The sequence below is a fragment of the Opisthocomus hoazin genome, chromosome 15 (assembly GCF_030867145.1).
Source record: "Opisthocomus hoazin isolate bOpiHoa1 chromosome 15, bOpiHoa1.hap1, whole genome shotgun sequence".
Lineage (NCBI taxonomy): Eukaryota > Metazoa > Chordata > Aves > Opisthocomiformes > Opisthocomidae > Opisthocomus > Opisthocomus hoazin.
This window is the reverse complement of record NC_134428.1, coordinates 25012621-25239087: the sequence shown is the minus strand read 5'-3', so window position 1 is coordinate 25239087 and position 226467 is coordinate 25012621. Positions and strand designations below refer to the sequence as shown.

The 226467-nt window shown below is 57.5% G+C and overlaps 4 protein-coding genes across 10 annotated transcripts; 2 read left to right on the top strand and 2 right to left on the bottom strand.

Annotated features, from left to right (window-relative positions):
* Nucleotides 1–16157: 16157 nt before the first annotated feature.
* Nucleotides 16158–121278, top strand: PKD1 (polycystin 1, transient receptor potential channel interacting). Its single transcript, XM_075436006.1, has 46 exons — nucleotides 16158–16505; nucleotides 60637–60708; nucleotides 61783–61854; nucleotides 63249–63418; nucleotides 65474–66142; nucleotides 66458–66641; nucleotides 70345–70559; nucleotides 71628–71740; nucleotides 71822–71948; nucleotides 72914–73191; nucleotides 73679–74428; nucleotides 76247–76378; nucleotides 78031–78206; nucleotides 78657–78790; nucleotides 79329–82957; nucleotides 83968–84114; nucleotides 86441–86584; nucleotides 87813–88092; nucleotides 89614–89830; nucleotides 90957–91107; nucleotides 91984–92136; nucleotides 94425–94569; nucleotides 95408–96010; nucleotides 96502–96658; nucleotides 98687–98939; nucleotides 99560–99755; nucleotides 101191–101361; nucleotides 101836–101979; nucleotides 102077–102287; nucleotides 102659–102785; nucleotides 103673–103789; nucleotides 104995–105044; nucleotides 105225–105427; nucleotides 106099–106204; nucleotides 106832–106950; nucleotides 108049–108251; nucleotides 109160–109354; nucleotides 110134–110273; nucleotides 111338–111465; nucleotides 112276–112444; nucleotides 113109–113234; nucleotides 113401–113575; nucleotides 114207–114494; nucleotides 114960–115094; nucleotides 115311–115625; nucleotides 116573–121278. Exons 1-46 carry the CDS (start codon nucleotides 16264–16266, stop codon nucleotides 117191–117193), a joined length of 13152 nt encoding a protein of 4383 aa, XP_075292121.1. The 5' UTR covers nucleotides 16158–16263; the 3' UTR covers nucleotides 117194–121278.
* A 714-nt stretch (nucleotides 121279–121992) lies between these two features.
* TSC2 (TSC complex subunit 2) lies at nucleotides 121993–159417 on the bottom strand. Of its 7 annotated transcripts, none has more exons than XM_075436973.1 (43): nucleotides 159389–159417; nucleotides 158302–158420; nucleotides 157571–157735; nucleotides 156610–156696; nucleotides 155838–155948; nucleotides 154607–154751; nucleotides 154355–154472; nucleotides 153814–153862; nucleotides 153277–153402; nucleotides 152845–152918; nucleotides 152374–152500; nucleotides 151571–151714; nucleotides 151211–151348; nucleotides 150895–150998; nucleotides 150028–150109; nucleotides 148976–149131; nucleotides 148529–148645; nucleotides 147868–147990; nucleotides 147542–147648; nucleotides 146768–146921; nucleotides 145766–145888; nucleotides 145319–145453; nucleotides 144266–144455; nucleotides 143730–143823; nucleotides 143305–143407; nucleotides 142993–143087; nucleotides 140103–140234; nucleotides 138169–138333; nucleotides 137381–137533; nucleotides 137098–137210; nucleotides 136459–136680; nucleotides 135378–135593; nucleotides 133664–133732; nucleotides 131304–131464; nucleotides 130439–130941; nucleotides 129565–129640; nucleotides 128024–128110; nucleotides 127600–127786; nucleotides 125702–125841; nucleotides 125410–125488; nucleotides 124190–124281; nucleotides 123808–123906; nucleotides 121993–123436 (listed from the first exon to the last, which is right to left on the bottom strand). In XM_075436973.1, the coding sequence occupies exons 3-43, from the start codon at nucleotides 157706–157708 to the stop codon at nucleotides 123269–123271; spliced, it is 5502 nt and encodes a 1833-aa protein (XP_075293088.1). In that variant the 5' UTR covers nucleotides 157709–157735; nucleotides 158302–158420; nucleotides 159389–159417; the 3' UTR covers nucleotides 121993–123268. The 7 variants fall into 7 exon arrangements, with proteins under 7 accessions (XP_075293088.1, XP_075293089.1, XP_075293082.1 ...); XM_075436974.1 differs by having other exon boundaries at nucleotides 158312–158420; XM_075436967.1 differs by lacking the exon at nucleotides 159389–159417 and having other exon boundaries at nucleotides 140103–140231; nucleotides 158302–158384.
* Nucleotides 159418–159521: 104 nt separating this feature from the next.
* Nucleotides 159522–167719, top strand: NTHL1 (nth like DNA glycosylase 1). Its single transcript, XM_075436097.1, has 6 exons — nucleotides 159522–159597; nucleotides 160866–161113; nucleotides 163498–163668; nucleotides 164221–164380; nucleotides 166391–166496; nucleotides 167215–167719. Exons 1-6 carry the CDS (start codon nucleotides 159522–159524, stop codon nucleotides 167336–167338), a joined length of 885 nt encoding a protein of 294 aa, XP_075292212.1. The 3' UTR covers nucleotides 167339–167719.
* A 740-nt stretch (nucleotides 167720–168459) lies between these two features.
* Nucleotides 168460–212061, bottom strand: NHERF2 (NHERF family PDZ scaffold protein 2). Its single transcript, XM_075436098.1, has 7 exons — nucleotides 211775–212061; nucleotides 206478–206735; nucleotides 180164–180340; nucleotides 176803–176956; nucleotides 174876–174919; nucleotides 174235–174297; nucleotides 168460–171008 (listed from the first exon to the last, which is right to left on the bottom strand). Exons 1-7 carry the CDS (start codon nucleotides 211982–211984, stop codon nucleotides 170850–170852), a joined length of 1065 nt encoding a protein of 354 aa, XP_075292213.1. The 5' UTR covers nucleotides 211985–212061; the 3' UTR covers nucleotides 168460–170849.
* Between the last annotated feature and the right edge of the window lie 14406 nt (nucleotides 212062–226467).

The window sequence follows — 226467 nt, the reverse complement described above, 5'->3', positions numbered from 1 at the left end:
GCCCGTCCATCTCGCCCCCCCCCCCCCCCGCCCCCCCGCAGCCGGGGGGCTCCGAGGTACCGGGGCGGGGGGGGGGGGGGGGTCCGTCGGCGCGGCCGCGGGACAGAACCGCAGAATCATGAAGGGTGGAAAAGAGCTCTGAGATCATCAGGTCCAGCCGTCACCCCCACCCCCCCACCCTGCTAAACCACCTCCCGCAGTGCCACGTCCACGCGGCTTTTGGACCCCTCCAGGGATGGGGACACCCCCCACCACACGCGGCTTTAGGGATGGGGACACCTCCCACCACCCTGGGCAGCCTGGGCCAACACCTGACCGCTCTGCCAGTGAAGAAATTTTCCCGAATATCCAATCTGATGCCGTGAAAAGCCAGAATTGGGATTCCCAGAATTGGAATTCTGGGGTGCATGAGGAGGAGTGTGGGCAGCAGGGCGAGGGAGGTTCTCCACCCCCTCTGCTCTGCCCTGGGGAGGCCCCATCTGCAGTGCTGTGTCCAGTGCTGGGCTCCCCAGTTCAAGAAAGATGAGGAGCTACTGGAGAGAGTCCAGCGGAGGGCTACGAGGATGAGGAGGGGACTGGAGCATCTCTGCTATGAGGAGAGGCTGAGGGAGCTGGGCTTGTTCAGCCTGGAGAAGAGAAGGTTGAGAGGGGACCTTAGAAATGCCTCTAAATATCTGCAGGGTGGGGGTCAGGAGGATGGGGCCAGACTCTGTTCAGTGGTGCCCAGCGACAGGACAAGGGGCAACGGGCACAAACTGAAGCAGAGGAAGCTCCAGCTGAACCCGAGGAAGAACTTCTTCCCTCTGAGGGTGATGGAGCTCTGGCCCAGGCTGCCCAGGGAGGTTGTGGAGTCTCCTTCTCTGGAGATGTTCGAGCCCCGCCTGGCCGCGGTGCTGTGCAGCCTGCTGTGGGTGACCCTGCTTGGGCAGGGGGTTGGGCTGGGGGACCCACAGAGGTCCCTTCCAACCCCGAACATGCTGGGATTCTGTGATTCTGGGATTCTGTGCAGACCCAGTAGTCAGCAGACTATTAAGCAGGGATTCTTTATTACGGCGCTGGGCACATGGGGCATCTCTCCTCCAACCATGTGCCTCGAAAGGACACACTCACTAGGTTTTTATGCTCTGTTAACGTACACATTCATTACATTTGCAAGAAATGCTTATCACAGTTTTACCAAGAACTTGTCAGTATACAGTAATGTCCGTCGTGCACGTTTGTTTGGCGTCTGACTGGGGGGGTTTTCAGATTATCCTGCAGCCTCCTGATCTCTGCAGCTTGCATCCCTGCTCTCCCGAGGCCCAGCCGCCTCAAGGGATCATCCCGGAGTCCCTTCTCTTGCCACCCTCCCACCTATTCACAGAGAACCAAGCCTTGTTTCGGTTGTGCAAGGATTCTGACCACCGGAGTGAGAACATCCCCTGCGTGTTACGTTGGTTACACTCAGTTATCAAATCTAAACCTCCCCTGACGCAATCTGAGGCCGTGCCCTCTCGTCCCATCGATAGCTACTTGGGCGAAGAGACCACCCCCCGCCTCGCTGCACCCTCCGCAGGGGTGGGCATGGGTTGCTCCGACCCAGGACCCCCCGTGTTGCACCCAGTCTGTCTGGGCAACCGGTTTCATTGAGCAGCACTTGGCACCTTTCTTCCCAGCTGCGGAGGACGTGTCCCCCGCGGGGCTCGCGACCCCCTCGGCTGAACGCCGTGCGACGGATTTCCAGCGGTGCGGCCTCATCCCGGCTGGAAAGGGAGGCTGGGACAGGCGCATGGAGCAGGGGCGGATAATTAACCGCTCCGGCGAGAAGGCGGGCAGGCACGCAGCGCAGACGTGAACAAGTGACGGCGCCTGCGTGAGAGGGAGGTGATGGCCGACGCGGTGGGGCTCGGGGACCCGCAAACCCGGGGCCAGTGCCGGAGCTCGGGTGCCAGCCGCGGTGACGCTGAGGGGCTGCTCTTGCTGTGGGCATGGGCGAGCTTTTCCCTTTCACAGAATGGCAGGGGTTGGAAGGGCCCTCTGTGGGTCACCCAGTCCAACCCCCTGCCCAAGCAGGGTCACCCAGAGCAGGCTGTAGAGGACCTTGTCCAGGCGGGTCTGGAATATCTCCAGAGAAGGAGACTCCACAGCCTCCCTGGGCAGCCCTTTGCTGCCCTGGGAGTGTTTAAACCCATGGCTGATCCCCGTCCAACGGCCCCGTGCGCTCCGGCACAACAGGAGGAGCGGGCAACAGAGCTCTGGTGGCTTTGGCCACAGACGAGGGGCGTGACCCGGGTCGGGAGCTCCAGTGCATGGTTCCTGGGTGAGATCCTCCTTGTCCCACCGCAAGCCTCAGGCATGGCCATCACAAACCCCGGGTAACGCCGAGGAGCTCTGGGTTCGCTGGGCTCCTCCAACACGGCTGAGGCCAGAGGTAAAGCTGCCAGGCTTATCCTCCTGCTCCTCATCACACGCTCTTCATCCCGACCATCTAGCCGGGAGATGGAGGCGCTGACTCGCCAGAGCAGACCCGGTGCCAGCGTTTTGCACTATAATCCAATTTTCCGGGACAGCTGCAGTCATAGAGGCCGAGGCCTCGGAGCAGCGCGCGATGCTGGAGCCGTCTGCGGGTCCGCAGGGTTTTTACCTGGACCCTGGGCAGCGGCAAGGCCACGGGGGAGCTTTTACCTGGTGGGGTCTGCCCGGAGGAAGGGGGTGCGCAGCCCCAGCACCCTCTGCCTTTGGTGTGCCCCCCTCCCCCCCAGGCTCTGACACACGGGGACTTTTCCCCGCTCTCAGCCGCAGTCGCTGATGATGATGATGGAAATCTCCACCAACAGCCCCGTGCTCCAGAGCAAACAAAGCCAGCTGCTCGCCGCCGCCGCATCGGGGCAACGCCGGAGGAGGACGGCTGCTTCTCAGGGGCGGCAGCGAGGAAGCGTGCCTGGGTAACTGCGCCTTTACCAAAGGTCCTGTGCTCCCGCGCCTGCAGCGGTGCCGATCCCAGCTGCCCCGGCCCCCCCGAATTCCGCCCCGGGCAGCGCCAGGGCTCGGAGCACCGCGTCCGCGAACGCCACGGGGTGAAGCTTCTACAGAATCACAGAATCACGGAGTGGTAGGGGTTGGAAGGGACCTCTGTGGGTCATCTAGCCCAAGTCTTCAGCAAGTTTCTGTTGGCAAACGTGTGCGCGGAGACGCAGCCTGCTCAGAAATCGCAGTCACGCCTGGAGACGTTGCTCCTCGTGTAGTCACAGGAACTACTCAGATAACTGCAGCTGAACTAAGGGGGGTTTGCTCACTAAAAATAGACTAATGGAACAACAGGCGCCTGAAGACGCGGCGTGGCTCGGGGGAGCGGGAGCTGGCAGGGCTCTGAGCGGGGCTGGCCGTGACAGCAGTGGTCTGTTACTCCCATGCACCTACGTACGAGTAGATTCGTTTATAAAAGCAGAAAATCAGCTCTTTCCCAGCAGGGCTGCCAGCCCAGGAGGTCCGTTGTGTTGCAGCGTACGGGGGACTCTCAAGGCGGGCACCACGAGGCCGCTGACGCCGCTTCTGCCTGTGCCGAGGGCTGAGCAGCAGCCCGATGCCCGCGGGGGATGGCACCCACCTTCAGCTCGGCCGTCCCCACCCCAGGACAGGGCTCCGTGCGGGGCTGGAGACACAGGGAGCCCACCCAGGGCTGGGCACCGGGCTCTGGCCAGCGGCTCTGCGCAGACCCCGCGCTTCGGGATTTTGAATCTGGCTTGTTCCTTCAGCACGGGAATTTTCAGGGTTCTCCACGTGCCAGAAGCCGCGCGCCGTGCTCGGAGCCGAGCGAGCTCTTCGGGCGCGAGGCCAGCCCTCCTTCCTCCCGCTGGCCCGGGATGCTCCGCCGCTGGCCCGCGCTGCAGGTGCCCCGACCTCGGCCGCTCCTCGCTGCTCCGTCCCCGGGCAGGGACACCCGCCTTGTCCCAGCCAGGATCTGGTGATGCCTCTCCCCGCAGCCACAGCGTGCCGAGCCCGCTGCCCTCCTGCTCCCAGCTCCCGTTGCCGGCTCGGATGGAGCAGAGTCGTCTCTTCAGCAGGCGGGCTGCGAGGATGAGCTATTCCCATCAGAGACACCATCTTGGAAGATCTTCATCTTCTTGGCCTCGTGGCTGCGGGGAAACCGGTGCCGGCTCTTTCCATGCGCTGCTGGGCTTGCTCTGCTGTCACCTATCGCAGTGCCACCAGCCGAGGCGAAGGGGACTTTTCTCCTAATCCTAAACCTGCCAGCTCTTCCCGCTCTCTGTTCTGCTACAGATCCTTTGCCCAGGGCATGCACAGCTCCGGCTCCAAAATCCTAGAGCTGGTGTGGAGCGAGGACCCGCAGGCAGTGGCCATCACCGGGACGGGAGGCGCGGGAGGGCAGCCGGGGACAAAGGTGACACCGCACAGATGGGGCTGACACGTCACCTCGGCCAAACACGGGGAGCTCGGGTTCATGTTGCACGAAAGGAGATGTTGGACAGAGAGAGGGGCCAGCCCTGAGCATCTCCCGCTGCCGAGCAGAGGCCACGTGGGAGATGCAGGGATGCGGGGAGGCACGGGGAGCGTGCACGGGGACCACGCACGGGGACCGCGCACGGGGAGCGTGCACGGGGCGCGGGACGCGTGCGGGAGGTGGATCCCAGCACCCCGCCACGCTCAGCAGGCGAGGGCTTTCTCTCTGCCTCCTGGAGAAGGGCCCAGCCCCCACAGCGCTGAGCAGGCACCGTTCTCTCCCTCGCCAGTCGTTGTTCTTCCCTCCCCGTTGCTCACTTACCTTCGAACGCTTCAATCTCGCTGTCTTTGTCAGCCTCGCTGGCTTTTAATTGAAATTCCTCAGACATCCTCTCATCAACGCAGCCCATCAGTCATTTCTGTGTGGGAAGCAATTGTTTTCCTTCTGCAGCTGCGAAAGTTAAATTCCAGCGTTTTGCTGGGAGGCTGCTTTTGTCTCTTCCCTTTCCCACGTTGCCAAGCCAAGTCTGACATCGCAACCCTCCTTCCCTTGTCTGGTCCCTGTCTCCCCTGTGCCCAGTCCCTCTGTTTCCTCCTCGGGCTCCTCAGCTTCTCTGATCCCTCCTGGAGGACGGCTCCCACCCGCAGCTCCCTCCAGCCTCCTGCGTCGCCGTCGCCTTCGCTGCGACGCACCCGGGAGGTTGGGAGAGCCCAGCCCGCTACTCAGCCTTCGTTTTTTGGCGTTCAAATCCATAATTTATCTGCAAGGCGAGCCCTGCTGCACGCGCCGCGCCGTGGGGCTCTCACCAGCCGTCTCGCCCAGCAGTGCTGGGTGGCTTCGCCCTCCCTCCCACGCCGGTGGGATCCCGGGGGGTTTGGGGGTCCCGAGGGTGCAGCCCAGCACCGGGCAGGGCAGACCTGGCAGGCTGCAAACCAGCCCAGCAGCCAGGCTGGCACGCTGATGCGTTGCAGGAGTTGGGGGTTCTGGGGTGACTGATGGTAACGGCAGCAAACAGCTCCCCGCGGGGTTCGTCAGCCACGGAGCTCGTTAGACACCGTTATCTCCGCACGTGCAGCCCAGGGGCAAGGCCAGAGCGCTCCTTCGCCCACCAAACTGCCCCCATTAGCCCCTTCTCCCTCTCCCAAAGGCGAAGAAAACACCTTTCCTGGCACTCCGCTACCCCTGGCAGATGGGACGTGAGGCACGGCTTGGCCCTCTGCCCTGCTCCAGGGCTGGCACCCCGGGATTACCCACGGCACGGCGCTGGGAGCTGGCAGCAGTCGCCGGGGCTGAGCAGGGCAGGGTGCAGCTGCTGGTGACACGGAGCTGGGAGGAGTGGTGGACACACCGGCAGGCTGTGCTGCCATCCAGTGTGACCTGGACAGGCTGGAGAGTTGGGCAGAGAGGAACCTGATGAGGTTCAACAAGGGCAAGGGCAGGGTCCTGCACCTGGGGAGGAACAACCCCAGGCACCAGTACAGGCTGGGGCTGAGCTGCTGGAGAGCAGCTCTGCGGAGAGGGACTGGGAGTGCTGGGGGACGACAGGGTGACCATGAGCCAGCAGCGTGCCCTGGGTGCCAAGAAGGCCGATGGGATCCTGGGGTACATCACGAGGAGTGTGGGCAGCAGGGCGAGGGAGGTTCTCCTTCCCCTCTGCTCTGCCCTGGGGAGGCCCCATCTGCAGTGCAGTGTCCAGTGCTGGGCTCCCCAGTTCAAGAAAGATGAGGAACTACTGGAGAGAGTCCAGCGCAGGGCTACGAGGATGAGGAGGGAACTGGAGCATCTCCCCTCCGAGGAGAGGCTGAGGGAGCTGGGCTTGTTCAGCCTGGAGAAAAGAAGGCTGCGAGGGGACGCGGGCCCAGCCTGGCACCTCCCTGTCCCTGCCATTCCCCCGTGGGCATCCCCAGGGAGCCGTGGTGCTGCCCCGAGCCCCCGCTGTCCCCTCCTGTGCACAAAAGGGTGGTCGTGCCAGATCCTGGTGAGCCCGCACTGGGCTGAGGCCAGGAAATTAATTTTCCTTGTGCCAAGATCGAGACTAGCCAAGGCTTCAGCCAGCGGAGGAGCGAGCGCAGGAGAGTCCCCAGCTCCAGCAGCCACCCACGAGAGCTTCCAAACGTGATGAAGAGTCGGATGTCCAAAGGGCCTTTGAAACGTGCCCTGCTGAGGCAGAGCGAGTGCCAAGCAACAAACGCTCAGCCTCCCTGGGATGAGATATTTTCAGGCTGTTTGGTAAATCTGAAATGCTTTTCAGACATGCCTCAGCAGCATCAAATATTTAAGAAATATAATATCTCAGTTTTAAACCATCCAAGATATTTTGCAACTGTATACAGACCCATCCTGAGATGGGGAAGGGGTAAAGCGTGGCGATGGTTTCAAAAGCAAGCGTACGAATGTCACGGGGTGCGTCCATCACTTGTGCACACTCAGCCATTTCCACCCCAGCCAGGTTCACACCAGCCACACCAGTCTGGGAGCACGAGCCTGGCTGGTGGCCCCGAGCCTGGCTGCTTCCCACGGTGCGGAGTCACCGCACGGCAGGGCCCGAGGAGCTGGAGCAGATAAACCCCCCCAAAACCCTCGTCTTTGGAAACGGCGAGTGAGGAACCGCGGAGCTAGAGAGCTGCCCCGGGCCAGCCCCTGCTCCGGGACCCCGTAAAATAATAAGCGGCGGTCATGGGTGAGCGTGGAAATGTCCAGAGGTTCGTGAAGCTGCTGCTCCAGAGAAGAAGTCAACCACCAAGAGCCAGGCTGGGAAGAAGCTCCCACCGGAGCGAGTCGCTGCGTCGCTGCCTGCGCTGGGCTCGCCTGCACCATCGCCTGCGGCCGCGCGTGCCAGCCCCTCGCCGGACAGGGCTCCTGCTCCGTGGTCGGGTTCCTCGGGGGGAAAAGCAAATCCATCTCCTAGGAAAGCCGCGGGCGCTGGGGAGCAGCAGGGCCCCCGTCCGTGGCTGCTGCAGAGCTGGTGGGTGACGAGCTGGGCTCCCGCTTGCGGGGGGAGACGCAGACCGGTGCCGCGGCGTGTTCGGCCGTTCGTCAGCGCAAACCGGCCCCAGGTCACTGATTCGGCACGGGCAGTGCCAGGCGGTGCTTGTCAGCCCGAGGATAACAGAATCACAGAGTCACAGAATGGCAGGGTTTGGAAGGGACCTCTGGGGATCATCTAGTCCAACCCCCCTGCCGAAGCAGGGTCACCTACAGCAGGTTGCATAGGATCTCATCCAGGTTGGTTTTGAGTATCTCCAGAGAAGGACATTCCACAATGCCTCTGGGCAGCCTGTTCCAGGGCTCTGTCACCCTCGAAGTAAAGCAGTTCTTCCTCGTGTTCAGACGGAACATCCTATGCTTCAACAGCTTCTGCCTTTCTGCTGGTCCTCCAACACACCTGCAACCACGCTCCCTGCTCTGAGCTGTCAGCGAGCCGCGCTGCTCCAGGTAATTAATTACCCGGATGATGAATACGCAGCTTGGAGTTGTAACGGTGTTTGTTCACGTTTTCCAAGGAAGGCTGAACGTTTCCTCTCAACAAAACTCTGGTAAATTTGGGCAATTACTTTTTCATTCTTCAAGATGACAGTGCTGGAGCGGCACGGCCAGCCCGGAGCCCGACATCTCCAGGCTCCCTGCGCTCCAAAACGCAGCCAGCTTCCGCAGACCCGCGCAGGCAGCCTCCCCGTGAGTCCCCTCCTCTGTCATTAGACGGTTTCCTGGTCTGTTTAGAAGTTTCTTCTTTACTGCTGGAAGCGTCCTCTTCGGCCACGAAGCTGAGGGCTGTCCCAGCCCCGCAAGCACCTTGCCTGCGAGCGCTGCGCCCTGCGCCCGCTGTCCTGCTGCCATGGCAGGGACTGGTCGCATCCCATCGGCGGAGCACGTGTGTGAGCCCGGGGAAGGCAGGGAGCGAGGCACGGCCGCGTCCAGCCCCCCACCGCCACGCCGAAGCCAAAACAGCGCCGGGAAATGGCTCTTCCAAGCTGGCTTCTCGAAAGCAGACGTGTCGCGGTGCGACGGGCCCTGCCCTGCCAGCACTTCACAGAATCACAGAATCACAGAATAGTAGGGGTTGGAAGGGACCTCTGTGGGTCATCTAGTCCAACCCTCCTGCCGAAGCAGGGGCACCTACAGCAGGCTGCACAGGACCTTGTCCAGGCGGGGCTGGAATATCTCCAGAGAAGGAGACTCCACAACCTCCCTGGGCAGCCTGTTCCAGGGCTCCGTCACCCTCAGAGGGAAGAAGTTCTTCCTCATGTTCAGATGGAACTTCCTCTGCTCCAGTTTGTGCCCGTTGCCCCTTCACAGAATCACAGAATCACAGAATCACAGAATAGTAGGGGTTAGAAGGGACCTCTGTGGGTCATCTAGTCCAACCCTCCTGCCCAAGCAGGCTCACCTACAGTAGGCTGCACAGGATCTTGTCCAGGCGGGTCTTGAATATCTCCAGAGAAGGAGACTCCACAACCTCCCTGGGCAGCCTGGGCCAGGGCTCCGTCACCCTCAGAGGGAAGAAGTTCCTCCTCATGTTCAGACGGAACTTCCTGTGCCTCAGTTTGTGCCCATTGCCCCTTGTCCTGTCACTGGGCACCACTGAAAAGAGCTTGGCCCCATCCTCCTGACACCCACCCTTCAGATATTTGTAGGCATTTCTAAGGTCCCCTCGCAGCCTTCTCTTCTCCAGGCTGAACAAGCCCAGTTCCCTCAACCTCTCCTCGTAGTGGAGATGCTCCAGTCCCCTCATCATCCTTGTAGCCCTCCACTGGACTCTCTCCAGTAGCTCTTCATCCTTCTTGAACTGGGGAGCCCAGAACTGGACACAGTACTCCAGATGAGGCCTCACCAGGGCAGTGTAGAGGGGAAGGAGAACCTCCCTTGTCCTGCTGGCCACACTCTTCTTGATGCACCCCAGGATCCCATTGGCTTTCTTGGCAGCCAGGGCACACTGCTGGCTCATGGTTAACCTGTCGTCCACCAGGACACCCAGGTCCCTCTCCGCAGGGCTGCTCTCCATCAGGTCCACCCCAAGCCTGTACTGGTGCATGAGGTTGTTCCTCCCCAGGTGCAGGACCCTGCACTTGCCCTTGTTGAACCTCATCAGGTTCCTCTCTGCCCAGCTTTCCAGCCTATCCAGGTCACGCTGAATGGCAGCACAGCCTTCTGGTGTATCTACCACACCTCCCAGTTTGGTGTCATCAGCAAACTTGCATATTTAGAGGCATTTATAAGGTCCCCTCGCAGCCTTCTCTTCCTCAGGCTTCCTTCGGGAGCTCCCTCTCATCGCCCCGGGGTGCCGGTACCCCGGGCTTTACCGGGCTGGAGGGGGTGGAAGGAGCCTTAAACTCAGCCCGTCCTAACGGTTTTGAACACAGGTTTCTGCCCCTGTGCCTCTCGCCCGTTGCCCTGTGCCTTCGGCTTCGCCGGGTGCTGGCTGCTCTCTGCTTTCTGGGTGCAAATGGTCACGGGGGTCCCTTTGCAGAGGGGAGGGGGGGAAGCCTCAGCCTGCAGCTCCTCTCATCCATGGCATCTGCGGTGGGAACGGGGCCCGAGCTTGGTCCCAGGCAATGCTTCCCCCTTCCAGCCTGCTGCTGGGAGCCCTCCCCTGGTGCAGGGCTGGGTGATGCCACAACGGTGGGCGCGAGACGTGCGGGAGCGGGGAGCGGGCTTGCCGGACCCCCCGCGCTGGGGAACTGAGCAGCTCTGGCTGCTCCCTGGCTCTTCACGCAGCTAAAATCCAGGATGGCTTCGACTCGCCTCGACGCAAGACGCCGGTTCCAGCGCTGCAATGCCTCCTGACGGCGCTGCGACATCAGCATCGCTATAGCAACGGGTCCAGAGCAGCAGCGATTCGGGGGGGATCCCTCTGCAGCCGTCCCGGTGCCGCTGACCCCTCGCTGCCCACTGCCCCGTCCCGTGGCCGGACCCCCGCCAGCCACCCACGGCGCAGAGCAGCCCTCGTCCCGGCTCCCGCGGCCAGCGTCGCCAGCATCTTCCCGGCTGGATTCCTTATTACCTCCCGGCGGTCTGGACTTTTCTAGCAACACAAGAAATAAGAAACCGAGGCTGTTTTGTCCCTGCAGCCGGTGGAGGGGGTCTCAGCAGCTCTCGGGGGGACTGGGGTACGTGGTGGCCAAAGCTGACGTCAGGCCAGCCCCGCAGCTGAAAGCCCCCCGCCACGCTGGCCCCTGCCCCCGAGCCCCCGTCCTCCCCGAGCAGCAACGCGGCGTCCCCCGAGAGCTCTCGGCCGGGCCGAGCACGACCCCCGGGAAGTCTCTGCTTCTCAAGTGCCCAAGGAAAAGCCCCCCCTCTCCACCCCGTCTCCAGTCACAGCGGCCCCCCCTGACCTTGCCTGCACTGGCAGGCGGGACCCCGCACACAGGAGAATCCCCAGGAGCTGTAACCCCCCCCCGGTGCGCGGTGCTCCCCGGGGAACTGGTGCGGGGAGAGCCGAGGGGGAGCGGGCAGAGAGCACCCACAGCCAGAAACCAAAAATCCGCAAGTTCAGCCTGGTGGGAATGTCCCTCCACCAGCCAAGGAACCCCAAAAGCTGGAAAATACTGAGAGAAATCATGAAATTTCCTTTGCTTTGCAAGAGTGTTTGGAAAATAGAAGCGAAATCGCCACCAATTAGTCACTGAGCAGCAAGAGTTGTCACTCAACCCGCCGGGCTCTGTTTCGCATTCGCACTACGTCAAGCGGATGGAAACAACCAGTGTGAATAAATTCGCTTCCCAAGCTGGAACTGCCCACGAAAGTCATCCAGAAAAAGCCCACTGGGGGCTCGCACCAGCGCTGCCCGGAGCAGCTGAGAACCCAGCACCAAAAGGCAACGCCGTGCCTCGCCGCAGGGCACCGACCCTGAACCCGAGGAAGAACTTCTTCCCTCTGAGGGTGACGGAGCCCTGGCCCAGGCTGCCCAGGGAGGCTGTGGAGTCTCCTTCTCTGGAGATATTCCAGCCCCGCCTGGACGCGGTGCTGTGCAGCCTGCTCTGGGTGACCCTGCTTGGGCAGGGGGTTGGGCTGGGTGACCCACAGAGGCCCCTGCCAACCCCCGCCGTGTTGGGATTCTGGGATTCTGCGATCGTGCAAGCACGGCCTCTCTGCAGAGCGAGGGGCAGGAGCAATACAGCCGCCGAGCAGCAGCCCGCGGGGATGGAAACTGCTGTTCCCTCCGGGGAGAGCTGGAGATCTGCACCTCCTCTGCGGTGCCCGCGTCCCGGGCAGCAGCACACGGACCAGCCCCCTGCCCCTGGACACCTGCTGAGGGCAAGGTGCTCCTTCCACCACACGGGAGGACTTTGGAAACAACAGAATAACAGCAAGGCGAGCACTGCGGCCATGCGTGAACACCGCTGCCCTCCAAAGCCCGTGGCAAGGGGGCAGAAAAATCCAGAGGGGAATTTTTTCCTGCCTTTTTCACACACAAAGTACAGAGGACGCGTGCTGCTGTAGGCAGAAGGCTCCCAGTCCCAGCCCCGCCATCCCGGCTCCAAAACAGCGTCCGCCTGCACAGAGCTTCCCCTCCACGGGCCACGGACCCACCGGGGTGACGAGGTGTCCCCTCCGCTGCTGCCCACCCACGGCCCCGCGCGTGAACGCGATAGAGGATTCCCGGGTGAGAGAAACAGCAGCAGCGTGGGAGGGCAAGGTGGTGAAAAGCCTTGCTCCCAGCACGTGTTTTAAAAGCGGCTGCCACTGCATCCCATGCACGGTGCCCGTGCGGGGGGCTTTTGTGGAGCGCGGTGGCTGCAGCCCCCGGCTGCGGGGAGCTCAGCCCACTCCGTACCAGCTGCTCGCGGCTCTCTGCGCCGGGGCACTGCGGGCGGGAGCCGAACGGAGCTTTAAGGCATAGAAATGGAGCGCGGGAGAGGGGTGCTGCGGGGTCTGGCCATGCCCGGCGGGATTTCAGGGCTCTCCGGGTGCCGCTGGAGACATCTGTGGTGCTTTCGGGGTCTGGCTGGAGGGGCCCGGAGGCAGCGGTGACATTCCCGGCCGGCCGCAGCTCCGTCACGTTTTGCTGACCACGGTGTATCTGCTGCTGATGTTCTGGGAGCGTTCAGCCTGCAGGGTTGGTGGGACAGGGAGAATTAACACCCTCTTAGATGGGGTTTTAATTCTGCTTCGAGTGAACAGCGTTGAGAAACCCTCCGTTTGCTTGCCAGCAGGAGGAACCAGCAGAACCCCCTCCCCGCGACCAGCCGTTCCCAGCCTCGCGGCGAGCAGCAGCCTCCCGGCCCCAGAGCACATCTTCCACTCCCAGCATCTTCCGCAGTTTGCGTTTTACAGCCCGTCCCGACTCAGTGAGGAGACCGTCCGCCGAGACCAAAAGTTGGGATTTGATGTGAACAAATCCTTCCCTTGCAGCTGCATCGAGATTCGCTGTCTCCTTTCCCTCTCACTCAATTATCTCCTTCTTCGTTGCCCTCATTACAGCCCCAGTCTTTGGGGGAGCGGCCTCAACCTCTTGGTATCTGCTGGGTGAGATCAGCGATCCGCTCTGTTGGTTACAAATCCGCACGCAGGAGATTTTCTCCCTGACGTTATCTGAAAAAATACGGGCATCAGTATAGAAGAAAGGGAAAAAAACCCAAAAAGCAATTTACAATTGAGGGAGTGGAAATAAACACAGCGCGGTCACGCGAGGAAGTGGTGAGCGCTGAGCTATTTTGGGCACAGCGCGTCGTGCAGAAGACGACGTGTCTTCCCAGCAGGTCGCCAGTCCGACAGGCACAAAGCGTTTTCGGAGAGTGAATTCTCCCATGCGTTAAGCACCACGCCGAGGAGGGACACCGGGTGCTGCCAGGCTGCTTTTCCAAGGTTTGCACAGCGTTCGGGGAGGGAAAGGCAGAGCCCCAGCGCTACGAGCCGACACCGCTGCCCCGGCTTCAGCGGGGCAACGCGCAGGGCTGGAGCCACGCAGGTGCCGACGGGCTCGTTGGATGGGGACCGCCCTCGATGGAGAGCAGGCAGAGTGGGGAGCGGGGAGGCTGCGTACCCTGCAGTGGGTGCGCACCCAGTGCTGGTGGGTCCGTCCCCTGCTCCCTAGAGCATCCCACGCGCCCAAAATAACGAGCGGCTGAGAAAATCCTATGGGATTCAAAAACAGACTGGCTGTCACCCTCGTCTAATTGTCCACTGGTCACAGAATCCCAGAATCCCAGCATGGCAGGGGTTGGCAGGGCCCTCTGTGGGTCCCCCAGCCCAACCCCCTGCCCAAGCAGGGTCACCCAGAGCAGGGGGCACAGCACCGCGTCCAGGCGGGGCTGGAATATCTCCAGAGAAGGAGACTCCACAGCCTCCCTGGGCAGCCTGGGCCAGGGCTCCGTCACCCTCAGAGGGAAGAAGTTCTTCCTCGGGTTCAGCTGGAGCTTCCTCTGCTTCAGTTTGTGCCCATTGCCCCTTGTCCTGTCGCTGGGCACCACTGAACAGAGTCTGGCCCCGTCCTCCTGACCCCCACCCTGCAGATATTTAGAGGCATTTCGAAGGTCCCCTCTCAGCCTTCTCTTCTCCAGGCTGAACAAGCCCAGCTCCCTCAGCCTCTCCTCGTAGGAGAGATCACAGAATCACAGAATCACAGAATAGTAGGGGTTGGAAGGGACCTCTGTGGGTCATCTAGTCCAACCCCCCCGCCGAAGCAGGGTCACCTACAGCAGGCTGCACAGGACCTTGTCCATGCGGGAATCCTCCAGTCCCCTCCTCATCCTCGTAGCCCTGCGCTGGACTCTCTGAGTCTCCTGAGCGCTGGCAGGGTCCTCCGAGGCGGAGCGAGCTCAGCAACCGTCGGCTGTGGCGGGTGAAGGAAGATGCCCGCGGTTCGCCCGCCTGCGGGAGCCGGGGCGGGCAGCACTGCAGCAGCCGTCACGCAGCGCGTGGCAAAACGCTGCGACCTGGCCCCAAAGCGAGCGCGTCCATGCAGGCGTCCGCACGCGGGATGACTCCGGCCAGGGCGCTTCGCACCCACCGGGAGTCAACTTTCAGGCAGGACCAGCTGCCGGGAGAGGCAAACGTGCCCCCACGGCCCCGCTCTCCCCCAGGTCTGTGCTCAGGACAGGCTCTGCGGCGTCCGCCCGGTACCGCCACGAAGAATCGTCCCGCTCCCCGCTGCTCGCGCTCTTCGGACGCCTACGACAGCCGGCGCGTCTCTCTCCCGTCCCGTGCCGGGGTGGTTTCTCCCTTGCAAGGTGCCAGGCAGATTTCCTAAGCCTGGCAGTCGACAGGGCCCCACCGACCCAACGCCCGCCGTACGGCAGCCCCTCGGCACGCTCGCCGAAGCGTCTGGGGGGGACGTTGGCCCTGCTCGGCTGCGCAAGCGGCTTCGAGGAGTGCGAAACGCCTCTCGCCCTGGCATCGGGGTGCAGCTTCTCTGCTCCGGGCGCGGTGGAGGCAGCGGGGCTCGCCAGACAGCGCTCCCAGATATTGGGGGTACCCGGATCACCCACAACGTGCACCGCGCCCTGCGACCCTCCCTGGGCTCAACAGCGTCGCTGTGGCCTCGGGAACGGGCACCGGGCACGGGAACCGAGAGCCAAACGCCTTCGGGGAGGGCTTGTGCTCCCCCCTGCCCACCCCCCCCGTGCAGAGGAGGGGACCCCCCACCCCCCCCCCCCGAATTTTGAGACAACCAAAGCGTCTGTCCAGCAGAACGCCACGCTCCATGGCCGGCCCTCCCGGCGTCCGAGGTGCTCCCACCAGGATAACCCCTGCTCCCGGGATGCTCCTGCCCCGCGGGACCCCTCTGCTCCAGGGACTCCCCTACCCCAGGGATCCCCCTACCCCAGGGATCCCCCTGCTCCCGGGATCCCCCTGCTCCCAAGAATGCCCCTGACCCTCTGGATTCCCCTCTCCCCTGGATCCCCCTGCTCCTGAGATCCCCCTGCCCAACAAGACCCCCCTACCCTGGGATCCCCCAGCCCCCCGGGATTCCCCTGTATCCCCCTGCCCAGGGATCCCCCCATATCTCCCGGGATCCCCCTGTATCCCCCGGGATTCCCCTGTCCCCCGTATCCCCCGGGATCCCCCTGTATCCCCCGGGATCCCCCTGTCCCCCCGAATCCCCCGGGATTCGGGATCCCCCTGTCCCCCTGTATCCCCCGGGATCCCCCTGTCCCCCCATATCACCCGGGATCCCCCTGTATCCCCCGGGATCCCCCTGTCCCCCCGAATCCCCCGGGATTCGGGATCCCCCTGTCCCCCTGTATCCCCCGGGATCCCCCTGTCCCCCCGAATCCCCCGGGATCCCCCTGCTCCCCCGGAAAGCCCCCGACCCCAGGGATGCTCCTGTCCCCGGGATTCTCCTGTATCCCCCTGCCCCGGGATCCCTCCATATCTCCCGGGATCCCCCCATATCTCCCGGGATCCCCCTGTATCCCCCGGGATCCCCCTGTCCCCCCGAATCCCCCGGGATTCCCCTGTATCCCCCTGCCCTGGGATGCCCCCATATCTCCCGGGATCCCCCTGTATCCCCCGGGATCCCCCTGTCCCCTCCTCTGCCCCGCTCCCCCCGCCGCTGCCCGGGGCCGGAGGGGGGGGGGTGCGGGGCGGGGGCGGGTTTCCGCCGGGCGGGGGCGGAGCGCGGGGCGGCGGGCGCGGGGCGGGCGCGGGGCGGGCGCGGGGCGGGCGGGGCGCGGAGCCGAGCGGCGCCGGGCCGGGGCTGTCAGCGCGGCCGAGCCGGAGCGCAGCGGGCAGGGCCGGGCCGGGCCGGGCGGCGCCGAGCAGCGCCCACCGGCAGCCCCGAGGCGGAGGCCGCCATGGCGGGCGGGCGCTGAGGCGGAGCGGGGCGGGCCGGCCGGAGGAGCGGCGGCGGAGCCGGGGCCATGCCATGCCCGTAGGGAGAGATGCCTTGTGGAAATGGAGACACTGGATCACAGCGCAAACATGGCGTCCCCGCGGCGCGGCTGCCCCTCTCGGGCTGGTGCCTGCTCTGCTCCCTGCTGTGCGGGGGGATGGCGGCCCCGGCCCCCGCCTGCCAGCCCTGCGCCGCCGGCTGTACCTGCGCCGGCCCCGCCTGCCTCGTCGACTGCTCGGCCCGGGGGATGGAGCGCCCGGGGGCCGCCGTGCCCCCCGCCGCCACGGCGCTGTGAGTACCGCGGGGCCGGCCCGGGGGCTCCGCGGGGCCGGGGGGGGTCGGGGGGGCCCGGGGCCGGGGGGGTCGGGGGGGCCCGGGGCCGGGAGGGGGGTTTCGGGTCGGCCCGGAGCCGGGAGGGGGGGGTTCGGGTCGGCCCGGAGCCGGGGTGGGGGTCGGGTGGGCCCGGAGCCGGGGGGTGGGGTTCGGGTCGGCCCGGAGCTGGGGGGGCGGGGTTCGGGTCGGCCCGGAGCCGGGGTGGGGGTCGGGTGGGCCCGGAGCCGTTCCGGGCCGACACGGAGCCGCCGAGCGAAGCCTGCCGTGAGGACGCGGGGCCGGTCGCGGGCAGGAGCGGCCCGAGCGAAAGTGGGGGGGGAATTATAATAATAATAATAATAATAATTAAAAAAAAAAAAAGGGAAAACAGCTTCAGAATGCGAGGTATGCGGGCCCGGCAGCGCTGCGCGGGCTCGGCGCCGCGGTTGGGGCAGGGCCGGCCCGCAGAGCCCCGGCCCCGGGGGTGCGGGGGGGCTGCTGCGGGGGGGGTCGGGGGGCAGCGAGGCCGCGGTGTCGGGGTGCGGGTGTCGGGGTGCGGGTGCTGAGGCTTTGGGAGAGTCAGTCGGGGGGGCGGGGGGGGGCGTGAAGCGGCCCGTGCGCTCGGGCACTTTACAAAGTCACCGCATGACGCGAAAAACAGGCTGAGGGGAAAAGCGGTTTCATTTTTTAAATTTCCGTTTGAACCAAAATTTGTTTCCCTTAGGGAGCAACTTTTCTGCTCCTCACGAGGCAAAAGCGTGGGGTGGTTCGTGTGGGAGAGGTGGTGGGGGACCCGGCGCTGTAAAGAGAGCTCGCATGAGCTAATTTCTTCTGATGTTTCATCGAGTTAGGGGTCTGGTTCTCTATCTGGGCATTCCTCGCTTGGTTTCCACTTTTCAGTGTCAATATAGGTCAAGAGTTACAAAGTACCACAGTAAAGGCTGGATGATAGACCATCGGGGTGCATCTAGACTAACTTCAGGAAAATGTGTGTGTCTCAACGCAGCAGATGAGGTGTTTGCCAGCGGCTTCCCGACAGGATACATTTAGACTTTTCCCGACAAGATACATTTAGACTTTTCCCAACAAAGTAGCCGTTGTTTGCTGCAGAAAGTCCCGAACTGGGAAAGGCTGATTTATCCGGAGGGGTTTCTGCCGTTGCGGTGTCCTCTGTCACTGGGCTCGGGGCTCGCTGGAGGCTGACCGCGCCGTCGCGACAGAGGCGGAACGTGCCAGGGCTGCGCTGGTCGCTTGTGGGGCAGCCCGCTGGAGACCGGGGCGATGAGCCCATCCTTTGGCTTTTGAAGGATTTGGGGTTGTTACCCTGCGTTTCTAGGATTATTAGTTTTGGTAGTAAGTGTTTGAGACTGTTTGTGTTATTGTTGTTCAGAGGCGTTGAGTTGTAAAAGCTCCAGGAACGTTTTGGAGTAGATGCTGTTACGCAGTGACAGATGGAAGCTGGACATAGAGCTCTTGCAGGTCAGCAAAACAAAGTGCCCGAATGCGGGGAGGGGAAACCCCCTCAGATGGACTGAGATGGCTGCATAGTGTTACTGACATTTTCCTCTGATTTCCACGGAGAAACGTTTGCCGACGGCACTGTCGAGAGCTGCGCGGTGAGGAGAAGAGCCCTGCTCCGCTGCGGGGTGGTTGTCTTTGGAGTTCAGCCTGTGGCGTCATCTTTGTCAGCCGGCAGAGCGTCTTGTGTGTACAGTCACGACTCAGCTGAGAAAGTGGGTGCTGGTAGTGTTCTGACGACTGGTGAAGCGGTCTGCTGTGGCACACGGGTTTCCTGTGGGGAGAAGTTTGCTGCCCCGTTTGACCTCCTGATGATGGGACAGAAGGCGTGTGTGCTTACCGTGTCGTCGTAGCCGGGAAGGATTTACGGATTCATTGCTGTCGGGCTGAGAGGGGCTCTGGCTCGTGACACGGTGGAGTTATGCAAGTGGTTTTGTCTTTTCATTTCGCGTTCCCTTTGTTGAACACTGACAGATAAAGTAAATAATGCTTGTAATGATTTGCTGTCTATTCTCTCGTTAGAGGGAAACATTTTTTAAAAATCTCAACAAAACATTTTTTTTTATTAGTCTGACATGAAAAAAGCCCTTGAGAAGGCCGAATTCAGAAAATCACCAGCACCAAATCTCCCTGATTCCGCGGCAGGCGCGTGCGGTGGCAGTTGCGCTCGGCAGATGTGACACCGTACCTCCGGCTGCAGAAGTGAGGCCTAGGAGGTGAATTCCCCTCGTATCTGACGTTATAGTCGTAGCAACTTGGAGGAAATACATGGCAGCTTCGGCAGCACCGTTCCTAGGAGTGCGGAAGAAACGCCCCATCCAAAGAATCGCCACGGAAAGCAGCTCTGCTGCTTGCAGACGCTACATACCTAGCTGGAAGCGGTCTCCACGCAGACCAAATGGGAATATTGGCCCCCTCCCATCGCCAGAGTCGGCTTCTTGAAGTGTGACGCAAAGTCTGGCTGGCATCGAGAGCAAAGTCTGTTTTTCCAAATAATCTGAAGTGCGCCACAGAAAAAAGCTACACTTCACGAGCAACGCGCTTCAAGCGGCAGCGTTTGCATTTCTGAGTTTCCCCATCTGAGAGATGCTCTGATCTGATCTCTTTTCAAGTGCTCCGCTTGCAGGGCTGCAGGGTTTTGCCCACATTTGCTTTTAGGCTTAGCTGTTTCATGAGCTGGTGTCACTGCTTTCATTCCTCAACTGGAAATAAACCTCGTAAGATTTTCTTTCCCGTGCAAATATTGACTATTTCTGACACATCTTTAGTATCGTGGTAGTTTTGAAGTAGAGGTTAGAGCCTCGCTTTATGAGACTAGAGTTGCCCTGACGTTTCCTTCGTTAATGTGGAATACTGTTTGTAGATGGGTAAGAAGAAGGTGAAAATGCCAGAGGAGCTCTGCTCTTACCGCACTCCTGCAGAAGCCGAAGCTCTGCAGATTTGGGGGGTTGTAATACTAATCCAAAAGCCAGCAGGGTTTTTTGGTGGGCTTGGCAGTGAGTCCTAGGGTTACGCTGCCTAGCCGGTGACTTCACCTAAGCAAAGCTTCTTAAAATAAACAGATTTTATGATTCAGGAACCTGCAGCCCATGATATTTTAAATTTCAAGAGTTGGCGACGAGCGGTAGATTTTGGTCTTGTTATGTGACGCGGTAAAAGCCTTTTCAGGGCTCGAGGCGTCTTCAAAAGCTATCAGGGAGAAAAACAATCCAATTAAAACTGAAATCCAGTCCAGGTAAAACCACAGGCAGTGTGTCTGTACAGTAGTGTCCAGGCCATAGAGGCAAACTGGCTTTACTGCTGTTCCTAGAGCAATCTTAACCAGCCTGGAACATCACTCTTATAAGAAGCCGTATCCCCAGCGAAAACAGGGCCGTGCTTCTCTTCTGTAAGAAATTTTGGAGGGGAAAAAGGCCCAGATGAGGTGCTGGAGGAATATTTTGCAAATGAGATTCATTCAGCCTGTGGAAGGGACCGGTCACGTAAGCGAATTGTAGCCGTAGCTTGAGCACCAAACAAGGAGGCAATTCTGCATTGTTCTGTGGGAGCACGGCGGTCTCCGGTGTTGGCGAAGGTGCCGGTACGGCAACGGCACGAGCAGAAGGTCGGGGTTGCTCGTTGAGCTCCTTTCTGAAGCTTGAGAGAAATTTGAGTGCTGTTCCAATGACTGAGAAACTGACCCTTTTGAAAATTAAAACTTTGGTGCGTTTCTCGGTGATGTTTAGAACTGCACTAACAAAAATGTCCTGCTAGGTAAGAGAAGGCATCCCTCGCCTTGAAGGCGTCGCTGCTCCGTGGCCAAACCTGCAAGTCAGTAACTGCGAGCGGCGTCAGGGTGTCTCAGGCCCTCGACGCTCGCCCAGCACTTCAAGGTTTGGGGACCTGCAAGCCTGCGAGCGCTGGCAGTGACAGAAAGCCAGGCGTTCAGGAGCAGCAGCTACCCAGCTCCCAGCCCCGCGGGGCAGAGGGAGGGCCGGCTGTTGGGTGCTGCTCCCGACCCTCGTCAGACCTCAGCAGGAGGGAAGACCGTGTCTCTGCTCACCTCGTCTTCTGGGGTTCCTTTGAGATCTGGTGTATTTTTTGCCGTGTACCGTTTGCACTGATTTCTCCCTGTTTCCTGCAATTTTTAAGTTTGCTGGCGGTGTCTTTCTCCCTGTGGCTGTTTCCCTGCTGGAGTGAAAGCGTGGGCCCGATCCTGCTTTGCTCTTGCAAGCCCCCACCGGGTCTCCCTCACGTTTCACCCAGCCACTTTCATTCTGCTCTCACAAAGAGAGGCTGTAAAAAAAAAAAAAATCACTTGATCGGAAGGTAGGAAGAAAGAGACTCGCAGGGTTTGTTAATGCTTCTCTTTGCCTTTTAACGGGATTCCTTGTTTTATCTCCTGTCGTGCTGCAGTTTCCACACTGTGGTTTCCATAATGCATTTCCACGTCATCCTTTCTCCATTTATTCCAGCTTTGTTGTCTTTTGCAATTCAGCTTGATTTTGTGTCTTGTCTCTTGTTTACCCTGTATGTCCCCAGCCATTTCTCTGAGTTGTAATAAGGGAATAGGAAGGTAAGTGAGGGTGAAGAAGGACAACTTGGGAGCAAAGATGTGCTTTCCACTGCCGGGGTGGAGCAGGCTGGGAGCTGCACAGACAGAGGTGCTTGCTCTTACTGCGAGGAGAGCTCACGGGGGAGTGTGGGGGACACGTGAAATAGCCTCTCCGTAGCCAGCAGCACTGTAGGCAGTCGCTGTCAGTCTCAGAGAGAAAATTCTTGTCTCTTCCACAGTGGAAAGTTGGCAGCTCCGCCGGTGGGCTGCACTTATGACGCTAGTGCTGTTCGGAGGGACGGCTGCTGCCCCTCGCCAGCCCACCCTTCTCTCCGGGCTTTGCTGAGCCGGTGCTTAAAGGCTGGACACCCACAGCGGCTGCAGAGCTGCGGGCCACGCTCCCCGGGCAGCTTCTGCCGCCTGCGCGAACACGCGCTGCCGAAGGTCGCTGTCTGTCCCAGCAGCAGGATGGGGGCTGCGGATCAGGCCTCCCCGGCCCCGATTTCTTAACCTGGCTTTGCAGTAAAGAATTAGCTTGCTTTTCACATCGAAGGGCTGTTGTTTACTCAGCCGCTGAAGCTAAGTTGGCATCTCTGTTTGCCAAAACTAAAAATGTCAAATTGGAATATAACATTAGAAGAGAAGGCTGCGAGGGGACCTAATAAATGCTTATAAATATCTGCAGGGTGGGTGTCAGGAGGATGGGGCCAAGCTCTTTTCAGTGGTGCCCAGCGACAGGACAAGGGGCAATGGGCACAAACTGAGGCACAGGAAGTTCCGTCTGAACATGAGGAAGAACTTCTTCCCTCTGAGGGTGACGGAGCCCTGGAACAGGCTGCCCAGGGAGGTTGTGGAGTCTCCTTCTCTGGAGATATTCCAGACCCGCCTGGACAAGGTCCTGTGCAGCCTGCTGTAGGTGACCCTGCTTCAGCAGGAGGGTTGGACTAGATGACCCACAGAGGTCCCTTCCAACCCCTACTATTCTGTGATTCTGTGATTCTGTGATTAGGTCTTGCCTTGCAAAGAGCACAAAAAGCAAAAAACACGTGATTACAGCCATTCCCCTTTTTTTAAGGGATAACTATCATCAGGAAGAGCGTCGACAACACGCAAGCTGACCACCTGTAGCATTTGTGGTATAATACGGGAGCTGTGACCAGTGAACGGGTTCTGTCCTCACGTTCCGACTCCTCCCTTCCCCCCAAAAGACTGCATCCATTTTGGTGATGTGCTACCACTGGATTTAAACAGAGAGAATCAAAACGAAGCGTAATATTCCTCGGTCAGCTGTTTCTGCCAGTCTAACAGCAGAAATAGTTGCCCTCAGGTTAGGAACGGGTACATCTCTTTGGTTTCCTGGCATCAGGGCTAGTAAAAGCTTTAATAAGCTGAGATCGGAGATGAAGTTGCAGATTTGGCATATGGTCTTATGTTACTCTGTTTAATCCAGCGTCGTTTTTTAATTTAAGTGGAAACCCGTGTTAAAGTAGTGCGATGTGCTGGTTTGGTAACCGTTGGCTGGGCAGCTTGCGTTCTGCCCTCCTGTACAGGCACTTCCTTGTGTCAAGAAACAGCTTTGGCTCTGTGCAATACTATTCCGCGTGTCTGTGATGAAGTCGTCGGGTCTAATCACTGGTTTGACACCGAGATCTCCAGGGTGGAGTTTGTAGCCCTGGCTAGAGCCAGCGCCCACCTCCTTGGACAGACATCGCTAAAGGTCCTTGCAGATCCTCGGCAGTGGCCCCTTCTCAGCTCCATTGCAGCATCCCCTGGCAGGACCTCGGCCTGGGCTCCCGCGGGATCCGTGCTGCGCTGGGCTCCTCGAGCGGGGAGGAGGACTTCTGCAGGTCCAGAAGCAAAAAAGCGAAAAAAAGGCCAGAGCAGAAGAGCAGTTTTCCCTGCAGCTTTGGTTGAGGCAGGCAGTGAAGGCTGTCCCTGGTGTGGGGGCTTCATGGGATCCTGTAAACGCCTTTCCCTGCTCGGTCTGGGGGCACGGATCCTGCTGGGAATGGGTTAAAAGGTTCTGCTGCAGCTCCATGGTCAGGGAGAGGTGGGAGTGGCTCTCTAAAAAGAGGATCCAGGGTGTGGGTTGAGTCCTCCTGAGGGAGGAACCCGGGGAACAGCTAAGCCTGGGAAAGCGAGAGCCCAGACGAGTTGATTTGGCCAAAGTTGCTAGTTTCTCTCTCAAAGCCGTGCCGCGGGAGGGCGGTGGGATGAGTCCGGCCCGGAGCACGCAGATTTTGTTTTGGGTCAGGTTGGTGAAGGCATCTGTGTGGCGTCCCGGCAGGGACCGTGCGTGGGTGCTGCGCCTGGTTCGTGGTGCTTGCTGCCCTGCAAACAGACGCAGGGTGGTGGCGAGCTGGCGGGAGCACGGAGCTGCGAGTCGAGGGGGTGCGGTGATGTGAGCACATGGGTCCCCCTAATAGCTGAGAAAAACCCACGCTCGTTCCTTTTTGTGTATTTATTTTTGTAGGACAACCTCGTGTTGCTTGAAAGAGCACTACAGAAGTGGCTATTTTTGTACTTCTTCGTTCATCTGCTTGCCTCACAGCTGGGCTGGTTGTGTTTGAGGAGTGGAATACAGCTTAGCCTTTCCAAATGTGGCTTGGAAAAACCAGCTGTTTCAGTCCCTGTCCCCACTGCCGATGCTCCTGCCTGCCACATTTCCAACAGCGGGACAGCAGCGCTGGCCCCCAGGCCCGGGGCTGTGCGCGGGGGAGGCCAGTGGACAAGGTCCTCTGCAGCCTGCTGTAGGTGACCCTGCTTGGGCAGGAGGGTTGGACTGGGTGACCCACAGAGGTCCCTTCCAACGCCGACCATTCTGTGATTCTGTGCGGGGCTCTGGGCTCTCCGGTGGCTGCGTGCTGCGTGCGGGGCTGTCGGCAGAGCTGGCCACGCCGGCGTTCGCTTCGAGGGGACGCGCGTGGCTCCTCGTCAGCACCTGCGTGCGGCCCAGTGCCGGCACCCCGGCGTCTTGCTGGCAGCCGGGACTGCCAGTGTGGGGATGTTCGCGGGGTTTGCCCCGTGGGTTGCTTCTGTGCTGTTGCTGCACGGCTCTTACGTGCGGAGGTTGTGTGGCTGTGAGTGGAGAGAACCGTCCGAACCACGCTCTTCAGCCAGGGCCAGGCAGTCCGTGGGGCGATAAGAAAAATAGTCATGGGCCCCGTCCTGCGATGCGTGCTCCCAGCGCAGAGCGTGCGTGCCACGTTTCCTCTCCTGGGGCTTAGGGAGCCAAGGGAACGCTTGGAAACTGTGATGAGATGCAGAGTGGAGAGGCTCCGAGAGAAGTGTTGCAGCCACATTCCCTCCACTTCGCTGTGCTTTTTACTCCCACCTCTAAGCTCCATTTCTTCCTCAGAAAGAGGGGTGGGACAGGGCTTTTGGGACGGTGTTTTGCCTTGTTGCTGACAGCCAGATACTTGCGCAGGAGCGTGGTGAAGACCTTGTGAAAGGGTCTGCGCTCTGCCTGAGCCCGTGCAGCCAGCGCTGTGTGCTGCCTGGAGCGTGGAGCTGGCCCTCGGCAGAGCCTTGTGTTTCACCCCTCCCCGGATGAAAAGGATTGGAAAGCCTGCTGGAAAGAGTGAGTTTTCAAAAGCAGGGGTTTGGATATGAAAAGAGCAATCAACAGGCACCTGTAGTGTTCCGTGTTTGCTGTACCACCTCTGGGGTCTCTCAGCTGAGGCACAGAGCAGACACAGCAAAGAGACGGCTCCTGCCCAAGACCTGCAGGTGGTCCAAGCAGTGCTGCACAAGCACGAGCTTGGGATATGGGCGCTTGTCTTTGAGCTGTTAGCAGAGCTGCTGCCGTTCTGGTCTCGTAAACGACTCCAGCAGGCCCTGTAGTGACTCCTCAGTGATTTGTGTCACGAAACTGCCCTTGCACATAAGCGTAGCACAATTAAAAAGCAATCTTCTCCTATTTCCTAAACTGAAACAAAGCACTCATCTGGAATACGACGCGGGGTGATTCCCTGGGAGAAGAGTTTCCGTTGGAAAATATCTTGGCTTCTGACCAGCCCTCCGTAAAGCAGTTGCGGAGGGTGGCTCGTTATTGGTACGATTATTGGTGTTGGATTTTCTGGAAGAGGACTGTTACGTGAGCAGTGAGCTGGGGAGCCCATTCCTCCGGATCCCTGCTCAGCTGTTTCACTGAGTGGTAAAAAGAAGGTTCCCTGTCCTCCCGGACACAGGAGGCGACTGCGAGTAGAGAGCCACCGAGACGAGCAAAGCAACGTTGGCCAGAGATTCATAAGTAATGAATTAAATCTGTGCGGATCAAAGGTTTCTATCAGAGTGTGGGAACGTTATTTTACTCCTACAGAGGGAAAACATGAAGTCGCTGGCTTTGTGAACTGATTTGCAACCCCTGATTGCATGGATCAGTGCAGAGTTTGTATCAGAAGTCTTAAAAAAATTTAGTGTAGACAAAACTGAGGTGGTAAGACAAAAGCTAGAAGAAGCCAAGGGTTAGACTGTGTTTGTCTTTCAGCTGCGTTAAGAAAATTTGCTGTAGCTAATAGACGTGGTGGATTGGGTTCATACTAGCAGTAAGTAATGGCTGTAGTTAAGAAAAAGAAAAAAAGCAAGCTGCTGCCCCTTTGTGCAGTCAAGCTGTTGCAGGGCATAGCCCGTGCCAGGACAGCGCCGCGGCAAGAAGGCTGAAGCTGTCTGGGTGGCACTCGAGGCTCTGCTCGACTGACACGACGCAGTTCCCGAGTTTGCATTCAGAGCCAAGACACCCCCCGTATTTAGCAGGGAGTGCCAGGAGCATCCCTGGTTCTTGAAGCTGTGTTTCCTACAACGCGGAACAACTTCAGCAGCCCAGCAGCCAGACCCTGAGCTCCGAGACCCAGGGCCCTCGCTGCTGCCCCTCTCGTCGCTCACCCCATCCAGCAATCGGCCGTTTCTGAAAAGCTTTCTGCCTTTCCAGCTCTTGCAGGAGAGCGAACTGTCAAGGTGGCGATGTCCCTGTCCTTGGACAGTTTAGTGTGCGATTCTGTGCAGGGATTGCATCTGATGCGGCCTCCAGTTTAAGCTGCATTACCTTGGATTTACTTGGCACTGAGTGCAGTGACCCACGTTGCGCAGCCGCTCAGATCGGAGTGTTAGTCTCTGGCAGAGTTTAGAATTTGCAGCGTTTAAAGGGTTAATTAGAGCTAGCCATCAGATCTCTAAAAAAAGGGTTCATTAGAGCTAGCCATCAGATCTCTAAAAAAAGGGTTCATTAGAGCTAGCCATCAGATCTCTAAAAAAAGGGTTCATTAGAGCTAGCCATCAGATCTCTAAAAAAAGGGTTCATTAGAGCTAGCCCTCAGATCTCTAAAGGGTTCATTAGAGCTAGCTATCAGACCTCTAAAACACGCCAGCGAAGCCCACTGCTGCGTTCTGCTTCCTATGGATTCGCTGCGATGCGTCCAAGCCTGTAGCTTGATCCCGTAGCTTCAGAGAGAACCGGGAGAGGAGAGTAGGTTTGGAAATGAATCCCCGACACCCCCGCTCCCACAGGATGCAGAGCTTCCCCCGGAGCAGACGCACTCGCTGGCTGCTTGGGAAAGAGATTTTGTAAGTCGTGGGAGAGTCCTGGACCTTTTGACGGCGTGCAGCCCCACTCCAGGCCCTCTCCTCTTGCAGGTGGATGGTCTGATCGCCAACGTGGAGCACCTCCTTCTCCCCACGCGCACCGACCGCCGCTCCAGTTCATTCCCGTGGAGAGGAGAAGTGGCAGTGGAGCTGGGGGTGTGTTTATCGGCTTCCCAAGCCGTTCCTGGACGTTGCCAAGTTCCACAGCAGCCATGGAGGCTGCGTACAATGTGCTTAAGGCCAGGATTGCTTCCTCCTCTGTTGTCCTCCCCTCCACAGCTGGGAACTGAAGTGCATACCTTAGCTTGGGCAGAAGGCCCAGCTACTGGGGGCAGTGTTGGCCAAGGGCTGGGACACCGAGGGGGAGCGGGGCTGCTGGGGTTGGTTTTTGGTTCTGACCCCGGCTGCGCGGGCTGGGCTGTCGTTGATTCATCCGCACGACGTCTCCCCGTCCGAGCAGTGGGGCTGGGGCTTCCTTGCCTCGCGGGAGTAGTGCAGTGGTTATTTATGGGAATTAAATGCTTGTGGAGGGCTTCAACGCTTGGCTGCTGGATAGATGCCCTGGATTTCTGACTCCTCGTTGCTTGGTGCCGTGCCATCCTCGTGAGAAGGCAGCAAAGCGTTATCCCATAGCAGCTCTCGGGAAGCTGAATCTTCGCTCTGAGCACGGTAAATGGCAGGGCAGCAGAACCCGCACGCGTACTCGTTTTGACAGGCTTACAGGGAGCCTTGGTCCTGCCTTCCCACCACTGCCCGTGCTTCAGCCTCTTCTTGCCATCGTCTTCCGAACTAAACCCACAGCCTTGTGCGTTGCCGGTACGGATCGCATGGCAGGTACTGGTGCCAGCAGCATCTCACTGTGCTGTCGTAGCTAGAGAACCATTCGCTTTTCTTTTGAGGCATCTGAAAAAAGACAAGTTTTGTTTTCTGCCCAGCTTTTTTTTTTGTTTCAAGGCAATGCCATCAGCTTCCGAAGCAGAGACATCCCAGCCCCGAATGGGAAGCCAGTGCTGGCCACCTCCTGAGAGGAACATGGCTGCTCCCCGTGGGCGCCTCGGGGCAGAAGGACGTGGGGCTGGGAGGGTTCTCCTCACCCCGAGCAGCCTGGGGAAACGAGCCGTGCGGGCCCAGGCTGCAGGTGCAGACGTGGATGTACGAGGCTGGAGCTGTGCTGCTGGGGCAGGATGGCTGCCTCGCAGCAGGGTCTTGCTCTCCATGGCAGGGTGGCTCTCCCGTGCTGCCAGCACCTCTGCTCCTTCTCCCAAAAGGACCCTACCTCAGCCAGGAGCCACTTTACCTCAGCCAGGTGCCATTTTACTTCAACCAGGCACCACTTTACCTCAGCCAGGTGCCATTTCTACCTCAGCCAGGCACCACTTTACCTCAGCCAGGTGCCATTTTACTTCAACCAGGCACCACTTTACCTCAGCCAGGTGCCATTTCTACCTCAGCCAGGCACCACTTTACCTCAGCCAGGTGCCATTTCCACCTCAACCAGGCACCACTTTACCTCAGCCAGGCGCTATTTTAATCTCCCCAGCTGCCATATTGTTTCAGCTGTGGGGCAGCTTCTGCTCTCTCATAGCATTCACCTGCCCCGGTCAGCCAGCCTGCCGCTGAGGGGACGTGGCAGATGGGTTTCTGTGGTGTCAACAGTGTGACCGTGTTTCTCAGCCGCAGGCAGGCCTGTAGCAGGCAGCCTGTCGCTGTGGCACCGCGGGGCCCGGCATGGCGCTTGGCAGCAGCGTGGCCTCACCGATGGCCCCTCTGGAAACGCAGGTTTTATCTGGGCTTGGGCAAATGCCTGCGCACCCATCTCCGCTCCTGCCTTGCACCTCTGCATGGTCAGTGCCCGTCGGCCATGCAGGGCCCCGGTGCCGTGTGCCCCGCGTGTGAGGCCGGGCGCGGCCGCGGGGAAGGGGGCCATGAGCTGCCCCGCGTCCCGGGCTGGGTGCCCGGTGGGGCTGGGCTGGCTGCCATAGTGAGGCCCCATCTGCAGTGCTGTGTCCAGTTCTGGGCTCCCCAGTTCAAGAAAGATGAGGAGCTACTGGAGAGAGTCCAGCGGAGGCTATGAGGATGATGAGGGGACTGGAGCATCTCCCCTACGAGGAGAGGCTGAGGGAGCTGGGCTTGTTCAGCCTGGAGAAGAGAAGGCTGAGAGGGGACCTTAGAAATGCCTCTAAATATCTGCAGGGTGGGGGTCAGGAGGACGGGGCCAGACTCTTTCCAGTGGTGCCCAGCGACAGGACAAGGGGCAACGGGCACAAACTGAAGCAGAGGAAGCTCCAGCTGAACCCGAGGAAGAACTTCTTCCCCCTGAGGGTGACGGAGCCCTGGCCCAGGCTGCCCAGGGAGGCTGTGGAGTCTCCTTCTCTGGAGATATTCCAGCCCCGCCTGGACAAGGTCCTGTGCAGCCTGCTGTGGGTGACCCTGCGTGGGCAGGGGGTTGGGCTGGGTGGCCCACAGAGGTCCCTGCCAACCCCGAACATTCTGTGATTCTGTGACTCTGTGATTCTGTGGGGCTGCGGAGCCGGGCTTGCTGACGCTGAGGCAGCCATGCGCGCTCGGGATCGGGCAGCCGGTAGCTCTTGGCCGTGGTGCGTGCTGCAAGATCCCTGCTGTTCGTTGTTTGTTTAATGATGGCTGACGAGAGGGAGAGGAGACTGGCCCTTTCCTCTGCCCGAGGGGTGCGTTTCAGTATTCTGACTGGGAGTTTGAGGACGTCTTGATCCTCTGCCTAATCAAACTCTGTGCCGGGCACAAAGAGCTGCGTCTCCGTTGCCGCCGCAGCCTGGAGCGCGGCCTTCCAGAGGGAGCGGTTCTGTCTGGGACAACGCGAAACACGTTTCAGCAGCAGCATTTTTTAACTTTATTGAATCTGGAGCAAAAAAGCCCTCAGCTGGAGCTTGAGCTGACTGCTGGGGTGAGACTCAGGCCTGTGGCAGGGATGGATCCCCGTTCTCCTTCTGGCTGCGACTCAACTTTTACGCTTGTTTCTCTGAACTTCTTGGGGTCCCCGTTCTCGCCGGCTCGCGGGCTGTCTGGCAGTAGCGAAGCCAGCGTTAGCTGCCTGCGGGGAAGAGAAGAGTTGGCAGTCAGTGACAGCGTGGGTGGCAGAGGATCAGCACGGGGACAAGCGTGCATCTCTGGTGTGACCGTGGGAATGGTACTGTCAGATTTACGTTACTGAATTAATCTACAGAATTAAAGAGCACGGGAGACTTTTACTCTCAGGCCGCAGACAGATGAGAGTCTTGGCGTTGCCGTGTCAGGTCCCGGGTTCTGCAGAGGAGCGTTTTAATCCTTCCCGCCTGCCCTTTCAGATGCACCGTGTTGTGCTGAGCACGAGCCGCTCTTCGATCCCTCTTGGCCATGAAGCACCCTGTCTGTCGTACCGCACGGACTGGTTGCTGGGTCTTGGGATACTGGGAATCCACATATTTTAGGTCTCCATGGACAGTTTTAGCGGGTGTCTTCCTGCCCTGGGGGAGCATCGTGAGGGTCCTGGTGCCGCGTGTTGTGGTGCACGGGCTGAGGCTGCACGGTTGGGCGATGAAACCCAGGCGTGGCAACGGGAGCGCACGAGCCGTTCGCTCGCACGCTGCTCTCCATGCAGGTGCCAGGCTGTGGTGATAAGCTGCTTTTGGCAGATGCCTGTAAAATTGTACAGTCCTTGTCCTAGCGGGAGGAAATTCTGGACTTTTAATGTTGGACCCGAAGACTTTCTGTCCTGACAGCAGAGCAGGACTTCCAGGCTTCTTGCCTCCTGCTAGTCGTTGGGAGATGAAGAAGCAGCTGGGGAGTAAATTCCAGACATATCAGCAGTGCCGTCACCTTTTTCTATGTAAGGGTACCAGAAAGCCCAATTTCAAATGCAGAGATTCGCTTGTCCGTCTGTTGCATGGTACCATGGTGTGTGGGGGTTTGCAGAAAAGACCCAAAGCTCTAGGAATTGTTTTTTGCATGTGTTGTGCTGCGAGCCCTGGGCAGGATTGGGACCTCCTGGTGCTGGGTACTGTACACAAGCGTACTGAATAACAGCCCTTATCCTCAGGATCTTGCAGTAGGAATAGACAAGGCAAAAGAAGAAGGAAGTCTTCCTGGTTTTCGTCTGGGTGAGGCTGCAGAAGCTTTATGCTCATGGAGGGTGAGGGAGTTGCCTGAGGTCATACAGGGAGTTTGGGTCCGAGCCCGGTGCTGAGCCCTCCCAGCCTTCTGAGGTGCAGCTGAGTGTGATAAACACGTGGGCTTGCACGTGCCCGTGGGGCCAGCCCGACGCGAAGGTCCTGCAGTGTGAGATGACTTGCCGGGGGTGCGCATGCGACTGGCTGCCCGTGGTCTGCAGCACCTTCAGACTGGCGGAGCTGCGTTGGCTGCCTTGTCCCGGTCCCGGAGGCAGCACAGCGTGGCGGAGAGGTGGCTCAGTTCGGAGAGGGGACAGCAACGCCCAGGCATCGGATCCTGTCGCTGCCTGGGGGAGAGCTGTCCTTGCACCAGCCTCGGCTCCTGCTGCGCGTGGAGGTCCTGCCTCTGCTGCGCGTGGAGGTCCTGCCTCTGCTGCGCGTGGAGGTCCTGCCTCTGCAGGCCTGCGTAGAGACCGCTCCTCCATGGTCACCTCCGGCAAGCAGGGTGCGTTTGGGTGAATTTGGTGTGACAAGAGGAGCAACGTTTCATCATGAATTTGTGCCAGGGTTCTGGATTAATTATTACTGCATTTAATGTGTTTTAACTCAAAGCCAGAACCATCCACATCACCTGACGACTCTGCAAGCAAAACCAATGGGGTATCAGGTTCTGGCCTGGCTTTGCTACCCGGAACTGGGGTTTCTGCAAGGCACGAGGGAATGGAGAGCAATGGTTAATAGGTAGGATGGAGTTAATCATTCACTGAATTCCTTAGCTACAAACTCTCTCCTCAGTACTTTTTTTTTTTGGTGCATTGCTGGAAAGGAAATTGGGGTATGCGAAGCAAAACTCTGCTTAACAAGGCACAGCAGCCCTGGTGTGTGTAGGATTTCTTGCCTTTTGCTGAGGGTGGAGCTCCCCTGTGGCAGGAGATGCTTGAATAACCTGACAGAGCTGAGCAGTGCTGGGAAATCTGATCTATCTACACCTTTCACTTTGGGTGCTTGGGCCAGAGGTTGAAGAAGGAAGCGTCTGGCCTTTCGCCTGCCTGAGACCCAAGGCAAAGATCTGCATTTTTCTCGCAGCAGTCAGTGGCATCACCAACACCTCAAACAGAAGTGGGAAAACTCATCTTAATTAATTTCTATAATAATTAATTTCTATTTTACATAGAAAGGATGCAATTACTTACAAGAGTCTGATCCTGCCAGCCAAAACCTGAGTCAGCTACCTCTCATAAATCTTGAGATTAAAAATAAACCAAAAAAGCCAAATGTTGTTGCCTGCTGGGTTTTGAGCCTGAAGTCCCATGTAGGAGCTGTTTGGATGCATCTGTACTTCTCGATAAGGAGATGTAGAGAAAAAAAAAAGACTTCAGCAAGATAAAAGGGAAGGAAAAAAGTAGAGATTATAATTTAATGTCATGATTCCAGCAGAAAGCTTTAGGGATCCCACCACTTCTTTTACAGCAAGGCTGAGTATATCTTCTGATTCGCTGTATGGGATAAAAGGGGGTCATCTAGAGCGACGTACCATGGGAGCAGATACACGAGTTGGTTAGGCTTTGAGCGAGGTTGGCACAGGCTTGGAAGTTGCTGAAGAGGCAGCTGAGATCTTGAGTGTCATTTTTAGAGGATTTCTCATGCGATCAGATGGATTGTACGACATTTCTGCTGCTTAGAGGTAAATATTTGATCTGTAGGTAACCCAAGGCTGAACTGAATACTGTACCAGAGGGAGCTAGCCCTCGATCCAGGAATCTGAGTCTGCCTTCTGAGTCTGCCTTCCTCTCCCTCCCAGCCCTGATTCACCTCCCAGACACCGCTCAGACCTGGAGAAATTTCATCCCCGAGCCGCTGGCTTTTGCCTCTTTCTGAGGCGAAAGAGTGGTTGCAGAGTTGGGGGTGGTGTTACAGGGTGGGACGTGGTGTGCCCAGATGTGACAGATGTGCTGCCTTCCTCAGCAGCGCTGACCGGACCCAAGAGGTGTGACTGTGGTTGGGACCTACGGGTTCGGATGTGTTTGTTTGGGGACACCAAACTCAAGTACTGAACCGGTACGGTGAAGCGTGTGATGGGAAGGAGAAGCTCCTCCGGCTCGCTCTTCGATTTCAGAGGTCTCTTCCATTCTTCCAGCCTCTCCTTCTCCGCGTGTTCAACAGGGCTGTCCTACCAATATTTTTCTCATGCTTTCTCAGGGCTGCGGTGAAAAAGTGTGATTTGAATCCTGCTTCTGATCTGTCTTGTAGCAAAGGAGGTCACAGCGTTGCTCGGCCGAGTGCTGTTAACCCACACCAGGAGTACAGGGGTGGGAGAACAGATTCAGACTTTTCCATACCGGTGGAGCTTGTGAGCCTTTGAATGCCACGTCCAGCGGCTCGTGCCAGCCCCTGGGGTGTCTGCACAGAGTAGACATGGACGGGTTGCTTGTGTAGCTGATTGTTTCCAATTTGAAACGACAGCCCCGAATTGCTCGCTGTAAGGTACCAGAACTCCCCACGTGGAATCTCGTTAGACAGCATAGTTAATGGGAGAGCAGAGGGAGCATTTTAAAGTGTGTTTGATGAACTTGTCTAAGAGTACAGATGCCGTTAGATGGGGGAATCTTGCTGTAGTTCTGTTCCCCACTTAGGAGCCATCAGTTGTAGGGCTGGGGCTGTTTTCACATCAAGAAAGGTAGGTTATTACAAGAAAAGGATGGATTTACAGAATCACAGAATCACAGAATCACAGAATAGTAGGGGTTGGAAGGGCCCTCTGTGGGTCACCCAGCCCAACCCCCTGCCCAAGCAGGGTCACCCAGAGCAGGCTGCACAGGACCTTGTCCAGGCAGGTCTGGAATATCTCCAGAGAAGGAGACTCCACAGCCTCCCTGGGCAGCCTGGGCCAGTGCTCCGTCACCCTCAGAGGGAAGAAGTTCTTCCTCGGGTTCAGACGGAACTTCCTGTGCCTCAGTTTGTGCCCATTGCCCCTTGTCCTGTCACTGGGCACCACTGGAAAGAGTCTGGCCCCGTCCTCCTGACCCCCACCCTTCAGATATTTGTAGGCATTTCTAAGGTCCCCTCGCAGCCTTCTCTTCTTCAGGCTGAACAAGCCCAGTTCCGTCAACCTCTCCTTGTAGGGGAGATGCTCCAGTCCCCTCCTCATCCTCGTAGCCCTCCGCTGGACTCTTTACTTTACTGACAGTTTCTTGCACGGCTTTTTTTGAGACATCTAAGATCCCAGGTAGGATGAGCATGGTGACTGTTGCCAGGATCCTCTGGGAGCTGCTGTTGTGTGGGGAGGGGCTCCTGGAACCGGCTCTGTGGCTGCGTTTCTTGGGAAGTCTCTCCCATTGCTCTCCGTGCCATTGGTGATGTTCCCAACCCGGTTTGCCTCCTCCGTTAAGATGAAGCCACAGTCTGGCAGGGAGGGGGAGAGGTCATGGAGGGAGAATTCCGAAATCACCCGAATCCGCGAGTCGGAGACATCCAGTTGCGAAAGACTTTTCCTGGTAGGGGAAAGTGTTGGTTCCACAGGGTGTTTCATAAACCATTGCCTGCCGCCTGCTTCCTGGGCCTGTCTCTGTCGCTGCTGCCAGGTTCTGGTGGGTTAAATCAACCAGAGTCAACCAGAGTCTGCTGCTCGCTTTTCAGAAAAAAAAAAAAAAGGAGGGGTGGAGGAAGAGAATCCCCAACCTCTTGGAAGCACAGGGCCAAGTATTGCTTTCAGGAGCATCGGTGCAAACGCAGAAGAGCCTGGCTATGTCAGGGGAGGTCCTGCAGCTCTTCGCCGAGGGCTGAAGCCAGCCTCATGGGGAGAGTCGCCTTCCTCCTTTAGCTCCTGTAGCAGCAATCTGTAGTTTTTCACCTTTTTCCATCTGCTGTTCTGTCTTACGCTGCCATGTCAGTTGCAGTTGCCATTTATCTGAGAGAAAGTCATATTTGCACATTGTTTTTGCTTGCTGAGTCAGGGATGCTGCAGCTTTGTTCTACACCTCTTCGGTCACAGATTTGCTGGTGAACTCTGCGCCCATCCAGCACGCTGCTTCTCACTCACCTGCTACTCTGCTGCTCTGTTCCACTCTCCTGTCTGCTGTGACAGGCAGATGGAGCAAAAAAAAAGCCAAATAAGAATGAAAAATAACCCACTTTGGTGTTAGTCATGCTGCAGAATGCGTTAGCAGTTGAACAATGGCCTTAAACACCTACTGGGATCCAATTTAAACCCATGAAAGTGAGGAAGTCCGGACTTGGAGCCCGTTCTGCTACCTGTGTAAGCAGCCATGCATGCAGTAGCTGTGGCACAAGCAGGCTCAAAAGGTGTTGGGATTTTTTTTTTTACTCCATTAAACAATTGTCATTTGTTTCCGAGGATTTGATTTTATTGCTGCTCGTATTTCATGCAGCAGGAAATTAAAAAAAACCCCAAACACACAAGACACCTCAGATGCAAATTTTTATTTACTCAAATTATACTTAATGTAGGAGCTGGGACTCCAGGGAGCTTCACAGAAATGTCATAATATTTGATGATTCTGAATGTAATAAAAATATATGAAATCCCTGCTCAGGTGCCTGGGAGAAGGAGCAGATGCCTTTGTGTGGTGCACGGGAACGCTCTTCATGAGCACAAACCCCTTTCTGCCGTCACAACCCAGGCCTGAGCACGGGCAAGTAATTAATGGCTGTCTCGTTCCCAGTGCATCGCCGTCGCTCTTCGCTCCTCTGCTGCAAACCTCGGTGTGATCCCTCCCGTCGAGCGCTTCCAAACCCCGTGGGAGCTGGGGAGCTGGCCTGCCTGGGACGGACCCAAAATGCCTGATAAACTTCAGGGTCACCCCTCGCTGTCCCCAGGTCTCTCTGGGATGTCAGGGGAGTCTCAGCCCCTCGGTGGGGAGCGAGGACAGAGCTTTGCCAGCGTTCCGGAGCAGGGTGGCAGCACCCAGCTCCAGCGCGGGTCCCTGCGTGTGTCTGTGCCTGCGTGTGCTAGCTGGGAGGGCTCTGCAGTAGGAAGCGTTTGCCAGACATGGCAGGCAGCTCTTGGAGTTTTCTTGGCAGGAGGTTGTGGAAAATGTTGGAAAGGAAAAAGGGAGCAGAAGCAGTCTGTAGCTCAGTCTGCCTGGAGATCAGACGTGTGCACGAGGTGGGGAGCTCTGCATCACACGCTCCCCGGTCCCTCTGCCTGGGTGAAGTCCCTCTGTTCACTGCTGTACTTACCAGCCCGACATGCTCCTAGTTTTAATTTCTTTTCTTTTAAGGGAAACAGTAGCTCTTTGATAGCCTTCCAAGGGATAAGATGGGACCGACAGACTGCTTGTCGGGAAGAGCCTCGGGGTCTTTTCCTGAACCCACCACCGAGCCCAAAGCATGGCTTCCAGCAAGTCGAAGCTGCTATTTGTAGGGAGAGACAGAGAGAGGGGTGCAGTCAGCGTGGGCTGACGCTGCTTGAATAGGCACGGCTGGGCAGCCATCCCAGCGTGACCTGGCCGAAGAAGGGCCTGGCTTTGTCTTCTAGCGCACGACCCAGGACCATTTCTGACCGCAGGTGCCGGGCCGTGGTTTCCCCTCCCGCTGGAGAGCAGCGTTCCCGGCAGCTCTGCCCTCCCCGCACGCACAGGGCCCGGGCAGGTGCGGGGGGCCGGCACGGTCGTGCTGCCCTGTTGGCTGCTGCGGAAGAGAGGGAGCTCCAGCGCTGGTCCTTGTCCCAGAGAGACCTGGGCTTCATCTCGGCGGCAGGCAGCAGCACCTCTCCTCTGGCAGATCTGCAGAGAGCAGACCACGGGTCAAAGTCAGCAGCATGGCGGAGGGCTCGGGCCTTGCTCCGTGGCATCCCTGTCCGAGAGCAGCGGCGGTTCTGCGTGCGCCTGCAGCTCTGCTTTGGGCTGGGCTGCTGCGTGCGGCAGCGGCGGCTGTGTTTCGGCAGTGGGTTGCATAATGCCTGCGCGCAGAGCGAGCTTCAGCGAGTTAAGTTGGCAATGTCCTCTTGGATCCGAGAGGGCTGCTATGGAAACGTAACTTGTTATTATTATATGGGAATGAAATTTGTTATTTCGCTCTTCTGCCTCGGTTTGTGATTACACCATGGAGCAATTTTTAGCCTTGGCAGGAAGGTGATTTAACATAAGAGCGAAGATGCAGCTTAACTCAGTGTCTACCATAAATCCTGAGAAACGATGATGCTGTCTGAGGCTCGGTGCGCCTCCAGAGCTGGGCAAATGTTCTTTCTGCCAGCAGAGCTGGTGTAAGCTCTGATTTATCAATGTGATACTTCTTGCCATTGCTGTGCTGTCCAAAGATTACCAAGGATGTTTACCAAAACCCTCCAGAGTCTCCGTACGGAGCCTCGGAAGGGATCAGGCTGAATTTACATGTCCTGCTGTGCCAAGCCCGCTCTTGGGAGCCTTCCAGCCTGTGCGGTGCTCGGAGCAGAGGCGGCGGATGGTGCTCGCAGGGCGCAGAGCACGCTGGCGCGCAGGGCAGCGGGCTGCCTGCCTCCGCTTGCTGGGGGCACGCTGTCCGTAGTGTTTCGCTGCCCTTGGCGTTGCTCGGGTTCCTGCTCTGCTTTCCATTTGAAACAAAGCAAATTTACTGGTGGTTTGTATTTACACAATCACCCTGGTGGGTTTTTATCTTCAGCTTATACAGACTAGGGTAATTTTGTATTTAATCGTGAAGTTGAGACATAGTCCAAGACAGTTGCCTGAACCTGGAGCGAAGCTTCGGGCTCCCCGAAGACTCCTCAGCCCGCGCTGTGAGTGTTTCATTGGGAGCAGCAGTGTGCGGCGGAGGGGACTCCGCTTCGGGTTGCTGTTTTACTCAGCAGAGAGTGAAACAACAACAAAATAAATTTGTTTACGGTAGGAAAAAAATCTAGGAAGTGGAAGGGGCGTGACTTCTCTTTCAAAGCTGTCTGTCCGTGCTGCGGTGGCATCGGCCCTGCTGGGTCTGTGGTGGTTCCTTGCTCCTGTCTTGGTGTGTGCTTTGGCAGCAGCGTGATGGGCTGTGGCTGTGGGTGTCAGGCAGCGGTAAGGGTCATTATCGGAGGACCTGTGCCTGGGAACTTCTGAGAAATACTGAATTGGGGAAGGTTTAAGCAGAATAATCAAGAAAAGATTTCTGATAGCAAGAATCACGTCCTGGGGGAAAGCTCCTTTGCTGCAGCCGTCTGAAACTGGAGTGGAGCAGAGACCCGGCAGGCTGTGCTGGGGCAGATCCTCGTCCGCCCGCGCTCTGTTCCCTGTGAGCCTTCGGCACCTGGGCTCCGCGCTGGATTGCTGCGGTGAGGGGGGCAGGCGGGGAGCGCCACGGGGTGCTGAGCCCCTGGCCTGCTGCCTCAGTCACAGAATCACAGAATCACAGAATAGTAGGGGTTGGAAGGGACCTCTGTGGGTCATCTAGTCCAACCCCCCTGCCGAAGCAGGGTCACCTACAGTAGGCTGCACAGGACCTTGTCCAGGTGGGTCTTGAATATCTCCAGAGAAGGAGACTCCACAGCCTCCCTGGGCAGCCTGGGCCAGTGCTCCGTCACCCTCAGAGGGAAGAAGTTCTTCCTCATCTTCAGACGGAACTTCCTGTGCCTCAGTTTGTGCCCGTTGCCCCTTGTCCTGTCACTGGGCACCACTGAAAAGAGCTTGGCCCCATCCTCCTGACCCCCACCCTTCAGATATTTGTAGGCATTTATAAGGTCCCCTCGCAGCCTTCTCTTCTTCAGGCTGAACAAGCCCAGTTCCCTCAACCTCTCCTCGTAGTGGAGATGCTCCAGTCCCCTCACCATCCTCATAGCCCTCCGCTGGACTCTCTCCAGTAGCTCCTCATCTTTCTTGAACTGCGGAGCCCAGAACTGGACACAGAACTCCAGATGGGGCCTCACCAGGGCAGTGTAGAGGGGAAGGAGAACCTCCCTCGTCCTGCTGGCCACACTCTTCTTGATGCACCCCAGGATCCCATTGGCTTTCTTGGCAGCCAGGGCACACTGCTGCCATGCTCGCATGGGGAGGAGACAGGAATTTAACAGATTTTACAGTTCGGTGTGCTGTACGTATTGACCTGGGAAAGAAAGGTCACTTGGCTTCGCATGTGAAAAGGAGAAAAGAAAAGTACATCGGATAGGCTGCCGTTGGTGAGGTTCAGCCCTGGCCACACCGCCAGCACAAACACGGCCCCTGAAACCACTTCAGCCTTGTTCTGAGGTCTGGAGGGGGACAGGAGTGTTTCTCAGGCCTTGTTCTGCTCTTGTACGTGGGGGAACGCTTAACCCTGGCCTTCGCTGGGGCTTCTCACCAGGCGGCACACGGCGTCTGGAGCAGCTGCAGGAATCAAACGGTGGACTCTGGGATGTCCCCTGCCTGTTCCTGCTAATATGGTGAAGAAATTGGGGAAAAAGCATTGCAAAAGCTGCAGGGAAGGGATGCTTGCCAGAAAGAAAGAATAATTAGAGAAAAAAGGTGGCTGTAGTAGAAGAAAAAATGCTGATTGTGAATCATCAACTGCCCGTGACTTTCCTGCTGTAAAAGGTTGAATGGTCCAGTCTGTGTATTTGTGCTGGCAGTGAGTGATCGCTACCATAACAGCCGTACCCTGTTTAGCTTTGCTACTATTTGGAGGATCTGTGCCAGGACTTGTTGGAATCCCCCAGGCAGGCGTTTAGAAGGTCTTTTAAATTTGGGTGAGGGGGTGGTGGGAGCTAAAACCCCGACGCAGTCTCCAGAGAAATTGGCTTTGTTTAAAAAAAAAAAAAAATCCACAGTAGGATGCTGGAGTGTGAAGAGACGTTTAATACGACAGCTTTTAATGCGATCAGGAAAGGAAAACCGCCCAGTAGTATTTGCAGGTATTAAACCATTAGGAAGATTGGCAGAGTTGCAAGGCCGTTTTCTTTCTGCTAGACAGTTTATTCCACATAATGATGTTTTAAAAAAGGGATTGTAGGCATTGGTCCTGTGGGAGCAGGGAACAGACACTGGAGCGATCCTCCCTTTAACAGATCGCTGACGTGACCTGTAGTCTGAAGGGAATGAAATTACCCTTTCTGCGATTCCCTCGCAACAAAATCAGCCGAACTGTGTCTCTGTCACGTCTTTAATTTGAGGGAGAGACATCCCTTTTCCAATGCTGATCAGAGAAAGGAGTCTGCAGAGATGGGCACGTCCTCGTGAGGCCGTGGGTACGGCCAGCCTGTCGCACCAGCTCTGTGGCCACGGTGGTCGGGATAACTGTCCTCTGGGAAGCCGACTGGGACCTCTGCGCCTCCGTCCTGCCTGTTGTTGGGTGGATGCTGTGATTTCCTCCTATTTCTCCCCAGACTGAGTTGAAACAAATGCTTAGAGACAATGTGTTCTTGACCTGAGAGCATCTGTGGCTAGTGGTGGACATGTATGGATGATACGGGTGCCAGGACAGAGGATGGTGCCTGGCGCTGAGCTGTGGAAGTTGTGAAGGGCCAGGGTGCCTTTCCCCAAGGACGTTTGGGCACAAACTGAGGCACAGGAAGTTCCGTCTGAACATGAGGAAGAACTTCTTCCCTCTGAGGGTGATGGAGCCCTGGAACAGGCTGCCCAGGGAGGTTGTGGAGTCTCCTTCTCTGGAGATATTCCAGCCCCGCCTGGACAAGGTCCTGTGCAGCCTGCTGTAGGTGACCCTGCTTCGGCAGGGGGGTTGGACTAGATGACCCCCAGAGGTCCCTTCCAACCCCTACTATTCTGTGATTCTGTGATTCTGTTCTCCCCAAGAAGCATGGATCTCCTGCTGTCTCACCCGGTGGTGGCCTTTGAAGGCAGCCCCCGCTTCTGCCCTGGCACCGCGGCAGGAGCCCTGCGAGGCAGTAGGAAGAGTCTGCAGTTGCTGAAGGCCTCGTGGGCTGTGGTGGAGCAGCCCAGAAGCTGTGTTAGAGCCAGCAGAGGCAAGCCCGGGAGGGTCTTTGGCTGAGCCAGGGTCGGAGGTAAATTCTTTCCGTTGCTCTGGACAGGTGGAGGTCAGCCCATGTCGAGGGGGAGGTTGAGCCGAGGGGAGCGGTGTAACAGCAGGTTATCTCCAGGTCAGCCGCATCTTTCCAGGATAAGCTGATGACTGGACCAGAGCATTCTTCCAGAGCTCTTTCCAGGGATCTGTCCTTTGGTCTCCGCCCCGTACCTCCAGATACGTTGCATAGTGGATTTATCAGCCATTAATGTCTGGCAGAATTGTGGACAGTTACTCGTCCCAGGCAGATCATGTTCAAGTTTTGGCTCTCTCCTATCTGGAGTTTAAATTTTCCAAGCAACGGGTAGAAAGCTAGATGTGCGAGGTCGTGTTTAGCCCGTGTGATCCAAAGCCTTCCCTTTCGGCAGCGTCCGGCTCGTACCGTTCCAGCTGAAGCACTGCTATCGTGTGGGTCGTGCCGTCTGCAGCCTTTGCGTGTTGAGGAGCTGTTGGCATCTCAGCGTACAACGAGGGGATCCCTGGGGGATACCTGTTGGCTTCGGGGCTGGATTTCTCCTATCACTGCTTGACGACTTTACTCCTAAAATTCCCTATAATTCTGGTGGTTTTGAATTTTGCCCTTCTCAGCAGGAACATTTGTTGCCTGTTTCGGTGGGTTGAGCAGGGAAAGGCCCGTCTGCTGATGAGGGAGATACGACCAAAACCCAGAGTGTGGCTGCTAGTGATGCAGGGAGTGCGAAAACCAGGGTGGGTTCAGAGGAGGACACCAAGCAGACTCCTGTGCACGGTGGTCCAGAAAAGAACCAGAAATGGACATCACCTGCACCCGGGTCTGGCACACGGTCTGACACATGGGGACCTCCACCATGCTGGCAGCAGTGCCTGCAGGCACCGAGCCTGGCAGCCCGCTGAAGAAGCGCAAAGCGTGGCCAGTGACCAGAGCAAACCTCCTCTGATGGCTTCTGGGCGATGGGGTCTGACCTGGCTGCTGGAGGAGCCTCTAGAGAAAGGAGATTTCCATCGTCGTGCTTTTCCGTGAACCTCCCAGGAGGGAAGGGTGGACCGTTCCTGTGGAGTGTGTGCTCAGCTGTCTCTGCTGAAGCCTCTGTGCTTGTACCTAAACCAGGATCGGTTCGGTGATGGAGGATGAGGAGGGTGGCAGAGGCTCCTCAGCCCATCGGTGCCCTGACCCCGGCCGTGGAAGCAGTGCTAGGGAGAGGAGCAGCGCTGCGTGCGTTCCATCGCGTGTCTGCAGCTTGCAGTGCCCGTGTCCCCTCCTGCCAGAGCAGCACAAGGAGCTGTCAGCTCTTCACCGCCACAGCAGAGGGACAGCATTGTGGAGGTCCTGCGCAGGGGACAGGCGGGTTACTCTTTCCTGGCGTGGGCCTGTTCATAGGTCTGCAGAGGGAGCAGCTCTGCCGCAGAGCTCGGGGCCCTGCCGAGGCCCAAGCAAGCTCCTCATTTCCCTTTGTACCTACTTTGGGGCCTCTGAACATCAGCATTTTTTTTAGCAGAAATATTCCAACTGCATCACAGAAGGCTTTCTAATGCTAAAAGGAAGCAACCCAACCACACATATTATCAATGCCAGAAACACGCAAATGCATTTTGTACTGGAACCAGCAGGTCTATATTGGGTTCTAATTGGTTTTTGTTTTCAGAAGGAAGATGCTTAAGGATCTGTAGTGAACATATTCCAAAAACATTCAGAGCAGAACCCTCCAACCCAAACAACCACACTGGAAAAAATACGGGGGAGCTCGTATCGGTATCAGCACTGGAACACGGGGATTAGGAAAGGCCTGTCCTTCAGTGTCTTGTGAACTGTTTCCCTTTTCTCTGTCTGTCTGTCCAGTTGCAGAGCAGACCGGCTCTGGGTCTTTACTGTGCCCTGTGATTTATGGCAGAGAACGTCAACCAAAGCTGCTGTTTAATGAATTCCGTGAGTGTTTCTGTCCCAGTAGGGATTCGTGGGCCTGACTTTGAATTATGGTGCCCTCATGCTAGATGTTTACAGTGGAACAGTAGATTGGAAGCCCTCTCTCCGTGGGGATCGTGAAAATACTGTTATCTCAAGCTTCAGAAGGAACCGTGATGCACGAGCCCAGCTGAGGCGCAGGCCCACCTCTGCCTCTGGTCGGACTGCACACCTCTGCTTGGCTGAGGCTGCGTAATTCATCAGCTTGGGCTTTTTCCCCATTAGATGGAGGAGACAGAATCATGGAATGTTAGGGGTTGGAAGGGACCTCTGTGGGTCATCTAGTCCAACCACCTAGACCTTCTCTGGAGATATTCCAGCTCCGCCTGGATGCGGTGCTGTGCAGCCTGCTGTAGGTGACCCTGCTTCGGCAAGGGGTTGGGCTGGGTGACCCACAGAGGGCCCTTCCAGCCCCGACCATTCTGTGATTCTGTGACCTCTAGAGTTGGTTCTAAACCTCTGGTACTGCCCAGCAGACCAGAATATGAACTACACATTCAGGCAGTTTTTCCGAAAGTGTTTTATTTAGCTCCTGCAGAACTGCTGCCTTGATCCTGTAACAAAACACAGATTTAGGCGTTTAAAGCCACAGTCCCAGATGGTTTCTGTATTTGATAAAACGTATTTGAATCAGAAAGTCCATTTGGGGGCAAAACATCTGTTTGTCTGTGTGTGTGTCTATGCCTGTTGGTCTGTCTGGCCCTCTGATTTCAAACCCGGAATATTGTAACGCCGGGGGATCCGGGGAGCGCGGAAGTCAGGCAGCAAAGGGAGGGAGATGCGCTTGAGCAACCAGCGTAGGCGATGCTGGTGGATGCCACAATGACACTCAGAGGTGGAAGAGATGCTGCAAACCTAAAGCCTTGGCCAACATTTCAGGAGTCACACCTTGCACGCCCAGCCTGACGGACAGGGAGGAGATCAGGGCTGCAGGAGCTGTCGTCTGCGGGCCCACGACCCTGCTGCTGGGCTCAGCGTCGGACGGGAGCCCACGGGCCACTGCTGGGGCTTTCTCTGGGCCACCTGGCTCTCACTGGTCTGACTTCCCTGCAGCTGAGCTTTGCCCTTGTTACTGCCGAGCGCAGATCCCTTGCTGAGGGCGGGCAGGCTTTTCTCTGGCTGCTGTAGCGCAGGACTTGTTTCCCTTCCCTACTCATTTCACTCCTTCCCTTCCTGCTGCTGCTACCGGCTGCCAGACAGTTGGTTTCTTCCTCCCCCGTAGATGGGTCTGCATCCACTGCTGTTTGTGTGCCTGCTTTCCTGTAGAGGCTTTTTTTTCTTCCTTTTTGAACGTCAGTTGCATTTTTGTCGTGTTTGTATCCTGTGAGTTCGGGATCGCTGCGCGGGCCGAGGGGGAGGACGCTGCGCAGGCCACGTCCCTGTTCTGTCGCTCACCCCGTGGCTGTCGGGAGCAGCCCAGCTTGGCTGAGGACCCGTGCCCAGAGGGTCTGAGGAGCAGACCTGTAGCTTCCCCTCCTCTGCAGGCCTTGGGGTGAAGCAGCCAAGCTTCCCTTTGGGTTCGCTGATGCTCGTTTTGCTGAGGAGAGCCGTGGCAAGCGCCGCTTGTCAGAGGTGGCTGTGAGCAACGGCCCGTGTCCTGTCCCTCCGTGGGTTTTCCTTAATACAAGAAGAAATCGGGCACCTGGAGGAAACGTGGACCCGAGGCCTGACCTAAATCTCCTGAAAGAGACCCGACGGGAAGGGAGCGCTCGTCCTCGCAGGCAGCGGCGGCGTGGCAGGGGAGCGGGCGCTGGGTCCCTGGGTCCCCGGAGCTCTCGGCGAGGGACGGGGAGCGCGGCACTGGGCCGGAGCAGCGTTACATAACGCCCCGCTCGCTCCAGAGACACGCTCAGATGATTAATTTGAGGCTCTGGCAGCCGCTTCCCTGTAATAATATTTTAAACATTACTTTTCCACTGATTCTTGCCAGCGATCGTTATTTTGCGCTGTGGAGGCTGTAAAATTTCACTTCAAGGATGGGTTTCACTCCCGTTACAAAATGTGTCTGGAATGTGCAGATGTTTCCTTCGGGGAGCAGCGAGCCAATCCGCTCCAACCCATCATCCCGGCGGGGAGGACTCGGCGTGCGGAGCGGCCCTATTCACAAAATCACAAACAAGCGCGCGCACGGAGCCCCGCGGAGCCGAACCCGCACCGGGCGGGACGCTCGCAGCCCCGTTGATGTGCAGAGCCCAGGGTCTTGGCCGGAGCTGCGGCGGGCCGCGGGCCGGGCCGCTGCTGGGCTGCGGGGACGCGTGTGCGGGCGGCAGAGGTGTCCCGCTCCGCGGTCTGGGGTGGTGGCACGGCTCGGCGTTGACGCAGTGCCACGTGTGACTGTTTTCTGGGGAGGGACTGGAAGAACGATGAAAACTTTGGCTTGCTGGGTGCAAAATAACGTCCTGCAGGTATCCAAGGGTGTCCGTGCCAAGGACAAAGAAGAGTAGCTGTAGATGTGCCAGAGTTAGAGAAAATAGAGATGAGATTTAATTGAACAAAAAAAAAATTTGCGTGGAGAACACTGAAATATGCTTTTTATGGAACAGTGACTGGTGGATGGGAGCCCCGGCAGCTGGGACTTCACATCAAGGCTGTAACCGTCCCTGAGGAATATCTTACGAGGCTGGTCCCGTTTCTGTAGGAGGATCCAGGAGATCACTCGTTTTTCCCACTTGTGCAGTTTTCTCTTTCAGTGTCGCCTTCACTGCACGGGGTGGGAGAGCAAAGCTGTCAGAGGTGTCAGTCCCTGGCACTCGTCAAGGGGTTCTCTGGCGTGCGCGCAGGGAAAGGTGCCCGGAGCAGATCTGCTGTAGGTGCTCCCGGGGTCCCCCCGCTCTGTCCCGCACTGCCTGCTCCCCTCAGCTCCCACCGGGTGCCTCCTGCACGGCCGCTCCCGTGCCCGCAGCTCAGGACAGCGGGTCACTCGGGGATGGCTGCTGTCTTTCTGCAGCTCCAGGTGGGGTATCTGGACTGCCTCAGTCTGTGTCGGGCCATGTTGCTCCAAACCCTGCCTCTAGCTTTGTGAGAGCCTTTTGGGCCCATAGTGTCTCTAGGGAGAACCTCAGTTGGGGTGCTAGACAGGTTTTGGTGATGTGGTGGAGGTGGTGATCTGAGTGGAGCCTAGAGGAGAAATGAAGGCAGTTATGGAAAATAGATATACAAGATACAGTACTGGGAAAGAGAAATGTTGGTAGTGATGAGTATGGGCTGAAAGCTCAAGCTCCTCAAACACCGGTGAGCAAAAGAATGCGAGGAAAAGTCTGTGGCTAGCAAAGCCGAGGAGAATGAAGGGTTTTTCAAGTAGATTGGCAGCTAAAGGAATGAAGTGATACCAGTCTGTTAATAGACGGACATAGTCAAATATCAATGAAAATACAGAAATGGTTGGACTGTTCAGTAAATATTTCTATTTTCTATTTGGAAAAAAGCCAGGTGATGTATTTGTATCTTATGAGAGTGATGAAACACTTTCCACTCCAACAGTAACTGAAGAGGATGTTAAACAGCTGCTATTAATGTTAGGCCTTTTTAAACTAGCAAGTTCAGATGTTTTGCATCCAAGAATTTTAAAGGATCTGGCTGAAGAGCCCTCTGGGCTATTAATGTTCACTTTTAGTGGGTTTTTGGGCAGTGGGGAAATTCTCAAGGACTGGATCAAAATGAACATGGTGCCAGCGTTGAAGGAAGGTAAATGGGGTGGTACAAACATTTATTAGCCTGGTGTCCCGATTGTCTAGCCCGAGGAGAAACAAGGCAGTGCCTAGCATGGACATTAGCTAAAAGTTAAGGGGGACAGTGTAATTAGTGGCAATCAATGTGGAAAATTCACTTATGGAAAATAGATCTGATGAACCTCTGCCTTTTAAGTAAATTTACAGATGGAGGAGATGAAGATGGTGACATTGATGTAATACACAGATGACTTCTGCAAGGTATTTTACTCAATGTCACATATATTTGTCATAAATTGGAATGAAAAAAATCAGCACTGCATATATGAAGGGGATTAAATACTGGCTTCCAAATGTGAGAATAAACTGGAGTCATCATGAAGAGCTGTGTTGTAGTGGAGTCTCGGGGACTGATTGCTGACTGCCTCTGTAGTGTGTGTGTCAGCAGGCTGGAGGAGAGCAGCACCCATCAGGGATTCTGCAGTGCCAGGGCGCAGGGAAGGACACGGGGCGCTGCTTTGCTTGGAGACGTGGTCACCGAAAGGAGCAGCGGTGCTGCCGAGTGTGAGCTCCTACGACTGGGACCAAGGCAGGCAGGCGTGCTGTGTGGGGCGGGAGCCTTCTCCTGGAAGGCCAGGACTCAGCCCAGGAGTGTGGAGTCGAGTGTGCGATGGAGGACGTGGCCACCAAAAGGGGTGCAACCCAGGGATGTGTGAGCAGGGAACTGTGGAGCAGAGGGGTGGTATTTCCTGATGTCCTCACTTCATGGAGATAGCGATGCCCTAAAGAATTCAGCCAAAAGCGTAGCTGAAGGACCTGTCTCCTGCGAGGCAGCTGGTGTTTGCTGCACCAGCGAGAGGGTGGTAGGTGACTGCAGCCTTGGCAGTGCTGGTGGTTAAAACCAGAAGACGTAATGGAACGACACCGTAAGTGTAGCGGACAGGCAGAGTGAATCCTACACCTGGGAACTCAAGCTAGGCAAATCCAGACCAGAAATAAGCCTAACCGACTAACCCTGCGACAGCTTACCAAACTGGGGGTGGCCAGCCCCTCCCTGGGAGTCTTGACGTGGAGATGGGAACGTTCTCTGGAAGGACGGGGAACTGCTTTCTTAGGGGTGATGCAGGAACCGATGGTGAGGAGCCCGATGGCTGGCAGGACGTGCGGCGTGAGGTGAATGATCGCGTCAGAAGTCTGTGAGTCATTCCCGCTGCTCTTCGTTAGTGCAAGAAGCAGACTGCCGCAAGGGAAGGGTCAGTAGCTGTGTGTCCCCTTCCCCCTGCTCCAAAACTGGCTCGTGTGTTGGGCAGGTCCCAGGGCTTCAGAACATCTGGAGAGCCTGTCCCTCACTGAGGAGACCACAGAACGCAGACAGAGCATCAGGGTTGCAGGGAGAACGCACACCGGCTTGGGCTGCAGCCGTGGGTTGGCCAGGTCTGGGGTCCTGACCATGCTGCACGGTTCTTTTTGCTTCAGGCTCCCCTGGTTTGCAGATTTTCTGTCGCAGGCAGTGGGCTGTGAACTCGGTGGTTGTGCTCAGCATCATTGTTTTCACAGAGCAGCGCCATTTACTTTGTGCTATTTTTAAAATATCGAGTGCTAATGCGACTGCCTCAAATCCCAGCGCTTTCTGGAGAAGAAGGAAATAAGTAAGGGGCTCAGCATCTCTCCAGCACGGGCTGGGCTGCAGAATGTTGCCAAAAGTTGTCTGCCATCGCCAACGACGCGCTGCCAGGCCTGGACCTGGTGGAGTCTTCTGGTCCCTACTTGTCCTTTTCCCCGTCTCAGCTATTTTTAGTTAGCGTCCCATGCTTTGGGCTGCAGGGTGTTGGTGAGAGCCTGGAACAGGGAATCTCTGAGATGAGAGGAAGCGTTGGTGATAAAACAGAACTGAGAAGAAAGTCAATTGACAGATAGGGCTGAAACACACACAAAAATGTTTTGCTTAAGCAACCACCCAGGAACCTGGAAAACTTGCTCGTCTGTTAGAGACTGCTGTTAGCTGAAGGTCAGCTACAAAAGGGAAGGGGTTATGGGGAGCGTTACCGCCCGTGGGAAGTGGCTGTCGAGGTCTGGCTGTGAGGCCGGTGTTACCAGGGCTGGTCACCGGTGCCCAGTGACAGGACAAGGGGCAACGGGCACAAACTGAGGCACAGGAAGTTCCGTCTGAACATGAGGAAGAACTTCTTCCCTCTGAGGGTGACGGAGCCCTGGCCCAGGCTGCCCAGGGAGGCTGTGGAGTCTCCTTCTCTGGAGATATTCAAGACCCGCCTGGACAAGGTCCTGTGCAGCCTGCTCTGGGTGACCCTGCTTGGGCAGGGGGCTGGGCTGGGGGACCCACAGAGGGCCCTGCCAACCCCTACTATTCTGTGATTCTGTGATTCTGTGCCGGAGCCTGCGGAGCCGGGCTGGTGGCACCCCTGGTCATCTCTGCTCCCCGTGTCCGGCGAGAGCACAGGCTGGCGGTTTTGGAGCAGGACCTGAGGGGCTGGAGCTCAAACTTCGCCGATGACCGAGGAGGAAATGGCTGCAACATCTCTCTGTGAGGTCCGCTGGCCTTTGTGCTGCGCTGACAGCGGGAGGGCTGAAGCGGGGTGCTCCCCCCGGGCTGTGCCTGTGCCCCGGGGGGTGAAGGGACACGGTGGCACTGTCCCTCAGCCGCCTCGTGGCATTCGGCCGTGAGCCTTCCCCGTCTGCTCTCGCACGGTGCTGGGTCCAGGTGCTGCGGCCGCTCTACCTGCCGCGCGTGGGTGGCTTTGGCTGGTGGGTGACCTTACTCTTAAGCCCTCAGTCCTTCGTGAGCTCCTGTAAAAGCTGCCGTTTGCTGCCTCGTGGCGTTGTTTTCCTCGTGTCTGTGTGCTGCCGGTGCCCCGCGGACCGACTGCTCTCCCCGTATGAGAAACGAGAGAAAAATTTCCCAGCTGTTTGAAGAAATTACGTTTGACCTGATACTGCCTTATCAGTCTCGCTCTCTGTCAGCTGGCTCGAGGTCTCAGTGCGACTGGGAAGTGGCATTAAGATTTTTACAAGTCTTCTCAGGGCGTTTCAGATTATCAGGATGTCCCTGGTTCATGGTTCTCGTGCTGCCCTGATCACAGAATCACAGAATCACAGAATAGTAGGGGTTGGCAGGGCCCTCTGTGGGTCATCAAGTCCAACCCTCCTGCCCAAGCAGGGTCACCCACAGCAGGCTGCACAGGACCTTGTCCAGGCGGGTCTGGAATATCTCCAGAGAAGGAGACTCCACAGCCTCCCTGGGAAGCCTGGGCCAGGGCTCCATCACCCTCAGAGGGAAGAAGTTCTTCCTCATGTTCAGACGGAACTTCCTGTGCCTCAGTTTGTGCCCGTTGCCCCTTGTCCTGTCGCTGGGCACCACTGGAAAGAGTCTGGCCCCATCCTCCTGACCCCCACCCTGCAGATATTTAGAGGCATTTCTAAGGTCCCCTCTCAGCCTTCTCTTCTCCAGGCTGAACAAGCCCAGCTCCCTCAGCCTCTCCTCGTAGCAGAGATGCTCCCGTCCTCTCCTCATCCTCGTAGCCCTCCGCTGGACTCTCTCCAGTAGCTCCTCATCTTTCTTGAACTGGGGAGCCCAGCACTGGACACAGCACTGCAGATGAGGCCTCACCAGGGCAGTGTAGAGGGGAAGGAGAACCTCCCTCGCCCTGCTGGCCCTGATGCCCGGGTTGTTCCACCGCGCCTTTTGGGATACAAAACACGGATGCTCCAGAAGGTTTCCAAGGAACAGGCGATGCAAATATTTTTTCACACTGTGTCAGTGTTTGCAAAACTGGAGGTGTGCTTTGGAGAAGACTTTCCTGGAGCTCTCTGCGCCTCTTGGCTCCGGCGTCAGCTCAGCGAAGCGTCGCTGCTGTCGGCTCGACAGCGGCCAGGGCCTCCTGCATCCGGTGAACCTTGCCTGTGGCTCGTGGTTGTCGTGTGCAGCAGAACCTGTGGCGCGGGGGAAAACCAGCGTTGTGGTTTTGTTATTTCTCGCAGAAAAGTAATATCCCTAGAGGACAGCTATCCAAGCAAAGGCCTCACGTTAAAATAAATACAAATAGGATAATAAAAAAACAGGACCCGAAGATTATCTTCTCCATCCCCTGTCCCAGCGGTGAATTAATATCAGCAATACCTAAACATTTAGTAAAAACTCTTCACTCTTTGTGAGGAAGATTAAGCACTGAGTAGCTCAGCTGTGTAATCCCCGAGTTACAGCTTGCAGAGGGCTCGTTTTTCATGGCAGAACGGAATCCCACTGGGCTCCCACGTGCCGACATGGACACGCTCTGGGTTTCCACGCGCCCGGAGCCGGGCGTTGAACGAGCTGCGTGTCACCCGCGATGCCGCGGGACCCGGGCGCTCCCTGGGCCGGTGCTCCCTCGGGGAAGAAGTGGGTGTCTGTGTGGACAGGGCTTGGGTCTGGGCTGCAGGCGCCCACCGTGGTCTCCTTTCTCGAGCTCTGCCATGTGTGCTGGGAAGATACTTGTTTTTTTTCGCATCTTTGGTTTCTTTGCAAACTTTCCATGAAACAAATGTGTATTTGCGGGGCTGACATTTAGCTGGATGAAACTGCAGACAGCTTGTTTACGTGCAGCACTAATTATGGACATTAACTTTATTTAAATATTTGGGTTGCTGCTTTCCCAGGCTGAAGGTCTTCCCTGTGCTCATCTTTCCGTGTGATGCTGCAGAGGCAGAGCAGGGCTGGGTGATGCCTGATTTTCAAGCCGTGTTTTATGCCACATTAAGTCACCTCTTGGCAGTGGAGGGGGGGACCATGTCCAGGCCAGCTCCCGTTGCTGCCAGCTCCTGGTGACTCGGGTGGCTCAGAAGGTGGGCCCTGGCGTGAGAACCCCCTCTCCTAACGGTGGCCGTCCCTGTAGCCAGCTCCTCGTCCCACCGGAGCACCTTGCAGAAGCTCTTGCTGACCTGCACAAGCGCGGGAGGTCCCTGGTGACTCCCCAGTGCCCCCCTTGCCTTTGGCTCCATTGTTTCGGTGTTGGGAATGAGGAGATGAAGTCAGGGCAGTCTAAGAATAACTTGTAAAACGAGCCGAGCTGCGGGTCCCTGCGCAGACAGCAGCGCTCCGGTTCCTGGGAGCCGCTTGTGTGAGAAAGCCCCCACCCAGCCCTCCTGGCCAGCGGGGAGAGGGATGGAGCGCATGATGCCATTGCCTACGAGCCGGCCCTGCCAGAACATGACGTCGCTCCGTGAGGTAACGCGTCCCCTTTGTGCGAGTGGCTTCATCCCTGGTCCGACTTTATAACCATATTTGGGAAAGTCTGCGGAAAGCTGCTGGCTGTGGGGATCCGAGGAGCCGCTCTTGGAGCCTCAGCTGCCCTGCAGACAGCTCCCACCTGGAGGGTCGGGGTGCCCTGGCCGTGGTGGGGATGCCCTGGCCGTGGTGGGCACGCCCTGGCCGTGGTGGGGATGCCCTGGCCGTGGTGAGGACACCGTGGCCATGGTAGGGATGCCCTGGCCGTGGTGGGGACGCCCTGGCCGTGGTGGGGACGCCCTGGCCGTGGTGGGGATGCCCTGGCCATGGTGGGGATGCCCTGGCCGTGGTGGGGATGCCCTGGCCGTGGTGGGGATGCCCTGGCTGTAGTGGGGATGCCCTGGCCGTGGTGGGGACGCCCTGGCCATGGTGGGGATGCCCTGGCCATGGTGGGGATGCCCTGGCCGTAGTGGGGACGCCCTGGCCGTGGTGGGAATGCCGTGGCTGTGGTGGGGATGCTGTTGGTGCGGTGGGGACACCCTGGCCTTGGTGGGGACACCGTGGCCATGGTGGGGACACCCTGGCCATGATGGGGATGCCCTGGCCGTGGTGGGGATGCTGTGGGTGCGGTGGGGACACCCTGGCCTTGGTGGGGACACCCTGGCCTTGGTGGGGACACCCTGGCCTTGGTGGGGACACTGTGGCTGTTGTGGGGATGCCGTGGCCATGGTGGCAATGCCGTGGCCATGGTGGCGATGCCGTGGGTGTGGTGGCGATGCCGTGGGTGCGGTGGGGACACCCTGGCCTTGGTGGGGACACTGTGGCTGTCGTGGGGATGCCCTGGCCACGGTGGGGATGCCCTGGCCGTGCACCCCGCAGGCGCGTGCAGCATCACCTGCTCTGTCTGCCCTGGGGAAGGGGCACAGGAGCAGGGGGAGGGTGGGCGAGCAGCGGCTGGGTGGGGACTGCCGTGTCACCTGGGCTGTCCTGAGCTCGTCCTCGTGCCGGGCTCAGGGCTCGGTGACGCATGGGCTCTGGCAGCCCCTTTTCCTCAGCCACCAGCAGGGACGCAGACACCCACCGCCCAGCTTCAGCCCTGCGCTCACCCCCTCTGCCGAGAGCTGAGGGAGGGTTTGCACAGCCCTGTGCGCAGCCACCTGCCTCTCAGAGGGGTGGTGAGGAACCTGTGGCCCCAACCCAGCAGGACGAGTAGGATTTACCCCTACGACTCTGAGGGTTGCTCCGGGAGAGGCGTGTGGCGGGACGAGGCGAGGCGGTGAGGTGCGGAAGGAGCGTTGCTTCACTGCGTTGCTCGGAGCAGAGCCTGCGGTGATGGGTGACCTGCTCGTGGCCCTGCAGCCACTCTGCTGCGTGTCACCCCGACCATCTCCTGGCACAGCTGCCTTGCAAGGGCATGTGTGAGAGTGCTTTGCAGTTCTCCCAGGGGAGCACAAAGCGTACAGAACATTGCAAAAATGCTTCTATCCTTGCCTTACATTTTCATATCAACAATTACGATTTTGCTGTGGGAAGAAAAACATTTCGTTTTCAGATGAATATTTGTGAAAAAGTCTTTTGGGGCAAATTCCTTAGAGAAAGCTAAGACTTGGGCCAGCATTTGAAACTCATAAATTCAACATGAACAAATATATTGTCATCGTGCTGTGACAGCGTTGAGGAGACGAGGGTGCTCGCGGCCGTCTGCCAGCCCCAGCGTGCGGCTCTCTGCTCGGGACTCGCTCTCGGGAGCTGCCGGTGTCCCCCGTGGAGCCGTTCCCTGGACAGCCCTCCGCCTCCTGCCTCTGCTCCCCAGCAGCCTTGCTGGCCTTCGGAAGCCGATCCCTGGAGCAGAGCCCCTGGGCACGCGGATGGGACGCGTCGGTTCGCAGGGACCCGCTGCTAAACGGCTCGCGGAAAGAAGCGGGTGAAAGCCGCCGGCGAGAGACCCCTCTTCGTGTTTGGCTGCAGCTCTTGGATGTGATCTGTGGCGGAGCTGGAATCCCTTTGCCATGGAAAATCCCTGCTTCGGTGTGATGGAAACCAGGAGCTGGGGCTGAAGGTCTCCGTGTGCCGTTGCCCGCCGTCTGCTGGGAGGCAGGGAGCTCGTCGGGCAGGGAGCTCGTTGGGCAGCAGAGCTGTGCAGACCGGCCCTCCCAGCCAGGACATCCCTGCACCTCGTGCAGGATGGCAGCGTTGCTCCCCGCGCCTGGCACACACTAAAAATTGTGTTTTTTTCAGATATCCATAGCCACTCTGGCAAGAATCTCTATTCCCCCCTCTGCACACAAGCTCCATTACTTCTACTGTTCTTCCTAGGAGAGCTGCAAGCCAGAAGACGAAGAAAAAAAGGAATCAGATCAGCAAAACCCTATAATTTTTCCTGGCTCAAGCGTGCAAAAACACATAGGGTTTTTCCTCCTCTTTTCTGGAAAGTCTATTACGTACGTCAGGCAGTGTCAGCACGGCACTGCTGCGTGGGGCACCGTGCTGCCTCTTAGTCCTGGAGACCGGAGAAGCGTTTGCCATGGTGACTCGTAAGGGAGCGTTGGGGCTGCGCAGGCGACCTCGCGGGCAGTTGGCTGCTCCGTCAGCTGTCCGAGGGCTCTGGGAGCAGTGGGCTTCGTTGTGTCCCACCAGCCATCTCCCCTGTCCCTCTGTCGCTTGTCCTCTCTGGTTGGAAGGTGGGGAATGGCGCAGGCTGGCTTTTGGTGGGGGTGAGAGATGGGAGCGTTGCTGGGCTTTGCTGGGGGCGTTGCGGGGCCGTGTTTTCTGTGCCTGGGTGTGCTGCTCGCTTGGGTCGCTGCCTCTCCTCCCTGGGGGCTGCAAGGCTTTAGCCAGGGGAACCGCCAGGAGCTGAGCACTGCTCTATCCTGCGGACGAAATTTGGTGGGTATTTTGGCAAAGTATGGGGGGGTTGAGATCAGGGAGGGGAAAGTGTTTCCACTGGAAGATGTGCTTGGGAAGGAGGACTGAGGCGATCTGGGAAAGGCTCTGGAGTCAGTTGTGGGGCCGGGAAGATAAGTAAGAGCAACTACTCCGTGATCACAGCGCAGAAAATTTGGCAGTATCCAAGGAAGTGATGCCTCTAGCAGGCTTCAGCAAACAAAAGAAGGTACTTGTGAAGCACTGAATTACAGAGCTTGTTGCTGTAGGCTTTTGTGGAGCCCCGGCTGGCTAGGAAGGGGTGGACGGTGTTGCAGAAGATGGAGCTGTTGGTGGCTGTTAAATGTGACAATCCGATGCGGTCGCCGGCTCTGAAGGTCCCCTGTCGCTGGCTGCCAGGAGCTGGGCAGTGTGTTGGGGAAGGATCGCTTGCTGGGAGCTCTGCTTGTGCATCTCCCTCCCCACCTGGTACCGACCACCCTTGGGGATGGGATCTGGGGCAGGATGGGCCTGGATCCCAGGGGCAGAGCTGTTCCTGCATCCCTGCACCCGCTCCTGCTGTTAAAACACAGTCTCTGGGCCAAAACGGGGCCCAGCCCTGTCCCTAGGACTCTTACTTGGGTCACACAAACACGAGGCAAACTCTGTTTCGGGGGGGGTCTGTCCTGGACGAGGGGAGACTGGCTGGTAGGGGGAGGCTAGTGGGGAGAGCCCAGCCTGGCTGATCCACGGGGAGAAAGGGCTTTTCCCCAAGGGATAGGATCTCTCTGTCGCAGATGCTGCCTGTACTCGCACTGCGTGTCCTGTCGGGCCGGCCCAGCTCAGGAAGATGGGCTGGGAGACAGAAAAGCCTCTCCCTTGCCTGCAGCTCACCCAGCAGCCCGGAGGGTGGATGCTTTATCCCTCCTGCACTGCTGCAGCCCTCTTAGTAGCCACCGTAGAGGCTCCTGTGCAGACTCTGGATGGAAACATGACTGTACCCAAGCCACCGTCTTTCCCTAGCGCTGCTGGAGCTTCACTGACCCACAAACATCGTAGCTTTTACTGTGGCTTGTAGACCTGGAGCTTCTTTTCTGCTCCCCTCCACACAGAATCACAGAATATCACAGAATAGTAGGGGTTGGAAGGGACCTCTGTGGGTCACCCAGCCCAACCCCCCTGCCCAAGCAGGGTCACCCAGAGCAGGCTGCACAGCACCTTGTCCAGGCGGGTCTTGAATATCTCCAGAGAAGGAGACTCCACAGCCTCCCTGGGCAGCCTGGGCCAGGGCTCCGTCACCCTCAGAGGGAAGAAGTTCTTCCTCATGTTCAGATGGAACTTCCTGTGCCTCAGTTTGTGCCCGTTGCCCCTTGTCCTGTCACTGGGCACCACTGGAAAGAGCTTGGCCCCATCCTTCTGACCCCCACCCTGCAGATATTTGTAGGCATTTCTAAGGTCCCCTCACAGCCTTCTCTTCTTCAGGCTGAACAGCCGCTGCTCAACCTCTGTGGATGCTTTTCCCATTACTGTTCTGGCTGGGCTCCACGCACCAAAAGGGCCGGGGAAGGCACAAGCCAGGGCTGCCCCCCCTTCCCTTCCCTCCCTTTTTTGTGAAACGAAGGCAGAGCGGGCCCGCAAATGACATAATGAGAGCATGACATCAGGCTTGGCAGGCGGAGGCGTGCTATACTCTGCTCAACATTATATGTTCTGTGGAATTAAGAAAAAACCAGCAGTGCACCAAAAAAAGCCTGTCCACCACAGCGCTGCAGAAATAACCCCCCCGGCTGCCCCGGGCTCGCCGCTGCGGGGCCGCGGAGCCCGGCTGAGCGTCACGAAGAGACGAAGCGGGCAGCCGGCACCGAGCCCCGCTGCTCGCTTCCATCAGCGCTGCTGGGGGGCAGCAGCTATGGGGGGGCACTGCCCGGTGCTTGGTGTTTTTGCCCCCCAGAAGTCACCCGGCCCCATCTGCGGGAGGTCTCGCTGGGGTGTTTGTGACTGATCCGTCCTCAGCCTCTGGGTGTGACGGGCTGCTGCGAGCCCTGCCGTACCCACGGCTCTGGAGAGGTTCAGCAGCGCATCCAGCATCACGCAGGGAGCTGGTAGCAGAGCTGGGATGGAGCTGAAGGCTCCCAAGGCTCGGGCTGACGCCCTGGTTACCAAATGTTCCCTTAGCTGATGCTTCACCTTCCCCACACGACCAACTCCAGAAGAAGTATTAGAAAATCTTCCTTTGCTGGGCGTGTAAGTGAAGTGTGTCCATGTTTGCTGGGGCGTTTGGGGAGCTGCAAGGGGAGCGCTCTGTAAGGCATCCTCCAGACGCTTCTCATTCTGTACCATAGTCAGGGGTGGGTTTTGATGGCTCCTGGCCCTCAGAGCGCGGAGCAGCGGGCCAGCCCTCCCAGCTCCTCTGGCATCACATGGCTCCGTTTTACAGGTGTGGAAACTGAGGCTGGATCAAGAAGTTGTAACTTGCCCATAGCTGCCCTTTTCCAGGCAGCACAGCGTGTTCTCAACATCCCCTGTGACACCAGTAAACTGAATTTTTCTTTCTCCTCGTAGGCAGGGCGGCAGTCCGCGTGCGCAGTGCATTTCAATGGAGAGCCTTGTTTTCTGCTGGCTTCAGCTCTGCTTTGAACCTGCTCCGAATTTCCTCCAGCCTGGCAGTGGGCTGGGAAAACACAGTCGTGGCAGTTTGTGGCACCGAGAGGCTGAGCTCTGTCCCACAGCCTTTGCGTTGGGTTTTATTGCTCAGTATTTCCTGATTATTATTTTTTTTGTCTGCAGCCTAGCTTGGTTCACAGCCATCTTTCCCATGCCAGGAAGGCATAATATGATTTTCCGTAGATGCTGGCGAGGGACCAGTGGGAGAAGGCGAGCAGGCGGCTGGGAGCCCATCTCGTTGACTCGTGGCTGGAGGTGGCAGGCGCTGGCATCCGCCACCGGTCCTCGCTCCTCCAAGCTGTCCTGTCAGCAGGAGCTCTGCACTGAGGAGGTCTGGGGAGGTTGAAAGCTGGGAGGTTTTATACCAATTTCTCCTCAGATTGTGAAGACATGGGTAGAAAATAGCAAGGGGCTTGGGCTCTGGTTTGTAGGTACCGGTGGGTTGCTGTCTTGTGCCTGGTCTGGATGGAGCTCAGCAGCATCTCTGGGTGCTGGACAGGAGCTCAGGCTTTGGAGGATCGAGGGCGGGAGCCAAGGGCTTGGGATCCCTTGGAGAGCGTGTGAGCTGTAGCTAAGTGACGGAGTGTCGGGGTGTAGACAGAGCTTGGGTGAATGACAGCCTCCAAGGGTTCAGAGCATCTCGTAGCCTCCACAGCACCCTCACCACCCCAGCTTTCCGCTTTGAAGCCCACTGGTGGAGCTGCTCTGCGTGCTGGGCTGGGGCTCAGCGTTGGCTTTGGGTGGCAGTGGTGGGTGCGGGATAGATGGGTGGGCTCAGGTGATAATATCTGGCATCATCAGCTTGGGGATGGTGTCTGCAAGATGACAGCCAAGCTGTGCTACCAGAAGAGGAGAAAGGTGCAGGAACCCCCTCCAGCCCTTCCACCGTGACGTCGTGGAGGCCCATTGGGACATGGCAGTGCCAACACCCCGGAGACGCGCGTCCGAGTGGCCTCCCAGCCTCACAAGCTGTCCTGGCCGGCAACGCAGCACAGTCCCTGTCACAAGTCAGAGGTTTGAGGGGTGTCACTTACTGGTTGGGGGGGGAGAGCTCCTCCTGGCCCTTCCTGAGCACAATCCGCTGGCCGCAGGCGCAGCGCCGGGCGTCCTGCACCCCTTGAGATGCGCTGGATGACCCGGGGTCCCCAGGAGCTCCTTCCCCGTGCGCTGCTCAGTAGGCAGTGACATCTAGTGTCAGTCCAACACGCTGTCACCAGTGGGGAGCCGCTGCCTGTGCTGGCATTTTGCGGGTTTGCTGGGGCTGGTGGGAGCAGCTCTGCCACTGTGCATCTTCCTGGAGCAGCTACCAGGTCACCGTCATCCCTGGTCCTGCTCTTGGGTGGCAGTGGGGATGACTGACCCCTGGAAGTAGAGGATTTGAGGTCTTAGCCTTCACTTATCTGAAGTTTAGAAGCTTTCGCTGAGATGAAATGGAAATAATGATAAGGGAGTTTGTAAAGGGCTGGGGAAGGCTCAGGACCAACCCCTCCATGCCTGGCACCGTGGCAGAGGGATGGAGAAGAGCAGACCTGCCCTGCTGGAGTTGTTCACCTCCTACCTGGGAAGCGGCAAGATGGGAGAGATGGAGAGAAAGCTGCAGAGAGGGCAGCTGGGCTTGGGGCTGGGTGTCCCGGTACCCTGTGTGGCTCGGGTGCCTGCTTGCTGGTTGTGCCAGCTGGGATGGCGAGAGCTTTGCCCTGCCCTGCGCGCCCTCTTCTCTGTGCAGCCAGGCGGTACGGGTGACGAGGCTCTTGGAAATGGCAAAGCTCTGATGTAGCAGCAGAATGGTTTGCTTTGGAGGTCTCTCTTGTCTGGGCAAGGAGCAAAAGAAGGCATCAGAGCTGATGCACCATTTCTGTTTTGGGCTTGAGGGGCTGCCTAAAAACTAAACAGGTGATTTCCAGGTGTTTCAAAGGAGAATAGAAATAGTTGTAGTGGTCTTCCTCCAAGGCAGCTGGTTGGTGGCCTGCTCCCTTCCAACATGGGTCAAGTAGTGCAAGAAGGTGCCGAGGCAGAGGAGGACCATCTACAGAACATGCTCAAGGAGAGGTGGAGCAGGGGCCTCCTGATGAAGGACCTGACCGGGCTGGCAGGAGTTGGCATTCCCGTCCAAGCTGTCTGGTGTGTTGGTCTTGCAAGTGGGAGCTGGAAACGGGTTGGGAGGTGACTTTCATGTCCCCTGTGCAGAATGTGATTCCCGTGCGGTCTGGGGATGCTCTGTATTCTTTAACTGCTGTCCCAGCTACCCCGAGACAAAAGAACGTTGGCTTGATCAGGTATTTTTGCTAGCATCCTTTTTTTAAGTGTATTTGTTGAGCTTTTATTTTGCACATTTCTTGGACTTCGTTATTGATGTTGCCGGTGAACTCTTCTGAATCCACTCTCAGCTTGGCAAAGAGCTCCTGGACAGCAAAAGCAGGGAAAATAAACTCAAACCTTTTAAAGAGACATCCATCCCTGTTACTTATCCCCAGAGTTTCCTGGAATCATACACAGTTTTCCTGCCAGTTTGGCAGATTCTTTTAATTGAGAGAAATTAAGTTTAAATGTCAGATCAGACCAAAAATTAATTGATTAGGGGATAAAAATAACAGGCGAGACAGCAAGGAGAAATTCCGGGAGGTGCTTGTAGCAAAAAAGGTGCGAGGGTCGGTGGGGAGGAGAGCGTCTCTGTTGGCACGGCCCGGCTGCGGCTCTGCCAGAAACCCGTGAAGGAGAATGACCATGGCATGGGCTCCGCAGAAGTACGGTGGTGCTGCGAAAAGAAAGGTTTGGCCAAAAGAGGTTCATCTGAAACCAGAGAGGGAAGTTTCTTGGGAACGAGTGGAGACCGATGAGCGAAACTTTCACTTCTTAGCTGGGTGACATTTTAAAACTGAAAAAGAGGACGTGGGGTGAAAAGAGAGCGCCGGGCTGGAGGACAGAAACGGTTTTGCTTGGGATGAGTTGAAGGCTGTTGCTGTTACAGGGAGCAATTAGAGAATTTTTAAAACAGCAATCCTTTTACAAGGACCATCTAACCTGATTTTACACGGAAAATATTCTTTGCTACTTCTTCTTTCCTTTCAAGCTTTTCCAAAGAGAGACAAAAAGATCTTTAAAGTGTAAAAGTTGAACGCATCAGTTGTGTGACTAATGATCAGTTCTTTGGCACTAGGAATGGGCTTGAAAGTTCCTCATAAATTTTTCTCCAAGTTAATTACAACTTTAGTCTAAATTATTTCTTAATTACTTCTTTGAACATATATTAGACTTGAATATTTTTTAAAAGCATACATCAGATTTCGTATTTCGTTTGTCATGTCTGTAATTACTCTAGATAGGCTGCGGAGCGGTATGCGTGTAACGATAGTCGCAGTCTGGATCCACGCGTTGCACAACGCTGAGAGCAGCAAAGGCTTTGCAGCCGGGAAAGGCTGCGAGAAAAGCTCCGCTTGAAGGCACCGAGACCTTCCAGTCTGGCATCTGGGTGGGGTTTGGAGAGAGGCTTCTCCAAGGTCTCGTTGGGGAGGAATGACAAAATGAAGTTGAACGAAAGCTGAAAGTTGTGTTTTCTTTCCCTAGGGATCTTTCCAATAACAAGATCAGTGGTTTAGACGTTCAGATGTTTGAAAGCCTGACTTCTCTGGCAAAACTGTAAGTACACGCTGTGCCCTTCCAGCCTTCCAGCTCACCATGAGTGTTTGAGCTGGTACCTGGAACTCATGCTGGTGTTTCACGAGTTAGCCTTGTCTTGCTTGCCCTCGTCTGTCAAAGCCCGGGTAGATGTGTCCATGGCCTCCTTCCTCAAGGTGTTCAGCGAATGGCTGATTCGCTCGCTGGCGTTCAGAGGGTCAGGCAGGGTTTGACCCGCTGTGCTGCTAGATGGAGAGGAGATCAAGGCAAGAGCAGGAGATTTGTCGCAAGATGTGTGTTAGTGCATGGAAAATTATGATGAAGCTGCAGTGTCCAAATCTCGCTTATCTTCTGAGGGAATTGGGTCGTGAGTCTGAGGGGCCTTTGAGGAGCCCAGCACTAGTGCAGGAAACTCCCCATCACTCCCCACACCCTGAGCTGTCCCCAAAACTGCCCAGACTTCTCTGGGCCAGGAGGAGACCTTTGACCGTTAGCAAACTCACTGGGTCAGCTGCTGATCGGATGAGGTTGCGCTGTTACATGCTGATGGTTCATAGAGAAGATTAACTATTTTCTAAAGAAAAATTGGACTGTCAGATCAAAATAGGCAGCGATAGAGCCAGCACCAAAACCTGCTTTGGTGGTTCCACCGGAGTAGCTGGCAGCCTGGACAGCTTGCCATCTTTCCACCTCAAAAATCTCCTAAAAGTGGGACTTGTGGAAGGACTTGGAGCACGGGGACTGGACTTGACCACGGAAGCAGGTTGCCCAGAGGGGTTGTGGAGTCTCCATTCTTGGAGATACTCAAAAGCAGCCTGGACATGGTCATGGGCAGCCTGCTGTAGCTGGCTTGAGCAGGGAGGTTGGACTGGATGACTTCTAGAGGTCCCCTGCAGCCTCAACTACCCTGTGATTCCATGACTTCATGCCTGACTGGACATTTTGCTGTCGTATGCATGTCACTGTCGAGACTTAAGGTGCTCAGAGGGTACCTAGTACCCACGCAGAGCTTGGGACAGAGGCTGATCCTGTATGTTGGCCAGGAAGTTGTTACCAGCATGATGGACCTTGCTTTTCATTTTCCCTCTTTTACAGAGATATAAGCCACAACAAGATTTCTACATTAGAAGATGGAATATTTGATAATTTATTTAATTTAAGTGAAATGTAAGTTCATCTTTGTTTCCCAGTTCTCTGTTTAGACCTTTCCTTGAAACCGCACCTCCCTTACCGGTGGGGTGGGATGCAGTGCTATCCTGGGGAGATCTGGGGCACCTACCCAGCCAAGCAGCTGCCTTTTGGACTCTCTCCAGCTGCTTCCCCAAGCTGTGTCCTGCTCCTGGGTCCTGTTGGTGCCCTTCAAGCCTAACCTCTTCCCAGACGCTGCTTCTGCCTCCTGGATACCTCCAGCCTCTGCCACTGCCGCCTTGGCTTCCCTGCTTCTCTCCCACACCAGCTCTGCTGAGGTTCTTGTCTCTGGCCACGCTCTGGGCCACACTTACTGTTCTTCTCTTTATGGTCACACCTGGGGACCGGGGGACCTGTCAAAAAGGGCACTGACAGCAACATGGGAGACCCTGACTGAGGTGTCATAGTCACTTGAAGACACCTGAAGATGTTCTTCCTAAGGGATTCAAGTTCTCAGCCCTATAGTGCAGCCCTATAGTGGTTTTTAACTGAAGTAATTAAAGTCTGTGCTGTTACATGAAGGGAGGCGAGGGCGAGCCGCACATTTCCAGGAGGGGGACATGAAGTGACAGCACAGAATGGCAGTTCTGTGTCTGAATGAGCCCAAGGATTAACCCCACGCAGTCGCTCTTGGCAAGCAAGAAAAAAGCCACACATTCTCCCTGCGGACAGGACACAAAGGGCATGTTCAGCTCTGCGTTTTTGCTTACAAGTGGCACTGAAAAGGCACAAAGGACCCAGAGCAGGGCCACGTGAGCCTGTCCTTGCTGAGGCTGCCCAGCAAAGTGGTGCTTGCAGTACAAAAACCCTGGGTTTCGCCCCTGCGGCAGCCCAGCCCAGCTGGCGTCAGCTAAACAAACAGCTTTCCATCTCTGTCCTGCTCGCAGCTGAATGCCAAGGGCTGCAATTTGGATCAAGCTTAGCTGCAATTAAAGTTTCCATCTTTTCATTAAACTGCCACGTGGAAAGATTATCATTGACTTTGCATTTCTTTTTTGACAGATCAATTTTATTCTCTTAGCTATTTTTTAATGGAGCTGTAAATAGTCTCCTTTAGCTGGAGAGGCTGCCATGACATCCAATGGCTGTTAGATGGCAGCCTATTTTAAATATAAGATTGTGTCCGTAATTTGCTTCTAATTGCAACAATTATTTGTAGAGTGAAAAAAGTACTTGGAGTACTTGCCTAATTCTAGCCTCTAGAAAAATCATGTTAATTATTGCTTGATTCCCTATTCATTAACTCCCCTCGCAGTTCTTTCTGAAGCATTTCAGTGGAGCGGCGCAGATGGGAGCAGCGAGGGATCTGCTGTAATTAACGCTTAGCACGTGTCAAGTTAATGCCTAACTTTTGTCTGATCTCCCCGTTACAGAAACTTAAGTTGGAATCCATTTGTTTGTGACTGCAAACTTTCCTGGCTGCCCCGCTGGGTGGAAGACAGAAAAGTGAAAGTCGTTGAGGCGTCAGACACGAGGTGTGCCCACCCTCCTGAGGTGGCCAACCTTTCCCTCTTCGATGTCTTGTTCGTCAATGCTACTTGTGGTAAGGAAACGCTGTGGGCTGTGGTGGGGAGGTGACTAAACCAGTGGAAACCGTGGGTCCAGGGGCAGCTGGGGATCACATCTAGACCTCTTCAGAGCTCAGGTCGCCAGTTCTAATTAAGTAAGTAATGGTAGCGTGTGACCATACCCTGCTGCCTTAAGGCTGGAGTCAGTCACACCAAGGCTGAGATCAGCAAACTCATTACAGACCAAGCTTCAAGCCGCCGTCAGATGGCATTAGCTCCATGACCTCCAGCCTCAGGCTTTCATTTTCTCAAGCTTTGAACGCTCTGACTTTAAGCAGTGAAGTCTCATTGGAGTTGATGGGACCTGAGGACACGCCGAGCTCAGTCTCTGCAGGTGACAGGGCTCCGCGTCGGGAGCGTTGAATGAGCACTGCTCCGATCCACAGCCCGTCCCCTGCTCCAGGGGCATTTTTCTGCCTGCCTTGGCTGGCAGAAACACGGGGCGGTGTTTAGCTGGAGGGTGGGAATGGGGACCCCTCAGAAAACTAACCCTGCCTGGATGCTCAGCTCCCGCTAAGTAAGAGGGAGGGAGAGCGAGCGCTCCCCCCGCCAGGCATCAGGCATCGCCTGTGATGTGTGACAGGAGGGTGCAGCGGTGAGGGCTGAGGCACCCAGAGCTGGTGGGTGCCAGCTGAGCGACCTGGTGGGGTGCAGGGCTTCCCAGGGCTGAAACCTGGGTGGTGGCTGCTCCACGTGGCCCCGGAAAGTTACGCCAGCCGTGCAGTACCGTACAGGAATTGTCAAGAGGAATAACACCAGCACTGTTATTCCCCCTGATAATTAGTTGTTCCCCTCGTGAACTACTTTAAGTTAGTGTGGACACTGTAATGTGAGGCTGAGTAACTCAGTGTGATGGGAGTAGGCTGGGGACAGCCTGCCAGCTACTGACAGTTGTTACTGACCGGCAGGGAGGGAAGAAGTGTGACCAGGCTGGTGTTAAAAAACAAAGTAGTTCCCATGCCGTGGTCCTCCCCACGGGACTTTTCTTTCTTAAGGAAAGTGGCTCAACGTATGCAGAGAAAGCCGGACAGTTGGATGGATTTGATATGGGAAGATCACGCAAGGCCGGAGCTGTTGAGATGTTTGGGGGGAGGTGTTGTAGCAACCAGCAGAAACAGAGGAGCAAACACGGCTCGGTTGCGTGGGCAGAGCTGGAGAGGAGGCCAGGCCGTCCCAGCTGGGCTGCGGCTGTGCACGTGGCAGGGGCCCTGCCTGTGTCTTTGTGGCAGAGCGATGTCCCACCCCTTGCAAGCCGGTGAGGGGGATGTCAACTCGCTGGAGTGAGCTCTGAGAAGGGGCCGTTGCGGCTGCCATCGTTGTACGTGTCCGTGCACGTGTGTGTTTGTGCTCCCTGTAGCCAGGCAGGTGTTGTTTCTGTGCATCCTTCCTGTGAATGCCCACGTGTGCATCCTCGCACGCGCCTCGGGCGCAGGCTGCGTGTGGCACTGCCCTCTGCTAGCACCAGATTTTGCCTGCGAGTAGGTGGGACGCTCTGGGCTCTCTCCAGGGAGGAAGGTGGCTGCAGTGAGGGCGTGTTGGAGAGGCTGGTGGCGTTTCCCCCGTGTCCCCGCTGTGCCACTCTGCCCGAGTGTGCTGGAAGCCCCAGGCAGCATGAAGTGAAACGTGCTGCACCACCCCAAGCCGAGGTCCAGCCAAGGGACAGTCTTTTCTCCTGGTCTCACTTGCTGGCTGTCCTTTGGGCTCCTTTCAGGGTCAGACTCAGCGGCTCCATGTCTCATGGGGCTGTCAGGCTCTCCAAAGACCCCTTTGACGTGCTGAGTGTTGCTGCTCCATAAATCTGTGTGACTGGTTTGTTATTTCTGTCATCGTTAATTAACATGAAAAGTTTGGAAATCGTTGCTGCGGGATTTAAGACTTCCCAGGCAAGTCTCAAAAAGGAAATGCTTGGAGCGGGAGCTGCCCAGGAGAAGTCCGTTCCCAGGGGTGTGGGGTGGTGTCTCCTGGAGTGTTTCACCAAGCCGTGGCTTCACAATGCTGGTTTCCAAGAGGCTCTTCTGTTCTTTCCCCAGAAGCTCAACACATAACGTGTCTGACAAGCAACCACACAGAAGAGGCTGAAGTTGTCATCCTCTTCACGTCTGTTCACCCTGGGAACCTCACCGAGGAGACCTGCAGTGCCCTCTGCTATGCTGAAGAGCAGGAATATGGAGGTTTCAGCAGCCAGGGACAGTGTTTGTGTGGTACTGCCCATGAAACAAACTCTTCCTCCGGTTGTTTGCCATTTTGCACTGAGCATTTGTCCGGGCAGGCCTGTGGTGGCCCATCACTCGTCCCCGCTCCCTTCCAGGCTCAGCTGCCTGTGTCTTTCACAGGACTCCAGCCCCGGTACAGCCTACACCAGGCCGTGCTCTTCAATATCAGTATTCCCATTGCTGTCAGCACTTTACTGTGGGAATTTGGGGACCAGACAGAGGTTCTCAACACCACTGGAAATGCAGCTGTCCACATGTACGCCTTACCTGGGCAGTACAATGTCACTGTCACCATCTTTGTGGGCACCAAGGTCTTATACATGCAGGCAGAAATTGAGGTGGTGGCTTCACCCCGACGGTTAGAACTGCAGTGTCCTGCCTTGGTCAAGACGAATGAGAGTCTGGACATACGGATCCGCAACAGAGGTGGCACTGGCCTCGTGGTGTTGTACGGTATCACCGCAGAGGCTGGAGAGCTGGGCAGAGGTGAGCAGGGCTGGCTGGCTGGGTGCTGGGCAACGGAGGGGTGGCACTGGGTCCTGGGCCTTCCCTTTCCGTTCCTTCTCCGTGAGGAGTAAGGGATGACTCCTTTGGGCACTCCATGCTCCCTTGGCTGACCAGGCAGTGTTTTGCACTGTCTTGGGCCAAGAAGATGACTGTACAGAGTGCAGTTCAACAGCAAAGGGGATTTATGGGCTTCAAGAAGGACGGGACATTCCTGGAGCCTCTCTCCCCAGATTGGCTTGGGGTGTGTGGGCGCACAGAAAGGACATCATGCCCGTGTTCTTCCTCCTCCTGCAGCAGTTCACCCCATGTGCCCCCCCGACGGCTTGGTTTTCCCGGGCAATAACCACTGCTATCAGCTGGTGGTGGAGAAGGCTGAGTGGCTGGAGGCCCAGCAGCACTGCCAGGAGCGTGGCAACGGAGAGCTGGCTTTTGTGAGCAGCCCCGAGATCCAGAGCTTCTTGGTCGCTCACGTTATCAGGTAAGCGAGGAGGGTAAGGGTTAAGATTTCCTGGGGACAGGTCTCGTGTTCCTGGGGTCACGTCTGCAGAGGGGTCTGGAGGCAGGGTCCTGCCCAGCCCAGTCAGGCTGCAGAGATGTGGGTCCAGGCTGAGTGCGGGGACGTGCGAGGGGCGAGGCTGCTGAACAAGAGGAGGAATAAGCAGAGCTTGGGCCCTTGCAGAACTTGGCTGCTTTGCTTATAGGCTGTGGAGGGAAGAAGAGGAACAGGACAGAAAGGCTGGAAGTCAGAACTGGGAATTGTGGGATTGCTGCTGGTGAGCATCTTGCACCCTGTGTTTGTGCTGTGGGTGCATCTGCAGAGGTGCAGAGAGGTGCAGGGTCAGGAGGAAACGGGGCTGGGCTGCGCAGACCTTCCCCCTGGGAGTTCAGACTCGGGCTGGGTGGTGGAGAGGGTCAAGTCCTCATGTGCCAAGGGTGTTTGGCTGCCAGGCAGGGCCTGAGGGTGACCTTGCAACCAGCTCCCTCCATCAGCAGAATTCCGGCTGGATTGTCCCTTGCGTGACACCGTGTCATCCAGCAGCCGCTCTAGCGAAGCCCAAGCCAGTGCTGCAATCCTGCCTCCGAGCTGGGATCCCGCACCCTCCCAGCCGTGGCTGCAGCCTGAAGCCCAGACCCCCTCCCCTCTTCCTTTGCCTCCTGAGCAGGAGCAGCCCTCCTCTCCGAGCGTCAGGCTCCAGCAGCATCTGTTCCACCTCAGGCCTTGGGCTTTACAGACAGAGAGCTGGAAGTGTCAGCCTGGGATTAAATCCGCCCCTCGCAGTGCCCTTTCTGCAACCAGCCATCTTGGGGGGAGGGTGCCCAGGAGAGCTTTCAGGGGCCTGACAGCTCTTGTCAGCGCTCCCAGATGCAGATGTTGGAGATGGCCTCTCAACAAGCACGGCCCAGAAAGCACACGCGAAGGGAGCAGCTGCTGGTGACGTCGGCTTTGAACCGTCCTGCTGAGGCTCTGACAGCCCCTTCTTCCTGAACTTGTATCCGTGCTCTGTTCCCTTCACGCTGGGATTTATCCTGAGACTGCAAACGTGTGGTCCCTGCTCCGGGGAAGAGGAGTCTGTCCCTTCCTGCCGGGGAGGGACTGGTCACTCGGTGCGCCGAGTTCTCCGGCGTTGCGTGCAGGGCTTTTGATGGACCACGAGACCTCAGGAGGGAACGAGCCGCCTGAGCTGTTTCCCAGCTGCTGCCCCATGTTGCTCTCCTCCCCAGCCCCCTTTATTTCATCTATTTATTTTATGAATCCATTCAGATAAACATGAATGGGGCAGTTCCAGGATGCGATTTCCCTGGCCGTAAAAGACAAATCAACCACGCGACAGGTTTTTGGAACGTGCAGCCTCCGTAGTTTCTTGTGGGAAAATGACAGAAGCAGAATCTGTTTCCCATCAGAGCACGCAGCAGCGAGGACCCCTCTCTCCTCTCCTCCGCTCCTGTCGTGTGAGGGCCTCCCCAGGAGCAGTCCGTGCTGAGCTGGTCCCCTCCCCGCCTCCAGAACCAGAGCGCTCCAGCCCACACCTTTCCAGGGGACCCCGCTTTCCCCCCGAGGCAGCGCAGGGAGCCCCTCTCCCCTTCCAAGCCTTCTCAGGCTTCGTTCTGCTCCCGCTGCCCCGGGCAAAGTGGCTTGGTCCTTGCTCAGAGGCAGAGGGATGCTCACACCTTGCTTCAGAAGAAGGTGTGGAGAGCCCTCTCGTTCCTCTCCGCAGGGTACTGGGCCAAGCAGTGGGGCAGGGTGGGAAGCAAGCCAGCCAGCCTGTTTCTTCTTCATCCTTTTTTTTGGTGACTTGCAGTTAGATCATAGCTGGAATTAGAAAAGGAAAATCTCCATCAAGCTGACTGGTGGCAGCAAACAGGCGGTTTCCTTGCCTGTGCTCCCTAATCCTCTGCCAGTGGTTCGGGAGCAGAGCACAGCGGTTATTTATTTTTTGATCTTATTTGCAATGAAAACTACTGATTCACAGAACAGTTATTTTTGTCGTCGTTTTCCAGCGTGACCTCATTAATCATTTCAGCTGGCCTGAGCCTGGCGGTGGAGACACCAGTGATCTGCCTGGCCTGCCTTCTGCATAGCGGTTCTACCACCCTGGGAGCAGCGCGCCGGGGCAAGGCTCGGGCAGAAGGGATCACAGCCTGCGGGAGGGCGCGTGGAGAAGCGGCTCGGGGGGGTTTGGAGGGTGCATGGTGAGGCTGTTTCCCCCTGAGAAGTTCATATGGAGCAAAGGCCTCGCTTTCTACTGGGTGCGATTAGAAACAGTCGTCCAGGCTGTTTGTGGCTGTGAAAGACGGCGCAGCGCTTTGCACCAGGGTCTCTGCTGGGATGCAGCCAGTTTCCAACTGTGGCAGGGACGTTTCGTCTTCCTGAAACGATCCTGGAAGTCTCTTGCTTGGGGGGGGTTGATCTGCCTGTGGTATTTTGGGCTCTGCTGCCGGTGTCTCGTCCCCCCGCGCCTGCTGCCTTTCGCTGGTGGCCGAGGAGCTGCTGCTCTTCCAGCAGCTGCATCGAAGATCTCCCGGCTTGCACGGGGGGACCTGGCACCGCCCGAGGCTTAATCCTGCACAGGTGCCAGTTCCACTTGCAGTGGAGGATTGACAAGTGGCAAATTCCATAGGTCCGCAGAGATAAAGCAAAAGTTTTCTAAAAGATGCAGCTTTTTGGGACAGTTTTGTGTGACCGTAGCGTTCCTCTTAAGTGACAACTCAGTGGAGCGTGTCCGTGAGGGTGGCTCAGACGCAGTGCAGGCAGGCCGTATTGACGGAGCGCTCTCCGCAGAGGGGTCTGAGCGTCGTCAGCCCGCTGGCACTCCTTGGTTTGCAGGCAGTCCCACCTCCCTGGGTTGTGTGGGGTTTACTCCGCCGTGGGAGAGCTGCTCTGGGCCCTCCAGCCCCCACGAGTGGCCGTTCCTCTTCCATGCCTGCTGGGAGGGGAGGCCGGGCTGCCTGGTGCTATTAATAAACATATTGATATGAAGGAAGCAGCTCCAGCTTGGGGAAGCAGAAGACGTGCAAGTGCAGGGAGTCCTGGGAATTTCTGAACACAATAAAACCTCGTGGTTCTCCTCTCCAGCCAGTGCCAGCTCCTGCCGTGTTTCGTTATCATTCCGTCACCTTTGCGCTGTACCAGTTGCGGCTGGCATGAACCAGTGCTTACCAGTATGTCACGAGCTCTGTGGTGCTGATGGAGCCTTTAACTGGGTCCTCTCGTAGAGTGAGCGATCAGATTGGCATTTTGGGAACGGGGTGACTCAAGCGGTGGGGCAGCGATCATCAAGGGTCTGACTCTGCAGCAACCCCTGAGCTGCTGCTCCCTCCCGGCTCCGCTGCACCGTAGCTGGTGTGGATGGCTCTGTCTGGATCCTTTTGGCTCTGCTCCCCTCGGGGTATCGGGGGGCAGGTGTCTCTCTGTAGCGCGTAGGACAGAGCTTTGCAGGGTTGGTAGACAGCGGGATGAGGTGCCGTGAAGGAGCTGTGATGGGAGAGCCAGGTTCTGGGGGCAGAATGGGTACTGAAATCCTTTAGCAACGAAAAGGCTCTGTTGAATGCAGCCTGTGACACCTGGATGAAGCTGTTGTTGTTAAGGTTATTGCTTTCATAGAGAACCATAGATGGCAGCTGGCCCAGATCTTTCTAATATTCATGATTTCCTGATATCTTCCCCCCCATTTTTTTTGAAGGAGCCTCGATGTCTGGATTGGATTCAATGATTTTGCAAGCACTGGAGCACAGCAAAGAGGTGAAGGATTTAATCTGGAGAGCTGTCAGAACTGGTTGCCAGGAGAACCCCATCCGTCCAACGCTGACCACTGTGTCCGGATGGGCCCAACGGGCCAGTGTAACACAGACCTGTGCATGGCCAAGCACAGCTACGTCTGCGAGTACAAGCCAAAAGGTGGGCTCTGCTGCTCTCCTGCTGTCTGCTGGCATCATGGGCAGGCGGGTGTCCTGCTCGCTGGCACGTGCCGAGGAGAAATAGGGCTGCATGGAGGTGGCCATCCAGAGCATCAGCCCAGATTGAGTGGGACTGGCAGCAACCACAATATTCCAAGCAGAGGCTTGGCTGATAAACGTTCAGAAACCTGGCCTCAGCCCAAAGGGAAGAATTTGGCCCACTCCAGTCTTTGCCATCAGTAGAAGCAGAGAGGCAGAGCTTTGGAGGTAGCTTCCCTCTCTTACTGGAGCAGTCTCTGCTGCTGCCAGGATCTGAGGCCATGGTGCAGCCTTGGTGACTCTTGCTTTCCTTCTGTGGCATCCCGTGGTTTCTGAGATGTTGGGGTCTCGTGACTTAAAAGACTATAGGACCTTGGAGATCATTAGGTGAGCTTTTATGTGGTGTGTGCTGTGCAGGTTTGTGCTTGTGCAGCCTCCCAAAGTGGTGTAGGGAGTGAGAAAGAGAAGCAGAAGGGACATGAAATATGGGAGAAGATTTAGATAAGAAGGAAAAGCCAGCATTAGGAAGAGAGCCCGCTGGCCCTGGTGGGAGGGACAGCATCAGCTGATTGTGCTCGGTCCCCAGAACCTGACCTGGCTGTGAATGAGCCAGAGGTGTTTGATGCTGGTGGAAACCAACAGCTAGTCCTGGCCACATCTCCCGTGAAGTCCAGGGGGACAGGGAGGGTGGGGAGTCCACCTCATGCTCAGAAATTCAAAGCAAATCATGAGGTGTTGGAAGGGAGACGTATTTGCAGAGTTCCTAGAAGTCAAAATTGCTGAGAATTGCAGAAGCAAACATGACTTGTGCAGGATGAGAAGCAAATCTAAACACCTGTAAGGAGAAGAAGGAAACGACAGGGTTACAGCGGCTGCTTCTCCAGTAGAGCTGGAGTTACGGGTTCCTGATGGTCGAAGCCCTGCTACAGCTCTGCTGTGCAGTGTGAGCAAGCCTGAGCAGGGTGGGGGGAACAGCTTCAGGCCTTGCTGAGTCTCATGGGCTTTGTTCAAATATTTCCTTTGTAAACAGGAGTTCTCTTAAATGCCAAAAACTTCTTTGAGGGAAACCCTGAGTTGGACACACACGAGGCTGTGACAGATGTGGCAGAAGACGTGCTGTCAGCTCCATGGCCAGCTGTGGAGGTAAGAAGGGTTTGCTGACCCTGCCGCTGCAGAGGGAGCCCTGCGAGCCGCGGGCGGGTGAGAGCCGTGCGTGTTTTGCAGGTGATGGTCTTCCCTGAGCTGGCGTTCAGGCACGAGGGGTATTTGACTGCGCTGGAGTTTGTGACACAGGAGCTGCATCAGCCCGTTGAAGTGAGGTTCCAGGTGCATAGACCCATAGATGGAGAAGGTGAGGCATCTCCTCTCAACGCTCCTGGTATTGTTAGAGCTGACGCCATCGGGGCCATGTCAAACTGAGCGTGTGTGGCCAGCGTGTGGCCCTGCTGTCTTCAAAGCAGAATCTTTGAAGCCTTCAAAGTTCAGAGGTTTGGGTCTATTTTTTGAGGGGATTAAAGTGCAAAATCTGCAGACGTGGTTGGACAACCTGCGGTTGCCTTGGAGAAGTGGTTGTCCTGGAGAAACTGATAGGAGAAACCTGTCTCAATGCACGGAGAAAACGTGAGTGTAAGGAACCTGTGCAGAAGTGAATTAATCTTCTGAGCTGTACTTTGCTGCTCTGGGAAGACATGACATGTCGAATGGGAATGTGTTCTGGTCCATCTGGCCCTGCAGGTCAACAAGCAGGAACACTTTCCTGAGCCCGTTTCTTCCTGATGGATGAGAGAATCCAATAAGGCTTTTTTATTCCTTGTACAACAGCTCAATAGTCACAGTTTGGGCAACAATTACTTTTGCAGCAGAATGTTTGCTATAGCCATAGGGTTGGCTGGTTACAAAAGGATATTTTTTGATGCTGAAAAGCTGATACTTTGACATGGAAACATTAACTTAAGAAGAGTTGCTTAATGTGTTTTCAATGTCAAAGCCAACTCTGCTTTTGCTTGGACTCGCTTTTGCTTGGACTCGCTTTTGCTTGAACGTAGATCTCTTTTAGACTGCAAATTGGTGCGTTCTCACTGGAAAGGAGACTAACTTTGTTCTTAACAATCTTTGTGCCGTTGTGAAATTTTCCTCTAAAAGAGGACATGTGTCTTATGTAGTATCAGGATGTGTTGCAGCTGCAGTTTTTACAAAGAGTGGAGCCATAAGTCAGTCAAACTGGAAAAAAATGGTGATTTTGGAGCGAAGGAGAGGTGCACTAGAAGTGTAACTTGTCAGAATGGTGATCTTTGCTTTCTCTTTCACTTCTTCCAGACTGCCAGGAGGGAAAAAATGCTACAGAACCGTTCCACACTGCTCAGGATGACGGGAACTGGACTCTGCTTGAATGTCCTCCTGGTTTCCAGTGGTGTCGTTTGACTAATTGGTGCTCATCACTAAACGACTGCTGCAACGCCACCGAGTGTGCCAACAGTTCTCTTGCCAGCAGCCCTACCCCCGCTCCCCTTCAGCACAACGAAAGCCAGCTCAGCTATGAACTCATCAAGGAATTTCTCTTTACAGTACCAGCTGGCCCTTCTTCCCCGTATCTGGTCAGTGTTGATTAGCGGCTGTGAGCAGTGAGTAGGTGGGGCAGTTTTCTCCCGAGTGCTTTGGGTACACAAAGGATTGTTCCCAATTTGCAGATGGAGATGCTGAAGTCCATTTGAGTGAAATGACTTGCCCAGTGTCACGCGTGCCACCAGTTTCCATCTTCCCCGCTCTAAGCCGTGGACTCGCTGCAGCAACCTGTCGCAGTGGCACGGCTGGTCAAAAGGCTGTGCAGATTTCCTGGGCTGTTCCCACTGCACTTACACAGTGGAGGCAGAGCGTAAAGCTGACCTCTGCGTTAGCACTTTGGATTCAGGGTGGCCAAGGAGAGTGGAGTGGTGAAATGTCTCCCCATGCTGTGTTTGGATCTGCGGCTTTTCTGTTGGTTTCCACTTGGTCGTAAATCCAGCTGTCTCGCCCAGGCAGGAGTTGGGTGCTGAGTGCTCGTAACTTGAGGCGTTAATCCAAAACTATTTCTTCTCTCTGCAGGTCACACTCAGAAATGAAAATATTTTTGTCAGGGCTGACGATGTCTTCAGTATCCAGCACAACGCAGGCTTGGGCTTACTCCTCCAGTGCCAACCAAGCACCACATCCCCTTACAGAACCAACGTCTTAAGCACAAACTCTTCAGAGTGGGCCCTTGGCCTGTGTGATGGCTTCGTGGATGCCGCCTGGATAAACAGCACCGTGTGCTCTCTCCGAGTTCGCTATGCCGAGGAGCAGCTCGTCCCGGTGATCAGCCCCCGCAACGCGGGGCTGGAGCATCCAGGTCGCTACACGGTCAGAGCCAGCGTGGACAACGGGGTCTTCAGCACCAACCTGTCTTGCGGTTTCTGGGTGGCTTCCTCAGTGTCAGGCCTGCGTGTCATCCACCCCACTCCTCAAGGTGGCAAGGTCTACCTGCCATCCAACCACACTACCCTGGTCATCAAGCTCTCCTCGGGGGTGAACGCGACAGCTAGCTGGCTGGGGGACAACCACACCTTCCCCTTCGAGGGGTCCTGCCCGGCGGCCGTTGCACCGCTGACAGCGGACTGTGGCAGGGAGACCAACGACACCTGGTTTGCTGTGGTCAGCCTGAGCGGCCTCAGGGAGGGGTTGAGCACCCACGTGCTTGTCGCGGAGAACGCCGTGAGCTCCCAGAACATCACCGTCACAGTGAAAGTGGAGGAGCCCATCCGTGGGCTGCGGGCCACCCCTGACCCTGAGACCAGAGTCCTGCTAAACACACGAGTGGTGAGTGATCTCTGCTGCTTCTGATTTGTTGGTAGCGGATTCAGCCGTTACCACGACGGGTGCGTGTGGCTGGTGAGGAGGGCTGGGGCTCGGCTCCCCACTGGCCGGGGGTAGCACTGCTTGCTGCTAAGCGCCACGCAGCTCCCAGGCCATGCAGACAGCGCTGCTGCGGACGCAGGCATGTGGCAGAAAGCACCGGTGCTCTCCAGCACGAAGGCAGCTCAGCTGTACGTTCACTTTAATTCCCTCAGAGGTAAGGCAGCACCTCCTGCAAGGGGGATACTGGCTTTCCAGCTCCACAGAAAACCAGAGGCATTATGAAGGGCCAGTATTTACCTTCTTTTGACTTGTCAAGGTAGTTATTCCTTTAGGTGTTTAGATTTGCTCCACTGAATCCCTACACCAGCTGGCTGAAGCTATAAAAATGTTTCATCCATCCGTCAAGGTCTTGGAGTTACTCTGGTGTTTGCAGTCTGTTTTTCCTCCCGTCCCCCGTCCGCAGAGCTGCAGCCGAGCCCTGGGAACCCGTGCAGCTGCTGCCCGTCGGCATCTGTGAACGCGCTGTTCAGTCTCTGGCTGCTTGTGGCAGAACCCTGTGACTGCAGTGCCTGGTGGCCTCATCCTGCCTGGCTACCACGGTCTGCGCAGGAGGCACCGTAGGAGCGAGGAGGGAGCCTGCCCTGCCCAGTGCAGGCCAACCACGTCAGCCTTTGGGTCAGTACAGGCTGGGGTGGACCTGCTGGAGAGCAGCTCTGCGGAGAGGGACCTGGGTGTCCTGGTGGACGACAGGGTGACCATGAGCCAGCAGCGTGCCCTGGCTGCCAGGAAGGCCAATGGCATCCTGGGATTCATCAAGAGGAGTGTGGCCAGCAGGGCGAGGGAGGTTCTTCTTCCCCTCTACACTGCCCTAGTGAGGCCTCATCTGGAGTACTCTGTCCAGTTCTGGGCTCCCCAGTTCAAGAAAGATGAGGAGCTACTGGAGAGAGTCCAGCGCAGGGCTACGAGGATGAGGAGGGGACTGGAGCATCTCTCCTGCGAGGAGAGGCTGAGGGAGCTGGGCTTGTTCAACCTGAAGAAGAGAAGGCTGAGAGGGGACCTTAGAAATGCCTCTAAATATCTGCAGGGTGGGGGTCAGGAGGACGGGGCCAGACTCTTTCCAGTGGTGCCCAGCGACAGGACAAGGGGCAACAGGCACAAACTGAAGCAGAGGAAGCTCCAGCTGAACCCGAGGAAGAACTTCTTCCCTCTGAGGGTGACGGAGCCCTGGCCCAGGCTGCCCAGGGAGGCTGTGGAGTCTCCTTCTCTGGAGATATTCCAGACCCGCCTGGACAAGGTCCTCTACAACCTACTGTAGGTGACCCTGCTTGGGCAGGAGGGTTGGACTAGATGACCCACAGAGGTCCCTTCCCACCCCTACTATTCTGTGATTCTGTCAGCCACCTTCCATGGACGAGGGTCAGAGACTCAGCTTGCAGGTGTGGCTAAAGCTGAGATGTTTCTGCAAAGATGCTGGAAAGTTTTTTAGCCACCAAGAAAGAGACCTGATCACAAGAGCAGAGCACTAGGGTGTGGGAGCAGGCCGTATGGGTTGTGCTCCCAGCTCTGCTCTTGATTTGTGGAGTCAGGGTCGGTTTTTATCAGCAACAGAGCCACAGATGATCTTGCACCTCTATGTCGTGCTCGGAGAGCGCTGTCTTACAGGTGTGTGGTGCCTCCCAGTCTGGCTCTGCTCCCTCTCCAGTTCAGCTGGAGATCTCCTGGGAAGCGCTGTGCATGCTTTTGTCTTGCACCAGTGTGAAATGTCCTCATGCCTTTCAGAGCTACGTCCCTGTGATGGAAGCTGGGTCAGATGTGACTTTCCGATGGACAGTAGACGATAAGCCATCTTTCACTTTTTACAATGTTGTCTTCAACGTTATCTACCAAAGCCCAGCCGTGTACAAGCTTTCGGTAAGCCAAGGCCTTTCCCGTGATACCATTTCAATCCTGGGTTTCCATCTCATCCCACAAACGAAGCAGGAAAAGCAGCAGGGAGAGGAGCAGGCAGAGTTGAGTTGTGGAGGTGTTCTCTGTGCTCCTAACGAGCTCTGCTGCTGTTTCTCACTGAGCTGCTCTTGCAAATGCAAACAGTAACTTTCTTCCTATTCTTCCATTGCAGCTGACTTTGCTGTCTTCCTCACCTTTGCTTTCTCCTCTTTTCTCCATGTTCTCCTTTCTGTCCACGGAGTGTCTGTCCTAACTCCTGCCCGGCAGGAATGAGGCAGGGAGCCCCGCTGCAGGGTGCCAGCTGCTGCTGTGGCAGGCAGGAGATGTGGATTCGGAACCAGGCAGGAGCAGGGTGCAAACGTAAGGCTTCCATAGCCAGGACAGAGCTTCTGCCACAAGCTCTTCTGGTCTCTGTGCTGTTCTCTTTCCACCAGCGCAGACTGGAACACTGGGTTTTGTCATGGCCCCAGAAGAAGGATAGAGCAGAGAGTCTGGACAGAGGGAGGTATCTCTTGTGGAATAGGAGTTTGTGTCTGGGGAGAACATCTTTCTCTATCATGCCCTGTACTGCCACGCTGAGTCCTGGTCTGGCTCCAAGCTGCTTGACCCCTTCGCAGGGTAACTGCTGGCTTCCTGAAGAGGCACCAGCCCTCGCTCCAAGGGCATGCTAGCACTAACCTGCTTGGTGCAGCACTATGCTGAGTAGCGCTGATCTGCTGGGTGAAGCACTGTGCTGACAAGTCTGGATCGCTTTTACTTACAGAGCTGACAAGGTGGCGTTAGTCTGGGGTTGACTGGCTTCGGTGTAACAGGTCCACAGAAACCTAGACACAAACTTGCTTTATCTGTTGGGGTGGGAGGTTTCAGTTCAACCAGGTGTGAAGGATCCCTTCTGTCAGCAGCTCAGCTCTTCTGCAGGTGAGGAGGTGGCAAGATGCTTCATCGTTAGGTGCCATGCCAGTGTTACATGCCTGGATAATCTTGAGGATCCTGCTCTGCTTCTGTCCTTTCTCTTCAGTCTCTTGCCCATCCGTTCTCCCTTTCCCTCCTCCGCCCAACTTTGCTCTCCCTCTCTGTACCCGCTGCACCCAGGGTGCTGGAGCTGCACTTGGTGTGCTTGGTTTTTGAGTCTCTCCCATCCCCACTCTCTGTGCTTGGAGCCACTCGTCTGCCACTGTCCTAAGGAAACTGGATGGCTGTTGCCCTGCTGGTGACAGCAAGTTCCTGGGCTCAGCAGCTGGAGACAGAGTGCATGGCACCTCGGAGGAGGCAAAAGGGTAACTGCCAAGTTCAGAGCCAGAGGAGTCTCAGGATGGGAAGCTCTTCTTGTGCTCTTGCTGTAGAACCAGTCCTTCCTTGGACTGGCTTTAGTGGTGTGGATGTGGTGGTTCCAGCAAGAGGTGGCTTCGCCGGGTGGGTGACCTTCCAGTCTGTGCTGCTTTCCAGTGCCATTCAGGCTGTTGCCCCTGCCTCCCCGTCCCACAGGCTCCTCTTCTCTGACCTAACCTGCTCACCTGCCCGGGGGACCTCTTCGGTGCAGAGAAGCCCCACTCTTGGGAGAGGGCAGCACGGCAAGGTGGTCCCAAATGCATTCTTTGTCCCACTGTCCTTCCCAGCTCACCGCCTCCAACCACGTCAGTAACTTTACGGTCAATTACAATGTCACGGTGGAGATGATGAACAAGATGAAGAACCTGACCGTGTTGGGTGTCCTGCCGGTCCTCCCTCAGAACAGCACCGTGGAGCTTACAGCAAGGGTTCAGGTTGATTCAGCTGTGGATGCTATGTTCCTGTGAGTCCTTCGCAAGTTGCCTGAACTTACGGTCCTTCTGCGCGTAGCCTACCAGTGGTGCCTGCACGCTTTCTCTTCCCAGGGCCAGTGGATGTTGAATGGCCCAGTTCTCAGCTGCTGTCTCGTTAGTTTGAAATCGCTGCAAGTGTGGTTCAGTCACACTGACTGGGACCTATAGTTCAGGCTGAAATACTTTTCTTTTGAAGGATTGCATCGTTGCTTTAATACGGGGTTCCTCCTCTTCTTACCAGTGCTGTACTCCTCTCACAGCACCAATTCTGCAGCATTGGGCACAGCTACCGCTTTGATACTTGGCATTATGCTTCCTATGTTTTTTCTGCAAACCCCAGCCCTGAGCCTGAAAGACAGACCTAGGCCAGGCCAGGGTTGCTCTGGGGTTTCCATGATTCTCCTGTTGTGCAGTGTAACACGGTTTGCGTATTTCTCCAGGTGGGATTTTGGAGATGGTGTCCAGGAGACATACCTGTTCAAACCTCCCTACAACAAGTCTTTCCTTGTTCCTGATCCCAGCGTCCATGAGGTTGTAATTGAGCACAACGTTTCACACGTCTATCAAGACCCAGGTATGCTCAGGATGGTTCTCTGGGGAAGAAGGGGCTCAGGCATTTTTGTTGCGAGGGGTCTACAAGGCACCTTCAAATAAAACAATGGCTTGAAAGTCATTACCTGGTTCCTGAGCAGAGTGACTGCCAGTCTGCACCCATTGCCATCGTCTGTTTGTCCACGCTGAAAGAAGCAGGTCCAGCGCACACAGTCCCCTTTTTGGGCAGTCTCAGCAGACAGAGGAGTGTCAGGCGAGCTCGGTGCTGATGGGAGGGGAACAGGGCGCGCTGCTGCGGGCAGCAGGAAGGGAGTCTGTTCTGTGAGCGAACAGAAACAAGGTCTTTTCTCTGCTGGACTGGCTTCTTGCCGTTTGGTCCTCACATGCATGGCCTGGCTGTAATTCCAGCTTGTCCTGGGTCGGAGGAGGGAAGCCCAGTGCAGGAGCAGAGTATCTCCCTGCAGCCCCCTGTCATGCTCCCCCCACTGCTGCAGCACTGAGCAGGCTGTTACGCGAGCTCATCCTCACGACTGGTCTTTTTCTGCTGTTTCCCAATGCAGGAGAATATGCCCTGGTGGTTCTTGTGTCAAACCAGTTTGAGAACCTCACCCACTTGACCCCAGTTCGCATCCACAGTTACCTGATTGATGTGAAGATGGAAGCAGAGGAGGAGGTTTTAGTTGTGAGCCATCCGGTCACCTTCAGAGCCAATCCACTGCCATCTCCTTACGGCGTCGTGTACACCTGGGACTTCGGGGACGGGTCCTCACTGGTCACAGCGACCCAGTCTGCAGTGACATACAGCTACCCCAGAAGAGGGGTCTACAACATCACCGTGACCGCAAACAATACCATAAGCAGTGTGGAGACAGTTGAGTGCTACCAAGTGTTTGAAGAGATAACTGGGCTCCGTGTCTCCGTGGATGAGGCAGCAGAGCTGGGAGCATCTGTGACCCTGAATGCTTCAGTGGAGACAGGGGACAGTATCACCTGGATATTCGATATGGGGGACGGGACGGTGCTGCGGAGTCAGGTTCCAGTGGTAGAACACGTGTACATAAAGGACATCAACTGCACAGTGAACGTGACAGCTGTGAATCCTGTCAACTCTGTCTCCCAGACTGTGCCCGTTCGGATATTTGTCTTGGAAGTACTCAAAATAGAGCCTGCTGCTTGCATCCCCGAGCACCCGGATGTGCAGCTCACTGCGTATGTGACGGGGAATCCTGAGGAATACATCTTTGACTGGACTTTTGGAGACGGCTCGTCCAATGTCACGATCAGTGGGGACCCTGTGGTGATGCACAACTTCACCCGAAGTGGGACGTTCCCCCTCTCCCTGACTCTCTCAAGCAGGTTTAACAAGGCTCACTATTTCACCAGCGTCTGTGTGGAGCCGGAGATAGTCAATGTCACCCTGCTCCCTTCCAAGCAGTTTGTGAGGCTGGGTGAGGAGAGCAGCTTCCAGGTCAGTGCCGTTCCTCTCTACCAGTACCGCTACCGCTGGGATTTCGGGAACAATGAGTCCACTAGATCGAGTGGGACTGAAGTGACCTACACCTACAAGAACACAGGGGTCTTCCTGGTCACGGTGACTGTCTCCAACAATGTCTCCTTCAACAATGACACAGCGTTTGTGGAAGTCCAGGAACCGGTTGGGTTAGCAAAGATTGAGTATAATGGGACAAGTGTTTTGGAGCTGAACCAGATCTACCTGTTCTCTGCCAGCATGAATGGAACCAAAGTGAGTTACTGTTGGGACTTTGGAGACGGCACAACCCAGCTGGGGCAAATCGCCACCCACTCCTACAACAACACGGGCCATTACACTATTAGTGTGACAGGCCGGAATGATGTGAGCTCTAACGAGACCATCATCGACATCACAGTGAAACGTCGGCTCCAGGGGCTGACCATCAATGCCAGCAGGACAGTGGTGCCGTTAAACGGTTCTGTGAGTTTTGTAGCCACGCTTGTAGCTGGCAGTGCCATCCGCTACTCATGGATCCTCTGTGATCGGTGCACTCCTATCCAAGGCTCCTCCACAATTTCCTACACTTTCCGGTCTGTGGGCACGTTCAATGTCATTGTGACAGCAGAGAACAAGATCAGCTCATTGCAGGACAGCATCTACGTCTACGTCCTGGAGCAGATTGAAGGCCTGCAGGTGACCAGCAGTGACCTGGTGGAGGAGGCATATTTCCCAACTAACAAGACACTCCATCTGCAGGCAGTGGTTAGAGAGGGGACAAACATCTCTTACAGCTGGGTGGTCCAAAGGGATGGCAGTCCTTCTGCTGTGCAGACCTTCACTGGGAAAACCTTCTCCTTGAGCATCTTAGAAGCTGGAAACTACACTGTCTATCTGAAAGCCACTAATATGCTGGGATGCGCAACTGCTAACAGGACATTGGAGTTCATTGAAAGCATTGGTCTTTTAAAGCCTTGTGCCTTCCCCAACCCAGTTGCTATTAATGCTTCTGTTAACATAAGCACCACCATAACCAGTGGCACTGGCGTTACGTATGTGTGGTACCTAGAGGATGGCTTCTCTCCTGTTACCTCTGAACCCTTTATTGTACACTCCTTCCAAAGCCCTGGAGTGATAGAGGTTGTCATCGGAGCAGAAAACAAGCTGGATTCAACCAATGCAACAGTTTATATCTGTGTGGAGGAGGTCATAGAGGGGCTGAGTATAGGGACTGCAGAACTGGACTGTAGGTATGTCTCATCAGGCTCCACGGTGGTCTTTGAGGGGGAGCTGCAGAAAGGGACTGAAGTGACATGGCTTTGGGAGGTGCCAACTGGCACCTTGACTGGCCAGTCTGTGGCAGTCCTGTTCCCCACAGCAGGCTTTTATACCGTCTATCTGAATGCATCGAATGACATCAGCTGGGCTCTGGCCAGCAGGAACATCTCAGTGCTGGACAGGATTCAAGGACTGGAAGTTCTTGCCAGCAAGAAGGTGGTGGAGCCAGGGGAACAGGTCACCTTTGTGATCAGGATGTTGTCGGGTACCTCTGTGAGTTACTTGGTGAGCATAAGCGGGGACTACTCTGTGGTGCTCAACGGGTCCAAGTACACGCATGAGTTCACCAAGAGCGGCGATTATTTGGTGACCGTGACAGTGCAGAACCAAATCAGCATTGCACATGCCCAGGTGCTCATCTCTGTGCTGGAGGCCATCCGTGATGTCAGGCTGCTGAACTGCTGTGAGGAAGGCATACCCACAGGCACGGAGAAGAGCTTCAGTGCCCAGGTGGGAAGGGGCTCCCGTGTGTCATTCTCCTGGCAGTTCTCCCTGTGGAAAGAGCAAGGTCGATCTGTGGTCACTGCGGCAGGAGAGAGTGTTTCTTACACTCCAGAAGCTGCAGGGCTGCTGGAGATTCACCTCAATGCCTTCAATGACCTGGGAAGTGTCAATGTCACCAGAACCATCCAGGTCCAAGACCCAATAGTCCAAGTGTCCCTCACTGCCTCCAATGCCTTTGTCAACAGGACAGCCGTGTTTGAGGCGGCTGTGGTGCCAAGCAGCAGGAGTGTTGAGTTCCTGTGGACCTTTGGGGATGGCTCTTCCACTCAGATGACCAGGGTTGCAGTGGCCAACTATTCTTACCTGAATCCTGGGGATTACTTGGTGGAGGTGAATGCCACCAATCTCATCAGCTTCTTCATAGCCCAGCTCAGTGTCACTGTCAGAGTCCTGGAGTGTGAGGAGCCAGAGGTGGAGTTAGCCTTGCCCCCTCAAGTAGTCATGAAGCGGTCCCAGAGGAACTACCTAGAGGCACAGATTGACCTCCGAGGGTGCATCAAGTACCAGACAGAGCACCTGTGGGAGATCTACCGAGCACCCAGCTGCATGAACTTGGATGACTCCAGCAGGATCCGTCTGCCGAACGTTGATGTGAACAGGCCCCAGCTAGTTATACCAAAGCTTGCCCTGGAAGTTGGCAACTATTGCTTCATCTTTATTGTCTCCTTTGGAGACACCCCGTTGTCCAAAAGCATCTTTGCCAATGTAACTGTGATACCAAGTAAGCTGGTCCCAATCATTGATGGGGGGTCATACCGTGTATGGTCCAACACTCAGGACTTAATCTTGGATGGTGAGAAATCCTATGACCCGAACTTGGATGATGATGAACAGACTCCGTTGTTATATGATTGGTCTTGTACATTCTCCTCCAAGGTAAGAGCGGTTTTGCACAGCCACAGATCATGTGGGACCTCCAGCTGCACCCAGCAGTCTGGGTTGAAATGGAGTCGAGGGGGAGCTTTTCTGAGTGTCTTTAACAAAGCTGCTCTGGAAGGAGGGTTGCCAAGGTTTCCCAGTTCCCAGCTCAGGAGGACGGTACACAAATTGCTGTGGAGAGTCGTGCAGTGCAGCCTGCTGCGGTCCGGTGCTGCGCGGTGTCCCTGGCACGGCAGAAGCGTTGGCGCTGGAAGCTGAGGCATTCGCATTGCTGCTTCCTTGGTCCTTGGCCTCTGGTTCACAGGTCCAGGGCAGCTGCTTCCCTAACCTGAAGGAATTTCAGAGCTGCTGCTGCTGGCAGCCGGGGGGGCTGAGGGCTCTGGTCCCTCGCCCATTAACAGTTCGACGTCTCTGATTTCAGCAGGGGCCAAAGTTAGATGTCGGAGGAGTCAGGTGACCACAAGTCATGGTCGCTGTGGTCATGAGCAGGTCGCTGTCCTCACACGCTGGACTGGTCTGACCTACAGCGGTAGAAGGGCAAGGGAGAACTGCCCTCAAGATGCTTACGGGCGACCCACCTCGGGAGCAGTTTTTGATTGAATGGGGCATTCTTTTGCTTGTAAAAAGTCATTGTCTTCTATCTTAACGGCAAAATAGAAAGATCAGGAGTGTGTGGGGGCTAGACTTTTGAGTTTAATGTGAGCTTTTTGTGTTGTATGGCAATGTTTCTAAGCTATTTAATGAGAAATTAATTGGTAAAAATAAGAATTTGAAGCTCAGATGAATAAGAATTTGAAGCTCAGATGAAATACAGGAGTATTCCAAGTACTGCTCACTAACCCGAAGATTGTCCACACACCACCCCACTTCTCCCACCCCAGCGGTGGCGTTGCAGAGTCAGATCTGTACCAGGGACTTTGTGTGGAATTGAATGTTTTGGCTGTGGACTAACCCGATGTGCACCCGTACCAAGGAGAGTTTGAAAGTTCTTTTCTCCTTGCAAGCAGAGCTCGGCTGCAGGGTGCTCTCTGAATTTCAGTGCCAAGGAAGGAATTGTCACCATTTCCAAAGCTGTATTAGAAGCAGATGTGGAGTATACGTTCGACCTCACCGTCAGGAAGGAGGGCATGAGTGCCGAGGCGACGAATCAAACCGTACGTACCACAGACAGCTCTCGCTTTCTGTCCTCGTGTGCCTGTTGCTGGACACAGCCGAGCTGGCAGTCCCCGGCCCTTTGCAGAAGGAGGTTTCTAGAGGAGAGCGCTGCTGGCTGGAGCCGTGCCCAGCCGTGGTGACTCCCCGGGCTGCGTCCCTGGCCCGGTCTGAGAGCCGGTGCCAGCTCAGCTGGGGGAGTGGATGTGCCGCTCTCTCCCTGCACCACCCAGCAAGGGAAAGAGGGAAAGCAGATTTTTAGGGCATCGCTGGGGCTCCATAACCGATCCCATCCAGGTCATTGGTGGGAACGGACACTGATATTTCTGTGATCTGTTCATCTTCTGCTGCCTTGGGCAGCACTTTTCGCTTGTCCTGCCAAGTCCTTTTAGCTTCTTCCTTCCTTTAGAGCTGGTGTTAGTCTGTCTCAGTGCAGGGGCTGCGGTAGTGACCCAGCCCTGCACGGTACTGGCCGCCGTTCCTGGGACTGAGGGTCTGCGACCGCAGATCTGCCGCAGGAGGACAGCAAAGGAGCCCGTGGTCGGTAGCTCCTCCACCACCGCGTGCAGTCCCGGGCTCTTCACATGTCGCAGCACCAGGCTCTTCCCTGAGTTTTGCCCAGAGAGAGCTTCCTGAGAGCCAGTACTTAATTTTATTGTCGACAGTTCCTCTCTTCTCTCCTTCTGAATTTTGTTAAGGGAGGATTTTTTTAAGTGCATGTTGTTTATGTCAAATTAAGCCGAACGCTGAATGCATCTGCCGTCCGACAGCAGTTATGGTTTATGTCAGAAACATCCATCGTGGTGCGTTTGGCAATTAGAGATACAGTTAGTCTGAAAGTGGAAACTCTTACTGCCTGGGTTTTAAACCAAAGCTGGAGGATAAAAAGAAAAAAATTAAATTGATAGTCTTTCAAGGACATTCCGTACTATCTGGTTTCCATGCATGAGCACAAAACAATGATTCCAGTGTCGCAGGAAATTTGCAAATACTGTAGGAATGAATGAAGCTTCAATGCGCTCCGGCTTAGTGCTGGGCAATATTTATCCTCTTTTAAAAGTCTGCCATATTAAACAATGCCTTCATTACTGTCTGTCTTTGAATTCAGAATATTCATTATGCCAGGGCAGAGGGCTCTGTCGAATGCTGGACAAGGCGGTTTCCTAGGGGATTAAAGGAATTTAGACAAAGTACGGGGGTCAGAGCTCAACAGCCATTGTGTCTGAAGCTCTCCTCTCCGTGTGCTGTGCCAGGGAGGTGTGGTGGAGGTCTGGAGCTGCGAGCTAAAAGCCTGGAACAACGCGCCGCGCTCTGGGAAAGGCGGCTTTTCCGGGCTGCGGAGCAAAACACCTTTGGTGCACAGTGGGAGCTGTGTTTTCTGGCCATTTCTGTCACCGTTCCTGTCTTGCAGGGACGTGGGTAGTGTCAGCAGTGGTGGTTGTTCCGCACGGGCAGTGCACTCGAGAGCCATAGGTCAGGTCCCGATACGTGGCGCGTGGTTCTAGTCCAAGCTGTGTAGGCTGGAGCAGGGATGGGGCGGCAGCGGGACCATGCCCTGGCGTTGCACAGGGCAGCGCATCCTCAGCAAACCCAGGCTCCCTGGCTCGCCGTGAGCCCTCTGTTACCCTGGGCCATAAGTGCTTCCCACTTCACAGCCTTCTGAGTGGAGGCCGGGGACCCACGGCCCCACGCTCCCGTGCCCGCAGCCGATCTCCTGTGAGCCCACCGGCTCAGGGGCTCCACAGCTGCAGAGGCACGGCCGAGGGTTCGGCCCACAGAAGACAACGGAGAGCTGCAGTTGCTTCCCAGGGCAGGTGCTCACCAGATGTTTGGTCTGTGCTGCAGCAAAGGCTTTCTTCCTCCCAGTTAGACGGCTCCTCTTCTCCCAGCTCTAACACGGATCCCGTTTTTGCCGGGCTAGCAGCCGTCCCGAGGTGGTCGGTACAGCAAGCGCTGCAGTGACTGTCGTCCCCACCCAACGGCACAAGCAGGACTTGCTGGGAATTCAGCACACGGCGCCAGAGGGACATTTTGAAAGTCATTTCTGTAGTTTCAAAATGTAAATAAAGTAAATCCAGAATTACCTGGATTGGCCCAGCGTGGCGTTGGGTGACTCTTGCATCGGCGGCACAAGAACTGGCCAGCGTAAGAAAAGTGACGTAGCTGAAGTCTGGCACGGAATCCTTTGGCAATCCCTGTCTGCTGTTTCCTTAGCACAGGCTGGGCTGGTGCAGAGCAATCCTCCTCGCACAACGAGGTGCTGGGATGTCTGCTTCTCTGTTTATGGTGTTGTCTCAGATCTTCTGACGGAGCCTCTTGCTTCCCCAGGTATTCATCAAGAGGGGGGGAGTCCCAATCGTGTCCCTGGAGTGCGTTTCCTGCAAGGCTCAGTCTGTCTATGAAGTTAGCAAGAGCTCCTACGTCTACTTGGAGGGGACCTGCCAGAACTGTCACAACGACTCCAAGCTTGGGGTAAAGTCACCAGCAACGCTGGTCTTTGCTTCACCTTTGGTGGACTTCAGGGAGGAGAGTGAGGGAGGAGGGAGTGGAAAGATCTGTGTGAGAAATAAAGTCCTGGACCTAAACTGCCATAGAGACAATGAGGGGAAACAACCTCTGACCGTAAATGCAGTGGCAGGCTGGGTCTGGCCGAGGGGATGAAGAAGACTGGCTGATGCTGGTCTCTTCATCACAACCCCTGGAACTGGCTGCTGAGTCAGAAGTGTAAAACAGTCCCTGCACTGAGCTTGCCTGGTGTGTCTGGGGCTCCCACGTGCCGTGTCTGGGCAGCGTGGAGGAGGCTGGGAGAGCCTGGGAAGCAGGTTCCCCATGTCCAGTAACCCCTGGACCCCTGGGAGATGTCCAGAGCTTTCCCTCACCCAGGTTGTGCCTGCAGGCTGCGGCACACGGGGCCTCTCAGACCTCCTCTGTGTCTCAACCTACCCAAGGGCAAGTCCTTGCTGGGTCATTTTCAAGCCAGGCCCGTGAGTGACCAGCTCTTTTCACACAAAGCCACTTCTTTTCCTGTGAGAGGTCTGTAAAGCATTTTCTTCTCCCTGCCGATTGGTGTTTTGCCCTTTATTCTGGTGGCTGAAGCAGAGGTTGTTGAGTCTCTTCTGATCCCCCTCGTGCCCTCCTCTAATTGCAGATTCCACTACGCAGCATCTCTGCAACCTGCTGAAGGAAGCAGGTGTCAGAAGTGGAAGTCCCGTTGCGAGAGCTGGCCCGTATTGCTCCCAGCAAGCCCAGCATGTGCTTGCATGGCATTATCCAGCTGGCTATCTCGCTGTGCCTCTTGTTATCGCAGTTGTACGTTCGTGCTATTCGCAGTAACCATCCAGGACACGTTCAGCTTGAAGCATATAAAACATGGTATCCCACGGAGACTCCACCAGGACTTAATTTATTTCCTGTGTTTTGTATTCTGTATTATGAACTATTCTGTCGGAGGGTGATGTAATCCCAGAGACTAAAGTAGATCTCACAGTGGAAATATTCCCACCAGACATTTTGGAAAGGTTCCAGTTCTCCTTGCTGTAGCACACAAGGCTAAAGCTGGATTATCAACTGCAAATTTGGCAGACGCTCCCGCTAGAAATCTGTTACTTTTTATAAAAGACTCAAATCTGAAAACATTTTAAGGACATAGCTTAGGATTTAAACAAAACCTTTCCTGTCTTTCCCCTCTTTATCTCTGTAGAGATGGGCAGCGCACAGCTTTAAAAACAAGTCTCTCATCCTGGACAAAAAAACCACTTCCACTGGCGACACGGGGATGAACCTGGTCTTGAGGCAAGGCGCGCTGAAGGACGGGGAGGGATACACCTTCACCCTTCACATCACAGACCTCACAACAGGCGAGGAGGGGTTCGCCTCCATCGATCTGCTCCCGAACCAGCCGCCCGTCGGAGGATCCTGCCGGCTCTCTCCCAAAGGACCCCTCAGGGCGCTGATGGCAAAGGTGCACTTCGAGTGTGCAGGTGAGAGCGTGCGGGCAGCGGGGCTGGGCATTCGCAGCCCTCTCTGCTCCTCGGGGGCAAAGGTTCCTCAGGACCAGTGTGTTGGCAGCTGCCCGTCTTCCTGCGGATCTGTTCTGTCCCCTGAGCTCCTACCCCAGGACACTGTTGGCCAGGGCTGACTTCAGGAGTGGATCTTTCCATTTCTGATCCCCAGAGCTTGGACTGTGAGCAGCTTGATGTGCCCAAACTACGGAGCTCTAAAACTCACAGTAGCAGGCAGGCACTTTTTAAAATCCTGATTCATGTAGTTGAATGGTGATATCCAGGCCAGGCCAGTACTCGCAGCAGAGACTGGTATTTCTGTGCAGGAAAAAGAAGATAGGTGCCCAAAACTGAGTCACACGTATGTGGGAAGAGTCAAAAGACAAAGCACTGTGGCCTCTGCCCTGTGGGCTGGATGTTCCCGTCGGCTGTTACCTTCTCAACCAGCTGCAGAGACAGCAACAACGAGCCTAGCTTTGGAAGAGCGGCCTGGCTGATGTCCTGTAGCCTTGGGCCAAGGAATAAGTGCCTCTGAAAACCATATTTCCCCAAACGATTAATGTCAGAGATTAATGCTCTCTGTGCACAAATGCTGGGAAGCCACGCTGCAGAGGAGATGATGAACATTGCTGGTTCGGGGGGGGCTGGTCGCCAAAGCCCAGCTTAAGCTGAGAGAGAAGCAGAAGTGTATTTGGCGTGATGTGGTTGGGACTTTGGTGTGTTTGAGCTACCCAGAATAATTATGAAATCAACACCTCTTCGCAGGGGTGGGAATTTCAGCTCCTAGGGATCGTTTGGAAGCTGAAGTGAAACGCACAGCTACAGACCCATCGGCTGGTGTCCAGTGCAGCCATGTCCTGGTGCTCGCTGGCAAACACCAGCTGCCTGGCTCCCACGAGACTCCCCATAGTTCCTGGGAGCTCCAGCGAAGCCTTTGTGCTGGTTTTCTCCTGGACTCAGTCGTTGCTGAGGTGTTGAACTGCTAGATGACCCACAGAGGTCCCTTCCAACCCCTACCATTCTGTGATTCTGTGATTCTGTGAGCCCCTGTCTAATGCCAGACTTTGCAGGGCTTGTGCAGAAGCTGTTCCCAGCCCCAGCAGAGTTATTCCCAGTTTAATTTTGCTCATGAACTCTTCGCAAATCCCTTTAAACATTGCAGGACCTGCACGCCTAGTCAGAAACCCCTAAACATCAGCAAAACTCCCGAGAGGGTCCGAGCTTTGCGCTGCAGACACTGGAGACGTCCCTCCAGGCTGGCGAGTCCTCAGGCTCTCCTGCGGTGGGGACACCCTGTCCCTCTGCCAGCGCAGGGTGACCCCGTGCTGGGGACAGCACTGAGGGGGGATGCCGTGCCGAAGGGGTACACTGGGGTGGGACCCCCCGGGGGAGGGAGGGGGCACTGCCAGCTCTGACAGGCGGGCTGGGCGTCGGGCTGGTGGCTGCCGCCCCGCGGTGCCCTCGGCCCCGTCAGACGCCCCGTTCGGGTTCGTTCTGCAGGCTGGCGAGACACGGAGGACGCGGAGGGCCCGCTGGTGTACATCCTCCTGGCGTCTCGCCGCAGGGCCGGGCACTACGACGAGTTCTGCGTGTACAAGGGCAGCCGTGCCGAGCACAGTGCCTTCCTCTCCCCGGGCTTCCACGAGAGCGGCTTCCTGGTGTCCGTGTCCGTCCTTGTTCAGGACCAGCTGGGAGCGACCGTGGTGGCCATTAACCGGTAAGACCCCCGCTCGCGGGCTGGGCTTACGTGGCAGAGCCGGTGCCCAGCCCAGGCTCCTCGGGCACAGCCGTACGGCTTGACCGCCGGGTCCCTGTCCTGAAGGGTGCGACAGAACCTGGGTGAAACGTTTGCCTCCTGGGAGAGGGTGCTGGCAGGCAGGCGAGGGGAGGCTCAGCGGAAGTGCAATACAGGGAATTCCAGCCTTTGAGGATCATTGCTCAAGGGGGAGACTTTCCCATAAGTTACTGCTTTCCTGACCCCCCCTTTCATTCCCTGGTGACAACCTGCTTTGAAGGCACGATGTCACTTTCCCAGAAGATCTCTGTGCTCTGCCACCTTCTCTGCGTCAGAAGCCCTCAAAGGACATTTTGCAGCAGCAAGCTGTGGTGCTGTGGGTGGCCTGGTGTCCCGTTGCCGAGACCAGGGGAGGGTCTCATCTAGCCAAGATGGAGAGCACGTGCAATTTGAATAGGGTGGAAGGGATTGCAGCTCGAGTCTCAGCAGGTCCAGTACCTTGAAAGCCCAGTTATCCCTTCTGCCCTGTGGTTTCCAGTGTGCTCCATGTGGGTGACAAGTGCCCACACGTCTTTGGGCAGCATCCTGAGCTGGTCTCTGCTGCCTGACCGAGCTGCAGGACTGCTCCTTCTCGAGGCTGATTTGCAGCTCCCCACGCTGCACATGTGGTCCCGGCCTCCCGGGCTGGAGCACGTGGTCCTGCAGTGCCTGCGGAGGAGGATCTGTGTCCCAGCTGCTCCCCAGACCCCAGGGAACGATGCCAAACGCAGTGCAGCTCCTCCCAGCACACCTTCCCTGTTTTTAAGTGCTCTTTCTGCTCCATCAAACTAAATCTGGATTTTCTGCTCTGGGTTCAGCACGCCCGTGTGCGTCCTCCACCTGGAGCTTCACAGAGCTGGAGCAGTGAGGAATCAGGCTTCAGGTCCATGTTCCTACATACAACTGGTGCAGACTGGGTACCAGAGCAGGCATCAATAACGCTGTCGTCGTTGTTTAACCACCTGCTTCCCCCTCATCTTCCTTCCCAGCTAAAGGGCAGATTCTGGCTCCTTCCCCCAGCCCCGTCTGATGGTCTGCATTTAACCCGAATGCCTCTTCCCCTTGGCAGCTCCATGGAAATCGGCTTACCCGAGGGCTTCCCCAGCCTCTCCCACTGGCTCTACAATCAAACGGACACCGTGCTCCAGGGCTTGGTGAAACAAGGGGACCCTCAACAGGTCATCGAGTACTCTCTAGCCCTCATCACCATCTTAAATGAGGTAAAACAGCACTGTCTGCCCCAGAGGGGCCTCCAGAAGGCCTTGCAATCGCCAGCAACGTTCTTTGGCCAGGTTTTGTACAGCAATGTAGGGAAATGACTAATACTACAGTTTTTCGTGTAAATCAGCATACGTGCATGCTGAGAGCTGAGCTGGAGCTGTTTTCATGCATCAGAAGGAGTAACAAGCTCCAGACACACAGTGACCAGGGAAAGGAAAGGGACTGCAAAATGAAACAGAGGTCCCAGAGAAGGCAGTGGAAGCCTAAACACTGACTTTAGAAACAAGAATCTTAGCTCAAATTCCCCCACCTCCTTCATGCTTCCCTTGAGCCAGCCACCCCACTCCATCTCAGCAGGGCTGGAAACTCCTTGTAGCTCCTCAGGTGCTGCTCTGGGTGCTAAGAAGACCTCCTTGTTCTGACTGCTGAGAAAGATCTGCCTGCGTCGTCCTCCTGGCAGCGTTCGCTTTCACACCTACCTGAAGTGGGGCCCAGCCCCTCCATGTGCCCCTCTATAGGCAGGGCAGGAGTTTTGGTCTATGCTCGTGCTTTCCTGCCCGACGAGAGCCTGCTGCGTGCCTGGGAGCCAGGCAGGGATGGTCCCCCTGAGCACAGGCACTGTCCTTAGCTGGAGAAGGGTGGCACATGGGTGTACTACGTAGCTGTCAAGTGCAAGGCTGTTAAGATAAGTGCTTGGAGGGCACGAGTGAAATTGAGGAAGTGCTACTGAAAATGCAGCTCGTTAGGTCACTCTCTGGGGAGAAGCGCAGGTGGGGAGATACTGAGCGCAGGGAAGAGGGGACTCCAGTGCAGCTCATCGTCCTCTGAAACAGCCTGATACATTCCCTCGCTCTACCTGCTTTTCTCCTCCCCAGTATGAGCGGTCCGTGCTTCTGGAACCTGAGACTGGAAATGAATTTGAACTCCGGACCTGGACTCGCAACAACATCACAGAAACCCTGAACTCGCTGAACGTGAACACGGTTGATGATATCCAGCAGATCTCCGCTGCCTTGGCGCAGTGCACGGTATGTTCCCCATCACCACCTCCGGCCTCCTCTTCCAGGGGCAGCTCAGATGCTCTCCAATTCTTGTTCTGCTTCGCTGTGTCTCTCTCCCACGCACGTACCACACAGGGAGGACAGGTATCACTTGCTGACATCGTTAAGGTTTCTGTGGTGATGTCCTAAGTGCTGCCAGCTCTGCTCCTTGCCGTGCCACCGATCTAGCAGGCGTGGATAAGATGATGTGTTCATGTGCTGGAAGACAGCAGCGAAGAACTCTGTGCTGCTTCTCTGGTAGCAGCCCTGGGGTGGCAGCTTGCTAGCAAGTAGGTGCCTTCACTTGCAGATGGAGACTGCAGAAGAAGTCTTGGCAGACTGGAGAAGCACTGGAAGAAGTTGGTGGGGGAGTCGCAGAGTCTCTGAGGACAGGCTGGGCTCCCATCAGGAGTAACACAAGTAGAGCTGGACCTGCCATGAGCCAGGGGACAGCGCCAAGGGCTGACATTCCTTCCAGCCCTATTTCTACCGGACAAGATTAGAAACCCTGCCCTGCTCTGCTGTTGCCTGGAAGCGCTGTGTTCCCCAGCCAGCTCGCCGTTGCGGCTCCCCGGTGCTGGGGCTGCTGCCTGGTGGATTTAGGAGTGGCTTTATGTGTTTTGTCAGATGGGCAAAGGGAAGAGAGCCCAGTTATATAATGTGCTTGGGGTTTGGTGGTCAGCCAGGCGGCTCTGGCGTGTGCTGCCTCCCGCCCTCCCAAATCTCTGCTTTCGGGAGCGGAGTCAGGTACCCCGGCCTTGGCTGCGCATCGCCTCCCCAGCCGGGTCAGCACCCTCGCTCAGCAGGAGCAGGCTGTCACTGAAATCATGGACAGACTACTGCATCCCACCCACAGAGTCCCTGTTCTGCCGCTCCTTTCTCTGCTTCAGAGTCCGTAAATCTCAAAAATCACTTCTTTCTGTTCAGCTTTGTTCAAGGATCTGGGGTTGGGCACATCCCATTCTGGTGCTGGGATGCTTTGGTTCTGTCTCTCCCACGTGCTCTTGCCTTGCGACTTGATCTCGCTGTGGCAGCTTAGGTCTAGAAATTGAATTTTCGTTCCATGGGAAAAGCTGACATTCCAGGTTTAGTTGGAGCTCTGGTTTGGAATGAAAAGCTTAGAAAAGCAGTAATCTAGAATTTCCCGAGTGGTTGAGACTAGCACGGAGTTTACACATTTCCTTTCCTGTAGAAGTGTCAGTCAGTGCTTGATCCTTTTTTGAATTTATGTGCAGGGGAGAGGAAAAAGCAGAAGGAATTTCTGCTGGAGGGGAGAAAAGGAATCTCAATTGTCTTAGTTGATTCTCCTTCCTAAGCAGTAGCTGCCCTTGGGGGGTTCCTCCCCGTAACCCTCTGTCTTCCCCACGTCCTTGATACCTGACTGTGCCTTGTGGACTCCGATTCACATAGTGTGTCCTCGCTTCTCATCGCTTACAAATAAAAGCACAATAGGGGGAATTCTAGACCTGCAGATGCTGTTTTGATTCTTCACCAGAACATATGGTGAATCACATCTGAATCCTATGATGATTAAAAGAGAAAAGACGAAGAAGAGCTCGGAACGGGGTTGTGGTAACAGCTTCCATGTGTTGCCTCGGTCCCTCCCATCCAGCCCTCGAGAGTGCGGGGAGCTCCAGGCCATGGCTAGAACATTCTGTTTCTTGGACACATCTGGGAGGAGAGGGAGGGACATCCATCATGCCTGAGTGGCAGGATCCCTCCCACAGCTTTCAGGAGTATTTGGACACTGGAATGGATTCAGTTAGGGCTAAATCTTGCTTCCATTGAAGACAGCGGAGTGGATGGAGGAATCCTATCCAGCTCCTTCTGGTTGATTTCTGTAGGAATAGTGTGTGGTCCCAAAGCAGTGCTCATGAGGTGCAACAGCAGGAGACACGCTTGGTCCTGACAAGTCAACTCCAGGGAGCGTGACTATGCTGCCCTCGATTGCGCTTTCCAACCCTAATGCATCCTCCAGCAGACTCCTGGCGTGCCTGCCGGTACGCTGGCAGATTGTGACGTGAGGGGAGGTGGATGGAAGAGTCCTGGGGACACCAACAACTTCTTGGCGTCTCTCAGTGTGAGCAGAGCAGCCATGGTCTCTGCACTCACCTCCCTGGGGCTGGAAAGAGCAGGAGTGACTGTCAGAGTGCAGATGGTGTTTGAACAAGTGTGCTCAGGTTCTTGGAGGACTGAGACGGCTGAACTTGCCCACAGCTGCCTGCGTCTTTCCCTGGGGGTGTTCCTGCTGCATCAGACCGTGTTTCCCTCTGCAGGTGGTGAGCAAGGAGCTGGTGTGCAAGTCATGCCTGACAAGGACCCTGAACAAGCTGGAGACCATGATGACCATTCTGCAAGGGGAAACGACCCAGGGCACTGTGACACCGACTGGCATCGCCGACAACATCCTCAACATCACAGGTCAGTTTTGTTCCTGCAGGAACGGGTGGCATTTGACCGGGCGCTGCTGAGGGCACTGGTCTCCCAGCGCAGGGTGCTGGGCAGAAGACGGAGGGGAGCTTTGCGGGCTTTCTCCTGTACCTTTTCCAAGCTCTTAGGAAAATTGCATCTAACATTTGGAGAGTGGCACCCCAGTACTTTCTTCTCCCTGCACTTTTCCCAGGGTTGTCCTGGCTTTGGCAGCTGTCTCTGTGGGCGTTGAAATATGACAGTGGTGAATAAACTCACTAATACTTCAGGGAGTCGTCTTTTTAGTAAACAATGAATAGCAGCTATGGCTTCCAGATGCTTGCCTTCCTGGTTGCAAGCTGAGGAAGCTGCCAGACTTCACCGGGGCACCCGTGAACACTGTGTGGAGATTCCCACCTGTGCACCCCGGGAGGACGCAGCCACCCGCCTTGCGCTCCTGTTGTGTATTTCTGAGCGTTCTGCACTTTATAGTGCAGACACTTAGCAACGTGTGTTTGCTTTGTCCATTCCTTCTCTTTTTTCCCAATCTGCCAGTGTAGTCACTTCACAAGAGGAAAATAAAAACCTGTTGTGATTAAGTATTCAGCCCCAAACTTTGCAGATCAGCTGAGAGCCTGCAGGAGTTGCTGACAGAGCTATTTTTAGCTGTGGGCTACTGAACACTTCGAGTGCGGAAGGTTGTGTGCACAGGGTAGAGTTACAGTGAGAAGACAGTGAGGAAAGACCGGTCTGGTCGTTTTGGGAAGGTGTCAGACCTTATCTAGACTGTAGCAGTTATCTAGGCTGTTTACCACGTCCTCTGTTTGCACCTTTATTTCTCTCCTGGCAGGTGACCTAATTCACCTCGTCAATACGGTTTCACAAGAATCCAAGCCCCAGGAACTGCTGGCTGATTCCCACAATTTGCTGCTAGCTCCCAAAGCCTACAACCTGTCTTCCAGCCTGATGCGCATCCTCATGAAGTCTCGAGTGCTGAATGAAGAGCCCCTGGAGCTGGTGGGAGGAGAAATTAAGGCCACAGGCAAGCGGTCTGATCCCTTTAACTTGCTTTGCTACGAAAACACACCAAACTGCCAGTTCTCCATCCCCCAGGCGTTCAACACCACTCTTTCCAACCTGACGGATGTCATTCAAGTTATGTTCCAAGTGGACTCCAATCCTTTCCCTTTCGGTTACATCAGCAACTACACCGTGTCCACAAAGGTCGCCTCCATGGAGTTTCAGACACACAACGGGGTGCAGATCCCCATTGGGAGCCTGGACTCGGAGAAAGCCATCACCGTAATGGTGTCAAACAACACAGATGCTGACAACCTCTCCGCTGGCACTGAAGTCGTCGAGGCAAGGACGTCTGTGAACCTAATTGTGACTATGGAGAGCAACAACAGAGAAGCAGGACTGCACTTCCAGCTCACTTACAGAGTCCTGAACGGTAGTGCAGACAGCTCCACCTCTTCGTGCTCTTTGCTGTTGCTTCCCGTGGGAGGGGAGGGCTGGATGTTGCGGCAAGGAGAGCTGTGCCAAGAGATAACTGGGGTGGGAGGGGATGTCAGGTGTTCCGCACTGCACGGTTGAGGTTCTGGTTGTCACGGGCATTATCCAGTCCCCAGTGTAATCTTTGCTTGTGAATTCTGGCACTGAGAAGCGTTTTGCTTTTTCACACCCTTCTGTTGAGCCATATTAGCACTGGAGGGAGTTTGTCCTGTCTCTCTCTTGGTCACGCACAGTGGTATCCGGAGTCTCTTGCGCAGGGATCCTCTGAACTGCAGGCTGAGAGAGTGCACTCTGGAAAAGCATCTCTCCTGACTTTCTGTGTTCCTGATACTCCTCCCTGAGCATCCACTGCTGGCAGCAGGCTTGTGGTTGAGCTCTCCCTGGTGTTCATAAAGTACTTTCTGGTTTTTTCTCCCCCTCCCCACGCAGATCACTACATTGCAAGCGAGCCTGAGCCGTTCATCATGGCTTATCTGCATCACGAGCCGGAGCCCAACGAGCACAACTGCAGTGCCTCTAAGAAAATTGGCCTGGATGCCCTGGCTGGAAGTGACCACAAGCTCTACACCTTCTTCACCTCACCCAGGTAAGAGAAGCCTCCTTGTACTCCCTGTCACCCCCAGGCTGTCCCGTGGATGTACGTGGGGGATGCTCAGGGCCTTGCCGTGGCTTTTGCCAGGCTGCTTGGCAGGGCTGGTGCTGTTGTAGCTGTGCACAGTGCTCCTCTGCCCTCGGAGGCAACAGCTCCTGGGCAGAAACTGCAAGGTGCCATTCCTACACCCCAGCCCTGGCACCCCTTCTACCCTGGCACTCCCTCCCTCCCAAAAATCTGCTGCTGCTGCTGGGGCAAAAGCAGCTCAGTGCTCTGTGATTTATCTTCCTGACCCAGGTGAGGGACGGTTCCTCTTTGTAGAGCTGTAGCTCCCATTCCCTGTGAGTGTCGTGACCCTCACCCAGGGCCTCCCCTGGTGAGGAGTTTCCCCGCGCTGCCCTTTTGGCTGCACACTTGTCTCACGGCTGCCGTAGGCTCTTTGTCTGCTGCTTGTCCAGGTTTTCATCCTCTGTGTGCTACCGATCCCAGAGCTGCCCGTCTTTACCAGGACCCTTTCCCCACAGGACCCACACTCAGCTTTGCAGACTGAGGGTTGCTCCATGCAGCTCACGAAACCATTTCCTGGAGCAAAGCACCAGCCGTGTTAGCCTGGTTCCTGAGCTGCAGCGCAGCCTTCACAAAAGCACCTCCGTCCTCAGAGCTCATCTTCCCAGCGCGTGACGGGAGCAGAAAGCAGGTTCCCTCGTGGGCTCCTGTCCCCCCTGCTTGCCTGCTGCTTGGAGCGTGCCGGGCCTCATTAAGCACTGCTGCTGCGCTGTTGGGTGTTGCAGCAACGCTCTCTTCGTTTTATCAGAGCAGTCATTCTTGTCACTTCAGCTGCCATCTTGCTGCCTTGCCTGGGAGCGTGTGTGTTCGTGCCTCGTGTTATTTATGAGCCATTCCTAGGCATTAGCTGAGGAGAAAAGAGAGGCAGCTTGGGAATAGGTGGGGCGAGAGCGGAGCCACTGTTGTGTGTGTTGACAGAGCTTCCAGGGCTTTTGGTAACGGGGTGCTCAAAGAGGGGTTAATCGTTGTAATGAGCACATTCGCTCCCAGTCAAGAATGGTGGAGTTGCCATGGGAGTGTCGTGTGGGTCGGCAGGACCTGGCTGCCAAGAAAGCCAATGGGATCCTGGGGTGCATCAAGGAGAGTGTGGCCAGCAGGACGAGGGAGGTTCTCCTTCCCCTCTACACTGCCCTGGTGAGGCCTCATCTGGAGTACTGTGTCCAGTTCTGGGCTCCCCAGTTCCAGAAAGATGAGGAGCTACTGGAGAGAGTCCAGCGGAGGGCTACGAGGATGATGAGGGGACTGGAACATCTCCCCTACGAGGAGAGGCTGAGGGAACTGGGCTTGTTCAGCCTGAAGAAGAGAAGGCTGCGAGGGGACCTTCGAAATGCCTACAAATATCTGCAGGGTGGGGGTCAGGAGGACGGGGCCAGACTCTGTTCAGTGGTGCCCAGCGACAGGACAAGGGGCACCGGGCACAAACTGAAGCAGAGGAAGCTCCAGCTGAACCCGAGGAAGAACTTCTTCCCTCTGAGGGTGACGGAGCCCTGGCCCAGGCTGCCCAGGGAGGTTGTGGAGTCTCCTTCTCTGGAGATATTCAAGACCCACCTGGACAAGGTCCTGTGCAGCCTGCTCTGGGTGACCCTGCTTTGGCAGGAGGGTTGGACTAGATGACCCACAGAGGTCCCTTCCAACCCCTACTATTCTGTGATTCTGTGACACGGGGAAGGGCGGGTGGGAGAGCTGCCAGCACAGAGAAGATGTGCAACATAGTGCTCCAGGTGCTGAAATAATGCAAAGATAAAGAAGAATTAAAATGGTCTGTGGAGCACCAGAGTTTCTGCACAGCCAAAGGGCAATGTGAATTACACCACGTTCCCTGGGCTTTTCCTCCTCATCGTGTGCTCACTTGTCCCCGCAGCAGGGTGCTTTCCATGGGCACGCATCCATCAGAACGGGGTTTGTGTCCCTTCCTCAGATGGGTTAATGTCTCCTTGCTGTCTTTCCCTACTGCAGAACTGATGACACCATCCAGAAATACTACTTCAACATCACGAACCATTTCAGCTGGTCCCCGGTGGAGGTGACTCTGGGGCTGTACACCTCCCTGTGCCAGTACTTCAGCGAGCAGGAGAAACGCTGGAAGACGGAAGGCATCATCCCGCTGGAAGAGACCAGGCCAGACCAGGCTGTGTGCTTGACCCAGCACCTCACCGCCTTTGGGGCCAGTCTGTTTGTCCCCCCAAACTCCGTCCAGTTCATCTTTCCTGTGAGTAAACCGAAGCAGGTGCCACACGCTGAGCAGATTGTTGTCACCTAGACAGAGGGAAGCCGTGGGCTCCCGTTGGCTTCACGTTCAGGCCGGGTCATGGCTGACCTGTGCCCGGCTGGCAGACGGGCACCAGCACCCGAGAGCCTCCGGGAGCTGCAGACGGGCGCAGCTCACACGGGGGCTGTGTCCTCTGATGACGAAGCCTGGCTGCTGCTGCTGAGAACAGACCTTTGCAGATGGCTTTATTCTCTCTTCTGGACACCTCGTGGCGTGTTCACCTCTTAGTGAGATGCCAGATGCTCCTCCCAGCTGTCCCCCAGCTCTGTTCTGTCCCAGCGAGCTTGCACCTGCCAGCTGCTCCCTGCCTCGCAGGGGCCTTCGGGCTCTGCCGAGCTCTGTCGCTGCGACAGGAGCAGGAGGAGAGAGCTCTCGGCAGCTGCTGCAGCAGCTTCAGCCGGCTGTGAGCGCAGTCTGTGCAGGGAGAGGTCTCTCTTCACAGGGGGTATCGTGTCTGAGAAAGGTGGTTATAGCTGGGAAGGAGGCAGCGTGACTCCTGGAGAATTGGGGGGTCCTCCTGGGGAAGGAGACTGCCCTTCGACGTGTTTCTTTTCTTCTAGGCTCCAGGCCCAGGTCTCAACTACATTGTTCTGCTGACGTGTGCCGTCTGCTTCGTGACCTACTCGGTGGCTGCGCTCATCGTGCACAAGCTGGACATGATTGACATTAACCGAGTAGGGGTGATTCCCTTCTGCGGGAAGAACGGGCTGTACAAATACGAGATCCTGGTGAAAACTGGCTGGGGCAGAGGATCAGGTTAGCCCATAGTCTGCTCCTGTGCTTGATTCCTAGGGTGACATCTCACCTCAGCACACCACGCACCACAGAATCACAGAATCACAGAATAGTAGGGGTTGGAAGGGACCTCTGTGGGTCATCTAGTCCAACCCCCCTGCCGAAGCAGGGGCACCTACAGCAGGCTGCACAGGACCTTGTCCAGGTGGGTCTTGAATATCTCCAGAGAAGGAGACTCCACAACCTCCCTGGGCAGCCTGTTCCAGTGCTCCGTCACCCTCAGAGGGAAGAAGTTCTTCCTCATCTTCAGACGGAACTTCCTGTGCCTCAGTTTGTGCCCGTTGCCCCTTGTCCTGTCGCTGGGCACCACTGAAAAGAGCTTGGCCCCATTCTCCTGACACCCACCCTGCAGATATTTGTAAGCATTTATAAGGTCCCCTTGCAGCCTTCTCTTCTTCTATTCTCCTGCCAGGCCCAGCTCACTGAGCAGACAGTCAGCTCAGGGCTTCCCACAGCATTCGTAGTTTTTATTGTGTGATGATGTCAGGATCTGTGGAGAAGAGCATGCTGTCCCACCACTTGCTGTTGGGGTGGGACAAGCAACTGCTGCTGGAAGGAACCATCCAGTATAGAAGGAAATCCACCGTGCTTGCCCTGACTGGGCTGTGGTGGCAGGGACAGCCAAGAGGCAGCGATTGTTCCTCCCTCCTGACCCTCTCCTGCAGAACCACCCTGTGGGCACCCCATACTGTAGGCCCTTTAGATGGACCATTTTGCTGTCTTCCAGCATCCATCTCTTCGTTATGCTGTTTGAATCTTGCCCAGCGGCATGAAGGCAGGGAGCTTGGCTTTCTGATCTGGGGCTGGGTTTGTAGCTAGAGCTGCCAGGAACATCATCCTGGACTTGGCCATCCAGGCAGTTGGGATGTGGAAGCTCTAAGCAAGGACGGAGGTGGAGTGCCACCATGTCACTGCCAGAAACACGCTGCCACTGATCTCAGTGTAACCACTGGTTTCACTGGCAGCAGCTTTCTCCTGAAGCCACCCCAAGGACCATCCAGGTTGAGCAGGTGGACCAAGGAGCATCTGGCAATGGGTAGCGAAGAGAAGTCAAAGAAAACAAGTCTTCCAGCTGCTTGGTGCCAAAAACATCCAGAATAAACATCTCCTCCCATTAGGGTGTTAGCAAGGCAAGGAGTGTCAGATTCAGTCCCCTCCAGAGAGGAAAACTGTGAGCGTGCCAAGGTCCATGCACCAGTCCAACGTGTGCAGCTGCCCTCCAGGCAGTGGGGTGGCTGTGGGGTGGCTGCTGAGCACATTCCTTCCTCCCGAGTCTCCAGGTGGCCCCTCTGAAGGGCCATTGCATCAGGTACCAGGTCCTGGGCAGGAAGGCAGCGCTGGGGAACAGCTTCACCTTGGGTGGACTTCCCTAAGTGAGCCCCATCAACTCTGCCAGGTACCACGGCCCACGTGGGGATCGCCCTGTATGGTGTGGACCATAAAAGTGGTCACAGACATCTGGATGGAGAAAACGCCTTCCACCGCAACAGCCTCGACGTGTTTCAGATCGCGACGGAGCGGAGCCTGGGGAGCATCTGGCGCATCCGCGTGTGGCACGACAATAAAGGTGAGAGGCGAGCGGGCGCGCGGGGCTGAGGCAGCCGTCACGCATCCCAGGTCAGAAGCGGGCTCTGCTCCGCCTGGTACCTGGGCCAGGAGAGAGCTGCCTGGGCCTACGGTCTGGACCAACCCTGATGGAAGACCATGGGGACCCACTGGCTTGGGGGAAGCTTGCTGGGGGGGTGGATGGGGCATGGAGTCTCCGTCACGGGGAAGTCTGCAGACTGGTCAGCTGTGATGCCGTACGCATACGACGCAATGTGCTGTGACAGTGTCTGTCGATGTCCACGCACCCTAGGAGGTGACCTGGCTATGCCAGGCTTTTCTCCTGGGGGATTGTGCAGTTCCCACTGACGAAGGCAGTGTCACAGGGTAACTGCTGCTGTCCCACCAAGGGGCTCTTGTGCTACCCTCGTGGCTTTGCAGGTCCACGCAGGGAATGTCTGCCATGAAAAACATTTCTTCATCGCTTGACTTTCAGGACTCAGCCCCTCCTGGTACCTGCAGCACGTCATAGTCCGGGACCTGCAGAGCAGCAAGAGCTACTTCTTCCTGGTGAACGACTGGCTGTCGGTGGAGAGCGAAGAGAACGATGGCCTGGTGGAGAAGGAGGTGTACGCGGCCAGTGAGTGCTCAGTCTGCGAGGAGGGGCGGTGGCAGGCCCAGCCCGGTGTCCTCTGTGGTGCAGCTGGCCCTGAGAGTCTCTCTCTTTCTGTGCTCAGGTGAGACAGAGCTGAGGAGCTTCTCCCGGATCTTCGTAGCCGAGCTGCAGCGAGGTTTCTTTGAGAAGCACGTCTGGCTGTCCATGTGGGACCGCCCGCCTCGCAGCCGCTTCACCCGTGTCCAGAGAGCCACCTGCTGCTCCCTCCTCATCTTCCTCTTCCTCTGCGCCAATGCTGTGTGGTACGGCGTCGTGGGGAACGTACATCTCAGGTGTGCTGTGTCCCTGGGTGCTCTGGCCAGTCCCTTGCCTGCTCAGGGCCCCTCCTGCGCTTCCCATTGCACAGGGTAGGGCAGACCTTACACCTGCTGGGAAGAGGTGCCTTGCCCATGGCCTTGAGCCTGCCCGTCCCGTTCCAAAGCATCTGGGACCAGGACGTGGATGGTGGATGACCAAGGACAAACTGATCAGCTTTCCCCCTTACCTGGTTTTGCTGTGTCATCTGTCAGCACAGCCCATGCTCGTTTCTTGCTCTGCACATCCGAGATGCCGAGTTGTGCAGTTTTGTCTTGCTCCTTGCTTAGCTGCTGACCCCGAGTGCGCGTGCTAACACCGGTCTCTGCTCTCTCCTGATTCTCTCCAGCAATGGGGCTGTTTCCAACCTGATCCCTGTCAATGTGGACACAGTGGCTGTTGGTCTGGTGTCCAGCGTGGTGGTCTACCCTCTCTACCTGGTCATTCTGTTTCTCTTCCGGATGGCTCGTGGCAAGGTAAGGAGGAGAAGTCGCTGCAGGCTGCCCAGATGGGTGTGATGCCACCAGGTTTGCTCATCTGAGGCTAGTTTCTGCCCTTTGTGGTACATCACTTCTCCAGCTGGTCTCTGCACTTCCCCAGTTGTGCCTCTGTGCTGCCCTGCACCACGGCCAGACCCTTGCCCTTAGCAAGGCTCTGCCTCGCTCTTGAGCTGGGGACTGTAGAAGGACAGACCGCTGCCTGGATTCTGACAATGCCCAGACAGAGACCAAAAGGGCAGGTTTTGAAAGCTGCTTAGGCACTTACTCCCTCTTGATTTTGGGATGTGATAGGTACCCAAACGCTGTTTAAAGGTATGACCCTTTGCTGCACTGGCAGGAGCTTGAGAGATGCTCAGTGGAGCATTGCTAATGAAATGCCTACCCTGGGTACAAATTCAGCTCTCTGAGCAAGCTGTGGTTAGGCAGCTGTGAAAGGATTAGCTGGGGATTTAATGACTAGTTAGACACAATTAGCAGCCCCATTAAGTACTGCAGCCAGCTGCTCAGTGGCTGATGAGCAGCAAATGCCTCTGATGTTTCTTGTTCCTGTGAGCATTCCCTGCTCTGCAGGAGGTTGCAAATTTATGCAGCTTCCTGGGAACTTCTACCTGGGACAGCTGAAGTGGTCCTGGGCTGTGGTGTGTGTGGGTACAGGCAGCCAAGGTGCCCAGGAGGCAGCGGAGAACGTGCATGTGCCTGTTCTCAGCCCCGCTGGGCCAGCCTGGGATCCCCTAGCACAAGCGTGGAGCTCCCCAGCAGAGCAGGGAGCTGAGAGGATCCACTGAGCAGGAGGGCTCTGAGCCCCTGGGACGCTGTCACCTCCATCCCTCCCTTTCCTGCTCAAGCCTTCCTGTCTCCTGCAGGTCTCCATCAACCATACCCTGACTCACTCAGACCAGCAGTCCTTGGAGATCGACAACTACCTGGACTCCTCAATCCTCGACAGCTCCTTCCCCACCTTCCCTGGACTCCGGGCAGAGGTAACCTGCTTCCCACCCGAAAGCTGGACAGGGTGCACGGGTCCGTGGGCTCCCTTGCATGGACCCAGTGTCCATCCACAGCTGGCAGTGCAAGAGCCGATGCACTCAAGTGCTTCTGGCAAATCCCAGAATCCCAGCATGTCAGGGGTTGGCAGGGACCTCTGTGGGTCCCCCAGCCCAACCCCCTGCCCAAGCAGGGTCACCCAGAGCAGGCTGCACAGCACCGCGGCCAGGCGGGGCTGGAATATCTCCAGAGAAGGAGACTCCATAGCCCCTCTGGGCAGCCTGGGCCAGGGCTCCGTCACCCTCAGAGGGAAGAAGTTCTTCCTCATCTTCAGCTGGAGCTTCCTCTGCTTCAGTTTGTGCCCGTTGCCCCTTGTCCTGTCGCTGGGCACCACTGGAAAGAGTCTGGCCCCATCCTCCTGACCCCCACCCTGCAGATATTTAGAGGCATTTCGAAGGTCCCCTCGCAGCCTTCTCTTCTCCAGGCTGAACAAGCCCAGCTCCCTCAGTCTCTCCTCGGAGGAGAGATGCTCCAGTCCCCTCCTCATCCTCACAGCCCTCCGCTGGACTCTCTCCAGTAGCTCCTCATCTTTCTTGAACTGGGGAGCCCAGCACTGGACCCAGCACTGCAGATGGGGCCTCACCAGGGCAGAGCAGAGGGGGAGGAGAACCTCCCTCGCCCTGCTGCCCACACTCCTCCTCACGCACCCCAGGATCCCATTGGCCTTCTTGGCACCCAGGGCACGCTGCTGGCTCATGGTCACCCTGTTGTCCACCAGGACACCCAGGACCTTTCCACAGAGCTGCTCTCCAGCAGGTCAGCCCCAGCCTCTACTGGTGCCTGGGGTTGTTCCTCCCCAGGTGCAGGACCCTGCCCTTGCCCTTGTTGAACCTCACCAGGTTCCCTACTGGTGATGGGGAAGAGCTGTAGCCCTTCACCTCTCACTGGCACCTCTGCCCAGGCCAGTCCCAGGTCCCGAGCACAAGCTGTCTCCAGCTACTGCTCTGCAGCTGTGAGCATGGATCTTCCCAGCGTGCCGGGGCGTTATCTCTGGAGGAGAGCAGGCTGCTGGAGGTGTGCACCCAGGGCTAACAGCAGCTCAGGCTCCGGGTTTCCAGTGACCCCTGATGTTAACAGCGCACTGCTTTAACCAGGCACGAGCCAGTGTCATGTGCCTGAAATGCCTCTGCTTCCTCCACAGGCCTTCTCTGAGCAAACAAAAACAGATCTCTTCTTGGAGGACTCCAAAAGGTAAGGAAGTTTCTGAGGGTGGAGCAGTGAGGAGTTTAGTTTTCTGCTTTGGTAGACTGGGGTTGTGCTCCTGCAGGTGTTTCCCTTCTAGACAGCCCTACGCACTAGCACGGATGCTTTTCTCATGCGTCCCATTCCCCACGCATACCTGATCGCGGCCATTCCTCTGTGTTCCCGCAGCCTGGTGCGGTGGCCCTCCAGCGAGGCCCTGCTCAGCTGGCCAGACCTCCTCAGTGACCCCTCCATCATGGGCAACACCATCCAGAAGCTGAAGAGAGGCCGGGCCAGCCGCCACCTTGGGCTCGAGGCCCCGCTGGCAACTGAGGAGGACAGCGTGTCGCTTGGCATTCACCAGGGACAGCCTCGATACTTCTCTGCCTCAGGTGGGTCGAGTCACATTGCTCTGTGCCGGGCTTCGAGTGCCCCAGGCAAGTGCAGGAGGAGCAGTCTGGTCCCTGGCAGCCCTGGCTCGGCTCTGGAAAAGGCAGAACAGCAGAATCGCAGAATGGTAGGGGTTGGAAGGGACCTCTGTGGGTCATCTAGTCCAAAATCCTGCCGAAGCAGGGTCAAAGCAGAGCTCGCTGCCGTCACCAGTGGCTTCAATGTGAAGGGAGGAGGAGGAGGAGGGTCGTGTTTGCGTAATGGGGATTTTGGTCTGGGAAAGCAGAAATCCTGATGCGGATCAGTCTGAAGTGAGCAGTTACCGCACTGCGAGCAGACTAGGAGCAAGGAGAGATGTGTTCCCACAGGGTGCTGCAAGCAGCCAGCACTTCACTGGCTGCAAAGCCACAGCGTGTCTCTGAACCTCTGGAAATGGCTGGAGAAGATCCTGGTCTCCCATACCAGCAGTTTCATGCCAGGCTCTGCAGCCAAGCTGGGGACGGACGGGAGCTAGAAGACGGGGAGGAGGGAGGGCTGTCCCGTGGAGAAGGACCTCACCCGGGCCCTCCTCGTCCCCAGCTCCACAAGGGCCCAGGCGGTGCAGAGCCGTCCCCCGGTGCGGTGCTGGGTGCTGTGCTCCTGCCAATGCTGTTTGCACTCTCTCTCCCCCCAGATGAGGATCTGATCCGGCAGATCCTGGCAGATGGAGCTAGCGGCATCTCCCACTCCCAGGACCTCGGGCCGTACGTGAGGGCTGAAACAGATCTGATCTCAGGCCTGTAAGTATTCGGGGAGCAGTGTCCCCCACTGCACCAGTGCCTCCTGTCCCTGGCCCTCCCAGCCAGCTCCGCAGCGGCCGGAACGGTGCCAGCCAGCTCTGCTCACCCAACCACAGCTGGGTTTGAGACGTTGCAGAAGCCAGAGACAGCCTTGTCACCAGTCGCTGTGTTCTTGCTGACCATGATTCCTGCAGCCCCCACAGCCAGAGCTCCGGGATGGCACTGCCACCCTGCCAGGAGCCACCTGGACTGTCCGCCTTCAGCTGGGGCTTTAAGGCAAGCTCCAGAGCTGTGTGGACTGCTGACAAAGCGCCAGGATGCCTGTTTGCTTCAAGGCACTGGGAGAAGGGGGTTGAATCTCTGTCGTGCTGTCGTGCCCAGAGCACCCTGCTTTGGGTGGCCGGCCACCAGCCAGCCGGGCTGGCAGCTCACTGCTGGGTCGCCGGTGCAAAGCAGCAGATGGAGGAAGGGAGAAGATTTTCAGCCTCTGCAGCCTGGGCCCACTGCTCTAGAACGAAGGGCTGCTGACTGGTCAGGGGCTGCTGCGCTGGTGGTAGTGCTGGAGTTCAGCCCACCGCAGAGCCAGCAGTGGTACGGCTCACCAGTCTCGCCCCTTTGCCTTGGCAGGTCCAGCGTGTTTGGGGAGAAGGTGGAGACTGTCGTGATGCAGAAGCTGAACGACAAAGGCCAGAGCGTGGCAGCTCCTCCCAGGGAGGTCAGCAGATCGGCCAAGTCGACGTGGACAGGTACGAGGGCTGTGCCCGCGTCGGGGCAGGGAGGGTGGGGATGTGCAGGAAGAGGGGCCGTCGTACACAGCAGCACTTGGGGGGCACAGGTGAATAGAAAAGGAGCTGTAGGAGAGGCTGCTCCCCTGCGTGGGATGTGTTTGCTATCTCCTGCCAGCTTCTTGGCCCAGGCTGCCCAGGGAGGCTGTGGAGTCTCCTTCTCTGGAGATATTCCAGCCCCGCCAGGCCGCGGTGCTGTGCAGCCTGCTCTGGGTGACCCTGCTTGGGCAGGGGGTTGGGCTGGGTGACCCACAGAGGGCCCTGCCAGCCCCGAACATTCTGTGACTCTGTGATTCTCTTGGACCCTGAATCTCAGTAAGCCCTGGGCCACCGCTTGTGCTGGGACAGTCCCTACCGAGCATGGCAGGGAAGCTCTGCTCACTGTTCCCCAGTTCCTCTGCTCTCCCAGCCCTCTGCAGCCACCAGTCCCCTCCTCCACCCCGCACCAGAGAGTCTCGGAGTCTCTGTGCGTAACCAGAGGGGAAAGGGAGTCAAATGCCATGGGAAGTTCAACGAACAAAGCAAGGCTGCAGGATGGCAAACTGGAGTAGGGATCCTCTTGGGTCCACGGAAATCCATCGTTTTGTCCTGGCTGATGAATGGTTGTAGCGTCTTTATGCAAGCGCTGATTTGCATGGGTGGGTGAAAGAAGCTGTGCCGAGCGAGCCCCGGGGCAGGGTGGCTTGGCAGGCCGAAGGCAGCCAGAGCAACAAATCTGTGTGGCTTTCCATGGGTTTGACAGCAGCACCTCCAGCCAGGCTGGGCTTGCCCGATGTCCTGCGGCTCTGAGAGAAAGCAGGGAACCCATCCCACTCCCCAAACCGGGATCCCATCTCCTCCCCCTGCCCACCCTGCTGTCTGCAGATGGGAGGCTGCTCTCCGAGGCTGGCTGCGTTTCAGTGTTGCTGCTTAGTGGAAGATGGTTGGGACAACCCCTCCAAACTCACCCAGGACTGGTGGCGAGCTCTCTGCTGGGATGGGTGGTGTGCTCAGCCCTTCCTGTGCCCACTGGGACCCTTCTGCAGTATCGTTTACGCTTGGTTTCCCTCCTCCTTCCAGTTGCAGACCAAACGTTCAGGAAGCGCTTGCTGCCACCCTGGTGCTCCTATCTGGCTCATGGTATCAGTCTCCTCCTCTTCGCCACCTCCACGGGGGTCTCGGTGTGGATCGGGGTGGGCTTTTCCTCCAGCGTTGCCCTCATGTGGCTCATCTCAGGGATATTCAGCTTTCTGGCGTCTTTCTTGGTCTGGGAGCCTCTGAAGGTAAGGATAACATGAGTAGACAAGCACACGTCTGTACATGGGTGGGGGTTAGCTGTAGTGAACATCTTGTTCAGATACTAATCCAGCCCTAGGGGACACTGCGTGGCTGGAATTCTCCCCCCCATCTCCGTGTCCCCGCAGGGGGGGAAGGGTGTGCGCACCAACCTCAGCCCAGCAGGTTGAGGGAGGGGATTCTGCCCCTCTGGTCTGCTCTGGTGAGAGCCCACCTGGAGTCCTGCGTCCAGCTCGGGATCTCTCAGCACAGGAGAGACATGGAGCTGTTGGAGCGGGTCCAGAGGAGGCTGCAAAAATGACCAGAGGGCTGGAACTCCTCTCCTGTGAGGAAAGGCTGAGAGAGAGTTGGAGCTGCTCAGCCTGGAGAAGGGAAGGCTGCGGGACACCTTATAGCAGCCTTCAAGTACAAAAAGGGGGCCTGCAGAAAAGATGGGGACAAGCTTTTTAGCAAGGCCTGTTGTGTCAGGACAAGGAGTAATGGCTTTAAACGAAGGGACAGTAGATTTAGACTGGATATAAGGAAGAAATTTTTTCCAGTAAAGGTGGTGAAACACTGGAATGGGTTGCCCAGAGGCGTAGCGGAGGCCCCATCCCTAGAAACATTCAAGGTCAGTTTGGATGGGCCTCTGAGCAACCTGATCTAGTTAAAGATGTCCCTAGTCACTGCAGGGGCGTTGGGCTAAATGACCTCTAAAGGTCCCTGGCAACCAGCAGCAGCAGGAGAGGCAGAGCTGGTGGCACTTCGTTTCAGAGGTCATCTGGCTGCTCCCAGAGAGCGCTCAGCAGCCATTCCCTGCTCGCTGTCTGCGCCGAGAGGCCCACGGGAGCTGCTGCCCACGGCCGTTCTGGTGGCACAGCTCTCCGTAGGCTCACGGTGCTGCTTGTCTCCCCAGGTTCTGCTGGAAGCCCTCTATTTCTCGCTGGTTGCCAAGCGCTTGCACCCAGAGGAAGACGATACCTTGGTGGAGCATCCGTTCGTTGAGCATGTCTCTGAGAAGATCAGCAAAGTCCGACCCCCACAGGGGTTTGCCCTTTTCCAGGCCAAGGAGGAGGCCAGGAAGGTCAAACTGCTGCACAGGATGCTGAAGGTAAGACGTCTCCTGATGCCAGAGTGCTGGCTCTGGGAGCTGAGATACGTCCTTGTGTGGGTCCTCCCAATCCAGCTGTGATCTCCTGAGCTAGTAGGCACGTGTCTCCAGTTTCTGCCTCAGTTTCCCCATCTGGAAAAGACTGGCAGCGACATTCATCTTCTCTGTGAAGCTCTGAGACCTGAGGTGGCTGGAAAGCAGAGCTGGCAGGGGGTTGATGTGGAGCAGCTGGTGTGTTTGGCTCCATACGTCAGGTGTTTGAGCTTAGGGCAAGGTTGGCAGTGGGGAGCAGACACCAGCTTGCACAAGCAAATTCGTTAGTTGAGTCTTGTGAAACAGGTAACTCCCTGTCTAGGAGCAGAAGTTTCAGTCTCTTTGTAGCTCATTTGGGGCTAATCCTCCACACTTGTGCTGGGAATTCACGGCTGCTGTAACAGAGTCAAGGTGTTTGTAACTGAGTAGTTTCCCTTTAAAGGATGCAAACCCCCATAACTGGCGTATGAGCCGAGCTGCCAGCGTGTAGGAGCTTGTGTGGTGCAGATCAACTGAAACATGTGGTGCTGGGCCGGCCGCTTTGAACAAAAAATATTGTTATGAGCTTGTGGTCTGGGTTGCATTTTGAGCTGCTTCCCATATGGAAGAAGAAAGAGCAGCATGCTCTGGGTCCTGATGCTGCTGCGTGGCAGGCAGCAGTCGGTGGGAAGCGCTGATTTGCTGCGGGGTTGGGAACCGGCTCCCCTGTGCTGGGATGCAAACCCTTTCTGCTCTCTGCCTGCCAGAATTTCCTCATCTACATGATGTTCCTGCTGGTGATCCTGCTCACCAACTACGGCGATGCCTCCCGCAACAGCAGGGCCTTCCTTTTGCAGAGCTCCATCAAGCAGCAGTTGGGCAGCAACGAATTCCTCCGCATCAAGAGGTAACGGCGGAGGCCCCGGGGACGGGGAGATGGTGCTGTACGTGGGAGAAGCCGTGCAGGGCTGCAGCGAGGAGGGCAGGGAGCAGCCTGGGGCTGGCTGCTGGGCTCGTGCTCCACGGTCGCTCCCGGCAGAGGTTCTCGACTCCGTGGGGAGCACCGGTGCCTCTGCGGAGCTGGGCGCTCGCGCACGAGCACAGCGTGGCAGTGAGCAGGTCCCCTATTGTCCCTGCGGTTCTGCTTCTCCCCTGGAGAGCAGGGGGACCTGTGGGAGTTGAGAGCTTTAATTTCTTGGAATTTTAATGATTTCCTCAGTGGGAAGGGACTGTGTGAATTATAGATGTTTATCTTGCTGTATCTGGTTAAAAGGACACAAGTTGCTGTCTCCAAAATTTACAACCGTGAGGTTTAGCCATAAACAGGGTCACGAGAACCAAAAATGACATCACATATAAATACAGAGTCCTTCCCTTCCTTGCTCCACAGATACAGCTTAACTAGATAAAATTTTCCCAGCTGAGTTCCCGCGCCGCTGCAAGCTCCAGCAGTCCAGGCCGACATCGGAACGGCTGCCTGGGGTTGACGGCGTCTCTGTACCCGTCTCACTGCAGACCCCTCGATCCTTCTGTGCCAACAGACGTGCCTTGTCCGTGCCACGCAAAGTCACAGAAGCTTTGTTACACCACAACACGAATCGGGAATGATTCCAGTGAACTCGGTGGAGTTTCTGGGGTGAAAGTGGTGTAAAGGGGGAGAGCAGAGCAGAATCTGGTCCTAAACACCATCCTCCTCCACCGCGCTGCCACAGACCCACCGGTCTGATCCTCATCTCGGTGCCAAGTGGATTCAATCACCTTTAGATCTTGCATGTCAAATAAACATTTTCCTGACCTCAGCTCTTGGGATGGATGGGAGTGCACCGGGGGGGAGAGCAGCCCAGGCTGGCTCTCCAAAACTCAGTCCCCCCCTCCAGGTGAAACGCAGGTGGACGCGGGTGCGACATGCAGAGACTGCGCGAGCAGCGCTGCTCCCGGAGCTCTGCCTCTGACGCCTTCTCCCCGTTGCAGGTCGGATCAGTTCTGGCTCTGGATGTCGCAGGTTTTCCTCCCTTACCTCTACAACAACGGCTCGGGTCAGGAGAGCTACAGCACCACGCTGGGGAGCGCCCGGCTGCGCCAGCTCAGGCTGCAGGAGGGTAGGTGGGCAGGGGCCGTGGCTCTGCCGTCGCGGCGTGGGTGCTGACGTTCCGGGAGGGACGAAGTGGCCGGGTCTGGATGCCCCTGGGGCTGAAGGAAGCAAGGCAGAGGTCCCAGGGGCAGGGTTTTCTTTGCAGCATGTGCAGTAGTGTGCCTCTGGTTCTGCTCCTGCAGAGATGAAGGATGGGCTACGAGGATGGTGAGGGGACTGGAACGTCTCTCCTACGAGGAGAGGCTGAGGGAGCTGGGCTTGTTCAGCCTGGAGAAGAGAAGGCTGAGAGGGGACCTTAGAAATGCCTCTAAATATCTGCAGGGTGGGTGTCAGGAGGACAGGGCCAGACTCTTTTCAGTGGTCCCCAGCGACAGGACAAGGGGCAACGGGCACAAACTGGAGCAGAGGAAGCTCCAGCTGAACCTGAGGAAGAACTTCTTCCCTCTGAGGGTGCCGGAGCCCTGGCCCAGGCTGCCCAGGGAGGCTGTGGAGTCTCCTTCTCTGCAGATATTCCAGACCTGAATGGACAAGGTCCTGTGCAGCCTGCTCTGGGTGACCCTGCTTGGGCAGGGGGTTGGGCTGGGTGACCCCCAGAGGTCCCTTCCAACCCCGACCATTCTGTGATTCTGTGATGAACTGGGGCAATCCGTCATGGGGATTTACGCTAAAGGGAGAGGTTGGCTTGATTTCTGGAGGTGCGACTGAGAACGTGGAGGTGGTGAGAGCTTGGGAAGAAGGGAGCTGCTGAGTGTTGTGCCCCAGCACTGTCTGGCGGCGTTGGGCTCCCCACGTGATGACGGCGTTGGTCTCGTTGCAGCCGAGTGCCAGCGCAGTGCCCAGGACGTCCTCCACAGCATGGGCATGGCTGCCCGGAGGAACTGCACCGACCCGCACAGCTTCTCTACTGCTGACTACGCGGCTGGCTGGGAGAGGGCGGCCGTGAACGTGACGGCTGCGTGGTCCCACTCGCCGCCCGACCTGACGGGGTAAGGAGCTGCCCAGCCTGCACCGACACCCCCTGCTCCATCTTCAGGGTGGGTGCGGTGCCCGGGGTGGTTCCCAGCCCTCGCCTCCGTGAGGCCAGCGGCAGCCCGAGCCTGGCAGCACGCAATTAAACACAGAAATGCCAAAAGGCTTCCCTGAGCACGGCCACGCTGGCACTGGGAATGGCGGGAGGCTGCCGCTCGCCCAGCGTCCCCGGAGACGTGCGTGTCACCGCGCGCTGTCTGAACGGCCGCGCAGTGCTGTTCTCGGGGGCTCAGGGGGTTCAACTCTCCGGGTTCAGGGGCAGAGACAAGCTGCAGATCGGGGTAACCCGGCCCCCCACAGAGACCACAGAGCAGCACGAGCTTTCCGTTAAAGTGGGCTGGGGGAGATGGCCTTTACCACCTTGCTGGACGTTAAATCACTATTTATTTCTGCTCTGGTTTGTTCCTGGGTGCGTCTTCCTCGAAGTCCGGGGCACCACAGGGCTTGGGGCTCTGGAAGTCGGGAACGCAGAGGTGGAGCGATGCACTCCTGTAATTTGTCTTGTGAGATAAATAACGAGACAGCTGTCACCCTTGGAGTCAGGGTCCTGCCATGCAGGAGAGCGTACCAGTGGCTGCTCTGCCCTGCAGCTCTCACCCCGTGGCTCCTCTTCCTCTGCAGGGTCTGGTACTGGGGCTACATCTCTTTCTACGACAGCAGCGGTTACGTTCAGGAGCTGGGGGCTTCGCTAGAGGAAAGCAGGGCTCGGCTGAATTTCCTTCAGCAGCACACCTGGATCGACAACATGTAAGTGCGGCAGGGGCGAAGGAAATGTTCTGCTGTCACCCGGGTTTCTACGGGGTGCTGCTGGGGTGTCACAGGGTGAGAGGATCTGTGGTCCTACGCAGCAGTGGCACCAGAGCCCGGGGCTGGTGTTGTCCCAGTGCCCGGAGCTGCTCTTCTCCCCTCGCAGGAGCCGGGCGGTCTTTGTGGAGCTGATGCAGTATCACCCCAGCGTGGACCTGCACGCTGCCATCACCCTCCAGCTGGAGTTCCTGGGGGCCGGCCAGGCCGTCACCGCTGTCACCATCAGCCCCTTCCCGCTGCTGCGGCTCAGCGGGGGTGTCACGCTGCAGCTGCTCATGATGGTCAGTGCCTTCCTGCCCCGCCGCGCCCCTCGGTCGCTGCACAGAGGGTCTGGGGACCCATCGCCTGCCCGGGCTCCCGGTCGGTCCCTGTGGGCTCCCCTGCCTGAGGCCACTGGTCCCCATGCCTGTCACCACGCCGCTCCCAGGCCGGGGCAGCACACAGAAAACGTCCCTGGCACCACTGAGGCGAAGGAGGTTCCTCCTGCCTGGAAGCATTTTGTTGGTCTTGTCTCAGCCTTTGTGCTTCCTTGAACTCCTGCCTGTCTCTGTGGAAACGTGTTCCTCCGTCCTCAGCAGGGACATCAGCCAGCTGAGCCGTGTCCCCAGAGACCCTGCCTGGGCCGGGGTTCAGTGTGCGCAGAGCCTGCTGCCCCTGGGCGCTGCCACCCTGCCACCAGTGCATGGGACGTGGTCTGGGGAGCTTCACTGCCGGGGCAGGAGGGCGCGGGGCACCGAGCGAGCGAGGAAGGCGTGGAAGGACTGGGGAAGGTGTGCTCCAGCTGCAGGCTGGCACAACTCAGCCTGGTCAGCGGGGTTTTGCTGTCCTGGGGTGCTGCAGGGTGCCCCGGTGCAGCACAGCAGTCAGACGTTGCCTTCTCCTTCCCTGGTAACCTCTCCATTCCTCCCCCAGGTCTTCCTCATGATGTTTGTGGTCTACTTCGTGGTGTCTGAGTCGCTGTCCATCAAGAAGGAAGGCAGAGCCTACTTCACCCTATGGGCCAACTACGGCCAGTGGGTCTTCATCCTCCTCACCACGTGCACGGTGGTGGTGCACCTCAGCCAGGCCACCCTTGCCGACCAGCAGTGGCTCAAGTACCTCAACAACCGCAAGGGTTTCACCAACTTCTACCAGGTGGCCTTTCTCAACACCGTCTTCAGCACCTTGGCTGCGTCCCTCCTCTTCCTCCTGACCGTGCAGGTACGGAGAGGGCTGGGTGGGAGCAGCACGTGGGCAGGGATGTGTGCTTTGGTGCTCCTGGGCCAGCTTGTCACCCGTGCACCGTCCCACGGCAGGGGTAGCAAAGGGCCCCGAAGTGAAAACAACTGCGAGGCTGTGGTCCTGCTGTGCCAAATGCTGCCCCAGCCAGGCTCTGCTGCAGGACAGAGATGGTGGGTGGTGGTGCCATGGGCATCTCTGCTGCAGCACTTGGGGTCTCTGAAGCCTCTGGGCCCTCAGTACCCTTGGGGAGTTCAGCCCAGCCTGGCTGATGGGAGGATTTCATCTGCGAGGAGCCCGTTGACGAGGATGTCCCCTGCTTTGCCAGAATTTGCGTTTCTCAGGCTCGTAGAGATGTTTGAAAGACCCTTCCCTGGGCTGGACGGACCTGGCAGCAGCCTCCGCGACGGGCCCGTGTTGTAACGCCATCCTCTCGCTCGGTCCTAGGCCGCCCGGCAGCTGCGCTTTGTCAGGCAGTGGTCTGTCTTCGGGAAGACCTTGCAGAAGTCCGCCAAGGAGCTGACCGTCGCAGGGCTGGCCTTCACCGTCCTCCTCCTGGCCTACGCTCAGCTCGGCTTCCTGGTAACTACCTGCGGTCCCCGCCTCACCTTGCAGGGTGCCTGGCTGTCCCCCGTCCTCGCCGTGGTGCTCGTCGGTCGCCTTGGCCAGGGGCTGTGTCGGTGGCCTGCCCGCTCCTTGGGGCTCCCACTTTATAAGATGGGGTAGGGAGTATTGGGGGTCAGGGGGACATTTTGCCACCGATCCCTTCTCATTACGTCTCCAATGTCCCGTTTGCAGCTCTTCTCCTCCTCCTCGGAGTCCTTCCGCAGCGTTGGCAGCAGCCTCCTGCTGCTCTTCGCCATGCTGCGGGGCAGCGTGAACCTCCGCCCCTGCCTGCCCGAGTCCTCGGGGCTCTGCTACCTGTTCTGCACCAGCTACATCATCCTGGAGGTGTGGATCGTGCTGAGGCTGTTCACCGTGGTGCTCATCTACAGCTACCGGGAAATGCACTTCGAGCTGTACCGCCCCGCCTTCGAGCCCCAGGACTACGAGATGGTGGAGCTCTTCGTGCGCCGGCTGAAAATGTGGATGGGCTTCAGCAAAGCCAAGGAGGTGAGCGCAGGCCCCGTGGAGAAGGGGTCTGGTAGCAGGCAGGAGGCTGCAGACTTCTGCAGAGCAGCAGCATCCACCATCGTGAACCTTCCTTTACCTCCATCCCCTTCCTGCTGCTGGTCGCGGTCGGGTTCCTCTGGCAGGCGAGGGCTGGAGCCGCGGCTGTTCCTGGAGGCCCCAGAGCTGGGGAAGGTTCTCCTCCCCCTCTACTCCGCCCTGGGGAGGCCCCATCTGCAGTGCTGTGTCCAGTGCTGGGCTCCCCAGTTCCAGAAAGATGAGGAGCTACTGGAGAGAGTCCAGCGCAGGGCTACGAGGATGAGGAGGGGACTGGAACATCTCTGCTACGAGGAGAGGCTGAGGGAGCTGGGCTTGTTCAGCCTGGAGAAGAGAAGGCTGAGAGGGGACCTTAGAAATGCTTCTAAATATCTGCAGGGTGGGGGTCAGGAGGACGGGGCCAGACTCTTTCCAGTGGTGCCCAGCGACAGGACAAGGGGCAACGGGCACAAACTGGAGCAGAGGAAGCTCCAGCTGAAGATGAGGAAGAACTTCTTCCCTCTGAGGGTGACGGAGCCCTGGCCCAGGCTGCCCAGGGAGGCTGTGGAGTCTCCTTCTCTGGAGATATTCCAGCCCCGCCTGGACGCAGTGCTGTGCAGCCTGCTGTGGGTGACCCTGCTTGGGCAGGGGGTTGGGCTGGGTGACCACAGAGGTCCCTGCCAACCCCGACCATTCTGGGATTCTGTGGGGCGTTGCAGGGGCAGCCGCTGCCTCGTCTCAGCCCCACAGCTCCACGTGTTCGTAGCTGGGACCTGTCCCCGGGGCCGGGCTGTGGGCTGGGCTGCCAGGAGCAGCCCTGGGGTGCTGGGAGCGGGGCGCAGTGCCGCAGCGCAGCGTTCCCGGGCACCAGCTCCTGCGATAACTCTGCCCCCTGCTCCCCGATTCTCTTCCAGTTCCGGCACAAGGTGAGGTTCGAAGGGATGGAGCCGCTGCCTTCCCGAGACTCCAGCGACTCCAAGTCCTTCCGGGGCCCCACTCCCAGCGCTGCCTCCGACAGCTCCAGGGCCTCCACCTCCTCCAGCCAGCTGGATGGGCTGAGCCTGGTGCTGAGCACCCGCGACAGCCTGGAAGTGGACGCTGACATCCAGCGCCTCCTCTCCCTCTTCGAGATGCTGCTTGCCCAGTTCGACCGGGTCAACCAGGTGACGGAGGACGTGTACCGCATCGAGCACCAGCTGGAGGGCTCTCGCAGCCGCCGCTCCCGCCGGACGGACGCCCAGACGGACGTCCCGAGCAGGTACTGCGTGGGCAGCACGGAGCAGGGCACCTCGCCCGAGATCTCCTCCGACACGGACCCGCAGCCCCCGCGGGAAGCCCCGCTGTCCCCCCACTCTCCTGCCGCCGCACCGGGCGGCGGGGGCTCGATGCCCGGCCGGCTCCTTCGAGCTCGCAGAGGCATCAGCGCGGCGGCTTCGGTGCTGCCCCCGCACAAACCCTACGCCGCTGCGGCTCCGGCGGTGAAGAAGAAACGGCCCCTCCGGGCCAAGAACAGGGTGCACCCCACTGTCAAGTAACCGGCGGGGTGCTGGGCACGGCGGGGAGCGATGCCCTCCGAGGGCGGCCAGCGCCCGGGAAGGGGTTGGCGCAGGGTGGGCTGTGCCTGCCCCGCAGCCCGGGAGCCTCAGGAGCTGCCGCTTCCGGAAGCTTCCGCCGCGGCGGCTGCGCGTGCCGGCGCTGCTGCGTGCACCGTGGTCCGGCCGCGAGCGCCCGTGCCCCGTGTGCCGACCTCCCGCTGCTGCTTCCCCGCGCCGAGGGTCGGCTGGAGAAGGCTGCGCCTTTCCGGGGGGGGACAGCTGGGGTGGGCACGGCCAGCGGGCAGAAAATCCCACTTAGGGGAGGGCAGTATTAAAAAAAATCGTCGCTTTGGGGAAGTGGCCCCATCGGCCGAGAGCCTGCACACGGCGACTGGCACGAGGACACTTTACTGGGGGCTGGCACGGGGGGCCCGGGACGGAGCTCGGCTCCCTTCCCGCTGGCTGGGCCGGACGGAGGGGGCGAGGGGAGAGCGCCAGGCCCGGAAGGGTTCAACTGGGTCTTGGGTTTTTGTCGACCAGACACACTGTGGAGGAAAGCTACAGGTTTCAAGAAGATATTTAACCCGTCTTTTTTTAAAGCATAAATATATATAGATAAATATCTACACCCAGATCAGTTAATTTCCAGTATTGGCTATTTTTATCCTCCAGAAATTGGTACTAGTATTTGTATTTAAAGAAACCCGATATTTAAAACAAAAGACATTGCAAGCTGCAGCGCGTGCCCGGCGCCGCGGGGAGGCCGAACCGCGGGTCAGCCCGGGGGGGCAAGGAGGCCCGGGGCTGCCCGCCCGTCCCCGAGCGTGGGGGGGCCACGGTGCCGGCTTCGCCGCAGCCCCCACCCAGCCCCTGCCCCGGCGCGGGGCCCGCGGCCGGCGGGCGCTGCTGGCTGCTCGGCTCCTCTACCCCAAGGAATGTATTGACGTCCGTATCTGTATTTTTTTCGGTTTACTTGTTCGTATGTACTGCCCAGCACTTTAAACAACGCTTTCCTCGGCTAACGATGACACGTGCGAGCTAACAGGAACGGGATAATATATCACAAAAGCAGTATTTTTTTTTTGTTTGTTTAAAACAAACTGAAATGAGCAAGCGCTGACGAAGCGCCCGCGGCCCCCACCACGCCGCAGCCGTGCCGGAACCCGCCGGCATCGTCCCTCCGAGAAGCACAACGGCGCTGGGGAGGCCGCCGACGCTGCAGGGAGCTTTTCTGGGGGTCCCTGCAGCCCCCCGGGCCTCGCCGGGCGCTGGGCACAGCTGGCCTGTGCTCCCCGGGCCGGGGGCTGAGCAGCGGCTGAAGCCTCCCCGGGGGCCGCGGTCGCTTCGTCAGCACCATTTCACCTGATGTGTGTTGTAGGTAATTTATATGGGGTTGGTTTTGTTTTTTAAAATGTATATATTTTTGTATGTTTGCTATATTTTCATAGCATCGGTAACGTGTTTGAAACGTGTAGATAGGAGACAGAATGCTATTGTCAGAGTTATTTAAGGGATGTATGAAGTGCTTCTTCCCGGGCGCGTCCCGTGGACGTAGTGGTGGGGTCCGTGTGCGTGCGGTGCGCGTGCTCGCGGGGCTGGCGCCTGCCCAGGACCTGCCCCGTGCCCTGGGGATGCACGGGGGGCTGAGGGGAGCCCGCAGCAGCGAGAGCTGGCGGGGAGGGGGCCGCGGCTCGGGCTGCGTCTCCCCTCGGGTGCTGGTGCTCGCGGCAGCGTCTGCCTGTGCCCCTGGCAGGGGGGGACCTCTCCGGGCAGAGAGAGGGGGCTGGGGTCTGCTCGGACGCTTCCATTGCAGCCGCATCGCCTCCTGCGTCCCCCGGGCAGCTCCCGGCGCGTCTGCCACGCTGCGCTGGCTACGGGTACAGATTTCACTCCGGGTGCTTCCTCGGCGCCGGGCGCCTGCCCGCGTCCCTCGCGGGTGACGGAAGGAGGACGCGGGGCTGCTGCTGGCGACGGCCGCGGGACGTGGCAGGGCGGGAGCGAGGAAGGCCAGAGGCTGTGGCGAGGTCGCAGAAGGCTGCGGGCAGGAGCAACCAAGGTGCTGGAGCTTGGAGATCGCTTGACGCGAGCCGGTGGTCGGTGACCACGGAGGGTGGTGGAAGAGCAGATTGCGCAGAGGGAAGTGGAGAGCAGCGGGGAGAAAAACTGATCCCGGTAACCCCGACGCTTTGGTGAGGGGAAGGCGAGGCAGGGGGCAGAGGAGGGGAGGGAGCGCGGCAGCAGCGGTTGGCGACGGAGGGCAGCGGGCGCCTGGAGTGGGCAGAGCCCGCGGCGAGGGCACAGCACCCAGGCGAGCGCAGGGCCGGGACGCGGGCGCTGGCGTCGGGGCGCAGGAGCGAGCTGTTGCTGCTTGCACAGGCGGCTCCAGCGGCTCCAGAACGCTGCTGGGGTCTCAAACTGGTTTGCAAGCCAGGGGTTTGCAGCTATCGGCCTTGTAGGTTCTTTTGGTTCCTTTTAGTCAGCGAAGCAGCGCGGCCCCGGGCTGGGCGCTGGGGACAGGTCCGGTGCCTGCGCGCCGCGTCCGAGAACCCCGAAGGCGGTGAGGCAGGAGCTGGGCGGCGAGCAGGGGTCCCGCGACGGGGCCCTGCAGCTCCGATAGCGGCGCGGGGCACGCGGCTGCGGTCGCATCCAGCGCGTTGCCCCTCCCGTGCGTCCTCCCGGGGCGAGGAAGGACGGAGGCGCAGAGCCAGATCCTGTTCAGTGAGCGAAGCGCAGGATCTCGCTGCTTCTGTCCTTAAAGCCAAAGCTCCTGACTCTGGCTGTGCCTCGGAAAGGGGCACCAGGGCAGCGTTCAGCTGCACCAACAGCAGCTGCCCGCAACGGCCAAAGCACGTTCCTCCTCTTCTAACACCGCCGTGCAAGCACACAGGAGGGGTTTTGGCCATGCAGGAGGGGTTTTGGCCACGCAGGAGGGGTTTGGGCCACGCAGGAGGGGTTTTTGGCCATGAGAAAGGTGGAAAAAGGAGCTTAACTGTAGGGGCAGGTGCTGCTGGGTGGGTCCCCGGTACTCGCTTTCTGCTGGGTTCCCACATGGGCGATCTCCTACGCAGAACAGCCCCTTGAACCTCCCGCTCCGCGCCGGCTGCCCCCCTGCATCCCCTCCCCGGAGCAGCGGGCGCAGATCAGCCCCGGCGAGGGCCCCGTGGCCGCCTGCGGTGGGTAAAATGAGCCAAGCGGGTCTTGGGCATCTCTCGCGTCTTCAGGAGCCGCCATCCAGCTCTGGGCCCGGCCCCGCAGCCCCTCGCGCGCTGATTTACGAGCGGTCGTTCCCAGGGCTCAGCGCCGTGCGGCGAGCGGCCCGGCTGCTCGGCCAGCCGGCTGTAAGCTATGGGAGGTCCACGGATGCTCCCCGAGCCAGCATCAGGATTTCTGTTCCCCTGTCCCTGCTGCTCCGCTGGTGTGCGAGCGTGACGTGACGCGTGTGGCTTCGCAAGCGCTGCTTCTGACGGGAGAGGAGCAGGAGCAGCGTGAGACAACCGCCCTACTTCCTACCCTCACTTGGAGCGCGGAGAGCAGCTCTGGAAGCCTGAGTTGTTTCCAGAAAAGCCAAACCCCTCTGCGTGGGCCCCCGCGCGGGGCGGGCACCGCTGACCCCTTCGCAGCAACCGTAGGTCTCAGCGCAGCCTTGAGTCGTGCAAACTGCCGCAGGGTCCCGCCGTGCTCGTGCGCCCATTGCGGTGGCCCAAGGTGCCAGTCTCAGCGGCAGGGCCTCCCCAGCCGTGCGCTCGCCTTGCGGCCCCAGCCGATAAATACTCCTGAATGTACATTTCTGTGTCTGTAGTCACCGAGAGAAGGTTTCTTATTTATTGTCTTAAGTCTCACAAAGATGCAACAGTATCAAGCTGCTTAAATAAAAAAAAAACACCTCTATCCATTAGTTTAAAAGGGAGAGGGAGGGACTTCTATAAATGCTTTTTTTTTTAAATAAAAAAAGAACGGACGATTGTGACCAACACGCCAACTGTTACGGTCTGGTCAGCATTTCACTGCGAACAGAAGTATCGTTATTTTGTAACTGTGGGGATGTTTCTTAAAAAACGACAAGGTCAAATAAAAGATGACTGCTACCCTGGCTCCGGTGCTTTTGTTACGGTCGCTCCAGCCCCTCTGTGCCGCCAGCAAGAGCTCGGCCGAGGGACGGCGGCGAAGCAGCGCGAGCCAGAGCTGGCCCAGAGCCATTCCTACCCCGCCGCGCTCCTTCCCTCTGTCTGTGACCGGGATTTTATTCAGGTCTCCGGCACAGGACCCCTCGTCCCGTTGGCCAGCCCCCCAGGGCGGCTCGGGGCTGCCATCACCGCCCGCAGCGTGGGAGCGAAGGGTCCGCGGTCACCGCGCCGGAGACTGCGCCAAGGCAGAGCGTGGCGCGAGGGCCCGCACGCTGCTCCAGCTCGCCCGCCGTGGAAGGGCCGGCGGAAAGCCCCGGCTGCGGGGTTACCTGACGCCGAGCAAGAGGGGAGCGGAACACGGCCGGGTACCGCACCAGGAGCCGGGCCCAGTGGCGGCCGAAACACGAGCGATACGGCTGGGAAAGCTGCAGGGGGAAAGGAGGAAGGAACCTGGAGCAGAGGAAGCTCCAGCTGAACCCGAGGAAGAACTTCTTCCCTCTGAGGGTGCCGGAGCCCTGGCCCAGGCTGCCCAGGGAGGCTGTGGAGTCTCCTTCTCTGGAGATATTCCAGACCCACCTGGACGCGGTGCTGTGCAGCCTGCTCTGGGTGACCCTGCTTGGGCAGGGGGCTGGGCTGGGTGACCCACAGAGGGCCCTGCCAACCCCGACCATTCTGTGCCTCCGTGATTCCCAGGCCAGCAAGAACCCCCTGACCAGCCGAGTATTTTATTTCCTTGACAACTTACAAAGACTCAAAACACGACACACACTTAGCGTTCCCAGACAGCCCTGCCCCAGCTCGCGGCGTCGCTTTTGCCCCCTCGCCCGCCCCTCCGCAGCTGGGGTGCGGATTGCGCTCGCCTTCATCTCCAGGGCAAGGGCGCTGCCGCTCCCGCTTCCAGAGCCGCCCTTCACCCGCACCGCAGCCGACGCGGTACTCCCGGCGCAGTCCAGCTGCCGTGGCTGCTCCCAGGGTGGTAGTGTAGTGTCTGGTGTCCATCTCACCGCAAGATGGGCTACCGAATCCCAGTCCCCCTGCACGGGCGCAGGCGGAGAGCCTGTCCCTCCGTGGTAGTGCAACAGGCCCAGGTCCTTCAGCGGTGCAGCCTGGTGGCTCACCAGCAGCCTCACAAAGGGAGGTACCGGGGACAGGAGTTATCCCCAGCACCGCTGCAGCCAGCTCTGGCCTCTCCCAGGCGTCGCCGTCAGCCCGGCGCGGGTCACACCACTCATCGCAAGGAGCTCGTGGCAGCCACCGCCCTCGCTTGTGTTACTTCCGCAAGCAAAATCGTTTCTGCCAAACGAGGGGGGGGTTTGCTGGGAATCCCTCCCAACGGAGGCAAAGCCCTGGGAACGCAGGCGAGAACCCAAATTCACCCTCCCCAGAGCTGGCAGCAGGACAAGGCTGAGAGCCCGCAGAGTTCAAGGGCTGAGAGGCACCCAGGCCCGGAGAGGAGCTGGGATTCCGGGGCGCTTCGAAATAGCAACTGGATTTTCAGTACTTCAGATTTCATTCCCAATAGAGTTGTCAAAATTCCCACAATTCCTGCACCTTCCAACTACGCGGTGAACTGCAGAATTTCATACTTTCTCTGCTTCCACCAGGTGCTGGTGTGGAAGGAGTCCAAAGAAGGGTTCTGCAAGAAGGTTCCCGTCGGAGGTGGAAGCCTCGGAACAGCTCAAACCAAATAAAACCAAAACACGTAGAGCTGGTCCTCCCCTGGAGCATCTGCTGGGGACGCAGCGTCCTCACCGGGCACAGCGGCAGGCTGAGACAGGGAAGCATGGAAGCCCCCCGGTAGGGTTCAATGCCGAGTCCCCACGCAAGCAGCGCAGCCACGCTGCGCCTGCCGAGCCCGGCTCCTCCGCGTCCGCGCAGCCACACGCGTGGGGTGGGCACGCAGGTAAAACCCCCTCGCGGCCTCGTCCGCCCCCGACAGCCCCGCCGCCATCTACACGAACTCCGTGAAGTCGTCCACCGAGGAGATCAGCCGCTTCCTCTGCCCCGTCTCGTAGGTGGGCGGAGGGTCCTGAGGGAGCTGGGGAGGGGGCTTCGTCGGGGCAGACGGATGCAGCTGCAGGGGAAGGCCAGGAGTCTGGTACTGGGTTTCTTCGCGCAGCTGAAAGCCAAACGAGCACAGGTCAGCCCCCGTCTCTCTGCAGCACTTTTCGCTCTCGGTCTGGGCAGGGTAGGACCGGTTACCCAGGATGGCTCGAGCCACCCCGAGCACGGCGCTGAGCGGCTGCAGCTCCGTGTCCAGGTAGCAGCGTTCCCAAACCCCTCCCGCCAGGGAAGCTGTTGGGAAGCTCCCGAGTCCAGACCGACATCGCTACGCTTGCTGTTCCCACAAGAGCTGGGCTCTGACCTTCACACACGCACTCCTCCTCTCCCTCGGCAAGGCCGGACAGCTGGTTCCACCTGCTTTATTTGTAAGGAGATTCTGAAGGCAGAGCCCAGCGCCGAGCCCCCAGAGCGGACAGCTTTACTCACCCGGTGCCTCAGCCTCTTGATGTGGCGCAGCCTCGCGATCCACTTGGAGGGGTAGGTGTCCGTCGGGTTTGATCGACTGTGATGAACCTGGGAAGCCATCTGGTGTGGGAAGGGTGGGGAGAAGCAGGGAAAGCGAGGAGGCACGTTAACATGACCAGGGCAGTGACATTGCTGGAACGCTTCAGCACAGTTTGACAGCAACCGAAATACAACTCCACGTTACAACTGTCCACGTGCTAACTCTGACTTCAGGGCTGGCAGCAATAATCGAAGCAGAAAGCTGACCTGCTTTGGCAAGCCCTACTCCTTTCCTCGGAAGCTGGTGACGGACCAAGACACCAGCTGACAGACAGAGGCCCTCTGGGAGCTCGGGGGTACTCACGTTAGCGTGCAGGGCCATCTGACGGGCTACGAACGGCAGGTTCTTATCGGAGATGATCTTGGCGACACTCGTGTCTACGAGACCCTCCATGTCTTCATTTTAAAGGAAGAAGAAAAAAATTCTTGTGAGACAGTTAACAAGCCAGAAGTCACCAGTAACTGAAAAGGTAAGTAGCTACCAAATGAGGAACTGCACCACAGAATCTCCAAAGTTCCCATCGAGCTCTACAGCTCCAGCTGCAACAGAACTTGCCCTGCAGCTTAACACGACTGGCTCTCAACATCGGGCTGCTCCGTCAGGGGCTCGTTCTCACATCAACCACAGCACAGGTCTACGAGGATGAGGAGGGGACTGGAGCATCTCTCCTGTGAGGAGAGGCTGAGGGAGCTGGGCTTGTTCAGCCTGGAGAAGAGAAGGCTGAGAGGGGACCTTAGAAATGCCTCTAAATATCTGCAGGGTGGGGGTCAGGAGGATGGGGCCAGACTCTTTCCAGTGGTGCCCAGTGACAGGACAAGGGGCAACTGGCACAAACTGAAGCAGAGGAAGCTCCAGCTGAACCCGAGGAAGAACTTCTTCCCTCTGAGGGTGACAGAGCCCTGGCCCAGGCTGCCCAGGGAGGCTGTGGAGTCTCCTTCTCTGCAGATATTCCAGCCCCCCTGGACGCGGTGCTGTGCAGCCTGCTCTGGGTGACCCTGCTTGGGCAGGGGGTTGGGCTGGGTGACCCACAGAGGGCCCTGCCAACCCCTGCCATGCTGGGATTCTGTGATTCTGTGAGCGGGAACACCCCAGCAGTGCCCCTTCGGCAAGCGAGAACAACGGCTCCTGCAGATGCCAGCACCAGCGCTGCCGAACTCGCACGCAGCCACGACCGGCTGCCAAGCGCCAGGTCCTGCGGTGCTGGGAAGGGCAGCAGAGGCCAAAGCCACCGGGGCCACCTCCTCCTGTCCCCTGCAGCATCTCAACGCCAAGACCTGCGCTGCTCTGCAGGCCCTTCGTCTTAACCTTGATGATCATGAGGGTGGTACAGTGGGAAAATACCTCTTATCTTGGGGAAGACAGGTGAACAGGACATACCCAGACATACCTGGGCAGCAAACTGGTTTCAGAGAGTTTCTCCTGGAAGTTTTTACTTTTGAAGCACAAAACCACTGCGAAGTGAAGGCAGTCACTGCACCACCAGTACAGGAAAGACGGAGAGCAAAGGCTGGTGGGTTTCCTACCTTTCCGACACTGCAGCGTCACCAGGTTGCAGTCGTAGTCCAGCGGCGTGATGATAACGTGCACAAAGTTGAACTGACCCTAAGGAGAGAGCAGTAACACGGTCACGTTCGCGCTGCCGGCAGCCATCGTGACGCGTGTGCATGGCACAGACCGACACCTGCCAGCCCACCAGGGCAGGCGACCTCCGCTCGGGATCTCCGCGCTGTTTGCTAAGGCAGCGCACATCAGATTAAGGTTCTACAAACAGCCACGTGCTCGTTTTGTAACACACCCCCAGGTAAAATCTGGTACCTTGATCGTTCCCAGTTTAAAGTCCTCTCCAGAATCGTTGTAAACGATAGAAACAAAATCATTCCCAAGGTGCCTCTTCTTGTCACAGCGATATTTGTCCAAATCCTTTGTGGGCATCAGAGTAGCGATGTGGAAAATGGCTGAAGAGGAAGCAGAAAAATCCTTAGGCTGGCCCGGGAAAGCGGCGCTGCGAGCAGCAGGGGCCACCACGCAGCACGCGCCTGGAAGACAAAGCAGCACCAGCACCACAATAATAAAAAACAGCAGCTGGGCTCCCTCGATAGGTTTGTCCCCATTGGTGACAGTCCCACTGGATTGCTGCAGTGGGACCCGGAGCGCAGCGGCCAGCGAAAAGGCAGCCTCCGAAAGCCCCGCTCTGGCCAGGTTTTGGTACCGCCCTGCGCAGTCTGCTCCAGCACCAGGCTCAGCAAAGCAAACGGAGGGCCCGACGTGCTCGTCCCAGCTGCCTCTGGGTTCCCAGAAACGAACAGGGGGCTGCGGAAGGGCTTCTGGGTGGTTTTCCCACAGCCACAGCAGCATGGCGAGCAGAACCTGGTTTGAGGAGGAAGAGTTAAATAGCTTGAACCAGGACTTCCCCTCACGGAGCTCTGCAGGGCCACAGCGAGCAACCTGCAGCTGCTCCACTGAACCAGACTACGCAGGTACAGAAAAATCCGTGAAGTTTATCGCAGGTTGTCAGACCCGGGATGATACCTGCACTGCTTGGTGCTGCAGGAGCCGGGTAACACCACAGCTCAATTAGCAACGACCACGGTGATGACGACCCTCCTGCTCGCATGACCGCTCTTCAGAGAAACAGTCAGCAGAGTTTTGACACGTACACCCTACCCTCAGTTAACAGCCTTCACAGCAGCTCAGGAACAGCTTCTTCTACAAACCTCTGCACCAAACCATCTCAACCTTTAGTAGAGCCGACTATTTGAAAAGTAAGTGGTGTGATTTTTTCTTTTCTCCTTAAATAAGGCAGGTATGCACCTCTCCCAAACCTTAACGCGTGGCTTCCAGAGACACCAGAGGGGGAACGGGAGGAGAAGAGAGCCCCAGGTCATCTTTACTACATCCCTGGAAAGGAAGCAGTTTGTAGCAGGCAGGTCATGCACCAGTACTGGCTTGGGGTGGACCTGCTGGAGAGCAGCTCTGCGGAGAGGGACCTGGGTGTCCTGGTGGATGACAGGTTAACCATGAGCCAGCAGTGTGCCCTGGCTGCCAAGAAAGCCAATGGGATCCTGGGGTGCATCAAGAAGAGTGTGGCCAGCAGGACGAGGGAGGTTCTCCTTCCCCTCTACACTGCCCTGGTGAGGCCTCATCTGGAGTACTGTGTCCAGTTCTGGGCTCCCCAGTTCAACAAAGATGAGGAGCTACTGGAGAGAGTCCAGCGGAGGGCTATGAGGATGGTGAGGGGACTGGAGCATCTCCACTACGAGGAGAGGTTGAGGGAACTGGGCTTGTTCAGCCTGAAGAAGAGAAGGCTGCGAGGGGACCTTATAAATGCCTACAAATATCTGAAGGGTGGGGGTCAGGAGGATGGGGCCAAGCTCTTTTCAGTGGTGCCCAGTGACAGGACAAGGGGCAATGGGCACAAACTGAGGCACAGGAAGTTCCAGCTGAACCCGAGGAAGAACTTCTTCCCTCTGAGGGTGACGGAGCACTGGAAGAGGCTGCCCAGGGAGGTTGTGGAGTCTCCTTCTCTGGAGATATTCAAGACCCGCCTGGACAAGGTCCTGTGCAGCCTACTGTAGGTGACCCTGCTTCGGCAGGGGGGTTGGACTAGATGACCCACAGAGGTCCCTTCCAACCCCTACTATTCTGTGATTCTGTGATTCTGTCTGTCGTCAGCTGAGCAGAGCCCATCCTTCCAACCCCTGCAGCCCCCTTACCTTGCATGATGTCGTCGTGCCAGCAGTAGGTAAACTGTCCATCCTCCCCACACACGTCCAGGCCCCCAAGGTAAATTTTGTCTGGCTGACAGTCTTTGAGCTCAATGAGCTTCCCTAACCCAGTCAGGAACTCCGTGTAGCGATAGGATCCGTGTTCGTTTGACAGAATTGCGATTTCGTTGTTGCTCTGGGGAATAAGAACACAGAGTCTCACACTGAAGGCTACGAGCGCTCCATCAGCACGAGCGGTTGGGTTATTATCTTCCTAGGAAGCCTTCACGCAGGCACTGATTTTTAGCCCAAGAAACTAAGGAACAGCAAGGCTGTTGCAGGAGCAGGACAAATCTCACAGCTGGAATAGCAGCACCTGGCCTTCTGCTGAGAAGGAACCATTGAAGGATGAAGGCACCTGCGCACAACTCACCTGGCCTTCTCCAACGTAGAGCACCGCAATCTTGTGTGTGTCGTACGAAGGAATTTGATCCAGGAGCTGCACCGACCTTTCAAACGTCTGCAACCAAAACGTTGGTCACATCTTTAAAAACTTCTCTCCGCGTGCCCGCCGCCCTCCCCAGAACCCCCCAGCACAGCGGCAGCGCGACGTCAGCTCAGACTCCTGACCATGGCTAGTGTCCTCCTCGACGAAGGCTGCCCTGCGCTGCTCCGCGAGGGCGCAGAGCTTCGGCGGTCCAAGGCACAGAGCAGAGCTCTAGGGGGTCTGTCACCACGCTGCCTCGGCTTTACACTTCAGACGAGATCAACCCAGCAAACCGCACGGCTTAGAGGCACTTGCCACGACAGCTCACGTCGTGCCTTCACTTAAGCTCCAGGCATGATGGTTTATGACGTCTCTTGCTCTGCAGACGCCGTCAGCACAAGGCATCAGCCCAGCTCGCCGAGGCTCCCTACGGCCCGACCACCCGACGCTGACGCGAGGGAAGCTATCGGCGGTGCCCCGCTCACAGGAACCCCACTCCAGCACTACTTCTCCACGCAGTTTGGGGCTCGTTTCTCCTAGGACCACAGAAAGCTTCCTGCCCGCTCCCAGTCACACGTCCAGTGACGTCCTGCCAGTATCGCCTAACGCTCAGCTCTCACCCTGCACTCCTCCTGCCAGCAAAAGCACTCCACAAATCACAGAATGCTCTGGGTTGGAAGGGACCTTCAGAGGTCATCTAGTCATACCCACCTGCGGTAAGCAGGGACATCTTCAACCAGACCAGGTTGCTCAGAGCCCCGTCCAACCTGGCCTTGAATGTTTCCAGGGATGGGGCCTCCACGACCTCTCTGGGTAACCCATTCCAGTGTTTCACCCTCCCTTCGAACAAAGCCATTGCTCCTTGTCCTATCGCTACAAGCCCTCCTGACAATATTTTCCCCATCTTTCCTACAGGCCCCTTCAAGTACTGAAAGGCTGTCATCCTGCCTTCTGGCTGGGATTCTGAAACAGCACCAGGAAAATCATAGAATCATAGAAAGTTTTGGGTTGGAAGGGACCCCTAGAACTCATCTAGTCCAACCCCCCCACAGCGAGCAGGGACACCATTAACTAGATCAGGGTGCTCAGAGCCCTGTCCAACCTGGTCTTGAATGTTTCCAGGGATGGGGCCTCCACTACCTCTCTGGGCAACCCGTTCCAGTGTTTCACCACCCTCGTTGTAAAGAATTTCTTCCTTATATCCAGCCTAAACCTACCCTGTTTTAGTTTAAAACCATTACCCCTCGTCCTGTCACTGCTGTCTCTAAATCTAAATCTCCCAGTACCTCAAATTCAATCCACAGCCACAAAGTGGGAGCCACCAAGGACCAGGGTACAGAAAATCTCCCACCTGTAGCACTGTTGGTAGGAAGCACCTTTAGATCGCACCATCTGGGCTGGACATTCAGTACTACCATTTATGTTCACAAAAAATAACCAGGTTAGAAAAATTAACTACAAGAATTGTATAAAAAATCCTTGCCTACCTCATTTGGCAACAAAAGGGGCTTGTTGTTTTCATCTCCAAAGAACGGGGAGTGGTACAACTGCAAAAACACAAAGCTACGGGAGAGAGGGGGGGAAAAAGTCCCATTACCAGAAAAATTCAGTCAATTTTGCTCTGTTGTATGTAAGAACGTTACATACAGAGGAAACAGAGGAGCAATCAGAACGTTAACAGGGTGTTACTCATCTCCTAGAGACACTCTGGGTGCCTGGACTACCTGCAGTCTGTGACGGACCCCTGCCACAGAAACCAGCGGGTCGGCCCAGCCGCGGCAGCTGCCCCGATGCCCCCTTCGCAGGGCAGCCCCTGCGCAGGACGCGGGCCGGCTCTCTGGGCTGGCAGAGAAATCATTTTAGACACAGTCACCATTTACCTGCCCTCAATAAGAGGAAGATTGTCTCATAATGCAATCTCTCACACCTACCAGTATCTAAAGTTCAAAAAGCAACTCTTGTAACCCCTTCCTTTCCTTCTTCTTAGTATTTTGCACATTATATTTCTTGAACTGCAAGACTAGCAATTTGGCCTGTTCACAGCAAAATCAACGCTAGCTGACCTGCAGCCAAGCCACACGTGCATTTGGACCCCAAACTGGGATAGATGAACATGAGGAAACTAATTATTTCTTTCACCATTGAAGAGACTTCTTTCCTAAATCGCAAGGTTAATTTGGTGGTAGCAGGTTCAACACGCCTGTATTAGCTCCTGAAAAAACAGGTAATTTGTCTTTCTTTTTTATCAGCTACTGTTCTGTAGATCCCACAGAATCAGCAGACCACTCTGAACGCATCCAGCCGCGGCTGCAGCAATTTGGAGCTCCCCGTTTCCAGCTTCAGATAAGCCCCTCCACCCACCTTGGGTTTATTCCGGGTACTTTCTCCGCGTTGGAGGCTGCTGTTCTGCTCTTGAAGGCATCTCTCTCGATCCTTTTTCCCCTCCTCGATGGGGCTGAGTCAGAGATGGTGTATCCTCGGGGCCGGTGCCCCGAGGGGGAGCGAGGCGAGGTGACAGGAGCGGTGCCATCCAGCGCGCCTGACCCGGTCACGCTGGCGTCCTCCCCCTTGCCCAGCCAACTGCCCAGCCCTTCCCCTTCCAGGTTCCCAGACTGGGATTTTGACTTCACTTCTGTGCTCAGCCTCCTCGTTACTTCTCTGCCATTTGCATCCTTGAGGACCTCCTGCAGCGTCTGTAGCTCGGGGGAAGAACTCGACTTGCTGAGCGGCTGGGATGGCTGGAAGGAAAGCTCCTCCAGCGTTCGGCCGTCCTCTGACGGCAGGACTCTCCCGATGGGAATTCCACCCTCCACCAGGTCTTCCGACTTCAGAGATTTTTCTTCTTGGCTGGAGGTTGAGGAGGACTTAAAGAGGGAGAAACAAAGACGAACAGTTTTGCTGATATGCAGAATAAAAGCTGACAACAGTAATGCTCGAGGCGCTCCCCGACACCTCCAGTGAAAGAGGAGCAGAAAGGTGCCAAGGACAAAGCGATGCCGACGGAGGACCCTGCCCAAAACAGGTATTTACTGCTGCTGCCCTGCTTCCAGTCCCTCATCAGCCACCCCAACTCTCAATCATGATGAAATGCACGTGCATTTTCAAATCATTAGTGAGTTCTTTCAGAGGGTGCCGAGAGGGACTCATCTGAGCACGGACAATCTCCCGTGTGTCTAAAGACGGGGCTGTCGTACAGGACCCAACCGGTTAACCCGTTTCTTCTTACCCTGCTGTAAGACTCCTGGGGTTTACCAAACCTCTCCTCGCTCAGGAGCTGTTCGGAACACGATGTCTCAACGTCCTCGCTCTCTGGAGACTCAGCTGGGGACTCGGTTTCCCTGAGCTCCGTTTCCAAGGGGCTCCCTTCCTCCAGCACCACCGCGGACTCTACGGAGACAGGAGGCAGCAGACCTGAAGGCTGTGGAGAGCTGCAGACCGGCAGGCCCCCGTCCTCTCCTCTGAAGTACCAGCCTTTTCCCTACGGGATTTCAACGGAAGGCCACATCGAATGAGTGCTCTGGTTCTTTGATTTCTTGGCATGTCAGACTTGCTCCTGGTTCCCCTTTTGTACAGAATAACCCATCGCCTCACCCTCACAGCCCAGGGCTGCGTCTGCTTTGGTCAGAATGAGTGCAGCTCTTTCCAATTGCTGCTGATGGACGGGCAGGGGACAGAACGAGGAAATGGGACCTGGTACACCAGTGCTCGGCTATCAGGACAGACAGGAACTACAGAGATGTAGGAAAGTACAAGACTAGCATTAAAAGTTCGTCATTATCCAGGCAACGAAGACATCGGTTCTATGCAAGTGTGCAAAAAAGTAAGCTTTTCTTGTACTGAAATGCAATGCTCCTGTGCCTTGCAGTGGCCTAGAAGGAGGTAAGAAATTGTACGAGGAGCCATTTCCTCGCAGTCTGGCAGCTTTCCTAGCATGGACCAGAGGAAGCCAAACTATTCAGCCCCAGACGTGTCGGAGGAGAAGAGAGCACGAGTAATACACGCACTGCAGCAATACTGGGAAACCTGCACGGGGCATCTGGTCAGACGAATGGTTAACGAAACCACGCTGACAAGAAAGCTCCTCGGAAGCCCTGTCCAGGGGCAGGAGGCTATCGCAGCACTTGACCTTGTGTCTGCTCCAGGCAGTGACCCTGGCCACAGGGATGAGTCTGACCAAAGGCTCCTCTCGGCCTTGCTTTTTTTGTCCTGAGGAAAAGGCTGGAGAACAGGAGGCTTCCCATTACGCACACAAGGGACTGGAAGACCAATCTGAAAGGCCAAGATTTGTTTTCCAATGTAAAATAAAAAAAAAAAATTTAGCACACACAAAAAATAAAGAAAATCAGCAAAATTTTAAAAAAATAAATAAATAAAATCACTAAAGCAGCTTTTCCTGGATTGATTTCAGCTCGCAGGAGCAAAGTTATTTCAAAGAAGCAATTAAGAGTTAGCATTACACACACATACCTTAAAAAAAAACCCAACAAAAAACAAACAAACAGAAAAAAAACCAGAACAAAACAAACCAAAACAACGTGCTGATCTGGTTAGCTGTCCAAGCCAGAACCCACCTGCACACATCCAGTGTTTCCAAGCTTCCCTAGCTCGTGCGCTACTGCCAGCATTGCTGGTGGCTTTAAATAAAGTGAGCACTCATAACTATTCCTTAGGTGGGAAGAGAATAACGTAAGCAGAGAGGAGAAGTCCAGAAAAATCTTTCACTGCAGCATCTTTGCGTTGCTTGGAGAGGCCTGTGTCAGCAACAGCCAGCAGTTCAGAACACCCTGCTGCTCTGCAGAGAATTTTCCAGCGAAGGAAAGCAGGCAGCAAGACATTTCAACCCTCTAATTAAAACCACAAAGCACTGCAGATTACCAAAGCAACGCAGGTGTTCTGCTCATCAGGTATGCAATTTGATCTCCACTTCATTTAATCATGAAGTCAATTTTACTGAAGTGGAGAAAGATTTTATGCTACCGCAGAGCCTCCAGAAAGCTAGAATTTAGCAGGTTTTCCCCTGAAATATATTTCTTCTTTTTTTATTTAAAAAACTTTTAACCAGCATCCATTGTGACATCAATCTCTCTCTCTGTCTCAGATATATATATCAGCTTCTTTCACCTTTGCTGTGTCCCGTCCCGACAGATTCCTGTCGGCGGAGCAGCGTGGGACTCCGTTTCAGGGCAGCTTGTCCTGTCGCATATTCCGCTGTTCTCAGAAGTGGGAGCTTTTACATTGAGCAGAACACAAAGCCAATTGTAAAATAAGCTGAAAATACATAACTCGGCGAATCAAGCCACTCAGACCTTTTGACAGGCCACTTAACACTGTGCCTCGTGACTCACAATCCACCCCAGCTAAAAGAAAAGCTGCTTTAAGAAATTGTCTGCACTTGCAAATGTTGGATCTGGCTTGGACTTCTTCATGCTAGTCAAGATCCCATTTGTTGAGAGTAATGAGACTGGGTACAGACAGGAGACATGGAGGGGGAAAATGAAGTATGAGGGATACATTTTCTATGAATCAGAGGTGTTCTTCTATGGCAATACTTTTTTTTTTTTTTTCCTTAAAGATATATAAATATACCTGCCCAGGATATGCTCCTGTGCAACTTCCCTTGACAACTGGACTGGTACATGGAAGAGAAAGAGGCCACTGCAAAGGGAAATCAAGTGAGCAGCTACATCAAAAGGAAGGAGAGACTATATGAAAAAAAAAATAAATTAAAAAGCACAGAGTTTAAAATGTAACCAAGAGCCTATTTTAAAATAAATAAATAAATAACTAAATAAAACCAAAGGAAAGAACAAGCTGGGATAAGCTCACTAGATGCCAAAGGGATACTTTCAAGGTACAAGGTCTCAACATGAGTAAGGAGGTATAAACACATGCAAACAATGCAGACTCGAACTGCTCTCTTTGAAAAATGCACCTCTGTGAGATTTAGAAACAGAAATTCCTTAGCCATATCCTAGCACACGAGGGAAACCAGTCTGAGCTGTTCCTGAGCTACACACTGTTGGCAAAAGATCAGTTTTAAACCCACAGAAAAGTCTGAAGGGTAGAAATAGGGATAAAGCTTCACGCAGTTTTAACCTCTAAAGGGGACAAACAACATGCATACGACAGCCTGACAGCAAAACACTCACTCGCCAGCCAGCTCCGGCAAGCCCACCGTGGAAGTTGTGTTAACAAGAACTGTTTTCTCAGACTGCCACAGCAGTGGCATTCCAGTGGGTGCTTCCTTCACCTGACCAGTTAGCACCCACATACCACAAATTCGTGGGAGTTAATAAAAGTCTTTGTGGACAAGAATTTAATTTTTCCTTTTTTAAAGGTGATAATTTGATTTTGACTCTAATTTTGTGTTTACTCATTCCGAAATCCTAAAATCATATCCCACCCTGTTTAAAACAGATCTGAAAACCAGCATTTTTACCAGGTTTCCAAACAATCCATACCCCTGATGCCACCTCCCCAGAAAAGCCTTGTCTGTGGGTTCCACTGCTCAGCTTCACTAGTGCTAGCAGTGCCGCTGTTGGTCAGAGCTCCGAGCAGGGATTACACAAAGCTTTACAAATTTCAGCTGCTGGGCACGCTAACCTCCCAACATCAACAGCTCTTTTGGAGGTGAACTAGCACCAAAGCAAACGGGGTGAAAAGCCCTGGCCTCTATGTTAAAATCAAGCCATCAAAAGAACCTCAAGTGATTCAGCGGCACCAGCCTGAAGGGCAAACAGTCCTTTTAAGAGGTGAATAAATCCGCAGCCAACAGGATTTGCACTCTGCTGTCTGACGCTGGAAAAGGCAGTGACAACGACCTGACCCTGGCTGGCAAGGTTTGCGAGAGGCCCTTCTCCCAGGAACCCAGCGCCCAACACAAACTCCCACACGGAAGACAAATGGAAATGGAAACGCTGCATGGAAGATCCACCCACGTGTGGGATGCTCAGATCAGCCCCAAACAAGTGGAAGAGGGAACAGATCCCACGACTTTGTTCATTTTCTTTGGGAAACAGTTAGCATGAAACGTTGCTCCTCCAGAGAAGCTCCACTACTCCTCTCCTCCTTCTCTTTAAGAAAGAGAAGTACTTCTCCGACAGAACATCAGAAGCAAGGAGGAAGGGAATTTTTCACTGAAAATTTCTAGGGACAAGAACTGCTTCCCCTTCTCACTGCTATGTTATTCCTCATGCTACCAACTGTACTGTTCTAGAAGACTTGAAGGAACTTCAACAGACTTTAAACAGGCTAGTAGTGACAGCTACACTGGACACGCTGCTGGCTTGACATCTCTCACCTGTGTTGGAGCGCTGGAGAAGCGATGGTTTGGCTGTCCCGGTGGCCAGGCTGGAGGAGGGGACAGAGAGGGATTTGTACAGAGCCGTTTCTCGGTGTTCTTTAAAACGCTCTGCAGCCATGAGCGCATTAGAAAGCTCTTGCAGGGGCATGTTGTTAATATCTGAAGAAAATGGGCTGAGCGGGTTCTCCAGGCTCATTAGCCAGCTTGTGTTACCTGGTGAGAGAAAATCAGGGAAGAGTATTAAGTACACCCAGCTCCAGAAAGTTTACAACTCACAGCAAAAAAAGCACAAATTGTTTTGGATTTTGCAAGTACAAATTAAAAGGGATCAAGTTCTCAGTTCTCCTGACATTTGGCAGAATCACTTGATTGATTTTCTATTTTCAGTAAGCAGCTCCCAGTGCTCTGTACTTCACCCCAAGCTCTTCAAAAAACATTGAATCATAGAAAGTTTTGGGTTGGAAGGGACCCCTAGAGGTCCCTGGTAGCTCATTACTACAGCAGATTCCCAAAAGACATCCAAAACTCTCAGGTGTTTTAATTAATGACACCAGGTCAGTTATTTTCCCATGAAGTTATTTTCCCAGCTTTCAGCTGAAATGGACAATTCCCTGTTGATGTTGTGTATTGTACCACTGTTCAAGAATTTTGACCTTGACCATGTCAGTGCTCCGTCCCTAGCAGCTGACACAGCCATGCAGCTGCTCCAGCCATAAGCCCCACTCATCGCAAACCCAGCACGGGAAACTAAAACGCTGCACAGACAGATTTTCATGAAAGACCACAGAGCAGCGTGAAAATGGGAAATGCAAAGTCAGGTTGACATCATCTGGCTCTATTTCTGTAACAATATTTAATATACAAATTGAAGTCCTTGCTTCAATCTTGTCACATGTCTTTTGTAGATTTAAAACACTAAAGAGGGATTTCAAACAATCAAGCATCAGATGTATTAGTTTGAAGAGGCAGTAAGCAATACAGAGATCCATTTGCAACTAAATATGGATTTTTCTTTTTCATCCAGGCTCCGGTTTCTTAGCAAGTCAAAAGACCTCACTCCACACTCAGATAAAGATACCTGTGGGTCTGCGCACTAGGATTTCTGCCCATCCCTGTGTCAGCAGCGGGACATACGCAGCCAAGTTTGCTTTTTCTTTCTGCAGAGGTGGCTGTGGAGCAGGATTAGTCTTCTCCGCTCGAGAGGCAGGGGCAGGAGGACTCTGTGTCCCTTGGGAAGCCGAGCCGCTGGGGAAATGGGAGGCTGAGCTGTCTAAGGCACCGACGCGTAAGGCATGACCACCTAGCAAGACAGACACAAACAGAAGGCAGAGCCATGCTTAGTTAGCACTAAAACTATCTCAGAAGTAAGAAGTCTTTTAAGCTCCTCTAGCAGCTGCACTCACAATATTGGGAACCTAAGAGAACTTTACCTTGAATGCGTTTCTTATGAGCCACGAGGTCAGACAAACACAGGTAATTCTCATGGCAAGTGCTCACCACTTAACCAACCTCCAAAGCTTTCCAGCAAGGAGAGCCAAGCAGGAGGAGCACCACCACTCCCGAGGCCAGCAGCTGCTGCTACCTGCCCACTATTAAACACAAGACAGGTCCAGGTTCTCAATTAGTTTAGACACAGGTCTCTCCAGCAGGCACTTGGACACTTCAGCCTGCGACAGGGACCCAGAAATGGCAGTGAGACTCCAGGACAGGCATTTACCAGACATGGATCGGACTCTGCTGCGAGAGCTTCTGCAGACCTGCTGCCCAGCTTGAGATTCCAGTTTTGCTGGAGCTTCTTTAGTTTGTCTCACTTGCAAAACAGGGTCTGAGCTGTGGGGGAAAAAAAAGAAAATACATTGATGATACTGAGAGAGGAATCAAGCACGCTGGACAAACAAGACATTCCTCTTCGGGTAAGTGGAAAACCTAAGCAGATGTACTGTAACAGTGGTTTAAGTGTCTGTTAGGTGGAAATCTGTAGAAACAAGAGCAAAATTTACCTTGATTCTGTGCTGCTTTGGAGCTCTCCAGAGTCTAGGCCAAGCAGGGACCTTGTCCCTGTTCCAACGCTTGTTGTGATGGTCACCAGCTTGTTACCAACAAGCCACGTCTTTGTCCTTCCTCCAGCCAAGAGAAACTCACCCACGGGAGACCTGGAAACACATTTGTGATGAACGCAGCTCTAGGGCTGCCGAGCACAGAGCCTACACAGGTGGTTTAATTCACATAGCTACGCAGGAGGTACTGCCCGCTTTCCTTCTTTATACAGCATTTTTAACATACCCCCTGGTCGTTAACATACACGTTATCCATCAGGACAAGGGATGGGCTGAATTTAGTATCAATTGATGGTAGTACTACTGGACACACAGGACAGAGCAGTCCAGTTCAGTGCTGGACACACATCACAGAGCAGAAAGGAGCTATGTGTCTCCTGCCGGGAAAGGCCAGCAAGAAAAGGAAATGCCCTCCATTTGAAGCCAGCTGGCACGACCCTCCGTTCTGCCGCGAAGGCTGCGATTGTCCAGCAAGGACCCGGAGCAAAGCACTGCTCACAGACAGCACGCCTTCAGGCATCTCCTTCCGGGCAGTTCAACGGCTGGCGGGCTCCAACGGACACCTCTCATCTAACCTCGTATTCAGCCAAGCCAGATTTTATCTGCGAGGAGCAGCTTCAGAGCCCGGGCCTGCCAGAATCTCGAATGTGTCACGGTGATTTTCCACTAATAAAGTGAAATATGAACCTCAAACAAAAATACCTCTCCCATGGTCACCGACTGACCCCTACCTCTTAGGCACCGCAGTGAAGTTTGAAAAGACGTATCGAGCCATCATATCCAGACAGGTCTCCGTGAGTTCCAGGTGGAGATTTTTTAAGTTGTCATCAGCCTGAGCCATTGAATTCTCATCTGCAGAGCCCAGGCTCGAACTAGTGATGGATGTTTGTATCCGACTAGAAGAGAATGTTTCCAGCTCACACATCACATTGGAAAACGCTTGTCCCTGTCACCCGAAAGACAGCGTGATGCAGAGCAACCGGCGATACATGCACGTGCCAGATCAGAGAGGTGGCCAGACATTAAGCCCAGGACACAACAGAAATATTTTTGGATCAGCCTCCTGTTGTGCTTTGCAGATTGTCAATGCAGAAAGTGTCTTTTATCTGGAAAGACTGGGAAATGTTTCAGTGTCCGCCAGCCGAGTGGGCCAGGCCAGTGCTCGCTGACGTTGGTGGCCCATGGGCAAGTGCACCAAGCAAACAGAGAGTGGCAGCACCATGCTTGGAGTTGGCTCAGCTACAGCGAGGGCAAGCGTCCCGTGACCTGCACAGTTTCCCAGGCAACATGTTGCCCATGAGCCATAAACCGGGGCACTCTAGGCTTCACTTCATCATCCTGTCGTTTGCTTTTTTCTCTGTTGCATCCCTTTCATATATTGATTTTTTTTTTCCTCCAAATTCAATAGCTACATAAAAGCTAATTTAACTTGAAACAGAAAAAAATTGCACTCTGAACAGGAAACTGGCACAAGAATAGAGAGCAACTCCGCCTTCAAATCACCCAAGTCAGCAATGCAATTTAAACCAATTGCAATAATAGGCTAAATTGCAAAGTTATATAAAGACAATTCCTCATGCCATCGTAATGCAAACTAAGCTGAGGTACAGCCGAATTGTTTATGATGTGGCAACTTCTTTGGCATCATTAAGGGTCATTATCTGAACTTTTAGTTGCCACCATTTACGTATAAATACAAGAGAAGCAAAACACCTAATAGATTAACGGGGATATCAGAGAATGATGTGACAGAATTGTATTCACAATTCAGTCACTTCACTGTCTGTACCCTAAAGACCATACAGTTATAGTTAAAAATAAAACCACAGAAAACAAAGTTCTGCTGACAGCAATCCTTACAGATTCAGGCACAAACCCTCAGGTTCAGATTTTAAACCAACATGTTGCAGAGAGCAGTTTAACACTCAAGCGAAGTGATCCAGAAATACATTTTAAAAACTAGAACAAATTGTTTCATCTTTCACGTGAGGAAATCAACGTCTGCAGTCGAAACCTGTTTTCTTTAGTCGTGAAAGCAACAGCTTCACATGGTCTGAGCAAACATTTCACTGCCCTACGGAAGACAAATGAAGGTCTTCACAGTATCGTACTTTAGACCAGAATACTTCCACCAGCTCCCTTTGCCTCGAAGAACAAACCCTCAACTGAGGCCAGAACTACTCCTCACAGTTTGGGAGGAGGGCCTGCACAGAAGCTTGCAGAGCATCAAAAGCCTCTCCTGGGGCAAGTCACTGCTTCGAAGGCTGAAGTTTTAGCGAGTTTTAACCAGGACTCTCACTTGCACAGAATGCAACCTTTTTCTTTTTTTTTTTTTCAGGTTTTTTGTTTTTTTGATTTCCCCCCCTTCACCACCTTCACTTTCAAAACAGAAATTTTTGTTGCTAACGCATCAGAGAATAGGGCAAAGTAACCGTACACAGCGTAGGGTGTGATGTGACAACCCAACCGCCGGCGTTGGGAAGCCACGGGATACCCACGATGCTTTCCCCAGACCTTCTGACTGTGGCTCAGGCCAGTTCGTCATTGAGTAACGAAGTCATGCAAGCACCCCACATGCAAATCCCCCCTGCTTCCACCCACCCTTGCAGTAAAGTTTCCAAGTGCTGAGTTGCTCTTGGATTCTCCCCATTTAAAGTGCCTCTACCTGCGGACCACATGTTCAGACACACTGATGCTGCGGGATCGGAAGGCATCAACTGCAGAGGATTCTTTCAGCTCTTTCACTGGAGGAGAGTTATTCAAGCCTTGCTTTGCATTTTTGGCTAGTCTTAAACTACTAGGTGGAGAAGCACCAAGCCCCAAAAGAGGTCACAGGAAGGGAGGAAATCATTGTAGGGATGTAGGTTGAAAAGTCACAGGTCACAGGGTCAATATTGGGGGATCCCGGAGGGTGATGTAAAATAAAACAAATGCCAAAAAAGGAAAACAAAAATTAAAACGTACAAACAAGCAGAGCCAAAAGCATTAAAAAGACAAACCACATTTTGAAAACAAGATTTTAAACGCGCTACAAAACAAATGAAATTAGTACAAGTTAAAATAAAAAAACTGATTGAAATGATAGTTGGAATACTGTGCTGTTAAACAAAGGCAAGAGCACCTGAATGCTAATTTGGCACAAATTTCTCAAGTCTGAGAAGTTTTGTGCAGTTCAACCACCTCTCGTGTTGCCCCAAACTCACCACTTCAGCACGGCTAAAAACCTGACTACCTCCACAGAGACCAGATCTCAAAATGCTTTACCAATGCCAGGTAGCAGCACATTTTGTTACGAGTCACAGAATCACAGAATCACAGAATAGTAGGGGTTGGAAGGGACCACTGTGGGTCATCTAGTCCAACCCTCCTGCTGAAGCAGGGTCACCTACAGCAGGCTGCACAGGACCTTGCCCAGGCGGGGCTGGAATATCTCCAGAGAAGGAGACTCCACAGCCTCCCTGGGCAGCCTGGGCCAGGGCTTCGTCACCCTCAGAGGGAAGAAGTTCTTCCTCATGTTCAGTCACAGGAATATGTCAGCCGTCCCTACCTCTGATAGGCCTGGCCCAAACCTGAGCTTCCACCCTGAGTCACAGAAACACCCAGGGCCGGGCAGAGGTGCCCCTTAGCTCGGCTGGAGGCCCTGGAGGAGACTCAGCCCATCTCTGTGAGGCTGATGCTCCTCACCCTGCGCGGACGAAGGGCCAGAAGACAAACACCCTCTTGGCTGCTGCTGGCAGCGTGATGCTTTTCTGTCAAACAGCTACCTTACTTCAGGCGGCTCGAGGTAACCCACTCGACTGTCACTGGAACAGAAAGGAAGATAAGCCTTTACACTGTCAGGTGCCAACCACATGTGGGAGAAGACAGCACTTAACATCCAAGAGACCTTTTAATTAGTCACAGCTCAGATGCACGCCTGGCTCAGGACTAATCTGGGCATAACAGCTGGTCCAGCAGTTCACATCCCCACATCTAAAATGCAGAAACTCATTTAACCCTTCTGGCTCTTTCTAAACAGGATTTATTTCCTCTCCTCCTTTCAGTGAATTATTACATTTCAGATTGCCACCTGGAGGGATTGGAATTTATTTGTCCTTCTCCCAACAACCCCAGACAGCTCACTTTCGGCCACAACTGGAGATGTGACTGCAGAGAGCACAGGCTCGTGCCCCGAGACAGTCACCCACACGGACATCACGCCATTCAGCAGCCTTGGGAACCGCCGGCATCTCAACCTCTCGAACACCCAGCACCTCAGCTAGGGCCCAGAAACGCCTTTCTTTGGGCTTAAGGAGTGAAAACCAAGCATGCAAGCTTCTCAAGCAAGGAAACAGATATTTGCTCAAAGCTATTTCATCTCTTGCTTGGCCAGAACCCAAGCTCAGACAGACTCCCAGGCAGGGGCATCCTGCCATGCTGGTGTTTCGGGTTGCTGCCCGAGTACAGCCCACACTCCTCAGCCGAGATTTCTGTGGAAAGTGATCCAGCAGCGTTAGCAAAAGCCTTTAGATACAGTAGTATTCCAACCCGGTAGAATTTAACAGGTTTTTGGAAAAAAAGATTAGTTGAAATTCTAATCTGAGAAACAAGCATCAAAAGGCTTCTCTTCCAAGTTTCTGAATGAAAGAGGAGGAGATGGGAGAGATGAAAGACGAAACAGGGTTTACAGCTGCAGCATTAGGGCAGGGATGGTGTTTCTTCATTCCAAGACACTCGCTGAGCCTTGCAGCTAAAGTAGAGGCACTTTCCCCAGGGTTCAAATGCCACTGTATGCTTACTGCACATTAACACTGAAGCAAGTGAAGTGAACCAATTTAGGTACGCCCTGCAGGTAAAAGGACGTTAGAGAAACCCTGCATGCCTTCCAAGGAGTATTTTCCTACCCTGGCAAATGTTACTTTGACAGACTGCTGGCAAGATACTTTCTGACTTCTAAAGACATTGGGCTTTGCTTAACACTGACATAAAGGCTTCAAGATTCAAAAAAATGATCAGGACATCCAGGTACACAGAAGGCAGCTGCCTGCCACCCAGTACACTGACTTGACAGATAACACTATGGAAAAACACAGGCTGGTGCTCTCAATTTATACAGGTTGCTAATCACAACAATTTCTCAGGCAATTATTGAAATAGTTGTTACAGATCACTTATCAAAAGGAGTAACACTATCAATATGAACATGGTATTCTATTACTTGTGGTACTTCTCTACTACTTCTGCTGGCGTTGTATTGACACACGTCAACCTGAAAGAACTGTTGATTTTCAAAAATTAACAACAAAAAGCCCCACACCTCACTGCAATGGCTTGCAGAACAGCCAGTGATGCCCTCATATGTACTACCAGACTGTCAGCTTGGTTTGATTCCAGCTTCTTACCAACCTAAGTTTGTCTTTTACCAGTCCCCCAACCTAAAGAGGTTTACTTTGCTTGCTTAAATGCACTGCCAGATTTTGGACAAGTAGACCCAGCCTCCTTCAGAAAGACACAGGGAAGGGTGTGAGCTCTAGAACAGGGAACACAGGACCCTGCTGGAGTCAAATATAGTTTACCTTTTTGGCCTCTCATTCAGGCTTGTACTGCGAGCCCTGAAACTGTCCTTCTCAGGCGTGTCATCAAAGGAAAGGAGGACATTTGAGCGCAAACCCTGCCAATGGAGACAAACAGGCAACAGCTTGAATGGCTAGGACCCGCAGCTGAAAGACTACAGTCGTGGGCCAACGCACAAGAACTCACAGTTTTGATAAAGATGTTGACTAGAAAAGTAGAATTTTTCTGGCTTCAAACAGGACCTTTAAAGTCCTCAAGCCAGATTTTAAGTCATGATTTTTATTATGTGCTGTTCGATTCATAGTGTCCATTACCTTTGTAATATAGGGGACAAAGTCCTTTCGGAACGGCAGGCGACACCGAATGAACCACATAGCTATCACGTGATGGGCCAGGCAAACGATGTACTGGTTAAACCTAAAACAGCAGAAAGATCTCCACAGAGTTTAACGCTGCATTATGATGCCATTCCAGAACTGAGCAGAAGGACTTTTCAATCTGAGAAACAGAACTGTTCCTTAAACTACTGCAAGTAGAAAGAAAAAAAACCCTCAAAAGTTCTGTTCAAGAAAAACAGATGTTTTGTCCAAGATGAGCGGGTCCCTTCTTCAGAAAAAGCCTGGAGATACCAGAACGGCCAATATCCTGCAAGTAACCTTGACCCAAGTACTACAAAAAAAGCATGGCTCGATCTCTTAATTTTACAGCTGAGGAAGAAGCACATTTGCTATGAACTTACTTGGAAGGGTTTGTGTATGGCAGGGAGATGGCGAACACACTGGCATACTGCTCTGCGGCAAAGTTCCGGTAGAGGTGAGGCAGCCTCGCTAGAGCTGGAACAGTTCGAGAAGAAAACCAACACTGGTGAGGTCTGAATGCAAAACACTCAGTATCACAATTCATTTTAATTTGAAATGCTTTGTTTCTTCTAAAACATCAGCTGATGTGGAATTTAACATTGTGATACAGTTTCATGCTATAGAAGTTACAAGCAGCAAGGTGAAGAAAGCAGCATGGTATTTCCATCACTGTATGGCTGCACCACACAAAGCATGTCTCTGCCTTCAGGGAGTGCAAGAGCTTGAAATAGAAAAACTGTAACAAACAAGAGGTGATCAGATATTTGTACCTTGAGGATGATGCAAGGGCATCACCAAAACCCAGGAAACCCTTACAGTCCATTCCATATGACTAACACCATCGAAATACCCACACGGTGCAAACAATACATTTACAACTACAGAAGATGAGAAGCAGAAGAACATTACAACTTACTTGAAAGAAACTCTAAGAGGGGGATTGCCATATTGGCTGTAGCGGAAATGTGGGTTAATTTGACGATTAAGACAGGAAGCGCCTTTATGATGATGTCAGGCATCTCGACGCTGCAGACGGAGAGTGCCACAACGCACTGGTTGGCACAGCGATAAATAAGACCATGCTCCAGGCAATACACTATTTCACGCTAGAAAAGAGAAAAGAAAGTCATCACAAAGGGAAAGAGACAACCTCCGATTCTGGAGGTGGAGTACCACCTCCTGACTTCGGTCAGCACTTCAGCACAGCCTGCAAGGTATCACTGCTGCAAGGCCTGCACGACGCACACAAATTCTTACCCAAAACGCACTAACACAGAACCCTAAATAATGTTGTATGTATTCTAGGCCAAAATCTTGAGATGGGACATTAATCAAGTAGACTTTGTAGAAACTAGTGTTTCAGCTTCTGATTAAAGAGAATTTTTCTGTTGAACAGGGTCTTCCAGCAGAGGACAAAGTCACCCAGTGACCTGTGAGAGGGGACAGGCACGGACAGGGAACGGTGAATCAGGGTGAATCAGGTGAATCAGGACAAGGGGCAATGGGCACAAACTGAGGCACAGGAAGTTCCATCTGAACATGAGGAAGAACTTCTTCCCTCTGAGGGTGACGGAGCCCTGGCCCAGGCTGCCCAGGGAGGCTGTGGAGTCTCCTTCTCTGGAGATATTCCAGTCCCGCCTAGACAAGGTCCTGTGCAGCCTGCTGTAGGTGGCCCTGCTTCGGCAGGGGGGTTGGACTGGATGACCCACAGAGGTCCCTTCCAACCCCTACTATTCTGTGATTCTGTGATTCTGTGATTCTGTGAATCCAGCTGACCAGACAGTTACTGCTGCACAAAGTTAGCCAAGTAATTTTTCACCCCACCCCAAATACAGTAGATGCAGTTTTTTGTAACAGAAAAGGGCAGTGTCACCTTGTGCTTCAGTCTCCTACTCAGCTAGTACGAGAAAATGCTCGACTATACAGGCTCAGGCCCCATCCCCCCTACACCTTCTTACTTTCCCCATACCTGTTTAGCTTTGTCCAGATAATTATGGTAAGATATTAATGCTGTCAGTACTGGGACTACAGCCAGATGCAAATCAGTGCGAGAAAAGCCGTCCGGGGTACCGTGGAGCCTGTCGGTAGTCTTCTTGTCTGTGAGCTGACAGATCACACAGTAAGTTAGAACACCTCACACGAAAAATACTCTCTAAAAGGCAGTAGGACAGGCACTGCCCATAGCTCCCTTTTCACATGTATACATATGTACACAAAGAACACTCATTACTACCTACTTCTGTACCTAAAACGACCCTCACAAAAAGGGAAAGTGAGTGTGGATTGACAACAGCATGCTAATCTTCAACATATTAGACTGAATCAAAAATAAAAAACCCTCAAAAAAACCCACCAACCAACCCTCAAGCAAACTAAGGATCTGGTGATTCTACACCCGCAGGGTGCGTGGCATTACCATGTAGCTCAGTGCAGAGGCCAGCAGGTCTATGTTACAAGGAGAGGTTAAAAACAGGACTTTATAGCGCAGGGATTCCGGTAATTTGTTGAGGACCAACTTCAACACCTTCCAGTCTGTCTCCTGGAAAGAAAGAGAAAGTTAAGGTGGCAAATTTTTGTACCCTTTCAGTTCAGTTTGAAAGTAAGACCAATCAAATTTCAGACAAAGTGCCATTTCCTAGGCAGACAGATGTCTTGTGACAGCTCAGTGCCACTACTTTTTATGTAGCTACCGTGACAAGTTCCTTCCTGTCCGCCATCCAGCTCTAGGTGCAATATTAGGACCACAAACTGGAAGACAACTGGTATCCAGATCTGACTGAGCTCCAAAAAAGGAGCCAGAATTCAGTTCTAACCACCAGCACAAACTAACTGCCAGAGCAAGACAACCCCTCCGCACCTACGTCCAACACAACACTAACAAGGTATATTTACAGTTTATTGGCGACTGAAACATTTATCAATTCTCAAAACACTTCAGAAACTTGCAGTAGGAGGGCGTCTTTTAGTTTCAAATGCCCTTTCAGAAACAGGATGACTTGTTTGATCTTTGTTCAACAAACACATTTTTTGCCCTTGTCTGCTCCGACGCGGTGAGATGAAAGCCCTGCTTGGTTTCTGAAGAGCTGCCCAGGGAGGCTGTGGAATCTCCTTCTCTGGAGATATTCCAGCCCCACCTGGACGCGGTGCTGTGAAGCCTGCTCTGGGTGACCCTGCTTGGGCAGGGGGTTGGGCTGGGTGACCCACAGAGGGCCCTGCCAACCCCACCATGCTGGGATTCTGTGAACTGGTGCTCCCACTGGTGGCTGGAAAGCTGCAGAGTCACACACAGGTTCTGCCCAGGGAGGATTTACGTGTTGCTTTTCAGACATTATTTAGATACTCTCAGATAGAATTCTCTCGCCAGCTGGTTTAAGCTGACATATTTCACGTTAGGAAATGTCCTTAGGAGTGGACGTACTTGCTTCAAACACTGCAGAAGGACGCCAAAGACCATGGAGTAGGGCAGATGCCCTACGCGAATGGTGGCGTTCTGGGAAGGCACGCTGGGACTTCCTGAAGGCGGAGAGAGCGTACCAGGAGGCTTTTTCTCAGAAGCCCTCTTCTCTGCTTCTCTACAGAAGCAAGGGAGAAAAAGACACATAATGTAAAAGCAAGATCAGAACAGCCTATTCATGTGATCTATGGTGATACTATTTGGTAGCCAGTTTAATGACCAAGCAACAACATAAATTGCATTTTCAATTCAAAAACACAGGCTTGCCCAGTAGGCAGACAGCAATGCGTCAGTTTGGTCAGGTTAGGGATTTTTCTATCCAGTCCCTTGGCAAACTGAGAAAGATATCTTTTGGGGCATGTTACACAAAGAACTTCAGACCAAGCTATCAAATTAAAAATAGCCAGATCTGTACAAATCATTGAATCAAACCTCAATGTGAAAACTGGTTTCAGGTAGGAAACTGCAAATATTTTTGTGAAGTTTTGTGAGCAGAAACAGAAATTTCATGTCTGAGATTGAGAGCTCTGTAGATAAGCGATTTGCAGGAACAATTCGCCAATTAGATATTAGTTGAGACAATCCTAGGTTGTAACTACAGACTTGTCTAGCAGTTGATTCATCTGGATTTGGAAGATTTAGAAAAACTGCAGATTGCTACCGATGGACCGTTAAGCTCACGCAAAAGTACCAACTAGTATGGAAAACAGCTTTTGCTTAATGCAGTGAGAAACCTACACAAAGTCACACAGACAGTACGGGCTGAACCTCACTGCTCCATCCTTGTTGGAAAGGCCAAGACGGTGGAGGGAGTCAGCTCGAAGCATCAGTAGGAAATCGAATACCTGTAACAGAGAAGACATCAGAATCAGTCAAAACCCAAGCCAGTCAAATGCTCTCCCACCTCCCCACATGATTCCTTTGCAAGTACACACTCCTATCAGCCAAGAAACATTTCATTCTACTTCTGGCGAGCTCTAGAGCACACAATCCCCACCTGCCAGCCAGGAATGCCAAAGGCCACATGCAGCTCTCGACCTGAAAGCATAGGTTACTGCTCATACCTGCAGTCGGATGCTGCTAGCAACAGCAAGGCTGTACGCGTATATATAATGGCGCTGGACGTGGTGGATGAGCATCTCGTACACCCGCATCGCGTGGCTGGAGGGTAAGCTGTAGAGTTTTGTCTACAGAGGAACAGAAACACAAACCAACAGGCAGACTGACGCCTGTTTGTCAGAAATGTGTAGGTGCACTAAGAATTCAAGAAAAACACAGCAAAAACTTGCTCCTGAAAGTAAGATGAACAGCTGGCTCTGGACAGAACCTCTGCGAAGGCTCCAGAGCAATTCTGCCTGGCTCCAGAAGGGCAGTGGCTGGAACAACCAGCTCTTCGCATCTGCTTAACCGTATCTCAGGACACGCTACCCACACACAACGGATCTATTCAAGGTTATAAACCACTCCGTTTCTGCTGTTTGATGAACACATCTGCCCTCCACACATGAAAACGTGCTTATATTAATTGTACAATAGAAATTAAGAAATAAAACATTTGGCAAACAGTCATACAGTACTCAAAAGCAAAAGGAATGACCAAGAGTTAAAGTATTAAGTGGATGAAACAGAAGTTGGGATATTTAATAGTGGGAGAACAGTTATCTAAAAAGCCAAGTCCAGCAGAAGACTACTCTAAAGATGTGTTTATTGCTTTGCAGCATTTACCTGAAGAATTATCAGGAGTCCAAGAACTGCTGTCTTGACATCCTCCAAAGAAGCCGAATACGACAGCAAGTCCCTCTCTTCCAGTTCAGAAGGAGATGAGAGAGAATGTGCAGCCACCTTTTACAAAGAAAAGTAATACTGGGTTTAAATTTGCAACACACCTTCTCTTTATTTTCATCCTGGAAGGTCAGGAAAGACTACAGCAAGTCACCCCTGCTGGAAATTCTGCAAGCCCCGTCAGGTAGCTTGGCTGTGCATCGGTAGGATTTCTAAAGCTCCCTTCCACTCTGCACATCAGACTTGCACCCTCCAAAACCCAGTGGTTTTACAATATCCTGTTGAGCCATGAAACTGGTAACAGTCACGGGTCAGTCTCCTCAAGCACCGCAAGAGGATCTGGCAAAAGATGTGGTGATGCTACTGACAACAGATGAAACTCAGCCTCACCTTTTCTATGATATCAAGCAAGCTGTTGAAGTGGTGCGTGTTGCAGCCTTCAGCCAGGTCTACGAGTAGCTGAGTGGCCAGTTTTCGGACTTGATGGTCTTTATCCTCCGGAATATGAGCCAGCTGAGAGATCACAACCACGTTTATCAGCTCTTCCTGCAAGAGGACAGACCTTACTAAGCCTGGACATTATACTGTCAGTTGTTCAATCAGCATATTAAAGAGACAAATAATTACAAACACAAGAACATTGATATTCTGATATCAGGCTTGCTCCTCAACTGTTTGGTTCCTTGATCTTTCCTCTTCCATCCAATTAAGTAGTTCTGTATGCCATCCCTCCAAATATTTACGACTTCTGTCAAACTTGGATTCAGTGCTTTGGTTTTCATCTCTTACACAGATTTGATAGCCCAGGCTCAAACAGACTGTTCAGAAGGATTTCTAGGGCTTGGCTTTTCAAGAGAGAGAGGAAACACGCAAAAGCATTGCGTTTTCACAAGTCTTGATGGAATCTAAGCAGCAACTCTGCCCCTTCCTGTCCTCTGACACTCTGGGTACATTCCAAGGGGCTGATGTAATCCCCAGAGCTCTTCCATAACTCCTCTCTTGGACAGTTTCCATCTTGGATTGCAATAAACTGCAAGCACCAAGACAAGTCAACCTGCTCACGTCAGATTATGTCCAGAGCTCATCTCTGTAAAAAGCTCTTAAATAAACTCTGCATCCCTCACACTGACCTTCCTTTCTTCCAAAACAAAATGTATATGGAATTAATGAACCAAATACACAACCAGACACGACCTCAAAACACAGCAGCTCCCACTGCAAGCTGCACACACCCGTACCCAACTAAGGATAATTAAAAGGCAAGTCCTCCTACAAGCATCCTAAAGAAACAGGTCTACTGTGTGCAACATGTAAAGCACAGTTCTGTGCATTCCCCAGTGGCAGAGATGACTGGAAGCACACCATAAAACACACCTCACCAAAGCCTCTCCCACCCGCTCAAGATCTCACCTGTGACCCTCAGAAACAGGTAAAGCACACACCTCATAGAACTGCCTGTTAATGCTCAGGACAAAGGACAAGACATCCAGAACTTTAATACGAACAGCACTGCGACTTTCGTTCCTAAAATGGGAAGAGCAAATTCAAGATGAATAAAATAAAGTTGCTGATATTTAGGGATGGGGGGAGAGGAGAAAAGGAAAGTAAGACTAAAGTAAACTAAGAAACTTCTTCAGAGTTAAAACAATAACTGTTAGAGATCAGCTGAGCCTTCAGTTAATGTCTCTACATATGAAATCAGGCTCAAGAACAATCGGAAACTGGAACCCCAGTTCAACTTTTACTATTCTGGAGACCTGTAACTGCAGTTTTCCCATTTCCAATCTAAACTACGAAGAACGTGCTCCAATGAGCAAATTTAAAACCAAACATCTGGCACCAAGAAAGAGCTGCTCTTTGGCACCATTTCCCAGATAAGCCAGAAGTCTGTTATTGCTGCATGTTGATATCTCAGAGCACAAGAATACTTTTAGCAGTACCGATTCAAAACCAGATAACTTTAATGCTGGATACCCATACAGAATCCTGATGCTTAACAGGAAAGCCTCGTTTGGTGTCAGAACTACAAAGTGTTGTGGAGTGGAACACATAACTGCCCAAGCTAACTGGAATAGCACCATCCAATGGAAATAAAAAGAAAAAAAAAAAAAAAAGGCAGCATAAATAACTCAGTGGAAAGTTTTTCTTCTGTTAAACAAAATCCTTTCATGTACTCTGCCCTGGAACTACCATACTTCTTAGCAGTCACTTACTAACATCAGAACTTCAGAAAACAAAATTGTTTAACAAGACAAGGTGGCAAGAAACATTTGAAAGTGCCTTGTATTCACAAAGTTATGATTTCATACCTGAAGAATCTCTCCATTAACATCTGCAGGTTGTGAATCCAGCCATCTTTGGCAGGATGAATGGACTGAGCTCTGTATGTTATCAAGTTTAATACAGAAGATTCCTTTCACAGAAAGATCAAGAATTTTTTTTAGTCTATAAGAAAATACAATATACTCATTCCCCCAACCCCCACCCTGAGAATAAAGCTCATATAAGTCCTTGCTGTGATTTTCTGACCACTTGCTATTTTAGGACTCCCAACTGTCAACTGTACTGAGTAACAAAACGGATTCAACTGGCAACAAAGGAAGACATTAACACATAAAGTCTTACTGGTCTCTGATCAGCACATCTTTCCACCAGCTCAAAAAATCTCTCTTCAGAGCCATGGAATTCATTCTGGTCACAAAGTTCTTCTACTGTAGTCAAAAGATCATGTACAATGGACTTAAGTTCTTGGCTCTCCAGACTCTGAAACAGAGACAAAAACATTCCTAAAAGACTTTCCACCTTACCAGAACATGCTAACTTCAGCTACAGAGAACTCAGTTGAGAAGCACAGTATTGAGAATTGAGCTAAAACTTCATCCAGCTTCAAAGTTCACTAGGATGTACAAACGGGAGATCAATTTGCAAAAATATTTGTGGCGAAGTCTTTTGATTGCAAGCAATCAAGACAGGCTCCACACTTACCTGCAGCTGTTGCAGTAATCGCTCCATGATGTCCAAAAGGATGTCCCACGTTACAGCTTGCAGCTCCTTCCCATACTTCTTTATTAGACGTGTTATGGACAGAACTATCTCATAAGATACAACTGCATTGGGACATGTCATGGCCTGGAACACAAAGCATTTCAGCCAGTTAACAGTTGGAAAGCAGTGATCAGAAACCCTCTTAAATGCAAATGAAACACACCTTACTAACTAGGAACTTAGCCTGAAGGTCTAAGATGAACATATTCAAGTCTATACACACAAAGGGCAAAGCAAAGAACCATTGTATAAAGTGCAGCTACGCACTCCTGCAGGCAGCTGTAGATCAGATGTCAAATACAGTCCCATCTGACAGAGCAGACACGTGAGCTTAAAGCTAGTAATTCCTGCTTGATGCACTTGGATGAAAAAATTTTAAGAGAGCCCTAAGGCTTTCCCTGAAGACACTGTCCCTCACTTCTTGTACCACACACTGGAAAGAATTAAAGTTTTTGCAGTTTATTTTCAAAGCTAAAAGCACCCACAATGTAGATATTTGATTACAAGAATTCAGACTTTGCTTTTCTGGCCAATAAAGATATTCCAGGAGGCAGCCTCAATTTCAAACTTAAATCCACTGTTGTTTTACTGTTTCCCCATGCTTCACCCCATACTCCATTGCTGCCTCTCATCTTTCAGGCATACAAAGGTCTCTGTGGTGCAGGGGGCCACATTTCTGTTCTAAATTGGTGCAGGTCCAGATGTACACCTGACTAAGCAGTTCCTCCAGCATCCCATCCTACCTTGAGGAACGAAGGCAGCACTGAAGTTGGGGAATTCTTGAGTGAATTGAGGCGATGAGCACCCCACAGAGCCATCCCAACAAAGAACACAGCTCCCCTCAGCAGCGCTGCATCCGCCATGTAAGCTCTAAGAACAGATGGAAGGGAAGACTTAGACCATGCTACGACTATTTTAGCTTATGAGAGTGAGTAGGAATACACACTGTCACAACAGCACTTCCCAGCTCTTATACATCAGAGCCTTGCACAGCAATTTACAAACATTAAAAGCAGAAAAATATTTAGTACAACTTTAAACAAAGGAAAATCAAATTCAGAGAAGCCAAAAAAATGAGCACTTCAGCAGCAGAACTAGAAAGGGAATTCACTTCTAAGCACCAGAACCTTCAGTTTGTTCTGCTGTGACTCCCTATTTGTCTCAGCAGGACCTGTACTGAATTCCTTGGGTTTTGTTAGATACACCTTCGTTACCTGTCTTCCATGATCCTGCACATGTTGTAGATGGCACTGTGTCCCAAATGAGTCCCCAAAAGGTTGCGCATAAGCTGCAAATTCAAAGAGAACACTTAAATATGCGATTGTTAAAACACTCACTAGCCTAGATACGCAGTTGGCTGGCCAACCGTGCCCACTTATGGCAAGTCAATGTGTCCGGCCATTTCCACGGCACTAGAGAACAGGCAGCCTGCCACATCAGCCGAGAGGAAACCACGGGTAAATTCCACAGACCTGATGGACTTACACCAACAAAGTGCTGATCCCTTAACACTTGAAACTTTTATTAATTTACTCTTAAAAGCAAACTGAAATTTATGGCAAATGTGCATAGGCACACCCAACACTTCATCTACCAGGCCAGGACAGTAAACTCGTTAAAAAACAAAGCTACAAGAAAGTTCTGACCTTCCAGCACGGCTCGCAGAGCTCCTTCACATTGATGGTACGGCACAAAGTGATGATAAACACTGGCAGGTTCTCTGACGGCAGACAGTTGTAGCAAACAACTGCATCTAGGACTTGCAAGGAAATCTTTGGGAAAGAGAAAGGCAAAATGGTTATGTACTTCTCCAGGAACAAAGCGGGTCAAATCCTAACCTGGCAGACCCAGGAAATCTGCAAGTCAAAAGGGATACAGATATGTCTTTTTTTTTTTCTTTTTTCTTTCTAAATCATAGCAAGATGGAAAGTAAACCCTAAAATGCACTGTTGAAAAACTGATCTGCTTATGAAATTTACCAATGCTCTGTCTGTTTTAAAATAAAATTATTATTGGTGTACGAGATCCAACAGCTTACAAATACTTCATAACATTGTATTAGATCTCTTGTAATATGAGAATAAACCGAGAGGAGAGTCTGATGCTATGGTCGTCTGCAAAAGTTACGGTGTCAAAGAATTTCAAAGAAGTCTACAGTACTAAGAGGGACTGAAACTACTGACCTCTATGTCCACAGATGATGAAGTCTGAATGCACAAGAGGCATATCTTGCTGTTAGGAAAGAATATTTAATTGTAATTGTTTGTTTAATATGATTTTAGGCAAATTACAAAGAGCCAAAACAGACAAGTAAATTGGCATGTTATTTTACTCATCATTCCCCTTACTGTGCTGTTGTTGATAACACTGCTAGAGACACTGAACACTATGACCTCCTAATAAAAGTTAGCTTAAAGTTGCCCTTAAACACAACTCAGTATGCCTACACTAACACGACAGCAAAGAGCCTTTGTGAGACTAATCAATGCAATCGGGTCCATCACATGAAATGGGGAAAGCACATGCAGTGACACTAAAACAGATCTGAACGTTGTGAGAACTGAAAATCAAATACGTGTCAGAAATGCTAGGTATGACCTGGAATGGAACAGATCCAGATCGGATGGAAAACATTCCACTTATCTGTGTATTGATCTGCAACTCTCCCCTGTAATTTACCAAGAATAAGCATGTAGGAGTTAAAAAAAAAAAAAAAAAACTTACTGGACCATGTCAGCTACATAGTCTTCCAGATAGCAGCTATTGAATTTCACCAGGTTCACTAAAACCAGAAGGAACTCAGAAGTCAAACCAACATCCATCCACTGTAGCACAAAGTCAGCTAAAGAAGCAAAACAAATTGTTACGATACACCTTCTACCCAGAAGTGTTATCACTACCTGTTTCTCGTACCACTGAATGCCCATCCCTTAACTTACTCCCACCAAACTGAGGAGGGGCAGAGACAATCCTCACCTAACTCTTCTTCTAAGTAGGTGATGTATCGTCCATTCTCCGTTAGAGCCTTGAACACTTCAAGCCGTTCATGCAAGTCTTCATTGGAGGGATAGTCCTTAATAACCTTAAAAAAATGTGCTCTGAGGATCCCTAATCTCTCACCCTTAAAAAACAAAAAAGAGAGGGGGGCGGGGGGGAGAATAACAATGTCACTAATGAAACAAAGACAGTTAAGGCCTGGACCTTATCAAGGTCTGTAACAGCAATCTTCATGCTTGAAATTATTTTGTTTTCCTACGGTCTATGAAAGTCTCTTCAAAATCCCGCCAACCTCTCCTGGCTACTGACAACGGCTCAGGTCTCCTCAGTCAGTTAGATCAGCACTCAGGGTTGGAGGCATTTTGTCCAGCAACACACAGACAGCATCCAACACTCAGAGTACCCCAGGGAAACTGCAAGTGGCAGCACTGCCAGGAGAGCGCTTAAAAAACAACCACCCAACAAACCAGAATCAATGCCCACTCTGAATATGAGGAAGAACTTCTTCCCTCTGAGGGTGACGGAGCACTGGAACAGGCTGCCCAGGGAGGTTGTGGAGTCTCCTTCTCTGGAGATATTCAAGACCCGCCTGGACAAGGTCCTCTACAACCTACTGTAGGTGACCCTGCTTCGGCAGGAGGGTTGGGCTAGATGACCCACAGAGGTCCCTTCCAAACCCTACCATTCTGTGATTCTGTGATTCTATTCGTAAGCACCTATCTCTGCTTTTCTAGAATACTGAAAACTAGAACTTTGGTCTGATACAGCCTTAGGCTGTGCAGCACGTTGTGAAATCTGAAGAATTCACAGTATGCTTAACTTGGCCAGGCTAGACAAGTATCTCGCACAGAACTTCTTGCATGTGTGACACACTGAAACATCAAAACCAGCTTCAGACTAGGACTAATATGTCTGGGCAAAGACCATTTAAAATTTGCTACGCTATGCTGAACTTAACCCAAAACATTCCTTCCTCTACAAGAACATTGGCCCAAAACAGAAAAGTTTTCTACGAGGTGTATGAAAAGTTTTGCTACAAGATCCACCCAATAGTTAAATTAAAATGCTTCCTCTTCCCATTTACTAGGCACCACCAAAATAAGAAACACGGAAAGCTGTAGAAAAGAGCCACCCGATATTTTTCACGTTCATCCTTTGCACAGACCCTAGTTTAAGTGTAGTGTTTCTCCCATAGTTTGTTTGTTTTCACCTGTCCTTGAACGATTGACTTCAGCAGATGAAGAACGGCGTGTCTGGCTTCGACGGGGCGCTCTGGCTGGAGCATATCAGCTACCACTTTCCATATTGCTTCCACCGCGTGCTGAAAACAAACACAGGGGACAGGCAGTAGCAGGAAAGTTAAACTGCTTCTAGGATCTTTATGCAGTAGGTCAGTCGTTAATTACAGCAAGTTAATGAACAAGATCTCCAGGGATTTCACGCTGAGAGTTCTCTCTTCTGAGGGACACTCCCACCTGTCCGCTCATGAGCGCAGATGAACCACACGAGAGACACCAGCTCCTGTCCCAGGTGACAGCTGGCACCCCAGCAACCGAGTTCTTCATACACACACTTCCTTCAGCATGAACATTTGCACAGAAACCTTCACCCAAATACAAGAGGAGTTTAAACCAATCTGAGGTTGCTTATTAACAGGACAGAAGGAGCTAGCGAACACCTCTTCTGCAGGATTTACATCCTCTCCCGTCAACTGTCCTGAACAGGCCCCAACCTCCACGGCGTTCTCCTTCCGTTCAGCTCAGCAGGCCCATCAGCTACGTCCTCTCTGCTCCACGGTCGGTGGGTTGGACAAGACCAATTTCCTCGGCCATCCTTTTACAGGTTGGGACAGCACAACACACAGCTGCTGGGCTTACCGATCCTAGCAGGCAGTCTCAACTACGGGAGCCTGTCACCATAAGTTAAGAGCTGCTGCTTAAATGTTCATCCTTCAGATCTTCACTGACCACTTTGCAACTTACCTCTTCAATTTTCTTCGTTTTTGCCACTTCACAAATTTGACTGATTGCTCGTATCCTATTACTTAATCCACATTCCACGCTCAGCTCCTGGAAAGAAATGTAGAAATCAGCTAACAGTTTATCTTACTAGAAACACTTCTCCATTTCGCAAAGGGGATCATGCACCACTGAAAAATGAATTACACATTTGTCCAAAACGATCCAACCATTAGTCATCACCGGAGCTTTTCAGGAATCTCTCCACAAACTTTTTTCCATTAGCAAATGATTCGTCAAAACTAGCACTCTCACAGAACTGCAGCCAAGCAGCTTTGCACCTCCAGCACAGAACATCCAATTTTCTCCAGAAAAGCTAATAACTCACTGGCTGTGGCGCTCGCCCAGCTCACGGGAGCAGGGCAGGGAAAGGAGGGACGCTAAGGCCGGCTCACCAGCCTTCCAGCAGGTCAGAGCCCGGCTGCTCCAGCGCAGACGGGAAGGGATTCTGGTCTCCTTCTCCCTCCTCTGTGCTCTCCTCCCTGTGTGCCAACTGTTCTGCTTGCAGACTTGCTGCACTGATTACTGCAATTTTTTTTTTAAATTTTCACAAAACCATAAGGTTTTCATAAAATAGAAACAGTTTCCAGCTGTGCTAACTGCCACCACATAAACTTCACCAAGCTCAGGCTCTACAAACAGAGCAACGTGTTTGAGGAAACACCCCGTAACCCAACACAGGACAACACCGTCCCATCTAATATCTCAAAAGTATTCAAACACCGAACAACGAAAATGCTGCAGCTTCAAAGCAGGCGAGATCTACATCTGTCTCACTAGAGAATGAATTGAGAGGTAAGGTAAAAGGGCATGACTGGAGAGGGAATGAATGGCAAAATGGAGAGTGAGCAAACCCTCCCTCCGATCCTCTCAGCTCAGGTCATGCGGGCACCACCCCCACCTTTGCCACGGTCAGTTCTCACACCTTGAGTATTTCTGCAGTGATGACAAACTCTGTCTGCTTGCCCTCCGACGGCTTCGAACTTCCCCGAGACGTTCCCAGCCCCAGGAGATTCCTGAACTTCTCCTTCAGTCCCGAATCCTTGCTCTGAGGCTTCGCCATTGCTGCCAGGCAAGCAGCGCCGAGCCCCTGCAAACGCAGAATTTCTGTTACGGGAGACCCACGGGGAAGCTGTAAGCACCAGCTACAGCCACCGCAGCGCGGCTTTTACAGACAGCACCGGTGTCTCCAGCCCTTTCGAACAAAGGAGAAGCCCAGCGCTGAGGACGGAACAGCGAGGAGCCCGCACGCACGTGGGGCCTGCACCGCTCCCGCCTTCAGCACCCGCACCCTGCAGCTACCTGAGGAACATGAGTTCCGTCTGAACCCAAGGAAGAACTTCTTCCCTCTGAGGGTGATGGAGCCCTGGCCCAGGCTGCCCAGGGAGGCTGTGGAGTCTCCTTCTCTGGAGATATTCCAGACCCGCCTGGCCGCGGTGCTGTGCAGCCTGCTCTGGGTGACCCTGCTTGGGCAGGGGGTTGGGCTGGGTGACCCACAGAGGGCCCTGCCAACCCCGACCATTCTGTGATTCTGTGAACGGGGAGAGCGGGGTTATCATCCTCCGAGGAAACATATCAGGCCCAGCACCACCACGGCCCGCACGCAGCGACCTCCATTTTACAACCACCGAGCTGATTTTTGAGGTGTAAACGCACCCACACGTACACGCAGGCTTTTCCTCGCTCCCAGTCCGCCGGCGTCGGACGAGCCCGCAGCACGGGGACGCAGACGCCGCAAGCAGCTGGGCGCGAGGCAGGGAGTCCGAATCCAAGCGCTGGAGCATCCAAACGCCGCCACGACGAGGAGAAAGAGGGGGAGAGAAGACAAGGGCACCCATTACAGCAAGGAATTCCAGAAACCCCGACCCGCTGCCCCTCGGAGACCCCGGCCCCCAGCTCGGAGCAGGACCCGCTCCTCACCGCTGGCACTGGGACCCGCTGGCCCCTCGCCATGCCCCCCGCCCCCCGGGACACGCCACAGCAAACCCCTGCGCTCCCACGGGGACAGGCCACAGAGCCTGACGTGGCAGCCCAGGGGACACAGCGCAGCCCCCAGCCCCGGGGGGGGGATCCCACCGAAGCCCCCAGCCCCAGCAGGGGCTCACACTGCAGCCCCCAGTCCAGGGGGGTCACAATGCAGCCCCCAGCCCCAGGGGGGAACGCTGCAGCCCCGGGGGGGATCCCACCACAGCCCCCAGCCCCAGCAGGGGCTCACACTGCAGCCCCCAGTCCAGGGGGGTCACAATGCAGCCCCCAGCCCCAGGGGGGAACACTGCAGCCCCGGGGGGTGTCACACCTCAGCCCCCAGCCCCGGGGTGTGGGGGGGGTCACACCTCAGCCCCCAGCCCCGGGGTGGGGGGGGGGGTCACACCTCAGCCCCCAGCCCCGGGGGGGGGTCACACTGCAGCCCCGGGGGGGTCACACCTCAGCCCCCAGCCCCGGGGGAGGACACACCGCAGCCCCCAGTCCGGCCCAGGAGCAGGCCCAGCGTCCCCCCGGGCCCACACCGCCACCCCCCCGGGACACAGCACAAGCCCTCACGGCACAGACACCCCCCCGCCCCGCACACGCCGGCCCCCTGGCAGGAGACCCCCGGGGGTCCCCCCCTCAGCCGGGGACGGGGACCCCCCACACTCCCTGGACACGGCGAGACCCCGCCTCCCACCAGGCCCCGCCAGCCCCCCGCGCCCACCGGACCGCAACGGAGCCACCACTCGCCCCCCCGCCTCACCCCTTCACTCACCCGCCGACCCCCGGGCCCGGCCCCGCCGCCCCCAGCCCGCTCCGCGCCCCGCCCCCCGGCGGAAGTCCCGCCCCTTCCGGCGCTCGCGTGAGACGCGGGGCACGCCGGGGCCGGTAGTTCCGGGGCCGCCGCCATGTGCGCGGCCGTGCCCGCCGGCGGGGGGCGGGCGGCGGCCCGGCGGCTCGGCAGGGCCCGAGGGGCGGCCGGAGGTACGGGGGGACGGGGATCGGGGCCCGCCGGCGGCTGAGGGGCCGGGGACGGCGCCAGCCCGGCCTTGGCAGGGGGCTGGCGGCCTCGGGGCCTGCGGGCGGCGGGGGCCGGGCCCGGCCCAGCGTCCCCCTCGGAGCCGGGGGCTGCCCGTGGCGGTGGGCGAGGGCCTGGGGGTGGAAACGGGGAAGCTTTGAGCGGGGCTTGCGGCGAGGGGCGGCGGCTGTGGACCGAGAAAGGACTGAAGTGAGAAATCCCTCCCTGCGAGGGCGAGGAGGCCCCGGCCAGGGTTGCCCAGAGCTCCCCCGCCCCTGGAGCCGTTCCAGGCCAGGCCGGACGGGGCTCTGAGCACCCTGACCCGGCTGGAGATGTCCCTGCCCGTGGCAGGGGGTTGGACTGGGTGGGCTGGCCTCTCACGGTCCCTTCCCACCCAAAACCCCTACTCTGCCCTAGTGAGGCCCCATCTGGAGTACTGTGTCCAGTGCTGGGCTCCCCAGTTCAAAAGAGATGAGGAGCTACTGGAGAGAGTCCAGTGCAGGGCTACGAGGATGAGGAGGGGACTGGAGCATCTCTGCTACGAGGAGAGGCTGAGGGAGCTGGGCTTGTTCAGCCTGGAGAAGAGAAGGCTGAGAGGGGACCTTCGAAATGCCTCTAAATATCTGCAGGGTGGGGGTCAGGAGGACGGGGCCAGACTCTTTCCAGTGGTGCCCAGCGACAGGACAAGGGGCAACGGGCACAAACTGAAGCAGAGGAAGCTCCAGCTGAACCCGAGGAAGATCTCCTTCACTCTGTGATGGAGCACTGAACAGGCTGCCCAGAGAGGCTGTGGAGTCTCCTTCTCTGGAGATATTCAAAGCCCACCTAGATGAGGTCCTGTGCAGCCTGCTCTGGGTGACCCTGCTTCGGCAGGAGTTTGGGCTGGGTGACCCACAGAGGTCCCTTCCAACCCCTGCCATGCTGGGATTCTGTGATGCATCTTGTCCTTCAGCAACTTCGTGCGTGTTGGGACGTGAGTCCCCCTAGTGTGACATCTCCCCAGTTGTTGTCACAGGTTTCCCAGGTCCTTCCCAGCCTTTCCTCGCCCCGCGGGCTGGCTCTGGTTAGGGCTGGGTGGACGGACAGTGTTGCTGCTGGGTTGAGTCTATGGGGAAGACGAGTTCAGCCGTCATCAGGGTCCCCGGGTGGTTTTGGCACACAGGGATGATGCTGGGCTCTGCCTCTTCCTTTCCCCTGGCCTCTGGCCTGAAAATCTGTCTCCCATCTCTCGCAGCGAGCCAGCTGCACAGCACAGCCGGCGTCCCGCGGCGCAGCAGGAGGAGGAAGAGCGTCGCCATTGCCTACGAATCCGGGCAGGGCGATGGTGCCGAGCAGGGGACGTCTGAGCCCCAGAGACCACGCTGGGAGCCAAGGGGCTGGCGGCAGCAGCTGGAGCACATCCGGGAGATGAGGAGGAACAGAGATGCTCCCGTCGATGAGATGGGGGTGGAGAAGTGTTACGACAGCAGCGCACCTCCGCAGGTAACACCGCCCTGCTGCCCTGCTCCGGCAGGCAGGCTCGTGGAAACACAGCCCCGCTGCCGCAGCCCTCCGGCCTCCCTCACCCTCATCCTGCCCCTGGATGTGCCCCGCTTGGGATGTCTCCAGAACGGAAAAATAACCTCAGGGCGTGTCAGAACTGTAGGCTGGGACTGATCCCACGAGAGGTTACTGCAGAAGCGGGCGTGTGAGAAGCCACTCGTCCTGCTAGAGGAGGAGAGTCAGCCGCTGCCTCTCCGGTAGCAGGCTCGCTGGCTTCAGCCAGGCTTGTGAGACGGCCGTGGGTGTGTTCCGAGATGCTCTCTGCTCGTGGTGAGCCCGTGCGGGGCATTGGAGACCGGCACAGCTGTGACAGGCCCTTGTCCCCTGCTTAAACTGCTGCCAGAAGAGTCAGCAGGCTGAACCCGGAGTGGGAGCGCAGGCAAAACCAGGATGATTTTGGACTTGGGAGTGAAAACCCTGAGAGTGGGTTGTGGCGGTGCTGTCTTCTGGGGCAGGCTGGCAGGGCATGAAGGCACGTCCCTTTTTTCTTAAAAATCTTTGTAGGAATCTGAGGGAAGTATCCAGCAAGATGGCTCTGTAACACAGAGGAAAAAAAGCACGGAGAATAGGTGAGAGAAGCCAAGAAAAAACTTTCCAGTCTGCTTTTACGCTCTTCAGAGCAACACATAAGCGTAGGTTGGCTTCCTCCCCTCTTGCCGTCCGCTTTTAAGGGAGACTGGTTGAAAGGAAGGGCCGTGCTGGGATGGCTCTGTGCTCCCCGAGCCTGGGAACGCAATCGAAGGCGCCCAGATGACACCTTCCTCCGAGGGGACCATCTGCATCAGGACAAAACAACAAAGCGGATCCAGGCCGCGGTGCGGGAACGTGGAGATGACCCGCAGGCAGGCTCGGCCGAGCAGCGGGAATCGTGCGCTCCGCAGCGACCCGCCGGGCTCTGAGGGAGGGGTCTCGAAGACGCAGCTGCGCAGCGTCGGCGCGTGGAACGCTGTCGGTATTGCTGGCGGCGTGCCTGGGGCTCGGATCCCTGGGGAGAGCGGTTAGCTTCCACTCCGGCTCCAGGCAGCGTCACACGCTCCGCAGCCGTGTGGGCTGGCCCCAAGCGCAGCTGTGGGGCCGGGGGGACCGCGGTGCTCGATACCGAAATAACTTTTCTTCCCTAGGGAAGTTGTTGCTTCCAAGAAAAAGTGGATGCCGTGACCCTCGGCACACACCAGCGCTCCTCACACAGCTTCCACGCGCTCGGAGATTCCCCTTCTTCCCTGCACTCAGATTTTTTCCTGACGCACCTGTGGTTTTGTAAACTTTGTAAGAGGGCTGGAGGGAGGATTGTGTCCCACGCTGTCCTGGGTCAGTCCAGGATAGCTGCGTCATCCTCCCCATTCTGGTAGGGACAGAATTGCATCTGGGGAAAAATCAACTGGAAAACGGAAGGTGAATGGTCTGGGCTAAACCCTGGGCGAGGACTTCTGCGTTTGGTGCTTCATCTCCCAGCCTCTGTCATCCCCTTCTTCAGATTTGGTTTCGTAAAGCGCTCACTGGAGCCAGACACCTGGGTCCTGCTGAAGCCTGGTGGGAAAGGGACGGGATTTTCAAAAGCCGCTTTAGAGCAGAAGTTGCATGAAAAAATCATTGGGCGTTTGTACTTCTGCGTCGTGTGGGGTCTCCTGAGAATCCCATCATCAGGAAAAGCTTTGTCTGGCCCTTTGTGGCTGAGCACCAGCACCTTTGGATGTGACATCCCAGCAGACAGGAGCTGCTCTCTGCCCTTTTAGGCATGCTGACTGCTTAGATCGGAGGTGTTTCTTTTCTCCCTTTATTGCGTGGTAGAACTAAAAGGTTATGGATTATTTCTGTTGCAGCCTTCCAGTCTCCTGTAGATGGATATGGCTGAACCAGGGTAGGTCCATGTTATGCACTGGACTGAAGATGGTGCTGGGTGAGAGCGCCGAGCCCCAGAGGTGGCTGGATCCTCTCAGAGATCTCGGGGTGTCTCACTGTCTCCCATTCCCTCTCAGAGGTCTCAGGGTGTCTCACTGTCTCCTGTTCCCTCTCAGAGGTCTCAGGGTGTCTCACTGTCTCCCGTTCCCTCTCAGAGGTCTCAGGGTGTCTCACTGTCTCCTGTTCCCCCTCAGAGATCTCGGGGTGTCTCACTGTCTCCCGTTCCCTCTCAGAGATCTCGGGGTGTCTCACTGTCTCCCGTTCCCTCTCAGAGATCTCGGGGTGTCTCACTGTCTCCCGTTCCCTCTCAGAGGTCTCGGGGTGTCTCACTGCCTCCCGTTCCCTCTCAGAGATCTCGGGGTGTCTCACTGTCTCCCGTTCCCTCTCAGAGGTCTCGGGGTGTCTCACTGTCTCCCGTTCCCCAGGTTATGCGCTACCAAGTTCTGCTGTCGCTGATGCTCTCCAGCCAGACCAAGGACCAGGTGACGTCAGCCGCCATGCTGCGCCTGAGGCAGCGTGGCCTCACGGTCGACAGCGTTCTGCAGATGGATGATGCGACGCTTGGGCAGATCATCTACCCCGTGGGCTTCTGGAGGGTGAGTGCAGGATCGCGGCAGCACCCAGCGCGCGCAGGGAGGACCCCCCTCCACCGTCCTGCGCTCCCGTGCGGCCGTCCGAGACGGCTCCGAGGCCCAAGAGGGGCCACGCAGGGCGGGTCGGGCGGGTCCTGTGCAGGCTGTACTCGTTTCCAGTCGCTGAGCTGACAGCAGGTAACGAAGGCAGGAGGTGGGTGCGGAGCAGCCCTGCTCCGGAGAGACGTACCCCCAGCTGGGACTGAGCCGCCGGGCCATGCCCAGGCCTGATTTTCCCCTGGAGTCGAGCTGAAGGCTGTATTTTATGCCAGTTTTAGCTGTTTATTCACAGCAAGATTGTTTGCTGCAGTACCTGGAGTGTGCAGGGGGAGGTTATTGCTAATCAGGTCTCAGCATTTTGCTTTCAAGGAGAAATCTGTCTCCCCTCTGCAAGCTCCAGTGTGTGGCCTCATGTAACATACCCTCAGGAACGGTTTGTTTTCGGAGCTGTTTGTCTCTTTTCCCTATGTTGGAGGTCAGCTTGGATTTTTTCTGCCTTTCCCCTTGGTTTTCCAGAACAAGGTGAAGTTCATAAAGCAGACGACAGCCATCCTGAAGCAGAAATACGGGGGTGACATACCGAGAACTGTGGAGGAGCTGGTGCAGCTGCCGGGAGTTGGGCCCAAAATGGCCCACTTGGCCATGAACATCGCCTGGGACAGCGTGTCCGGGATAGGTAGGCTGGACCGTGTTTTCCCCATTCCTCTCCTAAATCCTGCCTGATCCATTCCCTGGGCAGAGGGGAAGCGTTGCAGCTGCCCCAGGACCCTGATAGCGTCGCTTTGGTTTAGTCATCTGCAGACTGTTTGGGTGGATGACGGGTGCAGCCCTCGACCACTCGCACTGGGTGAGTTGTAGTAGGGTTTAAGCATGGATCAAGCTGCCGTTTTTCCCCAGATTTGACAGCAGAAATCCCCTCCCCACAGATGCTGACAAGGAGTCAAGAATTGCCTAACTGGGTAGGCATCCAAAAAGATGCGCTAGCAGAATAATGCTTTGACATCTCTTTGGTGCCAAGTTAAAGAGAGGTGGGGGTAATTTTGTGATTTGAGGATAGTTGTGGGATAGACTGAGGTTATTTTTTTCCAGGGTTGCTTCCGTTCAAACAAATCTCATTTGGGATTTTTGTTTGGCGAGCCGTAGGAGGGCAGAAGCAGGGCTTGATCAAAATTATGGTTTGAAATCAGCAATTCATGATGGGTTGTAGAAAGAAATGGTCTCAGGCAATCTGTAGCTACAGAATTTCTGGTCTGTTTTAGTTCCTGCAGCTGGGTAGTAAGTGACCATGGGTATATTTATTTGCCGTGTTTATGGAGCAGAGAGTGTGGGAGAGCGCGGAGCTGTACCCCGTGGAGCCGTGTGCTTTGGCAGCGATGGGCTGGGAGGACGGCTGCGGTGGAGCTGGGCCCAGGGCAGACCCCGGGCCGGTTTGCCCCCGCACGGTGCTGCTTTGGGGTGCGTGGGCAGGTTTGCCCCCGCACGGTGCTGGTTTGGGGTGCGTGGGCAGGTTTGCCCCCGCACGGTGCTGGTTTGGGGTGCGTGGGCAGGTTTGCCCCTGCACGGTGCTGGTTTGGGGAGCGTGGGCCGGTTTGCCCCCGCACGGTGCTGGTTTGGGCTGCGTGGGCAGGTTTGCCCCTGCACGGTGCTGGTTTGGGGAGCGTGGGCAGGTTTGCCCCTGCACGGTGCTGGTTTGGGGAGCGTGGGCAGGTTTGCCCCTGCACGGTGCTGGTTTGGGGAGCGTGGCTGGCAGCAGAGCTGCAGTGGGCAGCAGCCAGCAGATGGGGCTGGATGATCAGCTGCAGGGTCCCAGCGGGCTGCCCGGTTTGGACACCCCCGGGGACAGATTAATGTTCCAAGTGTAGGCTGCTGAACAGGGGAGCCCTGGGAACGCTAGGAATGGTGCCACGGGACGAGTGCCTGCCACCACGGTGAGCACGGAGCCCGAGGGTGGCAGCGGGCTCCCGCAGCCCCGCTGGTGACCGTCAGCCGTACGCAATGCGGCTCTTGCGCTAGATCCGACAGCGCTCGGGGTCTGTTGTTCTCTCCTTGCTGTGGGGGAGGGAAGTCCAGAGGGAGCCAAACCAGCCAACTGTTTTCCAAATAATTGTGTGCTCAGTTTTGATTTAGGAGGCAAGACTTGGTCTTCCTGTTTACAGCAGTTTCCTGGGTTTTGCCCAATTAGCCATAGAGACGGGTTTATCGCTGCTGATCTAACAATAATATACTTTGCATTCAGAGCTTTTTTAGCTCAAAGCACTTCATAAACATTCGTTTAAGCCTCACAAACCCTCCCGTGTTGGTAGGTGTTACGAAACGTGTTTTCCATCTGGGCGAACGAAGGGGCAGAGATTGCAGCTTGCGTAACACCAGCTGACAGGCGGGGAAGGCAGCGAACCCGGGACAGGCTGCCCCGTGCCCGCCGGAGCCGAGCACGCCAGCCTTTGAAGGAAGGCTGGGTCCGGCTGCGCCAGCGCGTCGCGGGGTGCCACACACCCGTCCCGTCTCGCCTCTGGCTCCGGGCCTAGGAAGAAAGCAGGACGTTTGTTCTGGGAAGGAGCCTCCCCTCCCGTTCCACCTGCCCGCGCGGGGCCCTGTGCCTGCTGTGCCGCGACGGGCAGCTTTTGGCTGTGCTCTCTCCGCTCAGCTGTGTCTGCCGCCGCCTAAACTCTGGGCTCTCCCTTCCTAGCTGTGGACACCCACGTGCACAGGATCACAAACAGGCTGAAGTGGGTGAAGAAGGAGACCAGAAACCCTGAGGAAACTCGGGTAGCGCTGGAGGACTGGCTGCCCAGGTGAGGCCTGAGACCCCAGCCTCCTTCCTCCGCACCAAGGCCCTCGCGCTAGCTGCAGGAGCCATGGCTGCACGCACTCCTGCCTCCAGCGTTGTCAGCGACTGCGCTGTGGGGCCCTCCTATTTATGGGAGACTAATCTTGCAGGTGTTGCTCCTCTCCCAGAGAGCTGCAGCAGCAGCATCTCAGCCACTCGGTTGTTTCCAAACATATATTTTTATATATATATCACATATATCACATATATAGAGAGATCACCACTAGTGCAGGCAGGTACCTGGAGGTCTTGATGCCCAGTTCTTGCCTTGACAAGCTTACCGTGATCCAAGCCAGGTGCTTTTCTCCGCAGGACCTTGCTGAGCCTGAAGGCCACAGCAGTGTCAGACCATTGCTGGATTCTGGCCTTCATTGATGCTTGATCTTCAGCATCAGTGCCAGCTGACGGGTACACTGTCGCATCTCCACATCTGGCACGTGCCTTAGCACAAGAGACTGACGGCAGGCGCTTCGTGTGTCTGTCCTCTGCTCCCCCCCAGTTCAGAGGCATCAGGAAAGGTCAGGAGGGCTGTTCTTAGCAGGAGGCTGGGACCCGCCTCCAGGCGTCTTGGGAAGCCAAGAGGAACAGGCAGCAGGCAAAAGGGAGCCATTTAAAAGCACGGGCTGTTCTTTAACCCCTCCGAGCAGCTGTATTGGAAAGCTCATGTTTTCTTCTCACTGCAGGGATCACTGGCGGGAGATAAACTGGCTCTTGGTGGGCTTTGGCCAGCAGACCTGCCTGCCTGTGAACCCTCGCTGCGCCGAGTGCCTCAATCAAGACACTTGCCCAGCTGCTAAGAGACGCTGAGGGATCTTCGCAGCGCAACAAAGCTGCTTCGGCTCAGCATCAGCCTGGAGCTGAGCCCTGCTAAAGCCGTGCTTTGCACGGGGCTGGCGGTGTGACTGCAGGGGAACGGGCGCCTGCTGCAGCCAGCGCAGCATCTCCGGGGAGGGAGCAGCCGCTGGCAACGGCTGAGCTCTCCAGAGGAAAAAAGGGTCTTTGAGAGCGCAGCAGCCCTGCCGTGGCAGTGCTGAAGGCTCCAGCCCCCGTGCGAACGCCTGAGCGTGCCCCGGCGGAGCAGCGGGCTGTGCCGCGTCGGGAGCCGCCAGAGAGAAGCGCTTTGTCCTGCGGGACTTGCTGCTGCTTGTAAATACACAGTTAATTAATAAAGGTAGTATTTTTTTTTGAGGTTTGCTGGCATTTGTGCAACGCAGGGCAGGGGGAGGAGAGCACGGGCGGCCTCACCAAAGCCTGAGCCCGTAGGAACGAGCCCTGCCCGCTGAGAGCAGGCAGCACGCAACCTGGCGAGCCCCGGCAGCGAGGGGCACCGCTGTGAGCGAGCTACAGCTGAAAACATCACCAGCCAGGGTCAGAGGAGGCCAGCGCCCGGACAAGTGACCCGCGGGCCCTGGTAGCAGCAGAGCAGGGAGCAGTGCAGAGCAGAGCGGGCAGGAGACTGGAGCCCTGGCCCAGGCTGCCCAGGGAGGCTGTGGAGTCTCCTTCTCTGGAGATATTCCAGCCCCGCCTGGCCGCGGTGCTGTGCAGCCTGCTCTGGGTGACCCTGCTTGGGCAGGGGGTTGGGCTGGGTGACCCACAGAGGGCCCTGCCAACCCCTGCCATGCTGGGATGCTGTGAGAGAAGCCAGCGTCGCGCTGCGTTCTGTGTGCCAGCCAGGGTTAAGTGGCCCCGGGAGCCAGACTGGTGCGTGGCTCGGAAGCTGACAGAGGGACACCGCCACCGTCTGCGTTTTGGTCTTCAAAGAAAGGGCAGTGCTGACTTCATTGTAGAGCTTCAAAGGAATAATTTCAGCTACTCTTTAAACAGGCAAGGGAGGAAGCGAAGTTTATAATGTGCTAAAGAAGGCTATAATTCCGCTCTGAAGTTCCCTATCAAACAGATGAGGAACGAGCAAATAAGTACTCGGTACATGGGAAAATGAAGTTTATTACTGGCATTACAGTGTACATTATGTTTTTACAATGCAGCTGATAGCCTTACTTTATTGATTTTTTTTTTTTTCCAAGTTAAATGTAGAGGAACTGAATAATTACTACTGAGCTACAAGATGTCAGAAATACGGTAAGTGCTTTAACCAGGAGCAGTTTCCATGGACTAAGCAGAGATTAAGATTTTAAAATCTTATCAGTACAGATCTGCACACCTGATTTCGTTTGATCTGCATTCAAAACCAGATGTTCTTTCCCCTCCCCTGCAACTCCAGCGGCCCGGTCTTGTATGAGGAGCGTGGTATTTGCAGACAGGTCTCTGCTCTCCGACGTGCATCGGCGAGCGCGACGTTTAGGTCGGCGTGAAGGGGAACGCTCTGCCCGGCGCGGACTGGGGCACTGCCTGGGCCTTGGCTATGCAGGCGCGGGAAGCAACGTGCAGACCATGAAAAAGAAGGGCTCCTTCAGAAGATTACTGATCTAGAGAAGCAACTATTTGGGGGGGGCCAAAAAGAGAGCAGGTCTTTGAAGTGGGGTGGGAAGAGGGGTCTTGTTAATGGCAGAGTCCTGCAGTGGAGGCAAACCTCCCCGCACCCCGAGCCATCGTCCCACTGCCAGTCTCCTCACCGATAGCCAAACACCTGCACCAGTTCCTCTCCAAAGTCATTACTGTCAACCTGTTCAGCCCATCAACATTCCTAAAAGATCACTTCTGTAAAAGAGAACTCATCTCCTTCACCCCTGAGGCTTTCCACGCTCTCCTGCCAGCCCCAGGCATCAGCTGCTCCCCGCAGCGAAGCGAAAGGTCCTGGCTCCGCTCCCCGGCCCCCTGCCCCGCACCCACCCGCTGCCGAGGAGAGCAGTGAACGTTAAGGCACCTTTGAGCTCACGACTTGGGAAACGCACACGGAGCCGTTACGATGTCCACAGTGCACCCGCTAGCCCAGAGGCCCCGGGCTTGTAACCCAGCAGGGCTGGATAACGCAGGACAGAGCTACAGCCACGGGTTTTAAAGCAGTCGTCAACCTCAGCTTGGTCATCTTCCCTCCTTCACAGCCAGAGGCAAGTAATAAAGAGCTGCAACGGGCTGAATTTGTCATGCTTTAAAGATAGGGTTTTGAGGCTCCAATACCAAGAGCAGAGTGTTTTTAAAGGAGACCACATAAAGCCAAAGCAAGGGCCCACTCGGTCACACCGCTGCCAGCCCCGCGGAGACCCCGCGGCGTCGGCGGACGCCGTCCCGCTGGCCAGACACCCGGTCATGCCTGGCGGCATCGAACACCAGCCCAGAAGCAGCAAACTGGGTGGGACGTGGACGCTGCTCCGGGACCCAGCGCCCAGGCACAGCCGCAGCCGAGCCCCGCTTCCCCAGCGCCGAGCCCGCAGCCGCATCCCCGCGTTCTCCCCCGGGAAAGGCGCTGGGCTGTGCTCACCTTCAAGCCCGTCCGAGGAGTTTTTGGAGCATCGCGTGGCTCTCGTCGTCCTGCAAGGCTGCGGGAGCCGGGCCGGCAGCACCGCTCCTCGCAGCGCAGGGCAGGGCTGGCCCCGCTCCCCGCTGCTCAGCGCCGCGTCCACGGCTGCAGATGGCGAGGCCGGGGGCGTTTGGGCTGTTGGGTTTGGGTTTTGTTTTTAAGCCCTGCCCTCTCCCCTCTGCAGAGCTGTCGGGGATGAAAAAAGGGCTTTTATTGCCGGGGCAGAAGCCGCTGCTGGGGAGGGAGGTTCCCAAACTAACTGCAAACATATGGGGCTTCATTAGAAAAACCAAAACCAACAAAACCTTCTCGTTTCAATAGCAAAGCCAACAAGAGCGATTTACAGCCGCTGTCCGTTTTCCCATCGTGTGAGGAGCTGGCGCTGCAGACGGGGTGCCGGGAGGGGGTCCCAGGCACCCCCCACCCTGCGGACCCCCACCACGCTGGGGGCACGAGGCCGTAGGACGTTTGCACAGGGGCGCAGAGCATCCCATGGGGCTCAGTCCGGGACACCCGCAAAACCAAAACAAACAACTCAAAATAAAAAAAAATAATAGGAACCTAAAAGATGCAGCTAAGACACAAGAGTTAAACTCTTCCAGTCCTTTCTCATAGGAACGGGGGACGGTGGGCGGCCAGAGCCGGGCTGAAGAGCAAGCAAGAAAAGGAGCTTTGGTCACATTTGTCTTACGAGAATCGCTGGTGAGTAACAATAATAATAACAAAAAAATAAAATAAAAAAAAAAAAAGAACTTTAAAATACGCCTTGTAAAAGCAACCAGTGAAGAGCAGAGCACAAAGCATCTCACGTGGACACCGAAGGACAGGGCGTAGGCACCTCCGAAACGTCCGAGCTGGGGCAGGAGCAGGAGGGCAGCGGACGGCAGCCGCCGGCAAGGCTCAGAAATTGCTGAAAATCTCTCGCTTCTTGTTCCAGTCCATCTGCGGGGCTCGCTTCTTCACCCGCTTGGCCCGCACCTTCTCCTTGGCCTCGGCAGCCGTCGGGCTCAGGCTCAGCCCGCTCTCCTCGAACGGGTCTTTCTTCTCCGCGTCTCCATCCTGCGTGGGGAAGGGAGAGCAGACGTCAGCCCGCGGCAGCACCTCCCCAGCGCCGCGGTGCCCGGCAGCGTTTCGCCCCAAAAGGCAGAGCCGTGGAGTCTCCTTCTCTGGAGATATTCCAGCCCCCCTGGCCGCGGTGCTGTGCCCCCTGCTCTGGGTGACCCTGCTTGGGCAGGGGGTTGGGCTGGGGGACCCACAGAGGGCCCTGCCAACCCCCACCATGCTGGGATTCTGGGATTCTGTTCCCCCCCGGGCGCACGATGAGCGGACACGCAGGGAATTGGTTTTTCCTCTTTCAGGAGCAGAAGGGTGAAGTCCGTCCCCGGCGCCGTGTCTGTGGCTTCACTGGCAGCGGCAGCATCCGCGTGGCCACGGAGTTAATTACTACACGGTGTTTTTTCTGTGTTTTTCTTTTCCCCGCCTGGACAACGTGTGGCTGCCACGGCTGGAAGTGGAAAAGCAGAAACGCAGGCGCTGCTGCCAGAGGGCAAATGAGCTGCTCCGCTCGTCGGCCGGGAAAGCGGACAGTGAGCCCCCGGTGCCGGCAGCAAGCGGGGGCCAGGGAGCGGCTGGGCGAGCCGCGGGGTTCGCGGGAGGGGCTGCGGCGAGACCCCCGTGTTCGCCCCGCCGTGCACCCGTGGCTGCCGAGGCAGGGCTGGGGTGCGTGGGCCCCGTAAGACACCAGGCAAGGCAGTATTTCCTTTGGGAGCTGTACTGAAAACAGCACCTTTCCATCTGCTTAATAAAAGTACTTTTATAATAACAAAATTATCTTTCCTTGCTAAAGTCACTGCCGCTGCGGCAACGTGCCCTCAAGCCAGACACCCCAAGGTCCCCCCTCGCCTCACCCGGAGCCTCTCGTTCCCGCAGCAGGGAAGATGGCCACCACGTCCCCAGGCCATAAGTAACGTCCTGGCCAACACGCATTCACGGTGCTGCATCCCCGCTGGGGCCAGACCCAGCACCGGGTCTCCCAGCCCCCCAAACCCCGCGGGTCTGGGCAGCGCCGTCCCTGCCAGGACTCGGTGCATCGGAGCCGGTTCCAGCAGGCAGCACGCTCCGTGGCGGGCACGACGTCAAACTTCGGCTGCATCGCTCGCATCTGGAGCGAGCTGTGCCGGGTCTCGGTGCCGGGCAGGGCGGGGGTGCCCGAGGAGACCGGCGAAACTCCAGAACACCCCTTTCACAAATCCTGCTGATAACCACGGGCGCTGCAAGACAACGGCTGCAGCTTTGCTCTGGCTCGCGTGAGCGCGCCAGGCTCCGAGCCGGGGGGCAGAGCCGCAGGCAACCCCCCGCCGCCCCGGGGACTCCGGATTCTAGCACAGAGGTGGGACAGCAATCTCCGAAACAGAATCCCAGCATGCCTGGGGTTGGCTTGGACCTCTGTGGGTCCCCCAGCCCAACCCCCTGCCCAAGCAGGGTCACCCAGAGCAGGCTGCACAGCACCGTGGCCAGGCGGGGCTGGAATATCTCCAGAGAAGGAGACTCCACAGCCTCCCTGGGCAGCCTGGGCCAGGGCTCCGTCACCCTCAGACGGAAGAAGTTCTTCCTCGGGTTCAGCTGGAGCTTCCTCTGCTTCAGTTTGTGCCCGTTGCCCCTTGTCCTGTTGCTGGGCACCACTGAACAGAGTCTGGCCCCGTCCTCCTGACCCCCACCCTGCAGATATTTAGAGGCATTTCTAAGGTCCCCTCTCAGCCTTCTCTTCTCCAGGTTGAACAAGCCCAGCTCCCTCAGTCTCTCCTCGTAGCAGAGATGCTCCAGTCCCCTCCTCATCCTCGTAGCCCTGCGCTGGACTCTCTCCAGTAGCTCCTCATCTTTCTGGAACTGGGGAGCCCAGAACTGGACCCAGCACTGCAGATGGGGCCTCCCCAGGGCAGAGCAGAGGGGAAGGAGAACCTCCCTGACCTGCTGCCCACGCTCCTCTGGATGCACCCCAGGATCCCATGGGCCTTCTTGGCACCCAGGGCACGCTGCTGGCTCATGGTCACCCTGTCGTCCTCCAGAACAGCCCCGAGGTCTGGGCTCCATGGGAGGAACCGCTGTGCTCCGGCACCGGGACACAGCCCGGCTGCCCAAAGGCAGCGCCCGTCGGATCGGGACACGTTATCATTTAATGCTCAGAGAGAAACGGAGACGCCAGGCTGCAGGCGTCTGCCCACAGCTCTCAGACACAGCTGGTGTGCGAGGTGTTTCAGAGGCTCTGGATGCTCAGGGGAGGCTGCGTGAGCGCTTGCTGCCGGCAGCCTCCGGCTCCCAGCCGTCTCGGGGCAGGGGACAGCACCGAGCGCCCGCAGAGACCCCACAGGGCACCCCCATGGAGGCACCCCCAGCACAGCCTCACGCTAAAGGTACATTTTTGAGCACTTCAGAAATCCCCTCCTTACAAGAAAAAAATCTGCCCCAGCCCCACGGGTCACCAAATCCACGCTCCAACCGCCCCGAGCAGCTCCTTTAAACCCTGCGCTAAATTCACCGTGCTCCGAGCTAAGAGCAATTTGGCTTTTTTACATTTTAGCCTGCCCTGTTCCTGTCAGCAGCACCTGAACCTCACAGCTCGGCTCCTCCTGCCCTCCCGGCTTCCCAGCCTCGCCTCCCGCCCCGTAGCTCGTCAGTATAATTACACTTCAGCTCCAAAGCTCTTGCAGGCATCCTTTCATCTACACCTCCTCTCCAGCCATCCGAGCACGAGCCCGACGAAGCGCCCATTAACTCGCTGCCATTACCCCTCGATGTTCTCTGCTCGCTTTGGGGCAGTGCCACCTCCTCCCCAAGGTCACCAAGCCCGAAGGGACGAGCACACGTGAGTCCTCCTGGCTCCAGGACGAAGCACGCACCCTCCTGTCCCCCCCCAGGGAGGGGAAAGCACGTCTCTGCGACGGCAGCTCGAGCTGCGGCAGCGCCCGGCACCCCGAGGGTCCCCAGCCCCGGACCCCGCAGGAGCTCCCAACCCACCCCAGCAACGCGGCCACCTCCGCGCTGGAACCGGCAGCTGCCAACAGCTCACGGCTCCGTTTCACGCACCTACAGCGCAAAGGAGGAAAGAAAACTTGTTTTGAAGAAATGAAAACGTTTTCTTTCGTCTTTTTGATGGAAGAAAACGTCTGTTGGTTGCTGGATGGACACAAATATACCCAAAAAACTGCGAGACCAAACTGCGAGTGCGCTGAAAGGCGATGTTAGTGCCATAAGGGACAAGGGAGGGGGAAGCTTTGGGGGGTTTTACCTCCGATTCCTTCCCAGGACTCTGAAGGTCACTGTGAGATGAAGATGTGGATCCTCCGTTCAGCTGTCGGAAACGAAAACGTTAGTCTGGTTTGCACAAAGACAGAATTAGGTGAAAAAAAGAAAAAAATAAACCAACTGCTCCCGCGCGGTGGGGACGGCCGGGCCAGGCACCCGGCAGGCAGGGAGCGACGCCGGGGCTTCTCCAGGGACAGGAATGGAGCCCGGAGGGGAGCGTCCTGCCCAGGGGACCCTGCACACGCGGGAGCTCCCTGGGTGCCGCTGCTCTCCCGCACTCCCCACGCCGGGCAGAGCATCCCAGGGGACGGCGATTAAACGGGGCTGAAACCAGGCTCGTCCAGCCCCAAAGCTAGGGCAGGAAGCAATTAAAATCAGCCAGCAGCAGTTAAGTGGAGCTAAACGAGCCTTGGGGACATTCTGCGCGTCCCTCTCGGCTCTGCCGGCTGCCGCGTCGTCCCGGCAGGCTCCCGCATCACGGGTGGGAGCCAAGGAAAGCCGGCACGCCGGGAGCCTGGCCTCTCACCCCCAATGGTTCCACCACGCTCCCCTAAACCGAGCCACCCCGGGGTGCTGCCCAGCCCCCCTGGCCTTCGGGGCACCCTGGAGCAGGAGAGGACCCACCTGAGTCTGTGCCGATCCGTTGGTCAGGGGCTGGGGTACCGCGCCTGCAGAGCACAGAGAGAAGCCGTGCGGCAGGGACCCTCAGCGAGGATTGCTGGCCCCAGGTCCCTGGCCGGCAGCCCCCCGCATCGCCCACCCCAGCCTGCCTCCTCCCTCGCCCACCCCACCAGCTCCCACGGCTCGGTGCGTCTCATCTCCTCATTGTGTCCTGTGCTGCTTCCAAGCCCGTGCAAAAGCCTGTCCACCCCCCCGGCCCTTCTGGAACCAGATTCCTTCCAGTTCCCCTGACTTCCCTTGATTTCACCCTCTTTTCATCAGAAGCAAACACCTTCTGGGTTCCCCAGCTCCAGAAAGATGAGGAGCTACTGGAGAGAGTCCAGCGCAGGGCTGCGAGGATGAGGAGGGGACTGGAGCATCTCTCCTACGAGGAGAGGCTGAGGGAGCTGGGCTTGTTCAGCCTGGAGAAGAGAAGGCTGAGAGGGGACCTTAGAAATGCCTCTAAATATCTGCAGGGTGGGGGTCAGGAGAACGGGGCCAGACTCTTTCCAGTGGGGCCCAGTGACAGGACAAGGGGCAACGGGCACAAACTGAAGCAGAGGAAGCTCCAGCTGAACCCGAGGAAGAACTTCTTCCCTCTGAGGGTGCCGGAGCCCTGGCCCAGGCTGCCCAGGGAGGCTGTGGAGTCTCCTTCTCTGGAGATATTCCAGACCCGCCTGGACAAGGTCCTGTGCAGCCTGCTCTGGGTGACCCTGCTTGGGCAGGGGGTTGGGCTGGGTGACCCACAGAGGGCCCTGCCAACCCCTACCATGCTGGGATTCTGGGATTCTGGGATTCCACAGGAAGGGGACCAAGCAACCTCCTCCTACGAGCACTAACTTCAGCACGCTCCCATTTTTTTGACTGTTAAGTAATTCTTCAAATCTCCCCACTGAGCGTCCGAGGGAGCCGCAGCGCCGATCAGCCGAGGCACAGCTGTACTGGGAACCAGAGCTCCCAGTTCAGCAGGGCGCAGGCCGGGCTGGGGACACCCGAGAGCCGCGGCACGGCAGGGTGGGGAGCCGACAGGCAGATTTCTCTGCCAGGTCTCAACAGCAAGAGAAACATTTCCCACAGCAGCCGCCCCTGTGATCGCCGCGGCGTGAAACCCTTCCCCCCGCACGCACGCGCCGTTCGCTCCGGTATTTCTCCACGCACCCCCAGGCTCCTTCACCGGAGCGAGGAGCAACGGGGGATTCATTGCGCTCTCCCTCCCGAGACCCCAGCTCAGCACCCCAGCAGCACCCTGCGGGTCCCCCCGCTCCGACGCCAGACGCCCCATCTCCCGGGGTGCCCAAGGAAGGGCCGTCGGAGCGGCTTCGGGACGTGGTTTAGCAGGCACGGTGGTGGTGGGGTGATGGTTGGACCTCCTGATCTTCGAGGTCTTTTCCAACCGTAATGGTTCCATGATTCTATGATTCCCAACCAGGTGGACCGGTCCCATCTGAGCATCCCCCACCCATAAATCATAAAATCATCAAGGTTGGAAAAGACCTCTAAGATCATCGAGTCCAACCGTTGCCCCAAAACCACCATGCCTACTTAACCATGTCCTGAAGTGCCACATCTATGTGTTCTTTGAACACCTCCAGGGATGGTGACTCCACCACCTCCCTCCCACCCAGCACCCATGTCCCCCCGAATCCCACCACGCTCTGCCTTCAAGGCAGCAAGTTCCCAAGTTGATTATTCATCATGTAAAAATAACAAATCGTTTTTGGCTGGATTAGGAAGCATTCTCACTATTTATAAATAGCTGGGTGGTGCTCAGGAAACTACGGAGGGATGAGGCAGCAGGGAAACACGACTCTCCCTCCCTTCTGAAATCCCACCCAGGGCACGGTGAGTCACGGGAACGGCGCCGCGTCCCCCCGGGAGAGCGAGGTCTCACCTTTGGCGTGCTCCTCCGTGGGGGTCACCCCCAGCTTCTTGAAGTAATCGTCTGTTTCGGGGTCCACCACCAGCAGCCTGGCTTCGTTCTCCCTGGACTTGATGTGGGACACCACCTCCGCGTGCCGCAGCCCTTCCACGTTGATCCCGTTCACCTGCAAAGCCACAGCATCAGAACCCAGAATCACAGAATGGCTGGGGTTGGAAGGGACCTCTGGGGTCCCCCAACCCAGCCCCCTGCCCAAGCAGGGTCACCCACAGCAGGCTGCACAGCACCGCGGCCAGGCGGGGCTGGAATATCTCCAGAGAAGGAGACTCCACAGCCTCCCTGGGCAGCCTGGGCCAGGGCTCCGTCACCCTCAGAGGGAAGAAGTTCTTCCTCGGGTTCAGCTGGAGCTTCCTCTGCTTCAGTTTGTGCCCGGTGCCCCTTGTCCTGTCGCTGGGCACCACTGAACAGAGTCTGGCCCTGTCCTCCTGACCCCCACCCTGCAGATATTTATGGGCATTTCTAAGGTCCCCTCTCAGCCTTCTCTTCTCCAGACTGAACAAGCCCAGCTCCCTCAGCCTCTCCTCGTAGCAGAGATGCTCCAGTCTCCTCCTCATCCTCGTAGACCCAAGTCTGCGCCTCCCGCAGCGGAGCTGCTGCTCCCAGCTCACAGACCCCCAGAGCGACCTCCTCATCCCCTACGGGATGGGATTTTCCTTTTTTAATTTCCGCTGGGATGACGGGAAGGCTACAGGCTTCTTCCTCCCCCCTCTCACGCCAGCCACAGCCTCCTGCCACCCCCCAGCACCAGAGCATCCTTCGCGTTGCTGCACACCTCTGCCTGTGCCCACAGCCCGGGCGCGTGTCGGGGCCGCAGCCCCCAGGCTCTGCCCTCACCTCGCCCGCCGCAGCGCTCCGACTCCCCTCCTTAACCATTCCAGACCCAGCCTTCACCCTGGATGCACCCCAAGTGCTGCCCACGGGGTGCAACCGCGAGCGCGGGCAGCGGGCTGGGTGCCACCGGCGTGCCAGGCGGCCGCGGCATCACCGCGCCGTCGCTCATCCCTCCACGATGGAAAACCACGGATTCCCCGTGTGCCCCCGCGCCTGCTGCATGGATCCACTCCTCCCTTCCCTGCGTTGCCACGGGGAACGTGGTCCCCCACTCCCGACTGGTCCCCGCAGCGAGGGGACAGTGGTGATTTCCAGGCGTTGTTCGGGTGGGGAACGAGTCGCCCTTCGTCCCCTCGCCGCCGGACCCGCTTTTCTGCAATAAAATTCCTTCCAGTGCTCCCGCCCGTCTCCGGCAAAGCTCGACCCACCCGTCGCCACCCGTCCTGCCCTTGGCATCCGAAGGTCCCAGCCCGCGGGACGGCAGAGCGCGGCGCTGATTCGGCTTGGATGGAGGGTGGGGAGAGTTCTGGTGGTGCAGAGACCCCCGGGAACGGAGTAACCTCCTCTTAAAAATACTACTCTGCTACTACAGCTTTCTGAAAGAAATGAAAGAGTCATTTTTCAGCCTGGAGAAGAGAAGGCTGAGAGGGGACCTTAGAAATGCCTCGAAATATCTGCAGGGTGGGGGTCAGGAGGACGGGGCCAGACTCTGTTCAGCGGTGCCCAGCGACAGGACAAGGGGCAACGGGCACAAACTGAAGCAGAGGAAGCTCCAGCTGAACCCGAGGAAGAACTTCTTCCCTCTGAGGGTGCCGGAGCCCTGGCCCAGGCTGCCCAGGGAGGCTGTGGAGTCTCCTTCTCTGCAGATATTCCAGACCTGAATGGACAAGGTCCTCTACAGCCTGCTCTGGGTGACCCTGCTTGGGCAGGGGGTTGGGCTGGGGGACCCACAGAGGTCCCTGCCAACCCCCAACATGCTGGGATTCTGTGATTCTGGCTTTGGGTTCCCCTTCATGTTTCGGATGCCTGAATGCAAACCTGGGGCAGCAGCAGGTCCTGAGGGCCAGGATACGGCTGCAAGGGCTGGGGTGGAAAGGGAACCCCCCCCCCAAGCTTTGCATCTCTCCAGCAACCTCAGCTGCCGCCTTGTAATCCTGCTCCATCCTCAGCAGCATCCTCGGGGCAGTCCAGGTCACCCCGATTCACGCCCTGGGCTGCTCCCCCCCTCTCCCCAGCACCCCCAGGGCAGCAGGACTTGGCGAGAGGAGGGGGGAGAAGCATCAAATATTTATCAAAGCCCCACAGAGCAGCCACGGAGGGGATTGGGTTTCCGAGCTGGCCGGCTCACCCCTCGCCGCTTTGTGCTCCGCCAGGCTCTCCGCCAAGCGCCGATAAATAAATAACACAACGCCTCGCCGCGACACCGCGCTGCCGGGAGCTGCGGCCGCCAGCACCCCGCTCCCGGCCCCACGCTGCTCCCGCCATTAAACTTTCAGGTGCCGGGGAAGAGGCGGCAGCTCTGAAGAAGGGCTAGGAAGCAGGCGAGCGCTTTCACCCTCAGAATCCCCCCGGAGTGTTGTCTTCCAGCAGTGGAAGCCCCTTTCCCCCTCGGAGCTGGCAGCCAGGGCCACGGCTCGGTCTCCGTGGGAGGGTTGGGGGTCCGTGGGGACACCCAGGTGCTCCCGCAGCGCAGAAGGGGTGAGGGCTGCCGGACCCAGCCCTGCCCGTCCCTCCGGCCGCGCGCGGCCCAAGCTCTGCCAGCTCTGCGTGGGGAACCCTCATTCCCCAGGGAACACCCAAGATGCTTCCCAGCCCCATCAAAACCTGTGTTGTCCAGCACCCCGCGACCGGGAAGCTGCTTCCACGAGCGGTTTCGCCCCATCTTTCACCATTTCGTGTCTTAAAAATCTCTGCAAAGCTTTTTTCCCCTCCTCTTCCAAATGCCCCCCCACGCCTCCCCGCATCCCTGCCAGCTCCAGCACCGAGCAGCATCGGGCAATGCCACCGAGCCCGGGGCTTGCCGTGCTGCGGGGTGGCAGGGGGGGAGATGGGCACCCACCCAGTGCCCCAGCTGGGCGCAGGGTCCCACTGCCAGCCCTGAGCCACCCGGACGGGCGCAGGGGCCGCAGCTCGCCCGTGCCACCCTCCCCTGTGCCAGCCGAGCCCGCAGCACCTGGATTTTGCCACCCCAACGTGCTCCCTCGGCAAGAGCTGCCGAAGGACGGCAGAGCCGCGGGGTCTCACGGCTCTGTGCCACGGAGGGGTGCAGGGGGCACCTGACGGAAACGCTCGAGGGATGGGGGCTGGCTTCAGGCCCCCCGAGGGTCCCATCGCTTCTGCTGTCCCTTCCCAGCCCCGAGATGGGGACAGGACCCGGCTGCTCCCGCCAGGCTGGGCAGGATTGAACATCCCCGTGCTGCACGTGCCGAGGGAACCCCGACGGCTCCCCGGGAGGGGGGTGCTGAGCCCCCCGCGCCGTTACCTCCACCAGCCGGTCCTGGGGCCGCAGCCCCGCTCTGGAGGCCGGCGAGTCGGGGTCGACCGAGCGGATGAACTGCCCCGGCCGGGACTTCTCGCTGTGCAGGTTGAAGCCGTAGCCACTGGGGCCTTTCTTCAGGTGGCAGAGACGGGGGCACAGCTCCTTCTGACCGTTCAAATCCTGAGGAATGGAGAAGGGGTTGGGGGGAGACAAAAATATTTAATTTTTAGGTTTGGTTTTGCTCTAAGGCAGATGCAATTGTAAATAAAGCTACCGAGGAAGCATCGTATCTGCACCCCGTCCTCCCGCTCCCCTCAACGGGGACAGCTGAACAAATGAGCTTCCTCTCATTGAATCTATTTTAGAAAATCAATTGTCCGAAACCACTCCAGAAAAATTAAAACAAAACAAAAAATGCATTTCCTTCTCCAGAAGCAGCCCAGATAAAGTCCACCCGTACACCGAGACCCCCCCGGCAGCGGCCAAGCCCCACAACCCCGGGCAGGGAGGAACCAAACCCGAGAGCCCCGGTGAAGCACCCAGGCTCACCAGGACACTGGATTAACCTTAGTTATTTATTTAAGGCAGTGCCGTGCCCTCGGTGACACCGGCATGGCCTGTGGGCAGGATCACCTCCCTGCGGAGGGGCTCTGGGGTCGGGGTGATGGACCCCATGCCCGACGGCTCCCCGCAGCACGGACAGACGGACGCACAGGAGGAGCACATGGACGGACGGACGTACAGGAGGAGTTCAGCACCTTGCCCCCATCCCACAGAAAACTCTTTACGGCTCCTCGGGGCGGCCGGAGGAGCTTTCCTCCAGGTCTGCAGGACCCACCGCGTTCCCTCGGACGCTGCTCTCCCCACCGGCCCCCGCACGGCCCCTTCCCAGCCCACGGCACAGCACCGCGTCGGGGATCCGCGTTCCCATCTGTGGCTTAAAGCAACCCCCCCCGCCGCAGAGTTTTAGTCTTTCATGAAAAGAAACGCTGCTCCCCTCCTGCTAACAGACCTTATTTTTTTCAGCTCGCATTCACAGTGAAATCTCTTCCAGCCTCTCCCTTTCAAACCAAAAACCCACGCAGCAATTTCCGCCACGTTCCTGCCTTCGCCAAAAGGCACCGGTGAAACGCCACAACCCGCAGCCCCTCCGCTCCCGCCGCGTGCCCAGAGCGGTGCCCCCTCGTCCGCGGCTCCCGCACGCCGTGCCGGCGTTGTGCTGGGACTGCCCGTCCCGGCAGCTCCCGGCTCTCGCAGCACCTCGGGGTCGTTTCTCCGGAACACCCTCAACGCTGCTCAGAAGTTGCTTCCTCTCCAGGAGGGGCTGCGGGGGCCGAGGGCACCCATGGCCGATGCCCAGGAGACCCGGCCTGGCCATCACTTGGCTCATTTTGACCATGAGCCAGCAGCGTGCCCTGGCTGCCAAGAAGGCCGATGGGACCCTGGGGTGCATCAAGAGGAGTGTGGGCAGCAGGGCGAGGGAGGTTCTCCTCCCCCTCTGCTCTGCCCTGGGGAGGCCCCATCTGCAGTGCTGTGTCCAGTGCTGGGCTCCCCAGTTCAAGAAAGGTGAGGAGCTACTGGAGAGAGTCCAGCGGAGGGCTGTGAGGATGAGGAGGGGACTGGAGCATCTCTCCTCTGAGGAGAGGCTGAGGGAGCTGGGCTTGTTCAGCCTGGAGAAGAGAAGGCTGAGAGGGGACCTTAGAAATGCCTACAAATATCTGCAGGGTGGGGGTCAGGAGGACGGGGCCAGACTCTTTCCAGTGGTGCCCAGCTACAGGACAAGGGGCAACGGGCACAAACTGGAGCAGAGGAAGCTCCAGCTGAACCCGAGGAAGAACTTCTTCCCTCTGAGGGTGCCGGAGCCCTGGCCCAGGCTGCCCAGGGAGGCTGTGGAGTCTCCTTCTCTGGAGATATTCCAGCCCCCCTGGCCGCGGTGCTGTGCAGCCTGCTCTGGGTGACCCTGCTTGGGCAGGGGGTTGGGCTGGGGGACCCACAGAGGGCCCTGCCAACCCCAAACACTCTGTGACTCTGTGACTTCGCCCGCGGCTGCAGTGCCGTGTGGGGACAGAGGTGGGTCAGGACTCAGGACCAGCTTGACCAGCTCAATCCCAGCACCAGGAAGAAGCGGGGACAGGAGATGACCAGCCAGCTCGGAGCTGCCCACGACGCCGCGCAGGAGGGACACCTCGGCCACCCCGACCGCTCGGGGCCGGAGCACCAAATCCCTCGAAAAGCGCTCACAAACGAGAGCCACCGTCGGCAGCTGCAAACCATACGGGAACATTTACAAAAATGAACTTGGCAACACAATTTTTCATAAAAAAGCACAGAGGGAGCTGCAAGGGAAGCCTTGTGGGGCGCGGGGATGCCACCAGGACAAGTTTTGGAGGAAGAAAGATCCTCGGGCACATGCCCAGGGCGATGCTCTTAGCATCGACACCTCCATGCACAGAATATCAGAATATCACAGAATATCACAGAATAGTAGGGGTTGGCAGGGACCTCTGTGGGTCACCCAGCCCAAGCCCCTGCCCAAGCAGGGTCACCCACAGCAGGCTGCACAGCACCGCGTCCAGGCGGGGCTGGAATATCTCCAGAGAAGGAGACTCCACAGCCTCCCTGGGCAGCCTGGGCCAGGGCTCCGTCACCCTCAGAGGGAAGAAGTTCTTCCTCATCTTCAGCTGGAGCTTCCTCTGCTTCAGTTTGTGCCCATTGCCCCTTGTCCTGTCACTGGGCACCACTGCAAAGAGCTTGGCCCCATCCTCCTGACCCCCACCCTGCAGATATTTGTAGGCATTTCTAAGGTCCCCTCTCAGCCTTCTCTTCTTCAGGCTGAACAAGCCCAGTTCCCTCAACCTCTCCTTGTAGGGGAGATGCTCCAGTCCCCTCACCATCCTCATAGCCCTCCGCTGGACTCTCTCCAGTAGCTCCTCATCTTTCTTGAACTGGGGAGCCCAGAACTGGACACAGTACTCCAGATGAGGCCTCACCAGGGCAGTGTAGAGGAGAAGGAGAACCTCCCTCGTCCTGCTGGCCACACTCTTCTTGATGCACCCCAGGATCCCATTGGCTTTCTTGGCACCCAGGGCACGCTGCTGGCTCATGGTCACCCTGTCATCCACCAGGACACCCAGGTCCCTCTCCACAGAGCTGCTCTCCAGCAGGTCCACCCCAGCTTGTACTGGTGCATGAGGTTGTTCCTCCCCAGGTGCAGGACTCTGCCCTTGCCCTTGTTGAACCTCATCAGGTTCCTCTCTGCCCAGCTCTCCAGCCTGTCCAGGTCACGCTGAATGGCAGATCAGATCTTAAAAAGGAAAAAAAAAAGGAAATCATCAGTGCAACACCCACTGATCGATAAAGCTCAGCTCCGGCCAAACCAGGTGGGGCTGCCAACGCAAAAGCCGGGGCCGGCCACGACCCCGCGCGTGCGGCCTCTCCCTCGCTGCGTTTTTCCCATGGCCCCGGCGCGGTCAGCTCACCCCGTCTGCAAACGCTGCCGGCTCGCCTCGGAGTTCTCCAAAAACCGAAGAAAACAGGAAATGATTCAAGCGGCCGAAGAGGGTCGGACCCGCGCGGCCGTGGAGGACGCACGGGGCTCCGCGGCTGGGAAACGGGGGAACGCCTCGCAAGCGGAGGAGAACGCGGCTGGGATCCCCTCTTCAGCCTTAAAAAGGGCCTTTCTCAACCATTTTCCTCCCGCTCCATTTTCACGGGGTCAGAGCTCCGGCAGCAGGGTGAAAGCACGGAGAAAGTCACCCCAGAAGGGCGCAGCGTGGCTGCCTGTCCCAGCGCGGGGATCCCCAGTCCCTCCGCCCTCGGGGGAGCCCCCGGCATCACCGGTGCCATCAAACCACCCGATAAATAAACCACGCAGGGGAAAGCGTGGTCTGCAGGGTCCCTTTGGCTGCGAGGGCGGTAACCGGTGCCACGTCCGAAGCGGGCTCGCTCTGCTTTCACCGCAAAATCTTGAATTCAAGGTCCTTAACTGAAATGAATTCAGGATCTTTGTTTAAGACAAAAAAAAAACAACCCTAATTCACAGAATCACAGAATCAGAGAATAGTAGGGGTTGGAAGGGACCTCTGTGGGTCATCTAGTCCAACCCTCCTGCCGAAGCAGGGTCACCTACAGCAATTCAACATCTGTTCCGAGCAGAAATCCTCGGGCAAAACTGCTTATCCTCCCGCAGAGATGATCCGGGGCTTTCGCCAGGGTCTTAAACCTCCCGACTAAACAAAATCCTCGGCCGCCGGAAGAAACAGCTCTCAGGTCCACAAAGCCCCTCCCTGGGATTAAGCGCCCACCGACGCTCCCCTCGCGTCACCCAGCCCCGAGCACCCGCTCGGACTCTTCGCTCTCACGCGCTCCGCTCACACGGAGCTGCCGCGTCTCCTGCCAGCTCTGTTCTTTATTTCCTTCCCGACCGGTGCCAGCGTTTGTGTTCTGGGAGGACACTCCCTCAGCTCCCGGGGGACTTGGCCTCTGTGAAAGCCAAGCCCTGCGACGCGGCGCTCCCTGTAACGGTGCCACGTTCCCTGGGCTCCCCAGAAACCCCCGGCACTCGCCCCGGCAGAAACGGGGGCTCTGGAGGAGGCTTCGCTGCCCTTGCCCACGCCAAGAACAGGAAAGCCAGTCTGGGTAAGTTGGATTCACGCATATACTAGAAAGCAATAAAAATTCACTGCGTGTTTTGCCTATTTGCATGCCAAAAAAATTTGCAAGATGTAGCCATTATTTTTTTTCTAGGCATCCCGATACTGCCAGTGGCCGGTGAGTTCATAAGCTGGATCAAGACGCCACGCCACGCCACGGCACGGCACGCTCCACCTGCCACCATCACCGCCTGCACCCGTCGGCAGGGACGCGTGTGCGGGCGAACGCTGCTCGGACCACCAGCCGCATCGCCACCCCGGCCCCGGCGCTGCTGCCCCAGAACCTGTCGCCATTTCAGAAGGAAAAAGGTTTCGGAAACGCTGTTCGAGCTGGTCCATTTTCAAATGCACAAACAAGACATTAAATAACAATGAAACCCCTTCAATAAAATCAAAAAAAAGAAACAACTGGTTGGGTGTTGCCAGCTCTCACAATCTCACTGCAACTCTCGCAGCATCCGATTTCTTTTTTTCCCCTTAAAAGTTTCCAGTGCTGCTGCTGGGAGCCGGGGTCCCCCGGGGCCACCCCTCAGCTCACTGGGATCCCCCAGGGCCACCCCCCAGCTCGCTGGGGTCCCCCAGGGCCACCCCGCAGCTTGCCCGGGTCCCCCAGGGGCCACCCCCCAGCTCACCAGGGTGCCCCAGGGCCACCCCCCAGCTCACCGGGGTGCCCCAGGGCCACCCCCCAGCTCACCGGGGTCCCCCGGGGCCACCCCCCAGCTCACCGAGATCCCCCGGGGCCACCCCCCAGCTCACCGGGATCCCCCGGGGCCACCCCCCAGCTCACCAGGGTCCCCAGGGGCCACCCCCCAGCTCGCAGGGGTCCCCCAGGGCCACCCCGCAGCTCGCCAGGGTCCCCCAGGGGCCACCCCCCAGCTCACCAGGGTGCCCCAGGGCCACCCCCCAGCTCACCGGGATCCCCTGGGGCCACCCCCCAGCTCACCGGGGTCCCCCGGGGCCATCTCCCAGCTCGCCGGGGTCCCCCGGGGCCACCCCCCAGCTCACCAGGGTCCCCAGGGGCCACCCCCCAGCTCGCCGGGGTCCCCCAGGGCCACCCCGCAGCTCGCCAGGGTCCCCCAGGGGCCACCCCCCAGCTCACCAGGGTGCCCCAGGGCCACCCCTCAGCTCGCCGGGATTCCCCGGGGCCACCCCCCAGCTCACCGGGATCCCCCAGGGCCACCCCCCAGCTCGCCGGGGTCCCCAGGAGCCACCCCCAGCTCGCCGGGGTCCCCCAGGGCCACCCCCCAGCTCGCCGGGACGCCCCAGCACAGGCTTTGTGCCACCCCTGCAGCGACCGGGACCATTCCCATTCCGTACACCGGGATGGGACAGGCACCCTCCACCACACCGTCCGCATCACCAATGTCACCAGCTCTGGTTAACGAGGTGTTTCCATGTGATTAATGAGCAGGTGCCAACCTCCAGGCAAGCAGAACCCACTCGCAGAAGCACCAAACCAACCGGCGCTTTGGTCTTCCCCGTTACCTGACCAAACTCACCTCCCAGATTTTGAGGGGCACCAGCGCAGCCCCCCACGCTCCGCCGGCCAAGCAAACCCCCCCCATCCCTTGAGAAGCCCCTCCCTGGCTCCGGCACCCCCAGCTCAATGCCACCAGGTCACCAGCATCAGAGACCCCCTCGCCATCGCCGCTGCCCCAGGTTTTGAGCAGGAACACGGACGCTGCCGGCTGCACGACGTGAACTTGCCGGCAGCGAAGCCCAACACGGTGGGACCGGCCGAGGGTCCCCCCGCAGCCGGGATGCTCCAAGCCGGCGGTGGCCAGGTCCCAGGACCATCTCCAGCCCCTCTGCCCCGCAGCTCCTCGGCTGGCTGAAACGCCTTGAGAAGTCAGGCTTTAGGGGTCCATTCCAGGAATAACACCCCGGTGCCAGCGTGGACACCCGGCTCCTCCAGGAGAGGAGGAGGAGGAGGAGGAGGAGGAGGAGGAGGAGGAAGACTGAGCACACACACACACACAGACACAGAGCTAATCTAGTGGCCACAGCCAGGTCGGTACCATCGGCACGCTGCGGGCAGAGCGGCTCCTGCAGACCGATGCGCCGAAGCCACGACGCTGCCGTGCCCCTCAGCAAAGGGGTTCACCCCCTGGACCCCCCCCAAGGCGGAGGGGATGCTCAGCACCGCCGGGAAGCAGGCAGTGCCCCACGGCAGCACCGCGACGGGAGCAGCAGCTTCGGCCCCGCTCGCCCTCCCCGGCGCGGGGATGCGCTCGAAGGGAGCCGAGCTCGTCCGCCGCAGGCGTGACAGCCACCTCGGCTGCGTCGCCGCGCGTCATCACCGGACATCAGGGCTCGCCACCTAATCGGCTCAGCCCTGCCCGGGACCACCCCGCCCCGCAGCACTCGCACCCACCAGCCCCATCCCGGCGGGCTTTGCTGTTTGCTGGGGCAGCTGAACAGGCTGCAACGGCCGCGGTTCGGAACTGCAGCACCTGGACGCGCTCCAGGCTCCGGCTCGCCCCGCGACGCGTCAAGCCTTTCCGCCTCTGCTCGGCCGAGCTGGAGAAAACACAGGCAGCAGCGCTCTGGCCTAATTTACATTGTTAACATATTTTCTTTTAAGTCCTCTCCCGTGGCGTTTCCTCTCCTTTCGCGTGTGGTTTCGGTCAGAAAATGGCTCCTCTGCTCGCCCGCTCCCTGCAAAGCAAACCTCCGGCAGCAGAGCCCGCCGGGGCTGGGGGACACCAGGCTCCCATCTCTCAGGACGCCGAGATGTCCTGGGGGGACGAGGGACGCGGCTCAGGGCCTCAGCATCCATCCCCGCTGCCTCACCTCCAGCTGGGACCGCTCCATCCCCTGCACCGTGGCTTCGCCGCCGCCGGCAGCAAGCGCCAAGGGATGTGCCAAGGGATGGACACACCAAGGGACGGACACACCAAGGGATGGACACGCCAAGGGACGGATGCACTAAGGGACGGATGCACCAAGGGACGGACGCACCAAGGGATGGACACGCCAAGGGACGGACACGCCGAGGGACGGACACGCCGAGGGACGGACACGCCGAGGGATGGACACGCCAAGGGACGGACACGCCAAGGGACGGACACGCCAAGGGATGGACACGCCAAGGGACATACGTGCCGAGGGACGGACGTGCTGAGGGACGGACGCGCCGAGGGACGGACACGCCAAGGGATGGACATGCCAAGGGATGGATGCACCAAGGGATGGACATGCCAAGGGACATAGGCGCCGAGGGACGGACGTGCTGAGGGACGGATGCACCAAGGGACGGATGCACCAAGGGATGCGCTGAGGGACGGACACGCCAAGGGATGGACGCACCAAGGGACGGACAAGCCAAGGGATGGACGCACCAAGGGACGGACACGCCAAGGGATGGACGCACCAAGGGATGGACACACCAAGGGATGCGCCAAGAGACAGACATGCCGAGGGATGGACGCACCAAGGGACGGACACGCCAAGGGATGGACGCACCAAGGGATGGACACACCAAGGGATGCACCGAGGGACAGACATGCCAAGGGACGGACGCACCAAGGGATGGACACACCAAGGGACATAGGCGCCGAGGGACGGACATGCTGAGGAACGGATGCACCAAGGGATGGATGCACCAAGGGATGTGCTGAGGGACGGACACGCCAAGGGATGGATGCACCAAGGGATGCGCCAAGGGACGGACACACCAAGGGATGGACACACCAAGGGATGGACACGCCAAGGGACGGACGCGCCGAGGGACGGACGCGCCGAGGGACGGACGCGCCGAGGGACGGACACATGGCCACCTTTGCGGGTTACGGAGCAGGGCGTCAGCGCCGGACCCTGACCAGAAACCCCCCCAGCGGCAGGCAGAGCAGCGAGGGGCGATGCCGGGAGCCGGGAAGGAGCCGAGCAGGGGGGAGAAACCCACGCAGGAAGGGGGCCCGGGGCCGCAGCACCGCCAGAACAAGGGGCCCATTGACACCCGCCCCGACACGGGCACCCTCCCTCGGCGGTCACGGTTACACCGGGAGCCGAGCTGCGCCGCGGGCGAGCTTTAATTGCCATTATTATTACTACAATTATGCTGGAAGCTGAAAGGCGGCTGCCTTCGCTCAGATTTAGGGATGCGCTTAACTTGAAGCAGATGCTTCTCGCCCTGATCCGGGAAGGGGACGGGGGGTCCTCACGCCCCCGACGTGAGAAGCCGCTGTCTCCCACGCTGCGGAGAGGAGGAAAGCCGGGGGACACGGGAGCCGTGGCTGCTGGCAGTGCCCACAGCCCGGCTCGCCAGGAGAGCCGGCGAGGCGCTGGGCTGGTGCCATGGCCGGGAGCAGGATGGCGGCCTCATCCGCTGCCGGGCCAGGGATCCAGTGCTCGCCGCAGCCGGGCTGGTTTGCCTTCCCCTTCCCCCGGGAACGGCTCTCATTTTCCCATTAAAACAGCACCAGAAAGGGGACTATTGTAGCCCTGCATCCAGCGGGACCACCGTGACACTACGGAGGGGGGGGACAGGGCTGACTGCTGATGGCAAATGTCAAAGGAGACTCAAAACCCACAGAATCACAGAATAGTAGGGGTTGGAAGGGACCTCTGTGGGTCATCTAGTCCAACCCCCCTGCCGAAGCAGGGTCACCTACAGCAGGCTGCACAGGACCTTGTCCAGGGGGGGCTGGAATATCTCCAGAGAAGGAGACTCCACAACCTCCCTGGGCAGCCTGTTCCAGGGCTCCGTCACCCTCAGAGGGAAGAAGTTCTTCCTCATCTTCAGACGGAACTTCCTGTGCCTCAGTTTGTGCCCATTGCCCCTTGTCCTGTCACTGGGCACCACTGAAAAGAGCTTGGCCCCATCCTCCTGACACCCACCCTGCAGATATTTGTAGGCATTTCTAAGGTCCCCTCTCAGCCTTCTCTTCTTCAGGCTGAACAAGCCCAGTTCCCTCAACCTCTCCTCGTAGGGGAGATGCTCCAGTCCCCTCCTCATCCTCGTAGCCCTCCGCTGGACTCTCTCCAGTAGCTCTTCATCTTTCTTGAACTGGGGAGCCCAGAACTGGACACAGTACTCCAGATGAGGCCTCACCAGGGCAGTGTAGAGGGGAAGGAGAACCTCCCTCGCCCTGCTGGCCACACTCTTCTTGATGCACCCCAGGATCCCACTGGCTTTCTTGGCAGCCAGGGCACGCTGCTGGCTCATGGTTAACCTGTCATCCACCAGGACACCCAGGTCCCTCTCCGCAGAAAGCGGAGGCAGAGCCCCCCCCGGTCTGCGCTGCGGGGCAGCGGCCGCTCTCCCACCATCCCCACCGCTGCGAAAAGCGGAGTGAGGATGCTCCTGGGGCTTCCCAAGCTCCGGAATGGTCCTCAGCCCCACGGTGGGACGCTGCGGCCCCCCGCACGCTGCCGGGAAGGGCTCGGGGGGCCCCCTCCCCCCCTGGCCACACACGTTTCGCCCAGCTCCGTCCCCCAGCGCCGAATGGGCTCAAGCTCCAGATGTTGGCGAAACGCTATAAATAACGGCGGGGGAAGGGGAGCGGCGGCTGGTGGGAGACGCCAGCCCACCAACACATGAGCAGACCATCCTCTTCCTCGCAGGGCTGGGCTGCGCCCGCCCGCAGCCAGATCTGGGGAGGATGGGGGCAGTTCCAGCACCCAACCGGCGAGACCCCCCCAGCACCTCCGGGGTGATTCCGAGGTTTTCCACCAGCCAGGCCAGGAATAAATCCTCGGGCAGGACCAGCTCAGTAAACACCCTGCTTCCATTTTCATCCGGCCACAACCACAATTACCGCCCGCCCCGCAGCCGGGGAGGTGTTGCAGCTCAGACAGCAGCCGCCAAAAGGGAAAAACCTCGCTTCCTTCTGCCAGTACGGACCCGACAGCCCGACCGACGCTCGCTGTCAAAGCTCACTGCTCCACGGCATCTCCTGCGCCGCAGCGGCCGCTGCCTCCACGTCGCAACAGCCGGGAGAGAGGTCTGGGCGCTCCCAGGGACGAGCGGGGACTGCGGCAGCGCCCACAGCAATCCCAGAATCCCAGCATGGCAGGGGTTGGCAGGGCCCTCTGTGGGTCACCCAGCCCAACCCCCTGCCCAAGCAGGGTCACCCAGAGCAGGCTGCACAGCACCGCGTCCAGGGGGGCTGGAATATCTCCAGAGAAGGAGACTCCACAGCCTCCCTGGGCAGCCTGGGCCAGGGCTCCGGCACCCTCAGAGGGAAGAAGTTCTTCCTCGGGTTCATGACACAGCGGAGGGGACGGCGTGGCTCGTCACTGGTGACCCGCAGCACCCAGCAGCCCCTTCCAGGGCAACGCAAAAGCAATTAGAAAAAAAGCAACACGGTCCTTCACTGTCCCTGGCACCCCAGGGCGACGTGAAGAAGAGGTCCGCGCCCTCCCTGAGCCACCCACCAAAGTGTCCAGGTCTCCCCCGAACCCCTGCACCCCAACCTGGTCCCTTCCAGGCGCTCTGGGATGCAAACCCTGTGGGGAGCGGGGTGGCTGTGCCGGACCCCGCCGCAGAGCCGGACCTCGGCCACGGCCCCAGACCCCACAGCAGGTCATTATCCCGAGAAACCGCCGGGCAGGAGGAACCCAGAGCAGGAAGGATGTGCAGGGTGGGGAGGACGCCTGACCTCCAGCCCGCGGTGACAGTGCCGGCCAGGCTGGGCTGCCCCACGGGGCACAGCTCCCGCAGCCCCGGGCACCCCGCACTGGAGCCGGGTGATGGGAAAAGCATTTCTCTCACGGCCTCACATCAGCAATTTGCTGCCAAAGAAATAAGAGCCCGAGACCTCATCAGGCACTGACGCCCTAAGGCGAGGGGCTAAGCCTGGATTTGCCCCTCTCTGAAATCCCCAGCATTGTGCCGCAGCTCCGGCTTTACAGAAATCCCCAAGGACAAAGGGGCCTCTCAGCAGAGGGGCTGAAGCCAGGGCCGTGTCCTGCTAAGGACCACGCGTCCCCGGTGGGGACAACCCCGGGCGAGGGTCCCCGAGAGGGCGGCTGGCTGGTGCGGGGACGCCAGCCCACGCCGGCTCCGTGGGGTCCGTCCGATCCCCCCAGCAGCGATGCCTGCGGCCAAGCTCTCCCTCGGCAACCCCACAGCTGGGGAATTTCTCAGCCACAAGCAGCAGCTTTTTTCCCCCCCCCCATTTGCTGGCGTTTGAGCAGACCCCGGCAGCGCAGGCACCCACGCTCTCCCCCGGGCAGGGCCGGAGCCAGGAGCAGCAGCAGAGCCTTGGCTGGGAGCGCGGAGCAGCTGGCTCGGCCCGCGGAGAGACGGGGAGGGAGGACGGAGCAGCCCGAAGCCGCCACGTGCATGTGTTTTCTTCAAGAGAAAGAACTTTTCCAGCACCCTCTGCCAAGGGAACGTGCAGCCAGGATACCGGCGGGCTCGACAACGCGGGGCAGCAGCGTGGGTCCTGGCAGGCTGGGATTTGTCCAAGAGGAGAGGCAGTGGATCTCCGTTCTGGATCCAGAGATCTGTTTTCTGGCCAGTGGGAGGGAAAGGAGGCGAGGAGCATCGGCTGCGCTGCGCAGGGCTCAAACCACGGCTCAGGCTGCTGGAACCGGGGGAAAAGTCCTTCCCACGAACCCCCCCGGGTGATGGGAAGGCAGCGGGAGATGCTGGGAACGAGCTTCCCCGATCACAGGGGACAGACGTGCCCCGCACTGCAGCACCCCGCACCGGAGGCGGAACTGTCACCCACGGTGGCACGTCTTGACACCCTCAGCCCCGCTCCGAGGCGACGGGTCCCAAACGGAGCCCCCTGCCCAGGGCTGGTCCCAAAGCAGACCCCACACCATAAAACCGCTGACCACGCCGTATCTGCCTGCCCTTTGGACTCCCCAGCTGCTCGCCGAGGCCAAGCCTTGAGCAATCACCAAATCATTCCTTAACGCTGGCCCCGGTCGCTGCATTTAATAACCCTGGGTCATTAGCAGGAATCCAGTCATACCAGCTCTGCGCTCCCACAGCAACCAGTTTGGCATCACCAGTGTGGAGGGAAACCCTCCTCGAGATGGTGGGGGCTCTCAGCAGGCACTGCGATCGCCGCTCCCTCCCCAGAGAAACCCGTACGTGCCACCACCTCCCAGTTACAGGCAGGGATCTCCCAGCCGCACACCCAGGGACAGATCTTTTCTCAAGGGTTTGAGGTTGCTCAAGGGTCTTCACTGCTTGGCTTGCACCCTGTGGGCTGCAGGGCCAAGCTGCAGCACCCGCGCCAGGGCTGGGGGACACCATAACAGCCCACAGACCAGACCCCACGTCCCACAGACCAGAGACCAGACCCCACGTCCCACGGAACCAAACCCCACGTCCCACGGAGCAGGGAACCAAACCCCATGTCCCACAGGACCAAACCCCACGGACCAGGGACCAGATCCCACGGACCAGGGACCAGACCCCACGTCCCACGGAACCAAACCCCATGTCCCACAGAACCAAACCCCACAGACCAGAGACCAGACCCCACGTCCCACAGAACCAAACCCCACGTCCCACATCCCAGGGAACCAAACCCCCACGTCCCAGGGAACCACACCCCATGTCCCACAGCTGCTGCCTGCCCACTGCAACCCACGGCCCAGGGACCAGACCCCACGTCCCACGGACCAGACCCCGCGTCCCACGGACCAGACCCCACGTCCCACAGACCAGACCCCACGTCCCACGGACCAGGGAACCAAACCCCACATCCCATGGAACCAGACCCCACGGACCAGGGACCAGACCCCACGTCCCACGGAACCAAACCCCATGTCCCAGGGATCCAAACCCCATGTCCCACAGCTGCTGCCTGCCCACTGCAACCCACGGCCCAGGGACCAGACCCCACGTCCCACGGCCCAGGGACCAGACCCCACGTCCCACAGACCAGACCCCACGTCCCACGGAACCAAACCCCACGTCCCACGGAACCAAACCCCACGTCCCACGGAACCAGACCCCACGGACCAGGGACCAGACCCCACGGACCAGGGACCAGACCCCACGTCCCACGGAACCAAACCCCACATCCCACGGACTAGGGAACCAAACCCCATGTCCCACAGCTGCTGCCTGCCCACTGCAACCCACGGCCCAGGGACCAGACCCCGCGTCCCACAGACCAGGGACCAGACCCCACGTCCCACAGACCAGGGACCAGACCCCATGTCCCACAGACCAGACCCCACGTCCCACAGACCAGACCCCATGTCCCACGGAACCAAACCCCACGTCCCACGGACCAGGGAACCAAACCCCACGAACCAGGGACCAGACCCCACGTCCCACAGACCAGAGACCAGACCCCACATCCCACGGAACCAAACCCCACATCCCACGGACCAGGGAACCAAACCCCACGTCCCACGGACCAGGGAATCAAACCCCACGTTCCAGGGAACCAAACCCCATGTCCCACAGCTGCTGCCTGCCCGCTGCGACCCACGGCCCAGGGACCAGACCCCACATCCCACAGACCAGACCCCACGTCCCACGGAACCAAACCCCACGGACCAGGGACCAGACCCCACGTCCTACGGACCAGGGAATCAAACCCCACATCCCACGTCCCAGGGAACCAAACCCCATGTCCCACAGCTGCTGCCTGCCCGCTGTGACCCACGGACCAGGGACCAGACCCCGCGTCCCACGGACCAGACCCCGCGTCCCACAGCTGCTGCCTGTCCGCTGCGACCCACGGACCAGGGACCAGACCCCGCGTCCCATGGACCAGACCCCACGTCCCACAGCGCAGGGACCAGACCCCGCGTCCCACAGCTGCTGCCTGCCTGCTGCGTCCCACAGCCCAGCACCAACCCGAGAGCTGCCCCGAGAGCCTGGTTTTTGGGGACGGGGTGCAGTCCCCAGCGGGTCAGTAAATAACCTGCAGCCCTGCAGAAAGCCGGCCGTTAGCCGAGACGTCCAACGCGGGACGGAGCAGCCTGTGCTCTGCACCACGGGCCAGCGAGGACACAGCTCCTGGTCCTGAGCCCCCGCAGCCTCCCCCAGCCCCAAAGGAAGAAGCCATGGGTGCTATATTCAGACTCGCAGAGCCCAATAAAGCACACACAGGGTGGGAGAGAGGCCACGCACGCCACGGTGCTGGCCCTTCGGGGCTGACCTTCCCCAGGCTCCACCACCAAGCCCACGCAGTGCCCAGGCTGGGGCGGGTGGACTAGATGACCCACAGAGGTCCCTTCCAACCCCCACCATTCTGTGATTCTGTGGGATGGGTGCACAGGGCAGGATGAGCTGGGTACAGGTGCTTCGGCTCCGCAGAGCACGCTTGCCGCACGCCCTCCAGCTCCCACCACCGCTGCCCCGAGCGTCCCCAGCGCGGGGACACGTCGCTCTGAGGGTGACGGAGCCCTGGAACAGGCTGCCCAGGGAGGTTGTGGAGTCTCCTTCTCTGGAGATATTCCAGCCCCGCCTGGACAAGGTCCTGTGCAGCCTGCTCTGGGTGACCCTGCTTGGGCAGGGGGTTGGGCTGGGGGATCCTCAGAGGTCCCTTCCAACCCCTACTATTCTGTGATTCTGTGATCTCCCCAGCCCGGCCCCTGCCCCGGGACGGGGGGAGAACAGGCGCTGCTGTGTGAGCGCCGGGACCAGGGAAGTTCAACAGTTTACTCCCAATATTTGTCTTGGCCGGGCGGCACGGCTTGCTGGAGGAAACGGGGCAGGGGGAGGGCTCCAAACATCCCCTGCATTCCTCATAGCGAAAGTAAAGCCAGCGCTGTGGCACCCGCGCTGGGGGGTAACCGAATGCAAGGCCTTTTGTAGCTAAAAATCCTGCAGTAAAACAGGCAGGGGTGCAATTTTCTGAAAAGCAGGAGTGAGGGGCCTCCCTGCCAGCCCTCGGCTCGATGCATGAGCTACCCCCCTCCACCCAAAAAACCACAACTCAACGCTTCTGCACAAAACCTGCCCACGGAGCCGATGGGGACACGGCACCCAAAATCTGCAGCTCTGCCTGGGGCTCTCAGCCTCCTCCGCACGACTCCATCCTCCCACCGCAAAACGCCGCTGCCGGCTCCGTCCCACAACGCCGCTGGAAACCACGCGATCGCACCGAGACCCGACGCGATCGGCGAACATCGGGGCTCGCTCGCTCAGCCCGCGCCGCTGCGATGCTCAGCACAGAAACGACATTTCAAACCCAGCTCCTGAATAACGAGGTGACCACAAAAGCCGCCCCTTCCTTGCCAAAGGCTGCGGGGAGCCCAGCACCCTCCCAGCCGCCAGCGCTTATCTCCAGCCGCGGTGGCCAAACGGCACCTCCATGCCGGGGCAGATAAGGGTGCTCGGAGGCGGCTCTGCCAGAGCACCCAGCGGCGGGTGGTCCAGGACGAAGCCCACCTCCCACGCGGCGCGGGAGGAATTCCCACCGCAACCCCCCGAGCTGGTGCCAGGCTCCGGCTGCTCCTGCCGGGCACGCGCCGGTGCTGGTCGCGGGGCTCCGAGCACCCCGAGGCCGCTGTCCCCGCTGCGACCCGTGCCCGGGGAAGGGCTGCGGAGGACCGGAAAGCTGCAGGGAAAGCAGCCGCCCCGGCACGGCGCTTGCAGAACCGAAAGATGGATCCAGGCGCCGGACAAAACCCAGCAGCCGCTTCAAGGAGCGGCACGAGGGAATTTTTATCCCCGAGCCCCTCTCCAGCACAACACGGGGTCTGCCACGTACCCCACCTCCACCACAGCCTCCCGCTGCGAGCCCCGAGCTGGTTCACAGCTGCCAGACAAGAGCAGGGAACTCTTCCAGGCAGGCTATTCATCCCGCTTAGTACTAATTAGGGCTTGTCTTAATTAAATCCTGCTAACCGTGAACAACCGCAGGGCCAGAATTAACTGATTCACCTGGGCTGGCCTTTGGCCGCTCGCGATGGACGGCTCAGCCGGGTGCGAGCGAGCCGGCCCCGAGGAAGGGGAAGCACCGGCCGTGCCGGCCACGGCGCCCACGGACACGGCAAAGCAGGAGCTGCCGGGGCTTGGGAATTGCTGCTGGGGACCCTGCAGCGCAGCCGGCCAAGGCAGGAGCGGAGGGCTCAGCCCTCCCGCCGCCTTCGTGCTGCTCGTTCCGTTAGCGGGCTCAGCCCCTGTGAGAGGGTCTAATCCTGTAAAGCCACGGGGCGAGCGGCGGGGCTCCTGCCGGGTCTGTGCTGGCAGCCAGCCTCACCCAGCCGGGTTTACAGCAGATGGGGATGGAGGGGCCCAGGACCACATCCGGACACCGGCTCACGGCTGCTCCCTGTCCCGCTCCTTCCTCCAGCACCCCCAGCCGTGGCTCAGTGCTGGGCTGAGACCCCACCGAGGGACAGACCCCCGCCCACCAGAGCCCCACAGAATCACAGAATAGTAGGGGTTGGAAGGGACCTCTGTGGGTCATCTAGTCCAACCCTCCTGCCCAAGCAGGGTCACCCAGAGCAGGCTGCACAGGACCTTGTCCAGGCAGGTCTTGAATATCTCCAGAGAAGGAGACTCCACAGCCTCCCTGGGCAGCCTGTGCCAGTGCTCCGTCACCCTCAGAGGGAAGAAGTTCTTCCTCATGTTCAGACGGAACTTCCTGTGCCTCAGTTTGTGCCCGTTGCCCCTTGTCCTGTCACTGGGCAGCACTGGAAAGAGCTTGGCCCCATCCTCCTGACACCCACCCTTCAGATATTTGTAGGCATTTATAAGGTCCCCTCGCAGCCTTCTCTTCTCCAGGCTGAACAAGCCCTGTTCCCTCAACCTCTCCTCGTAGGGGAGATGCTCCAGTCCCCTCACCATCAGCCCCAGGTACCTGCAAGGCAGCCCTGCACGCCACTGCGGCACCGGAGCCCACGGGGAAGCGTCTGTCTCACCTTCCCCTTGCTCATAAAAGTGCTTTTCAATTTGGCTTTCGAGACTCGCCGCTAGCAGGGAGCTACTGCCAGCTTCTTGTACCCGGTAACAAACCCTTTTGCAAGGCTTTAGTGGGAAGAGAGAGACATTCAGCCAACAAAATCCAGCCCAAGTCTGGTGACAGTTCAAGCACACGCAGCAGTGGATCCAAAACACTCTGGAGTCCAAGCCAAAGCTGTAATGAAATTAAATTACGATATGGATCTTGCCAGGAACAATTATGCTGACAACTTGGGTTTTAATTCCTTCTTTATAGAGACCTGTGGATCTGGAGCAACTCTTTGCTGATTGAGTTTAATTTTCTCGCTCCCTCCTAGCCCAGCCTGGAGTCTCCCAGGACCATGGCCCGTAAAAGTCTCCGTACCTAGAGACAGAGCCAAGGACTGGCAGCCAAAACCGGCTCGATTCACACGTTGATTTGTACACCAGGTTCTCCAGCAGCGCTGGGTAACTCACTCCACCCCGCCGCCTCGGTGTCCCCGACCGAAGGGCAGGAACGACGAGCACAGCGGGGATGCCGCGGCCATCGCATCGCACCGGCAGGGCTGCCAGCAGCGCAGGGATGTTGCCCTGCGGATTAAGCGGAGATCGTTCAAACCTCGCTCGGAAGCCAGGCGTGCCCGGCTGGCAGCTGGACGTCCTCGTCCCCTCCGGCCCGGGAACGCACGCTGTAAGTCACCATATGCACAGAACCTTTTCTCCCCGTTTCCACTCCCCACGAGCAGCGCCGGGCGGGAGCAGCCCCGTGCCCGGGGCGGCTGGGGGGAGCAGATGGGATTCACCCAGACCCACAGCGGCACCAGCTTGGGGGTCACGCACCCGGGGGTGTTCCACCCGGCCACGCCGCACCGTGGCACCAGGGACAGTCCTGGATGAAGAGCCGCGACGTGTGGCGTGCTCCCTCCTCCGGAGTGGGTTGAGGTGTTGGGGTCAGAGCAGGCAAGAAACCCCACCCGACGTTGTGTTCAGGTTTCCTCCACGAGCCCAACCAGCCCGGAGAAACCCCGAGGGACGGAGCAAAGTCACGGCAGAGGCTCTGCGCAGCCGCCAGCGCGCACGCAGAAGGCCCCGATTACGCCAGGAGGTTTTTAATTTATTTGAAACCATTTAATATTTTCACTCTTGAACAGAACCATTAAGCCACTGGCGAGGCGCCCGCTCGTACACGGGGCTGCCATTAAAGCAAGCTGCCCGAGCGCATCGCTGCGAGCAGAGGGGTCGGGACCGGCTGCGCCCGAGCAAGCTGCACCTCAAACAGCTCCCGTTTAACATCAGTTTTCAAATTATTTTGAGGACCAAGCTTTTGATTACTGGAGGATGCAGCAGGGAACATCACAGGATCACAGAATGGTCAGGGTTGGCAGGGACCTCTGGGGGTCACCCAGCCCAACCCCCTGCCCAAGCAGGGTCACCCAGAGCAGGCTGCACAGGACCTCATCTAGGTGGGCTTTGAATATCTCCAGAGAAGGAGACTCCACAGCCTCCCTGGGCAGCCTGGGCCAGGGCTCCGTCACCCTCAGCGGGAAGAAGTCACCAGCTGGACCACACTCAGCACCTCTCGGCGTCAGCAGCGTCACCGCTCCGCAGCCAGGCAGCGAGCCGGGATGCAAACGCCCCCCCCCACACTCCTGCCCCCCGCCCAGGGAGGTGGCAGGTCCCGGGGGTGACCCCGCTGTCCCCTCGCATGACCGGGCGTCCCTTGGGAGCGCGTGGCCCCGGGAACAAAGGGCTCTTGGCAGGGCGCAGCTCCTCCCGATGCTAATCTGCCTCCTGCCTCCCGCTCCCTTCCACCCGCTTTGTGTTTCACTAAAAATATTGCAGCGGAGGAAGTTTCTGCCGCGGGGTGGATGCTCTCCTCCCCGGGAGGGGCTTCCTGCACTGCCCTGGCACAAAAATAACCCCCCCCCAGCCCAGCTCCTCCGCGGGACCCACTGCCCGCACCGAGCTGAGCCAGGGAGCTGCGGCCAGGGGATGCCCGCTCAGCCCCCTCCCTCCAGCCCACCCACAGGTCCGGGGTGTTTGGGTGATGGGTCACAGCCCCAATCCACGCAAAAAGCAGCGTTTTGCACCCAAACCCCCTCCCCACAGCACTGGGAGGATGCGAGCGTGCGGGACCCGGGGGGGTCCGAAGCCAGGGCTGACCCTGCCACGCTGCGGCACGGCGAGCAGCGCAGGGGTTCCTTCACCTCGCAGCTCCGTGGGGAAGCGTCCCGTCTCGCAGCTGGGTCGCATCCTGCAGGACAGGGGCTCAGAGCCTCCGAGCGCTGCGGCAGCACCCAGCACAACGCCGTGGGCTCACCGCAGCGCGAGCCGAGGCTCCAGCAATCCCCGCAGCACCCAAACCAGTACCAAAAACCAGCAAAAAAAATAAATCAGAAGTTAACAGACTGACCACGCACACGGGGACCGAGGCTGGGGCTGCCCCGGTCCCAGCGCAGGGTCCTGCGAGGCTTCGGGACACTGAGCCCCCCCAAGCAGCGCAGACCCCGCTGCTCCCAGCTGCCCGCGCACCGGGCAGGGGGACGGAGCTGCAACCGGCTCCTGAAACGGAGCGAAAACCGGTCTTACCCTGCTCCTCCTAACCCGGCGCTGGGCTGTCAGAGGGACCAGTGGTCTGAAAAATCAGTTCTTGTCGTCCATTGAGCCTACGGCGAAGGGTAAAGAGCAAAGCCCATGGTGGAGCCCTGATCTCACAGCCTGGATGGGCACGGGCCACCAGCCCATGGCCCCACCAGGCAACGGGGAGCATCCTGCCGCTGTCCCCGCTCCAGCTGCCACGCGCCCTCATCTCCGTCCCCCAGATGCTGCGAGCTGGAGCAGCTCCAAGCCCACCGGCGTGGACCCTGCCAGCCCCGCGACACACGACGCCGGCGAGCCCGGCGCGATCAATAATGCAGCGGGGTCAGCGCCGGCACAGGGCTGCCGGCTTCCCCGCCGCACGCCAGCCCAGCTGCTCCCATGGGATGGGACCGCAGCGCTAATCCCAACAGCCAGCCCGGTTTCGGTGCTGCTCCTCGGCAGCAGCCAGACCCCTCGCCATCGCCACGCAGCCCTGCGCCCACTGCCACGCCGCGCTTTGCGGGGAGGCAGGGGGTCTCCGGCCCCGCTGCCCAGTAGGCATCTCCCCTTCCCATTCCCCAGCAGGGACGTGGGAAGCCACGCTCCCACCCCATGCCCTCAGCCGGGCACAGCAGAGCCGCGACCCCAGCTCCCGGCAGCCCTGGTGCAGCTCCACGCTCCGGGTGCGGCTCGGGCTCTGCAAAGCGTTTTTCAAGGGGAGAAACGCAGAGCACGCGCAGCAACGCACCCCTGCCCTGACCGGGCACGCACACCGCGGCGTTGCGACTTCGCCCTTTCAGCATCCACAAAACAGCCGCAGGGACACGGCCGCAGCTCCTCGGGCTCCGTGCCGGGGGGCTTCCCCAAGCCTCTGCCCGCACAGCAGGACCCTCACCCTAGGTGTACCAGGGAACGAGCTCTGCTGTCCTCCCCAAGCACCCTCTCCCCCAGGTCCCCCCTCAACTGGAGGCCGGGGAGCAGGGGATGCTGCAGGGAAATGCTTTAATTTAAACCAGGCGCTTATTTTTTGTGGTGTGTTGTGTTTTTTTTTTTTTAATGGCGTAATTACTGTGGACATTTCTGCTCATGTTCGGTTTTATTACATCTCTGTGGTTATTCTACAAGCCCCACATTTTGGGCCTTCACCCAGTTGGCAAAGCTCTCCAGAAACATCTGTCCCAAGTTACCCCCCTCCCAGCGCTCGGGCAGAAAGCTGGCGGCTGAGGATGTTGCAAGGCAGAGTTTTATTTGCGACAGCAAAAGCTCTTATTCCTGAGCCCAACAGAAGTATAAATATTTAGTGCCTTGATATCAGCACTGGCCCCACACCTGCGGGTCCCGACCGGCACCCAGGCACTCGTCCATCCTCCTCGGGAACACGGCCCATCCGCCCGCAGGCACCGCAGCTCCTCTCGAGCGCGGGCCGGTGGCACAGGGGACGCTCAGCACCTGCTTGCTGTCGCGACAGACAGCCACCATGCCCTGTATCAGCAGAAGGACTCCCATTCTCCTGCTGCAGCTCTTCACCGAATCCCAGGATCCCAGCATGGCAGGGGTTGGCAGGGACCTCTGTGGGTCCCCCAGCCCAACCCCCTGCCCAAGCAGGGTCACCCAGAGCAGGCTGCACAGCACCGCGTCCAGGCGGGGCTGGAATATCTCCAGAGAAGGAGACTCCACAGCCTCCCTGGGCAGCCTGGGCCAGGGCTCCGTCACCCTCAGAGGGAAGAAGTTCTTCCTCGGGTTCAGCTGGAGCTTCCTCTGCTTCAGTTTGTGCCCGTTGCCCCTTGTCCTGTCGCTGGGCACCACTGGAAAGAGTCTGGCCCCGTCCTCCTGACCCCCACCCTGCAGATATTTAGAGGCATTTCTAAGGTCCCCTCTCAGCCTTCTCTTCTCCAGGCTGAACAAGCCCAGCTCCCTCAGCCTCTCCTCGTAGCAGAGATGCTCCAGTCCCCTCCTCATCCTCGTAGCCCTCCGCTGGACTCTCTCCAGTAGCTCGCCAGCAGCAACGCTAAGGTGATGCCATCAATTGGAGGAGGCCAATTAACAACCAGCAGCTAATTCCCCTACGTTAGAACTCCCAGACCCAACGGGCTGCTCGAATCCAGCAGCTACAAGACGCGGGTTAGTTCTCCAAGAGATCAACACCGGTGGTAAAGGTCCCTCCGCACACCCACCCCCCGCAGCCGCGCTTCGGCGTGACCAGGGCAGCGACGGAGCAGAATCACATCACCCCAAACGCGTCTCCGTGGTTTCACCGCTGTTCTTGTTTCTCCTACAAACACACCTGGAGAAAGCCAGCAACTCAAGGACGTGGCTAGCGTGGCTCACAGACCCGGCGTGGCCGTGACGGCGGTCCCAGGAACAGCACCTCCCTCCCACTGCGCAGCAGGAGCCGGGGCAGCCCTGCCAGCCCCCAGCCACGCTGCCTGCGCACCCCAACACCTCTGGCACGGCCGGCAGCACCGCTCAGCCCCGCAGCACGCCCGCCTTCTACACGCCATTAGCCCAGGTGTTTAATTAACAGCCACTGCCGGCTCACACCACTGTCCCAAAGGCACCTTGGCAATCAAAGCAGGACACTGTAGGTGACCCTGCTTCGGCAGGAGGGTTGGACTAGATGACCCGCAGAGGTCCCTTCCAACCCCTGCCATTCTGTGATTCTGTGACTTCCCAGCACCCAGCGCAGCCCCCACCACGCTGAGACCCCCCCTGCCCTCCCACTGCCCCCCAAAGCCCGGGGGCTCAACACTTGGTTCCCCACAATACAGAGTCAGAGCCCCAGGGAGAAGCAGAAACCATCCCAGTGGCCATGAGAACATGGCTAGGACAGGGAGCGCGTGGCACAGGGACGCGGGCCCTGCTGCGTCCCCTCCCGGGGGACCCGGCGTGGGGCTGGTGGCGAGCAGGCAAAGCCCCGCAGCACAGGCAAGGCACGGAGCTGGATGCAGCACGGCAGGACGGGGCTCCCCGTGCCACCACGGCCACGCAGGACACGCGTCCCCAGGGTGCCAGGGACGGGTACCACTGCTGGCAGCCAGCCCTGCCACCCTGCTCCCGGGGCAGGCAGCCTGATTTTAAATACACGCTGAATTATGCACGGCATTACCGTGGTTCCTGGAGCACAAGGTCCTGGACACCAGGTCTCTACCGGGGGTGCGGGTTGACCTCCCCACACACAGCAGCTCTACAGGGGGGGGAGTCTTTCCTCTTGCGAAATAAAACAGGGGCAGCAGAGGGGGGAGCTGGCAGGGCTGTGCCCACCCTGCCTGCTGCATTGCCTCCCCGCTGCCCACCACCCCGGGTGCCAGATTTCTCTCATCTTTGTTTCAGCCGCTCGTCGCTTCGGGCTGCGCTGAACAACCCGGCCTCAAACCAAGGAAAACCGCGGCCTTTGCATAAACAAACGCTGCTCAGAAAAATGGGGAGCAGCCCGGAGCATCGGCACCGCTTCCCACAGGGGCAGGCTGGGGGTCTGCAGGGCGGACAGAGCTGCCTCCTCTCCTCCTCCCCTAAACACCTCCAGGGAAGCTACACAAAAGACCCAAGCGCTGCCAGCCCAAGCCCAGTTTGCCCCAGTACGGAGCCTGGTCCCCTCCAAGCCTAGCTGAGGGCAAGTCTCCAGCTGGACCCCAGCTGCCATGGTTTCACGGCAGGGACAGAAATCTCCCCCAAACAGCCGCCACACTCGGGAGCTGCGCACCCCACGAGGGTCCGGCGCCGGTGATCTGGGGACTCAGGGTCAGACTAGAGCTGCCCCGTGCAGGGACACGGCACCGGAGGGCTGAGCGCTGCAGGAACCGGGCTGCACCAGCGCTCCCCTGGCCTCCAGCCATCGTGGACCTAGGAGGAGAGCCACCCCACCCAGACCAAGAGTCTGAAGCAGGGAGTACCACCGTGGAGCAGGCAGGACTGCCAGGCACAGGGGCAGGATGCGAGTCCTGCTGCTCCGGCCACCCCTGAGCTCACGCCAGGGTCCCTCATGGCCCTGGCACGGAGAAGTGACCTCGGCCAGGAGAGCCTGCAGTGCCCAGCTCTTCCAAGAGCTGCTGGCCACGGAGGCAGGAGCAACCAGCCGCCGACCCAAGCCTCTGCCAACGCCCGACGTGCTCAGCAGCCCTGGTCCCCAGCCCCACGCAGCGGGCATCACCCCAGCATCCGTCCCCAATGTCCAGCTCGGGCATCACCAAGTGCCAGCTCCGCTACAGCGAGCGCCAAACGCCCCGTCCACGCTGCCCCGGGGCAAAGCCCCCCCGGCCAAGCCCCCCAGCCCCTCCGAGGGAAGCGCGGGCACCTCTCCCCCTCCTCGCACCCCAGCTCTGCCCGGCTGTCCCTGTCCCCCCCTCTCCTTGGAGGAGCCAAAACCCAAAGGCCGGAAAGGACCATCCCGTTCCCTTCGCCTGACTTCCCGTCAGCACACACTGCTGGATCGCAACCAGCAAACGAAACAGAGACAGGATAGGAAATCCCCAGCTTGGAAAAGCCGCCCCCGGCCGTGCCCAGCCACCCCCACCCAGGAACGGCTCCTCTCCCACCGGCCACCCCCGGGGTGACCAACCCCCGGGGGAAACGCACCCATCCTCATCACACAGACTTTCAAACAGCTTCAAATCACACCATAAGTAAAAAGAAAGACATATTGCCTCCAACCCTGCCCCAGGGAAGGGGGCTTCCTCCTCTGCAAGATGCCAAACAGCTCTGGAGGGGAGGACCGGGGGCGAGACCCCCTCCTTATCGCCGGAGACGCACGTGCCTCACACCAGCATCGCCCCTTATCTCCGCGCAGGAATTTCCTCGGCTGTGACTCTGTGGGGGCTCCTGAGGACACGACGCCTTCCCCACCTTCCCACCCGTGTCCTCCTGGCAGCCCCACGGCCACTTCTGGGCCAGAATCCAGCCACCAGCCCGTGGCCGACCAGGCACCACAGCCCCTGCAAGCTCCCGGGCGAGGAGGAGGAGGAGGAGGAGGAGGAGGAGAAGCACAACTACGGCAGCTCTGCGATGGAGGAGACAGTCGAGCATCAGCCCTCCACACCCAGGGGCACAGAGCAGCAAGCACCGGGGGTGCATCAAGAAAGATGAAGAGCTACTGGAGAGAGTCCAGTGAAGGGCTACGAGGATGATGAGGGGACTGGAGCATCTCCCCTACAAGGAGAGGTTGAGGGAACTGGGCTTGTTCAGCCTGGAGAAGAGAAGGCTGAGAGGGGACCTTAGAAATGCCTCTAAATATCTGCAGGGTGGGGGTCAGGAGGATGGGGCCAGACTCTTTCCAGTGGTGCCCAGTGACAGGACAAGGGGCAATGGGCACAAACTGAAGCAGAGGAAGCTCCAGCTGAACCCGAGGAAGAACTTCTTCCCTCTGAGGGTGACGGAGCCCTGGCCCAGGCTGCCCAGGGAGGCTGTGGAGTCTCCTTCTCTGGAGATATTCCAGCCCCGCCTGGACACGGTGCTGTGCAGCCTGCTCTGGGTGACCCTGCTTGGGCAGGGGGTTGGGCTGGGTGACCCACAGAGGTCCCTGCCAACCCCTACCATTCTGTGATTCTGGGGGGGGTGGGGCTGCAGGGTGGGGACAAGGGGCTGCAGAGAGGTGACAGTCACCGGCTCGGCCACGCGACACCCGCACCGCTCGTGCCACGGTCGCACCCCGAGCGAGGGCAGCGGCGGGACCGAACGCCGCTATCTGCGAGCACAAGGCTGCGCCGTCCCCGCCAGCCCAGCCCCAGCGGCACGGCAGCCATGGAAATTGGACGCTTTCCACCCCAAAATTCTTTCCTTTTTGGAAAGGAGTTTACCAATAAAAGGCACTTAACTGCGAAATCGCAGTCCAGACCCAGGCCACTTGAAAAAGAGCTAATTTCCTTCCCATTTCAGCAAAAAGCTGAGAACACGTTCGCCCCAGATGTTCCCTCCCTGCTGCAAATAACGGAGGGGAGAGAAGCTCATTCACGAGCCCCAGCTTCGCCGTGTCCCAGGTCCACGCAGCCAGACCCAGGCTGGGTCACCCGTCCCCAAGGCTGACGACCCCCCAGCAGCCCCCCCGGCTCGGGAGACCCTCGAGGAGAGGGGAGCGCAGCGGATGCTGCTTCAAGCAAGAGCAAACGTGGCCAAGGAGCAGCTCACCCACCGCTCTGGGACACAGCGGGGTGCCCAGAGCTGGTGTGCACGTACAGAAGGTTTTTCTCCGCCGGGAAGCCAGCCGTGCTCGCACAGAGAGGTGCTCCCGGGGCGACGCACCCGCTCCCCAGCCCCGCGTGCCCCCCAGCTCTGCCCTCACCTTCCTGCTGCCATGGGAGGAGAAGCTGTGCGAGTGCCGCTGGAGGCCGGCCCCGCTCAGGTCCAGCTGCGGCTTCCAGACCTCCCCGTTGTCGCTGGCCACCGACTTGGCGGGCGAGATGCTGGAGCCGAGCAGGATCCCGCTGTGCACCATCTCCTCCGTGCAGGTCAGGCGCAGGCTGCACAGGTACTCGTCCGTCTCCTTGTCCACCACGAGCAAGCGGGTCTCCGTCTCCACGGCCTTGATGCGCTGCACGACCTGGGAAGGAGAGGAACAAGTGAGCAGAAGCCCAGGGACCTCTCCAGGGTGGCAGGAGGTGGACCCAAGGACCACCAGCTCGCCCATGCTCTCCTCCAGCTTCGGTCTTGCTGCAGGGTACAAGTTTGCTGTCACTTCCAGTCACCAGAGATGGGAGGGAAGGGCACGGCGCAGCTCTGGGGGACCCCAGGACGGAGTGCCTGCTGCCCACAGCCCCGGGCGATGACGGCGATGGCTCTTCCCACCCCACACCCTGCAACCCAGGAGGGCTACGAGGATGAGGAGGGGACTGGAACATCTCTCCTACGAGGAGAGGCTGAGGGAGCTGGGCTTGTTCAGCCTGGAGAAGAGAAGGCTGAGAGGGGACCTTAGAAATGCCTACAAATATCTGCAGGGTGGGGGTCAGGAGGACGGGGCCAGACTCTTTTCAGTGGTGCCCAGCAACAGGACAAGGGGCAATGGGCACAAACTGAGGCACAGGAAGCTCCAGCTGAACCCGAGGAAGAACTTCTTCCCTCTGAGGGTGACGAAGCCCTGGCCCAGGCTGCCCAGGGAGGCTGTGGAGTCTCCTTCTCTGGAGATATTCCAGACCTGCCTGGACAAGGTCCTCTACAACCTGCTGCAGGTGACCCTGCTTGGGCAGGGGGTTGGACTAGATGACCCACAGAGGTCCCTTCCAATCCCTACCATTCTGTGATTCTGTGAACCCAGGGCAGCTGCACAGACCCCCCAGGATCACCCACTCTGCTCGGGTAGAGGCTGCTCCCTTGCCCCCCCGAGCATCAGAGACCCTGCTGCCCAGCTTTGTCCCTCGGAGGGACAACGCAACCTGTCCCACAAAGCCATCTATCTCGCTCAGAATCACAGAATGTTGGGGGCTGGCAGGGACCTCTGTGGGTCACCCAGCCCAACCCCCTGCCCAAGCAGGGTCACCTACAGCAGGCTGCACAGCACCGCGTCCAGGCGGGTCTGGAATATCTCCAGAGAAGGAGACTCCACAGCCTCCCTGGGCAGCCTGGGCCAGGGCTCCGTCACCCTCAGAGGGAAGAAGTTCTTCCTCCAGTTCAGCTGGAGCTTCCTCTGCTTCAGTTTGTGCCCAGTGCCCCTTGTCCTGTCGCTGGGCACCACTGAAAAGAGCTTGGCCCCATCCTCCTGACCCCCACCCTGCAGATATTTAGAGGCATTTCTAAGGTCCCCTCGCAGCCTTCTCTTCTCCAGGCTGAACAAGCCCAGCTCCCTCAGCCTCTCCTCGCAGGAGAGATGCTCCAGTCCCCTCCTCATCCTCGTAGCCCTGCGCTGGACTCTCTCCACTGCCTTGATCTGGGGTGTCTTTCTGCCCCATACCCAGGGCAGGGTGGAGAGCCAGGGTGCACAGGGAGGCACGGAGCACCCATGCTGGGCTGCCTTCGCTGGGTGCTCCCTCGGTAGCCGACTACCCCCTGCCTGGGGTGGATTCACGCAAGCAAACCCGATCCACACATTCATCCCCGTCCGTGCCAGGGCCCAGCAGCGATAAGGGAAAGCAGCACCGGGAGCGGGAGATGGGCCCCGTCCCTGCTGGGATCCAGCTCCTGGCAGCGCTGAATGGGGACCATTGTCCCGCCGCTGCCGGCTGCTCCGCGGGGATCGGCGACTGGCAGAGGCTCTGAAAGGAGCCGGTGGTGTCCGGCGCGGCCGGGAGAAGCCGGGCAGGGGGTAAATCACACCAAGACGGGCTGTGGTGGGAACAGGGAAAGTCCAGGACATGCACAGGAGAAGGGCAAAGGGAAACTGCTGCTGGACTCCCCACCAACAGCCACATCGGGCTGGCTCTGCTGGGCCACCTCCTCCCTGCACAGGCCTTCATCCCAAGGAGGAGGAGGAGGGGTGGTATCGCTGGCGATGCTGCTCAGCAGCCATCCCCCGCCGTGGCATGGCCCTGAAGACCCCAGAGCCGTGACCCCCCCAAGGCGTGCTGGGGAACCCCCCAAGCAGCGCTGGGCTTTCTCACCAGGCTCCCGCTCTGATCTAGGTCACGCTGGCCAGACACGCTGCAGCCCGCCAAGGTTACCAGCGACAAACGAGCCTAATGTGCAATTAGCTAGCATTTATTTACTCCCCTGCAAGCTGCATCCAAGGTCAAGGGAGCTGCTATCTGCAAATGAAAAAAAACCCCAACCAACAAGAAGTTTACGGGCTGCAGACAAGGCTGCTCGTCCTGGACCAAGGACTCTGCTGCAGCCTCCGTCTCCCCGCGCCGGGCAGCAGCGTGCCCAGGGCTCCCATCCGTCACCAGCCTGATGGGTGCTGCTCCATCACGCCCCAGAAGACCCCTCTGCTCCCTCTCAGGTCTATTCACACACAGGGGGCTGCCGATAACGGCAAGGCAGCATCCGTGCGGGGTCAGTTCTCCCAGGGGTCCTGGGAGCAAGCAGCCAACACGCGGTGGCAGGAGATGCAGACGGCAATGGCGAGCAGGCGGGAGGGAGATGGTGGGTCCCGCACAGCGACATCCCCCAGACCCCGCAGCTTGGGCAGGGAGCAGGGTCCTCCAGACCACAGCAAAAGGCAGGGAGGGCAGAAGCACCCCAAACCACCCCGGTGCTGCAGGGTAGGAGCTCCCCAACAGCCACGGAGCCACGCGGGGATGGAGAGTGGGCACAGAGCAGCCCCTTGCCCTCGCCCCATCAGTGGGGACAGGCAGAAGGGGCTTTGTGACAAACTCCCCGGGCAGCAAGTGGCTTCCAGGACAGGGCAGCGGGGCAGAAGGCAAAGCAGCAGCCGGGCACACGGCGAGGTCCCGCCCGGCACCCTACCCGTTTCCGAGCCATGGTCACAGCCTGGAGCCCGCAGCCTTTCTGAAGGCGACACAACCTCCCCTGGTGCCTCGGGACCTTCTCAGCACCAGTCCCAGCCCCGCAATTTCCGCAGCTCCACCCAAGCAGACTTTCAGCCCTGGCTACACCAGCACCGTGCCGGCAGAGCCCACCCGAGCCCTTCCACCCCTGCCAAACAATGGAGGAAGACTCCTGGTGCCACCAGGAAGGGCTCAGCTCATCCCTCCCGCCCTGAAAGAGATGTCTCTGCCCGTGCAGGGCACTCAGAGCAAGGAGCCGGAGGCTTTCCTCGCGCCGGGCGCAGCGGGAGGGCAGGAGCCCACCGCTCTGCCCCACGCACCCACCGCCCGCCCGGGCGAGGAGCCAGGATGCCATATCGCATCCGAGACGTGAAACGCCCCGAGAACACGTTCTGCCTTCGCTCCTTGGGTAAGGCCAGGAAGGAGCAGAGAACAAAGACACAGATGCCGCCAGCTTCGGCTCGAAACACGGTTACACCCAGACAGCGAGGCCTTGTTTGCTGCGGGCTCCGTCCCACCGCAGCTTCGGAGGCACACGGAGAAGCGTTACTTACTCAAGGTCGGGGACCTCAGCAGCACAAGGAGAGGCCGTGGCCAACCGGTTGCTCTGACACCTTGGTAGAACCCAGGGTCCGACCCACCACGTCATCGCCCTCCCCACCACACAGCTGCATGGGTATTTTTTTTGGGGGGGAAAGAGGTTCTTGCTGTTTTGAGGCAAGCGGCACAGCGACCGCAGCGGGCGTCCCGGGGCAGGGCTGCTCCTGCTCCCCCCACTCGCTGAAGCCCAGCACGGCTGGGAGCTCCCCAAACGGGACACAGTGTCCCACTCCCTGCTCCGCAGCAGCGAGCGACTGCCAGGGCTGAACCCTGCCTCCGCCAGCAGAAAATGGAAGACAGGAACGTTCCCTCCGTTTCACTTGACCTCCTGGAACACCCCTGCACATTTCAAAGGCACAGCGGGCCGCCTCGGCTCCGCTATCGCCCATCCCAGCATCAGCAGGGAGCTCTGATGGCTTCCAACGCAACACCAGCCAGATCAAAGGCATGGATCCTCCTTCCAGAGTTTTGAAATCCCATTCAAGACAAACATTAACTTCCACACAGCTGGCGCAGATCACCAGAACAGCCTCAATGAGCCCCGAAACCCCCCCCCCGAGCCCATGGGAAGGGTCCACCAGGCTTCATCGGAGCCACCTGGAAGGTGCTGCCTCACCTCCAGCCCAGCGACATCAACGCTGGCGGGTGAAACCCAGGGACCCACACCCCGAAACGCCGCTGGGTCCACGCGCTGTGCGAGGCAGCGCAGCCCTGCTCTGCCCCGATAAAGCGCCGGCAGCGGGGGCCGGCCATCTGGTTTCAGTTAATAAAGCACCGAAGCGCAGGAGCCGGGAGGCAAACGGGCACATTTGTGCCGCTGCCCGGCTCCGTGTCTCGGCAGCTCGACTCTCGCCGCTTGTTTTTTCGGACCGAGCTGTTTGACAAACACAAGTTTTAGTTTTAGAAGGAGAAAAATGAGACGGCCTGAAGCGTGCGGCTTCTATGACGGAGCCCAGAACCAGCTCGCCTGGACCCCCCCCCAGTCACAGCCGCGGTCTAACAGCCATTACCCCCCCCCAGCCCTATCTCGCTTCGGCCAGCCAAGCTGCTGCACATCTGCAGAGCTCTATCAGTAGATTTTGAGGCATCCTCATTGCTCCGGGCTGCACCGGCGGGAGCAGCTCGCCCGAAAAAACACATTGCGGAGCCGGAAACCAAGCCCGGGTCTCCCCGCTCCTTCCCACCGCGGATTGCATAAGGCAGCGGAGCCCTGCCCCCGCCGAAACACCTCGGGCTCTCCCCGTTTTGCACCGTTACAGCCCCCCCCGTCACGGTTACAGCCCCCCCATTCCCCAGCAGCGACGAAGACCGCGCCACGCAACCGCTCTCGGCGGACCCCAGCATCCCACGCCCGCAAAGCCCCCCCCCACAGCCCAGGCCTCGGGTTTTGGGGAGGGGATGGACACCCACCACCCCCACCCCAGCGACCACCACCACCGGGCGGGCTGAGGATGCTCCAGCAGCGATGTTGTGGGTGACCCCCCCCGCAAAACCCCCAACCCCTCGGAGGCTGGAGCCCCCCCAGAGCCGATGGGGGGGGGGGGGGAGCCGGGGCGCTGGGTTGGGGGGTGCCGCGGCCGGGTTCCCGCATCCCTGCCCGCACCTGGTGATGCGTCTCCTGCTCGACGTTGAGCCCGTTGACCTCGACGACGCGGTCCCCGGCGCGCAGCCCCGCCGCCTCGGCCGGCGAGCCCGGCTCCACGCGGCGGATGAACTGCCCGCTCTTGCCCTTCTCGCCGTGCAGGTGGAAGCCGTAGCCGCCCTCGCCCTTCAGCATGCGGCACAGCCGCGGCTTCGGCGGGTCCTTGGCCATGGCCGGCCCGGGCGGAGCGGAGCGGGGCGGCTGGGAGGACGCGGGGACGCTTTTATGGGCGGTGCGGGGCGGGCGCGGGGCGGGACGGGGCCGGGGCTCTGCGCACCGCGGCCATGCTGCGCTGCCCCGCGGCGCCGGGAGCGCGGCGGGCGGGGCCGGGGCCGGGGCCGGGGCCGGGGCCGGGGCGGAGCCGCAGCCCGGGACGGGGCCGGCCGAGGGACGGGGCGGGGGGAGCTGGGGCCGGGCTGGCACCCGCACCGGGATCGGGACCGGGACCGGGACCGGGACCGACTCTGACACCGGGTCCGGGCCTGACACCGGCACTGGCACGGGCACCGGGATCGGGACCGGGACCGGGACCGGGACCGACTCTGACACCGGGTCCGGGCCTGACACCGGCACTGGCACGGGCACCGGGATCGGGACCGGGACAGGGACCGACTCTGACACCGGGACCAATACCGGGACAGGGACCGTCTCTGACACCGGGACCGGGCCTGACACCGGCACCTGGCACCGGCACCAGGATTGATACCGGGACCAAGACCGTCTCTGACACCGGGACCCTTACCGGGAATAGGGCTGGAACCCGCATCAGGAACGATACCAGGACCGAGACCGTCTCTGACACTGGGATCGATACTGGGACTGGGGATGGCACCGGCACCGGTATCGATCCTGGGACAGGGACCGTCCCTGACACCAGGACCGGGGCTGACACCGGCACTGGCACCGGCACCGGGATCGATACCGGGAGCGGGACCATCCCTGACACCAGGATCGATACTGGGACCGGGGCTGGCACCCGCACCGGGATCGATACCGGGACCGAGACTGTCTCTGACACCGGGACCGGGGCTGACACCGGCACTGGCACCGGCACCGGGATCCATACCAGGACCAAGACCATCTCTGACACCGGGATTGACACCAGGACCGGAGCTGACGCCAGGACCGGGATCAATACCGGGAGCGGGACCATCTCTGACACCAGCACCGACACTGGGACCAGGGCTGACACCGGGACCGAGATCAGGATCGCTACCAGGAACGGGACCATCTCTGACACTGGCACCGGCATCAGGACCGGGACTGGCACCAGGATTGATACCAGCACCAGGGCCAACACCGGCACCAGGACTGGGACCAGCACCAGGATCGATACCAGGACCAAGACTGACACCGGCACCAGGAACGGGACCAGCACTGGGACTGCCACCAGGAGCGAAACCGGGACTGGCACTGTCACCGGTACTGGGACCAGCACCATCACCAGGACTGACACGAGGACCGGGACAGTCTGATGCCAGGATCAACACTGGGACCAGCACTAACACCAGGATCGACCCCAGCGCCAGCACCAGGAACACCTCTGACACTGAGATCGACACTGGGACTGGCACCAGGACCAGCACCAGCACCAGGACCAGGAACATCTCTGACACTGGGATCGACACCAGGACCAGCACTGACACCAGCACCGGGCAGACGGAGCCACTGGAGCGCCAAGGCCGATGGGGTGGGAATGCCTGGGGCTGATTGTGGCCGCCCGGGCTCACAGATCAGAGCCACCCAAAGCTCTGCAGGCTCAGCTCCGGCTCCTTGGAGCCACACAGAGTCCCCGGGCCAGGGGCATCCCCGGAGCCCCCCAGGCCAGGGCAGCAGGCAGCCCGGCGGGCAGCTGGCTGGAGCCCACCACTCTCCAGACCAGCCTGGGCACCGCTGCCGACATGAAGCCGAAGCCACTGAGCTGGATCCCCCCTGCCTCTGCGGGCCAGGCCCCCCATCCCCGCTGCCCTCCGGGAAGGGGGACCCGGGCCAAGGCTCATCGACGGGGCAGCGCAGCTCTCCGGGACGGGGGCAAGGACCCCCCCGTGAAGGGGAGGCGATGGGGAGCAGGGCCTGGAGCAGCGGCCGCTCATCCAGAACCCATCCTGAACGGATGGGATGTGCTGGGACCCCCTGGTCCGGACGCAGCTCGCCAGCTCCTCTGCCCACCCAGCCCCAGCCCTTGGCCCCGGGGAGGTGTGGAGCTCTTTTGGGGGGTGTCTGCCGAGCCGGCCCGTTTGGCGCACGCAGAGCTCGTGGGCTGATGCCCTTCATACGTTCATGGGAAAGAGCTCGGAGATGTTTTGTGTCCCCCTGAATGCCAGGCCAGGGCTGGGGTTCGTTAGCGGGAGGCTCTGCCGTTCCCATCCCAGACGTTCCTGGCAGGGAAAGGCTCCCGCTCCGTCCCAGGAGCCGCTGGGGAGAGGCCGTCCAGGTTTCACCTGGAATGAGCTGTTTTCGGCGAAACGCGGAGATTCCCATCTTCACCTGTTTGCGTTCCCGGTCTCCATTTCCTCGACATCGCTCACGAGGAGATGTCCCAGACGAGCTGTCACCGCGCGGGTGCCGCGTGCCGCGTGCCCCTGTCACCGGTTTTCAGCTCTGCTCCGTGGCACTCCCTCAGCTGCCTTCCTACCTGATCTTCATAGAGCTGAGGCAAAGGCAGCAGCCAGCTTGAGGCAGCGAACAAGACTCCAGAAACGAATATTGATTCGCTTTTAATTTGCAGTCTGCTGTAAAAAAAAGCCTTCCACTGCAGTTAGACGTAAAGTCACTCTTCAGAGGAAAGGTGCCCGAACCAGAAAGGTGCTCGGTGACGTGCCTTGGAGGAGAGTCGCTGTTCTGGAAAAAAATGGCATTATTTATCTCCAGCAATTCTTCCCACCCACGTTTCCTGCAGGGAATGCGGCCGTCTGGGCATTGCGTACGAGGAGAGAGCACGGCGTGGACAAGGGGCAACGGGCACAAACTGAAGCAGAGGAAGCTCCAGCTGAACCCGAGGAAGAACTTCTTCCCTCTGAGGGTGACGGAGCCCTGGCCCAGGCTGCCCAGGGAGGCTGTGGAGTCTCCTTCTCTGGAGATATTCCAGCCCCGCCTGGACAAGGTCCTGTGCAGCCTGCTCTGGGTGACCTTCGGCAGGAGGGTTGGACTAGATGACCCACAGAGGTCCCTTCCAACCCCTACTATTCTGTGATTCTGTGATTCTGTGGCTGTGGCTGGGTGGCAGGCACCGGCCCCGGGGAGCGCGCGGTGCTGACCCCCGAGGGGCCCGGCACCCCCAGCCGGCAGCGGGCTCAGCCCCGGCTCCCGCCGCGGTTTGCACCCGCTGAGGTCCCACCCGGGAGGCTCCAGAAGCGCCGATCTCGGCGTAAGATCTTGGGTGACACGAGAGGAGGCCGGAGAGCCGGGAAATTCGGAGGTGGTTTTAGGGGCTGCGCAAGGCGAGGACTCCCTTGAGCCTCTTTGCGGGGTCCTGAAGCTTTTTATCGGGCTGGAGGAGCGAGAAAAATTGATTTTTCCACTCGCTGGCGAAACCAAAACACTGGAGGGGGGGAGGGAGGAGAAGGAATTGTTTCAAGTTTATCTGAACAACAAGGTTTTTATTCAGTGCAATAAAAACACGAGGGATGAAATCTCTTGGGTGGTCAGACTGAACATTTTAACCCTTTTGAGTGTCTTTTTTAAAGTGTTGGCAGCTTGCAAAATAAAAAGCGGGGGAATATCGTTTCGAAAAGGTGAAAACGGGATGTTTGAACTTTTCAAGAACGCTTATTTTTTTGAGCACAAGCATTTTCTCAAGTGTGACCTGAATTTATTGATTTTTCTCAACCTCAGTGTCCCCAAAAGACATTTTCCCCCCCAAAACCATCTGTTCTTTGTAGAGAAATTAAGGAGGGTCAGGTACCAAGTGTCAAGCGGCCGTAACCCAGCGGAGATGCCGGGATCTGCAAACCTTCCCAGCCCGAGCATCCCTGCCCAGCAGCACCCCAGCTCTGGCTCGCGGGGTGCCGGGACCCCCGGCCGAGCTGCTGCCGGGTCCCCCCTCCTGCAGGGACACGCAGGGGACTCCATAGAGCCCCGACCCAGCGCAGGGTTTTTCCCTGCCTGCTTCTGGCCGCAGACCTCATGAGCCTGAACCGGAGCACTGATTTCACACCCTCGCTGCTGCGGAGCCGAGCTGCGGTTGTGCCACTGAGCCCAGCTCGGGTCTGGGATGCCCTGCCCTGCACCAGGACGCACAGAATCCCAGAATCCCAGCATGGCAGGGGTCGGCAGGGCCCTCTGTGGGTCACCCAGCCCAACCCCCTGCCCAAGCAGGGTCACCCAGAGCAGGCTGCACAGCACCGCGTCCAGGCGGGGCTGGAATATCTCCAGAGAAGGAGACTCCACAACCTCCCTGGGCAGCCTGGGCCAGGGCTCCATCACCCTCAGAGGGAAGAAGTTCTTCCTCGGGTTCAGCTGGAGCTTCCTCTGCTTCAGTTTGTGCCCATTGCCCCTTGTCCTGTCGCTGGGCACCACTGAACAGAGTCTGGCCCCATCCTCCTGACCCCCACCCTGCAGATATTTAGAGGCATTTCGAAGGTCCCCTCGCAGCCTTCCCTTCTCCAGGCTGAACAAGCCCAGCTCCCTCAGCCTCTCCTTGCAGGGGAGATGCTCCAGTCCCCTCCTCATCCTCGCAGCCCTCCGCTGGACTCTCTCCAGTAGCTCCTTATCTTTCTTGAACTGGGGAGCCCAGCACTGGACACAGCACTGCAGATGGGGCCTCCCCAGGGCAGAGCAGAGGGGAAGGAGAACCTCTCTTGCCCTGCTGCCCACACGTGCTCGGTGCACGCTTCGGCACGGACGCGGTTCAGGGAGAAATGCTGTGGTTTTTCTCACTGCGGCTGATGGGGAAGGGTGAAGCTTCGTGCGAAGGAGCCGGGAAGAACTTGAAAAGGCGTCGTGCAACGGTGCGTCCTCGCGCGGCACGAAGCCCCGCAGTCCCCAGGGCCGTGCTGCCATTTCCCGTCGGTGGCTCGTGGCGGGGAAAAAGAACAGAGCAGGAGAGGGCTGCTGCGCTCCGCGGTGTAACAGAGCCGTGATGAGATCCAGCAGATACTGCGCGGGCGAGGTTTTTCCGTTTCGGTTTCTGCGTGGTTTGATTTGGGCAGACACTGAAGTCCGCGCTGGGCCGGCCCGGAGGCCGAGGAGGTTCGCGGGCTCTGTGTGCTGACTGGCTTGGAGGGGTCTGAAGCTCTTCTTGTCTGACATCTTCTTCAAATTCCTTCGCTGCGCTTGGCCGAGCAGCGGCAGGGAGTCACACCTGAGTCCCGAACCCTGTTTGCTTCAGCCCTGGTCCTGTTGCATCACTGACGCCAAACGCAGGTGCTGTCACACGTTTCACAACCGCAGAACCCAGGCTCGGCCGGCCGGCTCCCTGGCACGCTGGAGGGGGGGGCTTGGGAGCCCCCAAGGTCCAGCTTCCTTCAGAAACTGCCAAAACCTCGGCTGGCAGCCAGAGCCTGGTCAGCCGGGCTTGGTTCGAAGGCGGCAGAAGGTCAGCGCGAGGGGCTCTGCGAGGAGGAGGAGGATGGTTTGCCGAGGCTGGTGATGGAGTCGCTGGGTTGTGCCGGTGCTTCCGAAGAAGCGGGAGGTTTCGCGGGTGCCTTTGGGCTGTCTCCTGCCAAGGAGGACACACAGGTCCCAGACACCAGGAGCCCCGTGTCTCGCTGGTGGCTCCACCTTGCGCTTGCTGGCTTTGGGCAGACCCTGCAGCTTCCCCCCTTTCCCCAAGCCTCCCCTGGGACGCCGGTCGCTCCCCTGTGCTCGTCCCGCTTGGGGATGGGAGGGCGAGGAAAGGCTGGGCGCTGCCGGACACCCCTCCCTTCGCCTGCCGTGAGGCACCGGTTTCCATCTCAGCCGTGGGAGCTGCCAGCAGGGAGATGCTCTTCCTCCCGTGCAGCCTCCTCCTCCCCATCAGCATGCTCTGGCCAGGGTTCATCCACCCCTGCTCCACACCCAGCTTTCCACCCAGGAGCTGGAGCTCACTGGGCTGGTTGCAGCCAGGCTCCACATCCCAGGAGACCTCGGCCGCCTGTGGCACCTTCTGCGTGGGTGTGGAGGAAGACCCAGGTCCTCTGCCCGCGCTCGGGGACGTACCCTGGTGGGCAGCGGTGTTTGATGGTCCACGCTGGGAGCAGCAGCAAGCCGCTGCTACCACAGTGATTAGCTCTGGCTATTAATAAATGAAGTCCTGGGCTTTCTGCCTGGCATGGACGCGGCTGTCCTCGTTCCACCCTCGTTTTGCCATCACTCAGAGTGGGGATGCTGGGTCTCGGCCGCTCTCGGGGAGCAGCAGCTCTTGCGGAGCGGGGAGTGGCCGATGATTTATTTGTGCTGCTGGAGGAACTGGGAATGAGAGGAGAGCTCATAAAAATCATCGTCTCATTTTCTCTAAGCCTCTGTGTGTGGCACTATTGAGCTGTAAACATTTTCCAGGTTAGATTTATGGGAATAGAAGGAGAACTGATCATTAGGAGGATTAATTATATGCTTTGTGGCTTGTGAAAGTCCAGAAAGTTCAGTTACGTTGCTGAGAGTAGGGAGAGCCCTCTTGCACAAGCTGGCGGGTAGGATTCTGCCGCGCCGGCGTGCCACCATGCCTGCCACAGCGAGGACGTGGACGTAAGCGAAGGAGAAGCAGCCATGGCCCCACGCCGTCAGATGTGGGAGCTGGACCCGAGCCCTGCGATATGGTGGTGGCCTGAGCGGGGAGCAGCAGAAGCACCTCGAGAGGTTCTTGCAGAACTGGAGGTGGATGGAGATGCTGTGCCTGGATTTACTCCTCATATGCCGAGAAAGTTGTGGCCCAGGCTGAGGGTTTTGGAGGCATCAGCTCTTCTGCTGGCATGTCCAGCCCTGGATGCCACCCCAGCACCCACGGGAAAGGGCTAGGATCGTTCCTGCAACGTCTTCTTGGCATGAGCAGAAGGGCTAGGACATCCCCGGGGACCTTCGCTGGCCCCTGAGGTGGTGCCAGCTCTTGATGGGCTTCGGGGAGCGCGGTTTGATGACGGGGCTGCTTCTTGCAGAGCTGCATGGCCGGGCTGGGAGAGGACGGCTTCCTTCTGCTGCCCGATGGGGCTGCGGCCGGGTTTTGCTCTCTCCTGCAGACTTTGGAAGGAATATCCACCCGAAAAGAAGACCAGGGAAATGCTCAGGCCTGGGAAGGTGCCCGTAGCCCAGCGTCTCATCACCCAGGAGGGGGTGAAGGGGGGCTGGAGGGGACCCCGAGAGGCCATTCGATCTCTGCTGCACCAGCAGCGTGCGTGCCCGTCCCCAGGGGAGATGCCCACGGAGCGGGCAGAGCCGGGCAGCGCGGGCAGGGCCATGCTGCCATGGGTCACCTCCGCTCCGGGCAGCACGTGCCCGTGCAGGTGAGCTGCCCCGACGAGGCAGCGCGGGCGCTCCCCAAACACAGCCCTGCGTACAGTCAACACGGGAACAGCCCCGGGCTGCTGCCGGGGAGATCTCTGCCCGCGTCTCCAAGCCGCTGTCACCTTATCGGGGCTCGGGACAGCTTGGGAATAGGCAAAGCGGCAGGCACAGCGATGCCGTTACCTCCTGCTCCCCGCAGCTCCTGCCCCGTATCTCCAGCCTCAGTCAATTCCCCTGGCGTCAGCGTGATGTGGACAGCCCGGCAGGACAGGACAGGACGGGATGGGATGGGATGGGTGGGATGGGATGGGATGGGACAGGGTAGGATGGGATGGGATGGATGGGATGGGATGGGATGGGATGGGATGGGATGGGATGGGATGGGATGGGATGGGATGGGACAGGGTAGGATGGGATGGATGGGATGGGATGGGACAGGGTAGGATGGGATGGGATGGGATGGGATGGGATGGGGTGGGATGGGACAGGGTAGGATGGGATGGATGGGATGGGATGGGATAGGATGGGATGGGATGGGATGGGATGGGATGGGATGGGATGGGATGGGATGGGATGGGACAGGGTGGGACGGGATGGGATGGGACAGGATGGGATGGGATGGGATGGGATGGGATGGGATGGGATGGGATGGGATGGGATGGGATGGGATGGGATGGGACCCCTGGCAGACCCCCACTCAGCTCTGGGTCCCGCAGCCTGGGGCTCCCCGCGGGGACATTCGGTGCCACCACAGGGACCATCCGGGGTGCCCAGCTCTGCCCAAGGACTTGCTGTCCCCAGCCACCACCGCACCCAGCACCTGCTGGAGAGGGGCTCAGCCCCGGCCCAGCTCGGTCCCGGCCGCCTGCATCCCGGCGGGGCGAGGAACAGCTTCTGGGCAGAGCTGACGACGGAGGAAATTCCTTGGGGAGTTTTCTTCCTCCCTGCAGCCATTGTGAGTGTGCACGGGCCAGCCCTGGCGTGAGCTCACACCAGCTCCCCCGGGGCTGCCGGTTCCTGTCCCAGACACTGCCCTCCCCAAAGCCCCCAGCCCCGGCGTGCCCGGCCACCTCGGTGGATGCTGCTGGTCCCTGGGGAGAGGCCGGGGAGCCGGGAAGGAAAGGGAGCTGCCCCTGGCTCGGGCCACGTTGGGGTGGGACATCTTCCTGCCCGCCACAGCCCCTGGGGTTCGCCCGCCTCGTGGACTGGAACCAAACGCGTCCGCTGGCATGGGTGGGCTGGGTGACGGTGCAGCCCGTCCGGGAAACCCTCGCTGCGTCAGCCGGCCCCGGCTCCGGCCGGCGGTGCTGGATCTGCGGAGCTCCCAGATGGCTCTTTGGGGATGGACCTGGAGCAGGGGATGGACCCAGGTCCAAACCCCACGTGTGCTGCAAGGGGACGAGGAGGCCGGGGGCAGCCCCGTCGTGGGGCTGCCCTAACCCAGACGTGGAGCGGCAGGACAGGCTCTAGTCCGGAGCTTCCATCCCCCCCCGGGCCTGTGCTCTTGGCTGGGGTGGGGTGCAGACAGAGGGGCACCCATGGGGGCAGCTCCCCACTCTGCGAGGGCGCAGGGATGGGGACGGGGTGGCTCATCCTTACCCCTCTTGCAGATCCCCAGCCCTCCCCAGGCCCTGGCATCGGCGTGGCCACGAGACGGCACGGCAAAGCCACCCGGGTGCCACCGCGCTCCCAGCACCCCCCGCACCCTGCCCACCGCCCCACAGCCTCAGCGACCTGGGGGAACGTGGTGGGAGGGAAGGGGTGACGTGTCCCACCATCTCCTGGGGGTTTCTGAGCCCCCCACATCTCCCAAAGCCCGCAGCGGTGCCTGGAATCGCTCTCCTCGGCTGCTGTTACCCCCACAAAGCTGGTGCGCGGGGGTCAGCGGGCACCGGGACCCTGCACGGGGCCAGGAGCCGATGTGCTGCTGCAGCCCTGGGCCTGTCCATGGTCCCCCCTAAAGCTTTCACCCCCACACTTTGCTCCCAGCCACAAACCCAGCCCGTGGTGGGCAGGGACCCAGCATCCTCCCCAAGAATCCTGGAGGCTGCATTTTGTCTCGGGGCCAGATCGGGGGGTCCTCGTGGTGCGGGCACACAGCCCCCCGGAGCGAGGGGACGGGAGGCAGACACGGGGAGCGCAGGGTCTCCCCTGGGGCCAGTCTCTTAGAAGGAATTAGGTTAATGTCCACCAGGGATGGCTGGGTCCTGTCCCGAGGCGGGAGGGGTAATTAAATGCCTTCTTAAGCTTTCCTCCACTTTATTGGGCTTGTTGAGCCCTGGGAAGGTGCAGACCTCTCCCAAGAGCTGGGAGCACAGGGAAAATCATTTTACAGCCCCGGTGGAGAGGGGCTGGAGCATCTCTCCTCCGAGGAGAGGCTGAGGGAGCTGGGCTTGTTCAGCCTGGAGAAGAGAAGGCTGCGAGGGGACCTTAGAAATGCCTCTAAATATCTGCAGGGTGGGGGTCAGGAGGACGGGGCCAGACTCTTTCCAGTGGTGCCCAGCGACAGGACAAGGGGCAACGGGCACAAACTGAAGCAGAGGAAGCTCCAGCTGAACCCGAGGAAGAACTTCTTCCCTCTGAGGGTGACGGAGCCCTGGCCCAGGCTGCCCAGGGAGGCTGTGGAGTCTCCTTCTCTGGAGATATTCCAGACCTGCCTGGACGCGGTGCTGTGCAGCCTGCTGTGGGTGACCCTGCTTGGGCAGGGGGTTGGGCTGGGTGACCCACAGAGGGCCCTGCCAACCCCTGCCATGCTGGGATCCTGGGATTCTGTGATTCTGTTTTACCAGGCGAGCAGTGAAGGGCTTGTGGTTGGACTGGGCGTCTCGCTGGTTTTGCCCCAGTCATCAGCCCGTCCCAGTTTCCTCCTGACAGATGACATTTTTTCATCACTTGCCTCCATCGAGAAGGGCAGTCTGCCCGGGCAGCCGCTCCGCGGGCGGACTGGCACCCACGGGCACGGCCCGTCTCCAGTGCAGCTCCCTGACGGCGTTACTGGCAATCACATCCGCGCACGGCGCCGCGCTAACGAAGAGCAGAAATTGGAAAATCATGGCGGGGGGAAGGGAGAGTGGACGCAGAGGAGAAACCGGTTGGGAATCAACTGAGAGAGGAGGATCCTCCGCGTGTTACGGCACCCAACACCCTCCCCGAGAGCCGGCGAGGGGTGCTGGCAGCCCCGGGTGCCCGGGCAGCGCGGCGGGCAGGGCTCGGCGTGCGCCCAGCTCCCCCGACAAGCACCACGAGGGGTTTTATCCCCTGCGGGTCCGAACCACAGGCAGCGCAAACCCTGCTGTCCCCGCTCCACGGTCGGCTCCAGGGGCTTGGCAGGAGCAGGCGCTTCACACGAGAGGGGTGGAAACAGCGCTTTTTTTGCCAGATTTCCTGCAAAATCCGCCAGCGCTGGCGGGTGCGAGCTCAGCGATTCACGGGAGCCGGACTCGGCCCCCAGATCTCGCTTTCCTCTGGAGCCCAGGTCCCTCCTCCCGCCCAGCCCCGAGGCTTCTCCCTGGTTTAATGGGGAATAACATTTATTTTCATCAGCAGAGACATAGATAGAATTAAGCTCTAAGCAGACAAATAAACGACTACAGCAGTGCCGACTCGCAGAGCTTTTGTTCAGCCCAGTCCAGGAAAGATTTCTAACTTTGTCATCTTAATTGACACTTCGCCTGGCAGTACCTCCCCGACAGGCAGTAACAGAGATTTACTGTGAAGCTGCAGAAGGAACCGTGTCAAGCACTTAAATCATGTCAGAAAAATCTGGGAGTGACCCGGCTGCCGAAGCGCCTGCCCCGTGCAGAGCCGTACCAGGTTCTGCTTTTTTTAAAAAAAATAAAGCACGGCGCAGTGACGCCAAGGTTTCCTTTGATCGATTCTCATTTTAATGAGGGCAGGTTCCTAGGAAGCAAACAGTGCATGTTTGTATCATATTGCAAACAAGCCAGTGCAGAAATCTAAAAAAAATAAACAAAAATAAATATCTTCCCCGTTTATTTCTCCCCAAGTTCATAGCACTAGGTTGACCTGAAAACAAGATGAATTTACCACCGCGCCTGGACAGCGGCCATGAAAAAATCAGGTTTTTTGGAATGCAACTGTCTGTGTGGTTTCCGAGAGGTCAGAGATCCGCCGGTGAGGCTCCTCCTCGCCAGCCGGGGTGGACGGTTGCCAGCTCGGGCAGCCAGTGCTCCTCCGGCGCTCGCAGCGTCGCTGCCGTGCCGCTTCGCCGGCTCACAGCCACGTCTTCGAGCGGGAGAAGCTGAAAGCAGACCAGGGGCCGGGTTATGCCGGAGCGTCTGGCTGCGCACCCGAGCCCTGCCACCACCTCCCTCCCCACACGGGACCGCGTTCCCCCTCCGTACAGCGCTTCAACCGCCGCCGCGCTCGCGATAGTCGTGACATGTGCTCAGCTCCGACCTGTGGTGACCGCAGACCCCTTTTCCGCCGCAGCTCAGACCCCGCGCAGGCAGCCAGGCCCCGGGCTCGGACCAGCCCGCGAGGCTCCCGTGGAAACTCCGCCGTGGAATCAGAGGGATGCCCGCACGCACGCAGGTCCGCAGCCACGACCGCGGTACCCGGGACGGCTCTGCCCACGCACAGCCACGCCGCGGGACGTAGCGCAAGGCTGAGCTGACCTGCCTGGGCTTTCCCAAGAAGACACTAATCCCAGATTTCCTCCAGAAAATAGAACGGGGGAGGAATACAGCCACGTGGTTCAGGGGCTGATCCAACAGCGAAAAACCTCCGTGGATTTCAGCTGGATGTTGGCTCCAGCTTTACAGAAGTGGAAAGAGATTTAACGGCTGGAACCAGTGCTGAGCCGATCCCACGCAGCCTGGCCGAGCCCCGAGTGGGCAGGGAGAGGGGTCCCACCGAGGGGCCACACCGGGAGCACCGCCAGCCCACCGACACCGCTCCCGGCACTGGCAGCTTGGTCCCGCAGGGCGCGGGTTTGTGATGCACCGAAATCATCGGGGCACAGAAATCATCCGGCACCTTTTTCTGCCCCAAAGCCAGAGCGCAGCTCCTCCAGACACGGCCCCTGGGGAGGAGGAACGAGAGCCCCCTCCCCACGTCCCGCCCGGCTGGGTGCAACAAACCTCACGGTTCAAGTTCAAAAATGCGGCAGAGACTGAACGCGTGCCGTCACCGTCGCCTGGTGAACCCCCTCCACGGCTCCATGCACCCCCCATTACCTGGTGAACCCCCTCCATGGCTCCTGCACCCTCCATCACCTGATGAAGCTCCCCCAAGGCTCTGTGCACCTCCTGTTACCTGATGAAACCCCTCCAGGGCTCCGTGCACCCCCCATCAGCTGGTGAACCCCCTCCACGGCTCCATGCACCCTCCATCATCTGATGAAGCTCCCCCAAGGCTCCCTGCACCCCCCGTTACCTGGTGAAACCCCTCCAGGGCTCCGTGCACCCCCCATCACCTGGTGAGAGCTCCCCAAGGCTCCGTGCACCCCCTCATTACCTGGTGAAACCCCTCCAGGGCTCCGTGCACCCCCCATTACCTGGTGAGAGCCCCCCAAGGCTCCGTGCACCCCCTCGTTACCTGGTGAAACCCCTCCAGGGCTCTGTACATCCCCTGTTACCTGGTGAGACCCCCCTAAGCCTCCATGCACCCCTCATTACCTGGTGAAACCCCTCTCCAGGGCTCCGTGCACCCCTCTGCTACTTGGTGAGACCCCTCTAAGCCTCTGTGCACCCCCCATTACCTGGGGAACTCCCTCAAGGCTCTGTACATCCCCTGTTACCTGGTGAACCCCCTCCAGGGCTCCGTGCACCTCCCTGTTCCCTGGTGAGACCCCCCCTAAGGCTCCGTGCAACCCCGTTACCTGGTGAACCCCCTTCAAGGCTCTGTGCACCCCCGTTACCTGGTGAACCCCCCCATGGCTCTGTACATCCCCCATTACCTGCTGAGAACCCTCCAGGTCTCCGTGCACCCCCCATTACCTGGTGAAGCCCCTTCAAGGCTCCCTGCACCCCCCGTTACTTGATGAAGCCCCCCCAGGTCTCTGTGCACCCCCTGTTACTTGGTGAGGCCCCCCCAGGTTTCCGTGCACCCCCCCATCACCTGATGAAGCCCCCCAAGGCTTCGTGCACCCCCTGTTACCTGGTGAACCCCCCCACGTTACTTGGTGAAGCCCCTTCAAGGCTCCCTGCACCCCCCGTCCCCCGGTGACCCCCTCAGGTCTCCGTGCACCCCTGTTACCTGGTGAAGCCCCTTCAAGTCTCCGTGCACCCCCCGTTACCCGGTGAGACCCCCCCAGGTCTCTGTGCACCCCCCGTTACCCAGTGAGACCCCCCAGGTCTCTGTGCACCCCCCGTTACCCGGTGAGACCCCCCCAGGTCTCCGTGCACCCCCTGTTACCTGGTGAGACCCCTCCAGGTCTCCGTGCACCCCCCGTTACCCGGTGAGACCCCCCAGGTCTCCGTGCACCCCCCATTACCCGGTGAGACCCCTCCAGGTCTCCGTGCACCCCCCGTTACCCGGTGAGACCCTCCAGGTCTCCGTGCACCCCCTCCCCCCGGTGACACCCCCTCCCCGAGGTGCCGCAGCCATCCCGCAGCGCGGCTCCCGCACCCCGACCCTCGCACCCCCCACCCCCCCGGGTCCGCCCCGTCGGGGTCGGTTACCTGCGGGGCGCGGGGCCGGGCGGGGGCCGGGCGGGGGCCGGGGGGGGACCGGCCCAGCCCCAGCCCCGCCGGAGCAGGCGCGGGAGGAGGCGGCCGGGGTCGGGCGGCTGCGGGGCGGGCGGGGGGCTCTGGCCGGCGGGGGGCGGGGGGGGCTCGGCCGGCAGCTCCCGGCGCCAGAGGTAGGGGGAGCGGCGGACCCCCATCAGCAGCCCCGCGGCTCGCCCCACCGTGTGGTACCGGGGGCTGGCGACGTGCTTGTACCAGGCGCCCGCCGGCAGCATCAGCCCCAGCAGCACCAGGGCCCCCCAGGCCCCCCCCGACAGCTGCCCCCTCGCCATGGCGCCGGGCAGGGCTGCGCCCCCGGCCCCGGCTGCCCCGCCGGTTTATACGGCCGTCGGGAGGGGCACCCCGCGGCTCCGCCCCGGCAAGCCCCCCCCCTCACCCCCCCCCCCGCCATCCCGCCGCCAGCCCCGGCCCCCCGCGCCTCCCACCCGCCGGCCCCCCGCAACCTCCCCCCGGGACGCCGGCATCCTCCCTGCCGCCCGGAGCATCCCCTTTGCCACCCCGAGCATCTCCTCACAGCCCTGAGCACCC

What these genes read in the sequence shown, in the direction of transcription:
- NTHL1 (XM_075436097.1), top strand. Translation starts at nt 159,522, where the DNA reads ATGTGCGCGGCCGTGCCCGCCGGCGGGGGGCGGGCGGCGGCCCGGCGG. An exon ending in GGCCCGAGGGGCGGCCGGAG is followed by an intron (nt 159,598 to 160,865) that starts GTACGGGGGGAC and finishes CATCTCTCGCAG; the next exon opens with CGAGCCAGCTGCACAGCACA. An exon ending in ACAGCAGCGCACCTCCGCAG is followed by an intron (nt 161,114 to 163,497) that starts GTAACACCGCCC and finishes CCCGTTCCCCAG; the next exon opens with GTTATGCGCTACCAAGTTCT.
- TSC2 (XM_075436973.1), bottom strand. Translation starts at nt 157,708, where the DNA reads ATGGCGAAGCCTCAGAGCAAGGATTCGGGACTGAAGGAGAAGTTCAGG. An exon ending in CTAGCAGCATCCGACTGCAG is followed by an intron (nt 147,649 to 147,867) that starts GTATGAGCAGTA and finishes TCTCTGTTACAG; the next exon opens with GTATTCGATTTCCTACTGAT. An exon ending in CAAAGCAGCACAGAATCAAG is followed by an intron (nt 137,211 to 137,380) that starts GTAAATTTTGCT and finishes TTTCCCCCACAG; the next exon opens with CTCAGACCCTGTTTTGCAAG.
- PKD1 (XM_075436006.1), top strand. Translation starts at nt 16,264, where the DNA reads ATGCCTTGTGGAAATGGAGACACTGGATCACAGCGCAAACATGGCGTC. An exon ending in GCCCTTCTTCCCCGTATCTG is followed by an intron (nt 73,192 to 73,678) that starts GTCAGTGTTGAT and finishes TTCTCTCTGCAG; the next exon opens with GTCACACTCAGAAATGAAAA. An exon ending in CCGTCCAGTTCATCTTTCCT is followed by an intron (nt 98,940 to 99,559) that starts GTGAGTAAACCG and finishes CTTTTCTTCTAG; the next exon opens with GCTCCAGGCCCAGGTCTCAA.
- NHERF2 (XM_075436098.1), bottom strand. Translation starts at nt 211,984, where the DNA reads ATGGCCAAGGACCCGCCGAAGCCGCGGCTGTGCCGCATGCTGAAGGGC. An exon ending in ACGGATCGGCACAGACTCAG is followed by an intron (nt 174,298 to 174,875) that starts GTGGGTCCTCTC and finishes CGTTTCCGACAG; the next exon opens with CTGAACGGAGGATCCACATC. An exon ending in GTCCTGGGAAGGAATCGGAG is followed by an intron (nt 171,009 to 174,234) that starts GTAAAACCCCCC and finishes TTCCCCACGCAG; the next exon opens with GATGGAGACGCGGAGAAGAA.